The sequence below is a fragment of the Choristoneura fumiferana genome, chromosome 12, assembly GCF_025370935.1.
Source record: "Choristoneura fumiferana chromosome 12, NRCan_CFum_1, whole genome shotgun sequence".
Classification (NCBI taxonomy): Eukaryota; Metazoa; Arthropoda; class Insecta; order Lepidoptera; family Tortricidae; genus Choristoneura; species Choristoneura fumiferana.
The window spans coordinates 15,340,898-15,611,473 of NC_133483.1; the positions used below are offsets into that span (position 1 = coordinate 15,340,898).

Sequence of the window (270,576 nt, forward strand, 5' to 3'; positions counted from 1 at the left end):
GGCAGAGCAAACGAAACGTTACCGCTTCTGAGCTACTTTTAGCAATTTTAGGTTTTAAGTTTGACAAAAACGAGAAACGGGCCGTGGGAATGTCGGGATAAAAAGACGTAGCCTATGTGTTGTTCCAAATCTTCAACCGTACCTAATCTAATAACGGCTAGTTTATTTATAATCAGTTTGGCTCCGAAGCCTAGATAATAGTAAAAAAAAAGTCAAAGACAAAATATCTATATTCAATTTAGGCTAAAACAAGCACTTATTAATGTAAAAAAAATCTACCACCTCTGTTGAGAAGAATCCGGCAAGAAACTCAACGAGGTATATTTTTTACATCACAAGTTTATTAAAACAACTTTATTTTTAACACAGTAGGTTCGCTATTTGAAGGGATCGCTAATGCGGATCGGAATTATTTCCAAATATCCCTGTCCATGATATAATCATTAACTTTATAATACGCCTTAGATATTAATGTCTTCTTGACAATAGATCTGAATTTTTGTATCTGTTTCATTTATAATATTTTTTGGAATTTTAAGCCTATGCAATTTCCCAGAAACGACTTTTTGGTTTTAGCCAGTCTGTAAGATGGAACTTTAAGCTTCCCTGTGTTTCTAGTAGCCTTTGGCTTATCGACGTTAGTGGGACATATGTTCTTCCTTACATACATGATTATTTCAAAAACATAAAGCGACGGCAGGGTTAGGATACCTGTTTCCTTAAAAAAAGATCTTAAAGATTCACGCGTCTTCAAATTATAAATTGCTCTAATTGCTCTCTTTTGTAAGATAAAAATTGACTCAATGTCTGCAGCAGATCCCCATAAAATAAGGCCGTACGACATAATGCTATTAAAGTAAGCAAAATACACCAACCGTGCCGTCGCCACATCGGTTAGCTGCCGTTTTTTCCAAACTGCATAAGCAGCAGAGCTCAATCTACCCGCGATTGCTGTGACGTGAGGTCCCCACTGTAGTTTAGAATCGAGCGGTATTCCTAAAAATACTGTTGATTTTACAAATTCAATAGTTTGACCATTTAACTTTATATTAGAAACTGAATTCGAGTTAGATGAATTTATTAACGAGAATTTAATACATTTAGTTTTCTTAGAATTTAGTAACAAATTATTGGCAGCAAACGGACAGGGGTTTCATTGGGCTCAATGAAGTCGGTAGCTTTTCTACTAACCTTGAACAGTAAAGACGTGTCGTCAGCAAACATAACTATACCCGACTTTTGGCTTACCATATAAGTTAGGTCATTTACATAAATAAGATACAGGATTGAGGCAAGAATGGATCCTTGAGGCACTCCCATTTCGACCACAGATCCCTCCGATACCGTTCCGTTAATCGCTACCTTTTGCTTTCTTTGTGTAGGTAAGGTAAGATTTAATGAGTTCTAAAGCCATCACTTCTATCACTAGTTATCACTTTGCCGTTCCAAAATGTAAAAACATTTATGGCAAAAGGATCTGGTCCTACTTATCATCCCATCATCCTAGCCTATATACGTCCCACTGCAGGGCACAGGGCTCCCCTCAGAATGAGAGGGCTTGGGCAGTAGTTCCCACGCGGGCCCAGTGCGGATTGGGAACTTCACACACACCATTGAATTGCCTCGCAGGTTTGTGCAGGATTCCTCGCGATGTTTTCCTTCACCACTCGTGGTAAATTTGAAATGTAATTCCGCACATGAATTTCAAAAAACTCAGAGGTGCGAGCCGGGGTTTGAACCCACGATCCTCTGCTTGAGAGGCCATAGGTCAAACCACTCGGCCACCACGGTTTCGGCTACTACCTTCCTTAAATACTAAATGATTTTCCCAGGGCTACAATTGACAAAAAAACTAGCAATCCTAAGTACATAAAAAACATCATCAAGAATTTACTTATTAAGGACAACTCATAGCCTAGCACTTAGAATCTTTAAAAATAAATATTAGCTAGGTGAATTATGTAAAGTTGTAATAGTTATGGTTACGAAATAAACAGATATAATTTAACAATTTTATTTAGTTATTCGCTGGGTGCGAAGTACTAGGTGGGGGTAATGAAATATATCGCAGCGCTCATAGTGGCCAAAAGTAAAAATAATGTAGGCTATGTCATCTGTCATACGTCATTAACAAAGCAATTAGTAATTGATGTTTGTATTATGATGCGAGCTTGAATTATTGAACACTGTCCCTGTTTTGTTCTTAATTCCTCTACATCCCGGACATGTCCAGAAGATACCAACAATTTTCCTTTTGAAACGGTTTGTGGTTGAAATTTTATATTGGAGTGATACTCATCAACCTGGTCTTCAAAATGATACTCATTTCGATTTAAAAACCATATTTAATTTATTACTAGCGATACAAGAACAATTAAATATGTTTACTATTAATTAAAGAAACCATTAATGTAACTTCATCTTTTTGTTTTACAGTAAAAGTACAACTAAACATGAAGTAAACAAACCCTGATATAACCAAATTAAAACACACTTTTTGAATATATTTTACTTAGCTCATTTAATTTTAATGCCAAAAATGAAATCACAACCCTTTGTCCACCCAAACCACTGTATCACAGTAATTTTGTATTTTTAATACGTGATATTTTTGATTGTTGTCACAAAGTCGCGATGAAATTTCAAAACGTCAGAGCCTTAGAGCCAACAAAGATGTCGTGCACAGAGCCCATAGGTAATCATCGGGATAGTTACGTTAAAACCGTTTTTCTGGTCAACGCCTATGCCATTCATTAGCCAATTTTCGCTCACATAGAATATGGTAGCTTCCAGTATTCTATTTCAAAAAAACAGGCGCTGTTTTTTTAACTGACTTCAAAAAAGGAGAAATGAGAGAAAAAATAGATCAGATTATAAATAAAAAACATTGTCACGTTTACTGTGAAAAGGTTGTAATGGGTCACATCTCGAATGGTTCCAATACACTGTCGTAGACTGTGATCGTGTACCAATGTATAATCGAAGTCAAAGATATCTTTACACTTTACTACCTTGTCGCTGTCACTTCATGTTTGAACTTTTGTATAAAATTGTCAGATGCCATTCAGTGACAAGGTACAGTACTAAAGTGTAAAGATATCTTTGTACCAGGGTAGAACCTCTTCGCTGCAGATGTCATGTTGACATTCCATATTATGTCTGCCAAAGAAAATAACAGTGAAATTGTGCACAATGTTGACGCTTAGATAAAGTCTGATTCCGGGTGTAAACTCTTTAAATTCTGGTAAAAATATTTAAAGAAAATATTTATTATTATTTTCTACATTTTTATTAAATAAATTTCACATTTTTGTATCAATAACAAATATAGAATCATAAGTCTTCTTCAAATAATTCACAGTTAATGTAACTAAGATGTAAAACTATTTACTAAGTTAAGATTTAATAACATCATACTTTAAAGCCTCAGGTACTTGACGTGATTTGTAAAATAGAAAATAAATATAAACTAAATTCACAGAAACAACTGAATTTAACAGTATGAAATGGTCCAAAAAACTTAATTGCATAAATTCTTCGCCTACGCCAAAAAAAACCAAATCAACAATTAATCTAAAATTAAATAGTAACACTTACAAACTTAGCAAAATAGAAAACAGGCCTTTTTACGAGATCGTATCCAACAAAATCATTTGAAATTTTACGTTTTCATTAACTTCGTTGGATCCTTAATTTCATAAAGCCAACTTGTACCAATTATAAAACAACCTCATCAATTCTCCGACCGAAAAAGGTAAATAGGAGGAGAGTCGCGAGTGCCCACTTTTGTGTGATTAACTAGCACATACTCGTAATGCGTACTATTAAACAATTCCTGACCAATCGCAGAACATTCTCACAGTAAGCGTCATTAAGTTTTTTCTTGTCAAGCAGTGCGATGTCAGTGCGACATTTTCTGTGAAAAAGTTCCACTGTAGGACACGATTCGATCGGTTGAAAGTACACCTTGGCAGTTAAAGCACTCTACATTGCCGTTTCATGTTGCCCTTTCATGGTTGTGAAAATGGCCAGCAACGCTGAAGAAATACCTCCATACGACCGCAAGCCATCTTCACTAATAGATACCATGTCCCTAGAGGGTGACATGACGCTCAAGTACAACAGTGGTGCCAGTTGGGACACGAACAGGGCGCCAGCGCGGTTAGATCTCTGTTCATTGCGTCTGATACCAGCTAACCACTGTACACCGAGCGTCTCGGCTGCACAATGGACAAAGAACAAGCTCACCGCGCCGCTGCCCATCCCGTTGCTCGCTAATGTCTTGGTATTGGTATGAGTTGACTATAAGACCTTAAGTTAATGGTGGTGAAACAAAGAGGCCTCGTGTTCCGAGATGGGCGCGGTCTTGTGCACGACGGCGTTGAAACCGTTGTGCTTGTCTGCAGTGTAATCGACGGTCCGGAGGGAACCGTCGGGCTCCACCACAGTGTATTGACCTGGAATTGAGATGTGTATAAATAATTGGGTACTTTCGTGGGGAAAAAAATTGTTAATTAGATTATCATAAAGTATTGGACACGTATTTTTTTTTGGTAAATAACCATTAATGACAAAGATGAAGCGCATTAAAGTCTGTGAGTGGGGCCCGTGAAGTCACGTCGTCCTTATCATTTTTGTTCAAAATTTCTAAAAACGACAACGTGGTTTTGCAGGTGGTAGGACCTTGTAGGTCCGCCCGGATTGCTACCACCATCTTGCTCGCTAATCTTTACACTGTTGTGTTTCGGCGTGGAGAGTAAGACAGCCGGTGAAATTACTGGCACTTGAGGTATCCCATCTTAGGCCTCTAGGTTGGCAACGCATCTGCAATCCCCTGGTGTTGCAGATGTTTATGGGCGGTGGTGATCTCTTACCATCAGGAGACCCACTTGCTCGTTTGCCATCCAGTCAAATAAAAATATACATGCCAAGTTTCATGTCCAAAGCCTTGTGGTATTGCAAAAGTTTAGGTAGGTATCTTCATAACGAGTTTTACCCAAATCTGTTTAATTGTAAGTGATAGTTACTAATAAACTAAAAAACTTTCGCATAAATACCCTATAACATTAGTAAGATTAGCTAGGTTACTTTTTTTTTATTTACCTTTAACGACATCACCGTCTCGGCTCTCGTGATGGGTCTTGATATCACCAGTGTGGAAATCATTCACCCCATACTTGAAGACATACTTCGGATACGCCTAAAAGAAAAGAAACTAGTTTTAAAAATACATCTAATCATGATAAATCAGTACAAATCCAGTAGAGTAAATAACGATTCATAATAGCCTAATGACTGCTTTCCTCAAAACAAATTTTCCTGCAACTCAATATACTTAGAAATTACATAAGATGTCACAGCTATGCACACTAAACAGCGTAGATCCTCACAGATCGTTCTTTATTCGCAGTGAAACGTTTCAAGAAGCACGCGCGTTATGCAAGTGCTTCCGCTGTCATGCAATGGTTATGCGACGAGAGGAGAGCGGTTACCGATATTAGCATTTTTTATGGGTTTTTTACGTGGGGTAAGAAGGTAAGTATGGTAATTATGACATAGGTATTTATGTAGATTCTTGTACAGTCGAACCATATCATTCCTGACCCACCGTAGATCGTTCTCACAGTAAGTGCAATAATGAATTCCCTTGTCAAGCAATGCGATGACACTATGACTTTTTCTACGAAAAGGTTTCACAGTGTGTTGGTTCGATAATATATATTAAGTAAATTACCTTTTAAGCGGCAAGTAAGTAAGTATACCATACTGATAAAAGATATATTCGCTAAGTACTGCCTGATTATTGTCTAACACACTTGGAATCACAATCGTTTCACGAAGAGGGTATAATCAATCAATTACAGTCTACATCCCGTAGCAAATATGTCTCCTGTAGGTAATTAAATCGACCATAAATTATTAAAAATTGTTCTAGTGACGGTGTCCAGATTTATTTAGTCCGAATGGTGCTGAATTATTTTGTTGAATTTTACCCGTCTGTACTTCGTACCTAAGCTGGTATACCGCTAATAAAACTGTATTATATCGCATGGTCTTGTGCCTTGCGCCATAAGTTTAAGAGGCGCGTGCGACAGTCAACTCGCGGTATGTGACAAAGGAAGTGCGATGTCTGTGGGAATTCCAGTTTATTGACTTATCTGAACTCGAATGTAATCTTACTTTATTTACTCTTCTTGCAATACAAGGTGTTTTACTTAAAATAAATCCAGAATGATTAGCAAATGATTGGGTTAGTTTGACTCAAGATTAAATAATCACCCCTGTATGAGAAATTTTGGTTCAAAATGTAGTCACAGCTTTGATACGGAAAAATATCTGACACGTCCTTCCGGCCCCAGAAATAGAGTCGTATCAGATATTTATGCACGCTTGTTGTGTCAGATATTGGTACTGTTGACTGTACTTCGAACACGATACAGTCGAGGCAACTGAATTGTGCACCAGCGTAGAACCTTTGTGCTACTGATATCATATTAACATTCCATACATCTGCCAAAGAAATCATAGCGAAAATGATTATGAAAAGATCCCACCCAGGTACGTGATTCAGTTTCCTCGACTGCTTCATCAACCAAACATTTACAGGGTGTTCAGTCTAATAAAACCAAATACCTGATTTTCTTTATCATTGCGATGTTATTTTGTATTTTTTTGTGAAAATGTTCCATAGTAGATGATGATTTCACGATGATGAGGTCGTCACTTATACTTATCTATACTTAGGGGCTGTTTCACCACCCATTGATTAGTGTTAACTGACGGTTAAATGTAATGCCGTCTCCTTCTATTCGAACAAAACAAATAGAGACGGCATCTCATTTAACCGTCAGTTAACACTAATCAATGGGTGGTGAAACACACAGCCCCAACAACAGCCCCTTATACTTATAGCCTATAAAACATTTATGGGCCTATAGGTTAGTTTTTATGGTACACCTAATTAAACCTAACGACTGATTAAATACTATTGAGACTTTATTCGAGAAACAATTTTTAGTAAAAGATTATCTTTCAATTAAAAAAAGAAAGCTTTTACAATCAATATTGTTAGTGATTATTACGTTTTATAGTGTACAGAAACAATTAATTTTAAGTGTTTCTCGTTACATAAAATTAGCTTATCCAAAATAAATGAGTATCTTATAAATTCACAACTTCAGGGCACTGTTTCTCAAAGCATATCAGTTTAAATAATATTAGTGTTTTGTCTCATAAATTGTATGAAAAAAATGAGACATGCTTCGAGAAACTAGGCCCTGTAGTTTAAACTATGTCAAAATTACACTTAACTTGCTTATTATTCAAAACAGTTAGCGATAATAAAGTGACATAAATGATAAGAGTTATTATAGCTGGATGAATATTTTATTATGTCCATATGCTCCTTTTGCAATTTTTTATGATACCTACTACTTTCTTATTTCCATCAATTTTGAGTCAATGTTGTATGCGTTAAGTCGTCTTCATCACTATAGTGTGATTTATGGGGTGATTTATTAATGAGATCAAAACCTGTCTACCTAGTTACGTCAAATTCAAATTTGAATTTGATGATGTAGAAAGTATAACATTTTTTTTTTACTTCTCATGCTCATTAATCAATCATGCGAAAACAGCTACGAACATTGGAAGTTTATAAAATCAAGTTTATTTTTTATTTTTTTATTCGTGTTTTTTTTTTCATAATCTGATTTATAAAACTGAGCAAGTAATAATGAATTTAACTTTTAACAGATATTTTATTTGCAATATTGTTGTATTAAAACTGTGTAGTTAAACAGATTCTTAAACCTGTTTAATATTATGTAAACGCCTCAAGTAATATGACGTATTTTATGCACTCGTTTTATAATTTACGATTGGTAGATTCAAAATATCACTTAACTGATAGATGAACAATGTACTCAACGTGGGATTTTGATTTTTCTTCCGTTGTAGAAAATAAGTCTGGATTAACTTGCGATCAGGTAATGCGGTCAGAAAAGGCGTTTTTTATAAGTACGTATCATTTCTAGCAAGTACTATTACTATTTGATTACTTACATGGCATAACCAAAATGACGTCGAGACTGAATTTATACTACAAATGGTTAACATTAATTGCATACTCTTCTAAACATTTTTTTTTTTTAGTGATAAACAGGATTTAAGGCTTTTGTCAAACGAACCCAGTAAACTCTTAAGATATTTCGGAACACTTGAAGACACCCTGTATAAACATCATAAAATCGCCTTTTATAATATAAATATATAGGTACTATATAACTTTATTTAATTATCGTGTTTTTTTTATTTTAGTGCAAAAACTTTCAATATAATGTTATGCGATTTTTATGTTGTGATTGGTTTTAAAAGTGAAATAAAGTGACTTAAAACGTGCATGGAAAGCCGTTGAAATGAAAGTGTAGGTAATTGACGTATATTTAATGTGCTATTGAACTGCGCAGTAGCTCACTCAGGTGTTATTTACATCAATATTTAGTGTTATGTTTGCTCCTATAGAAACAACAACACATACTTACCTACTGAATTAGTCAGCAGTCTATATGAAAGTAGAAAATGAAAATGAACTACATTTTATGTACCTAAATAATTATCAAAGTATTGTTGTACTCTCACAGTTGTAAATTAAGTGGATTTTTTTATACGAATTAAAGTAATCAAAGTGCACTGCGTTCAAAAATATCCGACCATAGTTTCAAAAATCTCCGATACAGTATAGCACAAAACGCGTTTAAGTACAACTATTACGAAATGTAATGAGCTCATGAGTGACTCGTTTACTCTAATACTCGTACCAATTATTAGCCGGTTCGTAACTAATCGCAACACTGGATTATATCATATTGCCGTAAACGTTACCGTCACACCGGCTATAAAGCAGATGTAACAGATATAGCTCTGATTATTTGAAGTGGTATTTTCAGATAGATTATTTAATATCTAGGTATTTAAGTAATTGGGATTGGTCATTTGAAGAGATGGCCATTTCGGGTAGTGGTCGTTTAGCGTGTTGGTCATTTAGCGTGTGGTATTTGGTGCATTGGTTATTTTCTAAATGATCATTCTGTATATTTATGACTGTTTTTAGTTATAGCGAGTCTAAACGCTTTTTGTTTTTTTATTATAGTGGTTATTATAAAAGACTAACTCCTGTTTCACCATCAAATGATAAAATTTATTTGACGGATTAATGTGATGCCGTCTCTGTTTGTTTTGTTCGAATAGACGGAGACGGCATAACATTTATCCGTCAATATTATTTTATGCAACTGTATCGTAATAGGGATCCTTAAAACATGATTGTGGGTTTATGAAACGAGGCGTAGAAGAGTTTCATAATAGGGTCACATGAGTACGTACAGTTGCATACAATATTTTATCTATATCCATATATTAAATCCTCTATCATGTGTTCAAGAACCATTGAGAATGACCTGCATTAACGAGACCTAGGTAGGTATGTCTGCCCCACGAGCTGCGCCCGTTGCGCGCGCGACGACCTGCTGCTGCACGTGGTCGGGCGTGGATACAGCCGTGTTCATAATACAATCCAATGTCGTAATGCTGGTCATTACCTATGGTTTCTGAATGCATAATTGAAGATTTACTATATGGGTGTAGATAAATAAAATTAATCAATGGGTGGTGAAACAGCCGCTTACGGTGTAAAAATCAGAGATAAAAATCACGTCTTCGCTGTAAGGTCACTTAGTCCTAGTCCTCTGAAATATGTTAGTACTCGAACCCAAGCCTCAGTTCTGCGCAATGATTGGTCATTTATCGTATTGGTCATTTTATGTATTTATGATTGAAATCTTGGTCATTTTTTGTTTCCTTAATATCGGGGTTATTAAGAGTACCTATTAAAATCTGTTGTATAAAAAAGCAAAGGTAAAATGTAACTCACATAATAGTCAACATGCTCGTCCTCTGAAATATGATGATGCTCGAAGCCCAGCCTCGGCTGAGCTCGATGACTGGTCGCCGCTGGTTCCGCGTCCACAGGCCGCACGTATGTGAACATCCGGCAATGAGCAGATGCCACCATAGCCAGGGCTACAACTGCCAACTGGAAATTAAAAATACATATATCTTCAATATACCTGAACGGTAAGTACGATACGGTACTTTTTAATACCTTCATTTGTTTGAAGTTTATTACTTATTAAAGAGTACAAGAAGTAAATATTTATCAGCGCAAAAATAATTTTTAACTTATACATACATAGTTTCGTTTAGAATAAATTGTTGCTTATTGTTTTGTTACATATTAGAGGTGCCCAATTAATCCTTTTTCTGCCTGGGTTATTTATTTTAGTTTAAAACTGGTTCGAAATAAATAAATAACCCACTAATTTAATAAGATACAAAACCCAAAAACTCACTAACGCAACAATAAAAAGAGAAGTTTGTAGGAACCTACAAAGTTATAACACTGGCCCTAATCTTTGACTGTTATTAAAATACTTAATTTAACGAAGCACCTAACGATGTTTACTGCTCATTCGTAAGAATGAAAATCTTTCATTGTTTAACAATTAAACGATAGTGAAAACTACTACTCCATACTTCTTTACGAGCTGGGAGCTAATAAAATACGACTTCAAAGCTAACAATAGATACACTTATTGTATTATCAATACATCATCAATAAAACAAAGGAGGTTTTTGCGTTCAAATCCCACGGACTTTCAGAAGATGCCGGTAATTGTCATTCATGTTACGTGGAATGTTTTCTTCAGTTCACTTTTGTTTTCGCTTTGACAAATATCGCGTAATAAATAAGACGAAGACTCGGATTAGAACCTATTGAATTCGAGGGACTATTTTATACTTACCTACCTATGTACATAATATACACACATTGATCGCGTATGTTTTATACGTTAGTTACATTGACATCACTGCCCTTTTAAGGCAAAAGAATAACTTGAAAAAAACACTTTTGAGTTATTTACAGCATTTGAGGCAGAATGTCTTAAGCTACACAATAGTATAAATAACTCAAACCGCTTTTTGGCTTAAGAGGGCAGAATAGTCTTTTTACGAAATAAACCGAGATGAATGAATGGAATGATTCTTCGCAAAGAATAAGTATCTAGGCTTGCGGTAGATATACCTTTTTTAGTTGTCTTAATTTAACTTCCAATAGGCAATATTACTGCAATTTTATCCCGTCAGAGTGCAGCACTAGCACATACCATATGTTTTATGAGTACTTATCTTAAATGTCCGTAGGATGCCGTAATATCATATTATTTCAATTATTTTTTTGGAAATATAGCTCTATCGCTACTATCGATGTAAATATCGTTTATTTTGTTAATCATAAATATGTCATGATTTCTATAGGTATTAATACTCTTTGGTCATGATCCGTCATGGCGACAAAATATAAAGAGAACTGACGTTGTCATGGCAGTTCTTTACGGTTTGTGCTAGTGTCGCCCCCTGCGCAGAGCTTTGCCTAATATGTCCTATTCTAGAAGTAAACAGGTTATTCAAAAAAATGCTATAGCAAAGTTACATTGCAGTCAAATTTTTTGCTACAGCAAAATAGGTAAGCTCTCTTTCCCGTGGGCATTTCGAAAAATCTTTACTTAGTGCACCTACGACTCTTAAGGAATTACCGTCAAATTTTAAGTTTCTGCTCAGGTGGTTTAAGGTTGTGCGTGGTCTGTCAGATAGTGAGACACGTTACTTGTATAAAAAAAATCTTAACTGTCTCCATGCATGAAACTATATTAATATAGTTTTTATAGGAAATTGGAGTAATTTCGGAGCGATTTGTTTAATAGCTCTATCAGTTTTAATAAGCGGGAACCACTTTTATCGTATAAATCTAAAATTAACTTCTACTCGCAAATAGTAATTAATAAATTCCTTATTTGATTAAGTAATTACTTCCTTAAAGCTAATAATCAATTAATCAATTAATAATCTATAAATCGAATGTCTTTAATAATGAAAGTTTGACACGATGTTCCTTAAATTATATTATGATGTTATTAAATAATCTTTATATATATGAGTTTTTATACGCTGTGAAACAAAGTAAATTCGAGTCGTGCAATCATTCCAAACGTCTTATTGAGTGGTTTACAATTTCATGAAATAATCTTCATGTCTAATGGAATGGTCAGATGATTCCTATGGGCAATCCCTCAAATCAGTCGACTGTAATGATCTGAGTTTTTTTAGAAGGAAAACAAGTGTCATATAATATTAGAAAATTAGAAGTGATACATCTTTTATATGCTTCTTTAACCAATTTGGAGCTTAGATATCGTAACTTATGATGCAAGTGATCAAGATTTTCGAATGGTGTGTAGAGTTCCTCTGACCTCTAATTGGAAGACATCTTAAACGCGGCTAACCACAGCAGAAAGGGATTCAAATTCTGTTTCGATGATATTCTTTATCGTTTAAAAAAAATAGGATTCGTAGAGAAAACTTACTGCTAATAAATAAAAATTAAACAATGATAAAGTCATCGTGCCACTATTAATACAATATAGGCCGATATACAACGTGTCCTACCCTCAGGACAAAAATCAATAGAACGTGTCGAAAATGCTTCAATGTAACGTCAATGAAAACCACGATGTAGTTTTAGGGAATTCCCACGAGAATTTAATTAAAATCCCGGAATTTCAATTCAACTGCTGTATCTATTGATTTACGCGTGCGAAGCCGCGGGTAAACGCTAGTATTATAAATGCGAAATTTCGTAAGTCTGTTTGTTTGTTTGTTACTCCATCACGTCTAAACCGCTGCACCGATTTAGATGAAATTCGGTATACAGATAGTTTGAATCCCGGAGAAAGACATAGGATAGTTTTTATCCCGAAAAGTTGCATTGTTCCCGTGGGATAGCGATAAACGAATTTTGCGCGGACGGAGTCGCGTGTAACGGCTAGTACTTAGGTAATAATTAAGTATAAATAAAACTAGGTTTTATTGGAAACGAACACACACGTCCGTGAACTTTAATTTTCCTGCTTATCTTTACCGGGTGTGGCCTGTAACACGAGCAAATAATTAAAATACAGATCTTACTCGTCAAACTTAACAACATGTTCAGCGACTTTTAAAAATAATTACTGTTGTTTTTATTTTTATTAGGTACACTTTAAAGTTTATTCGAAGCAGCAATGTAAAGCAAAATGTTAGATGTTTGTAGCGTGACAGGAGACGTCAATCGGGTTCTAGGATGGCGTACATTGATAACAGCATTTAATTTGTATGAAAAAGGGAAAATCTAAAGACTCCATTATTTTTAAAAGTCACTGAACTAATGTTGTTCAGTTTGACGAGTACGATCTATGTTTTAATTATTTTCTCGTATTACAAACCACACCCGGTTATAACTATCCGTTATCTTATTTTGCTATGTGTATGCTTGTTAAAATTAAATCTTGCACCTCTAGCGATTGGATTTTATTGAAATTTGGTGCGAATTTGCAGTATAAATGGTACAAGTAACAGAAAACACAATCGGAAAAAAATACAGCAAAAATGAACTTTTTTCACGTACAAAAGGTGGTACTTAAAAAACATAGTTATCGTTAGTAAACGTTCCTTTAAGATTATTAAACATTACACAGCAAAAGTAAAAAGCTGCCCCTTCTCAATACTACTCAAACTTTTCGAATCATCTTTTTCAGCCCTTAACAAATTAAAAACCATAATCACCTTCAAGGCCATTGTGTTCACTAAAGCACTGACACACTCAAAACCGTAAAAATCAAACACACTTGGAGGCTAGTGGTCGAATGTGTGGAGTGAAACCGTACACAGTCTTTATACTGGCTGCGGTGGTGGGCTGGAAAACTGAGATCGAGTAATAGAGGCGTAACAACTTGCATCCAATTGTTGCAGTTGGACAGGTTTTTTTTTGGGAATTATGTGTTTTAGTGGATCACAATCATCAAATTTTTAGTAAGAGGTAAGTTTTCGAAAAAAAATCTTAATAGTCCGCCAGAAAATATTGGAAACGTATTTTTTCTCATGTCAATTAAACAAAAAATTATGAAGATAGATTAGTTAAAGTTCCGCGTGACGTCACGCCGTGGTACACTTTTTAGTACGGCGTGACATCAGGGCCCCCCGCTCCCGAACATAGAACGCGCTTCATCTTTGTTTTTTTTTATTTAATTGAAAAAGATAAAAACGTGTCAAATTTATTTCAACCGACTTGAAAAAAGGAGGAAGTTCTCAATTCGGGTGTATGTTTTTTTTGTATATTTGTTACGCGATAACTGCCAATGAATTTCAAAATTCTTTTTTAGTTCTAAAGGATATACTTCCGAGGTGGTCCCATTGACACCAAGTCAGGATCTGATGATGGAATCCTAGAGAAATCGAGGGTAACCCTCGAATTTTTAAAGCACACCTATTGCGATTTTGGCAAAGTATCATTTCGTGAACTGGACCTGATGATGAAGACCGTAGGTACCGGTACTCTGTTATAAAATAATATAACTATGCCTTATTTGAGCTTAATGGAATCGTTGTGAGATGCACTTTGGCTACAAATCACTAAAAGCTATTAAAAAAATATATCAAAAATTTAAACCGACTTCAAAAATCTTGAAAATAATTTTCTACTACTTTGAAGTCAATGCCATTTTTGGTGGTAGGAGTGGAACTATAGCCGTCTTCCTCATCTACGTTATGTATTTGGCTTTAATCACTCCTGCTGGCTCGTGCTGAGGCACCGACTTCAAACTAGTAGAAAAATATTTTCAAGGTTTTTGAAGTCGGTTCCATGTTTTCTCTTGTCAATAAACAAAAAATCATGAGGATTATAGTCAGTTGAAGTTCCGCGTGACGTCACAACGTGGGACACTTAGCACAGCGAGATGTCACGAGCCCCCGTCCCCTTTGAGGCGCTTCATCTTTTTTTTTATTTAATGATCGAAAAAATAAGTGTTCAATATTATCTGATAAGTAATCAAACTGGCGGACTAGAAAGAATAACTAATATTTTTTTACCCAAGTAACTACTCAATCGTATGCGTTGTTTCAATCCACACAAGTGCAATCCTAACTATTCTAATATTAGAAATGTGAAGTGAACATCTTTGTTTGTTTGTTACAATTTCAGGCTTACTGTGGGTAATCAACCGATTGTGATGAAATTAGGTACCATCAGCCAAATAAGTGGTCTATCAATTTTTAAACAAGTTCTTATCAAATGAATATGTCGCTAAAGTCGAACTTTCAAGATGACAGACACGTCTATTGGCATTATTAAATTTAACTTGTGAGCAAAGCTTTGATCAAAAATATTATTATATGAACACGCTTCTACGCCGTTAACAATAGAGTCATGTTCAGATATTTTTGATATAATTTTGCTTACAAGTTTATGAACTCGACTGTACACTTAGAAGAGATTTTTTAGGAATACCCGCAGTTCAGGAAACCAGCACAGTATTTAGAAACTTTAATCAGTATTTTACCTTTTACCATACAAATTGTTTAACCAATATGCGCCGCTATCGGTGGGGTCTGCAATTTGACATGCATCATTACTACTATTATGTGTAGTAAAGCGTGAACTCGATCAAACAAGAACTGCTCATAATTTCCCAGAATTCATCATACTCTCCTTCTCTAATTACCTCCAGTTGAATGAGAAAGCAACATAAGCTACATTGTAACTATCATGAGCTTGTAATAGTTAGTAATACATTGAATAATGATTGATGATTACCGCACTTACATCAGTTTACGTGCAAAAATTAACCACATTCATAAGCGTTCCTGTTGTGAGGAAACTTTAATTTGTACTGTTTTGCATACTACAAATTATATCAATCAAAGTATAATATCTTTAGAAACGCATAAAAACAACTTCATATGTTTTAAGACTCCAATACCTAAACAATGTATAAAACTAGAGTTTTCGCTCTCATTTTGATTATTGTTGCTATTTGTATTTATTATCAGTAAATTTTTGGTGGTGTAGGTAACTCAGATCTTTCACAAGTAAAGGTCTCGACTAAAACAAAATGCTAACCAAAACGCGAAGATGACTTCTGCAAAAATTATCAACATGTGCTTTTTACAGTCCTTTGCGGACTTTATAATTTCCTAAGAAATAGGTACCTACGAGATACCTAATTACCATCTTCTATTCAATGTAAAAAATGTGCCTTTGTGATTTTGTTCGTGAAATTAAGCCATCAATGAATAATTAACTGTCATTTTTACGTGTTTTAAATTATGTACAATAAAGATCTTTACAAATACAATAAAAAATACACGAGTAGAAAAAGTAATTTCACTTTTGTCTTGTTTGATGCGAATTTTTAGCTGTCATTGTTAAATCGCTTTATTTTTATTATCCTGAATAATCACATAATCATTTTGTAAGCCATCGTCATTTGCATATTACCGGTCTTAGTATTATTGTTATGATTGTTATGTATATTCACACACTTGTGACGCATTGAGTTGTTTCATTGTGGCTAAGAGAACAACTTTTGAACTTGCGTATCCTACGAATCATCATCATAATTCATTAAACTCAGATGCTGGGCGATAGGCTATTCGCAAAAGCTGTGCCCTTAGTGTAAGTTTTCGGTTACAAAATACGTCTCGATCGCGTTCGCGTTAAAATCTCAATTTGTATGGAAACACGAACAGCGCCTCTAGCGGAACGTTTGCGATGTTCGTGTTTCCATACAACTTGAGATTTTACGCGAACGCGATCGAGACGTATTTTGTAACCGAAAACTTACACTAGGGGTACTGTAGTAGCTTAAGCGACGATCGCCTTTTAGGCAGACGTTGTGAGTTTGAGTCTTAGATGTTTAAGTTCGAGCTATAAGTCTGACTTTTTAGGTAAGTACTCAATTAAGGTAATATTTAATTTGAAAGTTACTATTAAATTTGAACTAGCATGTTGTCCGCGACTCCGTCTGCGTAGAACTCGTTTATCGCTATCCGGCGGGAACTATGCAATTTCCGGTATAAAAACTATCCTATATCCTTCTCCGGGGCTCAAACTATCTATATACAGAATTTTATCATAGTCGGTTTAGCGGTTTTAACGTGAAAAGGTAATAAACAAACTAACAGACTTACAAACTTTCGCATTCATAATATTAGTGGGATTTGGAGAACTAACATGGCTGTATGTATGTAACACATCAATGTATATTATTCTAGTCTAGATGTCCAGCTATCTAAATAAGTTGCTGGACATCTGGAACAACACACATAACTTTTTATTCCGACATTATTATTTAGTCCGGCACCGTCTGGGCCCTCTCTTACCATGCAGTCTTCTATATATAATGTATTTTTCACCTCAGCACCTCAAACAGGCAGGTTTTGCTATGAGAATCCAGTGAGCAAAATCGCATTTTGCTAACTCCGTGAGACAAAGTAACTTTTTAATAATAAATTACATGAAAAAGAAATGTTTCCAAAATGTCATAATTTTCCCGCTCTTTTAATAAAGTATGCAACCTCGTTGCACGAAAGCCGCTGCTCTTGTTTTTTTTTTTAGTAGCGTTCCGTATACAGCCTACCTCTTGGAGTTGGAATAAATATTAAATTTGTCAAATTTCATGAATTTGCAACTATTTATTTAATATAACTCCTAATAAAATCATATTTAAAAATAATTAATAACGTTTACTGCCTAACTATAGGTACGTTTATTGTTCAACCTTTTTAATGACCCAAAGATGAGCTTTTGCAGTAATAAAAAATATGACATATTTTACAAGTTATTAATATTAAGTTCAAATTACAATGCATGTTATGAACTGAGTACGAGATTTGTATCGTACCTACTGGACACTTTTTCGTTCCGAATTCAAAACCTCTCTACTTGCCGAACACTTTTGATCATTGTCTGGCATTTTTAACTTTTTGGTGACTTTTTAAAGATGTAATGGCGACTGTACGTATCATTTTTGAGTAAAGTTTTTAAATTTGATTATTATATTTGTTTCTTAGTAATCGAATTATTTAAGTATAATAATATATTTCTTATATTGTTTGTTTTGTAAATGGGTACGTATATGTGATTTTATTCTAACCTGTGTTCTCGCTGCTGAGGTGAAAAGTTGTATGTGTCACACGAGACCAAAGTTATTTTGCATCTCGTGTGTTTGAATCACTCACTGCTTTCAGGATTCTAACCTAGAATCACTCGCTAAGCTCGTGATTCAATTATAGAATCCTTCGCTTGCTCTTGGTTCAAATTCAACACTCGCACCAAAAAACGACTTTGCTCTCTTGTTGCACAAATAACTATTTCCCGACTATACCATTTCCTATAAAGCACTTCATATAAAATTAAAAGACCAAGGACCTAGAGTGTCTTTGGCCTTTAAGGTGACTCAACCCAAAAAAAAACCAGCTGTCAAACTTTTCCTCCAACAATACGACCAGTGCAACGAAAGCAAGCACTATTGTTAACTACGTAAGTATGTAATATTTCGCGACGATAATGTTTACGTACCAATCAAACCCACATCGCTTGAAGACAGCATAATACCCATAAGCCTTAATAGAAGCGCACGACCAATTGTCTAACCGTGTTACGGAAACTGTAGTTTCACATATTTTCCCATTCCAGTGTCGAAAAGAATTACATTACAATATGTCACTAATGCGCGAGAAGAGTTGCGTAAGCGGCGAGTGCGATTGGTCTACTTTCCTTGGGGCTCGTTTTATGTGACAATGCTAACTGCATAGAACAAGTGAACTACTTAGACGTACTTATGCACACTAGAGATTATGGGCATCATTCACGCATAAGACTAGTGGTGGCCTAGTGGTTTGATCTATATGGCCTCTCGAGCAAAGGATCGTGGGTTCAAATCTTGGATCGTGGGTGTAAGAGAATGTGTTTGGGAACTTTGGGAATAAGGGTGGATTTGTGTACGAATGATTTGATGTTAACAAGCGGACCGAATGACCGAAACTACTGTGGAGTGAATGAGACGAGGGAGTGAGTTAAAGTATGAGTTACGATAGCCTAGATGCCAGATGTGTTTTCTGTGTTCCGTCTTGCTTTCAATGCTTTGAACGTATACCATCATAATAAATTTTTAATAAACTTTTTCTTCATCATCCCAGCCTATATACGTCCCACTGCTGGGCACAGGCCTCCTCTAGAGGCGGCAGTGCGGATTGGGAACTTCGTACGCACCATTGAATCGCTTCGCAGGTTTGTGCAGGTTTCCTCACGATGTTTTCCTTCACCGCAAAGCTCGTGGTAAATTTCAAATGTAAAAACGCACATGAATTTCGAAAAACTCAGAGGTGCGAGCCGGGGTTCGAACCCACGACCCTCTGCTTGAAAGAATTTAAGATCATTTCAGAATAATCGAGTCCGTTTTGCATTGGCCAGTTTTTTATTTTTTTATTTTCAGTAAACTCTAAAACGAGTTTGTTTATGTTATGCAGTATTCATTGCTGTTGTAGACGCATAACGCGTTTAACGGTTACGCTGAACTATTGCATAATCTTTAACAGCAGAGCTGTTTTATGCCAATTATCTTTACCGAAGACCCGATAAAACTGTTCGAGTCATAAAAGTTTCTTCTACCAGAATATACAGTGAAATCTTAAATCCTGATAGGTACAGATATTATTTAAAGGGTTCCGTACTGCAAGGGTGACAAATAATATTTGTATGAATATTACGAATGTTTGCTCTCGGGGTCTTGGATGTTTAATATGTATTTTAAGTATATTTTATCTATATAAATATGTTTATCCGTTGCCTAGTATCTAGGACTAAGTCAATTGGATTCAAGTGTCCTATAATATTTATTCATTTATTTACTTGTTTAATGACAGCCTATTCACTCTAGCCTTGAAGAGCTCTAAGTTTATCTATCGGACATATGTATCTGTCTATCGCTTTGCTAACACTGGATATTCATAGATACCTATAAATTTGTACGGAACCCTTGTTCCGTGACTCCAACTCACACTTGGCCGATTTTTTTCTTTTGTGATTGATTGTGCTCTACATTATGTTATGTTTCAGTTATTGTCATGAATCATAACAAAATACCAGTTTAATACTTGTGATAAAGCTAAGTAAAAGTATTACTTCTATGACAAAAGGCTTGGAAAAACAGAAAAGCAAAATTAGTCTATGAGTCAGATATAACGTAACCTACTAAGAAAAAATGAACCCTCCCCTTTTTCAATTCGAAGTTCAATACCTCAAAACCGGCACGAGCTACCACAAATAAAGATTCTTACATGTAAAAAAAATCACATCGAAATCGGTCTTCCCGTTTAAGAGCTACGATACCACAAACAGACAGACAGACAGACACGCAGATATTGGCAACACCGTTTGCTGTAGGCCCTCTTTTAAAAAGAAAGGCAGTGGAAATTAAATTTTCACAGCTAGATATGTAATTTTGCCTTTTTTCGCTTTTTTCCGACGTTTTAGTTGGAGGTTAGATTAATTAAAAAAGTTGGTTAAGTGTCAAATTCTTACGTCAATTACAGAAGCAGAAGAATTTTGTAAACTTGTATAGACTTGTATTTATTAATTACTATGGAGAGAAAGGTAAACCCTTTTCGATTTAAAGTGGACACATACAAATCCAGAAATTTCCAGTGTATCTTTATGAACTGTTTAAAACAGAGCACCAGCTCTTTACCATGAGATAGTGTATAGAATAACAATAGACACCGCCTTCCTTATAACAAATTCAAACAACACACTGAGACGCATCGCTATCTACAAAGTGCCCGGTTACTAGTATTTCCTCACCTTTAACCGTATTCAACTACCATACCTACGAGTATTTACAGGACAACGGGCTTCAACATTAATTACTTATGTATGTAACAAAATTAGAAAGAAAACTGTCTAAGCTATACAGATGTCTCAATTCGATCGGTCAGTATGCGAAAGTCTGAAACTATAAGGCATACGAAGATCTATTCTTAGGAACCACGTCATCGATTATAGTAACAAGAAAAACTGCATTCAAATATTAAAAAACGTCGTTGTGAATAATAAAAACACATTATTTTTTTCTATTTGGATATCAATAGTATAGGTCATGAGCAATAAATGTTACTATGAAACACGATATCTATAATGAATAAAATGCATTGTTTTCGTGTTCTTATATAATGTACCTAAGTTTTTATTTTTCAAAACGTCCGGGTTTAATTTCGGAGTTGAGTACAAGTTTTTTTTTTAAATATATGAATGCAGTTTTTCTTGTCATTAAATCAATGACATGGTTCCTAAGATCAGATCTTCGTATGCCTATAGTTTCAGACTTTCCCATACTGACCGATCTAATTGAGCCATCCTGTATATTATTTTGCAAGCAAACGAGTAATAGTCGATCAAAGCATAAACAACTACGTAACTGTAAAGTGCACATGATTCGACACGCAAATGACACTTTTTTATCGTATTTTTTGGGTTGATATTTTAGTCGTCTTATTAGTTACCTCACTTTGACCACTAACTACAGGTTAAACTGAGTTTTTATTACGTTTCATTATGATAAATTATCTTGTGTTTTGCCCCTCATTATGTATTACTGCATAAGCTACTTTTGCGAAACATTAAAGATCGGTTTACAAGTTAACACGATGCAAATTGTTTTGTGAATACATACATGCTAAAGTAGCATTGCAATATGCAAGACGTGGTGGTCTTGTGGAGATCATGTGTGATATTTTATTATGACAACTCACAATTGTAAAGAACACAGTGCCAAGTGGACAGAGTGCTAATAATTCAAATAAAACAAATATTAAAAGGATTATTTAGAAATGCCATGTGAGCTTAAAATACGAAGCGACTGAGTGAGTATACACTTTCAGTTAACTTCGACACATTGCTTAATTTGTTGATATCACCACATGGTAATAAAATTTTTGGTTAATTATTGAGTTCATATTTCTTTTTTTAAAGGTTAAATTGCAAAGCCCTGTGAAAAAACTTGACGAATGACATCGACGTAATACATAAGAGAGGCATTAAACAAACCCACTTTATTAGAGTTTTGGCAAAATATTATATATGAATTATTACATGAGGTTACCCGCGACTCCGTCCGCGTGGAATTCGGTTATACTATCCCGCGGGAATTATACAATTTTCCGGGATAAAAATTATCCTATGTCCTTCCTCGGGACTAAATATGTATCTGTATACCGAATTTAGTCTAAATCTGTTCAGCGGTTCAGACGTGATGAAGTAACTAACAAACAGACTAACAAACTTTCGTTTTTATAATATTAGTGGGAAAACACTATCTTTACCAACTTTAAAAAAGAAAATATTACGTCTTATTACAATTATTATTTTAAATCGTAAGAGATAGACAACTATGTACTGTCTTAGAGGAATTAACTTCTTTTATCTAAGGTCCACATCACTGAACCGGAAGAGAGATGTACGAAACTGGAGTCGTTTTGTTGCTCAATGTGTGCTGGTGAGTCGGCCAGAACCGTGCTCTATGTTTGCGAGTCTGGCCACGTTGTTTGCGATGCATGCCGGAAATCTGGTATGGGTCTTAAGTTGTTGTTCGATTTGATTGTTTTTTAAGAACAATTTTCTTTATAGAAAGGTCGAACTAGAAGTAATTTATTTGTATGAATAACTTTTAGTTAAAAAATAATTTGCAATACACGTTTCTGCTGATTGTAATTTTTGTTGAGTGTACTTACATTGAAATCCAATTTACATTATGTATACCAAATTTCAAATCAATCCGACCACTGAAAGTGGCTCGAAATTAACTTACAAGATTTGACTCAAAAACCATAAACAGGGCAATAAAGTCAATAAAAGCCTGTAAAAAGGAGGATAACGTGCATTTCCCGAAGGATACAGATTACTGCCTCTCGTAGACACTTGCAAGAAAAAATTATGTCAGTAATAGTCCGATTTGAAGACATTCCAATCTCAAATTCTCCCATGTCGAGACTATCTTTAAGTGCCTTCAGGAAATAGTGGTAGCTTACTATTGGTGACCTTCTTGCTTTTTAACATTCATATTTTATATAAAAAAAAAAACAGAATACATATTAATAGTGCATATTTTTACCACAATCTTTTCCTTAACTTTCAATGTTTGTTTGTTGTCTCAAATTTTGGAAGTTGAAGAAATTAATCCGTATTATCTTTAAATTTTAAATATAGGTTGAATGCCAATAGAAGTATATCAACAAAAAAAACCTATTATTTAAAGTATCTTTTATTTTGCTAATAATATTTTATTTTATGTTATTAGATGAAGGAGTCTCTTCACTACATACTTGTGATTCAAAGAATCTAAAAACTGTTTCGAATATGAAGAAATACAAGGGACAAGACAAGCAAGGAAAGCGAGATCATGAAATAGTCAATGACTTTTATGATGAGGATTTTGCTAGTGGAGACCACAATCATTGCTCCAAATGCTTCCGTAAGTAATAATACGGTCATGAGGTTAACTAAGATTTAAACATGTACACCATCGATAAAACTAAATTGCGTACCAGAGTGGAACCTTTTCGCTGCAAATATCATGTCGACATTCTATACATGTACCAAAGAAATTGATGTGAAATTAATTGTAAAAAAGTATTTTCATGGGACGTGGTTTTAGTTTTTTTTTTTACTGTATAAGAAAGTTATAACTTTTTTTTTAGACCGAAGATCGAAATCGAAAAGCAATAATAATATTCAAGAGGATAAAAAGTTGCTAAGTAGCAAAACAGTATTTTCGGAAAAAGTAAGATAGCAAACAATAAATTATTACAATAAATGTAAATGATAACTCAAGTCCTATGCTTTTTTCCAGGGATTAGTTATTAAAAATACGGAAACAATCTTGAAGTACAGAAATGAAAAATTATCTGTTGGCGAAAGTTCAACTCCTTGCCCTGGGATAAAATTTTGCAAAAATATTACTAAAAGTGGTAACTATATTCAAAGGTAAATAAAAATGGAATTTAAATACAATCCCACGATCGCATTGGCTACCATCAGCCAAATAAGTGATCTATCAATTTTTAAACAATTTCCTATCAAATGAATATGTCGCTAAAGTCGAACTTTCAAGTTTGCAGACACGTCTATTGGCATTTATTATCTAAAGGGACGCCCCAGGTACTGTAAACCTACTAACCTATAAATATGAAATAAAGATATTTTAGTTTTTTTTTTTATTATTATTTTGTGACATGCAAACGATTATCAACTTTAGTAGGGTGGTAGACCACATATTTGGCTGATGTAACTTTTTAATCAGAAGTCTGATCATACAAGTAATAATATACTTAGATAATAACATAAAGTAGCAGAAAACGGATAAAAAAGGAACAACAGATCTATTGAATAATGTTTTTCCGTCATATTTTGTCGGATAACTTCGTATTTATCTTTCTTACTCAATTAGCTGCAGTAAACTTCAGTAGGCTAGTTGAGAAAGTAAGATAAATGTGAACTCTTCCGACAAAACACGATGACAAAACATTATTCACTACATCTGTACATATTTTTGCTTTCAAAATTATTGTCATGTTCAAGCATTTTACGTAAAAAATATGATAGATACGACCAAAGTGGCGCCTTCGCTTACTTTATACTCTATTTGTATATTTTTTCAGACCAGTGACATGCCCATTGACTGTCTGCCGTAAAATGATTGCTCGGGATTTTATTCTGCAACATTTCTACTTCGATCACTCCAAAGTTCCCAGAATAACATTGAACTCGCAGCCTCATCGGAATTTCTTAAACGCATCTTTATTTTCAGAAAACACAAGCTGCTACGCTGTATTTTTATTAACAACGGAACAAATATGGTTTGTAAATTTGTACAGTTAACAGCCCCTTTTTAGGGTTCCGTAGCCAAAATGGCAAAAACGGAACCCTTAGAGTTTCGCCATGTCTGTCTGTCTGTTTGTCTGTCGGTCCGTCCGCGGCTTTGCTCAGGGACTATCAATGCTAGAAAGCTGTTATTTTGCACGAATACATATGTAAACTATTATGTGGTTTACGATTTTTCGATTCAGTGATTTGTTTGCAAAATATTCAACTTTAAAGTACTATATCAAGCTTACAAGGAAAACTATAACGGTAAAGTTTTCTTGAGAATTATTAGTAGTTTAAGAGTAAACAACAGTCTAAGGTATAAAATATACCTTAACTCGGAATATTCCGTACAAAATACGAAATCCTTAGAAAAATATTACTTAATTTTTTCGTAATGGCTACGGAACCCTATTTCGGGCGTGTCCGACCTGCTCTTGGTCGGTTTTTTAGATTGCGCCTTATGCATGTCACAAGTTCCTGGCAACAGGGAGTTTGGAGAGCTGTCCCGCAGAAATTGGACTTATCCAGTAAAAGCCACACGTGTTTCCTCTGGTCATTGTGGGACACCACGGGAGCATGGAGAGACACCGCGACGCCCACTGACCGCCTTGAAATGGGGCCTCTCATTGCATGATATGGATGCGATGTTCAAATCAGTCCGAAATAAAGATTTTATTATTATTATTGACCCCCAAGGTGGTGGTGGGGCGCCGTACCCTTAGATGCTATGAGATGGGGCACTCTTTGGAGACGTCACATTGCAACGCTGATTCGGGATTAACAGTTAACAGGCCCTATTATAAAAAGCCGTGGTGGCCTAGTGGTTTGACCTATCGCCTCTCAAGCAGAGGGTCGTGGGTTCACACCCCGGCTCGCACCTCTGAGTTTTTCGAAATTCATGTGCGGAGTTACATTTGAAATTTACCACGAGCTTTGCGGTGGAGGATAACATCGTGAGGAAACCTGCTCAAACCTGTGAAGCAATTCAATGGTGCGTGTGAAGTTCCCAATCCGTACTGGGCCCGCGTGGGAACTATATACGTTTAGAATCCTGCGGCTTTAGGGAGATGATATTTTACAAACGAAACACTTGATTGGCTTGATTGTGGGAGTAACACTAAGACCCTATTACTATGTATTAGTGATATCAGAACATATTAATTATTTTTTTGATTCAGAAGCTACCTAGTCTTGTTTTCGTTATAGTATAATATTATAGTGTTTTCAATGATATTTTCAATAAACAAAACTATAATAGTGCTTATTTACAACGACTTATTTTCAGTGCCTCATTATTGCATACGACTGATGCAGGGATTCTATTAAATGGTGGCTACAAAAACGTTTCCTTTCTTTTAATGGGCGTGCGAATGCCATGCATCTCTACGGAAACAATTATGAAACCACATGGAAGCGACTCTGCCTCTATAACTCTACCACTAATGGAGAACAAAGCCATAAAGATGGAAAGTTCAAAGGTAAAAATCATGGGCCTTTTATTGGGCATTGGCCAAGAGTTACAGAAACTGATAGGGGCTGATTTTCAAGTTGTATGGAAGTATGTATCCATGAATATTACGATTCGCAAGTGGCTAGTAAAATATCTACTTCTTTAGTCATTTCAAATCGAACACTATATTGATTGTCATTTAAGAGCAGTATTTTTGCTAATATAATTACAAAATTGCCCCCTACTACTGTGATTAAATAAGCACCATTCAAATTTGATTTTTTAATACTTATGCGTAATTTGCTAATATCGCTTACCTAGGTCTAGTTTAGCAGAAGCACAAACTAAAATCGTCAGAACTATATGGTAGTTATGCTGACATTTGCTTTTACATTTTAGATTTACTTAAACCCTGCTATTACTACTGAAGAACCAGACAAATGTGACTCGGAAAAGAATATACTCAACAAAAATAATGCTATTATGCTATGGATTTGTAAAATTGGTGATAAGGCCTACTACTATACTGTAAGCATAAAAATTACTAAGGCTTTTTACAATAATTTCTAATGTCTAGGAAACTCTCCTAAGGCCACGAACTAGACAAGGGAGCGGCGAGTTTGTTCTCTGTTCATTGCGCTGCCAAGACGCTCGCCCCACAGTGTTACCTCGCAGTACACGCAATGAACAGGAAACACGTTGCCTACACCTCTTCCTGCTTTACTGCTCACTGCTTCCCACCCGCTGCCCACTAATTTACAGTTCACGACCTTAAAAACCTGACAGATTTTAAAAAAAATCGCCAACTTATTATTATTGGTTTTTTCAGAGGAATGAGGGTTTCTTATCAGGCGAAAAGTCGCTAGATGGCGTTATATCGTGAGGTCCGCTTGATTTTTATAGTCTAGCTTGCGATTGGCTCGTTTAGTTATTAAACCAATCACAAACGAGACGCATACGTTAAAGTTGTCAAACGGACCTGACGATACTACTTAGCGATACTACCTAGCTGTTACAGAAACCCTCATTGTAAATAATCAAAATTAACATAAGTGAAAAGTTTATGTTCATTTATTCCAACAACAACTCTTATTAAAAAAAAAGGTCTCAATGCTGTTAAAGTTAGCTCCATCTATGTTCCGTTGCCGTAACTAATACAGGCGCTATCGAGCACAGTTTAGAATGGTAGAAGCTTACACAGAAAACATTGTTGTGTGGTAGTTCAACACGTGTTTCATAGATGTCGATTGGATACACGTTTAAATTAAAATTTGCGTTCATTACAGATTTCAGTAAGCAGAGCGGACATGAAACTAGGCTACAGTTTTACCGGAGAAACTATGAAAATCGAAGATAGCCCTATAGAAATTTTTGATCAAATGGAATGTCTCCTTATTCAGGAGAACTCTCTGAAAAAGCTCGTGAACGAACAAAATGAGTTGGAAATATCTGTAAATATATTTGATTAAAGTTTTGAAATAAACAAAAACATATCGGACTTTTTTTATTAATTCTAAAAGTATAACAACACTTAATTGGTGAATAAGTCAAAACTGGTCACAAATTTTTGGCATCTCGTCCTTAAAAGCACCTGTATTCTTTCGTACTCTTCTACTGCGTTTATCATAATAAAGCCGTACTCTATCTTTCCCACATTTTTTATTTTTAAGTGGCATCAAATCGTTTCGGGCGAAGTCATATTCTAGTGGCTTTTCTTCTTTGCAATGACTTTTGGGCGTACTTTTCATACTTAAGAAGTCCATGGGGTTAGGGACCTTATACTTATCTTCAGGCTTAGGGAAGACTGGTGGGAAATCAAGACCCACGTTGCCCTGAGCCTCTGGTTCCGGTAGCATGGTGGAGGGATCGCTCGCCAAATAATTTGTTTTCGCCGGTTTGACAAAGTGAGCAGGTTGCTCGTTTCCCTCAACAACCTTGATGCTTTGCAATTCAACACTACAAAGAAAATAATTTTCTGTTAATATAATTCGAAGACATTGCGAATATAAAATTTTATAAAAAAGGAAAGGACGACGTCATTAAGTGTCATTTAGCGGAGAGCATCAAACACAATAAACTGATATTGTAATTTTAAAGTCCAATATCTCAAAAACGGCTGAACCAATTTTAATGAGACATAATTAAAAACTACGGCAGTTAAATTCGCTTTCTTGTAATAAACCGCATCAATATTGGTCCATCCATTTGAGAGCTAGGATGCCACAGACAGGCAGTCAAATTTATAATAGCCCTCTTTTTGTGTCGGAGATTAAAAACAACTGTCTGTAAGAAGCCCTGTTGCAACATGAAAATTATCCATAGACCTGTCTGTTACACAATGGCATTTTTCGTAGGTAAATTATGTACGATCAGCCAAATATGTGGTCTACCACCCTAAAGTTGATAATCGTTTGCATGTCATAAAACAATAATGCCAATAGACGTGTCTGTCAACTTGAAAGTTCGACTTAGCGACATATTCATTTGATAGGAACTTGTTATAAACTTGATAGACCACTTATTTGGTTGATGGTACATGTAGGCCGATTCACAAGAGCTGGCACGAATGAATTGGGTAGATTTCTGGGTAAAAAAAAACTATTTAGTGCGTTAAATTATCAGAAAATAATGAACATGTTATTTTTTTGTCAATCAATCAAAAAATTACAAATACAAAGCGCGTCAAAGTTCGGGAATGGAGGCACGTGACTTAGTAAAAAGTGTACGGTCACGAGATCAGTGGTCACGAGCGCCAATTTGGGACCCATTTCTTGAAAAAGTCTTTTGAATTGTCATACAAAATGACAGATATTCGATGATAAGTAGGACCCAAATTAACGATTGTGTGTGGCTGTACGTAGGTGTGACATCACACGGAATTTTAATTTCAGCTATCTATCTACATATCAAATTTCATGACTCTAAGCTCAGCGGTTGTTATTTAGAGATTTTATCCCTATCCCGTTTCATCCAAATCCGTCCAGTCGTTTCAGCGTGAAGATGTAACAAACATACTCACTCACTCACTCACAAACTTTCACATTTATAATATTAATAGGATCTATGACTTGATCAAGAGAACTTGTCGGCATTTGAAGGCCCCTGGGACTAGGGGCCTGGAGGGAGCTGGCCCTTTAGCCCCATTATACTGTTAGTCCGCGATTGTGCGACAACTTTGCTAATGTACTTACCCGTAATTTTTATCGTCAGCAAAGTACTTCACTTGAACAGGAGTGCCATCATTGTCTACGTACGAGTACTTCCCTACAACAGTCCCGTTGGGATAAGTCATCTCGTCTCGCCCGTCAGATTTTACTTCTAAATGAATTGGAAAACCTAGTAACAATGTTAATTTTCACATAACATATGTTAATTTACTAGAGTAAAACGCATAATTTACTTAATCAAAAATTTGTGCGTAAAACTGCTTATAAAATGATTACAGGTTGGTCGAGGACACAAATATCTAAGCAGCCATAGCGTCAAATATATGTTTACCTTATGGTGTATTCTCCCTTATGGTCGAACTAGCATTTGCCCGCGGCTTCGCCCGCGTGGAATTCGGTTATAGCGCGCTGTTCCCTCGGGAACTGCGCATTTTTCCGGGATAAAAAGTAGCCTATGTCACTCTCGGGCCCATAAACTATCTTTATGTCAAAAATCACGTCGATCCGTCGCTCCGTTTCGACGTGAAAGACGGACAAACATACAAACACACACATTAAAGTATGGATTTAATAATTGTACAAAAAAAGAGACAGGACAGACAATAGGCAAGCTACCAACATGGAAATAACTTATTATAGTACCTATTCTTCTTGGCAACAATGACTTTTCCGAAAGTGTTATTAGACTCAAAATAAGAATGTAAAAAGCCCTTTATATAGAATGAACTTTTGATTATGATTTTTTTAATTTTGAGGAAAAGGTACACTGAGTCAAAAAGTCTTCTTAGTCCATCACCTTGAACTTCTTAACTTTTTTAACATGAAAAATGCTGGTAAATAACTTATATTTATAAATATATAACTCTCGATAATTTACTAACTGGATAAATTTGGTCAAATACTCGTGACTAAGCTGAAATGATATGAGATATAGTTCTTGGCTCAGGTTCTTGGCTGTTTGGTGAACGATTTTTTTGAAATTATCAAGATAAAACTAACATTACATATTTTTATAACATCTTGAAGATCAAAATAGACCTTAGCCAATCTTCTCGTAAATACAAAAGCGAAATCAACTTAATTTCAGTAAACTTACATTCAATAATCGCTGGTACAAACAATATAATAAAATTATATGAAAACATTTTTGTACTCAAACTGACAATTGACTGTAATTTTTTTGAAAAACTACTTTCATGAACTTATGGCAAATAGGTTAGGTTACTAGCAGTTGTAAAATAATAATGCAATTGTCTATTGATAATCTATCTTACTGACGTCAAGCCGAGTTTAGACTTGCAAGAAAAATCGCGCAAGTTGCATTACATTGCGGCATTCGATTGACCACTACAAACTCGTTGGCTTCACGGCCTCGCAATGTAATGCAACTTGCACGATTTTTCTTGCAAGTCTAAACTCGGCTTAAAGGCTAAACATCCCCGCCCATAAATACTTTATCTTATTTTTTGAAGTCAATGTAGCCGAAAGGTAAGGTAAAGTAAAGGCAAGGTATAAAATAATTACAGACGTAGCTCGAATATCCAGATTATTAATTATTATTACTAGTTTATTCGGAAATAAATACGTAGCTACATTTATAATTTAGGAACTAATAAATAATATATTTCCCCGGATACGGCATTTTCTTGTTTTTCAGAGCAGTGTTAGGTTTCTTCCTCGTCCAAGTTATTTCGTTTCCTTCCTGATAATTCGCACTGGGATTGGTTATTGCCGGTGGAGAATACATCCTGGGACGATCTCGCATAACTCTGTAAAGACATTTTCATTGTTATTGTCACATAGATGAAAATGTACAGGGTGATTTTGGAGATGAGAATGTGACCAACTAAATGTATAATGTCATTTACCGTAATATTTTCGTGAAATATTCACATTTTTTTTAATGAACATCTCAAGTATTGGAGTGATACTGATACATTTCACGTAGCGGAAAAACCTAACCCATAACATCCCATAAAGGTAATCTCACTAATAAATAAGGCAAAATCACCAAGGAACTTTTTAAAATTGATTTTCTAACACCCGACGCAAAAAGAGGGATGTTGTAAGTTTGACGCCAATATCTCTCTGTTCGTCTGTTTATCTATCTGTGGCATCGTAGGTCTTAAACGGATTGATCTATTTCGATTCAGTTTTCTTCACGAAAAGGCGAGTTCTCTTGTGGTAGTTTTTAGCTATAGTTCATTAAAATAGGTCCAATCGTTTTCGAGATGTTGAACTTTCAATCGACAATATCAGGGGTTTTCAACTGTTCTAAGTTGGTTAGGTATTTAAATACTTATGTGTAGCATGAACTACGTCAAATACGAACTATTTTGAGAAATATTTTTTCCCTTCGTAGGGTACACTATTCGTTTTATCGCCTTTCAATTAAATATCATCTGTAAGAAACTTCTACCTGTTACCTAAAAGGAAGACCAATGAGAGCAGTTTCACGAAAGCAGTCTTGAGAATGGTTAACGAACGGAGAACAATCCTGAATAGGTAGGTACTATAGATGCTTGACGCTTGAAAATTATCAGGCATTTGAAACGACACGACGGCTTCTTCAAAACCATTCTGGAAGGAAAGGTCGAGGAGAAGAGAGGTAGAAGTCGACCTAGGCGAAGCTACATCGATCAAATAAGAGAAAAGGATGGCTCAAAGGAGGGATGAGTGGAAGATACTCCACTGACAAAAGTGTAACTCATAAGTTAATGAGACTTACCTATATCCTCTCTCATCAGCGATGTACCGGTAATGATGCGGCCGTCCATTGGCGTCCCTGTAGCCGTAGTCTCCGACCACTGTCCCGTTCGGGTACCGCTGCTCATTGCGGAACTGCGAGTTGCCTCCCGACCAGTCGGCCACGTTGTAGCCGAAAGCGTACGTTCCGGGGTGACCTGATGCAAAAGAAAGTTAAATCAAGCACTTTACCCGCTGTTTTGCACGTGTAAACCATAAGGGCTAAAAGTCATCATCATCATCATTCCAGCCAGTAAATGTCCCACTGCTGGGCACAGGGCCGCCTTTCAGAATGAACTTGGGCACTAGTTCCCACGCGGCCGCAGTGCGGGCAGTAGCGTGCATTTGGCCAATTTAGGGTTTCGTAAACGGGGTTACTTTAGGAATTTTTAGGGCTACTTTGATAGATTTAAAACTATTATGAAAACGCAAAAATATTCATAGCTTGATTGAGCAAATGCAGTTAAAAGTTACGTAATTTGTGATTTGGGTATTTCACTGCCACAGATGATCTACAAACAAACATTGTGTAAAAAATCAAAGACCCAACTGCCATTAAAACTAAAAGGAAGTAAATAAGTCTAGTGATCTAGAACTCTGTTAGGTAGATAATTTAAAGTTCGAGTCGGGGCACATTCATTATATTTCATACTAAACATTTTTGAGCGTCACGATTTAAATGGGTCCCGACTGTTGAACTTTAAATTAGCTACTTGACAGAGTTCTAGACCACTAGACCTATTTTCTTCCTTATAGTTTTTAAGGCAGTCGGGTAATTGTTAGCTTTCATTTGATACCCATATTGTTACAATACAAAATTATTATTTTTCATTTCTATGCCATTTTTTTTTCGCATACGCCATGTTGAAATATTATATAGCCTATGTCACTCCGACAGTTATGAGGAATCCAATGATAGCTCATATATTAAAACCCGTCCAGCTGTTTAGGCTGCAGCGAAGACCAAAGAAATGGACATACATACCCACATACATACATACGCTCGAAAAACATAACCCTCCTTCGGGGAGCCGGGTAGAAAAAATAAGAAAATGGCGTAAAAACTGTTTTCTAAAGTAGCCCCTGCATTTTAAAGTATCCCCGTTTTACGGTTGGTAGGTAGCACTAGCTCGCGCCACAGCTGCCCGTCGCCAGCCCCTAGCACGGTAGGCATGTAGACATGTATTCGTGCGAGTTGGGAACTTCACACAAACCCTTGAACAGGACTTACAGCATGGAATTGAAATTCCGGGTAGTCGTGAAACTTTCCGTGGAAATTCGTAAAATAACGCACTGGATTGGGTTCATTGACGTTGCATAAAACCTGCCCCAAAATTCATGTCCAAAGTAGCCCATTTCAGACGTTCAGTTATCGACAAACCAAACTTGATCCAAGTCCGTCTGGCCGTTTTAGTGAGAAGGAGTAACAAACACACGCTCTTAACCCGAGGTGGTGATGATGGTTCTCTTTCGCCGAAAATATTTGTCCCAGATTATTAATTTCTCAACTGTATCATATGGACGATTTTTTTAAAACTGTTAGTACCTTGTAACGATAACCTAACGTACAGAATAGTCCTAAAACATATAAGCTGAATAAGTTACAGTTTCAAAAAAATCGTCCTTATGAAACAGTTGGGAAGTTAATCATCTGGGAAAAATATTTTCGGTGAAAAACCAGGAGCCCGATGATGATACATGCAGTTTATGTCCTACCGTCGATATCGGTATTGTAGTAGCTCGTGACTTCCGGCTCGGCTAGACTGAGCCTGGCCTGTCTCGTGCCTGTCAAGACCCGTGCGGCAATCTGACAAGGAACCACCAATAACAATATCTGAAAAAAAATTGAAAGAATATAAATAATAGAATAATACTTTTGCTGGCTCTACTTTTTATTGATTAAACCGATGCACGGTGCTCCACACAATAGAATATTCGCTCACTGCTGGTCGTCACTCGGAAATCTATATAACTATCCGAGAGCGAAGCGGCCTTTGGACACTACCTGTAAATCTGAGTCTGTGTGTGTGTTTGTGTGTGTGTGTGTGTGTGTGTGTGTGCGTCGGTTGTTTTGTTACTCCTTCACACTAAAACAGCTAGATTTTGTTGATCTGGACATGGACATCTGGAAAAACACATAGACTACTTTTTATCCCGATATTAATACGCGATCAGTATAAAATCTCGTCATTTCAGCCGCTACCATCAGAGAAAAGAAATATGGTGCAGGTATTTACAATCAAGTTAGTAAAATCCACGATATAGCTGATGGGAATTCTCATGGGAATCCAGTATAATCCCTAAATTTCGATGCAACTGCTGGTTCCAATAGTTTACGCGTGCAAAGCCACGGGCAAACACTAGTACGTGCATAAATCTCTAAGTTTTTACACGCACGTTACAAGTCTCTGATGAGTTAGGTATGTCTCTTTTCTCCATAAAGCTTTCGCAGATAGTAGGCGGATCCATTAGCCACTGGTAACCATTTAGCAAATCAACGTCACAATGAGTAATTGCGCTATTAATCTTTGGTAATAAGTACCAGCTTGAGCCAGAAAGTATGTTCAATGGAGTTTTAGGAGATGTAAGTGGGATTCAGCGTTTTTAGGAGCTTTTATTTAACTTCAACCCATATCTATTTATGGGCTTCAATACGAGTGAATTTTTATCAACTTGTAATTTGTAATGGTCGAATTGACTTGAAATTTAGTGTAGAATCGAGAAAACTAAATCGCGTATCAGGGTGGGACATTTTCATAATAAATTTCACTATGATTTCTTTGGCAGTTGTATGGAATGACAATATGACATAAGCAGCACAAAGGTCTTCTGCATCTATTGTTCATTTTCTATTGCTAAGTCGTAATTTACGACTCATAACTGTTCTATTACGATTAAAGTCAAGTCATTTACATTTGTATTTTACTATTTCAATATCCGTAACCGAAACCTAAACTATCGGATAATCCGCAATAGTTTAACATCCCTAAACGGTATTATGTTTGACATATATCCGTATCCCCAGATCCGAAATGTTATATCTATAACATCCCTGCCGTGCAGGTGCGTGCCTGGGGTTGAGCAGAGGCGCCATCGTCGTGAACGCACTCACCCTTGAGAAAAGTCTTCCGAAAAGATCGAAACTAGTTAAACTGTCCCTAACTTAAACCTAATCGTGAGTACGAGTACCTAATCGTATCGTGATCAATTTTGTAATTTTAATGTAAAAACAGTTAGCAAAAAAGCTTGTATTAAAATAAACATTTCAGCAAATGCTTATTGGTATTTGAAATTGTTGTTTCAACTGAAATAAATCATAGCAGCCTGATTGGGTACTACCTTGGGACCTTGGGTGAAAAGAAAAATATTAATTATATTTTTTTAAGAAGAGAAATTATTAGCCTTACGGTATGATGAAATCTGGGCTCGCTTCTCTGAGTTTATCACAATTTTTGAATAAGCTTTTTTTTTGAGTAAAAGGTATACGCTTAGTATGAAAAATTACTCCCCTATTAAAACGGATAGGTATATCTATCTATTGTGTCGACGTAATTGACTGATGATGATGATTTGACGACATTCACTATCTATACTTATGTGTACTAAGTTTTCCCATACTTTAAGGCTAAGTTTTATTTTATTTGTGGCGTTGTCTGTACCTCATATCTTCATATCCACATATCTGAAAGATTAGATACTCGTTATAGTAGGTAAAAGTCTATACCCATCGGCATTGTAAATAGCATGTATAGTTAAGTACCAAATATAAACCCGCATTTAATAATTAAAATCAGTTTATAATCAACTGCAAAAGTTGTTTGATCTTCTGCATCACTGGTAAGGTATACCTTTCAATAGATTCTGATACCACTAACTACCCAGTATTAAGATTTAGAAAAAAAAATACCTATGTAGATAAAATAATAAGATTTTATCCTACTTCTTACTTATATTATAATAGCGAAAGTTTGTGTGTATGTTTGTTATTCTTTCACGCTAAAACGGCTGGACTCATTTGGATGAAATTTGGTAAGTAGATAGTTGGACGTCTGGATCTCGAAATAACACGGCTTGGATTAGAGTCATGAAATTTGGTATGTAGGTAGCTGGATATCTGGAATAATACATAGCCGACTCTTTCGCTTAATTAAAATACATAGCTGAGCGACCGAGCTTCGCTTGGGCTAAAACTCGAAAACATGCGTTTTTCCAGATATGAGATCAAAAGCTAGATCGATTATTTTCCTCCCCACTTAACAGCGTTAGAGCCGTTTCCGTAATTCCCGAAATAAATAACTGATAAATTTTATTTACCACACATAATTATTTAAATAAGTAACAGTACCTATTACTAACCTTTATGAAATCCTTTTTGGCCATTATAAATACACAATTTAAGACACTAGAAAAATTCACCAGCCTATTAAATATTGTAATAAAATTTCACAAAGAGACTAACTTTTAAGTCTGATTATTAAAATTCAGCCTGTAAATTACACTGCTCTGAAATGTCTAGCAGTCAAAACCGTCTAACAATGTAGGTACTACATAGGTCTTCTTTTTTGTTTTCTTACAAATACCGCATATCTTTCTTTCTAGTTTCGCTAATCCTTGCGGAAGTGTTGACGGCCAAACGGACGACGTCCACATGCCCGGTCACTTATATGGACGGCTCCTTTAAGTGGTTTTTACTTGACAAAAAAGTTGGCCAAGTCCGAATAGTTGTTGAAGAACAGAGAATCCGTATATTTTTGGCAATATACAATTTTACACGTTCAGGTGTCATACTACATCTCAGCCAGTAGAACATATTGTTCAAAAATCATACTTTAAGCCCTCACCTTATTGTACTTTGAGTAGATAATACTAGCTGTCCATTCGAGGAAACTGAATCGCATACAAAAGTTCCACCCCTGTACACGATTTCGTTTCTTTGGCTGTACTACACATTTTCTTCATACTGACATGCAAGCAAGTTAAGCAAGAAATAAAAGAGTTCATAAAATTGGTCTAATAACTTTATGTTTGGAAGTCTCAAACACCGGGACATTAAATTTAACGTAGTTAAGTATTTAAAAAACAAAAACGATTACACTCCTCTTATTAATCTCACAAATTTATGATTTATCAAAAAAAAACACTAGGTATTTGATTTGTGCCCCCATCGAAATTCTGCACTCGTATCCTTCATACTATTTTGTTTGAAAATATGACGAAACTAATAAACCACATGTACATCATGATAAATAAGTATGCAGTTTCAAAAAACAAGTAAACTGACTGTTCTCTTTACAACTAAAAGCATTGTGTAAATGTAAATAATGAGTGCAGTAAAGTTTTTAACCTAACCGTCACATCAACGTACGCATCTCCCCTTTTGCCCATTAATAATGAGGTAAAGTATATTTTCAAGATTACATACAAATAAGTAAACAAAAACACAAAATGAAGTTAATAAACATCCAGTAAAAACGGGACCCTAACGGTGAAGCGTTTGTTTCTCGTAAACACAGTGGGTGAAGGCAATTTCGCCCATATCCGCTACACTGATGTCATGCCATTACTAATGTTAGGATAAGGAATACCCTTATGGGGAGACGAAAGCTAGTTTCGTCGTTCGAAGTTACCAGTGAATTCGCTACGCTGTGAAACGCTATTAAGGTACCGAATAATATGGGATCTAGTCGAAAAATAAATACTTATTACGATAATTTACAATAATTAAATAAAAGAAAAAAAACTATAATAAAAAATTAAACCGACTACAAAAAACCATGAAAATAATTTTCTACAAGTCTGAAGTCGGTGCCTCAGCACGTGCCAGCAGGAGTGGATCTATAGTCGTCTACCTCACCTACATACTAAACGTGTATATTGGGCTTCAATCACTCCTGCTGGCTCGTGCTCAGGCACCGACTTCAGACTGGTAGAAAATTATTTTCATGGTTTTTTGAAGTCGGTTAAATAATTATTATAAAAAAAAAACAATCTTTTTAGTGTAAAAGATCTAAGATACAATAGTTTAATGTCAACTGCTGATCACCTTTTGCGAAAGATTGTTTTTCCCGATGCAGAGACGTTCATTATTGAGGAGTCCTGGTGCTTCACCACCCGTTCCATTTCACCATATGCATTATGATGAGCATAAATTGCTTAGCAACTGTGTTAAAGTACCTAATTGAAATTCAACCCGTGAAGTACTTGTTATTGAGTAGTCGCTCCGTTGGTCAAATGTGGTCTTCATCATCAGTTCCGCTACACCAAATGATGATGTTCAAGAGCAAATATGAACGAGTTACTACTAAATATATCGAAAATACCATAGGTGCCCCTACAATATTTGAAGAGTTCCCTCGATTTCTTTACGATCCAATCATCAGATCCTAATTTGGTGCTTATGGGACCTAATTGAAAGCATTCTTAGACGAACAAAAAAAATAATATCGGTCATAAATGACGGAATTCTGAGGTAACAAACATAAAAAAATACAACCGAATTGATAACCTCCTTTCCTCCTTTTTTTGAAGTCGGTTAAAAAGGACAAAAAAAAAAAATCTTTAAATGTAGTTTCTTTTTTTTAATAATAAATGAACATTCCCTTAGAATATTTTTTTCTTTGCGGATTGAGGATAAAATTTGTTATTACATAGCTAATTACACACACAGACTACTTTTTATCCCGATATTCAAATCAAACACGATCCGTGTAAAATCCGAAAATCTTAGCCTAGTGGCTAGTAGTCTAAAGACATGAAATTTTGCCCGGGTCTTAATATACTCAGCGGTACAAAATTTGGCCCATTTTACGTACAAAATTGCCTACTAGGTACTGCATACATTTATTTTTTGCCGCTCAGTATAATACGACGTAATTTCAAGGAATTCCTGTGGGAATTTAGTTGAATCCCGGAATTAATTTTAGGTTTACGCGAGCAAATCCGCGTTCAAAGCTAGTTCGTTTTATGCCCAAGTGCCCAAAAATGTGAACATAAAGATTTTAGTGCCTTTTGATGACTGTTTACGAAAGTTACTTGCATGTGTTTTTTATACGTGCATTTATTGGCGCATTGAATGGCTTTTTTAAGACAAACGCAGTGAATACGCAGTTTTAGATTACTCCCGTGATATCGTAAAATCGCTTATGTGGCTTTTACGACACTCCAACGCCCACAGTGGCATTGGTTTCATAAAATAACTGTTTACTCTCAATTCATTCAACAAACTTTTGGAAGTGCATTACTAATAAAACAAAAGATTTTTGCATTGAATTCGGTTCATCGATATCAAAATTACTTTCATAATGTTCAAATCAGTGGCCAATTTTAAAATCATCGCTAAATGAAGTGTATTGTATAACTATTTTTTTTAATTACTCAATATTTACTATTATACCTACTCCTACATCCTATAGAGCCTGCTTGGCTAAACTTTTTGGAAATTGATATTTTGGATCACTGAAAGCAAATTGTCAGACTATTAAGTAAATAGTAATTTTTGTACATTTTTGATTATTTGGCACTGGAGTGAACCAAGCGCCACCTACATCTAATATGTGATCTACCTACTTACTACGAATCTATGAAAATCTAGCACGTTCACGCTCTACATCGTACCATCGTTATTTCGAAATTCGAATACATATAGGTACAGTCAAGGGAATAAATAAGTGTCTATACAACCATAGCGTCAAATTCATGTAAATATAACATCAATCTTTTTGTTAGTGGCATAAAGGTGTACAGATATTTTTGACGTCTTGGTAACGTACTTATATTTATGCCCTTGACTGTACATGAATACAATTTACACCCATCACTTTTCCTTCGAACTTCCATCCGCAGGCATAAATCAGTCTGGAGAGAGGTCTCTTTATTATTGTAACTTGTTGTGTGGTGTAGTGAGACCCACAGCATGAACACGTTAAACGCATACAAAAACTGACATTTGGTTGCGATCGCGAGCGTCAGAAGCCTCTGGTTAAGACCGTTAAAACTTCAATTTGACACAAATATCCAAAACTCTACATTCTACAATACCTATACGTAATTAATTCCATTTTGCCTTACAAAGCCATGTTGAAACTTTTGACCCGCAACTGCGTATATAAGGAAACGCGGTTCAAACCAGTTCCATTCTATGAATTCCTTAAAGGGAAAGATTGCTGTACTTTAACCGTTTTATCATTATATCAGATAAGATAAAATCTCCAAAACAAACTAACCTTAAGTACTGCATTTTCAACAACAGTCAAGATTTCACACAAGGATCATCTTCAGCCTGTACATTGCGGATGCGTATGTACTGCTTTCCTAAGAATGTTTTCTGTCGTTATTTTCGTCGTCGACTTGCCGAATGTATAAAATATAATGTCAAAATAAAGACTAGGTTCGAAGCCGCAATCCTTTAATTGCCTGACCATGGTTGTTGTGTCTTTGTCTTAAATGTCAACGTCAGAAGAGTACACACCCACAAACCTACATTAGGTGTTTCATGTCGTGTGATATATTACAAATCCTTTTGTATTGTAGAAGTAAAACAACGTGTCTAAAAACCGTTGCGAGGCTCAGACCTGTCCTTTTAATTTGGTTTATGGAATCCATAAATTTGGAATTATTGTAGTCATAAATAAAACCTGCGAGGTGATTGAACCTTGGCTTCATTATGGATACTCATCTTTCCATATTTCTATGAAAATAAAACTTAAACCAAATTCTTCACTTTATTAGACATATTTATCTTTTGATTTTTTATCCAAAACTTGCAGTCTATTATGCCTAGCTAAGTACTTTATCTTGTCTAGAAGGTATTGTATATAGCTCAATATTAGCAAACAAAATAACCTTGATATTTCTGCATCATATCATTGATTCACAGCAGTGCTTAACCAGATAAAATAGCGATCCAGTTAATATGGACCCATTCGTCATGCGTGCTTTGACCCCGCTTGGGCTTATTTATCTTGTTTTCTATTACGGCCCGCTGGGAACCGCCAGTGTTTTATATTGCTACAATTTTTCTTTTCAATGTACTCTGTCAGTCCGCACGTTGTTTATGTGTGGACGTACAGTTAGGGGCGATATGGAATTATAATTACTGCCTTTTAGCGCAGGCCAAGCTTCGATGTTCGTTCAAGCCGAGTTTAGACTTGCAAGAAAAATCGTACAACCGTGCAATCGTGCATTACATTGCGGCGATCGATTGACCACTACAAACTCGTTTGCTTTACGGCCTCGCAATGTAATGCAACTTGCACGATTTTTCTTGCAAGTCTAAACTCGGCTTTATGATATTTATTTATTAATATATTATTGATATTAATACTTAAATTTCGGTGTAACTTTGCTTCATCTTGACGTTTTATGCATGTATACATTATACGGAAGATAAGAGCTGGTCCAACCCCACACCCTCAATAATTGATGATGGATCATCTACAATAATATTTTAGTAAATCTCAACACTTTTAATTGCAGAGTGTCCAATGTACTTAGTTTAATACACTATAGGTACTTCAATATTAAAAAAAGTTAATCTCAATATTACTGGTACGATATGTAAGTAACTGAATCTGTAATGCAATACATAAACTCGTAAAAAATAAACCCATAGTATAATTTGTAGCATGAATAGGGTAAAATGTATTGTTAATCTTGCTATTCATCGAGCAAGAATTTTTCCAAGAAAGATGGCTCGTGCTGAGGCACCGACTTCAGACTGGTAGAAAATTATTTTCATAGTTTTTTTGTAGTCGGTTCAATTTTTTGTTATAATATTTATATATTTTTTTACGCTTTTTAGTGTAAATAATCTAAGATACAATAGTTCAATGCCAACTGCTCGTTATCTTTTACGAAAGATTGCTTTTCCCGATGCAAAGACGATTTCATCATACCTATGCATTACGAGGAGCATAAATTGCTTAGAAGCTGTGTTAAAGTAATTGAAATTCAACCCGTGAAGTACTTGTTATTGAGTAGTAGCTCCGGTAGTCAAATGTGGTCTTCATCATCAGTTCCACTTCACCAAATGATGATTTTCAAGAGCAACTGCACAAGTTACTACTAAATATATCCAAATTACCATAGGTGTCCCCTACAATATTTGAAGATTTCCCTCGATTTCCCTAGGATCAGTTCATCAGATCCTAATATGGTGCTTATGGGACCTAATTGAAGACATTCCTAACGAACGAAAGAAAAAAAAATCAAATCGGTTCAGAAATGACTTAGTTCTGAGGTAAAAAACATTAAAACAAAAAAATACAACCGAATTGATAACCTCCTCCTTTTTTTGAAGTCAGTTAAAAAAGAATGAGACTTTGCTAAGTAGCGATTGAAATTTTATGTTTATCTAATCCTCGAAATAATAGTCTAGAGATAGGATTTTCTATTCTTAATTCGTTTTACATAGTTAGGAGTAGTAATAATTATCTATGATTAATGGAACAAGTTTGTGTAAGCAGGTCCAAGTAACCTGATACAAACGGTTATTAAAATAAATCATTTTGAACATAAAAAGTAATTTTATTAAATAATCGTGTCGTCAAGTTTTATAATATACGTTTTATAATAATTCATAGTAAAATGAGTTCATTCAACTCAATACAAAATAAAGGAAAACAAATGTGTGAGATCAAAAGACAAAAGACGATAACAAAATATTGAAGAGGCGACGCTATGTGAACATGAGGCTGATAAATACTAACTAGGTAAATGATCGAAGCTTATCTTAGGTTTAGGTAATACATACTTGTACTTCAGATGCTATTAAATGGCAAACAACATTAAGTCTTCCTCAACGAAACAATCCAACTTTACAAGTTACAAAAATACCTACTTTTAAAACGAAAAGGGGTTTAATGGTCCCTTGTATACATACAATCAATTGAAATTAAAACTGTGGTATGAGTCTATATATGACATGAGATGTAGAGAAAAGATATTCTCAACCAAAAGAACAAATAACACAAAAAACGTTCTTACCTAAATCCCCGGAGTGATAAAAACTGACATAAAACAGCTTACCGTAAGGTCGGGTTTCTTTGGCCATTAGGTTTAATCTCGGTCCAGTGGCCGTATTGTCTAACGCTCTGACGTTAGCGATCGCACTCACCATTTCTTTCCATCCTCATCTTACAGTGACAGAACGAAGGGGTAAAAACGACTGTAATTTCAAGTGTGTTAGACAATAAGGCCGCAAGTTTTATTGTTTCGTTCCATTTAAATTATGGCACATTTTCATGTGGTTGGTTTTAGCTGATGTTGTTATGGGCCAAAGTTACCCTTAATTGGGTCAAAATACCCTAACCTTAAACAGGTAATTTTTTGCTTTGAGGATTTTTTTAGGATATTTATGTAAAAAGTAGCTACCACCACACGAATCTTACCTTTATTTCCATTTTGTCACAATATTTTCTATACAAGTAATTAATTTTGATCATTCCTTCTCTCCACACTACTACCCTGTTTGCTGTACTTTGTGCTATCATATCTCCCGTGCGGCTTCTATGTTTAGTTAATCGCTAATGACATGAACATTACTAAATATAAAATTACTAATATGCACTTATAGTAAATAATGTTTGTGTCGGGATCAGTGTAGGCCGTAGGGAGATAATGCGATCGCGGGCGCTGCGTAGTGAGGGGCTACCGCCACTGGCTGCAAAAAAAAACAATAATGCATAAATCAGTTATGGCATCACGTAGACTATTAAAATAATTAGAATAAACATACACATTGTGCCCTAGTAGGTACCTATTTAATTAAATAACTTCAAATATCTATAACAAATATAATTCGAAATTTTATCGTTTATCGACTCAGACATTAATCTGTCATCTCCCAGGATAACAGGATCAAAGGAATTTGGGCACAAATTTGTGCCTCTGGGAGAGGACAGGTTAATACAGTAGCAATACTCGTATTGCGATTCATTCCAAAGAAATTAATGTAGAATAATAGTTGATTGTACAACAAGAGCATAAAAGGAGCCATTTTACCCGAGACGTTCATTTAGCCACCCGAGCCGTTACGGATATAGACACGTCGAGGGGAAATGGATTTAATGCTCGAGTTTTACACTCTGCTTTTCACTTCGATGGCGAGGAAATGAAATATCAACAGTGGAAACAATTGTTCACTTTCTATGTACCTTTTATTGATCAGGCATCATTATATAATTATATTTTTTAGTTTTATTCATCTATTTTGATTGATTTGATTGATTTTAGTTTTATATAAATTATAAATTATTAAAAAAATATTATTATGTAGAAACTTCTTTGTTTGTGGCTGTTTAGACCTGATTGCATTGGTCTTAGACGAAGATTTTACTTTATTTATGCACTAGAGCATAAAAAGTCGTTTTATATCGCCTAGATCCAGCAGAAATACGAACTTAACATTTTCATGCTCATGAGAAGTAAAAAAAATAATTTGTTGTTTTTAAATACTCTTTTGTTGATAATAAAATAAGTATTAACCCAAACGTAACGGCAGTAAGTAAGGCAAATGATATTAGTAATAACAAGTAAAAGGAAAATTATAAAATGGATAAACAAATGCAAGTTTAAAATAAACTACATTGCTAGTTACACTTGAAGCTAACAATAAAAGTATATTATTATATATGTGTATCTAAGCTTTAATTTAAAATAATAATAATAATAATAATAATGGTCAAGCAGATCTCGTGATTGATACTAGATCAGGTGAGATAGGGGTTAATCACGGTCAGTTTTATTTAGAAAAAATAACTAACGCCATCTAGTGATATTTCACTGGTCAGAAAGCCTTCATTTCATAATTATAATCAAACAACGGCCTATTTCCTTTGTATGTTTAGTAATGCTTTCGGCGTAATGAGGCGTGTCGATATAGTTCAAGGCCGCAAGGTACTCTAGCATAACTGTGCTCAACAACTTTTAACGCTTTCATTTTCATTGCCATGCTATTCTTAAAATTAGTAGCAATATAAAAGTAAAGTAATTTTTGGCATTTTTTTATATTTAACATCAATTACTAAAAGTGGCTTCGAAGCGGTAACGTTTCGTGTGCTCTGCTGCCCCATGTGGGAATACAGGCATGATGTTTGTGTGTGTGTGTGTAACATCACGAAATTAAAACTATGAAGAACCCAATGCTGTTATTTATATACGAGTCTATAATATCATTGAAAGAACCTATGTAATAAATAAATAAGGATGATAAACTTTATGTCAATTCACCAAGACCCGTCAAGCGAGTCCCAATTTCTAAATAAATCTATCATTTTTTTTACATATCTTTTTTCCAATAAAAGGACTCTATAATCTCAAAAAACAACCAATAAAATTGTCCATGATTTATCGACACTTGTTTTCGTTTTTTTTTTTTGGATCGAATGTAGTTCAAATGTGTCTTGAACTCATAATTGGGTTATTATAAGTATTCATTGTTCATGGGCACATTTTTATTGTCATGGTAGAAGATTATTTTACAGTTTTCAGTTTATCTAGTTAAAGTACTAGACTTCTGAAAATTAACCTAAAATTTCATTAAATTCTACAGCCCATTCATAAAAAATATGACGACAAATATTGAGGCGGTTGGCCCAACTGTGAAATTTTCAGCAGGATAATCAAGAAAATATACATCTTTATTATTATTTGTTAGTATAAGCTTTGCTAGTCTTAATCTGTCCAACCCTTGCAACTATGTATATTCTATGTAGAAATGCTACGTAGCTACATTCGCAAAAGTAACCCGTGTCATTTTGGCCCCTATTTTAACCAACGTGACAATTGTCAGTGACAATGTCTATGTGTGACGGTCTATTATTTGCATCTAAATATAATGATAATTATATTTGATTGGTCGGTGGATATTGAGATGAGATTAAAGCTGTGTCAGGTTCGCGTACCAATTGTAGTGAGTGAGTTTCGTGATTATCACACGCTTTTCAAAATGGCTCTCTCTATGAAAGTACCTGTCAGCGTGGTGAAATGGTGCCCAGTGGAGTTCGAACCGAAAATCAAAGTTTGTATCGTACCGTCCCTCTCACTCTCGCATTAAATAATATAAGCGTCAGCGGGACGGCAAGATACGATGTTCGAATTTGCACTTCGTAGTATAAGGCTAAGACTATCGCAACTTCGCATTCTCTCTAAATTCTTAGCCGTATCAGGTAAATTCGGTGAAATACGTCGTCCGAGTTCCACAGCCTCCATATAAGCCTGGGTCTACTTGCGCAAGAGCATTGCAGAGAAATCTAGTTTGTGCAATGCGCCCCCTGACGGTTGTCTAGTTCGAGGCAGCGGAACAAATTGTGTCTACGGGTTACTTGGGAAATTGTTGGCAATTGGGACAATTAAATAGAACGGTAGCCCGGTTTTTTGGTAATTCTTACTAATATTGTAAAAACGAATCTAGATAAAATTGGGTATGGAGATAGTTTGACACCTGGAGAAGGACACAGTACAGCATTTATTCCGGAAAATTTGTATAGTTTCCTCAGACGCATGATAAACGAATTAGTATGATTATGATTATACATGGTGGAATTTTGAACGTGATACATAATTAGTGTTTCAAGCTCAGTTAATGCATAATAATAATAATGCATCAACTTATTTGTTGAAATGAGTCTGATAAAATTATTGAAATGGGTAATAAATCATGAACGATGTATGGAAACCGCATATTTCATCAGGCTAATTTAAAAATATAATTAATGCATTTTATTACTCAGCATTAACTATGAGCTCGAATTATTACTAATTAAACTAATTTTGACGACGATGATGATTGGTTTGTCATTATACATGTGACTCGAGCAGCTTATCTGTGACCAATTACTAGTCTGTTTCCCTCAGAACTAGGTCATAAATTGAACAGAGTACATATCGACGGTTAAAAAGGCTACTTGATTCAAGCGCCATTTTGAAAATACTTAATAAAAATTTAAGAGTGACCCCAATCATACAGCGGCGTATTTTTTGCTAATTTTTGATACATATAAAATAAATAAAGTATGTTTTTTACGAAGTTATATGTAACTTGAGCCATTTTGCACAATTCTCTGATCAGGGCAGAAAAATCTAAGTGCACAAATACGATTTATATGTTCAAAGCAAAATGGTTTAAGTTTATGTACACTTCTTTGATAGATCAAGGATAAATGATTTAAATCGCTCACTAAGTAGAAACTGTTCATGGATAAATGATTTAAAACGCCTACCTAGTTGTAAACTGTTTATGGATAAATGAGTTAACCGCTCACCTAGTTGTAAACTGTTCAAGCAAAAATGACTCAAATTAAAATAATTAATAATAAATTATTTTAGTCCCAAATACCTACCCGTGTTGATTTGAGTTCATTTGTATGTAATTTAAACGCCATTTTTATTGCTAGGTGAAAGAATAAATCGATTTTAGTACGATATTTAGTATAAATAATAAACTAATATAAAGGAATCAAGCGACAAAAATACTAAAAAGTGGTCAAGGAAAATTAGCACAAGTCAAATTGTTTCATATACTAGTTCAGGTAAGATTGCTTCAAGTGGGAGAAATATTGTTGAAATGTTCAAGGCGAAATGATTTAAGTTGCATGCATTAAAAATTCTGGTTAAAGCAAATTGAATTAACATCCTATGTTTAATTTTATATGATCAAGTAAAAAGAATTCAAATGTCGATGCCATTTGTTTCCATCCCAGGATAAAAAAACGGTATTTTTGTGGATCTATATACATGCTCTGAAAAAAACAACCAAATTCGCTACACTTGAATCCCCGTAAACCGGAATGATGCCCAAATTTTCAATGGAGCCAAGCGCCAAATAATTGCTCAGATTTACCTCAAACCCGGCTCAAACGACGCGGAAATATTCACTGATTCCAATGATGTATATAACTCAATATCACCCAAAATGGCGCTTGAATCAATTAGCCTTTTAACCGTCGATATACTGACCGCAGGATGCACAGCATGCCCAGTCTTGTGAACGACCGCGTTGAAGCCATTGTGGTCGTCGGCGGAGTAAGCCACTGTACGTGTCGACCCGTCCGGCTCCACTAGCGAGTAACTGCCTGGAGAGTAACTTGATATTAAAACTAAGCCAGTAAAGATTAAATGCCAAGATGCAAGAAGTCTTCTTGGGTAAGAAAACAATTAAGATAAAGTCATTATTTTAAACAAAATGGCGTAAAGAAACTGTCTTTACAAATAACATTATCTTATTCTTACATGTTAATAAATAATATATCAATTGTCGTTCCATCATAATTGTATCAAAAAGGTTACACACCTTTAACGACATCGCCGTCTCTTTCTTCCTGCTGCGATTTGATGTCCCCGGTGTGTGGATCTTTCACGCCGTAGTTGAATGCATATTTTGGGTAAGACTGTTGAGAATTTTAACATAATTATTAATATATGATACAGAGGGTTTCAAACAATATGAATAAGGACAAGGACATCCGAAACCACGCGACGTAATCAGGGGTTTATACTAATTGCTATAAAATTAAAGCTTCAAAATAGTTTGTCATTATTTCCATGTGTATTTTTTAATTTGGGACAGTAACCTCACGACCGACGCGTGCACTACAATCGCATGCAGAACCGCCGCGAGCCCATACCCTGCACACGGGAACGCGTCAGATACAGATAGCGATAGCGCCTTATGAGTGCGGCAACACTCGCCACACGCTCAGTGACGACCGGCGTGTGCAATACCGTCGCGTGCACACACATCACGTTCGGGAATGCGTACGACAACGCCACTAGTGTCTGAATATGACAGTATAATCTCGCAGTAACACTCACCACAGGTTCAGAGACGACCGGCGGGTGTATAACAAGCGCATGCAAACCGGCGCGTGCCCATAAACCTCGCCAGATAACGCGTACGATAACGTCACTAGTGTCTGAATGCGGCACCTTAGACTCAGCGACGATCAGCGCTTATAAATCTTACAACACAAGCACGTGTAGACCGGGACTTGCCCATACATTGCGTATGGTATCGCGACAGTATCCACTCACCACAGGTTCAGCAACGACCGACGCGTGCAAAACAGGCACGTGGAGACCGGCGCGTGTCCATACATTGTGTCTGGTAACGCACACAATAACACCACTAGTGTCTGAATATGGCAGTAATCTGGCAGTAACACTCACCACAGGCTCAGCGACGACCGGCGCGTGCACTACAGGCGCGTGTAACACCGGCGCGTGTCCATACAGCGAGCCCGGTAACGCGTACTGCGGGGCTGCCATACCGACACCCGCGCACGCTAGTACCACTAATATCTACAACACACACGAACAAAAAACTAAAGCGTACGACGTTAAACATTTAATAAATACTATACTATACTATACTATACTATACTATTCTAGACTGCGCATCTATCAAAGATATTTGAGGAAAAAATCCGCCAAAGCGTACAGTCGAGAAAACTGAATCACGTACCAGGGTGGAATCTTTGTGTTACTAATGTCATGTTGACATCCCATACATCAGGCAAGGAAATCATGTCAAGATTGATTAATATTAAGAAAGGTCCACCCTGGTACGACGTAACTCAGTTTCCTCGTAATTCCATTGATCAACGTTAAGATTGCTTGGGTTGGGGGAGATGCTTTATCTTTGATTTTTTTTTAGATTCGTAACTTAGTACATACGAGTACGTGTAGGTATGTTAAATTTTTCAACAGTAGTAAAAATCAATATAATGAAAATTACTATGGTGCTAAATATTTTCTATCAGATCTAGAAAACAAAATAAAAGAAAATAATTTCATGGTGTAAGTAAGTAAAATTACCTATACCAAGAAAACTATTCAAAAAATACTAAGGTCCCAATTTGTGAATTACGACTACACTCAAAAGTTTAACACTTGACAAGAAAACTTGAAAAGTAGTCAGATAAACCAAAAATGAGCCTAAAAGCCAGCACTTTTACGTGTATTTAATTAATGTATTCATTACTAATTAATTTACCCCAGAAAGTTTTATAAATCATCTCTGAAAAATAAAAATACATCTACCGTATTTATTAGTTTGAAACCAGAAATTAAATCAAAATTCGAACTATTTACAAATGACAAATACTTAGCTACAATCAATCTAAATCAAATAAAAAAAAAGAACATTTCGCAACTTACCCACATGATGTCGCCGTAGCACTAGCTCTTAGCTCACACGACTCCCGGCTGCATGCGCTGACGCAGGCCGCTTATAAATAAAGGGCCCCTCCATACTGCCCCGCACAGATGCACCCGAATGCACACTTTCGACCAGGTGAATCAAACTTAGAGTATTAAGACAACTGGAGACGACAACTACATCAATTCGCTGTTCTTTTCGATCAGGCACCCTTATAGTATCGCCATGTCCGTCCATCCATCTGCGGTTTAGCCTAGAGATTGTCAGCGCTAAGAAAATCGTATTTTTGCATGTGTTTACATATATAAATATCAACTACGCGGACAAAGTTGTAAGAAGATGTAAGATACCCATCCTACACATAAAGTACGAATATAATATTTTTCTCTTTGTCGAATAGATTTTTCAAAAAAGATGTAATTAAAAGTGTCAATACTCTTGAAAATTTTGACAGCACATAACATAAACAGAATTACAAATATTTCAAAATGATAAAGTAATAGCATTAACTTCGTCTAGCTAGTCAACTCTTTTTTTCCTTTATCTATCTCAATATTGCGTGCATCTACAAAATTGGCGATAGTATCGTGTCGTCCGTTAGACAACTTTGACATTTGTACCCCATTTGCGATTGGTTTATGATTTAATGAGCCAATCTCAAGCAAGACTGTAATGTCAAACGGACTTCACAATACTAGCGCCTTCTAGCGCTAATCTACTTCGACAATACAAACTGAGACATGGATGCACAGAAAAACCAGAAAAAGAGACCGGCACTGGGAATCGAGCCCAGGTCCTCAGCATTCCGCGCTGCGTGCTATAACCCCTACACCACTGCTGCTGCACGGGATACCCGTAAAAGTAACAAATTTGGAGTTGAAATAAAAAATGCAAAAAGACTCCAAAAAACCAATCATAATGCTACTCTACTTGTCAGAAAACCCTCAACATGTTATTATTATGTAGAGTTAGAAATAAGTGCCTGTGACGCCTCCGGTTTTTATAGTGCTCTAAGGAATCGAATGATGATTCATATATTTAGTCAACGTCGAGGTAAACTAAATAATGATATTTTATTGTAACACTAAGTTTTATTTTTAGTTGAAATGTTAAAATATTTCGCTCAAGCTGTACCTAGCCTAAAGGAAAAATGTCTATCGGACGCGATGGCTGAATGGCCTAATACGACCTTGGCTTTAATTCGACTATGACTACTCATCAAAAACATAGATGTGAAATGAGATCTAAATTCAATATTATGATATTATATGCCTTGGTTGTTGACTTCAATGACACAAGAAGTGAGATTTAAATGGGTGCTAAGTTCAATAGTCAGTCTTGAAATTTATTAAAAACAACATAAAATATTTAATAGCAACTTAAAATATCATTTCTTCTTATAACTTAGGATAATATATTGAACTCTAAGGTCTGACTTGACTAGTACTACATAGACTACCTAAATATTACCAGCCTCTACTTGTGAGATCCTGTAATGAGCTTTATTGTTACTATAAAATAAGCTTATTCTTTAATTTATAGCTGTATGTTCTCTGAAAATAAATAAATAAAGCGTTTTACACCGCATCTCATTTCGGTGTGCATCCCCGAAAGAAGATGCGGAATAAGTCTGTTATAATCATGCGGTTTTTGTGTGCAATCAAGGTTCTATATTCATAATTAAAAACTGAAGCAGTGATAGTGTGATAAGTGTGATAACCTCCTAAAACTAGGAATCCCAGATAATGGACCTGGAATTATGTCTAAGGGGGTGATTTCTATCTTTGTAGAGTAAAATACTACTAATGTGTAGAGTCTATACCTTATTAGTATTTTACTTCTAAGATCTATACATAGGTACTATAGACCGAACAAAAACTTTAATTTATGAACCCGTGAGCGTTTAATGAGATTTATGTATTACGGAAATTTGTAATTCAAATTCACCAAAGCAAAAAAATGACCATTAGCGCGCGTTTAAAACAGCACCAAATTTTTAAATTTGGATGTAGTAAATCTGGTTTAAAGTTTTTCTTACTTCGTATAAAATTCAACAGTTTAGAGAATATATTTTTCCAAGCCCAGTCCTAATTTTCGCAACTTGACCGACTCACATGGTTTACGAAACCTGAATAGGGTACACTGGTACCCAATAGTGTCCTTTAGAAAGTAGTCAATTTGCTATACAGCTTGGCTTGTTGACACAGTTTGAGTTTGAGTTAGTTCAAAAGGAACATTAAATTGTCTTTCGATCATAACAATATCTGACATCGTCATAACTCTTTAACATGACGTTATCTATCTAAATTATTTACGCCATTTAGAATATAGAGGTAATAAATGCTGCAAAATTGAGAATAATTGCGTCCAAAATACCTTTCCGAGGTATGATTACCGCGCACCGAAGGAACTGGAGGACTATGGGGGAGGCCGAAGTCCAACAGTGGACGTCCTACGGCTGATATGATGATGATGATGAACCACAAGCCAAAGATATTTTTAGTAAAACTAACTTTTAGTTTCAATTTTCGATTTTTTAAGTTAATAAATAGGACATTAGGTACTGCCGAGGCCGGGAAAAAGCAATTCGTGGATGAGTAGTTTGAGGGACGAAGCGTAGCTGAGTACATCAATAAATACGAATCCACGAATTGCCATTTCCGTTGAGGCATGTATACGAGTAGTGCTTTTCTCCAATATTTAATGCGAGGGAATAAGGCAAAATTATTAAAATATGAAATTAAATGCTTTAAAAAATTGCCCTTATACTTCCCGCGATCCTTGTTTTTTTTAAAGTACACGGCACGACTCTTAATGCCATTACATTAGAAATAATAATGTGATTAAAAATATGTATTATATAAAAAAAATATAAAGTTAAACGCAAATGAAGCTTTGTATCACTAAATTACGACTTAAAGTGCTACTAACTACTGAACGCTTTTTAGTTAATTCCGCCATTTTCTTTTGTTGCCAGTTTTTCGGTTTCATTGTGCTTGAACTGTACTTTTTAAAAGTCATTTTTAAAGACGCTGTTTCTTCCGAAATTTAATCTCAGACTAGGACTTAAAAAGATTTGATAAAGACTTTGATCGTCAGGCTGTTTAGATTGACTTACCATAGTCAAAATGTGAATTTAAAAACTAAAAAACTGTATGGTAATCATATGGTAATGGAATTGCATACATTTTCAAGTGTTTTTTTTTTATTTGTGGCAGTCTATAACTCTATAGGGAAGAACTTCGTGTTCTATGTTTGCGACAGTTAGGCGGACAACATTCCAAGCATAGCTATTGGAGAAAAGTCAATTTTTATAATAACTCTATTCACACTCCACAGTTTTAAATCAGAGAAACACAAAGCTATAGAACGTAAATCTGCATATTTCATGTTTCCCTCGTTTTGGAATTCCCAGTGCACTATGTGGATGCACTCAAGACGTAAGGCTCAACCTAAATTCGTGGCTGGATCAACCAGTATTAGAGCCAGCTTTGCAAAGCCGTGCTACTGTTGTTCGTTGTTATGTTTGGCATCATAAAATACGGTCTGTTAAAATAACTTATGAGGCTGTTTCCTGGAATTGAATTTATTGAAATCGAAGCTTTGTAAAGTATCAAATGGTTTATTTTCGAAAGCGATTCACGCAATCACACATTATTCTTAATACGAGTTCAAAAAATAACGTTAAAATTTTATAAACCGTAAGTAATCTATAACATTAAAGCCCCTTGGCTGCGAGGACGGAGCTGGCATTCTGTGAAGAATACCATTACCATTGGATAGGCTACCATTGCGACCGACAATCACACGAATTCAGGACATCTTCAAACACACCAACAGAACATTCTTAACCACGATTAAATGTAATTTTATATAGGTAGAGCTCGGAAATGCTTTCCATTCATTAGTATCGATAAATGTGATGCCGTCTCTGTTTGTTTTGTTCGAATAGACGGAGACGGCATCACATTTGTCCGTCAGTTAAAATTAATCAATAGGTGGTGGAACAGTCCCTAAAAGGATACATATTTTCTTCACTGTCAATATCATTCACTGTTTTTAAGTTCCGATCAGGCCCCACATTTATTGTTGCTTGGTGCCCACGAGCCTTGGCTTGCTATAAGACAGCTGTGGCTGTTATTCAATACCTATGTCAAATAGCATTCTAGGAAAGTAAATGGCTGCTGTTATTCCTATCCTGCTATTATTAAATTATCGACAATGGATGTTGATAATGTTAGGTAATATCTACTCGTATTTATGGGTTATGGCAATCTGTCTTGTAAGTTAAAGGAGTTATGTCACATCTAATATTATACATTGTAGGAGGACTGCCGATTGCAACACTGCTTCCTACATGGCGATCGACATGATAAATTGCTAAATCAAGTACAAGTGGTAGGACTTTATGCAAGGTCCGCCCGGATTGCTACCACCATCTTGCTCGCTAATCCTGCCGTGAAGCAGCAGTGCTTGCACTGTTGTGTTTCGGCGTGGAGAGTAAGACAGCCGGTGAAATAACTGGCACGTGAGGTATCCCATCTTAGGTATCTAGGTTGGCAACGCGTCTGCAATACCCCTGGTGTTGCAGATGTTTATGGGCGGTGGTGGTCTGTTACCATCAGGAGACCCACTTGCTCGTTTGCCATCCAGTAGAATAAAAAAAAAGTATTTAAGATTCAATATGTATATAAACAAATATTATTATGGGACACTTCACACCAATTGACCCAGTCCCAAAATAACTAAAGCTTGTGTTATGAGTACCTACTAGGCAACGGATTAAGATACCTACTTAAATATACATTAAACATCCTAGACTCGAGAACTATCATTAGTATTTTTATACAAATATCTGCCTCGACCAGGGATCAAACCAGGGACCTCAAGATTCGAGATTCAAGATTCCGATATTCGGTATTCCGATATTGATAATCGGAACACTGTACTTCGGGCCAATAACATTTCATGTTTTTCATTCTTCGGAGTTATAAGAATAGGATATTAAAAAAATCGATACTTTGAAATTCGGAAAAATAAATTTCGTGTTTTTTTGTAATCGGAATTATATTATGTCTTAGGAATTGTGAAAATCGGAGTTTTGAAAATCGGAATTAGCAAATTCGGAATAAAATATTTCAGTATATTTGGGTGTTCCCGAGAGGAATCACTTAAGTCTGCGGCTCCACTGAGGAATCACTTAACTCCTTACACCGCTCTGCTCCACACAGCTCCGCTCATCTCCGCCTCGGTGGAGCCGCAGCCTAAGATGGCATTTCAGAGACTCTTTTGCATTATGATATTTAGGTACACCTAAAAGCAATGCATTAAAGATGTGTTATTGATTTTACCTGCTGTAATAAAGCAATTGGATTACGAAAAGATTTAAGATTCAATTAAAAACATAAACTCCAAACATGCAGTAGTTGGCAATAAAATTTCAACAACTTTTCCTTACGTCTATGTCAACCATTTTTTAATAAAATTACTTCGCTGTCGCTAACTGGGGCTGCTGAAGCTGTTGGTCTAGTATTCGACTATGGCATTCGATTTCGCGATTTTCATTGCATTGCGGCCTTGATTATTATTGACGTTCGCGTCTAAAGAAGTTTTTTTTTGGATTATTTTTTTCATACTATTTTTGCTGCATGACTAAATTAAATACTTATGTTTTGTTGACTGTGATTGTATTATCATGCAATTTGTATAAATGTCCATACAAAGTGTTAACTTGCAAGATTTTACTACCCAGTGCGGGACGGACAAGTAAAAGAGATGGGGCTTGTAAAAATTGCGAGCTAAATTACGAATCTTACTTTTTATTATTGACCAACATAGGTTCATAGTTTTTCGTTCAAGTAATATGTTGTTTTATATTAGTTTTATCAATGTAACGTGAATACTTAACAATAATCTAGAATATCTAGCAAAGATAAAGTTTACTACGTTATTAAATGTAATATCAACATTATGGCGTTTTATCCAACCCAGCAATGTAAACCTACCTGCACTTTATCCTCGCCGACTGGTTGTAGAGCTACAATGTACAAGAAAAATGTAAACCGATTACCATTTCAGGTTTAATAGAACCAATAAATCGGAATGCCATGCCATGAGAATGTATGAAGTGAACCATACACTAAATCATGACTATATTTAAGCATATAGGTATAAGGAATAATTAGTCGATAAATGGCAGTTAATTAGAACGTATTATAATGAATTTGGAGATTTTATATGGAAAAGATCCCAGACAACATATTTGTATAATTATTTTGTTGATAATAATTACTCATGATTATTCTCATGTTCCCCTTTGTAGTAAGTAAGTATGTTACACTAACCCATTTTGTCAATCTCGTACAAAGTGAGCGCTAGGTATTTCCATCTCAGTCTTACTTATAACCGCGTCCTTTAGGTTGACCGACGTTGGAACTATAAAATAAAATGATTCATCAACAGGATAAACATTGGAGATATCTAGGTTCTCAAGCACCTATGTGTACAATGGTAAGTGTCCAAGATTGAAAAATTGGTTAATTCGGCTAACAACAAAAGTATGGGCAATATGTAGATAATTATGTATTTAAATAGTAGGTTTCCGGCATCTGTCTCACCCCAAAGTCTAGCAACCCTGTAAACAGCACCACAACCTGAAATAGATACAGAGACAGATGGGGAGAGCTACACTGTTCTCTATTAACATAGCCTTATCTCAGGGAGTTGTGGGCCAGGGTTAGAGAGTATATTCTCTGTCGTCACAGTTCACGTCACAGCAAATTCAGACACCGTAGAATCAGATCCGTTTTTTAAATCATCTGCCAGTGACAACATGTGCATTTTATCGGAATATTACGTCAAAGAAACGTGTTGCTATTATTATCTGGCAAAAACTTAGCTTAACTGACAATACAAACAATGGCATAGCTATAATACCTCTATGCACCGCGTGTAAAACAATAGCTATTGATCAGTTTTTAGGCCTCAACTGCAACCAAGGCCTTAATTTAGAGACTACACGATTGTATCTTAATTTGTTTTTAATAGCAGAAGCTTTGGTCAACAAAATTCAATGTTGACGGCAAATCTCGTCCAGCGCCATACAAAACTTTTTCGTTAAAAGACAACTGGGCTGCGCATAATTTGTGTTAGTTACATAAAGTCGCAAAATAGTATGCTTTTTTGGTATGTACCGAATTTGAAAATAAATCTACTACTCTACACTATAGCGACTTTAGTCTATTTCCAGTTACATAATAACTAAACGCTTACTTCTGCTCTACAAAATGCCGTCGTGTATTTCCATCAATAAAACAAATTTCCTCCAAAGACATCAGACAGATGTCCGTGCTCTGCACAAAGCAGCTGACCGGAGTTACCTTTGGCTTATTTATGCTCTTCAATTTTCAGCCACGTTTGTGTATAAAACAAGTCTATCAAAACATGTATATAGGCTCCGCCCGCGTGGAATTCGGTTATCGCGCCCTGTTCCCTCGGAAACCGTGCATTTTTCCGCGATAAAAAGTAGCCCATGTCACTCTCTGGCCCATAAAATATATCTATGCCAAAAATCACGTCGATCCTTCGCTCCGTTTCGACATGAAAGGCGAAAAAACATAAAAAATACACAAACACACACACTTTCGCATTTGTAATATTAGTATGGACGTTGATCAAAATTCAAATCACGCACATTGTTTTTTAACCGATGAAATACATACATACATACGCGTCAAATACATAACCCTCCTTCTTCGCAGTCGGGTAAAAATTGCGCTTTGCCATTATTTAGGTTTACGGTCTAAGAAACAAAAGTATATACAAATCATTATGAAAAATCTACACAGCAAAAGATATTTTAAAACCAAAAGGATCTAAAAAGTTGTACAATCTTGCACAGCCATCTCCAATCCTAGGCGCTCTGTGATCTGCCATATTAATTGAACAGAAATAGCATTTAAAGACGAGTGAGATCAAAGGCTACGGTTATGCGCGTGCACATCTAGTGAACATTGGCCCGCAGTTTAACATGACCTATAAGACTAATGTTTACCACAGGTCTCATAATATCATGTAATGTAGTGTACTCGTAGGGAACTGACGTATTCAATCTTCTTTTTTTATTATTGTTACAAATGTAAACAATGTGAATGATTGAATGCCTATGTTAGTTTAAAGAAACATTATGTATGATAATTGATAAACCAGAATAAAGACATTATGTGACGCTTTATCGCGAGATTACTGTAAAAAACATTAATGTACATTCGAGGTCAAAGATTTCTTTACACTTTAGTATATGACAATTTTATACAAAAGTTCAAACATAAAGTGCAAGCGATAAGGTTATAAAGTGTAGAGATATAATTTATTGAATCAGGCGTTACTTTGCGGAGGTCCATATCAATGAACTAAAAGAATTTCCTTGCTCACCCGCGACCTTACGATAGCTAAGCTTATGCAAAATATGCGTATTCATGCAGTTCCTCCACCTCCACACTGTAAGAACACACACAAATCACACAAACCCATCTATCACCACCACCACACTACACTGACGCGTTTCGAACTCAACCAGAGCTCATCTTCAGAGTGACACAACCGTACACCATGCTACCAGTTGTTAGACTAACACATATGCATGAACACACATATTTTGCATAAGCTTAGCTACCGTAAGGTCGCGGGTGAGCAAGGAAATTCTTTTAGTTCATTATAGAGATATCTTTGACCTCGACTGTACTTAATTACTTCTTCTTAAGTAAAAATAATAATCCTTCTAAAATAATACTTTAAACAAAACCTAAACAATCTGAACCTCGTTTAAATTATTATCCAAACATCCTCTAACAAATTGCTTGCAGCCACGAGCAAGAGCTTCGAAGATACCTAAATCCTACAATTTGGAGCACCGCAGCCGAGAGTGCGCCCGCGCCGAGCCCGCCGTACCGACATGGCTGAAAGTGCGTTATTTATTTATTCTTACCATCCTCACTAGCCAGCTACTCACCTTAGTATCAATATAGACACCGATTAGAAGACATCTCTTTAAAACTCATTGACACTACAAGTACTAAATGCGCTATACGCGCGTAACCAGCCTCATGGATTTCGGTTGCCACGACAAGAACTCCGGGGAGGTGGAGTGCTACCTCGAAATACGTAAATAATTTTCACTAAACGCTTGCAACAGTGATTTAGTAGCTTTCTTATTGTTGTGGAGCATCGCATTGTAATTGATATTTTTAGTTTGAATCGGCTTTTTGGGTTGTGTAAACAGATCGAGCTCTTCTGTCAGCAAGTCCGCGTGTCAGCGCAGTCTGGGTCTGTTTGCCGAGTCAAACGCTGTTATGAGCATTACTTGTTATAATATTTGGAGTACTTAACCGTAGTGAGTGAACTTAACAGCTGGGATGCGTTCGGAGCTCAGAGCTATGAGTACTAGACGTGACAATGTACCAAGTCGTGAGTACTTATCTGTAGGTAGGCTTGTGTTTATTTATGTGATTATCGACATCTAATTTATAACGTCTGGACATTTTAGATTGCGATACGGGCACTTCTTGCGCAATCACGATACAAATGCGTAAGTACCCTGCCTGATTATAATAACAGTAATGTGCAATAACAAACAAATTTTAGACCTAGGAGTTACTTAGTAATTCAACTATAATTAACTGCATCGTTCATTTGATATGTTTAAATGAACTGCTCCTGTTACATTTCTGCATTAATCTAAATTAGTTAAAGCTTAATTAGATAATCTGTTATTTCCATTTAACACAAAGTGCGAAAGTTTGTGGTTAATTTTATGACTGAACAACAATTTTTTTAAATGAATTCCGAAATCTCAGAGATAAAAGATGCCATCCATTTCTAACGATTTTTTACTTTATTTTGGTTTTTGACTCTGATACATAATTAATAATAGTAGATTATTGTCGTGGCCTGGAAGTAGGCAATTGCTGGCTGAGTATGAGTATTAAACGGACGAGCTTGCGAGTCCGTTTAACTAATACGAAGCCAGCAATTGCTATTCCAGCCGAGACTAATATAAAGCTTTTCTCAAAAATGGTGAATAATTCTGAAATAGAATAAACTTTTTCTCAAAATATATTATAAAATTTTATTTTATTCCAACATTTTTCTTATGCTTTCCCGCCTTTTTTTCATTAAAAATAAACTGCAGGTGTATTTTTCCACCGAAAACACCACAAGCTATTTCAGACCCAATAGAAAAAGTCCGGAGTTCTAACAAAATATCTGATACCAGCCATTAGACTTTGCTGTATACGACTTGTGCCAACATTTCCATGGCCTTTTTAAGTTTAAAAAAAAATATGACTGATTGCAGGCGCGCTAATTCCTTGTTGTCGAGCTAGCGCGCCTGCAATCTTTTTAACTTTTTAATTTTTCGCTGACCATAAACTATGCACTTCACCTTCTGATATGTAAAGAATAATGTCAACTTTTACGGACATTTTTGAGAAAAAAGTATTACTTAAATGAGTACTTGTGAGGAAACCTACAATCATCTGGAAGACAATTAATGGTTTGAAGCTCGCAATCCGCATTGGGCCTGCTTTGGAGTTAAAGTTCATGCCCTTTTTGTAGAAGGCACAGCTGGCGAAGACGCCTTATTTGTACAAAAATTATTTGCTACGGGATGTAGACAGCGATTATCTTTAACGAACTCTTCATATTTAATCGCATCTAAATTCCGAAGATTTAATTATGAAATATTTAAACCAGAGGCCAAAGCAGCAGGGCTACTACGAAACTCGAAACTCGAAGTTCGTATCGTACCGTCCCTCTCGCTCTCGTACTAAATAGTATAAGTGTCAGAGGGACCGCACGACACGAACTTCGAGTTTCGAGTTTCGTAGTAGCCCTGCAGTTGCGAAAGTCAGCGCGTTTGACAATACGGCCTTTGGACCAACGAAGTTCGATTTTTGAAGTTTGTTGTGGGCCATCCAGCTCAACCTAAAAGTATTTAGCAGGAGAGTAAGAGGAACGGTAAAATACGAACTTCAAAGTTTGAATTTCAAAATAACCCTCTTTATTGTGCATAAACTTTTACACCTGCGTTTATTATAGCTTTTTTTTCTGCGACAGCCCATCCGGAAGCAGTGGGCTGCGTGGAGAGATGTGTGACCTTCATGTCGCTACTGCTCGTCATCATAACGTTCCCTTTCTCGCTGTTCGAGTGCTTTAAGGTAAACTTTAATCTTCTCTTTATTGTTTCGCGTTAATTAGCTGTGACCATATTTGGTAGGGTGCTTGCATAATTTACTAAGCAATGGAAAGACGAAACGTAATGTAATTTAGCAACAGATGGCAACGTACAAGTTTCTGAATGTTTTCAAAACTGCAGGCCATATACTACCACATACAAAATTCGAACTTTGTATCTTGCGGTCTCGCTGGCCGCTAGTATTATTTAATACGAGAGTGAGAGGGACGTTACGATACGAACTTCGAATATCAAGTTTCATAGTACCCCCCCAGGAAAGTTCTAAGCAGTGTTATGTCAGACTGCGTGAAAAATAAAACGTACTAAAAAGATCGTAAAATAAGGATCAGTAGTGAAACTTCACGACCACTTTCTTGGGAAAATAGAAAATAGTATATATAGTAGTTTCCCCTCGCCTTCCACACACTTGTTCTATGTTACTTTCCCCCAGGTAGTGCAGGAGTTCGAACGCGCAGTTATTTTCCGCCTAGGCCGCCTACGCAAGGGCGGGGCGAGAGGACCAGGATTGTTCTTCGTGCTACCTTGCATTGACACGTATAGAAAGGTGGACCTGAGGACTGTGTCATTTGATGTTCCTCCTCAAGAGGTTAGTAAGCTAGGTTAGAAAACTGATAGATTAATTTCTATCGCGTAAACTAAGACTGGCTAAACCCAGGCCCGCGGCCGTCCGCTTTTCTTCTTTGTGTATAATTTTAGGTAGTTAGGTACCAAAAACTAAAAGTCGTGTTAAATTAAAAGTAATGGACCGGCGCCGTCTTACATTTTAAGCTTTGTACACCGCGTTTTTTAAACACGTCGCATTGTATCGATACTAACGCATTTTGTATGGCTACTCTATGGACAGAAAAACACGCTGTCAACGCACTTTTATAAAACGCAGATCAACGGCGAGTTTCTAAACCGCAGCGGCGCTTTTTATTTCTAAACGAACCTTTTCCCAGAACATCACGTAAATAGGTAAACACGTCATTGATTTTAGTGCTTCGAACTCGTCGGTATCGAAACCAGTTAACCCATTTTCAAGGAATTAATTGATAGGCCTATAAACTATCAATCAAAGGTTTACGACAGACAAACAATCGTTCTTTGGATCTAATTATCTTGGCCGAGTAAGAATAAACGCAAATCAGTAAGCCAGTCTTATCCTATCAAATAGAATTGTAAACGAGCACACCTGCTTGATGAGCAAACTTAATTGTGCTTTTGTGTATGAAACCTTCAAAACGCAAGTACAGCGGTAGGCAACCCGCGGCCCATCCGTCCAACCCGTGACTGTTTTATAAATAAATAAATGTCTCATATACCTACCTAGATAAATAAATATGAGAGCATCTATGAATTCAAATAAAATATTTTTGAATTTTTAATATCACGAATACCTATTATAAAAATTCTGAACAAGTGCGGCCAGCCTTTATTTCAATTTGCCGATTTGTGGTCCTGCTTGACAAAAGGTTGCCGACCGCTGCGCTACTCCTGTTCTCACTTGGCCAGTGACTGTTTATTTCGACCTCAGTTTTTTCCATTGCTATTATCGAAAATGAATCTTTAAAATACCTAAAAAAAATTTGCGGCGGTCTCTACATTTCTATAAAGTCAGTAGTCAAATTCACAGCCAAAATTAAGTCAAACTGTGCCAACTCAAAACTAGCTTCGTAAACCCTCTACTAATAAATGGTGAATATCATAAACCGGTGAACGAGCGTTTATTTTGACAAGTCAAATATGGCGGCGAGAACGGAGGGATCGCAGAGTCGACCTCAATTGTTGCTGGACAGCGGATAATATAAACCGAGCAATTCTGCAATACAGCCGATATCGACTCTAGATTCCAGATTCCATGCGGTACAGCGCTATAGTAGCTGGTGGTTACAGTACAACGATCATTAGGATAATGATGAACGTAACTGGGGTTAATATTGAGGATTAAGAGTCACAATTAGCCCAAGGTATCTACCGCTATAAAAAAATTAAAACGTTGAAATCGAAAAATAGTTAAATTTTCAATTAAAGAAATAAATAGTCAATAAATTGAGTTGAAAATCGCGTGTGGACGAGCTTCTAGAAATTATTTTACTAACTTTCTTTTATACTTAGTTTATTTATTTATTCATTAAATACATTATAATTTACGTCAATTCAATTCAATTTATTTATTTTCAGACAACTTGGCCCATACAATAAAAACCTTAGTTACAGATACATAATCAAAAGTCACAAGATAGATTACAATAAATAAATAAAAACTACAATTAAATTATAAAAATTAAATTAAATTAAAATCAAAATTACAATTATCAACGTTAAATTAACCAACAATGATGTAGTAATGTAATCGGTAACTGTATGTAACGTTAATGTGTAAAACAATAATGTGTATAATTTTCATCATTCATTTTGTAAAAAAAATACGCAACTATAGGAAGACGAGTATATTGTAAGTGTTGGTATAATAGGCCAAAGAGGCATAGACGACTCTGTCAGCCACAATAAACCCAAATAAATTAGTATTTACTGTTTGTAACAGTATAGAAGTCGTAGGATGACATTTTCCAAGTTCAAATGTCGTGAGAAGACGGTTAGGCTATGCCGGTGATATTTACATTGACTTGGGTTGGTTAGGAAGCTCTATGAATATTTTTTTATTTGTTGGTTAGTGGATATTTAGTCTAGCTCAGCAACAGAATAACCGACGGGTAAAATGTGCGGTTTATTTTTGCTTCCGAAACTACTTGGTTTTTGAAACTACGTATTTTTTTACGAATAAATATGTAAAAAAAAAGATTCCTTATTAGCCGATTAGCATTTTGGATAAAATAAAATCAACTGTCGCAAAAGATAATTAATTACTTAATCTCTCATGAGAAAAATTATGATTTATGTGACGTATCTAGTGTTTATGTTAGTTGTTAATTTAAAATTGTATAGAATGCCTTAATGCTAAAATTACTTCGTTTCTTATTTTTTGTATGTGATTGATAAGATATTTAAGTTTGATTAATAAGCCCTTCTACATCTACACCAGAAACACAGGAATTTTCCTAGTCCAGGGTAATGTGTGTTATTTGTCCCTTTGAATAAGTTTGTTAAAATTGAATTTTATGAAAGAGAAATAAAGATTATTATTATTATTATTATTATTTAAACAATTAAATGAAATTCACTAATAACTTTCGACAAAGTATATATAGTATCATGAGGAAACCTGTACACATCTATGAAACAATTCAATGGTGTGCGTTAAGTTCCCAATCCGCACTGGGACCACGTGGGAACTATACTCCATGCCCTCTCATTCTTAGCGGGATACATATTCCGACCCACAGGTCGGAGCTAAACCCCAAGCCGTATCATTCTGAGCGGTGGCTCCCCTTGCAGCGGGACATGATGGTCGGATCTGATGATTTGTCTACATCACCAACGTTCTTACAATCTTTGAACTTTCAGGTGTTAACAAGAGACTCCGTGACCGTAGCGGTGGACGCTGTTGTATATTACAGAATCAAAGAACCGTTGAATGCCGTCGTCAGGGTGGCTGATTACAGGTAATTCGTCACTAAGGCCGCTCGCCCACGGCGAATTTTTGTAGCGATGCAGTAGCAATGTTGTCGCGCGTTCGCATAGATACATACAGTCGCGATGCGGTCGCTAGCTGTGTAACCTCGCCCACATAACCACGATTCAGTCGCGATGCAAACGCGCTACTGTCGCGCTTTACCCTCCCTCCGTTCACACTCTTCCTCCGTTCTCTCCACGATGTCGTCCGAAACCGTCGCGCGTTTGCATCGATACAGTCGCGATGCTGTAGCGCGTTAGTAGTGCGTTGACATCGCTTCTGTAGCGCGTTGCCAATGCGGCTAACGCGCGTTTGTAGCGATGCTGTCGAGCATTTACAAAACGCGCGACAGCATCGCTACAAAAAGTCGCCGTGGGCGAGGGCCCTAAGAGTTAGGCCCAACAAACGTAATTTTTTGAGTAGTGAGTCGCGTAATGTCTGCTGCATTTGGTTTTTCACAAAAGTCTAGTTTGTGCCACATGGCGATGCAAAATGTGTTTTACACAAATAGGGTTTGTATGAAACCAAAATTATACGACTTACAAGACAAAAAATTTGGTACGTGTTCGTTTGGCCTCACTCTTACCCCCCTGTTTCACCATCTATTGATTAAATTTATTTGACGGATAAATGTGATGCCGTCTCTGTTTGTTTTGTTCAAATAGACGGAGACGGCATCACATTTATTCGTCAAATACAATTAATCCAATGGGTGGTGAAACATCCCTTTAGAGTAATCTACAGGTTATCCCTAAAACCCACGACAAAACAAAAGTAAAAGGGGTGATAGAGGAGCTCAAAAACTATCAGATGGCGACCTGATAACCAACTGATTGAACCCCCTTGTTGACTATGAAGCTTGTATTAACAATACGAATATTAGAACTGTTCTCGAGTCTTGAAGGCTGTCTTTTGTCTAGTACAGTAAATTACAAAAAGATCTATACGGCCAAAGTTGCAAAAGTACGAGTATGTTGGTATACGTAATTTTATCGATTTACTCGTAACACTAAGGTAATGGTAATGGTTGTTAGGAAGAGATCGCTTTTAAGCGATAAGATCGCCTATTGTCTACCCAGAATGTATGTATCTGCAATACCCCTAGTGTTGCTGATGTTTATGGGCGGTGGTGATCTCTTACCATCAGGAGACCCACTTGCTCGTTTGCCATCCAGTCGAATAAACAAAAAAAAAGTGTAATATATAGTTTTTTTGTACTGATTTGTGGTGTGCAATAAAGAATATTTGTATTGTATTGTATTGTTTTGTCGTGTAGAGTAGATAAATATACCTAAGTACATATTTTTGTAACTTAAACCGTATCAATATCTTTGTAGTTGACTATACCTTCTCATAGTACAAGTTTTGCATAGTTATAAACTACTAGCTTATGCCCACGACTTCGTCTGCATGGACCTAGGTTATCGCGCGGTGGCGCCCTCTACCGGAATAAAAAGTATCCTATATTGATCCTTGGGGCTTAAACTATCTCTATACCAAATTTCATCAAAATCGGTTCAGCGGTTTTGACGTGAAAGCGTAACAGACAGACAGACAGAGTTACTTTCGCATTTATAATGTACCATGATATTTATTATTTAATTAATAATGTAACACAGGCCCAACTATCACAAACACCAAAAAAAAGCTGGCGCGTTTCAAACTTTTCACTAGTTCATTCTCAAAGCTACAAACACTGGAGCACATATAATATCCGTTGTCAAATAAAACGTGTGTTGTACAAATGTGAGAATTTTTACTGCTGGAATCCAATACTGCATAATGTATGATGACGATGCAACTACAGTTAACAAAAAGTAGAGTCAGCAAGAAAAACTTTTATTAAAAATGTAATTTTTAACAGAAACTTATTTATACGGGCGACCGGATGGCCAAGTGGTTAGAGAACCTGACTACGTAGCTTGAGGTCCCGGGTTCGATTCCCGGCCGGGGCAGATATATTTGTATTAATAATACGAAAGTTTGCTCTCGCGTCTTGGATGTTTAATATGTATTTAAGTATGTATTTATCTATATAAGTATGTTAATCCGTTGCCTAGTATCCATAGCACAAGTTTTGCTTAGTTTGGGACTAGGTCAATTCGTGTCAAGTGTCCCATGATATTTATTTATTTTATTTAATACAGTGCATCGACCCGGCTCCTGGCTGCCACTACTTTGCGCAACGTCCTGGGCATGCGTGATTTGGCGCAGCTGCTGTCCGACAGAGAGGCCATCAGCCACATGATGCAGGCCAACTTGGACGAAGCCACCGACCCTTGGGGCGTCGAGGTCGAGAGAGTCGAGATGTAAGAGCTTGCGTACGACTACGACGCACCAAAGTTTTATATATATACTAGGGTTTACCCGCGGCTTCGCACACGTGAACCATTAGGTCCAGCAGCTGAATTGAAATTCCGGGATTTTTAAAATTTCCCGTGGGAATTCCAGAAAATTAAATCGTTGTTTTCCTTGACGTTACATTAAAAACAATCGTGGTCAAATTTCATGACTTTAAGCCCATCGGTTGTTGTTTCGAGATTTTATCCCTATCCCGTGGGAATATCGGAATAAAAAGTAAGCTATGTGTTATTCCAGACGTCCAGCTACCTACATACCAAATTTCATGGCTCTAAGCCCAGCGGTTGCTATTAAGAGATTTTATCCCTATCCCGTGGGAATATCGGGATAAAAAGTATTCTATGTTTTAATCCAGGTTATAAACTACTTTTTGCCAAATTTCATCCAAATCCGTCCAGCCGTTTCAGCGTGAAGAAGTAACAAACATACTCACTCACTCACAAACTTTCACATTTATAATATTAGTAGGATAGGATGATAGGGGGCAAATGAGCAGGCAGGTAATGGAAAGCAATCACCGCTGCCTATGCACATGCGCATGCGCTGACATCCATAGTATAGTTGCATAAGTGCATGCATGGCGATCTAAGATGGCGATCATCTATCATTATATCAGCGGTTATATTTTTTTCTGGCGACGGAATCGTATTGGGAAATTAAATGTTGGCCGAAACCCTGAAATAATCCAAAACGAATAGTGTTCCAGTTTAAACTTACAAGAAAGATGGTACAGATTACATAGCGGCGCTAGCTTTATCACTTAATCTCATTGCTTTACAGCCTCGCATTTTTTTTATTATTATGAGAAAGAGCCAACGAGCATCCCAGTGATCTAATGGGAAATGATCAATTGATTTTATGTGAGTATGAAATGAATGCTCGTACTCAAGGAGAGTCATTGATCAGTTGCCGGCCTTTTAAAAAAATACTTACCCAATCTTTTTCTTGCATAGCTTTCCTTTACCATTCGAAAGTTTTTTACCGTCTTTACCGCTCGAAATTAGCTATAATTTCTTACTCCTCCAACTCAACTAAATTTTTATCTATTTTAAAAATTATCGCATTTAACGTTCTAATGTCATGTAATTAAACTAATCATAAATCAATCTATGGATCAAAACAATAAAAAATAATGAACTCGTTACTCCCACGCCAACGTAAACAGAGCTCACTAATATTTGTTTGTACTAAAAACACGTACAGTACGAGTAATCGTATTTTATATCAATTTGGTCCTCATTAAATTGACGGTGCCAAATGATTCAGTCTGCTATTTAGTGATGCCGATCGATGGTATCAATTGTCTATCGATATTATAATAATAGCTATTCGATGAACAAAACAAAATTCTTGGACCTAGACAGTAATGCAATTGATAGAATACAAAACTGTCGATATTCTTCTGTTCTCGGCGCTCTCGAGAGTCATCGAGGACGAGGACAGAGCGTTGCTCAGTTATTTCATCAAAGGTTGCTTACGTCTATCGATATCATTATTAAGTACATTTCATTGGTTAGTACTGTAATCTACGAAAATCTACGAAAACACGAAAATATGTCCTCATTGAGAGCGGGACAGGCGAAAAAATTATTTACTGTTATTCAGTACAAATGGAAAATCGTTCACACGAATTGATTGTTTTAAATTCGGTCTAAAATTAATACCGTCCAAAGTGAATATTGCACAACGTATTCATTTAAACCACTTTTATAAACAAGATATAAACTTCATTTATTTTCAGTTATTAAGTAGCTTCCAGTTTAGGAGCATACAACATTTATTAGTTTTAAGTTAAATACTCGTACCACTGTTATTTTGTGCATGCGGTGTCCTTCTATAATTAATAAGATATTTAGTCTGAAGCTGCTCATGTAAAATAACACATTGTATGAGTATACTTATTGTTGAAGTTCCAATAAAATAAAATAAAAATAAAACAAATTTCTTCTCGTTGTAAAATAATTAAACCTTCTTTTAAAAGGAACTATCGAACCATTGTAAAACTATCAATAGCGTGGAAATACCTACTACTGATATTTTATAACGGTTAGAACGGTTGTCTGTGTAAATTTGTACGTAAAAGTCAGATTAGTTGTCTGAGTTAGAACTCATTCTATTAATAGGTCTGTATTGTAAACATTACCTCGATCGGGATTCTAGTCTAGTTTAGACGTCCTAGAAAGGTTTTGGCATCTGTATGATTCACACCTTGCATATAAAAAACCGGCCGTGTGAGTCTGTGTCGCTCTTGAAAGCTTCCGTAGTTATATACTTAATATCGAACTTCGAAAGATACACATATTTTGTTTTATGACCATGACTGCTTATAATAAAGACTAGCTTTTGCCCGCGGCTCCGCCCGCGTGGTATTCGGTCGGTATTCGGTTATCGCGCGCTGTTCCCTCGGGAACTGTGCATTTTTCCGGGATAAAAAGTAGCCTATGTCACTCTCGGGCCCATAAACTATCTCTATGCCAAAAATCACGTCGATCAGTCTCTCCGTTACGGCGTGAGAGACGGACAAACACACAAACATACAAACACACTTTCGCATTTATAATAATAGTATATATATGGATGGATGGATAAAATAATATTGTCTTGTCCAGCAAAGACGTGAGACTGCCGGTGCAACTGCAGCGAGCGATGGCCGCTGAGGCAGAGGCGGACCGCGAAGCTCGGGCCAAGATCATCGCTGCCGAAGGAGAGATCAAAGCATCGAAGGCGCTAAAAGAAGCTTCTCTGGTTATGATTGATAACCCTATGGCGCTACAGGTTAGGGAATATACGACCTGAGGCTTTATTGTCTAACACGCTTGGAATCACAATTTGATTTCATCACTTCTTTCTGTCACACAGTACTCGTAGGTACGAGTATATGACGAGGTTAGCAGGAGATGGTGAATACGGTTGCGAACATCAGCGCTTTGGAAAATAGGACCTCAGTTCATGAATCATCATCATCATCATCATCCCAGCCTATATACGTCCCACTGCTAGGCACAGGCCTCCTCTCAGAATGAGAGGGCTTGGGCCGTAGTTCCCTCGTGGGCCCAGTGCGGATTGCGAAATTCACACACACCATTAAATTGCTTCACAGTTTTGTGCAGGTTTCCTCACGATGTTTTTCCTTCATCGTAAGCTCGTGCTAAATTTCAAATGCAATTTCGCAGCTCAGAGGTGCGAGCCAGCATTTGAACCCACGATTCTCTGCTTGAGAGGCCATAGGTCAAACCACTAGGCCACCACGGCTTCATGAATACGAGCGACTAAAGTAACGACAGTCGCCCAGTATACATATTAAAACTATAGTAATTAGGACTATAAAGGCCTGCATAAATAGTCCAGCCAGCATTATACTCGTACAACTGATTTATATGAATGTTTTGTTTTAGTTGCGGTATCTTCAATCTCTGAACACAATATCCGCAGAGAAGAATTCAACGATAATATTCCCATTCCCAATGGACTTCCTGAAAACGTTCTTTACGTCACCTGGACCCAGTCACAATATGCAGTTACCGATTTAAATAAATTTCTAGCAACTTACATAATTTTTATCGAAAATACAAACTGAAATATAGATGCACAGAAAAACCAGAAATATAAGACCAGCGCTGGGAATCGAACCCAGGTCCTCGGCATTCCGTGCCGTGTGCTATACCGCTACACGAATTTCTCCTATGCACCTCATATCTCAGCTTGTGTTGTTTCTTATTTAGCCACTTAAGCCAAAGAGCATATAACCACTACGTTTTAACTTAAGCAGCGACACTAGCGACATCTATGCCGTAGCCCTCATCGAGAAACTTTTCGGCACTCCATCGGAACTAACCGCTCACCCGGACAAGAGATTGGAATCTTTTTGAATTTTTATTTCAATTCCAAATTTTTTGTTACTTTTACGGTTATCCCGTAAAACCTATATACTGCTGCTGGTCTTATTTTTCTGGTTTTTCTGTGCATCTATATTTCAGTTTGTATTTTCGATATAGATTTTACGGGATGACCGTAAAAGTAACAAAAAATTTGGAATTGAAATAAAAAATACAAAAAGATTCCAAAAAACCAATCTTAATTAAAATTAATTAATTAAAATTAGTTATATTAAATTATAAATTTAAATTATAAATTATTAAAATTAGTTCCATAGTTTCAAATTCCATAGTCCATATTGTAAGCCATACAAAACCGCAACTCCGGCAAAAAAAACGGCCCGTTGTCCGCTGAAAACAACGGACGTCTACAAGCGGCCGAAGTCATTGATACCAAGGAAAGTATGAGCAGTTCACTGATTTTATTCTGTTCCTACTGTTTCTATCCTTCTATCACACTATTCTTCTTTGAACTCCATGCATATTTTTATGCGAGCTTTATGGTAATAATCTGTCATATTTGTTTTATGTCAACAGCGAATTACAGTCACTATGTCACTATGCTATCATATGCTATGTTTGTAGTAGCCATTAATGGGAATAATAATAATATTTGTATTGTAGTAATATAAAATAAATTATCGAGATTTATCATTTTGATTATCAAGGAGGACGTAGTATTTATGTCATGAGCACAATATCATCAGAAGGACAACCGAGGCCTAGTATAGTTTTAACTGGTACTTATATTATGTCTTTTATCTCATATTATGTCTTTTATCGAAATTTTTTCTATAACCAGAACCAGATAGCTAGATTGCTCTCCTACTGGAAAATAAAGCGTTGGCAGTCCTAGCATTAGGTGGACCGGACACATCGCGAGGGGTGCGCGGGCAACCAATGGATGCAGATGGCACGTTTTCGTTCATTAGCAAGACAACGAACTTAAGGAAAGGCTTTGTTTTAACAGTAGAAATTTTCCGGCTTATAATGATGATTAAAAGATTCCTCTCTAAAGCTTGTCACTTAATTTCATACTGTTCTGGACGTGTTAAGCACAGATAGTATCCAGTTATGGACAGCAAGGATTCAATGCCTTATAGCTCACCATTCATGAACTTTACCAGTTATGATCATCAGTTATCTGCACATAAAGTGTTGTTAGTTTTAGAAAAAGTAGCGTCCGTTTCTTAATATTGGGTTAGCGGAAAAAATATTCCATTATTGGTTCCTTGTCCATGACTGATGCCGTCACACTAAGATAACTAACTCTGTTCCCGCTATTTAATATTAATACTATTTAAACATAGGGTAGAGATCTATTTTAATCTTGGGATTCTATTGTCCTCCTATGCTAGTACCATGAGAGCAGTTTTGCTATGTGCAAATTACAAATGCAATTGATAAAACAACAATTTTAAAATCCTATTAGGAGTTATATTTATTTACTAGCGCCTGTAGTTGGTTACAGGACAAAGAATGTAGCATTTAATACATTGCCTTTCAAACGCTATCATACTCTTTTTTCATATTTTCAAACTACAACAAAGAAGTACAGCTGAAGAGTAATGCATTGTTATATGGCACAAAGTTTCCTGATTTTATATTTTGGCAATTTCAGATATTCACAAAGAGGTTTTTAAGGAAAAAGTGCTCCGAATATTAGCTATATTGTTGATTATTTTATGTCCATTAGTGTTGCTTTGCTGTTTCAAGGTAAGTACTGATTTTTTATAATAAAGGGAAAAATATACAGATAAAGTATGTTTGTATAAGTTAGAATTAGAATTAGAATTAGAATCGTTTATTGCAAGTCACATTACAATTTAAAGGTGGAAATATAATATAATTAAGTAGTACACATGTGACACCCTGCAAGGGCATGGCAACATAACCTAACATAACATAAATTTATATTCTAGGACTAGGGCTTCATATTATTATTATACAAATTCTAAACGCCTCTAAGCATTTCGTATAACACTATATAGCTGAATTATTCATTTCATGTCAATATTTGGTTAAATTACACACTTCATAAGACAATTAACTAAGAATAATCTTCATTAAAAAACTCGTTCAAGCTATAGTAACACTTGTTCACTAGGAATATTTTTAATTGCTTAATAAATAAATTATATCTCTCCAGGTTCCTCAAGGAATTCGGTAGGTGATTGAACATTTTGATGGTCATGTGATGAGGGCTACAGGACACAAGTTTTAATGTAGTAGATGGTATTTTAAGCTTATTAAGGTTTCGATTGTTTCGCTTATTATTTGTTAATTCAGACTACATGTCCATATTTTTCCTGATAAATTTGCACGACTCTAATATATACATGGAGGTAAGAGTAAGTATCTGATGCTTTACAAAATAGGGCCGGCAAGAATCCATTTGATCAATATTCACCAATATCCTGATGCATTTTTTTTGAAGTATAAAAATTTTGTCTACATCAACACAGTATAAAAGTATAAAGTATAAAAATTTTGTCTACATCTAACAACAAGTTGTTAGATAGTAGTCTCGCTTTTTAACATAACCAAATGTTTCTAGAGACACCTTACCTTAGGTACCTACAGAATATAAACTGCTCTCAAAGTAGTATTGTGTTAGTATGAAATTTCTAATGCCATTTCGATAAATCTGTCACGAATTAAGCAAAAATACTGTGGGTGCGATAAGAAGTGAGCCGAATAATAATTTGAGAATTTTTACGTTATCTTAATTCGATTGTTGAATCGGACTTCATATCATAACGATATCAGTGCAATTAATTAAATGAACTAACCCAACCTGTCTTTCTGATACCTGACATTGGATCAGACAAATTTCACGTTTTACTTGAGCCGATACCGTAACGTCGTCTAATGGACGATGGTTTGTGGCCTATGTCCCATCCAACACCAATATCCGGATCGGATTGTATAATGTGTAATGCGAAACATTAGAATAGAACTTCCCTTGGGTTAATCTGAATTTAGTGACGCGTCTCAAATAGACGAACTAGACTGCAACTTTTAGTTAGCTAAATTAAAATCATCTTCTCCTGTAGGTGGTAAAACAGTACAAGCGAGCGGTAATTCTACGATTCGGGAGGGTGCGCGATGTTTCTCCCGCCGGACCAGGAATCATCTGGACAGTCCCGTGCACTGATTCAGTCATATTAATAGACCTCAGGACTCGGGCTTTAAATATACCGCCACAGCAGGTATTCTCCTGCGCAACACTAGTTAGTTACCTTTATTTTTTCTTGGTCCTCTGAGTACAACTGGATATGAATTTAAAGATTTTTCACTGCGTTTAGAGTGCGTTAGCGTACCATTTTGAGCACCAGTGTTATTGCCGACTTATTGGTCTTTAATTCCCACAAGATAAGATTATACAATAGGACTACTATCTACATAATGTTTAATGTTTCAGATACTTACAAGAGATTTTGTGACAGTAGCCCTGGACGCTGTGGTGTATTTTCATGTGACGAACCCAATCCATTGCTTGTTGAATATTCAGTCACATGAGTAATTTCTCTGCTTTCTTATTTAGTTTTATTAACCAATTCATCTTTTGCTTGCTGAGAAGAGGCACGTACCCCGCAATAGGATGTATATAGCAAGGCTTCGAGATCGGTTATTTTTAAAAACCGGATATGGCTCTATTTTAAAAACGGTACCAAAGCTGCGGTTTCATTTGTAAAAATTATAATCCAACCGGTTTCAGGAAATTATGAAACCTGCTAACCACCCAACTAGCAAATTAAACCGTATAAGTTTCACTCTTACAACTTTAAGTCGAAAAACACTTGTGTGAAAGAAGTTAAGTTATCAAAAAGTCGTTTAAAAGCATCTCTCTGGATTGTTTAGCATTGAATGCTTTTTTGCTGCATAAACTGGTCTAGTAAACGTGCTTTCGACAAACTCATATCACATTTACTCGATAACTGTATAAAGATATCTCTCGATCGCCATCTTTCAACCGTATGTCTTATGACGGTTGTATAAATGTAACCAAATTGCTAATTTGTTGTCAAACTAACTTTTATAGCACCATATTTCGACATTCAATTATTACAGCACAAGTGCTGAGTAAAAGTGGTTTATTCAACAAAATAGCATTTCAGTTACTTTAATAGCACTTAATGTCATATAATAGTTGTCTGCAAGATTTTCTTTCGACATAAATATTGAAGTTGAGAAAACGCTTTAAATTAATCCATTACAGCGCCAAGGGTGCTGTAAATATTATTTAACGGCTATCACACAGCGTAATAATGGGATAAACATTCTTTGAAATCTTTTACAGGACAGTAATCGCCATTTTCTTGCGATCACGTAAATAAAAACAGCTTTGCTTTATTTTAATTTAAAATGGATTATAACAAATGGAAAAAAATTAAAAGAAGTGGTGGTTTCCGACGGAAAGTTAATAAATTGTACACTCGTATGATTCATCATACAACTGCTACATCAGGTTCAGCTACGGGTGAAGTGCCATCAAATAATTTTAACGAGGGTTCAGTATTAGAAAATATTCACGATTCTACTGAACATGACATTTTTGAAGCATCTACTAGTTCTTGTACCGGAAATATACCCATTAATCAAGACTCCAAGCCTACTTTTGATAAAAGTGATAATGATAGTGAGAAATCAGAGTTTGAAAGCAAAGATGGTTCAGAGTCCGAAGATACTGAAAATTTGAATGACGAGTTTCGCTCCAATTTTAAAGTGGGTGCTCCATCATCCATCATTCAACATTTCCTATGATGCCGTTAAAAAATTGACAAACATTTGTAACAAAAGATTTCCAAATTTACTACCAAAAGATCCACAACAACAGAACAATCGATTAATTAAAAATAGATTTCTTGTGTAGAATGTCACATTCCTAATCTGAGCCGTCTGATGGCGTCCTTACGACGCCATGTTCGCCATGTTCATGTGTGTTGTGTGAAAACCAACAGTCTTCAGAGGAACACTACCTAAAATGGCCGAGAAGAACATGGTGTCGTAAGGACGCCATCAGACGGCTCAGATACAATACATGCCACTTCTAGCAATTTTAAGTTTTAAGTTTGACAAAAACGGTACAATAGTGACAGGTTGCTAGCCTGTCGCCTGTGGTATACCTTAACCTATATACTCAGCCGCCTCTTACGACATCCATGGAAGAAATGGAGAGGCGTAACTCTAACCCGACACCACACGGGTATTATTATTTGCCTGTTATAGTTCTTTTTAAACTAAAAAATGGCCTTGTATTTTGTTTCGGCGGCTTCAGCGCCGCGTTCATTCGGAGTTTTCCCCCCACTTCCTGAACTGAGTAGATGTTTCGTTTGCGTCAACATAATTTTAAAATACGTATAGGTACTTACAGCTATTGCTACTTACACTTTTATTGTTGGTAATCCTAGTTACAATAACAACATTCGTCGCTAAGATAGTGATAATAAACTGAATAATTTGAGCAATTCAGGCACCAGAAGTATGGGTTGCGCAATAATAATTTGATTTTCATATCAGACAATACAAAGTGAAGTCGTCTTGACACGATATGATCATCAATAACAGCGCGACATGTGTAACACTCTTGCATGATGAAAAAATGGGTCTCTTTCCAGGGCCATTTCGATTCCTTAAGCTGCTTTAAATCACTCTTATTTAAGAATTTGTCCACATCCAAGTAAACTACCATTTTACCTATAAAAAATAAAATGATAATGGTTTAGCATTCACCACTAAAGACCCCTAAACTGATACAAAATGCCGCTACTAAAGTCATAAAAAAGAATTCTCAATTCTATTTTTCCACTAAAAGCCGAGTGAATGTTTTAGGATGACGAGTGAGATGATATAATGGCGAATTAATTTTAACTTTTAAATTAATATGATTTCTCACTAATTTTCTACTGGAAAATCATGCGGCCCATGAAAATATTAACGAAAATTTAAGAAATGTACACGAAAAATTTTATTCCGCACATGAAAGTGAGACCTACGATCTAGTGTCAAGAGTTACCTAAAAAATCATTATGGGTAGTATAAAATATAACATCATGAGCAAAATACTACCTTTTACTTTTATTTTCTTTTGCTTCAATAAATTCACTTTGCACAACCGTCACGCTATCTCAATAATAAACAAAACGCTATATAAGTGCCGTTTGTTTGCGCTCTCACGACCAAAAAGTCGAGTGATTGCATCCGCGCTGCTATTTTACGATAAATAAGTCAAATGAAAGAGATAATACCGGCTTGTATAAGGCTTATGTGTGGAATGATGGCAAACTGATGGCTATCATAGAACTAGTAGCATTCGAGTTGCGATTACTCTATATTCTTTCAATTATTTAGCTATTCATACGATACTCTTACGATATTTACAGCACTTAAGGCTGAAAGAAGTGTGCCCAAATCGCGTCGAGAGAACGTGCACAGACCTTTCTTTCAACATTTTACAGATCTATCTTACCACCAATAGCTGAAATAGAAACGTAATGCTGCCTTTTTTACGATATGATTTGCTAGGTGGGCAGTTAAAAAGCGGATTACATGGTGTGTGCGATGACTAAAGGGTGGTTGACTGTTTGCGATCGCCAAACCCGGGATAGGTTCGCCATGATCACTTTTTCGTATATAATTTAGTTTATTGTCATTAGTTACAGCTACGGTCGATGGTCATGAAAATGAGTCAGTGTCCTAAAAATCCGCTTAGAAGACGGTTAGATATATAACTTTCTTGCATCAATCTTTCAAACGAAACCTAAATGAAATAGGGAATCCTAAAAACGGTTTACTTACTCTAAATAAATCAGTAACGGAGAACAGTAGATGAAACCGACTCGATTTTAAATCTTTACAGACAAGCAACGGAGATGTTAGCCATTTCAATACTGAGAAATAGAGTCGGATTACATACGCTGGCAGACTTATTAACTATAAGAGAAATGATAAGCCAGGAAGTCCTAATGGAAATTGAAAAAGCAGCAGCTGAATGGGGCGTACATATTGAAAGAGTGGCAATGTGGGTATAATATTTTATAACTGAGTAATGTAAAGTAAAGTAAGTATATACGTTGCAGCTACACATACTTTTTAAGATCTCATAACAACATTTAACGCAATAAAGAGTTTGAATTTGAGAACTACTATGGACTATTTAAAGAAATTATAAAATCTGACGACCTAATACTTTAGCTTTGCATCTGTTACGTACCTAAACATTTAAAAATTCCTAATGGTCACAGAAAAAACGTTGTATTGCCTCAAGAGTTGCAAAAAGCAATGGCTGCCGAAGCAGAAGGTAAAAGACTGGCCAAAGCCAAAATCATTGAGGCGGAAGGAGAGATCAAAACAGCGGAAAACCTTAAAGAAGCGTCAAAAATCATTATGGAGAATCCGCAAATTATGCTGGTACTTAAATATTTTACGTGTATCCAAATCGTGATTATCCAAAAGTTTGGTTGATGTGGGGGGTGATGTGGGTTTAAATGTACGTAATTTGATATTTTCAGCTGAGATATCTGCAAACACTAAACTTTATAGCGTCTCAGCAAAAGACTTCCATATTCTTTCCGTTTCCTCTTCAAATACCTGATCCTAGTGGATCCAGTACTTCAAGTGTGTGATGTCTTGAAAAACTAATTATATATATAACCTCTTCACCAAAACGATCACGTGAGTATCAGTATATTTTTATCTGTTCAATAGGTATATTCAATGTCATTCTAACGTCAATTTAAGATTTATTCTTCGTTTTGATTCCTGTGATTCAGCTAGTTAATTTTAAGTGTTTATCTAAATTATTATAATGGACAATATGCAAACTAATGATGATTCTAAACCTGTTTCTGGATCATCATTACTTACGAAAACTCCAGATTTTGGAACGGATGGAACTCCCCCTCCAGTCTCGCCGCCACCCTCTGTACCATCCACACCGCCACACTGCCCATCACCACCACTGTTACCGTCGTTCTCCACCGATTACCTTTCAAGACCACGTTTGCAATCCAGTAAAGGTAACACAAAAAAATTACATTTATCTCTTGGTCAAAAGACTTCACGACATTAACATCTCCTTCGTTCGTCTTTATTTATATTGATTGTAAAGAAAAGTTATATTTCAGAGGATAATAAAGATAAGCTAATAGAGAAGATTTTATTAATTTTATCCATTTTTGTGGTTGTGATAACTTTCCCGTTCTCTCTATTCTGCGTTTTTGTGGTAAGTTAAATAATTTAAATAGGTCTTTTACTTTTATCAAATTTAAACTGTTTCTCTGTTTATTTAGGTGGTACGACAATTTGAACGGATAGTCATTCTAAGACATGGTAAAGTTCACAAAAATCGCGCGTTTGGCCCAGGACTAATATTCTACCTGCCTTGCATTGACAACGTGAAGTATACAGATCTTAGAATAAATTGCTATACTGTGCCACCACAAGAGGTAAAGATTTCATAAGTATTATAGTCTCATGCCAAGTTCAGTCAGACGTACAGTCAAGGGCGAAGATATCGACACGGCCAAAGTTGCAAAATAATGTATTTTTGTAACTTTGGCCGTGTCGATATCTTTGCCCTTGACTGTACCTACACCTACTCGTATGTTAAATAAATTGAAAAATTAAGTTATTTATTGTTTTACAGTGTTTGACTAAAGATTCCTTATCAGTGACTGTACAAGCCGTGATATATTACAAAGTGTTCGATCCATTGTGGGCAGTTATCAATGTATCAAATTTCAAGTAAATGAATACTTTACCGTTCATATATGTAACTTCAAACTTTCTTAACTCTGTATAAAACAAGCTTTTACGTGCTTCAGATTGTCAACTCAGTTTTTAGCAGCAACAATACTTAGAAATACTGTTAGTTCGAGAAAGCTGTCACAGCTTCTAAAGAACAGGTCTGATGTTAGTGACTATGTTCTGCAACGCATGAAGCGGTTGACGTTTGAATGGGGCATCTCTGTGATTAGAACTGAAATGTAAGTACCTGTAAGTTGACCAGGAGGTACACACAATGATCTTTTTGTGGAACTAGCAAATACGTCATCTGATTTTAAGTGAGCACTACTACCTGAGGGAACTCATAATGCAATTGCAAATGGTTATTTCGTGTCAATACCAGTATTTAATGATTCTGGTTTATTTACACTAGATATATTTGTTACGGGATGCAAATCATGACAGCAAATATATCTACAGTACCCGGCGACAAAGATTGCACATCGGTTTTTGGAAAGAAACTCGGCAAGTTTCGGCTTCGTAGAGCGTTGTCACACATTACTTATGTGACGTTTGTCAGTCGTTGTACAGATGCAGTAGAGTACGGACGCATTTAGATAAAAATGTATAATATAGAGCTGTTGAAACACTTCAACTTTAAATTGTGCGATGGCATCTCTAAACCTTTGAGTGCTTTGGACGGTCAGTCACGCAAAATTATTTGCAATGTTTATTATTTTTTTTGTCGAGGATGGCAATGTAAGTCATTTTCAAAAAGGTTCAAAGGCGAGTTTCAAGTGCCACCGGAATTTCAAGAAGAACTTTGAACAATATTTTACGAAGTCAATACTGCACCTTCCACGTCAGTTAAGTTTGCAATCTTTATCGCCGGATACTGTAGCTTCTGAGATTTCAATGCAGTTACATGCATCGGATGTGAAATAGTATTAACTTACGTGTTGTCGAACACTAAAAACTAATGTTAAGCAACATCGAACAGGTCAGATACGTAGATAGGACTTCTTTTTTAAGCAGTAAATAAAAAAATAAACTCTTTTTGAAGCCAGATAAGTAATTTTCTGTCCTTCCCCGGGACTCATCTATCTGTATACCGAATTTCATCTATATCGGTTCAATATATCCAGAGATTACCCCCTACAGCCTCACAAACACAAATTTTACCTCTTTATAATAGTAAGTATAGACAAGCGGGTCTGTAAGAAATTACTTATTCACTGTCCCATTAACTTCGATTTCCAGTAAAGACATCAGTCTACCGCTACAGCTGCAAAAGGCAATGGCAGCTGAAGCAGAGTCCTCAAGATTAGCAAATGCCAAGATCATTGTAGCAAGTTCTGAAATAGCGTCCACTAAGAGTCTGCAACAAGCTACTGTTATGCTCATGGATAACCCATGGTGCATGCAGGTTAGGTTCTTTACATTATACACTAGGCATAGTCTACGAGTGCTTAAAAAACGGTGACGGTACGGAATCGCAGTGACACATCGTATGCGCACCGTTTTTATCGCATGCTCTCAACACCGCTGCTTAAAATACGGAATCAGGTCATCATCAAACGTCAGGACTTTACCGAACAAAACTTGTGACGTTTACGGCACGTCACTGCGCTTCCGCACTATTTGTATGCCCACCGTTTTCTTTGCGCTTTCCAATACGCAAACGGTGCGGAATCGCAGTGACTTGCCGTAAACGTCACGACTTTTGTTCGGTAATGACCTGACGTTTACGGCACGTCACTGCGATTCCGTATTTTAAGCAGCGGTGTGGAGAGTATGCGATAAAAACGGTGCGCATACGGTGCGTCACTGCGATTCCGTGCCGTCACAGTTTTTAAACAGCGGTTTGGTTGCACCTTAAATCATTTATTTGATTGATATAACAATCAACAGTGTGGGTCAATGTCAATGTCTGTTTGGTCGACAATCCATACCTACCTCTTATTTTTGATTTCAGTTGAGATATTTACAATCACTCCACATGATAGCTGGACCCCAGACTCATACAGTTGTCTTTCCTTACTCAGTTGATTTAATCAAGAAGTTGTTCAGCGATAACGATAATAATAAGTGATTAGGTCGTATCACATCACAGTGTTTGAAATTTAGAAACAAATGTTTTTAGCTCTTACACGATTAATTTGTTTATGTTTTATGAGTTTGTAAATTTAATTTAAGTTATTGAGTACTTTATTGTTACTTTATAGTTACGAAACTTCGATAATAATAACCTTATTTATTGACCTGGTTCTAGATTTATTTAATTAACTTTAATTATTCGATCTTTTTCTTTTATAATGCGAATCGCTGAGGGATGGAATTTGATTTTGCTGTCTCTTTTTACGGATAAAAGAATACAATTTTGACCTAATCAAGACCGACGTAATACTTAAACTGTTAGCAAAACAGAAAAGAGTGATCTTTGGCTCATCTATATCTACCATTTGGCGAAATAAAGGACAATCGCTGATCAGTTTAAAATATAAAAAAATATCAAACGTTTCTAGATTTACCTAAGTTTTATTAAAAGTAATAAAAACAGTTAATAAATAGTCAACAACACTAAAACGACAGGTTATTCGATATGACAAGACTAGTGTTCTCTGGATTCATCCTGTTCCTTCGCATGTCCGTAGTGAACCGGCCGCTGCGCTTGACCGCCTTCCTTCTTATGCACAGTCGCCTGCACAGAAAAACACACAATAAATAGTTATAGCTTACTGCAATAGCACACATGCTCAGGGATCCACAACCTTTTTGACAGCAGGATTACACAGTGACAAAATAAACTGTTTTATGTTTAAATTCTGGTTTTGTTCCGCGTACCTTGATTTTAGATAAGCTCGATATTTCGGCACAGTTGCATGCGCCATGAACACGAGACGACTCCAACGACCACCAGTTCACCTCCAGTCGTCTCGTGATTATGGCGCATGCAACTGTGCCGAAAATCGAGCTTCGAGATCAGACAGACGAGACAGGTGAAACTAAATAAAAACTTGTAAAAAAAACCTTGTCTTTCAGCTGTAAAAGGATGAGTCCAATATTAATAATTTCTTTTCTCTACTCCACCGAGGAGCAAGGCAATACAAGTGACTGGTACGATATCCATGTTGAGAATGAACAAATCATCGACTTTTTCTTCGCAGTGCGCGCAGTGAATGTTCTGCGATACATATATTACAGCGCGATTCTAAAATCGCGTCGCAAAAATTTTGTATCCAAGTGCGCGCTTGGCCTAAAATCAAGGTACGCGGAACAAAACCCATTTTTTTTTTAATATCATGGGACACTTAACACCAATTAACCTAGTCCCAAACTAAGCAAAGCTTGTACTATGAATACTAGGCAACGGATAAAAATACTTATATAGATAAATAAATACTTAAATACATATTAAACATCCAAGACCCGAGAACAAACATTCGTATTATTCATACAAATATCTGCCCCGGCCGGGAATCAAACCCGGGACTTCAAGCTTCGTAGTCAGGTTCTCTAACCACTTGGCCATCCGGTCGTCGGTAATTTAAATCATAAAATTAGTAATGACCACGATAGTCTAAAATAAACTGTTGCTTAATCAATATCCCGTAAGAACTTCACATGCTCCCGGGATAAAATATAGCGGCGTTGTTACTCCCTGATAATTAATAGTACAATACAATACAATACAATACAAGAATAATATAATTAGATATGGGCTACCTATTATGGTCCGTTTCCATGTGAAATTTATTTTCCAAATTGTAATGAAATAGTAAAAAAAAAATTAAAGCATAATATTTTGTGATGTTTTCTTTGAGTTCTCGTTTCAGTACACTAGACATTTTTATAGATTGTGATTATGCATTTGTTGCATTTTCAACCATATACATTCTACATTTCAAGTAAATTCGATGACTTTCAAGAAAGACTTAGACCCAGTCGTTCTAAGTTTAGTTTATTGTGTGTTGTTGTGTATGTAATCTTCTAACTAAATACCTATCACATTTTATAATTAATTGAGAACCGCAAGTTGCCGACCACCGCCCTAGTTGCAGTCAGTCACGTACCACGTAATGCGTCATTACTTATTACAAAGTTAACATTACACTGCTTTTTGTCGCAGTTCTTACGCTGTCGACAACGTGACGCTAATGTGAAATGGTTGCGTGCAATGGTTTTTTTTTGGAAATCATGTATAACTGTATGACTTATGCTTATGACTTACTAGCACGGAACTAATTCGTGTAATTATATTTTTAAGCGATAGACGAGTGACCTTAATCCGGAATTTTAACTATCTATTAATGAAGTGCTTCCGTAGTTCCAGCGATGACACCCTACATATAAAAAATCATAAATAAAAAAAATCATAGTAGATAAGTTTGGCACGTACCTGTAGGTACTTTATGGTACAGAATCCCCTCGAATTTTAACTTTATAATATGAATATAATTTGTACTCCAAATTTGTTCCTTGTTTTAAAATTAATTAATACTGTTGAATGCTACCGCCATGTAACCAATTATTTTATGAAAATTTCACCCAGTTAACTAATGCGGTTCAATGCATGCGATACATAGCCATTTCCAAGTGACTGGCAAACTCCGTAGGTTAAGAATCAGTAAGGGTTATACTATACCCCTTTGGTACGAGACTCTAAGAAGCAGGTGATTCTGCAAAAGATGTGTCACTAACCTGGAATCCATTCTTAGGGTCAGCAGTGTATCGCACCAGACGGATAGAACCATCAGGTTCTACAAGAGAGTACTCTCCGTGCACCACGTCTCCGTCGCGGGACTCCTTGTGGTTCTGCAAGTTGCCGGTGTGAGGGTCTTCTACACCGTATGCGTAGTGGTAGTCTGGCTTAGCCTGAAGATAAGGGGAAACTAGGGTTACCAGGGCTTGAAATACAAGTATATTTGTTACCTCTGACCTTGGTATGAATCGTGATAACGATAAATTAATCATCACCAACATTAAGACTAGCATTGCAGTCTTGCAACATGACCAAACGACATGACCAAATTTTTTTTTACCAAGTAGTATTTTTTCTTTTATTGTAGGAGTTTCCGAGAACCACAAGCGAGAAACCAACTTTTAAAGTAAAAGCATTGACTTACCACATAGTCTACAGTCTTCAAGTGAGCGTATTTAGCGGTGTCCGGGTGGATTTTTCCCGCGTTGTGATCGTAACCATAATCCGCATGCTGCTGTGCTGCGATGTTCTCTGCTGCTGGCACTTGTACTTCCACAATCTGCCCACTTACCGGCCCACTAAAACGGTTATACGAATAACCTCCTGTCTTACCCGATAGTCCAACCGACACTAGAGCTAGGAGCATCGATACCTTAGGGTCGAAAAAAGATTGTGATTAGAGTAGGCACACCTTGAAAAATCGTGCCATTGTTCACCTGATTTTACTATCACGCTTTCTCGGCAAAAAAACAGAACGACCTTTACGGTACTTGATTATTTTACACAATAACATTGGCAATGAAAATTGAATCAGTGACGGAGAAAATTTGGCTATAATTGGTGTGAAGCAAAAACTGGTTAATTTAATTGAGCTGCTATTCTAATTAGGAAGTAGAATTATTTTTACCATTCTAATTTTAAGTTGTTTATGAACTTGATAAAGTACCTAGTGTTGATAATATAGAGTACACCAGCTAGTAGTATCTCTAAAATAAAGTCGTTTCTTTATTTATTTATTTTTAAGATTTGCTCAGTGTTAGGAATATTACTTTGATTCTTAGATGCATATCGTCACTACTTTTAAAAAAACTCGTAGCTCAAAATAGATAATTTTTCTGAGTGAACTTTATAGATATTACATCAAGGTTAAATTTTGTTGACATATTGATTTTAGATACGAGATTTTTTCAAAGTAGTGACGATATCTATCGTTTAGTAAACATTAATTAAAAAGTTGATTTTATGAGAAAATATTAATTTTAAACATTAACAATGCGAAAATAGCTTAAAAGTGTCTAAAATATACCTGTGCCCTATCCAGAATAGTATAGTTTAGAAATTGAAGCAAATGGACAATAATGATAGTTTTGTTTATCATCAAGAAGATGCTTTCAAATACAAATATACACGGGTGATTTTTAATCGGTGATCAGGAATAACAAAATGAGATAAGGACGGTCATACTGAACAACTTTTCCCATGGGACCAATACGAAAATCGGGGTAAAAAAATCAGCTATTTCATAGAAAACCTCAGCACCTCACCAGCATCAATGAATGAAACCAGGGTTTTTTTCCCGATTTTCGTATTGGTCCCATAGAAAAAGTTACTCAGTATGACCGTCTAAATCGCTTTTTGTTATTCCTGATCACCGGTTTAAAATCACCGTGTATTATCCCTTTATTTTAATTAGGTATTATGTTCGAAACTTACTGTAATTTTGAAAAAACAAACTCTTTTACTCTGTCCCAACCGAAATTAACTTGGAACTTTGTTTGGAGTCTCTTCCTTTCTGAATTTCACTTCGCTGTCACATAAGTACCTACCTTAATTAAATTTAACCAACTTTTTAATTACTGCCAAAAATTTATCACAATCAAAAATTTCACTTGTCCAATTTCCCAAACTTTTCAAAGACACTTCAACAATATTGTTACACAAATTTACCTTGAAAAGGAATGCCATTTTGTAAAACTGTAGGGTCTGCTGTAATGATCCTGTGGAACTGACGTCGACTGCACAGGTGCTGTGGTTTTATACCGACCGTTATCTAAGAACGAATAGGGGCAATAGTGAACTTGCCCGATCGATTGCGCCAAACTATGAATCAATAATTTTTCAATAACTATTTGGGTACGCAGCCACGCCACAATAGGCTGCGTTGCGTAGATTTGCCAAGTTTTCAGTGAGAAGGGCCCGAGATTTCACCGGGCGCGGTAAGGTTAGTGGATATCCTACGACCTTCTGGTGGAACCAATAGATTAAATTAATTAACTGTATTTAATATCTAGATAACGTTATTTTCTTTCCATAGGTATAATAGACATGCATTGAAACAAAAATTCAGTCACGTCTGTCAGGTAAGTGAAGATGGTTTGGTGGTATGCTTAGACTGTTTATTTAAATTAAGTACAGAATAATAAGGCAAATTGCCTATAATTTGAACTTTTGCTTAAATTACTTTCCTACGTACTTATGTATTGGCATTCATGTTTTGTAAGATTTAATAAACCTATAAGGTTGACTTTAAAAAAAAGAGAAGGTACCAGCAACAGCACAAAAGTTAAATATATAGGTACAGGCAGCAGCGCAGAGCTAAGCTCATAAAGTCCGTCTGTCTGTCTGTCTGTCTGTCCGTCCATCCGTATATCACAGGCATTTTACTCGAAAACTACAAAATGTATATCAAAAAATTTGGAGTACAGATGTCTTGTCAAAGCCGCTATTTAGTTTTGTATTTAAATTAAAAAAAAAAATATTTATAGGGGGGGGCACTCCATACACGTAACAGAAATTGAAAAAAAAACTTTTTAACTCGCATCAACGTGTGGCACATAGTTCGACAGTTCTTTTGAAAAGATCGTAAGGTTTCTCAAAAAAATTTTTGATTACCTAAGTGAAGATTTCCGGATATAATCGCTCCCAAAGTAGCTATCTTGTAAACCGTTTGGCCAAAAAATATGCAAAAAAATATAGAAAGGTAACCTTTCAACAAAAATATTCAACATGATCGGATATACCGTTTTTCAGTTATTGCCGAAAAACTACGCTTCTCAACAAAAGGACAAAAGTGCCGTGAAGAGACGCTCTTTTTCTGGTAATAGATTTTAAGACTGTAGTAAGTGTTTTAATTGTGTTATAACGCACATAATATTACTTGATTTTTTTCGTAAACGCTACGGAACCCTATCTTGGGCGTGTCCGACACGCTCTTGGCCGGTTTTTTTAAATTAAGACCTAAACAAGAGGGCGGCAACGGGCAAATCATTCTTCCGCCCCGGGCGGCTGATAGCCACGCTACGCCACAAGTACCTACGCCGCTGCTGAAGAGTATAGGTACTTAGACCTATATTAGTACCAATAGTTGAATTACATCGCAGATTAGGTATTCAAATTGTTTATTCTGTAAACGCGACTGTACACACTGTTTGGTTGAGTCAATATCTGATTGGGCTCCACGATATTTTGTCTTTTTTTTAACCAAAATCTAATCAAATTATTTCTTTGTTGTAATTTCACTGTAGGTACCTAATAGCAGACGTTTAATTTCTTTTACGAATTGTGATTGAATTTAATTTAGCAGGTATTTTATTTTGTTCGTTAATTTCTGGCATAGAGGTATGCAAGATGAGTCTGAGAAAATGACTGGGATATTACCTATATCAAGTTATAGGGCTAGTTTATCAAGTAAAGCTACTGTTACACATGCTCGTGACTGTTTAAATTTTGCTAGCAATAAGCATGCTAGTTTTAAGTACTTATGCTCCTAAATAAGCCTGCTTAAAACAAACACTCCGATACACATGCCTTTTGACAGCATAAGGATAGCATGATCTCTGCCAGTTCAGTCAGTGCTGCCACTGCCACGGCAATTACCGTGTTCTACGGCTTTCAGGACAAAAAATCTCAATATCCACGGCCTACGGGTGCAACCCTGTGACCGTTACGTTACGTCTTTTCGCAAATTCAACGGTAATAAATTACTTAATATACAACGTTAAAATGTGCAGAATTGATAAACATATAGTTTACAGAGATTTTGACCAGGTTCGATTCCGATTGTATGAAAGTTAGATCAAAAAATTTGAATGCCATTAATTTATTGAATCAGGCGTTACTTTGCGGAGGTCCATATCAATGAACTAAAATAATTTCCTTGCTCACCCGCGACCTTACGATAGCTAAGCTTATGCAAAATATGCGTGTTCATGCAGTTCCTCCACCTCCACACTGTAAGAACACACACAAATCACACAAACCCATCTATCACCACCACCACACTACACTGACGCGTTTCGAACTCAACCAGAGCTCATCTTCAGTGTGACACAACCGTACACATGCTACACGAGCATGTGTAACAGTCGCTTTAGCTTGCTAGTAATGCTAGCTTACCTACCACCACTAGCTTGTTATTCTAGCCTAAAACACTAGCATTGGCCTTGGGTATCCTTGACATTTTCTCATGCTCAGCTTTCTTACCAGATTTAGCCAATTTCACGCTATTTAGGTATGTTGATATTTAACTAAGTACACATATCGTGTTTATGTCAAGTTGGTTTACTTGGAGAGCTTGAACAGTTTTGTAATGTTTTAGCTTGGGCTTGGGTGGTGGGTGTAGTTAATGTACGACTTGTTAATGCACGCTTAAATAATGCACGGCCTGATAATCCGTGTTTATGTGCACGAATTATCATGTGCATTATCACCCCGTACCGAACTAGCAGGGAACCAATAATGTACGACGTGATAATCCGAAGCATTGTCTTCCGATTATCATGCCTACGATTTCCGTGATTTAAATAAAAAAAAATCCTAACTAGAGGTGGACATTATTGAACGTCACCGGTTACTGTAACCAGTGACGTGACGAGTCACCGAATAACTGGTTTCACGTTTAGCGACAAAGTGGTGATTTTTGTAACGAGCTTCTTTTGTGGTGATGCGAGTTTCGTTTCAACGTCATAGACGTCACGTCACGAACGGAAAGAAACGAATGCCATGGTTTCACGTTTCACTCAAGCGACAAGTGGTGATTTTTATAACGAGCTACTTTGTTTGTGGTGATGCGATTATCGTTTTAACGTTATAAACGTAAAGAACGGAACGGATGGCATGGAATGGAGTAACAATTATAGCCGCTTACCCTTACCGCTGTAAGAGTTTGGTTGGCGCCTTACATTAATTTAAATATTATTTGTATTGCAGTAAGGTATAAATTAAGTTCATGGAAGAATCCTACTATATTAATTAATAAATATTATAAAGTATCAGTAACAGTTACAGAACTTAACTTTTTAATTACCCATCATGAAGTAATTGATATGACTACAGCCAAAAATCACGCTTGTGATAAATAACGTCATAGCTCAATAGCTTATTACTTATTACTTTAAATACTCAGTTACAGTGACAGTCACAAAACGCGTCACCGCACCGCGTACGTACAATGAAAGAAACTGGTTACTAAAATCACTGGTTTTAGTAACCAGTGACGTGATTCTTGTCACCAGTTTCGTTTCGTTTCGCTCAAATCACGTAACGACCCATGCCTACCTCGCCCTTCAACCTAACCCGGCCGGGTCGGTTCTGCTCCGACTATTATCTATCTCGCTCGCTGCGCTCGCTCGATCCGCGGTGAAATATGTCTATTCATTCGAATCGATTGGATTCAGATTATCACGCCGTACATTATGACCATGATAATGTAAGGCATGATAATCGGAAGCGATAATGCTTCGGATTATCATGTCGTACATTATTGCGTTTACATTACGAGTTGTACATTATTGTTTCCCAGTTTGACATTTGGGATGCAGATAATGAACGACCTAGAACCGTAATATGTACGGCCAGAGTATTTTTATTATCTTACTTACTAAACAATGATCGACATTATTATTATTGGCAAATAAAATGGTCTTATATTATGTGGATAGTCATATTTTAAATAATAAAAATAGAAATAGTACAGCCCAAATAATACACGCATTAATTTCTATTATACAGTACAGAAAGTAGATTGCAAGCTGTGCCTTAGAGTCCTAGCCAGTCGGTTTTTCCATCCCGGTGGGTATTATCCGGGCCGGGAAAGAGTGTCACTGTCACCATACGTTAGTTTAGTACAAAGAGTATTAGTACCAATATAGAAAAAGAGTGGCAATTCTATGATCAAATTTGCATGTATGGAAACAAGCGCTATCTGGTAGCTAGCTGAAGAACTAAATCTGACATAACACACACATGTACATGCACGCACACAACAAGCTTAACGTCTATAAAGCCCAGTTTAGACCTGTAAGAAAATTGCGCAAGTTGCATTACATCGCGAGGCCGAAAAGCAAACGAGTTTATGGTGGTCACTTCACTTGGTCACCCAAGTGGAGCAATGTAATACAACTTTAAGAAAACAGCAAAAAATCAGATAAACTTAAAAATTATCCGCGAAAGCCAGACAGCCAACACACAGCGGAAAGATGGCGGACAGACTGAATTTTTCAAGTCCACGTTTGACACATTTGTCAATTTAGTGCTATCATTTCTTCGCTAGAGGCGTTGGCGTGTACGTGAAAAGGTGACGTTTTAAGTGTGCCCCCACTGGTTTAGTATCTCTTAGTAGTCTGTGCTGTCACCCACCCCTTCTACCCTAGTCTGATAGTTCCGAAGAATATTTTGTTTTGGCGCGTGGATAGATTTGTTAACTAAATACATAGGTGTATGGTGTATTATTGTCTCAATAAATGCTGAGTACTGCTTAATGTTTTGCTTAAATATTTCAAACATGTAGAATAACACTATGTCGAGCCCTGTAAAGAAACGTATAAAAAAAAGTGAGTGTAAGATACAAGTGAAGTCAGAAGTAGTGGAAAACATGCCTCCCCAAATTGGTATTAATTCGAAAAACCGTATAGAAATAGATCCTCAAAAAGATCTAGCAGCTTTAAGAAGGAAGAATTTCGTCACTGCTTGCGAAAAAGTATCCTGCGAGGCCTATTTCAATCGTCAAAAAAGGCTGCAGTTGGTTTATTTCCCAGCTTGCGCTAAAGGTGAATGCAAGCATTCAGCCAAGGAAGTATGTATAAAATTTGTTTATTAAATATTCCTGCAAAATAAGTACCTAGGTAAAACAGAAACTTTCTGTGGGAAGTAGACCATTTTCCAAGATAAAAACTATCCTAACATATCCTTCTGAGGATCTCGAAGTACTTATCTGCCTAATTTCTACCAAATTATTTTAATATTTAAGTATGAAGTTTTAATTTATAATATTAGTAAGGATATAATTTTCCATATTGATCTGAACATTTTTAAAAATACTGCCCCATGCCCATAGTGGCTCTGAAGTAACTAAGATGAGACTATAATATTTGACTGCTTTTTGTTCATGTGCAAAAAAATCAGTGAACTTAATACCTTTCATTCACAAGGTGACACTAGGACATAACAAACAGCACAATTAGGATGAACCTTTATTACTGAATGTTTGATAATTAGTGACACATCCAAATTAGGATTCGATTTGTAGCATTCGAAGATGGCGGATGAAGACAATATCTAATTTTGCTATTTCTGTTTCTTTGGCTAGTTTAAGTATAATTTTGATAGTGTTTTATGCAGCGATTAACCTTAATAGTGAACAGTGATCCTAAAATCCTATATTGCTCTTGTGTCTAAGATTTTTTTAATGCGCAAGTGGTCTCCTCATGGTTTCTGGAATTTTACTATCAAGTTGCAAAAACTACAATCACCATACAACGTGCCTCTCAAAGAGAGTTTATCTTGACACTGGCGAAATTGTCCTATTAATTAGGACAGAAAAGCCATATTTTAAAAGAGAAGAAGAAGAAGAACATCCAATTTATCATGTACTTACTACAGTAATATGCATGCTATTCATTCTCCATTCCTGATATATTATCTAAGAAAAGAGTCTTGTCTATCTATCTCTGCCTAATAAGTGGGTTTGGTATGCCAACACCCCTCTTTCGTTTCCAATACACTAGTTTATTCTAAATCTATGTACTAAACTTATTTCAGACACAGACACGAGAAATGCCCCCATATGCTGTAGAGTCGTTCAAAATAGAAGTGAACACTGGTATGTGGTATGATGCTTTGGAAGTGTGTCAAATAAGCATCACCTATGAACAATATTTATCAGCTGAAGTTCTAAAGGAAATCGTTGAAATAATGATGGTAAGTTACTAAAACTGAAAGATATGGTTGAATTATGACATATGGATTACATATTCAGGACACTGACACTGTGGATAAGTTAACTTAGATGAATGGGTGAAGTTCAAAAAGTTTGGCACTGTTTGTTTCGTTTTGTATTGTACATTTATATTTTTTAATAAGGTGATAATATTTGTTCTTAGCCCTCTGGGTTGTGGCAGAATATCAGTGTTTTGCTCCTATGAGCAATGTTGACCACTGAGCCATGGCCCTTTTGCACTACTGCAGCGCACACAAACAATTGAAAATTGTTTATTTTTAAGTTAAGACTGTTCTTTTTTTTCTAATTTATGTAATTTTGATTGTGTGTGTTTGCAGTAACAAATAAACGTTTTATCTATCTATCTATCATAAAGTTGGACCAAGTTAACTTTTAGAAAAACATATAAAACATAGCCACGCAAATGTATGGAAGAAGTTACCCATATGTTACTTTTTTTTTGTTGAGGCGTTGAACACTCCATGTGATCATGTCAACCTTATGGGTACTCTCTCAGTTCCCTACACAAGGGATAGACAAAGAAGTGGTAAATGTATATGGCTTTGTCAGATGTCGGCTCTGAGAGCCAACAATTGACTTTGCCATTGTGCATGGAACACAGACCCCCAAGAACTGTTCTTCTCGAATCTGAGTTCCTAACACATTCCAACAACAGATAGGACAAAACTTTTACCTTTTGGTAAATCTAATAGAGGTAATGGTTTAGCTATCATCATATGCAAAAACTTATTTGTCCGGAATGAATCCTAAAAGCAGTGACTTACACTATTCTCGTATATGGCTGGAAGAGTCAAAAGGGTAAGATCTAAGGCATTTAATAATATCTTTAACTGTTCTGTCAAGTTCTTTATTCTTTTTAAAATGGTATTTTTCCTTACTTACAATCTTTGATGTTTGGTCTGCCATCTGATTTCTTATTAAATTTACTTACATATATTTTAGTTCAGGCAATCAGTAAATAAGTATTGACAACATAATTGATATCTAATACTCATCTGGTTTCTAAGTAAGCAATACAAGATTGTGCCATTTAGCTTTGCGTGTAGTGTAGTGTTTATGAGTGTGGTATTAATTAACTAGCCAATTTGATTATTAAGCGGAGGCTAGGTAGCTCAATTGATCAAATTACACATGTGATTAAATATATTGAAAAAGCAGCTTGTCCATAGGGAAAGGGAATACCTGGATTACACCCACATTTCTCATTTATTTTAGTTTAAAGTCAAAAACTTTTGGAATAGTAATTAAAAAAATGTAATTAAAAGGTTTTTTACAGCATTGAATATAATTTGATTGTTATTTCAGAATGTGAATGAGGTATCATATACAGACTACACAATAGAAGAACTAATAGATAAATGTCAACAAGTACTAGCTTATAACTTTAGCAGTCACCCACCATGTGAAGACAGCATTAGAAAATGCTATAAAAACTTTCTAATGTCACCAATGGACTTGAGAAAGAACACTTACACAAATAGAGAGAACTATGACTACAGCCATGGAATAGTTAAGTACTGCATGCAAAGGCTAGCTGATGATATAAATGAAAAGAGCAAAGATGAACCCATTGTCAACAAATACGAAAATATACCGGATGAAATGAAAGAAGGTGTTCAGGGCCTACATTGGCAAAAAGAGAAATTTGACATTTTCGAATTACTAACAAGGCCTGAGAGGATTAAAAGACTCATGGCTGTACTGAATAGTATTATCGAATTGTTGCAATTTGACTTAGCTATATGGCAATCAAGGTTTGAAAATTTTAATACCTTTAATATGCATTAAATGCATGGCGTGGTCACAAAGCAACAGCTAATTTCGATGTTAAAGTGGGAAGGAGACAATGCATGCAAAGTCCATTGTTTGTTTTTAGGGATAATAGAAACTAGCACAAGAGGCATCCTAAATAACTTAGGTATTTGCACTTGCAACAATCTGCAGAAATAAGTTATTTAAAATAACCTTTATAACTTGTGAATGGCATTTAAAGATCGCAAACAATTGATACCCAATAATATATTGTCAATATGCAATTAGGACCAGCAGTGTGTTTTAAATATAAAATGAAGTTATGTTTTAAATCCACGTTAACTTAGACATATACCTAATATCTTAATTTTATCATATTTTACTTTTACAGGCAGACAAGTAAATTAGGAAGACATATTATGGAGCCCAGAAAGAAGCCATTGATTGCCTTACTCCTGTGGTCGAGTAACCCACTGACCACTGGCGCAGTAACCAGTAATTGTCACCTGATAATGGAGCTATTCATTAATATTGTTCAGCTGCAGTATCCCGAAGAAGATGTCAGAGTTATGACTGTAAGGAATTGAATATTTAACATAATACAGTTTCACACATCTCATAATTTCTCTTGATGTACCTGCTCTGTACCAGTGGCAAAGTCGAGTTTCAAGACGAATTTTATTGGTTGTTAGGGCCTGCACACGGGGTGCGGGAGATTTTTGTTTATGCGGGCCATCACAAGCAATCAATGAATTTCATTGGTCAAGAGGGGCAGGACGCCGGGAATACCGATGCTATTGATACCTATTGCTAAATTAATTTCAATTATCGTTATTCTGCATACTAAAAGTCCCCGCTTGCTATAAATATTGACTGACTTATCAACCAATGAAAGAAATGATATTTTTTTTTCTTTTTCTTTTTAATGAAAATAAGACTTTAGGCGCGCTAACATCTGTCACTGTTATTGGTCAATTGATTTCGCGGCAAAATCGTGAAAGGCCGACCTCTGCGATTTTCTACTTCAGTTGACTGATGCTTAGATGTCATGCAGAATGCGCCCTAAGTACTTACACATTATGACAAATAAAAGTATAACAGTTTTTAGTAACTCGCATTATTATAATATAACTTTTTTTAAAAGAGGATGACAGTACAAAACTATTAATTACTAGAGTTTACCTGCAGCTTCGCACGCAAAAACTATTCGATCTGGTACAATTAAAATTCCGGGATTTTATAAAATTCCCAATATTTATATCTTCATTGAGGTTGTGGAGCCATAGAAGGTTAAGACCACCTGTCCAAAATTTCAAGACTAAACCCCCCCCCCTGCTGGGGGATTTCAACCGCTGTTGAAATTTCAAGATTTTATCCCTATCTGGGTTTTTTCGGTGAAGGAAAACAGCGTGAGGAAACCTGCACAAACCTGCGAAGCAATTCAATGGTGTGTGTGAAGTTCCCAATCCGCACTGGGCCCCCGTGGGAACAACGGCCCAAGCCCTCTCATTCCGAGAGGAGGCCTGTGCCCAGCAGTGGGACGTATATAGGCTGGGACGTTGATCCCTATCTGGTGGAAAAATATCGGGATAAAAAGTAGCCTATGTTATTCCAGACTTGCAGCTACCTAACCTACATACCAAATTTCTGACTCTAAGCCCAGCGGTTGTTATTTCAAGATTTTATCCCTAGCCAGTGGGAATATCGGGATAAAAAATAGCCTATGTGTTATTCCAGATGTCCAGCTATCTACATTTTAGCCGTTTTAGAATGAAAGAGTAACACGCACGCACGCACGCACGCACGCACGCACGCACGCACGCACGCACGCACGCACACACACACACACACACACACTGATGTGCGTTTTTCTTTCAGTCCATAGAACAACTGTATCACGTTTACGTTAGTTTTTTTTTTGGGATCAGCTAGAAGTCCAATGCAAATGATCATAGAGGTTTTTTTCTCTTTTTCAGATGTGGCTGAACACAATGATTCAGATCTTTTATGTTTGCGAGACTAAATCAAACAGTGACTATCCAAACCTAGGAAAATACTGTGCAGCATTTGCTGTCAAGTTTTATGAAAAAATTAAATGTGTGTTTAGTATATTTGTCTTTTTAAGAATTAATCATTATCATTGAGAAGGATAATTTTTAGTGTTTAATTGTATTTGCAGGTCTTCCCCGTGATTCAGTATGCAGGATTTTGGAGAGAGTACAACCTTCCTTTATGCAACATTTAATTGGGATGCATATTACTAAAGATTTTTTGAATATCAAGGAGGACAATGTGATAAAAATCTTAATTGATTTTGTGAAAAACCATAAATGGGAAGAATATAAAGAGTCAGATGAAGAATTGCAAATAATGAAAGGTGAATTGTGGCCAGAGGGATTAGATAGTATTTTGCATTGTCTGGCAAATAAAATGGATGAAAGAATGGACATTGTCTCAAACTCTGACAACAACAATAATTCTTACCCTAAACTTGAGTTGCCTGAGTACATAGATACATCTGAACCTGAACAAAACCATGCTGTGCATGTCTTATATGTAACATTTGCAGCTTATCTTGATGCTTATAGTGTACAAAGTGTTCAAGATACTTTAGACAACTTAAATGAAGAGTTGCTCCAAGGAAATATGACTGCTAGGAATATTCAAATTCATCTTCCTGAAGCTCACATGTATTCAGTTTCAGAAGAATATATAAAGAAATATCGAACAATTTACCAAACACTGAAAGAACTTTTGAGAATTTGGCTTGATTTGAAAGGAAATAAAAATTTCCCTAATATATTAAAAGTTTTTGAAAATTTGTCACTATTAGCATGATGATTTAACTGTTCTGTTTGTTGTCTTTTGTGTCAATCAAGCAAGTACTGTTTAACTATGTTAAACAACTTTTAATTAAAAAGACAAGTCACATATTGTTTAATAAAATACAGAAATATTTTCCAAAATGTGTTTTATTTGTATCTACTAATATAATTTATAATTACATTACTAATATTTAGGAACAAAATGTCCTCTTGCCTTCTTACTGCGTGTTGCTCTTTCAATATCCACATCAGGATATTCAGCTTTTAGTTTCTCCATATCCATGTCAGGGAATCTCTTCAACAAGTGTTGAACATGATGGAAATCTCGATTCTGTGCTCTCCTTTTCTCGTTTAACTGTTTCTCTTTATACAGACGATAGAACTTCTTCACTGCCAGAGAGTTAATCATCCCATGTTCCAAATATGGTCTAACCCAGCGAGTATTCATGAACTTAGGAAGAAAGTGCTCTGACTTCTCATATTTTTCTGGTAAACTAAAAACATTCACAACATTTGTCACAGGTCTCTCTCCAGTCTCTCCAGTTTCTAACTGATAGTACGCTACATTACGTTCCCTCACGACAGTTTCTATATTATTCATTGACTCTTGTACTTTATCGATTCTCTCTGGATTGGGAAACAATCTCACTTTTTCATTACATGCATGTTCCATGGTGTAAAGCATGTTTCGCTCTTTCAAAAGTACGTACCATAATTTATGCAAGTCCGTATTAGACTTTATTCTTAATTCATCCAATTTCCATGCTCTCCCTACTTTGATATTGGTTTCCTTCCAATTTTTCTTCGTATCGAAAAATTCCATTAAATCTTGAAATGCATTTGTTGTGTGAAAGCTTTTCCTGTTAACCACGTTAATACAAGCGCTGACAGCATTGTGCGACTGGTGATATAGAGATACGCTGCTTCTTAAGATGCTTCTAATCCCTGCAAGATTCATTATTAAAAGTAGAACGATAAAATAAAATAGGTACAAAGAACTTTACAGGTTAAACATTTGACATTAGCAGAATGTGAGCGCGGCCACATGAAATCGCTCGACGCTCGTTTCCAGTGTCAAGTCTGATCACGTGACATATAGCGATAAAGAAAATGAGCTTTATCCACAGATTACCTCCAACACACGAAAAACACTTTTTTTTTTTCATTCTCTCCAATTTCCTTTATTTGTACCACTGCCACAACACTGCTACTAAATGAGATTAAGAAATCAGCATCCAAGACCAAGATCATTCCTACAAGAAGCCACATTGTCGCTGCTGCTCGACGCGGCGACTTGACACTACTTTTTTGAGTCGCGGGAAATTCAAAATCATCTTCAAAATGGGGTCACGTGACCAGATTTATCGCTGCAATCGAGCGACGAGCGACTGCATGTGGCCGCACCTAAATAATTAGTAACAGTGACAGAAGACAGCACTTGGTGATTTTTCAGCCTTTTCCCAGTAATTGAATTTGGCCAAGCTTTAGTCCAGTAAAGGTCTAGTAGAATAAGAAATACTGTAAAACTTATCTCACTATAAAATCGTGTATTTAAAAGTACTTTTGAACTACTACTACTACATCCTACAAAATAATACAAAAACACAATTCAGTTTGCAAAACGCTTTAACTTTTTTTTAAAGCTGTTTCAATAAAGTATAAACACTTATTTTAAAAACAGGGTATCCGATAAAAATTGCATTAAAGGTAAATTACTGTCCAAATATTGATTACTTATAATAAATTTAATTTCTGCTTTGTCGTAAGCATTAAATAAGGTTTAATTTTGAAACCTTAAAAGGCAAAGTCTAAGAACGGATCTAAACTAGAAACCCTCTTTGCTCGAAACCACATTGAAACTTCCAAAGATCTGTGTTCCAAAGCTCGCTCAGTTAGTTTTGAGTTGTAGGCTAAAGAGCGTTTTCGAACGTACCTAATGTCATGTCATGTCATGATTATTTATGGTTATTTATTTTTTTGTTAGGACGTTAGGAGGAAGATGCAAGATTCAGTCAGGATAAAATGTTTGTGATATCGTGAAAAGTCGTGTTATTGTTGACTTTCTATTGGGATTATTAGAACAGTATATAAAGAGTATTATTAAAGTGCAAGTGTTGTGTTGTTATTGGGATACCCATATCGTCTGAAGCAAACCAGTCAAAGGTGAGCTGAGCATTATTATTAAAACTTTGGAAGCTCATTGACATTCCGGCTTCTTGGCTTTCTATATCCTAATATTTTATTTATATCGGATGTAAAAACTTAGTATTCAATAAAAAGTAAATAGAAAAATTAGGTATATAATACTAAAGTTCAAGTAACTCAATGTTTAAAAATATATATTAAAAAAAAACTCACAAAGCTTGATTAATTGGGATTGATAAGTTATAAGTAACCTTCTATTTAATTTAAGGTTATATTTTAATAAATACAAGAGAAAATACCTGAAAGCTTGACACTAAACAAGTACAAGTATGATGACTAAACCAAGTATAGTGCTATTTTCTATTGTCCCTCATCAAACTTTGTGACTTGTTAGGTTTCAATTGGTTGCTCAGTTTGTTTTTGAGCACATAGAAAGAATATGTCTTTACTATTTTATGTTTGCCTCCATACCATCAGAATGTAATAAGGGCTGTCGCGTATGAATTCGCCACTAGAGTGTAGCGTTAGGTCTCCGAAATGTCAAATCTCATAGTTTTTGGGTGAGCTACGTGGGTTTATTTATAATTAGAATAATTTTGTGAATATTTTGCAATATCTGAAATTAATTATGGCAAATATGCGTTCCGTCCGGGGCAATGAATGTCTGTGTTTTGAGACAGTTTTGTCTTTCGGAAACCTTTGTCCTCCCTTTTTTCCGAACAAAACGGGGACTATGCAATACTGTGGCATGCTCGATATTTTTATGATACGGTTTTAAGGTGTATTAAATATGATTTTAATCTAAAATTTGTTTTTACACCCGTAATAACACTTTGAAAGCCATACTTAAAAATCTCACGCAACAGTGCGCCATCTAGTGAGACAAAAAACGATAGCCCTCATTAAAATCATTAGTAAATTCAAAGGTTTTAAACAACATTATAAATAAAAGAAAGCACTGTAAACCAGCAGGGCTAGTACGAAACTCGAAACTCAAAGTTTGTGTTGTGCAGTCCCTGTGACACTTATACTATTTATTACGAGAGTGAGAGGGACAGTATGATACAAACTTCGAGTTTCGAGTTTCATAGTAGCCCTGCAGTGACTTGCAAATTTTTCTTCTTAATTACACATACATAACAAAATACACACTTAATATTTTCATTATATAACTATCACAGTATTTGTATAATAATACTGATTAGACTACAATATGATAAAATAACAGCTGATATTAAGTCAACACATAAGAAGTCTTGTTGAGTAGTATGGCAGAAAGTTATGCTATTTTTTTTACAAGCTTTTATTTAGTTTCACCTGTCCCATTGTCTGTTTCTGTAATCAAATCTTGCAAGTTAAATTTGACCAACTTCCAGTAGTTGGATTGACATGAACTTTGGTAAATAAGAAGATAATAATAATAACAATAGAAAACCTAGTCAAATAACTCGCCCCTCCCCATTCCCGCCACAAAGGTGCCCATAACGCTCGCGGCAGTTCCACGTTGAATAGCTATGGACAGCCTTTGCACCAGAAATGACTCGGAGCGAGGGTCCTCCCCTTTTTGCCTGAGTCAACGGCCCAAATCACCTACAAAACGCCTGTCTTTATAGGACAGAACTCTTCAACGGTTAATGGCATTGACTTGAAATTTGGTATTAAAATGTAGTTTGGGTGACAATATAAGTACAGTGAACAGAAAGTACAGTCAGCAAAAAAAAGCTTTTATTAAAATATAATTTTTTACCAAAAACTTATTTTTAACACTACAATCAGTAACAAATACCTATGACTTTACAAAACCAAGAAAAACTTATTTTTGCCAGATCAGTGATTTTGGTACCTACTTTACTTGTGCTCTGAGCTGAGTAGCCTAACTTCATGCCAAACGTCATAAATCTATGTTGAAAAGAAATGCCATTTAGGTTTTCTTTCTAATGGTCTTTGTACTCGTATGAAAATGTACCCTCAAAAGTTGTAGCATTTGATCACATGAACTTAACTTAATTTTTGTTTAGACCAAATTAATTTCTCTGTATATATTAATTTCAACCTGATATTTCTATGTTATTATTATTCCCCTTGATGGCGCCTTAAGCTGGGCCAGTGTCAGTTACGATGACAGGGTTGCGGTTTATTCTGCAGAACGCCAACAGTTTGACAGGAGCAAGAAAATAATTTTGGGAATAAAAATAAAAATAAGTCCTTTTCTGCGATATTTCTATGCATTCTTGACAAAAAGAGTCTTGACAGACAGACAAATAGATGATGAAAATGATCCTAAAAGAAGTGGAATTCTTGACCCTTTCTTTTTATTGTTTGTTGCCTACTTCTAGGTTAGCTTTTGCCTGTGGCTTCGCTTGCGTTAAATTTGGGGTAACATACATTTACTTTCTGTGGCTCTTTTTTTCGTGTTTTGATTGATTTTTCGGAGTATTACATGGAAATACACATACATACAGACATTGTTTTAGACAGATGGTGCAAATTTTGGAATTCTAAAATCAGCCTACATACATATTATCTACCTGCATGCCAAATTTGAAGTCTCTAATATTGATAATGACGGAGTTAAAGCCACTTTGCAGCAAAAATAGAAATGGGAATTTGGATAAATCCTGAAAATTGTTTTTAGCTGTTAGTATTACCTAAATGCATGCCAAATTTGAAGTTTCTAATAATTATAGTTACGGAAATAGGGCCGTTTTGAAGTGAAAATATAAATCCCATTTATTCCCTATCCTGTGGGAATTTCGAAAAATCCTTTCTTAGTGCGCGTCTACACCTATTAAGGGACATATATTCCAAATTTAAAGTTTCTAGGCCCAGCGGTCAGTCAGTCAGTCAGTCATTTAGTTTCTTCTTTTATATACAGGGTGTCCCAAGAAGTAGTGATATACTAAAGCCGGGAGATAGAGGACCTAGAGGGCTATCTGAATCACCCCCATGTATGTTCCGCGATTTTTCGTATTTTCGGAGTTATGACTTTTTTTTTAATTTTTCACCTATCGCCGAGTACGATGAAATTTTTATTTATGGTGACGTGAATTATTGCGGTAGATGCTTGATTTTTTTTGTGTGCTAAGCTGATAGATAGGCCAATTCAGTATGGTAACATTTACTATCGTTAGATCTTTGAATGGAATAAAAAAAAATGCCAAGAAAGATAAAATTACCCAGTATGTTCACAATTTCAAGAGCCCTTAAAAAAATAAAATCACATAAAAAAATTACCGTTTGGCTTTTAAAAACTTGCTCTATCTATCAGGTAGCTACTCTGAAAATTTCATTTTATTATTCTTAAGGCTTCAATCAAAAAATTGAAATCTAAATGTGAAGGTGTTTAATTACAAGAAATTTTCAAAATGGCCCCCCTGTTGCGGCATCGCCGGAAAAAGTTGTCTTTTAAACGTCTGAATGCACTTCTATTATTTTTAATGGTTTCTTCTGCTAGTCTCAATTTCCGGGTTAACTCGTCCAAATTGCGGCATTCTCTCGAGTCGACGAGGTCTTTGTAGTATCCCCATACAAAAAAATCAATGGGGTTTAGGTCGGGGGACCGTGGAGGCCAGGCTATAAGGCAGGCGTCACCCCGGCCACAACGACCAATCCATCTTTCAGGGTATCTTTGATTTAAATAGTTTCTCACGTCCTAGGCAAAATGGCATGGTCACACTGTCGGTCCACATCTAACAGCAGGGGCAGATCGACGCGTAGAAAATTTAAAAAGTGATTGCCGCCCAAGCGGTCTGGCAGCTGAAAGGGCCCGATTAGCTGACCGTTAAGTATGCCAGACCAAAGGTTAACACTAAAGTGTTCTTGGAATGTCGATTCCCTTTTTAAATTCGGATTTTTAATTGCCCATGAGTGAGAATTGTGCATATTAAAAATCCCATTGCGTCTAAAGTGGGATTCATCCGTCCACAAGATTTGTTTAAAAAAAAATCGTTTTCAGCTTGTCTCCTCAGCATTTCCTGACAGAATTCAATTCGCCGATTGTAATCTTCCGGTTTCAACTGTTGCACTTTTCTAATGTGAAACGGATGATATCCTACGCTCTGTAGTGTACGGTGTACCTGAGATTTAGAAAGTCCGGTACGACGTGCCATAACTCACACACTGGTCGACGGGTCTCTTTCTACTTCTTCAACAACTGCGTCTACTACATCAGGATCCGGCATAGTGGCCATACGGCCTGATCTGGTACCCGGTATGTGACCTTCCAAATACGCATTATGTACTCTTAAGATCATGCGATAGTCAGGAAACGTTTCAGGTTGAGGCCCGCCTCTTCGTTCCACATGTTCCCGGTACAGCCTTGAAGCTTCCGCCGCATTCCCCCTAGCATAACCGTAATAGTAATGCATTTCTGCGTAGTCACGTGAAGTAAACATGATCACTTACACACAAACTCAAGTCCAGTTAATGCCAAGTCGTCGATTCCAGGTAATAACACTAATCCAAATCGTAATGCAAGTCAAAGTCCATATGAATAGCCAAAATGATTAGGGAAACGAACAATTAGCAATATTAAAACACAATTTTTAAATTATTGAAAAATAACAACGATGACGAAACAACGTGAAAATTTTCTCATGCGTCAACCATCTTTTGTGTTCGTTTTATTCCATAAAACAGGCCTCAATATACTGTTGCAGGCCTAGGCCTGCACGACAACAGTCTTTTTTTTTTTCAATGCAAAACGTCAAATATCCACATATTCCGAATTTCAAAATATCGATTTTTTTAATATCCGATTTTTAAAACTCCGAAGAATGAAAAGCACGAAATGTTATTGGCCCGAAGTACAGTATTCCGATTATTAATTTTCCTGTTTGATAAGTAAATAGGACAAGTATATTGTTTTATAATGTATTATTTTATGCTGGACATAAAGGTAAGTTTCTTAAAAAAAACCGGGCAAGTGCGAGTCGGACTCGCGCACCGAGGGTTCCGTACACATTTATAGGTATGTAAGTAAACGGGAATTGTGTCTTGAAGATATTTCTCGCTCTTTCCAAGCCCTCTTAAGCAAAATGTACGCAGTGTGGGGTCAGATTATATTGGTCTGGGATATTTACAGACAGACATAAAAAATCAAGATTTTTTCAGACTTTTCTAGTTGGTTGTGTTATAATAGCTACCTTCATACCAAATTTCAAGATTCTGAGTTCACGGGAAGTACCCTGTAGGTTTTGATTCCCTTGCGAGTTTCGAAAATTTGCGGAAATTTGCAGCAGAAACGGCTGCATTTTTTGATTGCGCTGGCTTAGAAGTTTGATTTTTTCACAGCTCCAAGGGACAGTAGACCTCAGTCTTTGATATAAATTTCAGCTTGATACCTCCACGCGTTCCCGCGAAAAAGGGTCTTGACAGACAGACAGACAGACGAACAAAAAGTGATCCTATAAGGGTTCCGTTTTTTCCTTTTGAGGTACGGACTACGGAACCCTACAAATATGTCCACACATTACGAAAAGCGGCGCGCAGTGCTCGTGTTGCGGCAGCCGCCGAGTCGCGTTGCTCCTAGGAAGAAGGGCTACGAATTAGCCCGAAACATGTCGAGCTAAACTCGATTTAAGACGTTAGTTATCCATTACAATATCATTTATTACGGAAAGCGACCAAAACACAACATAATTTGTTCAGGAAATTTAGCACTCCAGACCAAGCTTAAACGGGAATACACAGTCCAACGCTATCAAAGAAGTGTAGACACACGAGTATAGCATGTGAGGCATGTAGGCTGCATGTGGGAACAGGAACCTGCCCGCTAGTATGTGGCGCGCGGCGCGGCGAACCTCTAGACAGCTATGACTATGATACGTGTGGTTAGTAATTTGTTGCGTGCATTAAGCAAGTTGCGCTCGCTCGTTACGGACCCCGCCAAACAACGTAATGTCTCAATTGCCTGCGTCTCCACCTCCTGATAACAACTCTCCCTAAATTATTTCACTCGGCGGCGTTCTCTCGTTAGAGTAATTGAAGCGTTATGAATTCTTGACGCGGCTAAACTAGATTGTGATCTATGACACCCGGGATTAAATTATGACGTAAATGGGTCGATCAACTTTTTCTTATCACTCGTTACTATAGTTACGGTCACCTGAGTCACTCTTTAAACCGTAAGTTTACAGGGTTAAAATTTGCCAAACATGCATTTTTGTGGTAGTTTTAAGCCCCTTCTATAATTGGTCATTTAATAACCATGTCAGTATAATGTGAGTGTGACACAGCATTTCGTCTATTCAACATTTCGCGGAGGAGGTTCTCAAGTCGACGCGTATATATTTTTTTTTGACCACGCATAACTTTTTACATAGTAGTCCGATTTTGATAATTCTTTTTATTGGATAGCGTATACCTTGAAGTTGGTATTATATAAATTTGGAAAAAAATTACCCCAATGGTGGGGAAAAAGGTATAAAATAAACACTTTTTAAACAAAAAAATTAAACCGCCGAAAAAACTGAAAAGCAAAAAATAATAAAGTTAAATAATACTTAGGTACCTTATATGTAAATAAAGTATACCTAGGTACCACTTTGAAGTCGCTGCCTCAGCACGAGCCAGGAGGAGTGATAGAAGCCCATCAGGTAGACGACTATAGGTCCACTCCTCCTGACTAGTGCTGAGACTGCTGAGGCACCGACTTCAAAGTGGTACCTAGGTATACTTTACTTACATATACCTAATGCCTTGATTACACGTACCGAGTAAACGGGCGAGACAGTAAAATGTTTCTCGGCCGAGGACAGTGATGTAAGGAGTTTTATTAAGCGCTCGCTCGCTCGCTATGTTTATACGCACCGAGTACTCGGCCGAGAGCACTGTCTCCTGTCTCGCCCGTTTCCTCGGTACGTGTAATCAAGGCATAAGTATTTAACTTTATTATTTTTTGCTTTTCAGTTTTTTCGGCGGTTTAATTTTTTTGTTAAAAAGTTTTTTGTCCCCTCGCTGACGGGACAGAATAACAACAAGAATTAGTTGATCCACCCAAATACAAGTGGTACCTACTCTGAATATTTTTACCTTGCTCTTCGAGTGCGAGAGTTCTGATGTTAAGCCTTTCGACATGATAAATGAAAGTTTAAACTGACTGCGAGACGAGGACCCGTTATTTATTACTGGAATGCACGAACCGAGCTCTTCACTTGTTTATAAAGCTTTATATAATCATGACGGCGTAGCTTGTTCTGTGCGATCCATCCCATAAAATAGTTAACGAGTGTTAAAGGTTGAATTTCAGACGATCCAAAGCAATAACGAAAATAACTTAGAACTTGAACCACGAAACTGATGGCCAGCAAATTATAAATTCGAAACTCGATTTGTCGTTGAATTATTACCGCATAATTTATTAGTCGGCAGCGAGCTTGGAATTAATGTCACGTTCCCTTTACCATAACAGTTGTCTGGCAAGTAGGTGCTTACACTGGATCTTCGCATTGAATCGTTGATTAAATCAGGCGCCGTCGGCTTTGTTTCACGGAACGCGCATTATCTCGCTGGCTTGTCACTCACACTCGACCTTCTGTGACGGCGGACCTAGGCAATCAATGGGGATTTCTGTATACACTACACCGGTACTCATTTACGTCAATTACAGTAATGCGGGACGACATTATGCCCCCGATGTGGGTTGAACTTGTACCCGCGATAAATAAACTCGGACTTCATTACGATCTGATGTTGGCATGTTCACACTCACGCGATATTGCTGTTTGCACCGTTGCCGGAATAATTGACCGAAATAAACAAAAGAAAATGAATATAAATTCGCGGTAATTACCTAACTTTATCTTGTATGTATGTCGGCGGCCGATCGTAAATCCGCCAGATCACGAAATTCCTAGGCATATCGTGAAATGGCGCCATTTCATGAATTGGCTAAGGGACATCCGCCATATCGTTCAAAACTCACCTTTTAACGATTTGCCTAGTGACGTTTAGGCAGATCATGAAATTCCTAGGCATATCATGAAACGCCGCCATTTCATGATTTGGCTAGTGCAGGCAGATCATGAAATTCCTAGGCATATCATGAAACGCCGCCATATCGTTTCTGGCACTTCGCGGAGATCTGGCGGATTTTACTATCAGCCGCCGACATGTATACTGCACTAAGTATAGGTAGGTAGGTACCTACCTAATAATAAAACACAACCTAATGATGGTGATGATGATGATGAATGTTTACAAAGTTGTAACTGACTATTAAATGTCATCAAAAAGTAGTTTTAATACTCGAAATATGCCTACCCGCAGATAAGAGCTAATCATTTTAGCTACCAATTTATCGTGACTTTATCCTTTGACCTTCAGCGATTTAGTGTGGTTATAATTTGATAAAACTTCACAAATCTATATTCGTTGGTCTTTCCCCTCATTCAAAACTTGACCTACCTCTCTTTAATGCTATTTCAAAATATGAGTAGCAAAACGATTTCTGCTTAACAGGTACTCGTATTTCGCATTCGAAGCAGCGGAATAACCATTGTTAACTTTAGAACATACGGTTCCTATACGATAGTATCCTCCTAGTATTTGCTTTTACGGTTCTGTCACCATAATTACTCAGGCATTCCCGTACCGCGTTTGACGATCGTACAGTCCATTTATATAAAACAACGGATGCACATATTGACGCGCAAGTAAAAAGTCATTCGTGTATGTACCTACTCAGATTTATGCCTGTGATGCGCAGATCTATTGGTTGATTTAATCGGACGTTTTGTAGTTCGATGGGGGCACACTTTATCTTGCACGGTTGTCGCTTGCGTTCGGATGTTTCCTGGTATCCGGTGCATCCGCGCAGATGCGTACACAACGAGCTTTTATTAGTTCACTTGTATCTAATTAACGAGGTATCTATGTGAAATATACAATGTAATCAAAGCTTGGGTGGGAGTCGAATTTGGCCAACTTGACGTTATGTTAAACTGAAATTTGTCAGGTATATTCTAAGCAAAAAATTGTGCATTGAGAAGGATTTTTGAACTGTGAACTATTTTTTGATCTGTGCATTATAGCTTATAGCCACTCCTAACCCATGGTAGGTACGGCCTTGTCCGCTACTCTAATAAAAGCTCAGCGTTATTCAAATCTAAATTCACATAGCTCTTAGTCTAAGCCCCGCTTGATATTCAAAGTTTAAGCAATGAAAACGCTAACTTCGAAATGAAAATACTTTGTACGATTTTACGTCTGATTAACTGTTATTGAGCCAGTAGCAAATTTTGGTACCATTATTTGGAAATCGAGAAGCAATATTATTAACGAAAACGTAAATACATTGCCTTTTCCGTAAATATAACTGCTCTGTTGAAAAGTTTGCTTTGTTGGAAACCTTTTAACGAGGATGAAGATGCTAAACTTTTGTAACTATTAGACAACAGTCTAACTTGGCAATCAAAGAGAGACTTCGGAATAATTTGAAAAATAATTTCTTCAAGATATTATGTTGCGATATTATGTTCTTTGAAAATTGGATGGAAATTTGTTATGCTCACACCTGAACTTAACAGCTTTGTTACGTTAACACAACAACAAAGATTATAGACAAGAAGAAAATTAAGAATATTGAAATAAAATCTATTTATAAGCGAAAAAAAACTTACTAGGTGTGGTCATGTGAACCATGTATCGACTACCTACTGACATAAGGTTACGTTACGATACGATTAAGATTTGACGTATTGTTTGTAAATTCGAACAAATTATCATGAACTGTCGTGTAAAGCTTTATTTTGGTCTAATGTTGCTAAGCGAAGTAGCAATGGTAATATTTTGTGCTCTTATTTTGATTCAAGAACATCCAATTGAATTTAGGCTAAAACTCGTCGAATTTCTACGATTTTCGTCTATTCCTTATAAATGAATTAAGTTGTCAAATTTTTAGTGAAATCATTACGGAATGTTTGAAATGCAAATTCCATGAGATATTCAATGAGAAAGACTTAAATACAAAACCCATTTAAGCGTATTCTGTGAATCCTGAGTGGCGTTTTTCAAAGGACCAAAGATCAAAGCTATTGAAGCGAATAAATAAGAAGGAGATACCCTATTTCTTTGTGCATGCTTAAGGTTATTTTCTATTTAACCCACCGTTTTCAATTTTGCAGATTCAATTCCATGTATAAACACGTAGCAATTAATTTTAAAGGGCGATAAAGTGGAAGCGCTTTTTAAACCCGAGTGGCTCATTGTTTGTACGCAAAATGGGATAACTGAGTTTTGAGAACATATTTGGCCTGGCTGTTAAGTGCCCCGCTTTCAGGCGACGCATATTTTCTAAATCACGCTTTTATAATTAAGTTCTGCCTTCAAAGTGTTTAGCATTTATTATTATTTTCCTGTGTTATCCGGTTTGCTGAGGTCTGTGCAGCATACAAAGTACGCGCTACCGCTTGTAGCTTTACCTGTTTTACAGCCCGCCGCCTGTCTAACATAAACCCTCCTTGGAAATATTTTTATGACTTCAGGTGTTAGTCATGATTTATTCCCTTCGACCTACAACGCCCACGGCTAGACTTAGGTTTGCGTTATTTAAAGGTGGGTACTTACAGAATTTCCGGATCGTCCTCTTGATACTACTTTTGTATACATAATATAAATGAGGAGTTTTGAAAGTAATCTATAATAGTTTCAAAAGCCACTAATATTTTTTAGCAGTCCTATTTTTTTTATTTGACTGGATGGCAAACAAGCATGTGGGTCTCATGATGGTAAGAGATCACCACCGCCCATAGACACCTGCAACACCAGGGGGATTGCAGATGCGTTGCCAACCTAGAGGTATAAGATGGTATACCTCAAGTGCCAGTAATCCTAGCTTACGTTATCCATTTATATTGTCTCAACCATTTTAAAATAGGTACAGGATGATTCTAGAGGCGATAAGAGTCAACACTACACAAATCACGGTAAAAGTAAAAAAATAAAAAATAAAAAAAAGATTTTCGGATCGCCGGACGCCAGATTTTTGAACCGGCACCTCTTATAGCTTTAGGCATTTCAATTTACATAAATTCCGATAAAGCTGAATGTGTTACATGTTCACATGCTTGCTAAAAAAGTTATTCGGGGTCAAAGGTCAAAATTTCAGGTTTTATTTCGAAAACGGTAAGTTTTATATATAGGAAGAAAGAAATACATTTATTCACAACACAACAAAAAAATCAAAAAGTAGCCTAGGCAAAAACTGTACATCTTAATATTATCTACAAAAATGGTCCTTACATTTTTTTTCTAAGAATCACCATTCCTGAGACGGTGGTGTTTTTTCAAAAAAACTTAAAACTCCGTAAAGATTTGCAATTTTGAACATGAAAACTGCCTTCACTCACCACGCCACCACTACCAAGTCTCACCTCACTCTTATTAAATATATTGACCCGTATAACTCACGTCTTAAATCGATTTCGCCCGACATGTTTCGGGCTAATCCGTAGCCCTTCCTCTTCTGAGCAACGCGACTCGGCGGCTGCTGCAACACGCGCACTAGCCCGAAACATGTCGGGCTAAACTCAATTTAAGACGTGAGTTATCCGGGTCAATATATTTAACTTAAAACGCGATTAACTCGAAAACTACTGAATTTCGATGCCTGGTTTACTGGGCCAAAAACATTATAAATAAGCTCTAGAATAACTTCTTTCAAGGAATAGGTCGAAATACCAATCATCCTGTATACGTGGCATAATCATCTAGATTCTATAACGTGACTCCTTCAACTTTTAGAATCGCGATATCTCAGGAATGGTTATTCTTAGGAAAAAAGTATTTAAGGACCATTTTTGTAGATAATTTTCAAATGTATAATTTTTGCCTGCTACTTTTTGATAAAACTTAACCTTTTTCGAAAAAAAAAAAAACAAAACCTCAAATTTTGACCTTTGACCCCGAATAACTTTTTTAGCACACATGGGATCAATGGGGACTTTTGACACTTTATCCCTAATGGTGTACCCTCTCCCTGTAAGGTCTCCACCAAAATACAGTTTTGTCGGAATTTATGTAAATTGAAATGTCTATAATGCCCGGAGTACCTCTTCAGAGGCCTTATTGTCTATTCCGTTAGTGCTTGCGACCGTATTCATCATTTTTTTCTATTCGCCATCCTATGACATCCATGTGACAGAAAAAAGTGGTGAGAACGATTGTGATTCTGATTGTGAACGATAAGTAGCTAACACAAACTATCTAGACCAAACTTTAGATAGAATCGCCCTATATATTTTACAAAACTGATGCCTTATTGTTTAACACATTCGAAATCACAATCTTTTTCATCACATCTTTCTGTCACACGGTATAAGACGAGGGTAAAAAGAGATGATGAATGCGATCGCAAACGTCAGCGCGTTAAACAACACGACCACTGGTTCGTGTAAAAATGTAGGTACAGTTTATTTTTATAAAAATCCTTTCGTAAATCCGTAACTCACCGGTATTTAAATAAGGAGGGTCACCTGTCTATCCAGTGAGCCGCAGATTAAGTCCTTGCAGCCAAATTATCCGTAACGCTGCTCGTTGCCGTAATGCATGCCATTTTGACGGTTACTTATGCCTTACTCAACGCTTGAGCACCACCAACCACCATTTGCATGTTTGACGTTTAACAGCTGCTCCGTTGCCGTTGCTTAAACCATAGTTTCATGCTTTCCTCGATTAATTCTAATCATTTAACTAGTTATTTTTTCAATTTGGTTTTGTGTTTTAAAGTAAAATTACCTTTCTATTTTGGTTCAAAAATTCTATACACTAAAGATCATGGCTAAGGGGCTGTTTCACCATGCATTGATTAGTCTTAACTGACGGTTAAATGTGATGCCGTCTCTATTTGTTTTGTTCGAATAGACGGAGACGGCATCACATTTAACCGTCATTTAAGACTAATCAATGGACAGTGAAACAGCCCCTAAACCACAAAAAGTGACCCTTCGTATATAGAGACAAGACTGACTTACAGTATGTGAAATATATTTTTTTAGTACCTATTAGTAATTTAATTTTCAGTTGTCCATTAAAAATATTCAATATACTTTTACAGAAGCTACGTTTACAGTCCAAAATGTTATCGAAACACGGGACGTGGAATATTTTTCAACTGTAGATAATATTTTTGAAACATTTTCCAACGGCGCTCCAATTACTTTGTTTATTAAATCAGCGTTGATAAGTGGTACGCGTGCACAGCGTCATTGTTGTTGTAATTGTCCCGACGCTTTATTCCAGGGAGGTCACACGTTATCTAAAAACAGCTGTCGAGCGCACACGACCTACAATGGACTCGTTTATATCCGCGCCGTGTAATATTGTTTGTAATTTAAAATATCTGGTGTGTTGGCGGCATTATTTTCCCGCTCAATTGTCGAGTTATCCAAGGTATTGTTGCGTTGATTAGATCAGGGTAGCTTTGTTCCGTAGATAATGGTTGACGCTAGTTAGTACGCTGACGCTTGGCCGCTGCCTCGCACGCGACTGATTTGCAGCTCTGCTGAGATTGAAACGTACCTGCTTCAGCATGACCTGGACTTGCATACCAATTGTCTATGTTTCTCTATAAACAATAGTTCTCATATTGTTTTGCAGGGTTTTACTGTGATGTGACTATAGCAAAGTTAACTAGTGGTCGCTCTATCTTTGGTTAGGATAACACACATCGTCACACAGCATGTTCTAGTGTAATTTTTTGCCTTCCATATATGAATCTATATTTGAATCTTGTTATAACTAGGTACTTATTTATCATAATACTGAGTTAATTATCTTTAGATATAATATACAAGAATAGCTTTTCCGTGAAGGTCTATGGGCAACAACGATCCTCCTATTGTAGTTGAAGGGCCATTTTAATTTTTTATTCCCTCGAACGTGATTTCTATTCAAGCACCTCCCCACTCGAAGATGCTCAACAAAACCGGCAAAAATGGAGGATACGCCTGAGGAGTCGCTAACAATACGCTAATGCCTTATGTTTGCGCTGACTGCCTTCCCCGCCGACAAACTCTATTATCACGGCTGCCCTCTGTTCGCTGAATTGGCTAAATGTTTTGTGCCTCCCAAAAAATATTGCAGATGACAGTGAAATTGTTAAAGGTCGATCTGTTACCCTGAAATGTCAGACTTTCACTTGGAAGCGTTGATTTGATTTATTTCGTGACATCTAAGTTTTCACAGTAAATCCAATGTTGAAATACTTGCAGGTTTTCGTGACAATTATTAAATGAACTAATGAGAAATCAACTCACGGTTCCCTTCACCCTCTAGGAGTAAATTTTCTCTAAATTGTTCTTTTCCGCCCTGAAAGCAGTTATTGTTTGTCTGTTAAAAAACAATACGTTACAACCTAAAACTACTGTCGAAAAAGTTTGAAAATTATATGCCAACTTTAATTTTCTAATCAGTTCCGGCGTCATGTAATGGTTTCAGCTTTTATCGATCGTCCCTAAAAGCAGTTAGCACAAACGTTAGCCTACTATCGCATCCGTAATGGCGCTGAAATTTGTGATGGATTACGTGTGATACACGAAGAGCGCGTTCACTACACAGTGTGTAAAGTAGGTGATGTGTGCGCATCAGGAGGGCGTGTCCATCAATCACTGGCACGGATGGACGCGCGACAGGCCATTAGGAAAGCACCGTCAGGGCCCAGGTGCCGGCTGGTCCGTTCGTCACCTCGCCACCTGACCGCCTCGCCGCCTAGCCGGCTCGACACCTCCCCACGCCACACGAATGGCCCTGCCCTTGTCGTCTTCAATCAACCGACCAACAGCCCGCATGATTCATAACACACTGGCACGCTACGTTTGTTTGTGAATTTACATTTAGTACGGCAACAGCCATTGTGGCGCTTGAGCGAAGTCTGTCCTTTACCCAAGGAAAGCTCAGATAAGAACGGACTTTTATTTTGTTTTGCAAAAAACTACCTTCTGACTCGACTAGCCATAGTTTTATTTTATAACTTATCACAGCACATCTCTAAATCAAACTACAGTTAGTCATCGCCAATATATACCCTAATAAAATCTCCGTCAAATGCAATAAGTTTTCGCTCCGTTTACGCGACATTACGTGAATGATTACCTGCATGCGAGCGTTTCCCATGCCCGGTGCAGAGCCCCGCCGCGATAAGATGGATCGCGTGGCAATAAAACGACTACAGCCGCAGCCAACTGCGATTGCAACATATGCCATATCTGTTAACCTGCTGCCGGCAGCCTGGCATCGTACAGCGGAACGATTTGAAGCTCGCGCAACTTTCCGCAAGTCTAGGGATAGATAGGTATGACGCGACTTCCTGCAAGCAACTTTGGCTGCAATAGAACTTATCTGCAGACGCATAAGTATAGGCACCCGTTCTGTAGGTAGATAAACTGAAACTATTAAAGTTTCTGAGATACAACTGTGACAGACAGACAGACGGACAGCGTAGCGACAGTAAAAGGGTTTTGTTTGTCACCCCTTGCGTACGAAAACCTAAAAATAAAAAAAAAGTATCAAATGCCTTAGAAATGAATAGCGGCTATAACTCGCCAAATTTATAGCTATAACAGCACTAACATGTGGAAAACAATGAGGTATACGAACAGAGGACACGTGGTGGCCGTACGCCGCCATAATAGACTGAGTCCATTAATTAGGCCTACATGTTTCATCGTAATGGACATCGGGTGACGCCTCCTGTACAGTAGCGCCCATTATAATTGATGGTCCAACAACTGTTCGGGCATCGCTCCACCTTGTTACTCCTAAAACTGTTTTTGTCATGTTTGCTAACGTGAAAGTTTGGCGCATGGGTTATGTTGCTAATGTTCTGTTATATACCTAGTAAAGTACTTCAAAGTTATACACAGGTTCTCGATATGAGCTGAGCTCGGTCGGAAATATTGCAGCACAAGCAAGTAACCTTCCTTTGATATTTAATTGGCCCTGCCCCTCAAGATCCACTAGAGCTCACGATCCTACATATTTTCTTGTTAGTTTATATTTCAGAGGTTTTTTTTTCTGTTGTAAGCACGCGGCTCAAAGATGTATTGAGAAACTAAGGTACCCTGTACCTCTGTAATATGGATTATATGGCAATCGCAAAAATTAACCATAGTCTCTGCTAGCTGGCGCTTTATACTGACAATAGACTAAGATTTTTTTACAACTTTGTTTCAGTTGTATCTTTACGAGAAATGGATTGTCCATCATGAGGTATCAGCACGCGTATCTGTATCTAGAACACATACATTACAATAATTACGACCTGTAAAAGGAGTCGCAGTATGAAAAAAATTTGAAACCTTGGATCTATTCTATTTCTGTATATTCTCGAACACATCGCACTCTGCTCAAACACTGAACCATTTAATTATTGAGTAGCAATTATACTGTTTTTCCGCGTTGGCATAGACTTATTCACCTCCGCTTGTAATTCATTATTGCGATAGGGCTCGATGTATCAGACACATGCTGTCCTGTACCACCGTGCGGCGTGTTGGAGATAAGCCGGGAGCGTCGAATGCCTTTTGTGACTAGCAGTCGACAAGTACGCACATCCCCTTTACTTTGAACGCATCCTATGAAGATAAATAGATTCCGTAAGATGCAAGACCGTAAAATATAAAGGTGTTTGTATTAGCTATCTGATGACTCATGAATTAGGATCCTTTTAAGCCTGAGTTTTTTACTTTTAGATTGATTGAGTCACTCGCATATTTGGGATGGAGATAATTTTATGTTTTTGGTATATCTAATACCTGGAGTGAAATACCTACGAAAACACGTTTTCTCAGAGAGACGAAACTCAGAGAGACACGAAAGCCCCATGTAGAAAATTTTATTTAAATCGTTAGAACTGTTTCCTTAAATCCATGGAATAAGTAAATAAATATACAAAAATTGCTAGTACTTAATTTAAATAAGTAACAATTTGAATCTTTTGCTATGTAGAATTGTCATGGCATGTTTGTGAATAAAGTTTTTTATCTATCTATCTATCTAGTTTATAGATTAACAAAACTTCACAATCACAAATGACCACTTTCTCTTTTCTCTTAACATGTCGGGCATTTCGACTGTAAAAACGTGAGGTCGTTATGTACACAATTGTATAAGAAGCCTCACGGTATATCAAAGATTATTTTTAATACCAATTATAATCAACGAGCCGTTCGTAAAGCTGAGTTGCAGCAGCGTGGGGACGGCACTGCCGATATTTACTGACCGCGTTCGCTCCCGTGCCGTGCAAAGTTCCGCACGTATCAACCGGTAAGGGTACATACTTTTCCAGCTAATTAGGTACAAGATATTCTCTTAAACGCCCAACCCTCCAATCTCAGCGGTTCTGTGTTAAACCGTAATTAGGAATTGGAGATAAATCTTTATAGTCAATTTGTATTGTTTGTGTAAGGTAAGCGCTCCAATTTATATCCATATTTATTAGGAGGCGTACTTTCGCTGGATGGCGAATGCGCCGAAGGAGCCATTAGCCGCAGTGCGATAACGGCTAAAATTGAAATGGAGGGTTCTGCTGATATTTTATTCCGATCCTTAGACGGCGACATCATTTAAATAAATATTTGGTACAAAATCTCCTCAGGGCTTGGATTTCAGCCGCCCGTTTTTCAACTTTCTTGAAAGTCGTCTTTATTTTAACAGCAACGGAGTTAATGTAAAAGGGACCATTTTCGTTTGATTCGCTTAGAAATGTTTTTTTAGGTTTCCAGGATAAGCTTTTGTTATTATTAGGGTTTGGCTGAATTTTGATGGCTTGTTATGAAACGTGAGAGAGAGATTCTACGATAGCGTAAGGGCTTTCAGTCATGAAGTGTTCGTTTATCGCTTCATGAATGGACTGAGAATTTCTATAATATTTAAAACACAATAGAAAGTGGAAAGGAGTGGGCGAGGCGAGAACAGTGCGGTACGCGTATACCTAGGCATTGTTCGAGGCGACGATGTCGGAAGACCTTTGTTCTAGCAGGGCAAGGCACGACGTCGCGCCGGGCGTCGGGCGTTACTTTATCTTATTACACGTGTCGCTTGCGGTCTAACGAAGCTGCCCACCGCAATTGTTCCACCTTCTGAATTAATGTGACTCGCCTTATAATGGCCAGGACCGGAGCCTAACCGTAACTATTGTGTTAACAATGTGGGCACTGTGAAGACAATCTCACGTATCAGATGAATGTCTAACAATGCCACAACAATTTCTTTGGTTTTGCGCACAATTTACTTTGGAACACTTGACTTTATTCCTATTTACGAATTAGTTCCTCTCTACGTATTCAGATGCACGAATTATACTTATTGTAAAGTAGCTGGTCTTCGTTTAGGACCATCAGGACTGCATACATTTTACAAAAATAAATAAAACAACGAAAGTGTACCTAAATAGTAATATAAATAAATAAAAGTAAATAATAATTACCTCGCATAGCAAAATTGCAGAAAAAGTAAGTGTGTACAGTCAACTACAAAGAGTTGTGTCCATGTTAATCTTACAAAATGATGTAACTTTTTTCATGCCATAATAAATTACTCTTGGTCGGTGACATTTCTAGTAGTTAGCAACAAAACGTTACATTATCATAGACCCGTTTAAAGTGCAACAATTATGTATCCCATTACGCTTCCTCCGAATGTACACTAACAAGCCTCTTTTACTATCTACCAATATTATTGTGACAAATATAAGCAAAAGTTCAATTTTCCAAAAAATGTAACCAACACACTAAAGAAATATTATTTATCCAATTACCTAAGACAGATGTACGAGTATGCAATGACAAAAGTGTGTACTGTTTTCGTAAAACGTTAGTTTTTTTTAAAGTTAATCGACATTTATTTTATTAACTACCGTGAGCATCAATTCAATTCAAATAGTATATATGTGTGTGTGTATACTTTGTTACTCCTTCACGCTAAAACGGCTAGAAGGATTTAGCTAAAATTTGCGAAAGCTGGTGATTGGAATAATACATAGGCTACTTTTTATCAAAATATTCCCACGAGATCTCGATAAAATCTCTAAATCTCAACTGGTAGGTTCAGAACCATGAAATTTAGCACAGTTTTTTTGCAGCGTTAATGAAATCTACAATATTTTTTAGGAATTCTCATGGGAATTAAGTAAAATCCCGGGAGTTCAATTCATCTGCTGGATCTAATGGTTTACGCGTGCGAAGCCGCGGGCAAACACTAGTATAACTATAATGAAGAAGAAATTCAGTGTTTGAACTTAGAATCGGCTTGCTTGGATTCAGGGGGGCTACTACGAAATTCGAAAATCTAAGTTCGTATCGTACCGTCCCTCTCACTCTCGTATTACCGTCAACAGGACGGCAAGATACGAAGTTTGAATTTTGGACTTCGTAGTATTAAAGCCTGTTCTGAATATAAAAATATTGGTTAATTTTTTTTGGAACATTGAAGGTTTACTTATATTAGTCATAATATATCGGTAGATAGTAAAAGAGGCTTGTTAGTGTTAAATTCGGAGGAAGCGTAATGGGATACATAATTGTTGCACTTTAAACGAGTCGATGATAATGTAACGTTTTGTTGCCACTAGAAATGTCACCGACCAAGGGTATTTAGTTATGGCATGCGAAAAGTTACATCATTTTGTAAGATTAACATGGATATATCTCTTTGTAGTTGACTGTACTATTAAATTAAAGACATCAAACACTTACGTCTAGTGTAATATTCAGACGCGGTGGCGGAGGGCATAATTATTTGCCGAGCAATGTACTATTTATCGTCGACAAGAACTTATTCATTTTGTTTACTTCAGGGAAAGGGCATCGGTGATTACATAATACTCGTAGACCCTCGTGTTATGTCCTATTACGACTTCTTGAATGTTTTGTCATGATAACGTGTATTTGCGTTGTTTTATCATTATTTTTAAATGCCGGTGAAATTACTGGCACTTGAGGTATCCCATCTTAGGCCTCTAGGTTGGCAACGCATCTGCAATACCCCTGGTGTTGCAGATGTTTATGGGCGGTGGTGATCTCTTACCATAAGGAGACCCACTTGCTCGTTTGCCATCCAGTCGATTTTTTTTTTTAACAAAACTCATCCTCTTCGGGAATAACTACATCTAAGTTTTATTTAAGTTGTGATGTAATGTTTGCCCCGGGGAGCGTCGGAACTCACGATCTGTTCTGTCAACTTTTTGTGTTATCCATATCAGAGTTGAACTCGGTGTTTTCCAGTTTCGGTCGGATAAACCTTTTGAAATCGACGGCTGTGCCTGGTGCAGGCAGCGGCAGTTACGTCGCAGTAATCTGTGCGAGGGGGAGGGTGAGGGCATTACCGGCCTCTAACGGCTATGGAACAACAGTGCTAAATTACCTTTCGTTTAGACCAGGATAGCAGCAGCTGGTTCTGCAAAGCTGCAGCCTTGCGGTAATCATGGCCCCGCCATGTAGGCTCGTTTGGTAACAATGAACCCTATTGTTTACCTTTAAAAACATAAAATTACTCTCAAAATGTTTAACCATTTCCTGCCCATTTTCGTGTAATAATTCAAAACAATAAAATATTCCTTTAATGTAATCTACATCAATTTTATTATTATTATTATTAGCCTATTCTGTCCCACTGCTGAGCAAAGGCCTATCAATATGACACACGTTATTTTTTGGATGCCCTTTTTTCATTTTTTCTTGAGAACAATATTTATCAAAATTATAGGATGGGTCATTTCCTAAACTGTTGAGGACAGTGCTGCAATGGGTCTACTCTACTCACTGAATTTCAAATCATCATCATCCCAGCCTATATACGTCCCACTGCTGGGCACAGGCCTCCTCTCAGAACAAGAGGGCTTGGGCCATAGTTCCCACGCTGGCCCAGTGCGGATTGGGAACTTCACACACACCATTGAATTGCTTCGCAGATTTGTGCAGGTTTTCTCACGATGTTTTCCTTCACCGCAAAGCTCGTGGTAAATTTCAAATGTGATTCCGCACATGAATTTCGAAAAACTCAGAGGTGCGAGCCGGGATTTGCTTGAGAGGCGATAGGTCAAACCACTAGGCCACCACGGCATCCGGCATCGCGGGAATTTCAAATATTTGAACTTTAACTTCAACACAAAAAAAGCGAGATATAGGATTAAAAATGTAAACTAAATTACATGATAACGGAATATTTCCAAAATGTCAAAATTTTCCCGCTCTTTTAATAAAGTACGCAGCCTCGTTACACGAAAGCCGCTGGTTTTGTTTTTATGTCTGTCTCACTGTCAAAGTCAAAGTAACGTAAAGTGGGGGTGATTTTTTTTCTCATCCAACCCTATAGTGTGGGGTATCGTTGGATAGTTCTTTTAAAACCATCAGGGGGTTGCTAAAACGATTTTTCGTTTCAGTGATATGTTTGCAAAATATTCAACTTTAAAGTGCAATTTTTTTTTAATCGAGCGTCCCCCTTCCTCTAAAATTTAAATCGGTGGGTGGAAAAATTTGAAAAAATTCAGGATGGTAGTAAGTAAGTATTTCAAACTTACAAGGAAAACTGTAACGGTTAAGTTTTCTTCAGAATTAGTAGTAGTTTAAGAGTAAATAGCAGCCTAAGCTATAAAATATGCCTAAACTTGGAATATTCCGTACAAAATACGAAATCCTTAGAAAAATAATACTTAATTTTTTCGTAATGGCTACGGAACCCTATTTCGGGCGTGTCCGACACGCTCTTGGCCGATTTTTAAAGATGTAATGGCGACTGGACGTATCATTTATATATATTTTTTGTGTTTGTTTTGTATATAAGTATATGTGGTTTTGTTCTAACATTTAAATTATTTTCTCGCTGTTGAGGTGAAATGTTGTATGTGTCACACGAGACCATAGTTTTTTTGCATTTCGTGTGTTTGAATCCCTCGCTGCTCTCAGGATTCCAACCTAGAACCTAAGAACCTAGAAACTCGGGATTCAAAATCAACACTCGCAGTAAAAAACAACTTTGCTCTCTTGTTGCACAAATAACTAAGTATATACATTCGAACCAAGTGAACAAAGTCGCGTGAATAGCCAGTTTCTCTGTAAGATGAACGTTCTTGCTGCACCTGCTTCCTTAATTAATCGTCTCGCAGTCTCACAAGTTACTTCCATTTAGTAAGAAAATTAATTTCGGTCTACGTATCTCACCTTTACATACTATCTTGGTAGGTACCTACCATCAGCCAAATATGTGGTCTACCTACCACCCTAAAGTTAATTATCTTTGGCCTGACATACAACAATAATGTCGATAAAGTCTATCTAATGAAAGCTGAACTTGCAAAAACGCGGCAAATAAAAAAAAAAACTTTCATATGTATGTTTAAGTTTTTTTTTGTTTTTTTGTATAATTAGAATTTTACAGCGCATTGGTTTTACTGTCCATCCCATCCCAGCCTATGTACGTCCCACTGCTGGGCACATGCCTCCTCTGAGAACAAGAGGGCTTGGTCCATAGTTCCCACGCGGGCCCAGTGCGGATTGGGAACTTCACACGCACCATTGAATTGCTTCGCAGGTTAGTGCAGGTTTCCTCACGATGTTTTCCTTCACCGCAAAGCTCGTGGTAAATTTCAAATATAATTCCGCACAAAAACCGTTTTTACTGTAATGCTGTAATTTTTTATTGGCAAATAAATAAATAATAATGGTATTACCGACCAAAGTAGGATTAAACGATTTTAATACTTTTTTATTTTGTTCATTTTGGTAGGCACTAAAGGAGAAGCAACGCATTCTTTTTCATAGTACAAAAGCCCTTATTATAAACTACGCTCAAGTCTAAAATCTCTCAAGTGTCTGTTTGTTCATGACATTTGAATAATGTTGCAACTGCAATAATAGCTGGATTCACCTATCTAATAGACAGACTCGTAAGACGTGTCTGACAACTTGAAAGTTCGACTTTGGCGACATATTTATTTGATAGGTTGTTTAAAATTTGATAGACCACGTATTTGTCTGATAGCACCGTTTTGGCATACCGCTATAAATACACTACTTATAAATTATACCATTCAATAACTTAGATATTTACCGATACTTACCGATATTACCGATACTTCATTCTTAATGTGAAAGAATGTTCACAGTATTTATGCACGTGAATCATTTATTTTTACATTTTTAAAGAGCTTTAAAGTTCAATTTTGCTGGCGGGGCGGAATAATTTAGGTTTAGAATATTTCTGAAATGTTTTATTCACATTTCGTATTGCTTCTTGTTTCATGGTAAGACCTGTCAAGACGTAAAACGTAGCTCGGCTGTGGTAAAGGCAATGCTGCTTCACTGATCCCAGGTAATACCAAAAGCCATTCAACATGCTTTATGCCATAGAAAGCCGGTAAATCTTCAACACTAGAGCGTCAACTTAACAGAAAAAAATGTAACGTTAGTATTTTTAAGAATCTTCTGACAGGTTTTTTTTTTCAAAGAGTTACGAAGGAGAGTTCGAATTCCGAAATAAGTATTATTTATCTATAGTCCATTCAGGATAACATTGGACTCTAGAAGGTCACAGAGAAGGGGTTCTAAACATTTTTTGTGAAGTCCTAATAATGATGATGATGATGATGATGATGATGATGAATAAAAGAAGTAATAAGATGAAGTCGTAATTTTGTTTAGTTTGTAAGTAGATTAATTAATACGTAATGTACTTACAAAATAACACAATATTAATACGTAATTTGCTACATAATAGTAGTTCGATTTATATTTATACATAATTTAATAACTGTGTTTCGTGGAACCATCCGGTCTTCCCTGTTTAAAAATATTCTACTCGTAGTTACTGCTATGAAGCTCAATCTTTTTTTCAATTCCAAATTTCATCAAATTTGGTGCAGTGCTTTAGTTGTGAAAAGTTAACTATTCGTATATGATTAAATCATCACATTTTGATCCAAACTAGCGATTAAAAACTATAAATAATGTACAAAATTTTTCATGAGTAAACAATATTATAAACGTTCCGTTTCTTGCAGAAAGTTTTTACCTCTGCCTCTTTAGGTATTTTATAGGAAGACGTTTCTGTTTTTAACGAAATAGGAAAAGTTTTTTTATTGTTTTTAAATTATGATATGAAAAATAGCAAAGTTAATCTCACTAATATTAATTATAATTGCGAAAGTTTGTAAGTCTGTATGTTTTTTTGTTACCTGCTTCACGTCTTAACCGCTGAACCGATTTAGGTGAAATTGGGTAGGTATACAGATAGTACAAGTCCTGGGGAAGGACATAGAATAGTTTTTATCCCGAAAAATTGCATAGTTCCCGCGGGATAGCAATAAACGGATTCTACGTGAACGAAGTCGCGGGCAACAGTTAGTTAATGAATAATTGAAAGTAATATTGACGTCTTCGATATTTTAATTAGAAAAGTTTAGACCGTGTACTAAAAAAAAAATGCATTTTTTTAAATGACTTCCTAAAGCTGGCATTATAAAGAACCTATTTTCCTTCTGTCCATTCCTATATTGAATAGACTGTAGTTGATTTCAAAATAAACAAGCGAAATTTTTACTTGTTAGTTTCAGTGATTATATACTTATTTGTTTATACATGTAGTTAGGAGTATATCAGCCATATTTTATAATAGGATCGCAACGTAGAATCTGTTTCCAATGCCTATGATAAACTTAATTACCCGACTGCCCGAAGGAGGGTTATGTTTTCGAGCGTATGTATGTATGTATGTAAGTATGTATGTATGTATTTATGTATGTCCATTTCTTTGGTCCTCGCTGCAGCCTAAACGGCTGGACGGATTGTAACATATGAGGTATCATTGGATTCGTCATAACTGTCGGAGTGACATAGGGTATATAATATTTCAATATGGCGTCTGCGAAAAAAAATATGGCGAAGGAATAAAAAAATATTTTTTGTATTGTAACAATATGGGAATCAAATGAAAGCTAATAATTATAATAAAGCTAATATTTGAATTATATTTGTGGTAAATAAAAACCAGTCGTAGAAAGTCGTTCCCCCCAACCCATCCCAGACCTATGTCCAAAAAAGATAACATAGGTTAGATATATATTTTTCCTGTTCTTTCACCGCGCCGTTATTTGAAATTTAAAGAAATATTTCTGTATGTAGGCAGGTATCTATTTTTTTTTCATCATACCACTGTAAATTTCTGCACAGCATACGATTAATTACAGATCAAAGCTGTTTTATTGACCCAAATAAAAACTCGAAGCCAAGCAAAAAGTACCGCTCTTTGTTGTTTTTCTGTTCGCGGCATGGCGGAGAAAAATCTTAGAGAGTACCCAGAGCAAGAATTAAAACGCCCCGGGAAAAATTAATCTAGTGTCCCGGACCGACAAATATTGTTGTTTGGTCGGTCCGGGGGCTATAAGTAATCCCGGCACGTTATGCACTCCGTCGGGCGGTTTATTGGAAAAGTGGATCGCCACGCCGACTGCCGGCGTCCTTCCAAATATTCGTTAAACGTCTCGTTGACATGACATTGATCGCTATGGCTTCCTGCTCATTAGATATACAGTTGGGAACAAATCGATAAGGAAAAACTTTTAGCGCTTGGGTATCGATATAGAGGCAGACCGAAAATGGCGAGATGATCTAGATTGTAGTTGTTTATCACTCGGGATGGCAGGAGCTTACATTTGATAGCCGAGAATGGAGCAAAAAAAGGGAGGCCTTTGCCCAGTAGTGGAACATGAAATAGAGTATATTAAAAAAAGCGGCCAAGTGCGAGTCGGGCTCGCGCACCAAAGGTTGCGCGCGTCAATAAAATCTTAATCTCGGTGTATATTGCAGCTGCCTTTCTTACTAGCTTGTTGATTCCGTCGTTGCGTCCCGCTCATATTCTCTGGTCTTATACCAAACCTTAAACAAGAAAGTACTGTAGAAACTAATGACGAGAGTTCTAAAATAGTCTTGCTAAAAGAATTGAAGCGAACACTCGGCTATTCGAGGAAGTTGTCCATTAAAATTTATTTAGTTGGAGCCGTTTGAGCGCTGCACTTAAGATCTGTATTTTACTGAAACTTTTGTATTTAGGTATTATCCGGAAGTACCTGTTAGCAACTTGGCTTTATCTTTCCTGACAATTTCACTTAACGCCTTAACGCTGGTCACTTTTTTTCTCTTCTGAAATGTTATTGCAGTTTACATTCGCGACGTCGTTTTCAGAGATCATTTTGTTTCTTTAGACTTGTTGAATTATATTTAAACTTGCAATTTTTTTTATTGTTTAAGTAATAATAAATGTATAATAGCTAAAAAATAATAAATATAAAATAATAGCTGTTGCCCGCGCCTTCGTATGTTAAGAATTCGATTATCGAGCGCCCGTGATAACTATACGAATACAATTTAGGTACTTTAAGAGTGAAAGCGTACAAATAACTCACATTTGCATTATAAAATAAAAGTTAGTATTAGGAATTATAAGATTTACTACTGATTGAGTTACACGGGTGACTCGATTTTACCAAACAGTTTAATTTCTCTCTGTATTCATGCTGCCGTTCGTTTTGGGACAATTAATTTATTTAATAAATTCTTAGAGGCCACAGTGCGCCGCCTGTCTTCGCTCCGCTTCGCCGTTATAAATTTATATCACCGGACGTGCTCAGAATTTATGCGCAGACTAGAATTTGCCCGCGGCTTCGGTCGGGTAAACCATTAGGGAATTGCAGCTGAATTAGATTCCCAAGGTTTTACTAAGTTCCCATGAGAATTTCCAAAAAATATATTGTGGACTTCATTTGTTTACGTTGTATGAATCTACAATTTTTTTTAAATTAAAAGTACCTCATAATTAATTGTGTTCTTTCCGAAATTCACCTAAGTACATACCAACCGTTTTAGCTGTTTTCAAGTGAAAAGTAACAAGCATGACAACACACATTTCACTTAGAGTAGGACAGTTGGATGTGTTTTCTTGACGTGCGTCCTTGCAGACGCGAGCAACAGCGCACGTGGCAAGCGCCAACACCAGATGTGACTCCTTCATACCTTTCCTATTTACATTTACCAACAGCGGTACATAATCTAATTAGATTTAAATACAGAAACGACTGGTTGTGCTTACTTATTACTTAATTAAAACATGTTTCACGTCACGTTCTGCACGAATATGCAGAGCTTAATAAACCGAAACGTATCCGACCGCGAATTATAATCACAGTAAGAGAATTTAGATCGCAGATTCAGACACGAGTTCGGAGTATTTGTGGCTTTATATTGTGCCTAGTTAAATTCGTACTTTCATTAATATTCAAGATACGCGGTGGGATAAAACAAACTGCGCGCACTAACGTAAGAAGGGCATTAGGACGAGAGTATCCTTGACGCAACGAGATATTATGGTCTTTTAGACTCGAGACATTGTTTCATGTTCTTGGTAAAGAGATAGTGGCGGCTAATAAAAACAGTATTTTATTTAAGAGGAACCATAATTTTTTTGCCAATTTGTCTTTCGATACTTTATTTTTCATTATATATTTTAGCAGATTGAGGTAGGTACACAATTACTGAAAATTGTCTCGATAGGTTGGAGTTCATAAGTAGAAATATATTATTTTGCTAAATATTCTGGAACTATCAGAATTCATGCTACAATACTTTCAAGAGTGATAGTAGTTATTATTAAAATTAGCAAAGTGGGGTAAATCTTATTTGCGTAGATTACCTACTTTTAAGAATTATTTTAAGTTCTTGAGCCCTATGCCGCGGAGCTAGCGTGACAATTATTTTCAGGTGGCTCGTCTTAATACTAAACTTTATTTATTTTAAGCCAGCAATACGAATGAGTTACCTAAAATTAGGTTGTTATAGGTAAGGGATTATTTGCCGAGGTGAGGTCTCGACTTACAGGTAGGCACTGCAGCGCACAGCGGTTATGACGGCCGCCGTCGTTTTGTCCTCGCAGCCATTGTGCCTCCTGTCCAGTACCGATGTCACTCCGCCTGGTTAGTTTTAATTAAGTCCGCTTTGACTGTTCATTTCCGACCGTACTGGCAAAAGCGTATTAAAAACAAACACCGTAGCGAATTCCAAATGAACAAACTCTGATACAGCTCAATGTGAAAAGTATTCGATGTAAGGTCTCTTATTTACTAAAAGGGTTGTTTATTTTTAAATGAAGCTCTTTCATCGTGACGCATATCATTTTGCGAATCCACTTCCTCATTTAGCGAAAGTAGGTCTCTTCAATCCGCAGTCTCTACTTAATTATCTGCTACTCATATTATTCCGTCTGTATTTCCCAGAGGTAACTTCTCGTCGATATTCCTCGCTAGATATTTTTTCTGTCATACTATACATTTTCAATTTTACTGGGTTTCGTTTAACGACTTAGCGTACAGTGATCGGCGTAATCTATTACCTACAATTTCTCTTTAATCTTCTCCTAAGTGACATTGTTACGTAGTTAAAGCTGAATTAATAATTAAAGACGTTAAAACCTTAAATTAATTCAGTATATCGGCGTGGAAAGTGGTGGAGACATTTAACTTGGGCTTTGAAGGAACCGAGATGTAATTAAAATAAATATTTGGCACGAAATCCGGGTCGCGGCGGTTAAGTTGAGACGTTCGCACCCTTTGAACAACTTCGTGTTTATGCTTGCTCAGTACACAAATATAACTGAGATTCTATTTTAATCAAACTGAAGTTTTCTGTTTTAATGTTTCCATATTATTTAAGTTTCACATGCGGTCCGGGGGAGCGTTCCAGATTGCCTATTCATTATGTTGGCGATCGTAACTCAAACTATTTGGTCCCAGCGGTTAATCCCTAATTCAAGGTGCCATACTAAACCAAATAAATCAGATGATAAATGTGTATACAAGACATTGTTGTGGCAATTACTGGGTCTATTTGAATTCATAGAGCGCACGCATAGTTAACTAGCAGTCGCAGACGCTATTTGATTGCACATTAGCAACCTAACTCGATGCCAAGTCACGACTAATGGCACAACAACACTTGACTACCATGTAACGGAATTGCTTAGCGCATTCGTACTTTATTGCACTGCATTGTTGTTCTATTGAAGATGTCGAAAGTGTTTGTGTTTCACTATCGCGACACAGCCATGTCTAACAAAATACCTACCTACTTGTTTCTACCTCCAGAAATTAAATATTACCTTTTTTTGTTTTTTCATAAAACAAATTATACTCGTACTCGTACGTTACTCCCGGGACTTCGATACCTAGGTACGGTTAATGCGATGATGAGCAATCGGCTTACTATTTTGAATCTTCTATTTTTCCTTTAATCGTTTATTAGGTACCTACTTGTTTCATTTAAGACGTTTCAATGGATGATTTATTTTTACTTGCGCGTAATCGTTTTACTCTTTGAATAATTTTGCCGCTCTTGTCCCAATATTTATGCCATCAAGAGTTGGGAATAAACATACTTAAATACTTTTCCCATCAAAACATGAATATGTCGTCTGCTTGCGTTACGTCAGCGCTTTTCCTGGAATGTTTTGAAACAGGAAATGTATTTCCCGGCTGACATTTATGTAGCTAAGTTGAAAGGTAGGCAAGTGAAAACGTCCAAAATTATGTTTTATAAAATAATATCATGAAAAAACTGGAGAAAAATTATAAAATAAAAAATTAATTTAAGCGAAAAAAACCGAGAGATGTAAAACATACTTAGGATAATTAATTACAATTCCAAAAGCGCACAGTACGTGACAAAACTCTTACGATTCCAAAAAGAGGCCTTTCCGTGATTGCATTTTATTTCCTTCTTATTTTGATCGTCTCAAAGGTCGCTGTCATTAATCGCTTTATAAGAGCGGAAGTGCAAAGTGGATCGTACGAGCAAACTCGAGAGCGCCTCCTTCAACCCTGAATTCATTATTGTCTCCCAACTGAGGATGCGCTTCAAAGAAACTGCTGACTGCCTCTCTGCCGACCTGCACGACGGTTCAATGGCTTATTGCATTTCCGACATCTCCGTTTATTGATATTTGGCTCAGTTCTACTACTGCGACGTTTAATTAGAAATGTACTTACTAAGCCATTCGTTGAAATTAATGAATGACCAAGCTAGTATATCTTATCATCGTATCTTTGACCTCTATTCTCTCAGAAATTTTATTGTAGATACATTTTTTCGCTTGAATAAAAATTAATAAATATTAAAACACATGTACAAATGCTTGTATTTCTTAGAAATCTTTTTCTTAGTTTGTTAAAATTATACTAAAAGCGACCTTATATTCCGATGACTCGACGAGGACAATAATTGAGATTGACACGCTTTCACGACATTACAAAGGCACTTTGACTGTGTCAGTAATAATGCCGTCTCGTAAATTAAATACCTACGAGTACTTATCTATATCGAAAATTACTTAATCCAAATAAAGATTACGAATTTCTGGTTACCAAGGAACCAAATCTGCTTAAACTGTGCTCTGTGCTAATTATTTTCTACAAAGATGATTTGTTTTATTACAAAGAATCACGAAAATGACAGAAACGACGTTTAGATATCTTATGGATTTTTAACCGACGAAAAAAAAACGGAGGAGGTTCTCAAAGTCGACGCGTATATATTTTTGTTATGTATGAGCATGCATAACTTTTTACAGAGTAGTCTGATTTTGATAATTCTTTTTTTATTGGAAAGCGGATATCCCGAGGGTGGTCCCATTTCAATTTGGAAAAAAAATCCTACCCTAAGGGTAGGAAAACAGGGGATGATTGATTGATCAGTCACTGATTTTAATGCATGACCAGGCATAACTTTTTACAGAGTAATCCAATTTTGATAATTATTTTTTATTGGACAGTACTATATCAATTTTGAAAAAGAAATTACCCCAACGGTGGAAAAATGTATAAAATAAAGACTTTTTAACATAAAAATAAACCGCCGAAAAAAATGAAAAGCTAAAAATAATAAACCTTTTTTATTTAACCTTAATCTAGGTACTAGTTCGAAGTCTGTGTCTCAGGACGAGCCAGCAGGAGTGGGCCTATAGTCTTCTACCTCACCTACATACTATATATTGGGCTTCAATAACTGCTGGCTCGTGCTGAGGCACCGACTTCAAACTAGTACCTAGATTAAGGTTAAATAAAAAAAAATTGTTTGCTTTTCAGTTTTTCGGTGGTTTAATTTTTCTGTCCAAATGTTTTTTAACACACCATATCATTTAAGTATACTAATAATATTGTTCCCTGGTCAAACCTGATAAGTCGAAATAATTGACTGTTGAAAAAAGAACACTATAATGTAGAAGTTTACGTTCTTTTTTTTTTAATTATTAGATCGAGTTATTGGGTTTATATTGGGAGGGTGCGAAGTACTAGGTGGGGGTAAAGAAATCTATCGCAGAGCTCATAGTGGCCAAAATAAGAAATAATGTAGGCTCTGTCATCTATCATACTTATATGAATCTGTCATTAACAAAGCAATTTGTATAGACTTTAACTACCTAATTTTAGTAATAGATGTTTGTGTTATGATGCGAGCTTGAATTATTGAACACTGTCCCTGTTTTGTTCTTAATTCCTCTACATTATTTCTCAATCAGTATTTTACTTTCAATTTAGATCGTCATTTTGTATTGTATTTTATTGTTTTGACCAATGTGATTATTCTATGCAATGTAATGTATTCAGGAATGGTAATGGTTCGCATGCAACGATATTATGCTTACCCATATGTTAGATTTAAGACATTGCAACACCCTACATGGGTAGCATGTACGATCTTATTTTAATGTATCCTACCATCTAATTTGTACTGTACTACATGCATCCAATTAATGACGGTTTGTGGTTGAAATTTTATATTGAGTGATACTCACAAAACCGGTCTTCAAAATGATACTCATTTTGATCTGAAAACGATATTTAATTTAGTACTAGCGATATAAGAACAATTATATAATTTTACTATTATTCAAAGAAACAGCTTTGTCTTTTCGTTTTACAGTAAAAGTTTAACTATTCATGAAGTAAACAAACCCTGAAATAACGAAAATAAAACACACTTTTTGAATAAATTGTACTTACCTCATTTAATTTTAATGACCAAAAATAAATTAACAACCTTTTGTCCACCCAAATCACGGTATCACAGTAATCTTGTATTAGAAATTAATACGTTATAGGTTTGATTTTCAAAACGTCAGAGCATCATAGCCAAAAAAGTTGTGGACGCTAGGTGGCGCTGATGTCGTGCACAGAGCCAATACCTATTCAATAAATATCTGTCGTTTCACCACTCATTGATAAATTTTATGTGACAGACAATTTTGTGAATTGTCATCACCGATATCTGTCACAATTGTTTTATCAATATCAATGAGCGACGAAAGAGGCCTTTATGGATACTTAAATGAACAACAAATTAAATATGTTGCTAGTGAGTAATTTGTAAAAGTAATTTTGCTCAAATAGTTTTGCTATAAATAACCAATTGAATCCATTGACTCATAAGTACTTATTTTAATCTTTAAGCTTTTGTACCACCAATCACTAAACCATTATAATAAGTAGACGAAACCCTTGAATTTTTCACAGAGTAGTTAATGAGTAATTAATTTTATGCAGATAATCAATAGACCTACCTGTAGGTAGTATTTATGGGGATGCAAGAAACGTTAATTTCGCTAGGCACCACCGGACACTTGAGACGCTGGCGGACGCCCAACGCGCTTTATCTTAATGCACTCGCCCGTCCTCTCCCCTCACAGAAACCATAACTCGCTTTTCCACTTCGCAATTGTTTCAGTTGTACGACAACGCGTCATTAGCGCGACATTTGATACCACCCCCGCTCTTTTACGACCGACGCTCACCCAGCCGTCGCAAAATACCCAAATAAACTAACCTCCCTAATTCTACGGATATACCCACACTTTTTCTTAACTTTTTCGCAAAATTTGTGCCGAGAACGTGGCCGCATTGGCGAAGAGTACAGGAATTTAATTCGGGTCTAGCTCCGCCCCGGGAGTGACGGCTTGTGACATCCTGCGACGTCGCTCGACGATTTTTCGCCACGTTTATGTAACAAAGAGAATTTTATTGTATCCACGAAATTCTGGCAATAAAACGTTCGCTGTATCAGAGCATTAAAAGAATTTGCGCTGTAACACGTGAATGGCGTTCAAATGTTTTGAAATACCTACAGTTCGTTTAGAAAGAGAGCAGGATTTTGTTTGTTGTTAAAGTAAGTAAAAATAGTCTTAGTCTTTGGACTAGAACTCGAGCCGACACAAAAAGTATTCCGTGAGTATTAACGTGGCAAAATGGGAACCAAATGATACCTACATCTCAATTCTCATACCATAATGTGGATTTCCACACTTGTATACCTACTTATAATAAGCTACCAATACCTTAAATAAACGGTAAATTATATAGAAGTATGTATGTATGTATGTAAACTCTTTATTGTACAAAATAAGTAAACAAACACAATGACAAACAATGACATATATGTACAAAGGCGAACTTATCCCTTTAAGGGATCTCTACCAGTCAACCTTTTATATCGTGACGAAATTCCTTTCATTGAAATTAAATTTAAAAACTACGGGATTTATCGGTTCATTATGATTTCAATTTACTTCGCAATAAAATGTATACTTCAAGGTTACATTTTAAACATACCTTACTAGTTCTAATTAAATTCTGAATAGAACGAACTCATGAGACTTTCCTCCGAAGGAAACATCTGTCACTGTCTTTGTCTTTTACTTAATTCTATTTGTCTGAGAATAAGACAGGTATAGTTGAACAAATTAGTCTTCTTTAAGAACATCCCCCCCACCCCTGCCGTATAATAACCTAGTACTTAAGGGTCTGCACATTCTGGTAAAATTTTAATTTCATGCCTATCGCAAATATTAGTGGGTATAATTTATTATATAAAAACATCTTCTTATAAAAAGTATGATCTTCCTACCTCCCACTTATTTTTACACCGCATTTCTTCACAAAATAAAAACACATTATAGCCTAGTAACTAGTTAGTAAGCGAATCACGAATTACAAAAACGTCTCTGCTGGATAATAAGTTCCGCGCTCAAATCCTGCTAAGACTAGTGGTGTTTCGGTTTCGGCGGCATCGATATTGGAATGGAAGCACGTTCCATTCCGTGGCGGATATAAGGCACGCGTTACGGTCCCATCCGAGCCGACGATGAGACAGCGGCGGCATCGTCAGCTACGATTTCCGCGTTTTACGCCTCCGTGTCACTTTGTTGCCATGTTTCCCATGTTCGTAACAGACATAAAACGCCCCTCACCTCTATAGATGCTCCAAAACGAATATCGAAACAACTACTCGATGCTATTCGTTTTTCGATGGCCGACCTGTCACAATTTCCTTCCCCAAATTATTGAAAGCAAGCACGTCCTCCCGTGGCAGGTTGTTTACAGCCAAATCAAGCTAAACGACAGCCAGCGAAGATTTGATTTCTACCCGGCGAACTTTATGCGGATAGGAACAGACCTCCCGGTAGCTTTGCAATGTTTTATTGAATTAGCAAGTTATTGCTCCGTCCGGTGTCTATTATCCTATTTATCCGAGAAATTAGGACTTTATCGTTTCAATTACATGATAGACAAGCCTGCATAAGCCTATCTTTCCACGTATTTCTTTTTTAAAGTACAGCCTTAGTAGAGCCTAAAAAAACAACTTGGAAGTGCTTGTGTATATGCTAAGAGCCCAACAGGTTAGAGCCGAGCGGGCGGGCTTGACAAAGCCTGCTGAACAAACAGGGAGTAACGCTGAGTAAATATTAGGTTCCTAGGCAGTAGGCGCTAATGCATGCCGACCTCTGAGGCGCTGGCTATTCTGTTTAAAGTCCTTACACTGACTCCCGAGGATGTGCAATACCCTTGTCACTGCCATGCGCAGGTAACCGTAAGTGTTAGAGTGAACCCTCGCTTAGGAACTGCTAGAAATGACCAAATCCGCTTAAAAGTAATAACTACCACGTTGCCCTTTTTAACAGGACGTGATGATTCGTTAATGATCGCACGTCCCATTTATATCTTGGGTTGTTTCCTTAATGTGGAGATTGTTATGACGGCTGACGTATTACTATCCGAATCAGCTACTTTTACAAGTTTCGGAAACTAATCAAAGTAATGAGTTTTATTTCTCTTTGTTTGTCGCATTGAGATGGTGGAATATTACGTGGGGTGAGAAAAGCTAGAAGAAAATAAGCTGCGAATTTGAATCACGTTTTAAACATTTTCGATTCTTTTAGTTTGCATTGCTCATGTACTGAACCATCATCTTTGGGTAAAATACAACGAGCTAGAGTTTAATGTTGTGAATTAAACTTTGCTATGTCAATATGAACATTTTGTAGTGTCAGTTAAGCAAACGCTCGAGGTAGCTATCAATAAACTTCAACAAAATTTTCAAGTATCTGTTTATCCACGAAAACGCATGATTTTGTCAAAATTAGACATTAATGACATTGTAATAAGAACCACGACATGCGTCATCGTGAATGACCCTACATATATGTCAGTAAATAAACAAACAGCTGACGGCTTCGTTTGCAATGCTCGTTGATCTTGTAATAAACTTCCTTGTCAAATCAAAATTTAGAGCGCGTCATCCCTGCCTAATATTGTAACAGAGGTGATCATGAAATTTAAAAATCTTTTCGAAAAAGTGGCACGTGGGTAACTGAATATTCAGCCGTTCACAACAATGAACTGATTTACTATTTTAGGATTCAGCGTGCGTCCGCGCTGTTCGGCCGACTCGCTTTTCCGCCACGCGGAAGAAGGACCTCATCCATACCGATACGGGCCTAAAATACGAAAAACGTACACTTTCCCCTTTATTATCGCAGCTTATCATTACATGGGATGGAGCACTTAAATTCCACGTAACCGACGCATACAATTCTAGCCATATAACGACACGGGTGAACGGGCTGTCTGATCTTATAGGGTTGTGTTTTTCGCGTGTAAGTGAGTTGCGTTTACGATGATATAATGAGAGATACTGTTTATAATTCTCTATAATAAAGTGGGCAACAGCGCTCGGCGCTAAAACCCGTGATATTTGCATACATAATGAGATTTGTCATCCCGCGTTTGGTTGTGGGCGGAGAGTCGGGGAGGCTTACTTGAACCAATTTTATTTACCGTGCGCACGTGACGGACTCCTTTCGCGAGACGCAGCCGGCGTTCAACCGCTCGTTTGTCACCAGAAATTACCCAGTGTCTGAGACATTTACTCACTCCAAATATTTAATAATGTAACCTGAACCCGTCCCGACGTCTCTCCTTGTAAGTTGTAACACAACTCTTGATACGGATTGATGAAGCCAATTAATTTTCAGCTCAACATGTTTTATTAAAAAGCGTCATAGCGCTTTAATTGCCATTCTGTTTCACGAGAAACTTCTTGTACTCTGATAGAATTCGGCTTTATAAAAAATATCTTATTTATTTACGTTTTCCACCTATGTATCTGATTCAAAAAAGTAACTCTTCGTTTGTTTGTTCCGGACTTCCACATTTCATTTCCGGGCGTAATTAAACCCGCTCTGGTGTCTGTTTTGGGGTTCCATGTCTGTGACTTGTGATGGTGTTCAGAATATTAAACAAATGGTTACAAAAATCCAGACGCAATTAAAATCTAAATGTTATAAACAAAAGAAAAACAAGTTCGAATATTACAACGTCAACTTGGTACAGAAATAACTCAAAATCAAGAACAGACGCAACTGCCCTAGACATTTTGGTCTATAATTATTTACAGTACACGTATTGAGATCTCTTCAATCGACGTGACAAGCTCGCGCTTGCCTGGTTTTCATGCAGTATAATATACTACCTGCGATGTAATTATTTTGAGCTCAATTTAGAATGGACCGGAATATTGAGCTACACCATAAAAGTATATTACAGGTTATACAATGCACTTCTAAAAAGGAAGCGTACTCTAATTTGTTTTTCAGTCTAGATAAAATTTGAGCTGATCTTTATTAGAAGCAGGGAAATTCGTGGAAATGTAGTTTGAAACCTACCAAGTTTACATCGAAAAACTGCTATTTTTTTTTTCGCTTAAATTGTTAACAGGTTTATGTGCTGATAGTGGCATGTTAAAACTTAGTTACAAATTATTTGATAATGTGTTAAAATAGCCTTTCTGGAGTGAGGCCGAAATTCCATTTACGAGAGACGTCGGGGACCGCAAATTGGATTCCCTTGGGATGGACGGGCCTAAATAATGCCGCTTCGAAGCTAGAGCCTTTTTAATTTGTGTGAAAATTTTGAATGTAACAGATTCGTCCTCCGAATGTTGAATGAGACCGTCGTTTGCCGACTCCTTCCTTTAATTCAAGTATTTTTGACAGACTTCCACTATAAAAGAACATTTTCAATTAAACGATGAATTAGTTTCAAGCCGTTTGTGGAGATACTGCTGCTGAATATTATTTGAACTGTTATATGCAATGCTAGGTACGAGTTTAGTTACTGAAATTGCGAAATTCGTAAAACTTCCGTCGCTGTAGTCAAAGCTTAGCTCAATCCAATACTAATTTACTTCGGACATAACATGTTTTAGTTTGAAATTAAATCTAGATTTGAAACAAACAGTTCTTGTTTCTAACGTGGAAGAAGTACAAAATAGTTGATGACGTGACGTCACATCAGACTCAAGGGAAAGTGGAAACTTTATTCATCAAATCAAAAAGTAACTCGTAATATGTATTTATCTTTTGATTGAACATCTTTCATACAAATCAAAGAGCACTTCCAATGTTGTGCGGGTTTCATTGGTTTGCCTCAGTAGCTTTTAGTGAGCGATGTTATAACTGTAACAAACCAACGGCTGAAGGAAGTACGAACATTTTAAAACTACGTAAACTATTTATAGGTACTGAGCGGCAAAAAATCTGGCCCTCAAATGTATGCAGTTATAGGTAATTTTGTATGTAGAGTGGGCCAAATTTTGTGCCGTTGTGTATGTGGTGATCAATTAAAAGTTTTAAGTAGTGAACATTATGAGGTCCATACATAATTTAATAAACTTTCTAAATAATTTACAGCAAATTTCAAATCCAAGACCTCACTTTCTCCGAAACATAAGATTGGTTTGTAAGCTTTTATCTTGAAGGAAATACGAGTAACAGTTAAAGCAAAACGTTATTGCCGCGACTCAATTGTCTGTTCCAACAGGCAAACGTAGGCGGAATAGCAAATGTTAAGGCGCCTATTGCTGCCATTATATGCTTGGGACTTGGGAAAAGTCGCATGTGGGGTACTTACCACTCGATTACCTTTTTATTACGATGAGCATGGATACGTTTCGCATACAAACTGCTATTTAACCCTCTATAGATGTCAGGTTAATAATCTCTAAAATTAAATATACTTAATTGAAAGCACCGTTCAAAAGTAGCAATACCGTCATTAAATATATTAATCGCTCAGTGAATTGAAATTCATCTCTATTCAGTACTGAATCGATCTAAATAACACGTACATCTACCATTTTCTTTTCATTCATATCTCAGTTAAAACCGCGGCTAACGACGTGGTTTAAACGTATATGTGCAAAGGCTTCACAACAGGCTTCGTATATATGAAATGGGAGATGATAATCCGTTTGCAAACGTGTCAGCTGAATGGGCAGCTCAATTTCGACCCTGTAATTAAGGAGTCACCTGCGTGAACAACTCACTCGCCGTAATTGAAGCTTTCAACTTGGGTCGAGTTATGTCGACCCGCTAGGGAGACTGCGGTTTGTGAGTCAAATTTCACGCAGATAATAGGACCTCTATAACTGCGCAACTTGTGAGCTAAGCCACTTATCTACTCGCTTTAATTAAAACCGAGAATAAGCTAGCCAAGTTTATGTTATAATTATAAACAAAACACTAACACACCTTATTTTATTAGCTAATTCCTGCTTCAGTGCTCGATGCAAAAAGTTTTTATAGGTCACCTGGATCTAACTGAAGATAGTAAGCTGTAATCGGCAGCGTTGGTTAGATAGAGCAATAGTTGCAATTGTAAAATGACGTTCGCAATGGCGCTTGTGTAGGGCACGGCAGCGAAGCGCCACGCCGGGCTTCCAGCCCACTTGGAGACCCGCCAACATCCACTGTTTGTTTATAACATTAAAACGTTTAATGTCGCCGAACCTCTTTCAGTTTAAATGCTCTGAATTTTTATAAGCCGTACCCCGTTGTAGGCGCAATGAAGAGTTGTGCTCGTTTTGTGACCGACTCTCGTGTCCGTGTATGTGTAATCTTGGCTAGTTTGTTCAGTTTATCTTTCTGATATGCTTTATTTTTAACCGCACTTTGAAGTTTGCTGTGTTGCTTATAGTATTTGATTCGATTTCATGATTTGTTTGTCTGACCTTTTTTGTTTCTGCACTTAAAAAAGACGAGATCGAAGCATTTTTTTTGTTCGTAAACGAGTAAGTCAAACGTTATATAACGTGAATTTGGTTTTTTGTTATTTGTAAGATGACGTATGATTTCAATAGTTTTGAGAACTTCACGTTCGTTTTGTGCCGGCCGACACTCCTTGTTAATGCCCGTATTAAAATAGGACTTGGAAACATCTGGTTTTGATGAACTGAATACTTCGCATTCAGGTTGGCGGCACTTGAAAGCATGCCAGATTATTTTAAGGTTTCCGTTGATACAACCACGTGAACGTAGGAAGTTTAGTTTATTTATTTATTCATTCAATACATCATTACATTATAATTTACATGAATGTCACACGTACATAATTGAAAAGAATTATATAATTTAACAATTTACCTACTCGTCCGGTCAACGACACCATTATTTTAGCCACATTTGAGTTCTAGAACCGGATCAATGTTTTTTTTGTTCTCTATGTTATGTTATCCAACAACAAAACCGCTCAATAATCTCTTGCGTTATATTTTAATTTTATTGCCATCATTAAAATCATCAGCGGTTTTAAAATTCTTTCGCGTTTATGTATTTGAAACGATATAAATAGAGTTCTTGTTGAAATCAGCTGCGTAATATTGCAAGATGGAACGGAATAGTTGGCTGTCGGAATCGGTTTCACTTTCACGTCGTTCTCACTTAATCCGCGTGGCTACACCGGTACGCGTGGATGGGTTTTATTGCAGGTTTTTTTAATAAAATTTAAAACGAATATCTTTTTAGTATATTTTTCTTTATATAAATTTATTTTTATATTAATTTTAAAAATAAGTCAACAGCTTTAATTATTCTACGGTATCGTTTCACATACTTACAGGATATTATTACATATAACCATACCAACGCATGATAAAAGTATAAGCTGCAAATGCGGTTAAACAAAGGTTAACGAAGGCCCTGAAATTTTAATTAAGTCACGGGTACTTATGCATATTTTCGTAGGATTAAAAATCGTGACAAAGTAATTTACCAGCCGTGTTAATTAAATGATTAAATCTAAACCTTAGTCGTTTGTTTTGAACCAATTTAATGGGGAACCGTACGAGTTATTAAACTGATCGAAACTATGAAATGTTTGCGCGGGCCATCAGCGGGCGCGTCATTCCTGGAATAGCCGTGATAATGAACCGAGGTAGGTGGCTAGTGTTCCTGCAGGGCTACTACGAAACTCGAAACAAGAAGTTCGTGTCGTGCGGTCCCTCTGACACTTATACTATTTAATACGAGAGCGAGAGGGACGGTACGATACGAACTTCGAGTTTCGAGTTTCGTAGTAGCCCTGCTGGTACCGGGGGACGGCTAGTGAGGGGCAAAACCAGTACCCACTAAAGTGATATTTTTCACACCATTTACAAACATTGATGTTCCAATTTAGACGCTCGTTACGTTTCAAATTACTTTGTTTCGGGGAACTCGCTCACGCAGCAAAGCCTATTTTAACCTGCTTACGAATTTGTCTGGATTTTACTTGCACAGTATTTGTCGTCGGAATAATTTCAGTTCCTTTGTAATAATTTACATTTTACTGCTGTATTAAGGTTTATGATTAACGATAATACAATCGGCCAAGATGAGACGTAAAATAATTACTACCTCATTATTTAAGAAACAGCTTGTAAGATAAAACTGGTCTGTGTTATTTTATTTATACTACTTAAACTCTTATTGCTATAATTAAGAGGGAATTTTATTATGATATTAAAAATGCTGGTCTTGATTCTACAAAGGAACATAGTTAATTGTCTAATTTTATCGTCTTGCTTTTATCGATCCTCACGTCTACTGAAAGGATGGCGAAGTAATAAGTTAAGAACTAATTAGTCTTTGTCGATTAGCAGTGTGCCGCTACTGTTAATGCGACAAGGACTGAGAGCATGCATACTCTAACTACTTTGGGCTTCTATTCAATAACGTCCAAGTGATATTGCATCGCACAAAGCGAGCTCTGAAACGAGAACCAGATGCACAAATCTTTTGCGCATTGCTACGTAAGTTCTACCTAAAAAGCGCTAAGAGATCGGAATGATAATTTGTGATTGACATGCAATAAAGAATTGTCACGTGGCCACTTGTGACAAATTGTGATGTGGTACGGCATCTGAGTGCAAAATTACCAACGTGATCTTGTGTGCCAAAAAGTTGCCCATAATGGCCCTGCTAAAACTACCTCAAAGGTATTGATATAAACACCACATGCACAGGTTTGAAAAATACGTCCCCAATTCAATATCCTACTTCCTACTTATATTATAAATGTGAAAATTCGTGTAGATGTTTGGATGTGTTTTTTACTGAATCACGTAATAACGCCCGAACGGATTTACATGAAACTTGGCATACAGATAAACAAAAATCTGCATTAAGTTATGATTATATCATGGACAGGAATATTTGGAAATAATTCCGCGAGCGATCCCTTCAAATAGCAAACCTACTGTGTTAAAAATAAAGTTGTGTTAAATACTTGTGATGTATAGATATCATATAATAATATTGTAAATCAGAGCTTTTTCCGAACCGGTCGTAGTTTTTTTTTGACATTCATAAGTGCTTGTTATAGCCTAAAGTACTATTATTTTTATATATTCTGTGCCGAAATTGAATAAAGATATTTTGACTTTGACTTTGATGGAGACATGGGATACTTGATATCCCGGTAATGCGTTCCCGTGGGATATTTTTTTAAGTTTAAACAAGAATAGGGGCACTGTCCAAGAATGGTGACGTACCTCAGCTCTCATTCAAGATGACGTGATGTGTTAACTTCGTTTTCAATCAGTAGATGGTGTTGTGCGAACGAACGTGTCCTTTCAAATTGTTACCGGAACCTTTTTCAGGCCAAACTCCAAGACATTTATTTATTGCATTGCCATGGCAATAAGAATCGTGCAACTGTTAATTGTCGTTGTGTATTTCAAAAATTGCACGGGCATAAATAAAACAGTTCAGTTAAGACGGCATAAAGCTATTTCTAATGCTGGCGAAGCCGCGGGTTATGGTAGTATCACATAATACTTGTAATATGTCAATATTATCATCGTTTGGGGCATGTTGCAACTTGTAACGAGCGAGATAACGAGACCGAAATGGAAGGTATTGCTGTTGTTTGGTTGTGCTCTTTGGATTCTTGGCCATACTTACCCAGGCATTTGGGTACGCGAAGGTTGTAAAACGACTTCCGGTCTATTCAATAAGACGATCTATTCGATAGTCGATTTAGGTCGGTTTTCTCTGGTTCCCTATTCTTGAAATGAGTCTATTCTTTGTTCGTCTGATTCCCTGTTCCTCTTTTCCTATGGCTTGGTGTCCTAACCTAACCTATTTGTGCCGGAAACTTGTAAAAATATAGGTAAGGTTAGAGTTGCGTCAAGGCGGCGTGACGGACTTCAGCCACGCGAAGTAGGAGCTCCGCGACTTTGGGTCAATATTGAGTCAATATCGACGAACGAGAAAATGGCCGATCGCTTAGAATTTAAAATGGTTTAGATATACTATACCGAACTTTATAAAAAAGGCTCAGAGTAGTTGCAGTCTTTGTCTCGTCCATCACTAAAGAGGCGACTCGGCACTCCCGATGGAAACGAACTTTGATTTAGTTTAGACACGACAATCCGTTTGTAGTGCGTTATAATACGGTACAAATCCAATTATGGTTATTCTACTTAGTGGATTGCGGCGGTAACTTTTATTGCTTATACCTACGCCTTAAAATGGTTTAGGCCACTCAAGGGGCTTGGCCTGGTTTTCCTGAATTCTACATTGCATGCAATCGCTTAAAATGCCGAATGACAAAACACGTAAGGGTTATTATTATTTTTGTGTATAACCGAGTGAAAGATGCTATTACGCTTACATTTCATTTACTTACCCAAATCCATGTTTAGCAAATATCAAGCCTGTTGTAGCGTAAAATACCTTTGTTCTACATTCTTGGAAATCTCAAGCATTTAGATAAACGGGTCTCGGTATATTTCTCGAGTTTAAAATTTAGTTTTCAGTAATTAATTAGTCATCAATCACAATGATATAAATCCTCCAAAATATATGCTGGACTAAATTCTTTATGCTGGCGCTGTCGTACCTATGAATCAGTTTTTGTCTTTCGCGTTTTTTAGTGTTTCTATATTCATTCTTTTATTTATTTGTCACGCCTCAGGCGATGTGATAAAGTCTTACAAAAGGGGTAAGATCCGTTTCTCCCTTTTAACACATCTGCCAGCGAGGCTGACTGCAGAACAAGTGCGGCCCGTCGCCCCCAGCCGTCATCTGTGCCCTCACTGCGGATCCTTTTGCACATTTATGAAAAAACTTTTGTCTACATTTTTGGAATTGTCTTGTAGGCTCTGCCCTGGTCACATTTGTTCTGGTTTAACAAATGCTACTTTTTGTTTTGTATTTGACTAAAACATGTACGACCTAATTCACTTATTAAATTTTTTGGAGATACAAAGTTTTGCTCTCGAAAATTGAATATATATTTACCGGGGCTTGTTGTCTTAGTTTTATATAGGTCAAAGCTATTTTGCTTTCGGAGATAGATCCCACTAATATTTTAAATGCGAAAGTTTGTAAGTCTGTTTGTTACTTCATCGCGTCTAAACCACTAAACCTATTTAGATGAAATTAGGTATACAGATAGTTTGATTCCGGAGAAGGACATAGAATAGTTTTTATCCCGTAAAATTGCATAGTTCCCGCGGGGTAGCTAATTCTGCGCGGACAGAGTCGCGGGTAACGGCTAGTTCTTAAATAAACTATATTTTGTAGGGTGAATTTTGGTAAATAACTACTCGCCTAGTTTAATTTGAAACCCTAGACTTATAAATTGCGGCTGGAAAGTATCTAATTCCATCACAATTTTTTAATGCAGCTTTGCGGATAGACATAATAAAGTTTTATAATAGTAACCCGTACAAATGTTAACTTGCTAGCATTGTTTCTTCGGAACCGACTTGACACTGCTTCTCTGCACTTTTATGAAAAAAGTTTCTCTCATTGCTGTCGACGCGACCAACCTTTAGAATATCTGGTTCGACTTTAAATAACCAAGTTCATTTACCTACGCTGTATACAGTTACATGTTTATGTCAGAAAATCTTTGCATTTAAATATCTTTTTATCAACTTCAGCCGATTTTATGTTCAAACAAGTTTGTAACGTCTAATTGAGCATAAAATATAACTTAAATTTCAATAGCTATCAAAATAGATAAACTTACTGAAGAAAGAATTCTACGAAAATGCCCCAACATACTCTAATCCTTCTTACGACCGAGGAAACGCTTGTTTTCTACAAAGCATCCATAAGTAGCATTTATGTAGGTATGTTTCTAACTTCAGCGATTCGCAGTAAAAAGTTGTTGCGAGAATACTTAGCTTAAGTACGTGAGTACGCGAGTACTCTTATAAGTACGTACTTTCAGACGTCTGAGTTTACAGAGGCAGAGGTATATGTAAAGATAAATAACTGTGGCATGGCTTTACTGTTCCATTCGTAGAGCTGCAAGACTCACCCGGCGGGCTACGCTGACTGAGCCGCTTACTGGCCGCTCACGGAACGCGCCGTGGCTTATGCACCAGCGGCTGGACTTTCGCCTGCCCTATCTATTTGCGCAGACCTCTCTTAGACATATCCCCTATTCAGAATTTCGCATTTCGCATAACAGTAGAACTCAGACAGAAGTCATTTTAGAAATATACATAAAACAGAAACGAATTGGAATTGTGTTGAGTTATTCCAAGACGACGGATTATTGTGATATTTTAAAAGGCATTGCATAATTTAAAACCCTTTGTTAAAGTCAGCTCTACGTCGTCTGCTAGAATATTTGCAATGCTTGCGATGTTTCAGCTATTATAGATAAACAGGAAAATATACCATGGCAGTAAATAATCTTGTCATGTCATGTTGCCGTCTAATAACGCGATGTGAAATCCATGTTAAGCTAATCCGTTCGTTCTATCAATACAACGCTACGACGATCGTTTGACATGAAATGGCTATTTACATACATGACGTGGTTAGTATAGTACACCCTGTTTGGTAAAGATACGTTTTGTTCTAAATCCTTTTCATGAGAAGAGAAAACAGCTTATTCAGTAGTTGATTTATGTGAAGGCTTGTCGACAGGAAGGACGATTTGAATAGAGCATCCCGGTAGCCGTGTCGAACCTGAAAGCTTTTCATAAACGAACCAACAGTGGCTTCACCTCAATGGAATGCGGCTAAAAGCCACCCGTTGTTACTTGTTACTGAAGAAACTTTATACTTTGTGGAATTGTGACGCGATGAAGCGCTCTCGCTATTATGTGACTTGCAACAAACAAAATAATTAAAAGCTTCGCCTTGCGTGGAAACTTGCCTCTTCAGTCATCCAGGTTGAATTCCTGGGTAAAAAGAAAATTGTGCACTTAACTTTTTTAATAACTTGTTTCAACATGCCAAAAACTGTCAAAATCAAAATATAACCATGTAATGTAAGTACTTAATTAATAATTAACTTAAGAAATAATTTAATAATTAAGTTAATAACACACAGATCTTAGCTTAACTAAATCAATCAAACGAAAACGAAACTCAAAAGAAAAACGAAATGAAAGAACAAATCATAAAGAAACCATTAGACCATTATACGCTTCCTATTTACAATTTTATTTTAAGTCTTAAAATTACGTTCTCTGAACAAGCAATGTTTATTTATTATTGAACTAATGCATAAATTCCGGCCGTCATTGAAAGTGCATCAAAATTCTTGGCAGAATGCTTAGGCTATTGAAGAGTGAGATAGTATATGTTTGTTGGTAATGAGGGAAAGAGCGAGACCATGTTTATTCACGGCAAGTCGCGTGCTTGGCGCCCGGGCGCCGCGCGATTGCGTGTGCGCGGCACGCGACCAACATAACCTAATTGTATACTTAGGTACCAACACTACACTGTACAGCCAAGGAATTTAATTCATGTTCCACCATGGAACCTTTTCAAAGGAAAAGTCATTACGACTTTCCTTGTTAATTAATGCGATGTCACTATGACGTTTACTATGAAACGGTTCCATGGTGGCCAATGAATTAAACTCCTTGACCGTACTGCTAAAGACCTATCTAGCTTTACCATATTAAGAACTAGTGTTTACCCGCAGCTCCGCCCGCGTAAACTATTCAGCTGTTGAATAGAAATTCCGGGATTTTACTAAATTCCCATCAGGATTCCACAAATAACAAAGTAGATTTCACTGACACTGTACCGTAAGGTCGGGGTACTTTGGCCCTTGGATATAACTCGGTCCTGGTTTTATTATTGCTTTGAGAATATGGCTCTCTGCCATGTGGTTAATGTTAATCATGACCACGTTTTTATGTTTTTATTCTACGCTTTATTTTATGTTTTTATATGGTTTTCGTATGCGCCAAAGTAACCTGAAATGGGTCAAAGTACTCCGACGGGGACGTATCTGAATATCGAAAATTAATATATCTAAAGCCGCAGGGCGACCACGCCGTACAAAATACGCGTTCTTGAATCTACATAGGCACGACGACGTCTGTACACGCGTCAATGTGTGCGTAAGCTGCACAGGGCTGACTATTGCAAAACCGTATAGTAGTACCGTATATGTAGGTATGGCTTAGATATGTGCAAATAAATTTAATCGTTAATCTTACCTATTTCGAGGGTATTCTGGCAAAACAGAATAAGTGCATTTTTTTAAAGTGTATGTAACTTAGGCATACTCAATGTTTTCTGCTTTATTTATCTAGCAAAACCGTATAAAAAATAAATATTGTGCACTTATCCGGTTTTGCCAGAATATCCTCGATTTATTTAAACCTACTTAAAATGTGTCTGTCTGCGTATTTTAAGCATTATTATTTTCAATTACAATAGATATACGTCTACAAACTTAAAAGAATCTTTCGGTAGGTTGTTATTTCATGTATTAATCGCGTTAATTTCAAAAATCACTATTAATTTAGAAAAAGGAAGTAGGTTGGGTACCGTTACGAGTTCGCAAAATTATTGCTCCCGAACTTAGTGCCGTGCGGCCGACATACATCGCGTCGCGTACCCGACTGCTTACCTGCGCTTGAGGGGTGGGGTAACTCGAAACGGTGCGGGGCGGAGCGTGGCCAGTACGTTAGTACTATTATATATTCTGTGCTAAAGCTAAAAAGTCGACGGTCAAAATATCTAAAGTAGCGGTTAGATTAGATTCGATATTTTGACCGTCGATAATTTAATTATCGATTTTCAATATTCAGATACGTGCCCACCCCGACCTTACGATATATGATACATAAAATACCCGTGTCAAATTTCGTGTTTCAAATCTAGCAGTTGAAATATTGAAAATTTATCCCGATCCCGTGGGAAATATTGGGATAAAAGTACCCCATCTACATACCTACATACAACTTCATTAAAATCCGTCCAGCAGTTTTAGCATGAAGGAGTAACAAACACACACGCACACAAACTTTCGCATTTATAATCATCATCAGGCCTACGCGTGCCTGTGCACAACGTCTTAGGTGACTGACCAGACCGATGCGAGAGCGACATGTTCGCCCACAAGCCAGACAAGAGAAATCTGCGGATGTTGGTGCAGAACCGCCTTGGTGTCGTTTCTGTCTCTTGTCAGCAAGTGCCTTGAGCCAGGCCTCATCGCAATACTTGCGACCCTCCAATACACGTCCGCGCCAATCTGTGCGTTTCTCCGCCAACAATTCCCAGTCAAGGTGGTCAATTTTGAAGGCGGCCATGTCTCGCTTAGCGCAGTCCTTAAATCTGAGCAAAGGTCTCCCGACGTTTCTCTTGGCATTGGCCACTGCGCCGAGCATGACATGACGCGGTAATCGAGAGGGCTCCATTCTATGCACGTGCCCTAGCCAACGTAAGCGTCTCTGTTTGAGAAGAGCGATTAGGCTAGGCAGCTGTGCAATTTCTAGAACCCTCTCGTTGGTGACCCTGTCTTGCCATGAAATACCCAGGATCCTACGCAGACAGCGCATGTAGAAGGAGTTTAACCGACGCTCTTGTTTTGCATACGTCGCATATGCATTTATAATATTAGTAGGATAAAAAGGTTCCAACTGCTGAGGCAATCCAGAAAGAATAACAACTCCCAGTGACCATCCTTGAAACAGGTATTCTGCAAGCTGCATTTGAATCTTGATCTGTGTAGGAAAAAAGTGATAAGTACTACAGTTTATTTAGATTACAACTGTTTCCAAAAATAACTGTTGAAATTCGTTGTAGATAGATAGAAAGTAACGCGTTTTGGATAAAGTAATAACTTAAATAACTCTTTTTCCTCCGCAGTCCCTAAGCGTTTTTTTCTGTAGCTCTCGAGTAATTCGCAAATTACCTTACGCGAAGCTGTTAAGTCTGGGCTAGTACGTTAAATATTAAAAAGCAAATTCAAATAAAGTTGGACAAAAAGTTTTTTAAGGCGACATTTATTCAACTAGAAACCAATATTAAGGATTGTGATTGGTTTTTGGAGTCTTTTTGTATTTTTTATTTCAACTCCAAATTTGTTACTTTTACGGGTAGGTATCCCGTGAAACCATAATCCCAGTAGTGGTGGTGGTGGTGGTGGTGTAGGGGTTAAAGCACGCAGCACGAAATGCTGAGGATCTGGGTTCGATTCCCAGTGCTGGTCTCTTTTTCTGTTTTTTCTGTGCATCCATGTCTCAGTTTGTATTTTCGATATCAAGGATTGTATATGTATAAGTAAATGTTTTTCCTTTTAAGACTCGTAATATCGTATAAATCGATATATAAATGTGATACATAATGGAATGGCCATTTTAGACATACGATTTATACAATACCTATTACGAGTCGTAAAAGGAAAATTTATTATATGTACAATCCTTAATATTGTTATTATTGTATACCTTTAACGTGGACATAGATTGATGACGACATTTAATTCTCTTTATGCTCCAAATGATTCTCATCAAAACAGATTGTCCCCTAATTACCATTTGCTATATCATACCAACTCCACCCACGCTATAGACACGCACAAAATATCAAGGATATTAAACAAGCAAGCGATCATAGGGATTTCAAGTCCCAACCTTTAGCCGGGCCTATACATTAATTAGGAGGAATTATCGTCCGTCACACCTATTACCGGCGGCTGGTTCACCGACCCGGCGATTACAACCACAATCCTTCTCTATGGACCTCTCATAATTTGTCTGATCATCCGAATCAGTGCCAATTCAGAGGGCTTAACGTTATGTGAAAAATGCTTTTATCACGAACTCATAATTCTTCAGTTTCATACAAAAATACTGTGAACCAATTTGTGAGCTCGATCGGTTTGGAAACGAAAAATATTAAATGACAAAGTGTCCAACATTAAATACCTAATTATACGGTTTCCGAGCTTTAAGTACCTACTTAGATAAATGGATGACCTGAATCGAGCGTATTATTGTATTTGATAGAAACCATCGAATAACGTAACGCAATAGCGAAATCTCGGCGCAAGCGAACGTGAGTGTACCATTAATAAAAGGGAACAAATCCTCCGTGCAAGACAAAGGAGCCAGCATCAATATTTATTGGCGTGCTTAGTATTAATCGGGTCGGATCGTGAGCTGTATCGCGACGGCGACGGCGAGCGTCGAATGGATGGACTGTCGCGGTCGGAGCGCGCCTAATTTTTCCTTAGCGAATAAATTTTCAGGCACCCGTAGCGCGTAGAGTTCGGTCGTAGCGCCTAGCACCCGCCCTGCCGTGTAGCCGAGCAGTCTGCCCGCTGCGATATCGCCGCCGACTATCAACGTTCAGCGCAGACCGACCACGTCCAGTGTACCCCCAACCGCCGCTGAGGTCGGATGTGTCGCTTCACGCGATCTCATTCACGACTTCGCGTACGAAATGTGTGACAATAAGTGTTGCTTCCTCTTTGTTACTTAATATTTTCGTGTACAGACTTATACTACATGATATTTTAGGACTTGTAAGCTTTATCTGATTAGCGTCTAATGTGTAAATTGAACAAAAAAAAACAGCTTCATGCTTTTATTTCTGCGAACGTGCATGCCGTGACACCAGCGAAAGGGGTAAGATTTTTTAATAATTATGGTTTTCTGTGTCACTGCGTTCACCCCTTTTTTTATTTCCCCAGAGAACTCGTTGCTTAATGTAGAATAACGAATTACTTTATTGTGGAATTGGAAAAACAACGTCACTTTTCCGTAAAGGAGGTTATTCCGTTTTCCGTACGTATTTCGTTTAAAAAATTGGACGTGGACTCGGGATAGGTAACTATTTAACTTTTATTACAATCCCGAATTTTATTGATTCGTAAATTGTCTCCTCGCGACCGCAACCAGTCACAATACTTAATTCCAATTAAGCCAGCGGTTTAATCCCTAATCAGCGGTTGTCGAGTGCTCGCGGATTTAATGCTGTTATTTTACCAGAATTTTCATTTAAATACGATTAATGATTATCTACCTAGGTATATTATAAGTACTAACCTATAGATAACTGATACGAAAACACATCACGTAAACTCCAATTCAATAGAATCTGACAATCCTGTAGACACTTCCAGCCTACTAATATAAACACCGGGCTGCCTAAGGCTTTGTGATGTGACTATTATTCTTTTTTGATTCCTTTTAGATGATAATTGCAACAACAGGGACATATATAATCAAGTGTGCCCACGATAGGGTGTCTTAAATATGTAGAAAATTGACAGATTCTATTGAATTGTACTTTAACACAACAAACAATCCACCACATTGTAAACTCCAGAGTGCGCTACTAAGTATGTTCTTGGATAAAGTTTATTTCTTACATTACACTTAATTTACTGTTGCAACTGTTTCCACTTTTCGGAGCGAGTGGACTGAGAATTTTGCAGCTATAAAAATCACCCGCGAAAACTGCAGCCCACATTTTCGTTGCGGTATCTCGTAATAAATCAACTTTAATAACAGCAGCAATAAAAATATTTTGTAAGAGATCACGTTTATTTTAGTGCAAGTTGACTGCTTGGAACTTTTTTCAAAACTAGTTGGAATTTTTTAAACAAAGGCGTAGTTGTTGTACTTACTTTCACAAAAATAAAAAACTATTGTTGGGTACCTACTTATAACTATTATAACTCCTGACAGATGCTGATGATAAACAGAAATATATGTAGTGTTGAAATACTTCGCAGGAGTTACGAGTACATTTTCATTTCCAATTAAACTAATAAAAGGGAGTAGACTATTGATGGTTAGCTACAGATAGATATACATACAGTCGTGGTCAAAGATATCTTTATACTTTAGTACTTTATCAATGTCTCATATCTGCCATAGGACGTCCACGTTGGACATAGGCCTCCCCCATAGACCTCCACTTGCCTCGGTTGGAAGCGGCTTGCATCCACTGTGAACCCGCGACTTTAACCAGGTCATCCGTCCATCTCGTTGGTGGACGTCCTACGCTGCGCTATCACTCTACCTTTGAACAATTTTATACAAGTCCACACATGAAGTGACAGCGACAAAGTTGTGAAGTGTCTGTAAATATATCTTTCATGTCGACTGTGTAGTGTATTAATAAATATGTGTTCATGTGGGTAGGCTTTGGAAATAATAAACAGTCTATAGCGAATCATCCTTGTGTTTACTTCATGGTGACAGCGGTGCTTAGTTAAAATAAAATTGTGCGCGTTAAGTTGCTGTTACTTAGCTGCAATTATTATTGACTTTGTAGTCCACATAATAATTATAATCACCAACAATGGAACACGCGCGACCGCCTTCCGAATTGACGCTAGAAGGTGGTCCAGCTCGACGTGCTGACGCGTGGCGAAAATGGCTGGAGCAATTTAAAGTGTTCTTAAAAGCATCGGGAGTGTACAAAGAATCGAGTGACGTACAAGCTAGCCTTTTAATTAATTTGATCGGCCCGGATGGTTACGACGTGTATTCTACATTTAAGTTCGAGCAAGAAACCGACAGGGACGAAGTGGAAAAATTGATAGATAAGTTTAACAAATATTTTGGTACCAAAACGAATATTATTTTGGCTCGGTTTAAGTTCTTTACGCGTAACCAGGAGGCAGGAGAGTGCATAGATGAGTACATGACCGCATTGAGAATGCTAAGTCAACAATGCGAGTTCGAAAAGCTCGAGGATGGTTTGCTGCGCGATCGTATCGTCTGCGGTATTAGAGACAGCGTCGTGCGAGATAGGCTGCTGCGCACGGACGAACTCACACTGGATAAGACTATACAGATATGTCAATCTAGCGAAATAACTACCGAAGAAAGTCGTCAGATTGAAGGCGTAAAAAGTGAGTCGAGGAAAAGCGCGACAGTGGACGAGCTGAGGAAGAATCGCGGGTCGTGGCGCGGAGCAACGCGGCGCGGCGGGCGCGGCAGCCGCGGGCTCGGCTGGCGCGCACCGGGCGGCGGCGCTGACGGCGCGGGACCGAGCGGCGCGAGGCCGGCGCCCGCGGCGGCGGCGCCGGCGGCGGCTTGGGGCGTTCGAGAGCGGTTATGTGCGGCATGTGCAGAAGCTTACTGTGACGGCGGTATTCAGTGTGCGGCCAGGAATGTGAAGTGCTTTGTGTGTGGTAACAAAGGTCATTATAAAAAAGTGTGTCCAGGGCGGAGATCGAACAAAGTATACCAGCTACAAGAAGATTCCGAAGAACTATTTTATTTGGACATTATTGAGAGAATTGATCATATAGAAGACTCTAAATGGTATGAAACTTTACAAATATTATGTGTTGATAACAAATTAATGAACCACAATTTTAAATTGGATACCGGTTCCGACCTTAATGTTTTATCAAGAAATAATTTTATTAAAATGGGTTTTTCTCTTTGTGATATTATGCCAGATAGTGTCAAGGCGCAATCATTTTGCGGGAATTATGTGCCCATTATTGGTTCGTGTGTGATAAAATGTTGGTTCAAAGGTAAAGAATTTTCGTTAAGATTTATAATATCAATTCATGATTGTCAAAGTATTCTTGGAAAGGAAGCTCTGGAACAATTAGACTTGGTAAAGCGTATATTTTCACTGAATATCGATGAGTTTGATAACTTATTTAAGGGTTTAGGTAAATTACCTGGACAGTATAAAATTCCTATTCAAAATGATGCATGCCCATGCATATGTCCCGTGCGTAAGATCCCGTTAAGCATCAGGGATCAGTTGTTAACAGAATTAACTCGTATGGAGGAACTTGGTGTTATACGCAAGGTCACCCATCCTACTTCATGGGTAAATGCTATAGTGGTGGCTGCGAAAAAAGACGGCAGTTTCCGTATTTGCCTGGATCCGCGGCCCTTGAACCGCGTTATTCGGCGACAACATTATCCTTTGCCTACTATTACAGAGATTGCAACAAAGTTAAAGGGGGCTCGGTATTTCAGTAAGTTGGATGCGAGATCAGGTTTCTGGATGATCCAGCTAGACAAAGACAGTGCAGATCTTTGTACTTTTGGTACGCCTTTTGGGCGGTACCAGTTTCTTCGTTTGCCTTATGGCATTAATTCTGCTTCAGAGGTTTTTCACTGCAAAGTTAGGCAGCTTCTGGAGGACCTTGACGGCGTTGACTCTTTTGTCGATGACGTCATCGTATGGGGATCCACAAAAAGCGAACATGACAGCCGCCTGAGGCGTCTCCTAGAGAGGGCCAAAGAGGTAGGTATAAAATTCAATCGTGATAAGTGCGAGTTCTGCGTGTCAGAAGTGACGTACTTAGGTCATACTTTTAACTCGGAAGGAGTGAAAATCGATGAAAGTAAAGTAAAAGCAATCAAAGACATGCCGAGTCCGACCGACAGACAGTCATTAGAGAGGTTTATGGGTATGGTCAACTACGTGGCTAAGTTTATTCCAAATTATTCGGAGCAGGTGTCACCTCTCAGAAACCTTCTTAAAAAAGACAGCGAGTGGTGCTGGGGGGCGTGCGAAGAACGGGTGGTGGCTGCGCTAAAGCAGGCGCTGTGCTCGGCGCCGGTGCTGGCGCTGTTCGCGCCCGAGCAGCCGTGCGTAGTGTCGGTGGACGCGAGCAGCCGCGCTCTGGGCGCCGTGCTGCTGCAGGGCGCGCGCCCGGTGGAGTTCGCCTCCGCCACTCTCACTGACACGCAGCAGCGCTACGCGCAGATCGAGAAGGAGATGCTGGCCATCGTGTTCGCGTTGGAAAGGTTTCACCAATATGTTTATGGCAAGATCAATGTCACAGTGGAAACCGATCACAAACCTTTGGAGGCTCTTTTTAAAAAGTCTTTAGACTCGGTGCCGGCAAGGTTACAGCGCATGATGTTACGCATTCAGAGGTACGATTTTGTCACGGTCTACAAACCCGGAAAATATATGTACGTCGCGGACACCCTATCTCGTGCCCCACTTCCGGTCTTGATGCACGAGAAAATATCAAATGATATCGAAGATCAAACATGTTTCTTGCTTCGTACGGTGCGACTCAGTGACAGTAAAATGAAAACAGTAAAAGAGTATACGCGCAACGACCAGGTATGTCAAGTGCTTATCCGGTATATAAAAAATGGCTGGCCGGACAGGAAACACGATTGTGATGAATCGGTTCGATCCGTATGGGAATACAGGGAATGCTTTGAATACACAGATGGCGTGCTGTTCAAAAACGATCTAGTGTATATTCCTAATGAACTACGATCTGAGATGTTGTCTCGCGTGCATGAAGGCCACCTCGGCATCGACCGATGCAAGCGACGAGCCAGGGAGGTGATGTTCTGGCCGGGCATGGCGCGCGACGTGGAGCGCCTCGTGCGCCGCTGCCGCGCCTGCGCCGACCACGCGCCTGTGCCGCGTCGGGAGCCAATGATACCGCATCCCATACCGTGTCTACCATGGGCTAAAGTAGGATCAGATATTTTCGAATATAAAGGCAAGTACTATTTAATATTGGTCGATTATTTTTCAAATTTTGTCGAAGTGTGCCCCATGAGGGCTATCACGACTAATAGTGTGGTGCTGGCGATGAGAGATCAGTTCGCTCGACACGGGATACCACAGAATTTGGTCACGGATAACGGTCCTGCTTATAACTCAAAAGAATTCAAGCAATTCACGGAATCATGGGGCATAACACATGTGACGTCATCACCTAATTATGCCCAGTCCAACGGCCGCAGTGAACGCGCGATTCGCACGATTAAATCGATTCTAAAAAAATCACTCGACACTGGTTGCGATTTTTACATAGGATTGCTGAACTACAGAGCGACTCCGAGAGATGGGATCGCCAGCCCGGCCGAACTGCTGATGGGAAGACGGCTAAACACTCGTTTGCCGTCCCATTTGGATAAACTGGCACCACAGAGAAACAATGTCGCCGATTACACAAATATAATTGACAACCAGCAAAAAAGTAAGGAGTGGCATGACTCGCGCGCGCGCACACTCCCAGAGCTGCAGCCGGGAGACGAGGTGATCGCGCTGGACGGCGGCGGGCGCGGCGCGCGGCGGCGCGCGGCGCGCGTGCTGGCCGCAGCCGACCAGCCGCGCTCTTACTTCGTAGCGGATGCGGAGGGCAAGCGCTACCGAAGAAATAGACGTCATCTCATTAAGATAGAACCGGAAGACGCGTCTCCGTCATCATCTCACCTAGAGATAATGATTAAGGACGATGCCAATACTTCCAGTGACAGCGTATACGACGACGTAGCAGAGACATTGAACGATGGCGCGCTTACCGATGAATCACCTTTCCCAGACAACCAGTCTGTTGTTCCAGAGCCAGCCGCCCCTTGCGCTGCAGACCATTCACGCCCTCAGAGGGCTGCTGCAATCGAAGCCAGACGGAAGCTTCGCCAGTAATTAAACAGCGCTAGGTGATACAATTGTTGCTAACTGATAAATTAGATTTCTGTACACTAAAAATCTTTAAAATATAATTAAAGTATACATTTGTTTGCAAGAAAATAGTTCTATAACAACCTATTGCTTATTATACTTATGTACGTAACGGAATTAAATAATTGCATGTTCCAATAATAATAATTATGTATAGGTAGAGAGTAAAATATTATCTTGTGTTATATAAGTACATAAACTAAGTAAACCTATCGATAATGCATATTTTGTTATAATTTTTCAAAGGGAATGTAATAGATACAAATTAAAATAATGATTTTGCATGAAAAGGGACATGTAGTGTATTAATAAATATGTGTTCATGTGGGTAGGCTTTGGAAATAATAAACAGTCTATAGCGAATCATCCTTGTGTTTACTTCAGACTGTATAAATTACAAATGGTTACTAACCTAATGGTCTAATACCAAGCACTTGAGTGCATACATTTTTTATTTTAGTAAAATGAATCTAATAGGTACCTATGACAATTCCTGAATTTGCCATACCTACTATACCCTGTACGTTTAACTCTTTGTTGTACATAAATCTATTAATAAATGCATACATGCAAAAAACTATGTATGCATGTATGTTTTATTGTAAGTACATACTTACCTAATTTAGTTCTATTCTATCTATAAGCATATGGAGTGACTTTCACAACAGTTGAATGTACATCATTTTACAATGAGATAAATAAGTAGGTGAAAATAAAGTTCTTAGATTCCGTTACATTCATAGATACATATTTACAAGTGAAGCTAATATAAAAGCATCTAAAAAAGTAGCCAAATACCGTAATTATTCAATGATGTGTGCTTGAATTTTACGGTTAAAATTATCGTTAAAAGTTACTTAGTGCGCTCTTTTGTTCCTACAATTTACCTGGAGCCAGAGCCCCATATTAAGTGCAGCATATAAAAAAGTCACATCGGAAACTATTCTTACCCTTATTCAAGAAAATGGTAAAAAGTTTTCTTGAGGCGAGCGCAGCGCGTTGCTCCGCCATTTGAGATGAGAAATGGGCAGCAATGCAGTTGCGACGCCAAAGGCCACGGCGCGGCTGGCACACCACTTATGAAAAACGTCCACTGAAGACCAAAGTCAGCTTTATTAGCCAGATATGAGCGAAACCATATCTTTGGCACTTTCTCCACAATACAAGGAATGTACTGTTACTTGTATAGTGCTTTCTCTCTTCCTTGTGAAAAAACTGATTAAGACCAAAATGAAATGTAGAGTGTTTTTAAACCTTTTGCAAAGATGCTCGTAATAATTAAAACGATCAAAGTTTTTCCATACAAATAACACTTCCAATCCTATACATAATTAGTCCATACGGCAGGTGTAAATAATGGATAATGGATGCCTGGTAAAGGCACCTTTAATCTCATGTACGAGTATGTAATAATTAACATTCATAAACAATCGTTATCTAACCAAAGCAGTTGTGCTAATTATTATGTCATTGACCACAAAAAAAAACATTGTTTTGACCTCAATCCTTCAACGCATACCACTAGTTAATAAACGTATTCTGTGCTCTGATAATTCTTTGTCGACAATACAATATGATGTAGTTTTTTTTACCCGACTGCCCGAAGGTATGTATGTCCATTTCTTTGGTCCTCGCTGCAGCCTAATCGGCTGGACGGATTTTGATACAATTAAATGAGGATTTGATACAATTAAATGAGGAGAATTTTTGAGCCGGTCATGATTTTGAATGGGTCCCGACTGTTGAACTTTTACTTAACAGTTTTAGACCACTAGACTTGTTTTTTCTTTTTAGTTTTTTAGAACAGACGGGTTTTTTATTTTATTTTTAGGGGTCCGGACAGTTCCCAAACGGAACTTGTTTCTGTCACTCATGTGTCCATATGACCGTCCATCCGTCTGTCCGTCTTTCACACAGGTTTTACAGCCAAATGGTTAGAGCTACAGTCTTCAAACTTTCTCAGTATAAGCAACTTGTTGACTCAAAGCCATAAAAATCATAAAAAAATATTTAAAAACGTTGTCAAGGTGAGCTCCCATACAGCTAAAGGGGTCGCGAAAAAAATATTTGACTTAAGTACTTATATCGAGTCGATTATCGTTGCTTCCAGCTGATTGAGTAGATAAATAAAAACTAACTTTAAACAAACTAAAATTAAGATAAAAATATTGAAAATCAATGGTGAAAAACAAGTAGGTCGTTTTAATGAAGTGTCATCTAAGTATAGATATGCCCTTAAGCTGATTCCCTCGATGATTCTCTTATTTTCATTTGCATCATCTTAGAATTATGGATCAACGTCAGCTTGTATTGTTGTAGATAACGAAGCAAAATATAATTTCACCCCCTGTATCACATATGTATTAATACAAATCATGATCTATTTGAAGCTACAAACAGGAAGGTTACAAAGGAACACGTAGTTTATCTATTGTGTAATATGGACACGATAATAATGAACAGGTAGCAAAAAAATATCGGTTGGCCGGCGATCGCCGCTCCGCGCCGCCCCCCAGATACTGGGAAATAGCTTCCGCTGATAAATTGTTCCGACCGGCGGAAACAAACTCAATGTCTGTAAAAGCCAATGGACACTTTGGATCTAAGGGAGAAATTACTCGAAAAATTGCTTCGGAAGAGATCCCTGTGGTAGCGTTATTGAAAAAAGGTCGGCTTGATTGATATTCGAACTTTACACATTGAAAACGCTGAAATGCAGACGCGTTTCGGTGTTTCGTCTCTGACAAAAAAAGATTGACTCGATTTGTTCCTGTCCGTTTCGCAATAAACTCGACGAAGGATATTTTTAACTAGGGATTTATCTTTTCGCCGAGTCTGTAATCGTTCTAATTTCATCTATCTAAATTGGGATTTAGAATGTTTAAATGGTTAATTAATGGATTATGTAAATGGCTTGATGGAACGTGCCTGTCTACTATTTCGCATTATAATGGCCGCTGTGATGGTTGCCAGTTTTATAAATTGCTGAAGTTACTGTTTCCTTTATTTAATAATTATTAAATTTAATCTCTTGGAAAATACAGCATACCCTGATATCCAGATTAAGATTAGCGTAAAATCAAAATTTCGATGGATAGTAGGTAAGTACCTATAGTCATTTACAATTAGTTAACGTAGCAACAGCGCGTGCCGTTTCACTTATGATAAGTTTCTTAGAGGGCACAGGGCCACCGCATCCCCACCAGGTTATCATCAGCAATGTCATCAGGTCACTGCTGCGTACCTACTTTTCTCCGTTTTTTCGACCAAGTTTACATTGAATGAATGCAATAAGCTTCAAGAAAAACTTCTTTCAGTTAGAAATTCAACAATTGTTCCAAACGGAGCTATCATTTCTAACAAAAATTTAATTACCTTCCTCAACCTTTAAGGGCTTTTGAACGAGACCCATTGTACTTCAAATAAAACGTCGCGCGCACTGCTGACGACCGTCACGAGAGAGCTCACTGTGATAGATGATATTCGAGAACAATTAATCTTGGCCAAAATATGCGGACGATTTGCGAGCGAGTGGCCGGGCCTAATGGTCGGGAGGATTATCACGCGGCCGCGGCCCGGCTCTGCGGGCCCGCCGTCATTAGCGAAAAATACCGTCCTCAACGCTGCCATGCTAACACCCAGCTACTACAAAACAAGCCCCTTTTTAAACTCTGCCACCGATATTAACTGGAAAGCTGATTGTGGAAGAAAAAGGGCCAAGATCGCATGCATTAAAAGATGCTCAAAGAAGCAATAATGTGGTGGCACACACCCCATATATCATGCGGAGGGTTTCATAAAGGCGGGCGGTGCGGTGGCGGCAAGCGCTCGGACACTGAAGGCGTTGTTATGCGACGGCGCTGTCCTCGGATAATGTCTTGCATAAATTTACTCTAATCGTGTAAAGCCAGTGCCACTCGCATAATTTCATAGAAGCAAGCGATGCACTTTGTAATATTGCCGTTGTGATTATACTTTGTTTTAAAATGGCATATTCCTATTTTAATATTTGTATTTTCTCATGCGCAGTTTGTGATATCAGTAAATAGGTCACATTTAGCGGTTATTAGTTACCTGTTTGCGCAGCTGCCTGTGTGCGAGTTTGCGTTATTGCTCACGGGAGTCGAAAACAAGCCTTTGATTGTCCTATCAATTTGATTGCGATTTCGGCGGTAATTGCAGTTGCACACAATGTTGAGAACGTTCTGTTCACTAGAACCAAGAGCCATAGAAATGATACATTTCTCTTTCTGAAACAGCAATTTAGGTTTCGTCTTTATTAATAATACAAAATGGGTTTCCCTGAAAGAAAGACGGCCGGCGGCTGGCAGCAGGGCAGGCATACGGTGAGTCGGGGCGCCTGATGCAAATTAGTGGAATCACAATTAGTGCTCGATTGTAGTTCGTCCTGCAGCTCGCATTTAGCAAATGAAACAACCAGGTAAGATATTCAGCAAAATAAATTAGGTAGCGGCGTGCTTTGTTTTCATTCCCTACTCTGTTTTCTACATATAAAAGAGCAATAAAATGTAGATTTTGTAAGTGCACGTTGTTAATGGAACGACGAGATTCTACAAGGAAATAACATGTATGTATTCTTCCGGGAGCGGATATGTAGCACTATTTGTATAGCAAACAAAATGTCGTGGGGGTTGACAGATGATGTTTTGGGGCAATTAATCTTGACCAAATATGCGGGAGCCGCGGTCTTCGCTCGTGCCCTAATGACGCTACTGCGACTCCGCCGCCCCCGCCCGCCGGGCACACAAAACACTACATCACCCCTTTCTCTAATAAAATTATAAAACAATTATACTCCCAAATTAAACCATGTGTGACTTGATGGGATGACAGACAATTGTTATTACAATGTTTAATTACTAATAGCAATACCTTATCGTTATACGATCAAGTGAACTATTAATAATATGCGCGGTTATATCGCATAACTAGTTAGGGCAATTGAATTAGATATTGCATTTTGCTTTGGTGATTGTAATTACATAGGATTGATAGAGTAGGTATAAATAAATTACTGTCCTGATGTTCTTGTATTGCACATTACATTAGCCTAGTTCGTGGAGTCATTGGTAATTAATTAGATAATTATTCATTGTTAATAAGTGAAATAGTGCAGTAATTTAGATCTCCGACATGAAAATGATATTGCCAGCCTAGTTAGGTACTAGAACCTAACTAATACCGTTATACGTCGCGTTATTGAACTCGTCGAAATTATTTTACCTGTGTTATATTATGGAAAAAATTAACCAAATTTTTATAGGTTCGACATTAATTGTTTTTTCTTTTATATTGCCCGTAATATGTCCCACTGCAGGGCAAAGGTCTCCTCTTTCCTCCGCCTTTTTTCCTTACCCTGAGCATGCACCTGCCAATCGAGCTGAAAAGCGCTCAAGTCGTCCCGCCATCTCTTAGGTCTGCCTCTGCTCTTATGGCCATCCCTCGGAACACATTCAGTAACGATTCGTTCCCATCGGTCCAGATTATTCACAATACTTGGGCGTCCGTTAACTACCAAATATTTTTTTTATATAGATACAATACAATAAAATACAATACTCTTTATTGCACACCAACACAGTAAGCAATACAGAAAACAATACAGCAACACACAACAGTATTCAAAAAACCAACAACATATACATATAGGTGGGTACATGGTAAACAACAATTGCTCCCTTAAGTAATAGCATAGATTTTGTTTAAATTACTTTTAAAGACTACAATTTTGTTATTACAACAATCAAATGTTATAAGTGAATTTCACTGTTGTAATTTATTATATGGATATTTTTTTAGGAAACATCGTACCTGATCTGCGAAGCAATTCAATGGTGTGTGTGAAGTTCCAATCCGCACTGGCCCGCGTGGGAACTATGGCCCAATGTTTACCTGTGCCAGCAGTGGACGTATATAGCTATGAATTTATTATATCCGCGCGTGTTATTTCCGCACCAGTTTAAACATAGCTTGTATTTATAACCCAGTTTGCTTGTTCACGATTCGGTGTGTTTTTGCATTAAATTTTGATGTTTGTCAACATTGGTATGTAAACCTAAAACCTTGTATCCCGTTATCAGGGACTACAGCAAAGAATACATTAAACTTACTTACCTACTATTAAATGAGATTTTTCATTTTATTAAATAAACCTTTTTTTTATATTTAATAACGCACCAGTTTAACCCTTGACTTCTCACGCAGATGATCTGGGATTCGATCCCAGGCTTGTCTTTGAATTTTTCGGTTTTAGCGTACAAAATTACGTTTGAAATTTACCACGAGTATTCCGGTGAAAAAAGAACGTCATGAGGAAACTCACAAACCTCTACGAACTATTTAAACGAACTACAGCCCAGCCAACTTATACTGACGAGGCCGGTGCCGAGCCGTTGGACTATACTTATTTATAAGGCCGAAGCTGATGCTGAATTGCAGTTGTACAAGTTTTTTTTATTTATTTAATTGCCGTCATAATTAGTCCTAATATCACTGTCACTGCAAACCATTACTTCGCATGAGGTTCATTAATTTCATAATGGACCAAATTAACAAACAGCGAATAATTATGATTGACATACAGTGACAGTCCCCCAACTCCCTACGGTAGTGTCCTGTTCACATTTGTGCGCGCACACGCATCACGCTAACGAACGCGAAGCTTGCGTTTTGATTATTCGTAACTCGGCTGTATACGGCTTTAGAGGCGTTTACCTTTACTTGCCCGAATTTCAATTGCCATACCAACGTTTGCCATAAAATATATAGAACCGTGCTGTTTTTAGGATTTTTTCAAATGTCATCATATAGAATGCAGTGGTTAGGTTAGGTTAGTTTAATATCAACTCTGAAATTACTATTTCAGAAATAAATTACTTTATGGCAAATGAAAATTCTAGAAAACGATACGTTCGGGCATATGAAATTCGGGCAAACGATAGAGAACCCTTTAGAGGCGTAATCTGCACATTATTGGAGTGTGATGTACGGAGTATTATTATGCGGGCTCGTAAACCGGCGAGGCGAGGTGTGGTGAGGTGAACGAGCAAAGTTATATTAAGTTGGTCCCTCCTTGTCAACGTCTTGAAAGGATGACTTTCCAAAACAAATAATTCACTATCTCCCAACAATATAGTTGCGTGACGAATTTGCAGAACACTGTAAGCTCATGAAACTTGTAATTCATAAATCATGTTTCTAGCTCCAATTTCGGCCCAAATATTCATTTGTCGTCCCTCTAAACTTCTTGATAAACAACAACAATTGGCATTGTTGAAATCTTTCTACAAGTTTTTACTCAACTTAATAGACATGAAGTATATCGTTGATGATGATGCGATACCGCGTAACCAACAATGGCTAATGCCGCGTACGTAACCTAACGCAAGTTGTCTTGCAAGTCCTATTTCACCCACCTCCAGCGATCGCATTGACTTGAAATTTGGTACCTATCAATACGTATTTGAATAAGATGGCAAGGTGAGTAGTACGGTCGGTTTCCTAACTCATGTATCCACTTTTTCATACTAGTTGCATAGAAAAGTGGAGTTATGTTAGGACACCGACTGTACATTTTGTTAAACAAAAACTTGTATAATTTAAGAGTAGATTGCCATTTTCCAGTAATTATTAAGAGTTATCTGGAGCTTATTGTGGTAAGTATAATATAAAAGAAGCAGTTATACGACCAGGTATTAGGTCGGGTAGCCTAAAATTGCGTTATAAAACGTTAGTGCAATAAATATTAACAAGGAACAGACGTTATTTGGGAAATGCGAGAAACACCAAAGCGGGCCCGGAAAATGAAAAATAGAATGTATGGGATTGTGTGAAATGTGATTTATTTTCTCATTACAACGGCCTCCATACCAGAGGCCAATATAAATCACCGGAGGATATAAAGTAATAATTACTTAGGCCTCGACTCTTAGTTGTTTGTATAATAACAGTTAATAACTGACTTCATATCACACACACTTATTTACACATTTTCTACTGTACCATTGTTATTGTTTTATTATATCTGGCTCTACTCATTAGCGTCTTTGAACTGTATGTGTTATGGGAAAATTATTTTTCGTGTAAATGTTTTCGCAGCGTGTAATGTTACAATTTCCTCGATTTTAGTTTACACTATATTATTGTTCCCATCAGGGGACAGTTATTGTAAGTCAGGTTAATATTTAGTTAAGAAAATTTATTAAGTACTTATTGTTAACAGTTTTGGAAACGAGACGGGTACATATCGGCTCGCATACTTATTGAAAGTCCGAATGTAATGTTTGTCAGAATAATCGTTTGTCATTCATAACTCTTTTTTTCTATAAATCCAATAATTGTTCAAAATTGTTAAGTATAAAAAATCTAACCTAGCCTAAAATTTTCTATAGGATGACCATTTAAAGTTTTCAGAAAATTTAAGGTTTCAGTGGGAAAAAAAATTGACAAACGATGATTCGGACAAAAATTACGGTATGACTAGCGAAGAGTATGCGAACTTTGGCGCTCCCTTCTCCTACTCGTCTCAACTAGAGGGTCGTGGCTTCGAACCGGGCTCGCATCTCTTTCTTTGTGCGAAATTACATTTTAAATTTACCATGAGCTTTGCAGTGTATGAAAATATTGCGAGAAAACCTGCACGCATCTACGAATTCAGTGGTGTGTGTGAACTTCTCAATCTACAGTGGGTCCAAGTGAGAACTACGGCCCAAGCCCTCTTATTCCGAGAGGAGGCCTGGGCCCTGCAGCGGGACTTATATGTACGTACAGGTCGAGATGAGCTGGCTCGATACTTTTAGACATATGGAGTTAAGGGCATAGCCACTCTGAATAACGATTATTTTAAGGTAGGAAAGGATTCGAAGTCAGTATCATCTCTGGAGCATTTGTTATAAACCTTTTTTCTTTCAGGCGTCGCACGGTTACCTACTTCATTCCTGATAAATTATTACTTGGAAAAGTTTTCGCATTCACCCTGTAATCAATTTTATAGAACCGTAAAGATTTCGCTCACATTGGATTGTCAGTTTTACGGGTGATATTGGGTATTTCTTTGAGTTCATTTCTTTTTGGAGCTTTTCAACTCGCGTTACAGTTGAGATTTAGGCCTACAGGCTACTACGTAGTCTATATCGCATCGCATTTGTCAGATTCCACTCTGAATTAGACGTGTGCGCCGATGCTAAAATCTACGGCGGCGGGCGCCGGTCAAAAATCGGCGGCGGCGGCGTGTTTCGGCGTGATTTCGGCGCGGAGATTTTAAATAGAACTGTTTAATTTGTAGACTAATTTTTTATAACAAGATTAGATAATGTACAGACAATGAAGCTTTAATTGACGCTTTGCAGCGGCTGTAATTGTCACGGACAAATATCATTTTGTCCACCCGTTTTGGACTTAAACGGGACCTTTTTTCTTCTTCTCTTCTTTAAGATTCACCGTACCAGTAGAACTCGAAGCTCTCGGAGTATACCCTATGTATGTATGAGTAACCTTATGGCTGAACGACGCTCGCTTCGACTGCAGTCTCCCGATGATGCTGAATAGACAAATTTCGAAATCCTTGCGACACGATATTCGTACCTTTAATACTGCTCGTGTTAAAGATACGATTGAGTGGAATAAAGGCTCTAAAGTGTTCGCAAGAGATATGTCTATTGGGCAAAACCAAATGACAAAGTTGAAGAGAGAGATGGCAGTGTAGCGTGGACTAAAGCGGAAGTGTTGAGGGAAATCGAGGAGTTCTATGGACGGCTCTACGAGTCGGTCACTAAGCCTGTTTTCAGCGCGGCGACTCAAGACCCAAGAGCCAAACTGACCCGACACTATACAGAAGATATCCCGGACACCAGTCTGTACGAGATAAGGATGGCCCTGAAACAGCTTAAGAACAACAAGGCGCCGGGTGAGGAGCTTCGGAAGGCGGGTGGATCACCGGCTCTTAAAGTCCTTCAGAGGCTCTTTAATTCCGTCTTGCTCGAAGGCACAACGCCAGAAGCGTGGAACAAGAGCGTTATGCTGTTGTTCTTCCTTCATGAAGGGCGATAACACCCCATTGAAGACTTACTGGCCCATCTCGCTGTTGAGCCATGTTTATAAGCTGCTTTCCAGGGTCATTTTATATCGTCTCGAATGCAGGGTCGATAGCTTCCAGCCAACCGAATAAGCCGGGTTCCGAAAAGGCTACCGTAAACCACATTCATACGCTGCGGCAGGTCATACAGAAGAACGAAGAGTATAACTGGCCGCTATGTCTAGCGTTTGTGGACTACGAGAAAGCCTTTGATTCGGTCGAAACGTGGGCGGTGGTAGAGTCTCTCCAACGATGCCGTATCGTATCGACTATCGATATATCGAAGTGTTGAAGTGTTTGTATAAAAATGCCACTATGTCGGTCCGAGTACAGGACAAGTTCAAAGGCCCCCCTGCCCTGATGCTGATGCCCTTGAAAAGAGGCGTAAGACAGGGAGATGTCATATCTTCGACACTGTTTGCTGCCGGTTTGGAAGACGCCTTCAAGCTTCTGGAATGGAAAGGACTAGGCATCAATATCAACGGCGAATACAACATCACTCACCTTCGGTTTTCCGACGATATCGTGGTGGTCATGGCAAAGTCGATGGAAGAACTCAGCACGATGCTCCAAGGCCTCAATCGAGTCTCCCAACGGGTGGGCCTCAAAATGAACAGGGACAAGACAAAGGTCATGTCGAATGTCCATGTGCTGCCTACCCCTATTTTGGTGGAGAATTTGGTTCTTGAAGTTGTTGACGCGTATGATACCTAGGACAAACCGTCCAATTAGGTAAGTCCAACTTCGAGAAGGAGGTCAATCGTCGAATCCAACCCGGATTGTCAGCGTTTGGGAAACTCCGCAACGTCTTTTCGTACAAATTCCTCAGTGTCCTAAGACAAAAGTCTTTAACCAATGTGTTTGCCAGTTGCCAGTGATGACATATGGATCCGAGACGTTGTGCTTCACTATATGCCTTATAAATAGGCTCAGAGTTGCTCAGCGAGCTATGGAAGCTATGCTTGGGGTTTCTCTACAGGATCGAATCAGAAATGAGGAGATACATAGAAGGGTCACCCGACATAGCCAAGCGAAATAGCTCGTTGAAGTGGCAATGGGCAGGCCATATAGCACGGAGAACAGATGGCCGTTGAGGCCGAAAAGTTCTGGAGTGGAGACCGCGGATCGGCAAGCGCAGCAGGACGTCCACCAACGAGATAGAGCGATGACTTGGTTAAAGCCGCGGGTTCACGGTGGATGCAAGTCGCTGCCAACCCAAGCAACTGGATGTCTACGGGGAAGGCCTATGTCCAACAGTGGACGATCTATGGCTGAGATGATGATGATGTAAAATTACTAATAATGATTCATTGTAGTAAAATATAGAATGCTTCGAAAGTCAGAAATTCAGTATATAAAACATTTTGAACTCGCGCCGATTTTACGCCGATACGCTGATCGGCGGCGGCGGCGGCGAAAAAATGGCGGCGGCGGCGGCGGGTCGGCGCGGCGCACACGTCTACTCTGAATACGCTTGCTTAGAGCTTACAGTTTTCGTAGAAGTTAGCGCGACTGTTTGACTGGCGGCAGCTTTGTTTTCGCCTTGCATTGTTATCTAATATATTTAGGAGCTGTTGTATTTTTTCTTTTGTCAATCAAATAAAAATGACAAAGATGAAGCGCGTCAAAAAAGCGCGTGCTAAAAAGTGACATACGGCAGTGACATACAGCCTTATTCATAAAAAGTTTGAGCCTCCTTGAAGGCTCCTTGAAGGCCCGATGCTAAAAAACATGATTCATATACGTCTGTTAGCGCTAATCAGTCGATCAAGGCTCTGCTAAAGTAAGAGGACCGTAGACTCTCCTTTATCTCCCTGCTAAGTCACAAAATGGCCGCCACAAGTTTGAACAGCTGACTTTGACAAGAGCAAAAAACTATACCGAAGATATTTTTAGTGAAAGGAGTGTTACGCAAAGATTAAAATAATCCAGGAAAAAATATTTTCAGGAATTTGTATTAAAAAATCCTGTAAATTAGGTATTTATTACTGCTACTTTGCTAACAATAAATATGAAAAAAAAAATTAGGATGATTAACATTATTACGGCTTTTTGCACTTAGGTACAACATAAACATGCGGATCGGAAATGGCGGGAAAACAAACATCTCGCTTTTTATTTTTTTTCCTGCTAATTTGCTGTCAATTTTTTTTTTAATTATCGATGAGGCCACTTTTTGTCTTTGATTTGTCAAGATGGCCAACATAACGCGTCTAATCCGTCTATCAGCAGCTCAATAACTAGCAGACTGCTAGCAAGCGTTTATGAATCATACTTCTTGACAACCGTCTAACAAGCTTAATCAGTCTGCTAAGTATCTGTTTAGATTTGTTTTGTATGTGTATTGTATGTGTTAGTTTTATGTAGTCTTGATACAGCTCTAATCTACTGTAAATTGCACCACCTGCTAAAATGTATTCCTTATTTCTGTCCCTTGTAAAGGTTGCCTGGAAGAGATCGCTCTGAAGCGATAAGGCCGCCTATTGCTTACCTTAGAAAATCTCTATGTATATACTTGTGTTCTCTGTACTGTTTACTGTATTGGTGTGCAATAAAGAGTTATTGTATTGTATTGTAAGTAACAGACCGATCAAACCTCAATTAAGGTTTTTTTTATGAATAAGGCTGTTAGTGTTTAATTGACTGTTGAATTTCTGATAATATTAAGGCCGCTTGTAGACGTCCGTTGTTTTCACCGGACAACGGACCATTTTTTTGCCGGACTTGTGGTGTTGTATGGCTTACAATGAATGTGTGTACATGCACCGGCCACTTGTCCCACGACTTAATTTCGCCGGATGCATCGCCGCTTCCTCGGCGCGACGGACACCGGTCCGGCGTAAGAAAAGCGGTCTTCCATGCCAGTGTATTGGTGTATGTAGACGATACCGGACGTATCGCCTGTTTTCAGTTAATTAGCCGCCGTCTACTTGCTGACATCTATCCGGTAAAAAAAATATTACTTGTATACAAGGATATCCGTTTATAGACGGTCCGTTGTCCGGTGAAAACAACGGTCGTCTACAGGCTGCCTTAGGCCTGACGAACTAATTAGATTTTTTAGAACTATTATTGTTCACACAAGTATAGTAGTGTAGTAGTTGCTTAGTACCCATAACACAAGCTTTGCTAAGCTTACTTTGGGACTAGGTCAATTGGTGTGAATTGTCCCTTGATATTTATTTATTTATTTATTTATTTATTTATACGTGTATACCTATTGCAAATTTGCTACTGTCTTGGCTAAAATATTCGATTTAAGCTGCGCGTCCACTGCATCGGAATCGAGCCATGCGGAGCGGACGGATTTGTTGTTTTGTATAATTTCTATGGTACTGCGAGCACTGGATCGGCATTTCTGCGCCATATAAATCTGTACAAAGCAACAAATCCGTCCGCTCCGTACGGTGCGTTCGCTCCGATTCCGATGCAGTGGACGCGCAGCTTTAGGTTGGTCTTTTCTTGGGAAAACGCGTATTTTCCAGTTTTAGCCCAGGTAAGTATTAATGACGAATACGTCTTCGCAGCTCCATTTCCTTAGACAGTATATATCGGTATCAGCGTGGTCTAGAGGAACAAAATTGTTTTTTCTGGGTCGTCTCGATAAGCCAGGCGGCCCGACACTCCAATAGCCGATATCGGTTAAGACGTTGGACAGACGTTATCTCGTCTATTTACGGACTTGATGAATTAATTTAAACAATATTCCGAGTTAACGTAATTAGTTTTCTGTGTGAATATACATAAAGATAATTGTTGTAACAAATTGGTACTCGTGTACGTAATTATTTGTTACTCTTCGTTATTATCATAAAAGCAATTTTCCCAAGGTATAAAGGTTTAACATTTGCCATAAAATTACATTTGTAACTTACCTAGTAATTATCATTTGTTACACAGAACGATCTATTACAAAATAAATATAGAGCCTTAATGAATCGAGTCTAATGTTAAACCCGTGTTTTAACTTGATGACGCAGACTATCGAACAAAAGTCACCTTTAAAGGTTTTTAAACTTCCGTAGGATAATTGCTTCTATAAAAGGGCTCCCTTCTAATTTCGTTCAGTTCATCTAGCCGTGCGTCAATCACGGCCCCTAGCGCCTTCAATTTACCACCTATCGGAAATCGGAATGAAATTTTACACGCCGCCCCTGAACACGATTGATGCGACGGCAAAGGGAAAGTTTTTCCTGCCATACATTACATTTTAACAAGATAGCTACATTATCCTGCGTTCTCATTCTGATTAGGCAGCTTGGAGGAACCTTCGTAGCGTTTGCTACGCCGCCCGTAGAGGTGCTACGAAAAAGTAAATGTAATGCGACTATGCGGTCGTAGAGGCGCAACCGTTATGAGGTTATGACTTACGAGCTACGTAGGGCACTTCATGTATTTCGTCACACCAATTTTGATCATTTTCGATCCCCTCCCCCCATCTAAGTTACGTAATTTACGGATGACCCCTTAAACTAATTATGTCGCCGTTAACCCGTTTAATTTCATTATAATTTATTTAAATGAATAAAATGTAGCACTCAAGTCACTAACACGCGTTTTTGTTGATTTTTACCCATAAAATGTTATTCGGTGACATAAAGTAGATATATAATATCAGGGCAATTACGTGGGCAAAATTCTACTATAACTTTGTAGCTGCTTCAATCTGGTGCAGGTCGTTAGTACATACTACTAAAACAACCTTCTAACGTAACTAACTGGATGGTTTCCAAATTTTCTAACAAGAATGCAGCCAAACTAATGCCATAAGTGCTAACCTCCATCGCAAAAGTTAAATTTTATCCATAAAAATTCAGCGTGTCCAAAAATGCAGAGCCTTATTAAAAAATGTATATTATGATTACTTATTAATTACTTTGCTTGTAATAGGTGTTGGACACTTTTTTGTCCAGAGGCCTTTTGTGTAACGTACTCAGAATCGTAATCGTTTTCACCACTTCTTTCTGTCACACAGTATACAAATGATTACTGAAATAGATTGTGAACGCCATCGCGAACGTCCGCGCGTTAGAAAAAACTTCCACAGGACACTACAAGCTAATTTATTCTTCTTCCCTTGACTTCTTATAATAACTTTTTATAATTTAAATTAAGTTTTATTTCAATTAACATTTATTCAGGCTTCGTACAAAAATCCGCTAACTTTACGGTAGCTGGAAGCTGAAATACGAATACGTCCCTGGCGCAAACACAACACAGCAGGAAAATATGCTAATATTAATACGCTCCTCATAATCCATTTCAAACTCTAGGAAATAGTTAAGGGGATAACTATAGTAAACTTCTACAAGTAATAATATCCTGGATTCAAATAGGAGCGCTCCTTTATATACTTCGCTTTGAGTAAAATTGTTTCAATGTTTTGTACTCAATAGAAACAGCCCGCGGAACAGAATTAGAAAGTATGGGTCACTTATTTTCAATTTCATCACTAAAGAACGGCCGAGAGGCTCTCCCAAATTCTAACCAATTCTGTCGGAATCCTAAAAACTCGCCTAGGGAGGCGGCAGTCGGAATTAACCTTTCCAACAGTCCCGCAGATTAGTAGCCCAGTTACGGCTGCGGCCGGGTCATCTACTAGTTAATATTCAAAGGGTCGTACCATCTCGGATTCCAGACGCGTTTCCTTCCCACCAACGCTCCACCCTGTGCGAACTCCGAGCCTTACTTTTAGCTGTCAAATAGATTACTGAGGACCCATGGAGTAATTATCTTATGTTTGCGTTACAGCGCATCATTGTGTACAGTCACCAACACCAGTATCTGACACACTAAAGTGTGCTAATTATCTGACTCTATGTCCAGGGCCGGTAGGACGTGTCAGATATTTTTGCACGCTCCGCTGTGAAAAATATTAATTCAGGTGACTGTACTTAGGTACAGTCGGAGAAAACATATCGCCTTCGCCTACCGCCTGCTATCATGCTGCCTTGGTATCTTTTCAGTTTTTTCGACTACATGCTTACTTCTCCAAGGCACGCCACAACGAATTATGTAGATTCTCTCTCTCTCTCTTCAAGTGCCTCTCCAACTAGTGAAGGTTGGCAGTCAGCTCCGCATATCTGATTCGGTCTTTTGCCAGTCTAAAAAGCTTCGCGGCGCTCTTAACTCCCGTCCATTCCCGGATATTGCGTAGCCACGATTTCTTCCTACGACCCACTGCTCTTTTGCCTAGATGCTTATGCAGATTTGCTTATGTAGATTAGTTAGGTACAAATAATTCCTTCCGGTGCATTAGAACCTAATTTCCTTCGGTCAATTTGTTGATTTGTTGCTTTAATACTTTTGACGCGAGTCATGTCATAACAGATGTCAATAAAGAGCATGGGTACTTATACTCTTTGATAAAGAGGTTGTCGAATAAGGTAGGTAACAGTGAAAGCCATTAAAAGAAATGGTAGGTAACAAAACTGCCTTTTGTCACGATGCAAACAGGCGATCTTTTTATATTGCAAAAGTTGTCTGTAGAATATTTTTTACTTAAAATGCGTTTTTGTCGCACAAATGAATTATTTCCTAACATCACGTCGTCGTTTAAACATAATTAAATCCAACAAGGAAAATTATTAACGTTCGAACGACTCCCAGCCCTTAACCTTAACCTTTTACATTCATGCCTTAATTACAAGGATGTGGTGAAACACAGATCGGAAACAAAAAGGTTTCACAGTTGCCGGAATTGGGTTTCGCATTCATCACTTAACTTTTTAATCAAATTTAATTCAGAAATTTTGAGGATCTCTCCTCTAATTTAACGGTTGAATGGATTTGTTTTGGGGCTGCAAAGAAGTGTTTCAATGTAAGCCCTTCATTCAAATAACTCGGAAGTCGGATTTATAGGAACGGATGACTGAAGTGTTCACGGCTCACCAGACTCCGAGATCCCATATGACAAATTGATATCAATAAAATATCTTTTCCAAATTACTGGATTGATGTAATAAAATGAAACATTGCTAGTAAAATAAAAAAGGTAGGTACTTATAATTTAACGACGTACTTTGTCGATAAATGCTTAACTCGCTTTCCGTTAAAACATCCTTTTATATCTTACACACCTTAATTTTTATTGTCTGTCAGCAGTAAAATTTTAAGGATAATTTTGAAACGTGTAATAAAGCGATATCTAGAAGTTATGTCAATTACATCTTCTGTCTCTATTCGGGGCGCGCCGGTTCATTGTGATCGTATGCTTTTCACTGTTTAATTATTAGAATTGTCCATGGCCAAACTTTCCAGTCAACGACGTAAGTAACTAATTGATTCATGTACTGGAATTGCTTCGAGTGTAAGTTGCTTAGAGAGAGAGAGAAGATTGACGTTTGCCAAACATTACTGTGTAAACTTCGGAGGAACAATAAAAAACTCCGCGGCCAACGCGATGAGGGAAAACCCAAGTAAATAACATCAAAGGTAATGGAAGTTATCCGCATATTTCGATACAGGCCATTGGGTGCGTATCCATTTTCCAATCTTTTATGACATTAGTCTTTTTCCCGTTTAACGGCCCATTAAAATGCGCGCCGCGTATGAAACCTAAAATTTTATCTTTGTATTTTTATCAATATTGTATCGATTAACACGGGTGTGGTCGTTGCAATGCCGAGCACATAAACGATATAATGCCACTTATTTTACCCGTGTTTCTTGCGTGGTGCCTATAGACGGAGAATCGGATCGGTTCCCTGGATTTCTGAAATAAAATCACTTGAAAATAATATTCAAAATCACAGCACTCCAAGTAGTCTTTCGACTAGGTGGGTAGTTTAAATTTTTAGGAATTTATACCTTAATTTTAACAAGTTTTTTGTTACAACAAATTTAAGTTTAGCAGGTGGTAGGACCTTGTGAAAGGTCCGTCCGGATTGCTACCACCATTTTGCTTGCTAATCCTGCCGTGAAGCAGCAGTGCTTGCACTGTTGTGTTTCGGCGTGGAGAGTAAGACAGCCGGTGAAATTACTGGCACTTCAGGTATCCCATCTTAGGCCTCTAGGTTTGGCAACGCATCATACCCCTGGTGTTGCAGCTGTTTATGGGCGGTGGTGATCTCTTACCATCAGGAGACCCACTTGCTCGTTTGCCATCCAGTCTAATAAAAAAAAGTTTCGAAAATATTGCTCGCACACGCTAATCATTGTTACTTGTAGTAGGTATAGTTCGTTATTATTATTCTGAATCACAGGGATTTACATTATTTATTCTGATAAGTAAAAAAAAACATTTTTTCATGACATTTACGTAGAACAAAATAAAACGTGTGCATTAGCAGTAAATGAGGTAGCTTTTACAGTGTACGACGACTGTACCTACCTAATTGATTACTGATTCGATAGATAAACGACGGTACGCAGTTCTCCATTTACAGTTAAAACATTTTATACGGGGGCATCGCTGATAGGACGTTAAATTAAGTGAGCCTCACTCCTAATGGAGCTTCGCCATTAGCTCCCATAAAGTTTGAGCACTCACTATTATTAATTGAGTATTCTATTCTTAGTTACATGAACACAAAGAGAGTTTTTTATAGAGTTACAAATTATATAAGAATAACATTAACCTTTAAAAAGAACAATAATGTCTACGTATTGACCCTCTACGTTTGATACAAGCGGAATATACAACTTATATTCAGCAGCAGTAAATATTCTGCTTGTGTCTAATGTAGAGTCAAATCGCAGATATATTTTTTTCTCTTAACAGGGTTTGTGTTGGGATTTATTGTATCTTTTTTAACTTCATTTTTTTTCAACTTTTTGAGATCTCAAAACATACATAAATCACCTGTTTATTGTCTTGCTTCTTCATTTTCGACATTTCTTCATTTGTGTATGTTTAGGTACTTCATCATAAAAATACAGCTATCGTAAGAGTAGTCTTTGATCCTGCCAAAGGAAAATGTACTAACACTGGGTAGTATATTTGTAATAATATTTGTATTGTATTGTATATTAACGCTATGTTTTTTTGTTGTTACAGGCAATTCAGATGAGCGCGCCAACGGACAGCGCCGGCCGATCTCCTAGACGGATGCCGTGAGCTCGACCACGGGGGGGCTCGCCGTCGCCGTGATGAGCACAACCCGCCATAATGCGTCGGCGGCCATTTTAAACCGGAGACTCCGCTGGTCACCACGAGATGGCCGTCAACCGCGGCGCCCGCGCACCACAACCTCCCGCGCAATCGCGCTCTGGTATACTCCCACAACGCTATGAAATGTGGAAACACGGCAAGTGGCGACAGAAAACGTCACCACCAAGGACAAACGCAGCCGTCAGGGTCCCCAGATAGATCGTTGGACACGTTTTTACAGTGTAGTAGAGGCCTAAGTGTTACTGTTCTGTGTAAATATAGTGTGTGTAGGTGTTAAGCATGGGTGGTGATAGAGGCGCGCGTGCGCCTCTGCTGGAAAGCGGCGAGTATGCGCACGCGCATAAAAGCTCGGCTCCGCGCTGTTGCTTCTGGATGGCAAGCCACGTCAATGTGAGGAAATGCGTCGCCGGCATCATGCTGCTATCCGTCCTCACAATATTCTTCTACACGTATTACGTCACGGCTCCTTTAACAAGGTATACTATAAAATTGTCTCCAGCCTTTCTGTCTGATGTTTAATTTATTTAAAAAAACTGTTCCTTTTATTCTACGTATTTTACACGTACGATTTTCATTGTGCTTTCTTAAAAACATTGGAAATAATTATTTCCCGATGGCCCCTACAATTTATTAACTTCTATTTTTGAAAAGTAGGTGTAGTTTGCGTGACGAAACCATCGCACGGCAAAGATGTCTTATTAATGCACCTCGTCAAGATTTTCCCCATAGCTATATTTAGAGAAGGCAGCAGCAGACTATGCTGTTAAAATATACAACAGACGTGTAACAAGAACGAACCTTGTTTAGGCAAGCCTGGTGCCAATGGTGCTTCGAGCCTTATTAATATTTGATGGCATCAGAGAGCGAAGCGTGATAGAGCTCTGATCGGGTCGATGGGGAAGTTTAGTTCGGGCCTGAGCACTGGGACGTTTAATGGCCACTTTCATTCCTTAGCTATCTTTGCAATGCAGAAATAGTTTCTCGTGTGTATTAATATTATAAATGCGAAAGTTTGTGAGCGAGTGTTTGTGTGTTTGTTTCTCTTACTCTTGTTACCTAAACCGGCTGGACGGATTTGGATTAAAGATAAGCTGGAACTCTGAAGTAACTTATTTATCTCAAAATTCCAAAATCGACAGTATAATAGACGACATATTGCAAAGGTGTTCTTTGTGTGTTTTGTGGGAAATCCCGCCGAATTTCGCAAAATGTCATGTCAATACAAATGCTGAATCTAAAGAGGTTTACGCGACCGAAGCTACGGGTAAAGTCAAAGTCAAAATATCTTTATTCAATTTAGGCTATAACAAGCACTTATGAATGACAAAAAAAATCTACCACCGGTTCGGAAAAACCTCTGTTAAGAAGAATCCGGAAAGAAACTCAACGAGGTATATTTTTTTAAACAGTTTTACAATATTATTAAATGATAACTATACATCACAAGTATTTAACACAACTTTATTTTGAACACACTTACACACTTTATTTTATTTGAAGGGATCGCTAATGTGGATTGGAATTATTTCCAAATATCCTTGTTCATGATATAATCATTAACTTTATAATACGTCTTAGATATTAATATCTTCTTGACAATAGATCTGAATTTTGTATCCGTTTCATATGTAATATTTTTTTGGAATTTTATTATAAAAACGTATGCAATTTCCCAGAAACGACTTTTTGGTTTTAGCCAGTCTGTATGATGGAACTTTAAGCTTCCTTGTGTTTCTAGTAGCCTTTGGCTTATCGACGTTATGGGAAAATCACATATGTTCTTCCTTACCTAGGTACATGATTATTTCAAAAACATAAAGCGACAAAGAAGAAAAAGAAAGAAGTAAAGATTATTTAAGTATAAAGTCTAATTTATGATGCAATATTTATGTGCCAAGCTAATAATTCAGATTCGCGGTCTGGCGTAAATTTTAAAAGCGGCGAAAAAAAAAAACAAATTCTGCCTGTCCAACGGTTAATATAAAATATTGAAGCCACTCGAATAATGACGGGGGAGCTGCCCGAACATAATTAATTACTCTAGTTTAAATTATGCGTCATTCGCACAGAATCCAATTTACTTTCGTGGCTTATTCGAATTAATATGGAATTATCGAACCGGTCAGTGCACATTGTCTGCTAAGGGATTAGCGGTGAATAATTTGTATACTTACTGCGGTCAGTAAATGATACGTGACGTTAATCCAGCCGTAGTGGAAATTGAAAATGCATAAAAAATATATTTAAATACCTACTAACCGCGGCATGTGAAGCATTAGGAACCAGGTGAATTGAAATAAGGTGTCCCGGGGCTATTGTATATAGCTGGGGGGATATTGTATCTGAGCCCTGATGGCGTTCTTACAACACCATGTTCATGTGTGTTGTGTGAAGACAGTCTTCTGGCGAACACAACGTAAAATGGCCGAGAAGAACATGGCGTCGTAAGGACGCCATCAGACGGCTCAGATACAATATCCCCCCAGCTACAATAGCCCCGGGTCACCTTACCGTTATTTAACATGAATATGTTTAAAAAATACATCGTCGGTTTCATTTACGCTGCATGATAAACTCGCGTGCAAACTTTCATGTCTCTAAACTTAGCGGGTATTTTTTTTTATTTGGTGTAAACCTTGATCTAGTAAAAAATATCAGAATGTCGGATTAAAAAGTAACTTATGTATTATTCTCCAGGTCGGGCTATCCACACACATAGATATGTGGTAGATAGATAGATAGAAACTTTAATCCTCATAACAAAATAACATGGCTCTATACACGTTTTTGATAAAAACAAAGGAATAAACCACCACTACCAGACTACCAGAGAGAGAGAGAGAGAGAGAGAGAGAGAGAGAGGTACTACCAGATTTGATCCAAAATCCGTCCTACCGTTTATTTTAGCGTCAAAAAGTACCTAACAAATACACACACACACAAATATTCACATTTATAATATTAGAAGAATTTGTACTTTGTAGGACGAGTAGCAAATTGGTCGTAATATTCGATTCTCGGTCTTGTTCGTCTGTGGAGTACAGTACTCCGTTAATAATATAGTGAACATGCGCTCCCAATGCCCTTGTCTCGATGTCGCCTGTGCTGACCCTAAACTAAGAAGTGTAATATTCGAACTTCGTATCTTGCCGTCCCGCTGACGTTAATATTATTTAATAACAGAGTGAGAGGGACGGTACGATACGATTTACGAATTTCGTAGTAGCCCCCGGACTCGGCATTTAACCGGCCCCTATCGGTAGCTGTTGCAAACTACACGTCTTTCCTACATTATTTCTTTCAATGGCTTATTTATGGAACGGCTAAGGGTTTATTTACAGCAGTGTTCATTATGATAAGCTTTTATTTTACTTGCAACGTGTGTTGTTTGTATTTTTTAAAGAATAAATCTTGTAAGTCACATTTCACCCACATTTAATGATCAGATGGATTTATAATTAGGTAGGTATCTACGGATCATCGACATCTATGTATAGACTGCATGTATCTTACATCAAAACGGCGCACACAATTAGTTCACAGCGCGGTTTGTGAACGTTTCAGTATAGTCTGTTGACGTCCGTGACAGGGGATGTGTCAAAGTAATATTGATGATTCATCTCATCAATCAATCATCATCAAAACATATTATTGTCTTATTACCATGGTCGTAAATTTATCATCTTAGATGAAGACTCATACAATTAATCATAACAACTGAATTAGATGTAATGATAATGAAAACTGTAAAAAATAAGAAAACTTACAGGAATTTATCAATCCATCTTGTGTGACGCTGATGAAAAATAACTTTCTGACGATAAATGTATCGAAATGGAAAGTCCACAAACGCAAGAAGCGTTAAATAGCATTCCTGCGGTATCGCCACGAACACCTGTTAAATTCCGACATGCAACCGACGACGGTCGCGACTATTCGGCGCTGCATTTATCGCTTCTATGCATCCATGGAATCACATAATCTCGAATAATTGCAAGAGTCACGCAACTACATAAAAGATACGATCATAAATATGACCATTCGGAAAACTTAACAATATTTCTACCAACCTCGAATTTCATAAATCTGTTTGGACATGAACAAGCACAAGCTTTGTAGGCACCTGCATGTAGGATAATGGTAAAATGTTTTCGTTTTAGTAAAGTTTCTCCTTATTCTTATCTCCTTTGTGTTAGTCGGAACTCACGGTGGAATGGAAACGTACAGAAAACTCCCATTTTACGAGTCCTTTCCGCCCAGCGGGTAACAGGGTAACGGACGTGTGAAACCAAAGTCTTTGGAAACAAACGTTTTACTGCCGTTTAGTTCCAAGTACTTTTGTTTTCGAAACGATAACGATTGTTATGCATAAAATTGGCAGTTAATACAGGAAATTGCCCCGGGGAAGAATTAAAGACGTTTAACTTTGTGCCAGGCGTCCTTGTCGCCCTTTGTTTGGCAGCTTTTCACAGCTATTAGGACGACGAGCCGAATATTTCCAAGTAATTTATAGCGTGATTTTATGTAATTAGGGCGGATGTCGTATAGCTAGGAAGAATTTTATTTTATCGGCTTAAAATTACTCTCCAAGATGAGGGGCAGAGGCGGCAAGTTTTGCCGAGTCTGTTGAATTTATAGCGAAACTTGTGTTCTGACTAATTAATGGAAGCTGCTCCGCTAAGGCGCAGTAAGAATTCGTTGATTTAAATGCGTACTTATTGTTTTATCACCAGGAGTACGCCCAACTGCTGTTAACTCTTTCTGTCCACACCACGAAGACGCTTAAGAGTCGAACCCAAACATTTGAGTATGTACTTTTTATGGACTACTTCATTGGATTGTAGGTACGGTATCTTTAATGATTTGCTATCTATAACTTCTAAAATTTAGTTGTAAACTGAGAAAAAAGTAATGCCATCAAATTAGGTATATTGTGGTAGCTAGAGTTAATCAGAGCAGACCGCCTTTATGTTGCTTTTCAGGTCGTCGTTAAAGTTTCCTCTCGGTTGATTCAGACGAGCCTTTCATTAAAGCAAAGAGGCCGCAAGCCTCGGCCACGGCAGACCTCCGCCATGCCGCCGCACCGCCTCTTAGGATAAATATTTCCACAAATTCCGCCTTTATTTATTTTACGCTATTCAGATAAACCTTAATGGCGCTTTGATGTGGCTCAAACTTGGAACATAGCCTTAGCTTTGGCAGTCTTTGATTGATTTTCTTCAAAATTTTGAACTAAATCTGCTTTGTTGGTAATTCGGTACGAAATTTTAATGACATTAACTGATTTTGAAGTTAAGAGTCATACAAAAATAACTGAGATTTTTTATAGTTAACAAAAACGACCCCGATTACATTCTCCAACGGAGAAGTTAGAGTTTAGTTAGGCGAAACGTTTGGCTTGTCGGTAAACGGAATATTTGATCTGTACATGTTTCGCCGAAACATAGATTATAACTACTGCCGTTCCGTGGACTATTCATATGTCCTGAGGGAATCCTTACATTGTTCTATTTCACCGCAAAATAACAGTTTAGAAGCTAATCACGCCATAAGACAATCGCTTTTATCCACCTTGGATCAAACCCATACCAGTCTGGCTGCTTATAATACCACTAGGTCTCTGAAGGTCCAGTAAAAAAGTTACGAATACGTGACTCCTCATAAATGGATTGTTGCTCACCTATTTACAATTTCAGCCAAAGAGCATCAGATTTCACTGTGTATGAAATAAACAAATCAGACATCCTCATTTTCTACCCAGTGGACAAGCCTATTTAAAGTTTTGGCCCACCAATTTTGCATAATTTTGTTGACGTGTCATAAAGTGACAGCTTTAATAAACAGAAGGTTGGCAGTAGCCTAATTTACTATATTTTAGGTCGATTCTCTTTGCTCGCAATGAGTGTGAAACCATGCGGAACTTAGCGCACGCGTAATGGGTCATAATGATCTGCTGAATCAAGTATGGACGATGTCACTGCGAGCAACCCCATCCAACATTATCAATAGCACAGTTAATCAATTGATATTCTAGAAACAATATATTTTGCTGGTGGTATAGGACTTCGTGCGTAGTCCATTCGGATAGCTTTCCATTTTACCCGTTGACCTTCTGCCAAATAGCAGTGTTTGTTCCTACTGTTGTTTTCCGATTTGGTGATAAGATATAGGTAGAGTCATTCACGATGACGCGTGCCGTGGTTCTTATTACAATGTCATTAATGGTTAATTTTGACAAAAATCACGCGTCTTCGTGGATGGCACTAGGTATACCCGGTGAAATTAATATAGCATTGAGGCATTCCACCCTAGTCCTTTTATCGCTCTCTGGTGTTGTCAGCTGTAATTTTTTCATATTAACGCCGGTACAAAATCCAGACTAACTGCGAGTGGTTCCAAAAACTCGCGCTGCTGAACGAACGTGATACCCTACACCTCACTCTACGCTTAACTACGGCTGTTGTTATGTGGCCGTAACGTCCAGTTAATTCTAAGGATATGTTTTTACGTAATTAAACTCGGGTACCTACTATAGTGAAAATTGCGAAAGTTCGAAATGCGTTATAAGCATAATGCAAAATAATGGTTCACGTTACGGCAAAACTACTTACCACAATGCAATGATAGCTGTAAGTAAAAAATCAGGTTTGTGTATGTAGTTTTACATAATGTCACAGGGACAATCGTAACATGACTCTACCATATGTAGAGATCGACATCACGGCAAAACAAAGTATAATCATTCTCTTATCTCTAAAGTTTAAGACCTACCGAAAACGTACGCCTGACAGTGACGTGTTCGGTGTACTTACGCTTTAAGCACTCTAACGTTACGCCGATATCTGTAATACTAGTTTTTGTTTACAGTCTAGTATGGCGCGACCGAATACCACGGCCGCTGTCGCAGTGTTCGTTGCTGGCGTCGCAGCAACAAGCGGCGCGGGACCACCGTTCAGATGCACGCCTGCGCATCGACGCCAAAGTGCTGGTCATCGTCGAGTCTGCCTACTCGCGGCTCGGACGCGACATTGCCGAGCTCCTTGTCGCCAACCGCATTCGGTAAGTGCTTACACTACTTTACGCAACAGGAATAAGTGCACTACATGACGCATCGTGCAGTGCTTAGGTGACTTTCTCTACAAACTATACCCACAAGTAATTTTTCTAATTGAGTATCCAAGTAGAAACTAAAATTTAGTCACACAGGAAATTTCGACCAGCACAACACATTTTGGACTTTTTTGATGATGAATTCTTAGAATATCAAGTTAAACATTTGCATGTTAGTTGTGACCATATGGAGAGACAACGTCTCATCCGGCTGAGTAATATTTGTTGGCTCCGTAGCACAATTTCGAAAATCAATATTCCTAAGTACGGTATTCCTAAAAATGCTGGTCCTAATGCACTATCTTTTCGAAAATCAATATTCTTTTGTACAAAATATCTAATGACATTACATATTTCGAAATTCGATACATCTAAAACGCAAAATAGTAAAGTACAAAAAGTCCAATGACAGTTCTTCGAAAATCATCACAATTACAATGATTCAAACACGATAAAAATTATAGGCCTTGACTGGACATATGTAGATTGTTATGTTTCGGTAAATAGGTTAGGTTATATTAGTACTGCATTAGGGCCTAAGGCTCAAACTACACAGATACATGAGCTCCGCCCAGCGGAGTTCTGTCGACTTTGTCACGTTATATGTAAGCTTTAGCTAAAGTCAACTGAACGAAATACAAATGTCGTTAGGATTTTCATGTGTACTACTAGTTTTGTACATTAGATATTTTAAACGTGGGTCAACTGAACATCGGACATGTATCTTTAGGAATTTTATACATTATAAATTTTGATTTTCGAAATAATGCTACGGAGCCTATTTGTTAGCTGATTAATATTGAAACGTCTTATTCCGTTTTCGAAGATGCTCAAAAACATAAATCACGAATAAAACACAAACTAAAGTTTAAAAGCCTAAAACGGCAAGAAAGTCGACCGACCGCGCGAGTTGTAACTTTCTCAAAGTAATTAGTCCAAATTAGTATTTTCGTTTATAAAGTTCGTAAAGTATCGAACTGAAACGTGGAAACCTATTTTCGAGCAGTCTAAAAATGTCAAAGAAAGAAATGAGTTTAAAAATAAAAGTATCACCAAAATATATTGTACAAATATTAACGAGGCCCGCTTCGTCGGTGACTATTATGGGTCGATGTTTGCCGCTCGTGTTTGTTTTATTTCCCTGTTCATGCCCGAGGCGATCGGTTCTGCTTGTTGACAGCCAATATGCGGAAGACTTGACGTACACCGCCGCGTAAAAGAAAAAGTAGGGAGGGAGGTGCCCGCCTATATTTACTTCAATACTAATAGCCCTTTACCCCCATATGTCCCAGACGCTCCCCTAAGATGTCATGTGCGACTTTTTGCTCGCTTTGTGCAAAAATCAGTTTCCTCCCAAGTCTGAGCACGCTAGTCAAGCGCAGGCGTGTTTATGAAATGTTTGACAGGTTAGGAATTAGTTAGCCTTGTACTCGGGAGGTATCGTCGACTTGAAGTGGAATCTTTTTTTTTGTATTACGAGCAATGCCTATGTAGGTATCAAATCAAGGAATTGTCATCTATCATTCATTTATTTAATAAGTGATGAGAAAGGGGTACTTAATCACTCACTTTATTATGATTATGTAAATCTGTAGGTATAAACCGATACAATACAATACGATACAATTATTCTTTATTGCACACCTTATAGCAGTACAAAAAACTTGTAATATAAACATTTAGATTCAGGGTGGACAGTAGGCGGTCTTATCGCTTAAAAGCGATCTCTTCCAGACAACAATTTTAGCTTTCAGTATTAACTGAAACAAACGTGAAAAGTTTAACTTCAATTCAGTGTAAATAACAAAAACGAACTCAAACTAAAATGTTTTCATCAGAATGCTTTTACATATCCAATCAAAACTCCAATAATTGTGGTAAATAATCAGAAATACCGCCTCAAAGTCAAAGTCAAAGTCAAAATATCTTTATTCAATTTAAGCTATAACAAGCACTTATGAATGCCTAAATCAATGTTGCGCATAGAATAATTATTTGAATTAATAGTGTGTTAATTTGAGAAAAGTATCGGTGCGGTAAATGTTTAATTTTTTGGCATTAGTGATAATGGGCCATAAAATAAGTTCTATCTCTTATATATTATTCTATATTGAGCTCTCCTTATTTTTCAAAGTTTTTTCTATTGTTCTAGAATTGTGTTGTGCTTGTAAAGTCATAATTAGTCGTAACCATTTAAAGTTTCAAGACTTATGATAACATTTATTGTAAACTTTTGTATACGTGTGTATGTGTGCTTAAGTCTACATACCGTAGCCATTAGTGCACATGTGATCGGTCGCTATTTAACCATCACTTCCACGTGGGTCGGTAAATACCCGCCACAAAATTGCTGCTGCCATAATGCTATACAGCAGTCTCTACCTACTAAAGAGCGTTTATATATTCGATTTATTAGTAAAATTCAAGAGCTCAAGATACACTAATGCACTCATTACACTTAAAATTTAGAACGGATGTACAAAAGTGAAGCGTAAGTTTCATTTGAGGGAAACACAAGATTAGAGTAGAAGCTACTTAAAGATTAAGCTTTAAGCTCCACGAGGTTAACTTAAAACTGGGTGCTGCATCTTCCCCAGGCGCCTGAATAAGTAGTGGTGAGATAAGCGAAGCTAGAGCTGGTCGCTAGTTAAATATGAAGCAGTAAACAGATATAAAGGTGACGGCTGAGTGCGATGCAATGCAGCGGAGTCGCGGCGCGTTACACGGCGTGGCGCGGGCGGCGCAAGTTATCTTACGGCAAGTCGTTGCGGTGTCAGTTAGTTAGTTAGTAGTGCCATTAGAGCAGCCTCGCGGCACTCCGCCCCCTATCTCACCGCCTCGCTCTCCATTAGTGCTCGTTTATGTCAAAACGACTTAATTACTTCATGGGAAATTCACAGTTTCCTTTAATTATCACATCAATCCGCCGTTTCATCACATACGCTCGAGATTGTTTTGTTGGTCGTTCGGCGACTCTCCGGTCCTTCTGTTGTGATGGAGACGTTTATTACTCCCTGATGTCGTAAAATTCATTTTATTGCAAGTGCGAACGTTTTAACTCGTAATTCCCATGTCAACACTCATTATATATTATGTGCGGACCCTTACTCGGACAATTAAAGCCGTACGTACCGATCAATTTAATATTGCAACTTTGTTATTGTACCTACGATTAGAGCATTGTAAAGATGGGAAAAATACCTCGAAGCAAACATTAACAGAAGGAAGCATGACAAACTTTGCCTTAATTTTAACAGCCGCTGGCAGTTGTGTCAGTCGTTAGCTTAGTTAGTACGTCCTTGCCGCCATTAGAGCGACTCGCGGCGGCTCGCCTCCTTATCGCGACGTTTCGAGTTCTTCCAACTTCTTGTATGCAGCGTCGCGCCAAAGACGGTAACCAACGTACTCGTACTCGACATAAACATTTTCCTCGCGAAAAATCTCTCGATGGGACCATTCCTAATAATGACACAGAAAATATCTCCGTCTAAATTAACTTTACTGCGAAAGTAATGTTCATGACGGGGAGGGCAAAACTGGTCAACCTTGAGGCTAATGACTGTAATACTTTAAACGGAACCGTAACATTCTGGGACATAAATTTGTGGCAAAGTGTTTCTGTGCAATAAGCGGCGACAGGACAAGATAAATAGCCTCATTAGGCCGTTTCATAACAAAAAACACTCGGTGTTATTGATTTGAAATGAAGTTTCCAAGTATCCATCGACGCCGTCGACGGCACCAGCGCCGGGCGCCGCCGGCCGCTTTACGATAACTGCTGCTATCTCGTGGGGCGGCAGGTCGCCGGGGGCACCGTGACATTGCCCCCCTTTAATTGAACTCACTCGCGCTCCCTTATCACGAATTAGCCCTCGTCGCGTTCGGTTCACAGTTAAAGTAGGCCGTTTCGCGCGCTCTAATTTGAACCGAGCGCTCTCTCATTTAATGATAGGATACTAATTAAGGTAATTAGAAATATATTAACCGTGCCTCTAAGGGTAGACGCTGCATTGTTAACGTAGTATTAGGCCGTAAACGAGACAATTCGAATGAATGGACGTGGAAAGTTTTTAAACTTAAATCTGCTATCGACAGTTGCATTGATGCTCCAGCTGCTCGAGTAGGTAAAGTATTTTGTTATGCACAAAGTTGCCAGCGAGTGGCCGTACATTAGAGAGCCAGGGGCGGGGTGGGCCGGCATGAGTTAGGTAAATGCTATTTGCAAGTTGCCGTTCGCCTTAGCCTCCTCTGTACTGTAGCGCTCTCCGGTTGCCAAATTGAAACGGGCCTTAACTTGGGCTAAATGAACGGTCGTTGTGTGGTACTTTCATGCCAGTTACTTCAATTTTCTTCTCAGCGATAGTTGCTTTTTCCTACTTGCGAAGAAGGCAGGCCTCCACTCAAATAAGGCCATTCAGATTCATCAATATTAACGTGGAACACGAATGCCTAATGGCTGCTTTATTTTTAATAGAAAATAAGCGACTGCTCCGATACTGAATATTTAAACTGCTATTATATTGCAAATCAACTTCGATCGACTGCGCCCCGCTTTGAAAAGGGTAGGTCATCGTGGAAGCTATTAAAATTGTACAATTCCATGACAAGGGTTGACCATCATTGCTTTGTTAATAGTATCTGTCTGAGCTGTTGGTTTGAATTTCGAATACTGGTTTTGTAGTGGTTTTGTGATACCGGGCTGGGTTTCTGTTTGACAGTTTGATTTAACTGATATATTGTTTTGTACTGAAACGGGAGTTTAGGGGCAAACCCTTCCAATCAATTAAGTATTTGTACATAGTTTGTAATAGAGTCCTGTACCTGTAGTTACTGGCTAGATATATACCGTCCAATACCTACAAAATGCTTGTATTAAATTTTAATAATGTAGAGTGGTCTCAAATGCCTATCCATTACAAGTCAGTATTGGGAAGTGAAGCCAAGCTTATTCAAGAGGCTTCCTTCCGTCTCAGTTTCGGCCCTTTGCTTCCTCGGTGTCCCACCCTAACTTAAAAATATCGCTAGGGATGGTACGTTTACATCTACCGGTTCATTAACTCATGACTTGGATGAAAACGTAACATGTGACCTTACGTATCAAAGGGGAAACCCCCATGAGGTAATTACTCTTGACTTCTGACCCTTTTCACTTTCCCGTAAGTATTCGACTTCTCGTACCTCTTTCCTCCTACAATCTGCTATTCTTATTTACCCGAGACATTTGTCTCGCCAGATACAGTCGCCATCATAAACATCGAAGCCGTCTAAAGTGCTCATAAACATTACGAGTACCGTTGGGGTAACAGAACATACTAGGTACATAAATAGATAGATACTTAAATATATAGTAAACACTCAAGACCCGATAATAAACGTTACGAACTTGTCAATCACGCAAGTGCATAGTGCATGTTCCGGTTTTTGACCACCAAGATATTTTTGATGTTTATTACGGTGATTGTGCATCAGAGCTTGCCTTTTAATGGGAAGGAAATTTAAACCTGCCCTGTGGGCGTCAGGCGGCATATGTTAACAAATTAGCGCCTTGTCACTTTAACATCATTAATGAACTGCCACGTTTTCAAAGAAGTTCACGTCACAGCTGGAAGGTATTAATTTGTTGATGTATTTATAAAAAAATATTTAAAAAAAACTACGCTTGAAAGATGCAATCAACAGAAAATTAGAGTTATTATGGAAAAAGTCGTAAAAAAAGTTTTTGTTTTAAAAACTTTTTTTACGACTTAGTTAGATATCGTCGTTCGGTCCTAATTAGTCCCAATACATATTTAAGTAGGTAATGACTCAAATAGTATGTTTGGTTTGAGACCTAGTATCTACTAATGTGTACCGTGTTTTTAAAGGAAACCCTAGTAATTTAAAACGCTCGACTAACTATATCTTCCTGCGCCTAATTTCTAGAAGCACGGCATGCATGACCTACTTTGTGTAATCAGTTAATTTTCCACAAACTTGTTTTTACCGACAATGTCTCACGTAATAGATCTCTACTAGAAGGTATACCTAATATCTATCACTACTAAGCAATAGATCTTCATTCATTCATTACAGACGCATGCAACCGACTTGTTCTTTTACCCGTTTTATTGATAGTTTATTTATTTATCAATATAGAAAAATACAGTATTACAGTAAAAAACTAATGCAAATTCAATTATACATAAAAAAGTATCATATTACAACAGTTTAGGGATTTTTGAATGTCGTCTTTGTCGCTTCTCTAAAACGATGGAACACCACACCCTCCGGGCAGAAGTAGAAGCACAGAAACATCTGCTGGTGCTTGGCAGGCAGGCAAAGACTTGAAATTGTTAGCCCTATGAGACTCAAGCTAGAATCCCGGTAGCCGACCCCGTGCCGTCGCGGACGTGCTCGAAGACCTTTTCCGCCATCGTCTTTTTGTCCAACCGATAGTTGCTAAAACCGATATCAAATGTTTGTCCACAGGTACAAGGTGGAAGTAGCGGGCAAGAGTTTGCCCGTGCTCACCACTTTGGACAAGGGCCGCTACGGCGTTATCGTGTTCGAGTCCCTATCAAAATATGCCAACATGGACAAGTGGAACAGGGAACTACTCGACAAATACTGCCGGGAGTACTCTGTGGGCGTCGTGGGATTCGCCACGCCCGGAGAGGAGACCCTAGTCGGGGCCCAGCTGAAGGGGTTCCCGCTGTTCATGCATACCAATCTTAGGCTTAAGGTAAGAGTATTTTAGTACCTAGTTATATAAGAAGAAAAGTCCTGACTTACTAACTCATCGCAGCTCAAACCCTTCGACCTAGAAGGCTGAAATTCAGTAGTTTTAGTATAGACACAGAATAAAAATTGTATATGTGACTTTAATAATCATTTCAATACATGTCTGATGATGCATTAACGCCACGTTTAATGCCATATTGTCTACTTTGTAACGCGAGGATGCGTGACAGTACTCAATTATAATATAGAGAAAGCTACAGTTGCGTTCAACTTAAATTAGATTAATTGATACTTACCTACATCTGAAAAAATCTTGATACAGCTAAACATTTGACAAACATTGTACCCGTAATTTTCTATGTCTACGACAACCCCTGTGTGTACATTGTGTCTTAAGAACGATAAAACAATTAATCCTTGACCTTTAATACAAGGAAAAGGCCTCACATGTTTGCTACCAAGTTAGCCTGCTTGTTATAAGAGCTCTTTACGCCCAAGTGTGATGAAATAGTACATTATGCATTAAGGGGCGTAATCCCCTTACGGCCTGTGATAAACAATGATTTTCATCAGATTGCGAGGAAAAGCAGCAAAAAATGAATTATTTTGTGTCTAAATCCTTCACAGCTCGGCAAAAGAAACACGCTAAGAAAACAACTGAAAAGAATAATTGCTACCCGCCTATACAGGGGGCTACAACAAAATTCGAAAATAGAAGTTCGTATCGTTCCGTCCCTCTCACTCTTATATTAAATAATATTTGCGTCAGCAAAACAATACGCACTTCTATTTTCGAATTCGAAATTCATAGAATCCCGAATAAGACACGGACACTACGGACAGTAAAGACCTAACTCCCGCTGATTCCTATCGCTGTTACTTACTACTTGCCGCGATATGCAAATGAAATGGAAGCATTACCATAATAAGAACTCTTTCTAATGGAGAACATCACTCCGGGTTGAAATTCATGCTTTTGTTGAATATTAGGATTTAATCTACAGGAAGTTTTTGTACTATAAAGATAGCTTTGCAAGTATGTTGGGTACTGCAATCCTATCCTACTAATCCTACTATAATACTTCCTACTAATATTATAAACGCGAAAGTTTGTATGGATGGATGTTTATTTGGATGTATGTTCGTTACTCATTCACGCAAAAAGTACTAAACGGATTTCCATGAAATTTGGCATACATGTAATATATACCCTGGATTAACATATAGGCTACTTTTTATCCCGATATTCCCACGGGATAGGGATAAAATTTTGACATTTCAACCTCTGTGCCGTACCGGTGCCAGGCCGGCTAATGGAAAAACAACCATTCCATGAGAAAGTATTATGTGTCCAGCAATAGGGCATACCTGAGGATAAACATCAGCTTTTTTGCCATTTTATGTTCGAAGCAACTATCCTTAATGAGATCCTGGCTTTTCGATTAATTTCCCAATTGTTTCATATGGATAAACGATTTTTTTTTTCTGAAAATTTTATCTATTCAGAGTAGTAGTTATAAAGGTTTGAAATTCAGGATTAGACAGAGAAAGACATACTGGCATGTGACGTCACACGCCAGTACCGCCATACTTGCTGCATAGAGAAAAGCGTTATTAAATCCAATTTTCAACCGATTTAAATTTTCTCTTCGCTAAACACTATCTGTATATCTATATTTTCATAATAAAATTAAGATATGACAAAATCAGGAGTTTTCAAATACCGTACAGTTTCATTCGTCCACACGAAACAATTGATAAAAGAATAATTTTGGAAAAATACTTCCATCGAAAAATTAGAAAACCCTTATTAATACTCCAGTCATTTGTTGTATTTTGTCCAGAAGACAGTTTATGTATTTTAGTTACCATCTTGCACAGGACGCGACGCTGAACCCAGCGTCACCAGTTCTGCGGCTGGCGCGTGCTGGCGAGACAGCGTGGGGTGCGCTGCCCGGCGATCACTGGACTGTCTTCCGGGCCAACAGCTCTACCTACGAACCAGTGGCGTGGGCACTGCGGCAGAATGAATATGCAGCTAATGGTAAGAAACAAAAGAACATTGCTATTAAATCATTCTAATAAACAGACTGGCTGGTTACAGCAAGGTAACTCGAAGGCTAGTAAAGGACTGTGTGTCGAAGTGGATGAACGGTTTAGAAGCTCACAATGATGACTCTGTTGCCAAGGTAATAAGAGTTCCACAACTGCTCATACACTTATGCTGATGATTGTATGAACAGCTACGAACCAGTGAAGTGAACAATATGGCAGAATAAGTGCGCTGCTACTAAGTGGAAAATTCTAGATTGACAAGGTGCGCTGACGCCCTATATACTTAGTCGTATTGTATTGCCGACAATCGTATAAATAAACGCTTCACGACCAAGCACTATATGCAAGTGTTGCGTTTAGGAGTGGAACATAATTCTGCTCGCGTTGTGTTTATTTAACGCCAGTGCGCGTCAGGTTTATAGACTCTCATAAATCATAATTTTAAAAGGGTATCTTTAATCCTGATTAACATCACTTATTTGGCACACCTCAAGGGTGACACGATATCGAAGTCAAATCGTAAACTAACATAATACATGGACCTACATGCTACGCAAATGACGCTTGTGCGTAAGTGGAAATGTGTCTGCGCTCAAAGATCCATTATAAATGCAAAAGTGTGTGTGTTTGTATGTTTGTGTGTTTGTCTGTCTTTCACGTCAAAAAGGAGTGACAGATCGACGTGATTTTTATCCCGGGAAAATGCACAGTTTCCGAGGGAACAGCGCGCGATAACCGAATTCCAAACGGACGAAGCCGCGGGCAAAAGATATTATTAATTATAAATAGACTTTTTGAGGTTTAAAAATGATTTTCGTTTGATGTGAAGGTACGTACTCGTATGTCAGCTTACCATGGGAAAGGGTCGCGAAATAAATATTGCGCAAAATTTCCGTATTTGTGCTGGATCTTTGTTTTTGGAACTTCCTCTCCTTTCCGTGTTGCCAGCGTTTTCTGAAACAACGTTTGCTTCCACGAACCTTTGCACTGTGTTATTTAAAGGCAATGCGCTCAAATGTTTGTGTAATGTTATCAGCTGACTCGTATATTCTCATTTTGTTACGTATGCAGGAGGGATTAAAGTCATAACGGGATCGATACACACGCGCGCCGTTCCCCCGTGCAAATAAAACGTGTTAAATATTCACCAGTCGTTCCGTTTCGACCAAAATAAAATCTTTGGAAACGTACAAATTGTTTTTTCTACTAAGTAAACCTATTAATTTAGAATTGAATTAAAATATACTCCATAAAACATAAAACCGACTATTTTAGTACTGATCTGATATACCACTAACGCCGTTCGTATTAAGAGCTGTGACAACACAATCCCTTTTAATTAACAGCTTAATCGAAAAGCTATGTTTTGTACAGAGCAAATAAAGTTAGAAGCTGAATGTGAAGTATTTAGGCATGCATGCCTGGATCGTTAAACGGGATGGAATCTGACATACCTGCAAAGTCGTAGATACCGTTTGAATAAATGAAGTAAACTCCGACTGGTCCGCGTAACCCCGTACTAGACATTCTGCGTCGGTGCTGTACCAACATGCTGCTACTTCGCATTAAAGTAGATATAATTTATCGTACCTACTGCTTTGTAATCAATAAAGAATACTTGCATTGTATTGTAACGAGCTGAGCTACAGATTACTCTGGCGATGTCTGCGAATATATTTCATTAGTCGCCATTGCTCGAAATTTAGAGGACACTTTCCGGTTCCACCCATTCTTCTTCATTCTTTCTTTTCATTCATTGATCCAACAAAAATAGCATAAAGGACAAACATAATATAAAATGGTTAATGACCCACGTGGCTGGTACAGTTAGATATTTGTGCAATTTGTGTGATTAAAAAAATTATAACATTATCAGTATTGGTAACATCATAACAATCCTAATTTACTGCAGAAGAACGGTTGCCACTGGCGACGGCGATGCAAGACCATGGCCGCCTGGACGGCATCCAGCGCGTGTTGTTCGGCTCTGGACTGCAGTTCTGGCTCCACCGGCTTCTATTTCTGGACGCTTTGAGCTACCTCAGCCACGGCCAACTTAGCCTTAGCCTCGAGCGATGGATACTCGTCGACATCGATGACATCTTCGTCGGTGAAAGAGGTAACTACGCTAGCTTACATTTAACTCAACTAACAACAGTCATTATTTTTCGTGCGTGAAGTAACATAAGTTGCAGAGGAGCAAGATAAAGAGATTGTAATTTATTTGTAATATGTGATATGGTTTTGGCTCGCTGTTTAAGTATAAATTGCTTTTTGTAACATTTTCTATCGAGAATTATTGTATGTGTGCGGATAGAATGTAGGGTAGGTGGAATCATTTATATTTTTTACGCGTGGGCGATTAATAAACTTTTCTTCGGTTACAACACCGCACCAAGTACACGTCATTCATTTATTTAGTCACGCGGTTACCCCTGAATTCCCTGTCATCATAATCATCATCCCAGCCTATACTTATACGTCCCGCTGCTGAGCACAGGCCTCGTCTCAGAATGAGAGGGCCGTAGTTCCCACGTGAGCCCGGTGCGGATTGGGCACTTCACATACACCATTGAATTGCTTCGCAGGTTTCCTCACGAATCCCCTGTACCATATTATACAGAAAGTACGCCTGAAAGAATTAATTAACATTAAACTAGACCAAATTACTTTCAACCACGTACCTCACTAAGCGTTTCTCTTCAAAAAGAAGCACCCGGACTGACACGATTATTGAAGAGTTGACTTACGACGCCGAAAAACAAAGTTACGAAACTACAGTGTTGGGACTAATAGTTTCAAACACGTTTATTTCTGGTGACAGCCGAAACACGAGACATTCCGATGGCTATTTATTCGTAAAATAAAAGAATGATTTATTTGTCATTGTCAAATGTGATATAAATCCAAATAGTGTTGATATTCGTTTATTCACACCTGGTGAATTATTTCACCATTAGTGTTGTTTGCCACAGCCAATTCAATTTCGCGAATTCAATTTCAAGAATGTTGACTTAGTATAAGTTTAAAACTTTTGAAGTTGTAATAAACAATGTCATAAACATGGTGGACTTCCTCCTTGTAACTTCTTCGTCAACTTACTAAAGTTAATGGTTAACTTAAAATCGTTCCGCATTATCAAATAAATGAAACTAGTTTTTCACTATTCTATAATATTACTAGTATATATTAATAGTATAATATTACTAGTTCATTCATTGTGTATTGGTATTTTAATAATATTTATATTAACTATATTACTATGTAGAGCGTTTATTGCACTGCTCGTGTAACTGCTATTAATGTTCATTCCAGATTACCTCAGGTATGAATTCATAGTCGAAAACTCGAGCGTTAAATTTTGCTCGTTACATTTTCCCTCGTATTACTTGAGTTTTATTAATATGTCCTACCAAATTGTTTACGGATCAATGTATTCCACTGAAACCGCGCTCGTCAAAGGCTACCAATTGTACGAGTAAATTCTAGTACATTCCGAGTGTAATTGGAACTTTTGAGAGCTTAAATCAAGTAAAGCATTATTTAACTGGTATTTAACGTTGGGATCGTGTTAAGTATATTAAACATTTCCCTGTTTAATATTTATTGCTTAATCCGTTGTCATATCTTAACATTTTTAAATCCCGTAGGTATTACATCAGAGTGACAAAACGGAAACTGACTTGTTTAAGTAAAAAATAAAGTTTCTGCGACAAAACATCATTAATTACACAGTCTCACAAACATTACACGGGGTGTTTCTCATTATAATCCCACATTAAACAACAAGTACTACAGGCAGAGCATGCATAGCTAGTTAAGAACGTTTTTGTCCGCCCGAAAGTCACTCCATTGCGTCTGATTACGAAGGAAAACGTTGATAATTTTCGACGTCAAACATCTTACGTGCAACGCTGCCTTACCGTATCGAGCGAAACGTTACATTAGATATTCTCGTCTAGGGTGGATTTAATATTCGAATGGTTATTTGAACTCGATAATACGACTGGCTGCAGTTGACTTTGTTACACGCATGGGCTCCTAATCCTGCTAACGTACGAGCGATTTGTGTTTGGTTGGATAATCTGTAACGCTTTGAGTTTGAATCTCTTATTCTCAGAATTTATAATTCTTTGAGTCCTGCCCTAAATCGTACCGTGCCTGATTCCGAAGATTGATATCAACACACCGAAATAGTTTCCTTTCGCAAATGAAAATTAGTTAACGTTTAGGACACATTGTTTTTTTGCTTCAATAATAGTATCTATCTTCTACTTATATAAATAATAAAAATAAATCGCCTAAATGTATGTACACACATAACTTCCGAACGACGGCACCAAATGGGATAATTGTTGTTTTGTTGTGTAAGTAAATATGTTATTATCAGGACAAGGTGTGTGTTAAACAAAATGAAAAATAATAATTGGAAAAGCTAGTTTGCAATAAAAGACAAATCTCAAGATTCTCAAGTAAATTTATGACCGACACTATTTGACACTTTCAAATGTCCAGGTACCCGTTTGCACGAGGAAGACGTAGCCGCACTGATGGCGTCCCAAGCAGCCCTCCAGCGCCTGGTGCCAGGGTTTCGGTTCAACCTCGGCTTCAGCGCAAAGTATTACCACCACGGAACGGCGCTCGAGAACCGAGGCGACGATTCACTGCTGAAGAACAGGGAACACTTTAACTGGTAAGTTGCAAAAAACTCAAGGGATTGGAACGCTGATGACTTGGTTGGGTTGGTTGTTTCACGTAAAGCTTTTTTCTTATGAAAGACTTTGTAAATCGAAAGTCACCATCTCGACCTTTATATCTCTCACTGCAAGGTACAGGCTTCAACACAATATGAGAGTACTTAGGTCTCGCGGATCCAGTCGAATTGGGAACTTCACACACATTAATTTCTTCGCAGATGTGTGCAGGTTTCCTCCATAAATCCTGAAAAACTCAGAGGTGCAAGCCTAGGTTCGAGCCGACGACCCTCTGCTTGAGAAGCCATAGGTCAAACCGCTGGGCTACCACGTCTTTGAGATGAAAATGTTTTTCCTTATAAAATTACCCTCACATCATTAATATAGCAAAATAATTTTGATATTCGATTTTACCGGCTTACTTGTCCGATTATCTTGAAATTTCGGGCATATGTAGGTATAGAGGAGCTCCGATGACAATGCAATATTCAAGTGCGGTCAACAAAAAGGTGTGTTCCGAAAATGAAGTTGTTAGTTTGATTCGGTTATTAGGGTTTTTTTACAAGGGATTAAATAGTGGTAATATTATATTACAGAATATAAAAAAAAAACCTAGTTAAGAATATAAGTTCTGTCATCTTTGTATTCTTCGACTTATAATGGTGGTAGACTTTTACTGAATACCAGTATCGATAAATATAATTTACTCGTAGATGAAAGTGATAAATTGCATGCCGTGTTTATTCAATATTCCATAGTCTTAGGGGCTGTTTCACCATCCATTGATTAGTGCTAACTGACGGTTAAATGTGATGCCGTCTCTATTTGTTTTGTTCGAATAGACGGAGACGGCATCACATTTAACCGTCAGTTAACACTACTCAATGGATGGTGAAACAGCCCCTTAATATGCTTGTAACACGCATCAAGTCATTTTAAAATGCACTAAGAATTACATTTATGTTAAAATGTGAATTTGCGCTTGGAAATTTCTTTTATCGGTAAGAAATAGTTGAAACGCCTGTGCATTCCGTCCATGCCTTGGTTTAGAACAAATGAGGTCGCTTGAATGAAATGGCGTAGGCAATATTTCTGAACGATAAAATACCTCTTTACAAGTGAAGGCTTGAAAAATGCTGGCATCATCCGCGAACGTAGTAAGTTTTATGTTTAATGTTTTGTATTGTTTACATTTTGGAACCCAATATGTAATTGCAAGATAAAGTAAGAGTATCTACAATTTATTAAGTAATCCTACTATAATTACGAATATGAAACGCGTAAACTGCTCAACAGATTAATCTGTCATCTCCCAGGATAACATGATCAAAGGAATTTGGTCACAAATTTGTGCCTCTGGGAGAGGACAGGTTAAGGTGCAATTTGGCACACATATGGTTTATAACCTGGAATAATACATCGGATACTTTTTACTAAGGAACAATTAAAGTTCCTGCGGGATAGTGATAAACTAATTCCTCGCAAAAGTTAGTCCTTAATACATCCTTATAAACAGATTTGCGTAATTTATTGAAGAGACAGACAGAGTTACTTTCGCATTTATAATATTATAGTATGGATATGGGAAACTTTGAATGTGTGTAGTATAAGCATAGGTACTCATGCTATTCATGATTATGAAAATTATTCGTACCAATTAGTTAAAAATACACATTGAATTAAGATGTCGATATATAAGCCTATATTAATCTGAGACTGATCCGATATTTTTTTATCGTAAAAGTTTTATATTATTTTTATTGGTTTGTTTTCGAACTGTTATGACTGGATTGTCGTATCAATGCACGTCATCACTAGAAAATTAACTTGAAGTTAATCAGCGGCACATACCTAAAGATAAAAGCTCTTTATATCGAATACCACAAATCACAAAACTAAGCATAATGTACTTTAACTAACTAGGTGGGTACATACATACCTTTCTATATAATTATGTGTCCTAATACTGTGATAAAGATATTTAATTAGTTGTTAGGTATTTCAAGTTTGTAAGGGCCAGATTTTTCGCCGCTCAGTATATTATAAGTGTATATTTGTATTGCATATTTTATCCCACACTGATGAATAAGCGACATACAGCTCGCCTAGTGGTCAGAAATGACCACATCCTGTAAAAACTAGTAACTTCAGAAGTATACCGATACCGTTCGCGGGTTACCAACCTAACAGGTCCCGTATGTATTGTCCCCAAATAAAACAATAGCGTAATAAAAAAGTTCAAACGAATTCAAAACTTCGGCAAAAACCCGCTGCCTGACTAAACTAGCATGTGACACTTTTGCTTCACCGCGGTCATTTTGATTTATCGTCGCTAACTTTTCAGCAGGCACAAAAACCTTATTTATTTCTCAAAGAGTGGTTTAAGCTGACCGCGGGTTGGCCGCAAAAAGTTTTCAACAATTTGTTTAGCTATATTTTGTACTATTAACTCAAATTGTAGGTTCATTATTGTTTTTCCCCTTGGAAAGAAGTGTTAATTAATGCTTATTAGACTGTTTAATACGACATTTGTAAGTGGTGGCAGCTTTATTGGTTTATGTAAATTGTAATTTGTTTATTTTAAGAAGTGGTACATACCTTTTGTGCCCAAATAAACATTAAAACATTTACGTATTTTGTCTATAGCATCCAAAATATTGTAAAATTTTGGTTGTTTACGAAGTTCCAGTTGCACAAGATACATGATAAACCAGCTTACGAAGCATAAGCTAATTTTCAAAGCGTGCTTGCGTATTTATCTTTGGTTCATATTGCGTTCCATTTTGGATTTTGATACGCTTTACTTTCACATCTAGAAGTCTTGAAGCTTTTAAGCCTGTGGGCCACATTGAGTCCTCCTTTACATACCCAATGCATCATTATTTAGAGAGAGAGAGAGAGAGAGAGAGAGAGAGAGAGACCACAACCATAATGTTCAAATGATAAACAAGCAAACCGTGAGACTTCATTAACTATTCAGACTACTAATCAACGCTTTATTGTAGTATAAACATGTACTCATTATTTCTGGTTATTCAATCTACCACGATTACGCGTAATTAAGTCACAAACGTGGTTAGTAATTACAGTCAAAGGCTAATTATCACCTATCCTCTTAACACGTGCTAGTTTCCCACTATAGAGGAATTAGTGTCTCCATTTGTAATTTAGGGATAGGCGTTTTAATCGTTGATCAGCTTTATTAAACCAACATAAGTGAGTTACCAAAATATAATTACTACCAGACTACCACCAATCTAGACTTATCACGCTAACAAACTATAATTTTACGGCCACTGGCCAGTGCCAGTGGCCATGAGTAGACTGCTCGTCCACTCGTGTCTAACTATAGCCCAGTGGCTGTAATATAATGTGGTCGAAACGTCCAGGTAATTATTATTATATTAATTAAAATATATAAATTATATTAATTAATTATGAGTAAAAATCACGAAAGTTTAAAACATACAAGAATGAAACTTCAACAATCACAATAATCTGATACACTCTTTCTATAATTTAAACATCTAACTAAACAAATACCTTGAATTTTAAAAACACTGCACTCATGGCTGCTTGTAGGTATATGATTTCGCATGCAGATTCGTGCTAATTCTAAATAAGACGCTTCACTTGGAAGACTTAATGCAAGAAACATGTACGTTGCAAAGCCTGCCGGAAGATCATGGATGTAAATCCGCTCTTGTTGTTTACATTTTTGCTGATATAAAATGTTTTTTTTTTGTGTTCTTCTGCATTTAAGTAAGTCCTACTTACTAAGTTATATCATAAAAACGCGAAAATTTTGAAGTTTCTTACAAAATTAGCTGAACGGTATTGAACGCAATTTTGAAAACAAAGATGTTGATATCCTTTATTAACACATGCAATATTTTAACTCCGTCAAATGGTAAATTTTCACCTGTGGTATAGCGATTATCAAAATCTTCGTAGACGAAGTCGCGCTCAATAGCTACATAAACATAATATAAATAAGATAAAATGTTGTGACTACTTTTTAACTAGAACAAGAAGATATTGGTTCCAGACTTCACAAAGACTTACTTCATGGTCTTACTTACTAAAAACCTAATTTCTAATGTTTTGCTTTCCATCGTTTGCTCAACTTGTTCTTTTCAACAGGTTTTGCCACATGTGGAACCACCAGCAGCCCCATCTTTACAACAACGTGTCACAATTGGAAGCAGAGATGACGCTGAACAAGCAATTCGCGGTCGCCCACGGCATCCCGACCAACTCCTGCTACTCCGTGTCCCCGCATCATTCGGGGGTGTACCCCGTGCACGAACCCCTTTACGAGGCTTGGAGGAAAGTCTGGAATGTAAAAGTCACCAGCACTGAAGAATATCCGCATCTGAGACCAGCTAGGTAAGTTGTGCGTATTTTTTAACTGCGATCGGTTGGAAGATTTGCTCGGAATCTTTAATATTACTAACGCAGAAGTTTGTGAGAATGGATATTTCGTAGTTTTTCACGCAAAAACTTTTTAAACTGGTTTTAACCTGGATTAACACATGTCATATGATTTTCAGCAAATTTTATTAACACAGTTCATCTGTAACATTTTTATTTATTCGAATGCGGTGATAAAAAAGGGCATATTTAAATTTAGTTTGGCCAGGATTATTTTAAATCACCTACTCGCGATACATTTTTTTAAAATACTACATTTGATATAAAACACGTTTATCCAATTAACAGCTCGATGCAAATCGCAAATCGCTGCTTTCAATTATGACACGTTGACAGATGGACCTGCTGAGAGAACAGTGGTTGAACAAACGGTGGAAAGAAAATCATAAGAATCTAATAAAGGTTTCTTTAGTATTGATATTATTAAAAAACGCTGGAAAAACAAACTATCAAATTGAGCGAGAGCTTATCATTACTCATAGCATGCATGATCTCGTCACTAAAAACCCCAGTCGTATTGCCAGGATAAATTGGTAAGTCCCAGTGACCTCTACCTGCCGACAAATAGCACGCTTACGCAAAATCGTCCGACTTGATAAACGCTGCCGAGAGCTGAGTCATTGAATTTATATTGCGTAAACAAGGAACGAGGGGTTCAGTAAGTATAAGATGCCAATGTGACTGCATGATCAAGCATATGAAATACCCGCTGCCGATTTACATAGATCGTTTATTGTTATTTATAGGAATTATATAGGTAGTTTAATAAACTGAAAAACACGCTGTAATGATAACCACCTAACTGCCATACTGTGAAAACCTTTGGTCAAAATACACCCTAAGACCATTCTAACAAGCCAAAACACGGCTAGGTTACGTGGTTTCTGTCGTGAAGTTCGAGTGCCCGCCTGACTGCTCCATCATCACTCTCTGGATACTATCCTTTCTCAAAATAAACCCTAAGGCTATTCCAACAAGCCCAAACATGGCTAATGGCTAGGTTGCATTTTTCTGTCTTGGAGTTCCAGTGCTTCCAACTCCATCATCAGATCAGCTCGATGGTACCATTATAATCGTATTGTCACACTATGGGTCGAAAGCCCGATCTAGCTGGACAAAATTATTTTACACTCTTAATCAGTTCTAACGGGTGTGTTTATGTATAGTTTGTCTTAATAGACCAGAATTAAAAATAATTGTCTTTTCTGTGCAAATATTAATACAAAAATAAGAAAACCAGTGTAAATTGACCTTTGTATAGGAAGAATTACTACGGCAAAAGAGATCAACTAAAATTGGTCATTACATTTTTAATAGAACCGAAACATTATTGCAAATGGGACCTAAAAAAATAAGAATAGCAGTCATAAAAAATACAAAATGATAGCTTCGGGAATAGCCAATTTAATATTTCGTATAGAAGCTTTTGTTACTTTACTGTTATGAAATTTTATTGAAATATATTCAAATAAGCGACTATTTCTTTCATTTTTTGGGTATTTAACCCAATTATGGTGAAAATTCTTCATAGATATAATAATTTCGGTTTCTGAAAAAAATAACTTAGCTTCAGCTTAACTATAATAAATAATAATAATCGCGTGGTTCCGCAGTCGTCCGCAGTTTCAAATGTTCTTAATCCAATACTTTATGAATGAGACTACCACATAAAAAAATTACAGCCATGGTACAAGATGGTACATGTAGTTTCTGGTCTCAGAAACTAAAAATATGCACTAAAAATGTGATATTCATCACTTTCCTCGGCATTTTACTCAGCAAAAGTGGAAGTATTTACGATTGAAATAATTGTAAAAAATAGTACGTACATCAACTTCATGATCCATGACTAAAAAACTAAAAACTTATAAATTAATCTAATAAACACTGTGAATGACACGCAAGAAATTACGGAAAGTAAATGGTTTTATTACGCACGACAACGCTCTTATTGACACTTCGAGATTAATAATTAATTATTGTAGGGTACTTACACAAAATTATCAACGGAATCGTGACCTCGGGCTGGAGTATCTGTTGTCGTTTTTGCTAGTACTAATACAGAATTGCAGTGATGGTTTTTGTCCATCTAGATCGGGCTTTCGACCCATAGTGTGTCATCAGAACATCAAAAATCAAGTTGAAAGATTCCGTTACATTCATAGATAACATGACAAGTAACTTCATTACAAATAAAGCTAATATGAACTACTTGTTGTTGTTGATTCAACCTTTTAATACCAACGAAATGTACAATAGGTATGCCATACATACTCGTATGAGTCCTTTTTGCTCTTTTTTAATCAATCCAAAATTTTCAACGCAAAATAAAACCCGAAAACGTTCGTCTGTTTGCATTTTATTTATAACAGCAGTTTGAATGATTACGTGATTCATTTGACATTGCTTTAAATAAATAAATAAATAAATATAACGGGACAATTCACACCAATTGACCTAGTCCCAAACTAAGTTTAGCAAAGCTTGTGTTATGGGTACCAAGCAACGGATAAATATAATTATATAGATAGATGCATACTTAAATACATATCAAACACCCAAGACCCGAGAACAAACATTTGATTTTTCATACAAATATCTATAAAATACACGGGAATCGAACCCGGGACCTCAAGCTTCGTAGTCAGGTTCTCTAACCACTAGGCCATCTGGTCTGGTGGTGGTGGTGGTCGTCTGGTCTGGTCTGGTCGTTCTTTGTTGTGTAACATTTGCTATTTATTATTCTCCCCCAAATACAACGTTGTTGTATACCTAAAAGAGACGTTGAGTGCTGCGACATCCCTTTTTATTTTCCGCTGATACCGCTAAACCTTTAACCCTTGTTAGTGTGTCTGGGCTTACGTTTAATATTATATTTTGATACAAAAGGTAATCTTACCTGCCTTTTTGCCTAAAAAAATATCAACGGATGTTATGTTTAACATGTTGCGGACATAGATCCAGCTAAACAGCAAACTCATTTAAAAACATTAGGCATTCACACTTGACGCACTCCCGGCCACAATCTAGCTTCTAACGTAATGCATATTGGTACGAGTATATGCTGAGCTGGATTATTTTAAGGTATACTGCTTTTACAGAAACGAAAGCCAGTTAACCAATGCCCGATGGTGTGAAAAAGTGAACATGAAAGAGCAGACGCTAGAGCTAGCGGCTGGCAGCTATTCTTACCTTCCCTATTCTATTACTTATTGGTTTTCTAAGGGATACACTAAACGATAATTGCGGTGCGCCATGCAGTCCGTCCCGCTTATAATTAACAAAGAAAGCAAAAAAAATATTTATGAATGGCATTACTAGTAGTTTCAACAAAATTATTATCACCAAGGATTATCACGATGCCCTACGGCTGGCGCTGGTCTACTCTTGGGACAAACATACGCGACTTTACTCTTGATTGCCTTAAGTACGTTCATTACTAATCAGTTCCCTCCGGCGCAGGTTACGTCGCGGGTTCCGTCACCGCGGGGTGATGGTGCTCCCCCGTCAGACGTGCGGCCTGTTCACGCACACATTGCTACTGGAGCGTTACCCGGGGGGACGGCAGCGTCTTGACCGCTCCATCCAGGGCGGGGAGCTCTTCCAGACTGTTATCAACAACCCTGTGAGTAACTTCTCCGTAAACAACAACCCTGTACGTGGCCTCAGATCTCCAAGAGCATCTTTTTTTTGTCAGCAAAAACATCGTACGATTATTTCCACTTTGACACTCGGGATGTCTCGGTTTAAATCGTAAAGGTAAATTATAAACAAATTACTATTTGTTTTGTTTTTTACTATCAAGCTTTTTACCTTGTCTAATATACAAAGCCGGATTAGATGTTGTAGCGGCCATGACCAAATCTTGATTTCAATCATTGTAGAATTGCCGAGTGTCAAAGTGGTGATAATCGTACTGTAAGCAGCTTTAATATCCAGTACTGTTTTTAGATTTACGTTATTATCGACAAATAAGATCGTGAAAAAGTCTATACCCTTGATACTCTGAAAATAATGTTAATTTTAACAACTGATTACAGTCATGGTCATAAAGATGCTATGTATTACCAAGACGTCAAAAATATCAATGCCGTTTTTGTACTAACAAAAAGTGCAGTGTATGACAGACAATGTATGTAATGCAATGGTTGTGTCCACGGAAAGAACGTGTCTAGTCACCTAAGAAAGTTAGTCATCACGAACACTTACTATGGTTACCATTTATTTAAAAGATAAAAAATATATATTGTATATTGTTTTCAGATTATTTAATTCAGTTCAGCTCTACGTTTTGAGATTAAAATCTCAATTTTAAAAAAAAGGTGACTAGGCATGTTCTTTCCGTGGACCCTTCATATATTTATGATCTCGACTTTGACTAGCGTTCATACCCGGGTAAAATAATACACTGGAAGTATGGAAGTACCTACTTATTCTTATTTCAAACAGCAAGTTTCATCAATGGTGGTGCTCCTCCATCAGACTTACTGACACGCACGCTCCTGCTGGTAGTAGTGTTGTTCTGTTATATATTTAATTCTCAGTATTGATCGGACGAGTAACAGGTAGTTTTTTTTACTCATTTACATAAATGTTATACAAAAAAAAACATGTTACATGTTTGAGAAAGATACATGTAAAAGCTCTATAAATCTAGGTTCTGTACAGTCTCGCTGTTAATCAAACCGATTACTCTTCGTTAGATTACTAGGTCATGCCGAAACTAACTCTAACTTTGACCAAAAATCATTCGACTAGTAAAGTTGTCCGTTTAGTTTCCGGATTTGTGGAAGAGCTTTTGAAAGCAATTAGTGGTAAATTAAGCGGCTGGATTATTTGAGAAAAACTAGACTGATCAAATATAGCCAATGCTGACTACTTTTAGACTGCCAAAGCGATTGAATTATTTCTGGAAAACTTATACATTCTCACAAACAAAAGGAAAATTTCATATCGAGCGTCAAGGTAGCAAAATACACGAGCTAACGATGCTAAGACTAGCTTTAAAAAATTCTTTTTCCAGCCTTTGGGTAAAATTTCGCTCCGTTGACGCGTAATGAAATTTTTGTCGACCGTTTCTCCCGTACCTTAATTCGCCCTAATAAGGCAGCATAAACCGGTGATACTATCGCATGAATGAAACGATGACACAAGAAGCGTCAATATAAATATCTAACAAAGTGCGAGTGGCAGTCATTCTGATTTTACTGCCGGCCGTATCGTTCGCGTAAACATTATTACTATCACATGGCTGACATAAGAGCTGTTATCTTTATTTTGACCGGCGACACATGTTGATGCCGTATTACTGACGCATTTATGAACTTACATCGCGGATGAATGGAACAATTTTTACGCTTATCGACTTTATTGTTCTTACTTGTTATTCTTAACCTAACCTTAACAGTTCACTTGATATAGTTGATAAGTTGCATGGCGATTAATATTATATTGTATTCTATCACTGTGTAATCTTAATTTTGGTAAATAAATCATTATCTTATCTGTTTTTCTTTGGAACCACTCTGGACTGCTACTTTATTTTTTAACGAGCTGCTCTCGATCTCGCCCACTCATTATACTTTTTGTATCTGTAGGCATTGAAAAATGTTTATTCGTGGAAACTCTTGTTATTCCATTGAATGATATTTTAAATTAAACTAAAACAATTTCTTGAAAATTCTGTTGATATTTTGCCGTCATGCGCAGCGTGGAATCAATAATTAATATTTTGATTAGTATTTTTTAGTATTAGTGTTTTTAGTGTTGAATTCAACTACCTAGTCTATACTTAATCTGTGGCTTTTATCTTCACTTTAGTTACAATGAGAAAAACAGAGATCCGACTGACACTGTGACAAAATTTTATCTGTGCGCTCCTAGCCTAAGAGAAATTAAAATTATTAAATTAATAAATGACACGTAAAATAATAATGTCACGTGGAAAAAACCGCTTATCGAGATAAAAATAAAGAAAATGGGTTTTAGGAGAGACTGTATTTCAAAAAAGGATTACATTTCATCGATGAGTGCCGTAATTTAGTAAAAGTATGTCATCAACTCATCACTTTTATACTTAGTTCGATTCTGAAGGGAACACAAATAGGGTGCAGGCTGAAAATCAGCGCGGTGAAGCATAGTCCTTGCCGCACATGCTGAGCCTAAACCTTTTGCCATATAGCTGGAGCATGTAACTTCTCATCTCACTAGGTAATATGTGTTTTTTTATGGGCATTAAATTGCTTTCACACCTCTCCTTCAGAAAAGTAACTTTTCCTCCCTGGCGAGAGGGAGCAAAGTGCAACTTTTCTGTTCAAGGCTTTTCTAAGTGTTTCATTGCAAATGCCATTTTTTGAAGTTGATAATTGTAAAGCCACGCCATTTTCTATGCTGGTTGTTCTTTAATAATATTTACAATTATTTTTTTCAAGTTTATTAATGCTCGGTGTGAAAAGTTGTATGAGCCACTCGGGAGCAAAATTATTTTCATCTTAGGCGCTAACACTTGAATCCCTCATTACGCTTAGGATTCTATTGTAGAATCCTTCGCTACATTCTGGATTCAATTTACGCCTTCGCCGTAAATACACCATTTTGCTCCCTTATGACACAAATAACTATTTCTTCCTTTCTTTCTTTCAAACAACAACATACTATTTATCTTATTACTACTTCTTGGTATATAGCTTGTATAGTTGACACCATTAACTACTGATAAAAAAATATATTTTAAACTCGCAAACCAGATTCATGTCCGACGAACTTTATAATTGCCTTGCTAGTTGCTTTGAAATAAACAAATAGTCAGTGGAGTTGGCATATAATCACAGCTTGCGGTTGCCATTCAAATATTATAGTGGATGGAATCGCGTTTTGAAAGCGCGTAAAAAGTATGTGCTAATTAATTGAATATAACTAATAATGATTGATATTGTCATTTAAAAAAAAAAAATATTTCCAATTTGATGCAGAATACTTTGAGATACACGATGGCAAATGTAACTCAAAAATGTTTTTTATTTTGTTTGTGTTGTAATTTAATTAGGTGTGTAGAGTTTCCTGGGTTAAAAACAACAATATTTTTTTTTGTCCGTCAGTTGAATTAGGTATGAAAAAATATTGGGCACGTATTTTTTCAATCAAACAAAAAATTACAAAGAAAAGCGAGTTAAGCTCTGGAGTTAGGCGCCGTGACGTCACGCGGAAATATAACTGGCTACATCTTTATATTATTTTCTCAAACATCCAGGGAAATGCCGTTGTTATATTAGTGATGATAGAACGCGAAGTACGTCTTTGTATAGCACTTATTGAACATTTGTTCTAATTTCAAATTAGAAGACAGTAATGGAATTTCAAACAACATTGCCTGGCCATCGCCAGCAAAGTGATTGTCTTTTGTTTTGTTTCATTGCGTTTTATTTATTTTTATTTACTATCTATGTAAGGCATACTGCCAATTAAGAAGAACATAGTTTGTGAATGTGTATTTACTTTTTAATCTGTTATTTGATTAGAATATTTAATTAGATTAAATCAGGTATTCAATGTAATAAACAAGGATTGACATTTATGGATATGTGATGGAGTAACAAACAAACAAACAGACTTACAAACTTTCGCGTTTATAATATTATATATATTGGGAAAAACAAATTACTTAGGTACTTATCGTCATTTTTTAATAAATAAAATCATCTCAAGACTTGGTGGCAAAAACATTAACCCGAACAGCTTACAATAAAAAAGACGAAAAAGAGTATATTGGCGGGAATAGAAAAAAAACAAATAGGTTATTTTTTGTATACCTAAACTAAAACGAGTCGTTTAATGTATCCGTTATGAGTTCATCAAGTGACATGGTGACATGTTATTATTTCCTTGGATTTATTTGAGAAAAGCACTATACAAGCCTCGTCCGTGAGCAGGGATTGTCGGCAATCCCCTATTTCGCGGCCTATGCAGTAATGTACTATTTTTGTTTAATTGGTATAAAGAAAAAATACGTGTCCAACTCCAATATTTTGTGATAATGTAACTGGCAGACTAATTAGCTTTTTTAGGACACTAGCTATTCTGATTTTGCACTTGTCAACAGATAAACATATTCATGACGCACATGTCAAACTATGGGAACGACCGGCTCGCGCTGTACACTTTCGAGTCTGTGGTGAAATTCCTGCGATGCTGGACGAACGTTCGGCTCGCGTCCGCGCCGCCGCTTGCGCTCGCCGACAAATACTTCCAGCTGCGACCTGACGAGCTCAGCCCGCTTTGGGGGGTGAGTACACATCATCATCATCATATTAGCCGCAGAACGTCCACTGTTGGACATATGCCTCCCCTATGTTCACTTGAGGTGAGTGAAGTGAGTACACATTACGTTTTGTGCCTCACTGCTGTGTAAAAGGCTCTTCTCTCTTGTTCAAACTTGCTTAACACACAAATTATTACTCATACTGTTACTCCTTTTTGGTAATATCATTATTACATGTCATTTTGTTAAATTATTCTTAATATATTCTAAAATTATTTTATATTAGCCTCAGCTGTAACTGATGATGATCAGCCAGAAGACGTCCACTGCTTAACAAAGGCCTCCCCCTTAGAACCCCACAATAAACGACAACACGCCACTTGCATCCACCGGTTGCCCGCAATTCTCACGATGTCGTCACTACATCTAGTGAGAAGCCTGCCAACGCTTCGTCTCCCGGTTCTCGGAACTGTAACTATGAATGTAACGAAATCTTTGAAGCTGGTTTTTACCCAGTTCCTGCTGTGATATGGACACGAAACTTAAAATTCTCACCTCTTCGTATGGATGATACGCATTACTTGGGAAATAATAGGTAAACTAAAAGACGACGATATTAGTACATAAATGATACATATAAGGGATATTTTAACAGTGCGTTTCTTTAATGGCTATTTCACAACGTCTAAATAGCAAATCTTTGAACCGTTAGCTAATGAAGGCTATGATACTGTCTAGATGCTCTATAATAACAAAACAAGCACATATGCTATTGACATTACGGTTCTATTCAGTTGGTAGCGACTATACAACCGACAGAAGAAAGGATCTGTAGGTACTCGTAATAGGCACTATCCAAAATATCCTAACTGAACAATTTCATTCCCAGACTCGTTAACTACACAAATACATCACTTGAAGTCATTTGAACGGAGTTATATTGTATGTAGATAACCCAAGTATTTGAACTGTGTTGACTAGCGTTGTGGCGTAGAACCCGCCCCTGAATTACGTATTCTTGAAATTAAGCTCTTTGAGTTGGTAAGTCCTTTATACCTCCTCTAACATCTAGGCTTAAAACTAGGCCCGCTTCGCTCCAAAATCACAAAGCGAAAATTAATACCATAGTTAAATTAATAACGAAACTAGTATCATCTCATGCATATTATCCGGATACAACGGCTGCGTCGTTTCCGCAGTATCCTGTAAATAAATTGTCTCAACCTGCTTGTTCATTTCCTGTACGGTTCCGTGTTCGGCTTCTGAGGCTGGTGGAGTTATCCGATGTGTCGTAATTGCTGTCTTTGCAGCGTACCTGCGAGGCTTTCAAACGGATATCGGATATCGAGCGTTACAGTATCAACTCCATTAACGAAAGCACGCGAGGCGTCTGGAGAAGCACTGTGTAAATTGTTTCTTACTTTTTATGACACTACGTGCAGTATACGAAGGCGTAGGTACATCATCGATAGTGAATAACAAATATGTTCATAAAATTGTATGACAAATATGAAAATTGAACCGACTACAAAAAATCCTGAAAATAATTTTCTACCAGTCTGAAGTCGGTCGGTGCCTCAGCACGAGCCAGCAGGAGTGGACCTATAGTCATCTACCTCACCTATGCACTTTATATTGGGCTTCAATCACTCCTGCTGGTTCGTGCTGAGGCACCGACCGACTTCAGACTGGTAGAAAATTATTTTCATGGTTTTTTGTAGTTGGTTAAATTTTTTGTTGTAAAATTATTTTCACGCTTTTTAGTGTAGGTAAATAATCTAAGATACAATAGTTTAATATCAACTGCTCGTCACCTTTTACGAAAGATTGCTTTTTCCGATGCAGAGACGTTCATTATTGAGGAGTCCTGGTGCTTCACCACCCGTTTTACCATATGCATTACGAGGCGCATAAATCGCTTAGCAACTGTGTTAAAGTAATTGAAATTCAACCCGTGAAATACTTGTTATTGAGTAGTAACTCCGATGGTTACTGTGGTCTTCATCATCAGCTTCACTTCACCAAATAATGATTTTCAAATGCAAATGCACGAGTTACTACTAAATAAAAACAATTTACTATAGGTGTCCCTACAACATTTGAAGAGTTCTCTCGATTTCCTTAAGATCCAATCATCAGATCCTAATTTGCTGCATATGGGATTTAATTGAAGACATCCTAGACGAACGCAAAAAAAAATCGGTTCATAAATAACAGAGTTCTGAGATAACAAACATTAAAAACAAAAAATACATCCGAATTAATAACCTCCTCCTTTTTTGAAGTCGATTAAAAATAGAACAACTCATGTCTATTAACGTTAATATACGCCTTTGTGAGTATCTTGTCGACAACACAAAACTTGAAGCCTGCAAAATGAGCTAATTGTTAAGAGCTTATCAAAATGTATAAAAGACGTTGTTTGGATATTCATTAAATGAAATTAACGTTTATTTCAGGCTATAAACAACCATAGAATTGTTTATGGGGCTGCTATATGAATTTGTTAGTCACATCAAAATAGTCGATTCCCGGAACTGCGTGACATAATTTTTCCTCAAGCACAGAAGCCAACCCGTATTTTAATATTCCAAGCATAACACTATACATGATTATTCTCACGTTAAATATTACAGGATGGTATCGGAGCCGTTTCGGCGTATGAATCAATATGTATTACGGGCGCAGTCTGTAGTCTAATCTCTCATCCGCCTTTCCGCTTCGCCGCTGATAGAGGGCTCGAAAATCGCGAAAAAACTTGGAAATATGTTTGGGCGCGCGATGGGTGATATATAAAAGTTTTTTTTTTATGATTTATTACCTTCACTCGCGGTTGGAGTAGGTTTTGAATTACCTCCGGTGTTGTATCTGGATTTATTGCATTTTTTCAGACAGTGGAAATTGGTTTGATTTCTGAGATGTCGACTAAGCATACGTGCTCATTTATTATTTATGCCTATCGCGTAAATTGTAAAAACTGCTGAAGACTTAATCCAGGATTTTTGACATCTTTGAGGTTTACAAGTTCAGCATAGAGGCTGGGCGCCGTAACTGCTCGATTCCAGCCGAGATGCCTAAGACGTATACGTATAGTCAATGATGACAAGTAAAACGACTGATGTCTACACTCTACCGGCGATTTTTTTCATCTAAATTTGAGTCTTAGCTAACTCACGCCTCTTTCATTCTGCCTAACCGAAATATTCACTCCACGTCACTGGTATATAGAAGTGAGTACCTGCGCATCGAAAAACTATGACGTTTCAGTCAAATTGGAATTATGAAGTAGATTAAATAACATCAACAACAGATAAGATATTGACATGATGTAACCCGTTCAATGCAAATAAAGAATTTCATTTCATTTCAAAAACTACCTATCACCCAAACCCATAGTTGATAGTTTTTTTTTGTAACAATCTTAAGTCTAAATTGAATAAAGATATTTGACTTTGAGTTCGCAGGAATTTTAATGACATTCAAACTTAAGGAATACTTTATATTTTAACAGAACCTTATTCGTTGATATCGATTCGCGTAGCTAAGCTAAATATTTCCGAAAATAAAGAAATAAAATACAAATTAATAATTCCTGTAAACAAAATTGTTCAGTGCATGAAAGCGAAATGTTTTATTATCACTGTAAATATTTTACGCTGGCCTTTGTTGGAAACGCTGAACAACACATGTTGATTGAAATCGCGTATCCATTGGTTGGGCGCCTGTAAATGTTGTGCCTAATGGCACACCTTTTATTCTTTGTTATTCGTGAATCGTCAAAATATCGTAGGTACATCTATACTTACTAACCTATCTACCACATTAAAAAACGAATTATGATACTTTCGTTATACGTAAACGAAAACACATCAATACTACTACAGCGGAGCGGCATATTCGACTCCGAGTAAATTTGCCTTGCAAAAACAATATTTATGGCGCATGTTTTAATATTTTAGCGGCCTGCGAGATATGTACAGTATCCCTGAAATATGAACAGGATATCCCACGTATGTTTGACATCTGAAACGTGATAGTTCATCGGTTTGCTCAAGTGATAAATTAAAATCTGCATATCATATTAGGAATATGCATTGAATCGTGTTTTTAGAGATAGCATCCAAACATTTGTTTCAACAGACAAATTTTCGGCACCCGTGCAAATATTTGGATACAAAAAGCAAATATTGTTCTGAAGCCTGGAGCGCCGAACCATCGCACATTGTTAGTGTTATATACGGGTTCATGTAGCCCAGGCTGCAGCTTAAATATGACACGTGTAGAACATTTACCCCTTTATTCCTACATAAATAGGTAAATTTGGAAAACAAGCTCATTAAATGTGATAAACAGTACCAAAACACTAGGATGGGGGGCCATTTATCTTATTTCTCAAGTGGAAACTACATGCGTATTTTGCGTATCCTATAAATGGTTAGAACCTAGCTAGTCATTATAATTTCAATGAGTGAAGAAGGCTTCTTTGTATGCTACAGATGCTGATAATCGCAACGTATTCATGGCATTACCTCAGATACGAAAGTTAGTTTTTCGTTCCGTTTCAATGTTCTAATTCTAAGGTCTCTTATATTTAAACAAATTCAATTCGGCGACAACCCGCTTATTCATGCTATTTATTTACTTCTTAAGTAGATTCCCTTCCTCTTTATGTCGCAAATCCTGTTGAAATTCCTTTTAAATTCCAACACATTAATGTCGTTCGGATTTGAGTTCAATCGTCTATGAATTATAATCTTTATGTGGACGATTTTCACTTAACAACGTTTTGTATCGAAAACAGATTCCAGTTTAAACATAATTTGGTTTCTTTTGGTGAATTACTTACCATTTCTTTTATAATCATAAGATTGAAACAAATCTTGTTTCCTTTAAGTGGGTCCAGAAATATTTTATAAGTACGTTTTTTTACGTGAAATCAGGTAGTTACTGCTTTTGTAAAAGCAGTTTTAATTCATTATTAGCTGTCACAACATTTGATTCTCATTTTGCGAAAGTGTCCGTTTACACAGTAATACTATATTAACATACAATTTTAAAACGCATTAACCAGATAAATCGTTAAAATCATTTGATGCATCTAGAATAGCCCAGACATTGCAAGTAAACGTGAATAAAAGCACTATTACTGAACCAATTTTCAAAACGTAAACCTGTGCAACAAACCCAATTGAACAAAAAAAAACAATATCTAATCGATATATTATTCACAAGATCTCTCTAATCTCCAAAGAGTGGCGGAAAAAAGGAGAGGCTTTTGAAAAACAGCAAAAAAATGAATCTCCTCTCCATTTTAAATTCCATGTAAATCAGTTTAGACGTTACATACTTCATTAACTTTCTCATTTATACTGTTTAATGTATTGTCATAGAATCCATGTGACGACATCCGCCACAAGCGCATCTGGTCGAAGAACAAATGGTGCGGCACGTTGCCCAAAGTATTGGTCATCGGGCCCCAAAAGACTGGCAGCACGGCGCTGTACACGTTCCTGGCTATGCATCCGTCGCTCGTGCCCAACCTGCCAAGCCCGACCACCTACGAGGAACTGCAGTTTTTCAATAACAACAATTACATGAAAGGATTGGACTGGTAAGTTTTTTATTGCTCAAATATTGTAACTCATCTCTCTGCCTCTAACAGCTGCCTTTATTTATTTATTTTTTATTCGACTGGATAGCAAACGAGCAAGCGGGTCTCCTGATGGTAAGAGATCACCACCTCCCATAAACATCTGCAACACCAGGGGTATTGCAGATGCGTTGCCAAGCTAGAGGCCTAAGATGGGATACTTCAAGTGCCAGTAATTTCACCGTAATATCAGTGTATAAGGAATACGTCATTAAGAACTTATTAAAAAAGCGTCGAAGAAAAATAACAACTGTGTAATCCAAAAATAAATGGCATGACACTTTTCGTTGGTCGAATTTTAACGAGTTTTACAGTGGAGGTGTAACGCCTGCGGCACGTTACACCAATAGGCATCCTGGATAAATACCCCGGACAATGTACAGATATATTTGCATTTTTTTTTTGTAAGAGCAGCGAATCGAAATGCAAGTAAAAAGTACATACGTATTCTGTTAAATGACTAGTGTGTTGGCGCACTCGGTATCTTGCTTGACTTGGTGTTCAAAGCACTCAAGCGCTCGCTATTTGTGCGGTTATCAGGAACAAACATCACTATTGTTACTTGTTACGGAGGAAGGTAAAGACCACTTACGTCATTACAATGTCTTTAGGCAACAATAGGACGGTAAAGTGGCGCTTAAAATGTCTCCCGCTGATAAGTAAACGTGTCTGATAATATAAATGGAGACAGAACAGGTAGCGGGGTTATTTGCATGCACTCTTTGTAGCAAAATACGAAGCAAGTGCTCACCGCGACAACAATCTAAATGCTAAATTAACAATAAATTACTTTGTTTCTGTACTGTTTCTTGTAAGACGGGCGCCTCAGTTGGTAGTAATTGGAATCGAAGTGTGGTCGCAAAGGTCAAACGCTCGAACTACACCTAGTGTAAATTACTCTATCCCGATTCAATCAGATAGCGATTGTATATGTCTACCTATATGTGCTCTATTTGCTGTGTTTAGCGCCATATAGACACACTGACCAGTAGACTTAGTAAGCACTAGAACTGGATGAATGCCTATCGTATTTTATAATATTCTTAACGCCACTAGATTATATATCATAGTGATGAAGACTACACCAGCCCCGGGAATACTTTTTAAAAATGTCACCTCCCACGCGGCGAAATCGATATTTTCGAAGGCTATTTCATAATATAGATTTCAATGGACAAGAGAATAGGCATATTATGCGGCATAAAGGAGGAATATTTTTCTTTTTTACAACATTCACACTGGACTCGCCTGTATTGTCTAACTCGATAATGTATCTGTGACTCCGTCCGTTAGCTAACCAAATTGTTATTTACCATAGTGCATGTAATTGCTATACATGTAGATTATAATTTAAAATTGTTTTGGTGCCAGGAATGAAATAATAATGTCTGCACAGCGCTACTCAAATGGAAATTTCGTTTGTGCTAATTATGACAACTGTTAAATATTCATTGCATTGCTCTTCCTTCTGATTCTCAAAACTCAGTTTATATTTATTTAAGAGGTAAACACCTGAGGCCGTAGTGCCTAACGTTTCTGACGCTCGCGATCGCAATTAAATGACAGATTTCGCATACAAAAGCTGTCATTTGATTGCAATTACGAGCGTCAGGAAAACGTTCCTCGCAATACGGCCTCTGGTCATAAAATATAAGCCTTTAAAACACTGCTTTAAAAATGGGTATGTTTGTTTGTTTCAAACAGGTACTTAAATTTCTTCCCTCCGAACTTGGGCAACGGCACACAGATGACATTCGAGAAGTCGGCGACATACTTCGAGGGGGACTTAGTGCCGCGGCGGGCGCACGCACTCCTGCCCAATGCCAAGATAATCACTATACTCATATCGCCCTCCAAGAGGTAACTTATATAAAACTAGCTGTTTAGTACTCGCGACTCCATCTGCGAAAAAATCGTTTATCGCTATCCCGCGGGAACTAGGAGTATGCTATTTTCCGGGATAAAACTATCCTGTATCCTTCCCAGAGTCTCAAATAATGCCAAATAAATCACAGATCGGTTCAGTGATTTAAGCGAAGGTGTAGTCAGGAGCGTCAATTTGGGACCCACTTAAAATCGAATGTCTGTCATTTTGTATGACAATTCAAAGGATTTTTTGACGAAATGGGCCCAAATTAGCGCTCGTGACCGTAACACAAAGGTATACAAAACGATAGAATTACTTTCGAATTTATAATATTTAAGTTAATTACACAAATATATCAGCTACTACTATGTCCTCATGTCTTATGCACAATTGCATATTATGTTAAAATTTGCTTGCCTTCGTGTTGATTCACAGGCGGTCGATCAATAAATGCGGAATCTTATAAGCTCTTCCATATCTCTGATCTTGTAGAAGCAAAATTACTTTTTATCTGTCGTCCGCAGCCTGAAAACAATTTTAATTGAAGTTGATCCGAGTAGCGAAATGTAATCCCCGAATTGTGGATATCTTAATTAAAATTAGTTTCTATACAAATAATGAAAATCGGTATGGATTATATTATAATTTAATTGTATAGTTACTTTAGACGGCTAAAAGTTCGCCGTCATTGAATTTATGAGAACGGAGTAAATTAATAAATATAAATTAATTGTTTTCTTTGTGTTTGAACTTTTGTTTTATAAATTCAAGTACCACTGGTTTGTATAGTTCGTTTCGATAAAGAGTTTGATCTAGAATCTTGTTTGGATGCGACCGGTGCGGTATATACAACATTTACATACATTTATTATATACTTACTTACGTATTTGTAGTGGTTGGCCTAGCGGTTTGACCCATGGTATCTCAAGCAGAGGATCGTGGGTTCAAATCCAGGCTCGCACCTTTGAGTTTTCCGAAATTACATTTGACATTTGCCTCGAGCTTTACGGTGAATGGAAACATCATGAATGAGACGAATCTGCGAAGCAATTCAAAGGTGTGTGTGTGAAGTTTCCAATCTGCACTGGGTCGGCATAGGAACTACGGCTCAAGCCCTCTCATTCTGAGAGGAAGCCTGTGCCCAGCAGTGGGACGTATACAGGGCGTGATCATGATAATTGAACTTTATAATTTTAGTTACGTCACTAATTTTGCCAAGCTACAAGTATGACGTTTATTGGCGACTTCACTGCGCTCACTTTTGAACAACTGAACCCTACTTAAATGCATTCATCCATGCCAACGAGCTGTAACCAATTACCATAATATTTGTAATTAATATATAAAGGCTGACCAGGAATATAAAAAACCTGACGCGAGGGCAGCACTTCTACGTTTTATTTTGCTACATTCTTTACACTTATTATACGGTACCTACCCAGTCATATTGATAACGGTGTCGGTAATCTTATTTAAAGGAATATTTTCTAATCCTTCAGACTTTTTCTATGACAAATACTTTTTTACAATGTGAATTATTTTCCTTCCAAGGCTATGGATAATCTTCGGCATTTAAAGGCAAAAAAAAAAAAAATAACACTTTAAAATACGACGCGCAAACAACGTTAAATTTTGACAGCAATAGACAGATGACATTTGAATTTATTGTTACCAGTGCAAGAAATTAGTTCTATTGGTTTTCCGCAATATGGCGAGGTTTTTATAATTCTGGTCAGCCTTTACTCATAACCGAATTAGGAACGATGTAGGCTGATATTATGTAATTATATTTGCTGCTTGTGTGCAGGGCTTATTCGTGGTATCAACACATACGGTCGCACGGAGACCCAATCGCCAAAAACTACACCTTCCATACTGTCATCACAACCAACGACTCGGCTCCAAAGCCTCTAAGGGATTTGAGGTAAGTCCTAAAAAGTTCAAAATCTAAAACACAGAAATTCAAGTAAATGTCTAATATTACACACTGACAGCATTCCATTTGTATTATATTTTAATATACAGTAGCGGCGCATGATTTTGCTGTAATTTGTCAAATAAATGAATATTTATCATGGGATTATTAACACTAATTGCATGAACTAGTCTCAGACTAAGCAAAGCTTAATGCATTACACTACACCTGAAACATCCAACTCAAATTCGTACATATTTTTCCTACATACTATGGATGAAACCCGAGACCTACCTTTATAGCTTCGTAGTCAGTTCAATAAGATGAACTGCAGTATTAATTTGCTTTAAAATATAGCTGATACTTTAAAGCCTCAGTGATAAGTATTATATTGATTTTCTTAGTAGTGAAGTTCTTAAAGTAAATTTTGTACAGGAACCGTTGCCTGAATCCGGGCAAGTACAGTCACTTCCTAGAGCGTTGGCTGGCAGAGTACAGTCCCCACCAGCTGCATATATTGGACGGAGCGTTGTTACGCGCCGAGCCCGCTACTGCCATGCACGCGCTACAGAAGTTCCTCAAGCTCCCTGCACTGGACTACAATAAGCTACTCAAGTAAGTATATAGGGCCAGTGATGGACCACGAAATTACACTGCATTACTTGCTTTAATTTCTTATTTTCAGAAGAATTTAATTGACTGAGGCTCCTGTGGCTGCGATTCGATTTGATTCAGTATGAAGACGCATTTTAAATTTATATGTTGTTCATGTTGCTATCTAAGACTTAATTTGTCGAAGACAGCAAATTATGTGGGTAATTTTACCTTATAAATTACCTGACATTTAAAGTGTTTGTTATTTTAGCTTAGCGTGAGACGGATTGTCTGATAAAATTCCGGAGAAATGCACGAGTATCGACCCCAATACGTAGGACACGCGTTACGTGCGCGCGTATCGACGAACTCCGCTGCTACCTTCCCGTTGTTTGCCTCGATCTCGACGCTAAAATATTAGAGCCCTTTGAGAACCCTGAAGTGTAACATGAAAACAATTTTATGTGTAAACACAGTTCCGTTTCCGTAGCGAGTTATTACTTTATATCGAGTATCTGAAGTAGTTTGCCGAGCACAATCCTCACAAAACACACAATAAATATCATTCGTCGCTGTCCGGGTCGAAGGGTCATTAAGTAATTAATCTTTTATGTTCAACAGGTACGACCCGAAGAAGGGATTTTTCTGCCAAGCCGTAAGCAATGAGCGGACGAAATGTCTCGGTAAATCTAAAGGGCGCATTTACCCGCCCATGGAAGAAAGGTCGGCCAAATTCTTAAAGCGATACTACACGCCCCATAACACGGCTTTATCAAAGCTGTTGGTCAGATTGGGTCGCCCGGTCCCGCAGTGGCTCAAAGACGAACTATCTTCTAATGGATAGCATATCTCTCAACCTAAAAGGTTGGAACGAGACAAGAAAATACCTCGCGGACTGATCAAAGTATGCGTCGTCACCATACCCTGACCTAGTCGGGTCGCCGGCGCCGTGGGATGCAAACAATGTTGTTTTTCAAAGTGTTTTCGTGTGACATTAGGTACCATTGTTGAAAATATCTTTGTCTAACAATCTTATAAAAGAATATTTTAAAGAGTGATATTGCAAACGACTTAAATGTTCTCGATCTCTACAATTGAGACGTCGACGATTTTTTTCACGAGATTAATTTTAACTCTTATTGTTAAGACGTTAGTACATAGAAAAGTTCTCGCAAAGTACAGCGATTATTATTTTAAATTGACTTGCCTGAGATATGATTTAGCTATTTTTTGATTTAGTTATATTTTTGTGTAAAGATAATATCCGGCATAATTAATGAGAATGTCGGTTTAGGTGCTATTTTAAGTATTAAAAGATACATTTTCACCGATTGTTTTACATGTTTTAATTTTAGTACGAAGTAATGCAATAATTCTTGCAGCTTAGCCACAGAAGCGAGCTTAATTAATTATCATAGTTTGCTGCACTCATCAGGTGTGTATAGCGAGCCGGCATAGTGAAGCACTGCGTGGTTTCACCGCATGTTCGACTTCTGGTTCATCTATTGTCATTCCATATAGTTACATGCCATTTACCTACGTGTAAATATTGATTTTCAGATGAATTACAATTTTATTAAGTACCTGATGCAATTTGTATATTTGTAATTATAATTTTACACTTATCATATCGAATAATTAGATCAATTACCGATTTCTACGTCTTTCTGTGCCATACAAATTCATATTATTGAAAACGGCACTAATAGTCTTTTTTATGGTGTTTGATAGTTTCAATTTGTTTGATAAATTAGAACAAACTAGTCTTAGACATGTGAAAAAGATCACAATTATTTTTGTCAATTCAATCCATAGGTAATTTGAAACATTTAGTTTAAGTACATAAAACATTCAGTTTGTGTTGTTCCCGTAAAGTTACCTGCAGTTTAGCCGTAAGCGTTCTATATAGGAACTAACAAAAGGCATTGTATTTAAAATAATTGATATCATGATGACTTGATGACGCAAGGAATGAATACATATAAAAAGTATTTGGTATATATTTTGATATTCATGAATTTATTGGCGAAGAGAGGAGACCGACAGTTGAAATCGACATCTTTTTACGACTTTTTCTTAGAAAATATTGAGTTATATTAGAGGTCGGCACTAAAAACTTGTAAAAAAAACTGTTTCGTATAAGTAAATAGAATCTAATATTATGACTATGAAATTGATTTCAATAGAGCATTAAATGTTAATGAATTTTACTTTGTTTATGAATATCTAAGTACATTTTACAAAAATGCTTTATACCTACATTTTAAAGTTTATGTCTACACTTCCGATATTCTTAATGTTGTGAAGTTGTGTGTTACGTAGAAAATGGCCTTACAATGTTTAGAGGCGAGCTATGAAACCTGTATCTTGATTTTATTGTGGTGTTGCTATTGACATGTTTATGTACATAGGTAGGGATCGGCGCAGCGGCGCTCTACGCAGAGGGTTCCTGAGGAACGGTTGTGTTTGCTTGGCAATAAGACGACTTCAACTTTTACCGTGTAGGAAATGTCCACATAATCAAACTTGTTTCATTACGAAATTATCATTGTTACTTTATCATGATGTATAAATGTTTTAAATGATACAGCAGACTGCTCTTAAAATGTGTTCTTTGTAAGAAATTAATACATCACTTATTTTAATAAATGATTTGGATCTAATTTGGAACTTGGTAATTGTTTTATCTTACAACCTGGACCCCCGGCGCCCTACCCTCGTTTCCTCGTTTGATATTTTCCCATGCAAACGTGATATATAATTTTAATTCTTCGTCCGAAATGGTTAAGCCCTTGATGAGATAAAAATAGTTATTTATGCAACTGTATCGTAATAGGGGTCCTTAAAACAGGAGTGTGGTTTTATGAAACTACGCCTCGTTTCATAATAGGGTCACAATGTTTTAAGGCCTAATTACGTACTTTTATCGTACGTTACGTATATTTTATCTACATCCATATATTAAATCCTCTATCATGCGTTCAAGAACCATTGAGAATGACCTGCATTAACTCTAACTAGATAGGTATGTCTGCCCCACGAGCTGCGCCCGCTGCGCGCGCGACGACCTGCGCCTGCTCGTGCGCGCCGACGACCTGCGCGACGTGAACGCCACCCTACTGCACCGGTGCTGTATGATGTACAATACAGCCGTGTTCATTATAGAATCCAATGTCGTAATGCTGATCACTATCTATGGTTTTTCAACGCATAATGGAGGATTTACTATATGGGTGTAGATAAAATAATATTACTTATTCTACTGAATATGCGAAGAAACTTGGATTTAATTAATCTACAAACATCTAATATGCGCAAGAAAATAAACCTAGAGCATTTATATAAAAATGCACAGTCTTGTAAACATATCTTCGGTTAGACTATGATTAGAGCAATAAATCTCATTTGATGGCAGTTGGAGCGAACAGATTGAACGATTAGGGGTTATTAATTTTTCTGACCCGGTGACGGACTCTCAGGACTTTTTTACATCACTAAAGTTACATCGACGTTCCGGCCACATTGCAACGACTGCAGTCACGAATAGAATCGTTTCGCTAACATGATACAGGTACCTATACTTCCATATAGATATTTTCATTCAATCAATCGATCACTCGTTGTTTCCGTGCATTCAGATAGATACTTATTATACCTATGCGCAATGAAACTTTTAATTTTTTCCCACCTTGATATTAAATGTGATCATAGATGTACCTACATTGCACGGCAATACGTGAAACCATTTCCAAGGAGAATGCAATTCTGGAGAAATGCAATCTAACTCGAGCCGAACGTCTTGAAAAATGTATAAGCATCGCTTGCACCGCATTGTTCAATACGATGTGCTCTGGATATATTTTACATGGGGCTATAACTTCCCATTTTTATTAGTGCATCCGAAACAAGGTGCGGTTTGGTTTATAGCCTTATACGCCCTAACGGCTTTCGGAAATAACTGCTGGTAATGTCAGTTCATAAAATTTGGGTTTTTTTTGCATGGGTTACTATTAGAAAGGGCGTCCTGAAAAGTTTGATTGAAGTAGTAAAGGCTAGAGAATAGCCGATGTCTAAACATAAAGATGGGTTTCTGTAAAAAATCATTTTTTAATGTGTAAGTTTTTTGCTGTCTGTCTTACTTGCATTGTCATTTGGACTACATGTACCTACCTATCCGTAGGTAGGGTACCTACCTACAAAATTTTAAGTCGATCCAAGTACGAACTGGAAGCGGTGACTGAAATACTTTTTACAGTAGGATAACAGCCACAACATGACAAAAAATATCACACATTTAGATACTTAGGCCTAATGGGGAATGGATGAAAATTTAAGAAACGCTTGAAACTTTTTTTATCGATAGGAAAATCCTTTTTAATTAACAGAAAAAAGTATCAGATTTTGAAAAATGAATCAGTTTTCTTTACTGCCAAATTACGATAGTCCGGTTGGTTACGGGTTGTTCCATAGCCCAGGACAAAAAATTAAGAAAAAAAGAAGTTATGTGTCTTTGACTCCTTCGTTTTGACAGATGGCACTCTTTACCGGCCCGGATAACACCAAAATGGAAATACTGACCGCGCCCATAGAAACTGACTCTCATGAGCCTCTATGGGTGTGTACATGAAAAACTGGGTCGGTATTTCCTTCCATATCGGTATTATCCGGGCCGGTAAAGAGTGCCATCTGTCAAAACGAAGGAGTCAAAGACACATAACTTCTTTTTTTCTTAATCTTAGTCAAAACGAACGAGCCAAAGACACATACATAAATTCTTTTTTAAAGTTTTTTGTTCTGTGCTATTATGGAACAATCTGTAACCGGCCCGACTATCGTCTTTTGTCGGTAAAGAAAACTTTTATTTTTTTAATTAGGTAATTGATGCTACTTAAAAATCAGATTATTTTTTTGTTAATTGGAAAGGTTATTATTCCTATCGATAAAAAAAGTTTCAAGCGTTTTTTAAATTTTCATTCATTCCTCATTAGTAGGTAGAAACTGAAAAAATATAATTTATTTACACATATTTTATAAACCATACATAGAAAGATACATTAGAAAGTAATAACAAATAAAAATGGAAGACTTGGAAAGGTTATTCCTATCGATAAAAAAGTTTCAACCGTTTTTTAAATTTTCATCCATTCCCCATTAGTGGGTACTGACTGTGCATAAAATTGAAACGCTGCTGTTCATCACCCCATAAAAAGATTTCGCACTACATCATGAACCGTACAAGGATTACTTACTTATAAGTTACAACAATGTTGGAACTTTAGAACTCTTTCAACACCATACATTAAGCTGAGACTTTCGGATACGAAGCGTTATCGTGGGGCTCCGGTCTCCCACTTGACCTATTTCACTAGGGGAATATTTAAAAATCTTTACGGAAGGAGCTCTATTTTCGCAAAAAATTTGCATTCAATGAATATAATTGAATTGGCGACGTCGATAACGTCAGGAGGAAACGGGAAGTGCGGCGGTAACCATGGGTTCGTTATTTCTCGATGTTAAAACGACTCCGTTTCCATCTCCATCCGAGCGTTGATGCTAATGAGACTAGCCATTTGCCTTGGTTAGTGGTGAAAAGGCGGCTGGCTACTGAATCTGATAAATATCGCCATGTAAGTACATATCTAAATTCTAATATTGCCAATTCCAAAGAATCCGAGTTGCTGGGCTTACTACTCAAAAGTGCCAGTGTTGCATTCCACGTAGGTACCTACTTATAGGCAACGTCATACTTAAATATAATATGTACAGTCAAGGAGTTTAACAGTAAACGTCATAGTGATATCACATTAATTTAACAAGGAAAGTCGTTATGACTTTTCCTTTGAAAAGGTTCCATGGTGGCCCATGAATTCCTTGACTGTACTACGTTACGACGTCGAAAATAAATATACAACTTTATGCAAATAATTTATGTCAATAAGTTCGGTGGGTACAAATATTTGATGAGAAATGTAAATCCCCCGCCTGAAACTTTTTCTAAAAGTGACTTCGTGCTATTAGGTGCCATTTTTTTTTGCGCTAAGATTTAAGCAAAAGTAGTCATTTCTAGCAAATTCGCTAATTGAAAACAACGTGTAGATAGGTAATTTGTTAAAGTAGGTAGGTACGTAGATAAAGTTCGCTCTTTGTACCTATACCAAACCAATGTAGGTAATAAGGTCAGGTTACTCATGTCCTTGAAGTCCTTATACGTACATAAAATTTTCTTATCTAGATCTATAATACTGTTTGATTGTAGTTATTTTCGGTTTTTACTTATTTTAGAATCAGTGCAATTTTTTTCATATTAAGTAGGTACCTACATTATTATATTTAAGTTCATAAAAAAAACAATTTCCTACTAAGTGTATCTAGATCTAGAGCATCAACATCACCTCTAGCCTTATCTCTTCTCGTCTTTCCACACACTGATAGCTAAACTTGGCAGCTACATCTACGTAAAACGGTTCATTCCCGCCCAATTACGGTAAAGGCGTTCCCTTCACGTGGTAGGGACCTGAAGTGAGCAACCTGCGCATTATGGGCTTTATCTTAAAATTACCGACAGTGATGGATGACGCCGCGTCGTAATTCATTTATCTGCGATTAAGGGTCGACGCTCGTCACGCCAACTATCGGCAAATTGACAAGTTGAAATGTTGCTGCGCTAACGCTTACAAACAGAATCCATTAGGTTTTATAACGGTTTTATCACTCGCAATTTGAATTCGTGGTTGAAAATTTACTGTGATGAAAAATATAAATACTCGTCAGCTGTCATATTTGGGATTGGTAGGTTTTAAGTAAAATGTGCCTACTATTTGTATAATACGCTTAGCGTAAAACCAATTAAAATGTGGCTAAAATCGCATTTTGTTGCATCTAAACGTTAAAAACTTTGCAGGTTTTAAAAATTATGAAGGTGGTAGGACCTTGTGCAAGGTCCGCCCGGATTGCTACCACCGTCTTGCTCGCTAATCCTGCCGTGAAGCAGCAGTGCTTGCACTGTTGTGTTTCGGCGTGGAGAGCAAGACAGCCGGTGAAATTACTGGCACTTGAGGTATCCCATCTTAGGCCTCTAGTTTGGCAACGCATCTGCAATACCCCTGGTGTTGCAGATGTTTATGGGCGGTGGTGATCTCTTACCATCAGGAGACCCACTTGCTCGTTTTCCATCCAGTCGAATAATGAAAAAAAAACACTATTGCGTTAACTACCATTTACGAATAAATAAAACAATCCATTCTCAAACGATTCTGTGACTGAAATACGTGCCTAGTCATTATGTATACCTAATAGTAATAAATCAGAAGCATGCATAGAGCAAAACTAGAGTGCCTAGAAATTTTAAATTTGATATTAACTCTTCCCGTCGCCATAAAAATGTCTTAGGAGATACACGGGGGTGCATTTGCATCAGCCAATTACGAGAGCGTAGAAGTAGAAGTAGAGAGCCATTCGTTCAAGATGTTCAGTTTTATAACATGACTGATAGGTACTAAAAGACCGTAAGAATGTTAAATTGGTCCTGGTACCTACTCAGCTCGTTCGTATCGTATGCATATCGTAACCCCACACGACGGTAATAGAAGCCCATCCCCTCGGTACATTTGCTGTAAGTAAGCACGCGCTCCCAGGGTGCTCTGATTTGTGAGTGCACCTGATAACGCGATTTTGATGAGCTCCCTCGGGCTGCCCCGCTTCTATCATTTTCTGATTCACCCGCTAGGAATTTTAATGCTTTCTGGTGCACAAATCGACGACCTGGTAGATGCCAACTATAGTGATAAATTGATAAGGGATTTGAAATGGAATGGTCTGAATATTAAGATAAGAATAACTTTAGTTGAAGCTCAAGTTTATTGAGACATATTTGAAATGGTTAGTTTTTCTTTAGATATCATGATGTTGTGTTTTACTATTATAACCCTTGTGTGAACGCACATGTAAAAAAATAAGTTAGTAGTTACCTAAACCCGGATTTTTAATCCCATGGAAAAAATTTAAACAAAAGTGTTGCCGTTATCAAAAAAGTCACTAAAATTCGAGACTGAATTCGTAATAGTTTTCCAGTGACTCTTGTTATGTTTTTTTTTTTTACTGTCTACATTGTTGTTATATTTTAATGTAGTTAAGTTGTTCATTGTTACGTTAAGTTTTTTTATGTTATTTACTAGGTTTTGCATCTTATGTTCGCCGAATTCATACTCAAACTAGCTATCGATTTATGTACACCGTGTTTTATTTTTGATATCCGTTAACTCCAGCAGACGGCTCAGTTCATTGATATGAACTATACCACGCACCTTATAAATCTGCCTAAAAGTTCATTACTCAGTTTTGGCGCATTTTTGAGATACATTTTTTATGCGACGTCTTTACATTACTCCCGCATTGTGTTCGAATCGCTTAACGGTATTGTGCATATTAAATTATTGAAATTATACCTTTATAGTTTTTGTGGTACTAGTCATGGTAATGAACTTTAAGGCAAAGTTAGGCGGCGGAAGGTTTACCTGATAATTAACTTTTTCTTCAGTGAAGAAAAAAAAATTTTTTTCATGCTTAAAACTAACTTCACAGTTATTGCTAATACTTAAATTGTAAAATAAAGAAACTTGTCAAGTGACATTGACGTGACACATAAGAAAGACATCAAAAAAATCCACATGTGTAACCTTCTTTTACTAAATATGTGTGAATTAAAAACGGATTAGTTATCAGCTTTGAAAAAACGTCATAAATGAATAAATAACCTTTACGCTATTTTTCTGCTAATAATTAATTATCTTTTGAACAGTGAGACCACTAGTGTCTTAGAGAAATTAACTTCATTTGACCTGTAAGTTGTCCCCTTAAAGTTAACGGATATCAAAAATAACACAGTGTATATAGATCCGAAGATAATGCAATACTTATCCGTAGCAAAACGGTTGTCATGCACACAGCTCCTCCGCATCGAAGATAAACCCGCTGCCAGGTAGCCGGTAGCCCTTAGAAGACGAAACGGAAACCTTGTCTAGCGCAATCTACTGTAGACAGATGTCCCACAAACAATATCTAAGTTTGTGTCGCTTTGTCGTAATATTTGCCAAGACTCTGAAATCCTCGAGTTGAGTTTGAGCGACTTCCCCAGCTTATTACTATTTGTGTTGCCAAGTCGGGCGTACCGCAAGCGGAAAGCCGTTAAAACTATTTTTGTTGTTGTAAAAACATTATATTGGAAGCGTGCTGACGCGGAATTCGAGTGCATTTGATTATTTCCATTTATAATGGAAGAGTTAGCGCTGCTCGGCGCGGTGTGAACGGCATGTGTTTACGTCGTTGTAAGTAAGAATAATGGCCTCGCATAAATCAGTGGCATCTTCACATCTTTTTGAATGGATACTCACAAACGCCCGCCGCCTGCACGGGGCGCGAATTTACTCGGTTCACAGATTTGCGGCGGGAATAGGGTCACGTTTGAATTGCTCTGCTTATTTACGTAGGTACCTATAAATTGGAGAGGATTAACAAAATTAGGGCAGTAACGGCAATATCAGGCATTTTGAACTGAATCGCGTCGTTTAGAATTTAAAATGGAAACATTTTGCGCCCTTTGATCAAGCTCCTGAAACTTAGCGTATATAGGTAATAGGTAGTACGAGGAACTTCTCTCTCTGTTTTATTTTAGGTAGCCCTGTAATTCTAGGTATAATATAACCTATGTACAGCTTTATCGAGGTTTATCGACATTTACCAACTAATATATAGAACTCACGAGCTCTACCTTCGTACATTTTTCTCAAGCAAATCAACTTACGTCTGACTTCTTCTTTACAAGCTCCAGAAATGTATCAGGGTTGTTGGTAATGAGAGTCTTAACTCACGTAACTGACAAGCTTACACTATCTCGCGCGTAGTAAATTAACCGCGTCGCGCCACAGTCAATCAATTACTGTATTATGACACTAATTCGCACACAGACAGGCACTGATTACATATTCATATAGTCAATTATCAAATTAAGTTTTGTAATTGTTAACTACAGAGGTTCCTTTGGGTAAATTACCTAAAAATACGTCTTGCTATTTCAATATTCATAAAGCCTGACAGGAAATTAATTGTTGTCCCATATTTGCCATATTATGTTCGGATGAAGAAGCATTTTACTCAATATCATGCAAGGAATTAAATACCTTCCAAATCTTAAATCTTTGGGTGTAAACTGGTGTTTACTTGTTTAAATAAGCATATTACGCTAGTTGTAAAACGTGATCGTCTTGAGCCTGATGAGCCATCGAAGAAAAATTATACCTACTTTCGCGGACTTTCTATAATTTCTCTCTTTGCTTTGAAAAGATACCTCCTAGGTCTCTGAACCTTCCGCTACTTTTCTCTCATGCTTTCACTACTCCAGTCTAATCAAATCATCCGCTATATCTTCTTTTAGGTCTTTTTACGCTGTTATATGCTTTATACCTATGATTGTGTACTTATAAACAGTAAGTGCTTAAACTGGAAATAAGCCTCTTAATCTAGTTGAAAGCGTTTTTAAAACTAAAAGCCGTCAGACTTAATGCGGGGATTATCGGCGATGGCTAGCGTACGGACTGAGACGAGCAACTTTTGTCGCGACCGATTCGCCTATTAATCACAAAGTCATGTGAGACACAAATTGTGCATGAGTGCACGACGGAGGCCCTGCCAAAAAGTTGTGATGAAAGTTGTTATTGTACTCCCACCAGTGAAACGAAACTTGCGACTTGCAGCCGTTTATTGGGCGAAAAGCGAGTTGGCGCCCGGCGCTATCCAACTTTATTCGCTATTGTAGTTTTGGGGTTATTTCAGTGACGACAGGTAAACTGGCAGTTGAGGTATTTAAATGAGTTCGCATTGTTTTTCTAGCCGCGGCGAAACACTTTTATAACATGCTTTGTGACAAAAGTTGCTTAATGAACTTTACGTTTGCGGTAGAGACAATAACGAACGATGCATACTAGTTACTTTCGTGTCTATTTGTAATTATCATATAAAAAGAAAGGAATGAAAACATATTTACAATTTAACATAACACCAGATTCTTTACACAATTGACAAGCCAACCAACATAATGCATTAAAGTGCCGTTAAACTACATATTTTAAAATGTTTATTGACAAATTGGAAATCTGGGATTTCATACGTTTTACGTTTCTGCCTTATGCTTGCACACACAAATGGACAACAAAGTGATCCAATTACATGAGTTTTTCTTTTCATTATGAGCCACAGGACCATAAAAACATACGTTCCTACTATGAGTGTTAGATTTTGTTAGGCATTTCCAAATTCACGGCAAATTGTAAACACTGTTGCATAGTGCGGCTGAAGAAACTTTAATAACAAAGAGCCGCTGTAGTACCTACGCTTAAGTTGAAAGGATTTCAAGTTTCTTTATTTTTACTCAAATATTAACTGCCGGTAGATATTTACGAAATTTAAAATTCCACAAAATATTATAAGGAATGATAGAGATGTCTGCAGTATTTAATTACTGGTGCTTTTACGAGTATAGCAGCAACTAAGTCAACTGAAACGCATCTTGTCTCTGTACACATCAAACAGAAGCGGCCTCAAAAATTTGTTATAGACGGCTTTTTACGCTGACGATTATCCTAAACTTGCCAAAGTGATTTTTGTGGGGCATTTTACGAGTTAAACATTGCTAAGGAAAAGGCGCAATTTCGCGCGTCCCTTCAGAAGGGTAAGGACTCTTATAAACATCGGCGCTCCGGTTCGCTGCTGCTAGCGTAATCTCCCCAAAACATAAAAGCGTATGAAAACTTTAGTGTCCATAAATTTTCCCAATACAAGCGAGGACGGTACGAAATACCCTAGCGAATGGCGTGTAGCCTCAACTTGCTGCGACACAGATTGCAAACTAAGCCCTTTGAAAATTTCGCTAGCGAATAGTCTTTGCGAGTGAGACAATAGAAGTAGTAGTACTCATTAACTCCATTAATTACAAGTTTAAAAGCACCGAACTAAACAAGTATAAATCCCAAGTAAGTTTGCCGCTTTAATAAATAAAAGATAAAAAAAACCATTAAGTGTGCCAATAATCAACAAGCACTCGGAATACCAGCACCCTTAATACTCGTACTCTGTCCAAACAGGGAATTGAGGGAGCTATTGTTCCACTTTATTTATATGCTCCTCATTGTAAGTAGGGCTTACACGCGTTCAACACGGCATCGGTATTTCAGCATTTATGATGGAACACCGCATGCGAGATGAGCGGCTGAACGCACCGACAAAACGGGGGTGTATCAACAATTCGCCATTGATTTCGTTTACGAGTATTTGGATGGCCGCTGGGTGAGCTACGGGTTCGTCAAAGCATGCAAACAGGACTAGGCACTGAAGCGGCACTTGGATGGCATTAAATTAGTTATGCCTCTATCTAATTAGGTAACTAGCAAACAGATACCCATTTGTACCAGTGAAAGTTTTCTCATCTCGCTTTGTTTTAGCTTATTTCGTGTCAATTCTTCTGACCTTTTGTTCGCGCCGAACGAGAGATATCTTTTGAATATTTAACAAGTTTGCACATTGCCCCACTTTGACCGTGCATCTTCAGAAATAATTTATTTCATTTATGACCTTAAAGTAAATCACGCGGCGCGAGTTAACAGTCTATGTTTCCTTTTAAGTGCGAATTTTACCATCCAACTACCCCGAGGAAAGTACGGTTATGTTTTAATAAGTTCATAACAGAGCCTGTGTGGCGGACGCTATCATTTGGCCATCCACACGGCTCATTTCCCGTCCATTTGTGAACATGCTTCGCTGTATTTAGTCGTGGGACAGGCACGTTCACAATTTGCGGCTACGGATTGTCACGATTGGAGCGTGCAATAATCAGAGTTTCGGGCGATATTGGTCCCGATTGCGAAATAAAGGACTAACGCCGCCGACCACCGGACTCGCCGGCCGCCTTGCCTGCACTGGCGGTAGCGATTTGTAATTCAATTATGACTAGCCTAGACCGACGCTACAGGCCAACCTTCCACAGACGAGCGCAATAAAATTCATGAGCTTCTTGTTACATTCATGAGAGGAATCGAGAAAAAATACAGTGTGCCGTATACGACGGCGATAAACAAGTGCTGTAGATAACTTTCACTTTTCGGGGGCCTGACAAAATGATCGACTACAGACTTGGCAATCTTCGGAAAGAAATAATAAATTCAGCAGAAAAATCTACGCCAAGATTTTTCCTTCGTGGTTTGATGCGTTACCACATTATTCGTGTTTATTGGAAGTGTCTGGTGAATTTATTATGACTGCCGCGAGCCAACAGCGGTGGTAAGTTGGGTGCGAGATGATAAGAAAACCGACGCTTCTTTTACTTTAGTGAAGTTCGGTTAATTATTGAAAAAGTAACAAAGTTAGCCTCGGCTTCCGCTTTTACAGGGAATAATCGCCTTCGGTCGGGCTCTGGGGGATTTACTTCTTTATTTCTGTTAGACAATAAGAATACTTCACTTCACCCGCTATCTGTTCTTCAACAACTTTGATTTATTTAGGTACTCAGAAATACAGAAATACATAACAGCTAATTAAAAAGTGCATTTAGTCTTTAAAAATCACTTGGCTTAAGAGAGTTTAGGTCGTAAACAACGGTTTATTTTTCGTAAGCTTGGACCACGCGGACGGAGCATTTTCCTATTTTACGAACGCGTCCACGATAAAGATTGTCTTTTATAAAATTATCTTCTCTCTATTTTGTCCTCGACTCTTGCTTCTTTGTACCATAATTTATTGCATTGTATCGCAGTTTCATTATGAAGGGATGATACCTTGAAGATTTATCGCCCCAGCTGTTTTAATAAGTTATCAGAAAAACTTTAGGCGAATATTTCTTAATTTACATCCTTAAGACCCTCACGGCGTTTATAAGGGCCGTAATCATTGGCAATTCAATTTCGCCACGAGACGGTCTCGAATACGCATTGCAATGGCGAAATCTGTTGTAAAAACATCGGGACGCCTTTATTTGGCAAACTTTTGTATTAGAAGGTACGTATTTGCATAATAGGATTTGTGTTAGGGAAACGAAGCGGCTTAATATAGAAATTTCTTCGGTGGAGAGAATTCCAGGTGTCTTATTAAATAATTTGTAAGCGTGCACAAAGCATTGACGAGCGCAGCCCGCGTTTAATTAACTTTGTCGTATCAAAGCTGCGCCACTAAGATGCTCAGGGTGATTTTACAGCTCCGTGGTGTTCGATGTAGAACCGGCAGGTATTCGCTTGACTTGTCTAAAATTTTTTTGCCTAATTTCACTTTGTCTAACAACTTTTACTATAATGAATAGTTTTTCTTAAGTCAATTTGTATAATTTCAATATACATAATTTTTATTTTGTCGAATTTTTATTTTTACTAAGTGATCATTTGCATAACTCTTGTTTTGTCGAATATTATTTTATCGAAAATTCACTTTGTCGATTCTTATTTTAACTAATCATCATATAGCCGAATAACGTTTTAACTAATATCATTTGTACAACTCTTGTTTTGGCAAATATTATTTTATCGAAAACTCACTTTGTCGATTCTCATTTTAACTAATCATCATATAGCCGAATAACGTTTTAACTAACATGGGATTGTCTAATATTGAATTATCATAATATTTGTTTTGCTTACTAACGTTATGCCTAATTTTGGTACCTAAATGTTTATTATAAAATAAGGTCAATTAGGTAGGTTAAAATTGAAATAAATTAATCAATAATATTCTACTATTTTTTTATTTGGTTCTAGCAAATAACAATACTAAACATACAGTTAATAGGTACGACGACGAGCGAAGCGAGGAGCGTTAGGTAGAACTGCGACCCTACAGTGCGCGAGCCGAGTGAGCGAAGCGAGCGTGCCGCGGCAGCGGCCGGCGAAGCGCCAGAACCGACTTTGTTTTATAATACTAACTTTTTAGAATTAACTAACGTTATCATTATGTATTCGGATTAACCGTGATTAAAATAAATAAAATTAACCGATATTTATGTTAGACAAAATAAAACTATGTCAGACAAACATTATACGAAATAAGTTTATACAAAATGAAATTATGCTAAATGTGTGTTAGACAAAATATAATTATATGAATCAAACGTTATACGAAATAAGTTTATACAAAATGAAATTATGTGACATGTATGTTAGGCAAAATATAATTATGTCAGTCAAACATTATATCAAATGAGTTTATACAAAATAAAAATTAGGTAATTTAAAATTAGGCGAAACTAAATTATGTAAAGTACGTTGTATGTAAAATGACTCACTAAAATGAAAATTAGGTAAAATGAAACATTAGGTTAAGTAATATTAGTTTATCTAACATTAGGCAAACTGAAAATAGGCAAAAAGTTGTTAGGCAAAACAAGGTACAACCGAACCGGCATTACACACTCGTCATTCAGTTCAACATATATAACTGACAAAAAACCCGCACTAACAAACGTAATCCATGAAACCCATTCTTAATTTGACAGATGAACTAGAAGAGATTCCCTTTTAGAGATAAATTTACCTTTGATTGTTATTATTATAATAATTCATACTATTAAGTAAGGTACCAAATTTAATTTTTTTTTTCATTGTGCTATTAGAGCTACCTTTGTACAAAATAACAAGTTTCTAGGACAACTGAAAGTACCCGTAGTATATATTTTGATTTCCGGAAAAATTGAATGGTATCTTTTTAGGGTTCCGTAGCCAAAATGACAAAAACGAAACCCTTAAAGTTTCTCTATGTCCGTTCGTCCGTCAATCTGTTCGTCAGTCTGTCTGACCGTCGGTCCGCGGCTTATCTTAGAGACTATTAGTGCTAGAAATGCGTAATTTTCTTTGAAAATTTCGTACAGAATACAAAATGATTTTTTCGTAACGGCTATGGAACCTTATCCTTGGCGTGTCCGACACGCTCTTAGCCAGTGTTTTTAATGACTGCATCTTTTGATTGCGTTCACTTAGAAGTTTGATTTTCTCACTGCCCAAAGGGATATTTGAAGGGTATTTGATATTAATTTCCCGAGAAAGAAGTTTTTGGTAAAAAAAATCATGTCCTGTGGAGACGATCCTGGCCGGACTACCAGGATGTCACTATACTATTGTATTGTTACGCAATTTTAATAAGTAAGTACTTTGCTCGTTTGCCATCCAGTCTAATAAAAAAAAAGTATACCAAATTTCAAGTCAATCTAACCACTAGGAGTTGGTCGAATTTAACTTGCAAGATTTGATTACAGAGAGACAGACAGACAACAGGGCAGGTGAAACTAAATAAAAGCTTGTAAAAAGGCTTTGACGGACGGACGGACGGGCAGACGGACAACAAAGTGATCTTATAAATGTTAGACTTTTGCCAGCTGGCATACGGAATGGTGACCAGAAAAAAATACTTTGTTTGTTTGATGGCATTCATTAAGAATGAAAATTCCCAATTAGTCGCACAAAATCTAAATTATTATTTAAAATAGCCCAGTGTGGCCTAAGGGAAAGGGAATTGCGCATGCTAGAGGAGGGATTAAGTACGTGATTGAGCACGAGGGACTCGTAATATCGAGTACACAACTGCGCTACACGATTTTTGCGACCGGCCCACGTGCTCTTAGCCGACATTAATTACCTACATATGAACACGTTTAGCGAGGAAACCCAATCCCGAACCAAGTAGGTGCCCCGAAAAAAGGAAGCCACCCGGTGCTCCAATATCGGAGGGAGCTAAACAAACGAAACAAAGTAATGCCGAGTTTGCCGCGCCTCCTGAATAACCCAAAAGTGGTAGGTACACCGCTAAAACACAATACATATAATTTCAAAAGAGCTTTAATACTCAAGAATCGAAATATTCCATTATCCTTTTACTCCAACATTAATTGAACCGAATTTCGAGTCTTAAGAACAATTTGACGTTCGAATAGCGCAAACTTAGGGGGCCCTAATTTTCCAGCAATGCTCGCAAATTACAAGCAGCAGGCCTCCCGCATAAATCCAACCTTTTCAAGTTAATAAAAATGATTTAAGTACGCATTAAAAGGATCTTTCGGCCGCCGAGAACATGGAATTTATAATGGTTATAATACTGAGATTGTTATTGTTCTGTAACCGCGCTGCGACACTATTACTGCAGTGTGTACTATGTCGACTGTACTTTGTTTGCAACTCGAAGGCGTCAATATACTTAATAATATGCTAAGAAGTAATAATTACTTTAAAAAAAATCTCTCTACCTACTTTTTGTTTTGCCCCGTGGTTAGAGAACCCACTACGAAGCTTGAGGTTCCAGGTTCGATCCCCGAACGTGGCAGGTGTTTGAATGAAAAATACAAATGTTTGGACTCGAACCTTGCCTTGGCTGTTTAATATGTATTTAATTATGAATCTATCTATTCAAGTATATTTATCCGCTGCCTAGTACCCATAACATAAGCTTTGTTTACTTTGCGACTACGCCAATATGCGTGAAGTGTCCCGTGAAGTTTATTTATTTTATTTATACGTGTCGTTTCTTGCACGATGGTTGCGCAAATAACAGGTAACAGGTTCACTATATGCTTTAGCTACATAAATTAAGTATGCAAGATTTTAGTCGAATTAAAGTTTAAGCTGCATGAACTATTCGTGCATACATCTACACATACATCGCGTGTGGTGTGGAGTTCCGAATGGTTGAAAACAAAGTTCCCATAATGGCTGAGTGGGTACGATAGATTCCTTCGATTGTCGACATACTTCAGATGCAGATCAGACTTTTACTAACGAATGAAATGGCTTACGGATTTCTCTCTATTCAACAATTGTCCATAAAATCCACAATAAAAAAAAAAAAAGGTAGGTGTTCTTCAATCGTGTGCATTGGGTGCACACTGTCAATTTATGGGTTAAAAAAGGTGTTTCCATACCATATTGTCGTAATCGAAAACCCATAGAAACAAGATTTTAATAAGAAAAAATACCTGTTGCCAGGAACTTGATACAACATGTCATAGATTGCCTAATAAATTCCAAGAACTCCGGGGCTGCTTGATATACCTTTAACTGGCAGTGTTACGAAACTCTTGAGATGTGCTACGTAAAACATTTTTACCTACATACCTACTTAACGTTCAGATTGAAAATCTGATAGCAATAAAAATACTACTATGGTACTTAGCTTAGTCATTTGACCTATGGTCTATGGTCTATCAAGTAAAATATTCAAATCTGGGTTGCACTTTGTGAGTATTTCAGTATTTACTTGTGTGAAATAACATTTAAAATTAATCATGATCCTTTTTCTGTAAATTACTGAAAACTGTGAAGTTTCCAATCCACACTGGGCCCACGTACGAACTATAACCCAAGCTCTCTCAATCTGACTGGGGGCCTGTGCCCAGCAGTGGGATGTATACAGGCTGGAGATGGTGATAATCTCGATAAGATCCGAAAAAAAACCGAGTTCCATTAAAAGAATAAGGTACGCCTATTAGCCTCAGCAAGCACATCTAAAATCTTTACCTGCGTAAAACAAAACTCTACAACTTCATTACAGTGTTTAAGATTAGAAAAACCCCTCAGGAAAATAAACAAAAATAAATAAAAACCATTTAGAATTTCTTGTCAATTCGCGGGCTCTCTTATATCTTAGATTAATAAGTTCGAGATAAAATTCCAGTTAGGTTACAACAATAGTGCGGGTCGTAAACCGTGGAAACATTTAGTGAATGGTGCAGAGATCGTGGCTGGGGCAGCGATTCATCTGCGACAATGGACGTGCCGCCTAACCTCAACGACTAAGGGCGGTTTCACAACGTCCTTATTTTTCACATGTACATAGTTTAAATAAATACGAACAAAGAGAAGACGAAACTACGAAGAACGAAATGAACAATGCGTTGGCGGCCTCCCACTAGATGGACTGGCGACATCGTGAGAGTTGCGGGCAACCGGTGGATGCAAGTGGTTATTTCTGGTTTATTATTCGTTCTAAGAAGGAGGCCTTTGTTCAGCAGTGGATCTCTTCCGGCTAATAATAGTGAGTTTAAAATAGCTGGCCGGTAGCTACCGTAAGGATACATCTGTCTTTTTCTACCATCGGCAGCAAAAGACGGTACCTAACTTAGATAAAATAAGTTCTACTTTTGACAAATGAAGCTGTATTACGACGATTGTGTATTTTGACTTCTTTGTGTACGGTTGTTTTGTGATCTGTGCTGGGGATACTTCCTTCTGGGAACTGAACTGGGCTTTGAACCTTCACGTCAATGAAAAACAAATATTAGGTCATACGAGTCAATTGAAATTAATTCTTCTAGAAGCACATCAAATGGTCGGTAATAGGCATATTATGGATCATGTCATAACTTTTAAATATTGACTCTACATAGCCAATACCGTTGTAGGTTTCTTACTATTTATTGATACCTTTTTCTAATGATATTTTTAAATCTATGGCAAGGCAACTGTATTTTAGAGCGAAAACGTTAAATCATTGCATAATCGATGAGTTGTAATGTAGTCCGTATCATTCGCAACGAACTCAAACGTATTCAAAATACGCTCAATCTGAACCCGCCCTAAAACATTCGTCTCTTTTACACTAATGTTGTGTAAGTAAGAGACCAACTTCATCGTCTGTGGTAGCCATTGCGATCTGAATCATATTGTATAGGTACTTATTAACAATCCAACTTAAGACAGGATTAACCGTAGAGTCCAAATAATTATCGTGCAATATGAGATAGAAGGTTAGCGAATATTTAGTTTGCAATTTACTATTTTAAACTTAAAAATACTACACTAAATGAAAAACAATTACATGTGAATACATCTTTAAGTAGTGCAAAGTACCTACTTCATACCTATTAAAAAAACATATGTACGACCCGTAAAAATGTTGAAATGTATGTATAGTAACAAATGTCACGGTACATATATCCAAATAAAATGTATTTATTATTTTTACAAGTCAATGTGCTATTTACATTTGGCTCTTAATGGTCCTGAAAGATATCACTTTTTGTGTAATTAATTGATAATGCTCACCCATTAGAACATGTTATTATGCTCTCGGTATACAAATACATATACGAGTATACACTAGTGTTTACATAAGACACAAGATTTTCTTTGTTGCTGTGTCTCTCGAACTTTGCTATGCTATGGCATAGACTCAGTCGTCCACCAATACACGAGGGAGTAGGACAAAGAAAATAGTACGACCGGTATTACAAATCTCCGCACGTACACCCATTGCAATAAATACATACCTGTATAATAGAGGTGCTAAACTGAGCACGGATACAAACGCACACGTACACATATGGATACTGGATAGGTTTTAGTGTCATACTTAGATTATACATCATCATAGAAGATTCGATAAATAAATAAAATTACATAATTACCGCTGATGCTTGAAAATAAAATGAAATTACTTTTTTATTATAGTTTCCAAGTTAAAAACCTGCAATTTTTTTAAACATTATATTTACGCACACTAATAGATAAATCATAAATGCCAAAGTTACTCTGTCTGCCTGTTACCATTTTTCGCTTAAACCGTTGAACCGATTCAAATGAAATTTTGTTATGTAGATTAGATAGTTTGAGACCCGAGGAAAGGACATAGAATAGCTTTTATTTCAAAAATTCTTCGCAGACGGAATCGCGGGCAACATCTAGCATCCGTATAGATATACAGACAACATCGGTACGTAGGTATGGTTACCGAGGCGAGGGTACATTATAAATTCTATATAAAGCGAGTTTACTGCCACACACGTTCGATTTTTTGTAATTTTTTTCATTCGAAATTATATGCGCCCTAGTTGCAATGTATGTTTCGGAAACCAAATCTTAAAAAAACAAATGACATCAAAACAGAAAGCTGCGTTTGCTTAATTTTGTGTCGTCTAGCTAGCTAGCGTTTGATTTCATTACGATACCGGTATCCGTACACAGGTACTCATCATCATCATCATCATGTCATCCGTAGAACATCCACTATTGTACATAGGGCTCCCCCATAAACCTCTAGTTCGTTGGAATAAGTAGAAGCGGCCTGCATCCACCATGAACCCGCGGCTTTAACCAGGGCATCTATCCATCTCGTTGGTACACACCATAATCCCGAAAATACCTAATACCTACGACTGTAATATTCTCTAAAGACATCTAAAATCAAAATACCGAATGAAATACCGATAGCCGCTATACCGAAATTGAAATAACCATTTTCAAATGACCTAAACACCTTATAATCTTTTCTGTGGGCAATAAAGATGACCAGCCAAACCGAGTCCATCGTAAACTAGCCAGAAAGCTGAATACATTTATCTATTGTAGCTGAGATCTCCCTAATGGCAGATTTATGGGCTATTAGCGCACTCCGGATACATTTGGGCGGGTTACGAACACGTTGACGGTTTTTTGCGCCTTATCCATAACTCATCATTGGGGGTAGCAGGCTAAAGCTCGGAAGCGATGATTTTTAACCGACTTCAAAAAAGGAGGAGGTTATTACCTCAGGAGGTTGTTACCTAAGAACTCCATCATTTATGAACCGATTTGAAAATTTGTTTTTGTTCGTCTAGGTATGCTTTCCATTAGGTCCCATGAGCACCAAATCAGGATCTGATTATTGGATCCTAAGGAAACCGAGGGAACTCTACAAATATTGTAGGAACGCCTATGGTAATTTCGATATATTTAGGAGTAACATGTGCATTTGCTCTTGAAAATCATCATTTGGTGAAGTGGAACTGATGATGAAGACTAAATTTGACCAATGGAGCGACTACTCAATAACAAGTACAAGTACTTCACGGGTTAAATTTCAATTACTTTAACGCAGTTGCTAAGCTATTTAAGCTTATCGTAATTCATATGGTGAAATGGAAGGGGTGATGAAGCACCAGGACTCCTCAATAATGAAAGTCTTTCGCTCGTCCCATCGGAAAAAGCATTTTTTCGTAAAAGGTGACGAGTAGTTGACATTAAACTATTGTACCTTTGATCTTTTAAACTATAAAGCGTGAAAAAAATGTGTATTAAAAAAAAATAGAACCGACTACAAAAAACCATGAAAATAATTTTCTACCAGTCTGAAATCGGTGCCTCAGCACTAGCCAGCAGTAGTGATTGAAGCCCAATATACTCGTATAGTTGTAGGTGAGGTAGACAATTATAGGTCCACTCTTGTTTTGTAGTCGGTTCTATTTTTTTTTTTTTTTTTTCATATAAACTCGAGTATAGATGTAGTGGATAATACGTAAACATCATGGAAATTCGCACCACACGAGACTACTTCCGAATATTGCCGTCGTGTCTATGAATTATTGAATTAATAAGTGACATGTTTCTAACAATCAATCAATCTGCCATTAGTGATATGTTTTAGTAATTTTATCGACATGTTTATAGTAAATAAATAGAGCTCTTTATTTATTAGAGCCAAATATCAAACCGCGTGTTTGAAGTATTTAGGTGCATGACACTGAGATGTTGTAATCCCCACGATCAGATTATATATGTATAGAGTGTAGTGTATTCCAAAATCGAATAAAATCTTAACTTAGGTGTTAACTACTCTATATGGATTATTAATTTATCGATGGGACTTTCCCCTTCACTACATCTATACAATCCTGCAAATATTAGAACTGAGAAAGTATATGAACGTGTCTGTGTCTATGACTGTGATATTGGTTACTCTTTCGTGTTGAAGTCCCCAGATAGTGTTACAGGTAAAACTCGTATACCTACTATAAATAAAAGTTCTTAATCATGAGATTAATTTAATTAAAACAAAACACTTCAGTTTGCGAAAGTGTCGTGCAACATTTTACATTTGGCTTAACATCGTAACACTCTGTACATTTATTGTTAGTATACTTAAATTAAGTGAAAAACTTATAGTCTAAATGGGACTTTAAAAGCGAGCTCGAGTGCTACGGTGCTACGAAAGTTTGCTACGTCGTAGCAAGCATGGTCGACTCTACGCAGGTAAGTTTGCGGAATTTTTCTGCCAAATTTAATTAGTTACTTATAAGAGTCTCTTAAAACCGTACGCATTCTTAATAACATGATAAATGTCATGTTATGTCGACTAGATCCAGCATAAATACCAACTTTATGAGCATAAGAAGTGAAAAATAATTAGCATTTGTAAAATTGTATTGTATTGTATTGTAAAACTCTTTATTTTACATAAAAACATATGAAAATAACAGAACACAGGATAATAACATGTACAAAGGCGAAATTATCCCTTAAAGGGATCTCTTCCAGCTAACCTTTGAACAATTGACAGTATATCAGACACAAGAATAGACACTACGAGTACAATGAAAAGATAAAAGACCCGAAATTTTTAAATTTTAGAACCCCTGATTTTACAACTCTATGGGAATCGATTTTAGCTTAATTAAAGTTGACAAGTAACGCCACAAAAGCACTACTTGCGCAACTTGCATGGACTGCTATAGCCATTGCATTAATTGGTCGTCAAACGGGTAATTAGACACTTGTCCGTGATTGGCTGGTTGGCGGCGCGAGATGGCTCACAGCACCACTAAGTGTGCGGCCAAATTAGCAAGCTGTTAGGTAATAGATCGAGCGATATATTATAAGCTTCAGTGATTAAAAGTAATTTGCGATACAACGCAACATAAAATATGCAAAGATGATTTTACAAAATTTATTATTTAATCAGTCTTAACCACTTTATTAGCCATTGCTTTAATTAATGTCATAAAAAAAGTCTTTATTACATTTTACAATAGCACTGTTTTGTTACGAAAATGGTTTTTATCCCGAAAAATTACATATTTCCCGCAGGATATTGAGTACTTTCACACACAACATTAAATGTCTTCGCTGGTGTGTGCGGTTTCCTCACGATGTTTTCCTTCGCCGTAAATGTCAATTTCACGCATAAATTCCGAAAAACTCAGTGTGAACCCACGAGCTGATCTGCTTGAGAGGTAATGTCAAGCAACTTAGGCCACCACGGCTCACAACGAAATAAAAAAAAACACCTAAACGAGTTGTACAGTCGAGGGCATAAATATCTATACAGCCAAATATAATACATCAACCTTATGGTTGGTAGCATAAAGGTGTGTAGATATTTTTGTCGTCTTAGTAACGTACATATATAGAGGCACTTGACTGTACATAAAATAAAATTAACTAGATCGATTGTTGGATCCCATAAAAACCGTAAGGGCCATTTTCGGGATCGCAAAACGAACAAAATATTGGCCCTTACACATTATAGAATACCTAGGTTACTCGTACGTAGGATAGAACGTACGAGTATATGAGATTTTTAAAGGCTAAAATAAAATAAAGACGGCGCCACCTGCAGGACCGCGGTCCACTTAACTAGTCGGGTCACGTGCGCGGCGATAGGTGAATCAAATTCTATTTACTCAACTGGTTCCAAGGAGTCTCGAGGTGCCGGGATATTACTCCTGTTGCAAGTAGGAAGAGGACCTTGAAAATATAACACATTTAAGTACGAGGAAATAGCAAGGCTTAGTCGTAAGATCATTTAAGAGCAGCTGAGTCGGATTATCGACCAGATTTAACGAAGTTTTTTGTTAGGTCCGTGGACGGACATGTCGCTCTCGCATCGGTCTAGTCAGCACCAAAGACGCTGTGCACAGGCAACACGTCAAAATACGTCTGGAACAGACGCGTAGGCCTGATGATGTTAGACATAGAGAAAAAGAGAGAGAGAGACTTATTTACACATAGGCATACGATACGCAAAAATAAGTAGAAGGAAAGAATAAATACAAATATATATAGTATCAATTGGGCCCCGGGCCCGATTCTAGCATAATGTTACACACTAATAGATTGTCTTCGAGTTAAACTCATATAGTGAACTCGTAATACATAGGTACTCGTTTTAAATATTATCACTAATAAACGAAAGTTCTTATTGTCTAATCTAACGCACTTGAAATCACGTTCGTTTTTACCACTTCTTTCTGTCACACGGTACGGGGTGATGGTAGAAAGAGATGGTGAAAGCCGTCGGCCAGCAATTACACGGCCAATATACGTAACAGTGGCAAGTGGCGCAACAATATCTATCAAGACTGATCATTAAGAATCACAGGTGCGTTGCCGACCCTTTAAGAAACTGATAGGCTTGTTTTTTAAAGATCCGTAAGCCGTATCGCTCCGAAAACACCGCCCCAGGAAGCTGGTTCCATATTTAGTAGTGCGTGGAAAAAAATCGCTTAAACCGGACGGTGCTGCTACCTTAGTGCAGGCACACGTGTTACATAGACTTTATGTAAATCATTGTATCTCTTGTTATCTTGTACTACAAGTTTTCTCGCCTTTATCTTAATTACATACCTACTCTTTAAAATATCAAAGATTCTTATACATTATGGAAATCGCTTCTCAGCGCGCCGGCCCTAATGCACTGCAGCGGCCATTGAATGGGTGAGAATGTAAATATCGTTACCGTATCGGACTCGCCCGGCCTTATATAAATCCTGAATGGCAGCGCGGACAAAAGGCGTAACTTGCAGACAACAAGCTGAATCTCATTATAGGAAGCAAACAAGAAAACTCCGGTTCAAAATGGAGAGCATCTGCTTTTGTATTTTTCAAAATCAAATTCTTCGGCGTACCGGCTGAACTCGGCTCGGTCATAAAACAAGGAAGCACGTTTAATTTATGCAGATTTAGCGAATGAAATTTCTTTGCTTCTATGTATATAGCTATAACTAAACTACAGCATTTAGCCACGCCTCCCATTACTCAAGCATTTGAAATAACGAGATTTCACTAAATACCAGGGGGAAATCTTAAAAATTATGTAGTAGGTGGTAGTAGGTATTCATTTATATTTTATGAATAGCAACCTTGCTAATACCTAGCTTTAATTACCGGTAGTAATTACGTGTTTTTACATAGGTATCGGGATACTTATGTATATATTTCACTGGTGAAATATTGTAACAGGAAAGTAGCCTTTGTGTTATTCCACGGATCCTGCTATATTTTTGGAGGGACAGACTCTAACTGGTAAATCTAAACATAATTACGAAAATATGTCATGTTTTGCCGATTTAGAAACTTGTGATACTACACGACGTAGATTTAACACTATAAAAGTTTGTTCTGAAATTTGTTCGCACCATCTCTCTACTTATAATTGAAATAATGTCAGCTGCCGCAGTTTCAGTAATATTTTTAATTAATTCGGCTAGAAGCTGAGTGCGGAGCAACGGAGAGGCATGTAGTGACACCGCTGGGGCATTGCCATGGTGTGCTATGGTGGAATGAGGGCTATCGATTTTTGTCTTTCTAGATGGCGCCACTGTTGCGTGAGGTTTTAAGTGTGGCTTTCAAAGTCTGTTATTACGGGCGTGAAAACAAAGTTTAGATGAAAATCATATTTAATACACCTTAAAACCGTACCTACCATAAAAATATCGAGCAACCACAGTGTTGCGTAGTCCCGTTTTATTCGGAAAAAAGGGAGGACAAATAAGTTTCCGAAAAACAAAACTGTCTCAAAACACAGACATTAATTGCCCCGTAACGCATAATTGCCATAATTAATTTCAGATAATGCAAAATATTCACAAAATTATTCTAATTATAAATAAACCCGCGTAGCCTCACCCAAAAACTATGAGAGTTGACATTTCGGAGACCTCACGCTGCACTTGCGCCTCTAGTGGCGAATTCATACGCAATAGCCCTCATTGAAATTGCCACCGCTCGGCATCGCGGCAACCACATCCGAAATTATGCAGAAATACACTTCCGAGCAAAATTAAAGGTCAACTTTTATCGTAAAACTACTATAGGAAATAGAAATGTTATCAGAAGTACTTTTTGTTGAAATGTAGAATGCTTCCACCGTCATAAACTAAAAAAAAAAAAAAGTTGATTATGAAATATATATTTCAGTAACAGTAAAAATGCTTTTTCACCACCTCGTTTCACATTATACTTAAGATGAATGAAAAAGAAATGGCGAAAGCGATCACAAACGTCAGAGCGTTACACAATACGGCCACAGATAAATACATACATTATTAAACACGCAAGACACGATGGCGAACCTTGACCGAGGATTGAGCCCGGGACCACTAGTTTTGCAGTCTGGTTATCTAACCACTCGACTACGAGTATCCGGCCGCCACACTCTACCGCCATCTTAGATAATTAATCTGGGCCAATCAACTTTTTACCGACACTAATCTGTCCGCGACATTTTTCAAAGAAAACATGTTTTTTCTGTAATTTAATAGATGGTGTACATGAATATACATGCTATCTTACGTAAGTTCAACCTATTAAACCGTGAAATATCTTGTTGGCAGTACGATTTTTTTGTAACACCAGAGACAATTTTGGTAACGCAGGAGACGCCCAAAGTGTGGGTAAAATAGTTGACTGGCTCATCTAAGACCGCCATCATATAATTCTCTAATAGAAAAGGTTATTAATGGAATATATTCGAGTAAAATCGGAAAAGTAAATACGTGAAATATAATACCGGGAAAGTTGTAGAAAGTAGGTCAGATATAATGATATCGTGTTTATTTTGTTATTCTTCACATCACGTACTCGTACGGTAGGACGAGGACATCAAAAATAAATCGTGTGTTTTTTCTCGTGTGACAGGTAGGTATGTTTTAAGTATTGGCAAAAGTCTAATATCATTAAAATTTCAGCGTTAAAAAACTCAACAAAAGCATAACGAAGTAGGGTTAGAGGATCTGTATTGACAAGCGTAAAAAATATATTAAGTTTTGGCAAATAATTCCTCGGTAACTTGTAAAACTTACATGCTATGATAGTTTTTCTTTTCTATTCGTTTTAATGTAGGTACTGATTATTCCCAAATGGATTTCTGAATTGAACAATTGAATTGAATCGATAATTTACATAAATCAGAAATGTTTTTGAAAGACCTATCCAACGACACCTTATATTATGGGTAAAAGAAGTACACGAAAATTAATGAAAAGATGTTTTAATTATTTGATTCTACCGCTCTGTCGTATTATACACTGAACTGACGTGGAAAAATAAAGCCGTGGATATAGGTAGATAGACAAATAGCAAAACTATAAGAATTTCGTTTTTGCCGTTTTGGTTAAGGGAACCCAAAAAAGTGAGTTTCAATCAAGACTCATTGAGCGCTGAACAAACGTTCGTCGAAATTCATTTAAGCCGTTATTTTAAATCGGATCCCTCCCCTCATCAGCTCTGATAGAAAGCTAATTTACTGCATTTGTTTCGTATTTTAATTAAAAGGGCTTTACCGGCTTCAGATTTTCTCATAATAATTTATAACAAATTGATTGGAGTTGAAGAAATAAGGCAATTTATTATACAATTAGACTAATGCTTTTACACTAATTGAAATAAAAGCGTATTTTCTATTCTAAGGGTAAAATAAAATAATTGATACGAGTAGGTAGAAACTTGTTTTTCATTGCGTAGGCTAGATAATAATTAATATTTTAAGAGGTATAAGTGAAAAGTAGCTTTTCATACAAAAAATAATATTTGGTTTTCACCTTTTTAGGCTGAAACTCAAACAGTTAAGACTGATGGTTAAAGTTATTATGAAAGTTTTCCGTTATGATATGAAAAATAATCGTATTCCTTAATTGTATGAGTGTAATTTTGTTTCTTTATATATCTATTTGTTTAGTTGAGAGGGAGGCAAACGAGCAAGCCGGTCATCTGATGGGAAATGATCACCGCTGCCCATGAGTACCAACTAGGTACTCTAGGAGAGTCATTAGTCCGTTGCCGGCCTTTTTAAGAAAGTATAAGCCCGTTGTGTCACAAAGAAACTTATTCTGATCAGCGTTTTGTATGATTAATTTTAATTATAATAAGATAAGTGGAAAGGATTCGACTTGGCAAGATTTGACTTTAAACATGCAAACAAACGTTGAAAGTTAAAAATTTATTGAAATAGGAAATACAATTTTAGTTATTGTAAAGACTAACAACATGTGAAAAATTAGTCAAAATTAGTTAAGGTTTAGGGAGTGCTAAATGTCACCACCCTTTGTATAAAGAGCTGAGACAGCCCAGTCCCCTTAATCAGATATGTCTACCTATCTTCCCACACGAATACCTACTCCATCATATCCCAAGTAATATAAGGGAATTCCCAAAGGTGTATCGAATGGCTAGACGAAGTCCGGAATATTGCTATGGACTTCCACCCTCATCTATTTAATAACTGCGTATACGCAATACTTAGGGTAACAAATATCTCAAGATTTTTTCTGCAATTCCAGAACTTGTTGACTCTTTTTAGGATTTGGACCCAATTTTTTATGTCTCAGGAAATTTAGAATTTTCAATAAAATAAAGTAGGTAAATGTTTCAGATCGTTTTATTATGCAGTCGGTTAAACAAGGTACAAATAGAAAATAATTTTCTTTCTACTGCTACCTGCAGAAACGTGTGAGCACGATCCCTGTGAATCGAGATCCTCAGTAGGCAATAATTCTTTATAATATAACTTTTTTAATAGGTTTATACTTATTTGGCCTGAGAATAAATCTGGTAAAACCGAATTCTCATAGCATCACTTTGCTGTCGTACCATTGGTCTGTCAAGACTCTTTTACCAAATAAGCGTGGAGATATCAAGCTGAAATTAATGTCAAAACTCAAGTCGACCAGACGGCCGAGTTGTTAGAGAACCTGACTACGAAACTTGAGGTCCCGGGTTCGATTCCCGTGTCGGGGCAGATATTTGTATGAAAAATACGAATGTTTGTTCTCGGGTCTTGGATGTTTAATATGTATTTAAGTATGTATCTATCTATATAATTATATTTATCCGTTGCTTAGTACCCGTAACACAAGGTTTGCTAAGGGACTAGGTCAATTGGTGTGAATTGTCCCGTGATATTTATTTATTTATTTAAGTCTGCTATTCGTTAGAGCGGTGAAAAAAATAACTAAGTCAACGCAGAAGAGTCTAGGCTATCCAATCGTCAATATACTTATAAGAGATAACGAAATAAAACATTTATTCTACTTACCTATACCAGAGTCTGGGTTTTAGTTCCATTAGGTACAACTCAGATAATCCATCAAACTCCTAACCACCGTTGCATATTGCCACGGATCACCCTGTCATCCCAGTTATAGCTAACTGGAACTTCGCCAGCTTATTCGGATATTCAAAACAAAAGAACAGCCCATGTGCGTGCAATCGAGCTCGGTTGATCAACCGTCAAAGTCGATACGTCGGTAAAACTGAGTGATCAATAGCTCAGGGGCCTAACCTATCCAAACCCATTTGTCTATACAGAACCGGGGAAAGCCTTTTACGGTGCCGTGTAAAGAAGGAAACGGTATAGTATGTTCATGTGGCTGTGGCTAGGGATTGTACTTAGTTCAATCAATGTAAGTACTGTGTATGGACGTGGTATCGGTGAAGGCACGTGTCTCTATGCAATTAAATAAATAAATTAAATAGTTGGTCTGGGAAAGTAGTGGCCCCATCTAACGGAACATAACATACAATTAAGGCGTACTTTGTGATATCGTACAATGACCATCTTTCTTAACATTAAAATCATAAAAAATACATCTAAGCTCTTGTCTCATATTACTTAAAAGATATGTGTACAGCTAGGAAATAAATTAAATAGGCATTTTCAAAAATGATCTACAACGTGCAGTAAAAAATATATAACAATTTAGGTGTAATTTAGTAATGGCTAATCCTATTTTATTTATTTTTTCACATTTTTAATTTAATTTATTTTATTTTTCAATTAATCTTGTGTGTACCATTCTTAGCTTACTGTACCATAGTAGGTACATATAAATGTTATTGATAAGGTATTGTTATCCTGTTGGATGCATCCTCAGGACAATCCTCCATGTCCTCAGGATAATTTTTAATAAATAAATAAATGGAATAGGTACACTGTATGTGCATTGCATGCAGTTTTTAACCCCCAACGCAAAAAGAGGGGTGTTTTAAGTTTGACCGCTATGTGTGTCTGTACGTCTGTCTGTGGCACCGTAGCTCTTAAAGGGGTGGACCGATTTGAATACGGTTTTTTATTTGAAATCAGGTTTTCTAGCGATGGTTCTTAGACATGTTTCATCAAAATCGGTTAAGCCGTTTTTGAGATATTGAACTTCAAAGTGACAAAGTCGGGGGCTTTTCAACTTTTTGTTGATTAGGTTATACGATTTTTAAAGTACCTAGAGTTAATACTCAGTCTTTTTACATTTCTCGAAAACTTGAAGATAGTTTTTTTTTTTGTGTAAATATAAAAGCAGGGTTCCGTTTCAAATTATACACTGAACAACAAATAATAAAATCAAGTGAAATCAAAACATTAAGAGTGGTCCCAACCATCCAATGTAAAATGACCCAACCTACTTAGAAACATAGGGGATCCTACACTGTATTTTTATAAATATGGCCGTTTATGACGTAAGTATGTTGAAATACCTTATACCTACATATTTTCTACTGAGCACTCGGTGCGCGATTTCGATTCACACTTGGCCGGTTTATAGATTAATAGTTTTAGTAGACAATTGTCGCCAAAACCCATTATTGTCGCGCCAGAAACTAATTTCAGTCACTTTACTGTCACGCGTTGTCTGCATCGAGTAGAATTTGATGGCGCCTTATGAAAGCACTATATAAAGAGTGATATCAGTGATATGACAGACACTGAGAGCAATTCGCCCGCTCACAGAGCGTTAGCCAACCTCAGCCATTTGATATAACGAAAGGAAAGACCCATTTTTATACTGCTCAGCATCTTTTTCTGCTATTCAATCTGCAGTAAATTTTCATCGCGCCAGGTTTTGCGGCATAAATAGGACCATTATTTTTAAAGAGCATGATTATAGTACCAATGCCTAGCAGTTAAATACCTTCAAATGGAATATCTGGAATAGAGCATGTTCAGCATAAAACAGCTAGTAGTTGTCGCCCGCGACTTTATCGCAAAAATTCCGTTTATCGATTTCTCATAAGAACTGTGCTAATTTTTGAGGTAAAAATAATACTTTTAAACTATATATGTGTGCTAAAAGTTGTCCGAATCTGTCCAGCCATTTCGCAAGAAAGCGTAACAAATATACAGACAAACAGTTCCAAACTTTATCATTTTTATTACGATAGATACTTATTAGTAAAAAAATATACAAAGCAATTTAAATAATGAATCTGCTCTTACTACTGAATCATTGAATATGAATGATGGTTCAACGTTGAAAATCTTTAAATATGAAGGTGCTAATTTTCACGAACGGAATATTCCCAACAGTGATGTTTTAATAAGTAATACACGAAAACGTTCAGACAGCGACACTGGAGCGACGACGTGTCAAAAGCAATCAAGAGGTCCAAGGAGCTTCCCTAATTACTTTACGTCGCTCTGATTAAGAGCCGTAACACACTGGCGCACCGTGACATATTTTAAAATAATTATCGCGACGCTGCTCATTAAAAATAATCCAACAAGGGTTCAACGCTCACAACTACAATTAATCTGTCATCTCCCAGGATATCAAAGGAATTTGGGCACAAATTTGTGCCTCTGGGAGAGGACAGGTTAATACGAGGACATAATTCGGTTCTTGAAAGCCTTGTTGAATCACAATAAACCAGCCATGATCGAAGCTGACTCGGGCATTTCGAGTTCCATACAGATTTAAAAGCCATCAATAACAATTAAAAAAAAAATTAAATTATGAATAAATTTATTAATGTTTAATTTTTTTAATGTATGAAAAAAAAGTAAGTATGTGTGAAACTATACATATGTAAGTATGCTATCCGTTGCCTAACCCATAACACAAATTAAATTACTTTAGAACAGGGTTTCTTAAAGTGGGGTCCACGGACCCCTCAGGGGTCCCTAGCATGTGTGTCAGGGGTCCACAGTAGGTCAGTCCATAGATGAGAGTATGTATAAAGGGTCAGTCTGTAAAACTATTTACTAGGAAATTTCCAAAAAAAAAATTGACGGGGGTCCGTGGAATTGTTTAAATTGTGAAAGTGGTCCGTGACTGCAAAAAGTTTAAGAAACCCTGCTTTAGAAAGTCAAAAAAATATATTAAAAGTTAAACTTCCTGACGTTGACGTTTCTAAATCAATATCTCGAAAACGGTTAAACCGTTTTAAATGAAATATAGCTAAGAATCACCGCAAGAAAACTCGCATGATCACGTAAAAAAATCGCATCGAAGTCTGTCTATCCATTTGCGAGCTACGATGCCACAGACAGAGATTGACGTCAAACTTATAACACCGCTCTCTTACTTTCTTTACCCACCCTTTTAGTTCGTACTTCATACATACATATACCTACTATAAAAAACAAAGTAAGTTTTTAGACCTTTTATTATTTCATTTCATTTCAGAGGATTTGTTTCTTGCCAAATTCCACAATTTTATGTCAACAGAAAGTATCCCAGAGTTTTTGACTAGCACGGTTATTGTATGAAAACACACTAAAAAAATTGTTTTCATATTTTATTGCGTCGATTTAGAAACTTTTTTTTCACACCTCCAAGGGATATCAGATATTATTATGAGTATTTGATACTAATTTTAATTTGCTACCTACACGCTTTCTTAAAAGAAACATTGTCGTCAATCGGCTCACAGACAGATGCCCTCCTAAAAGGATTACTTTTCCTTTTATAAAACAGAATCCTAAAAACAAAAATTGTAATTCGCTGTTCTGATTTTCCACGTCTAAATGTTTGTCCATCATCAATAAGAGGCTTAAAGACAGTCTACACAGACAGCTAAGCCTTCGTCTAACTACGCCCCCAAACCCGCCGGTGGGTTATGGCTCTAAAACGCGAACCGCCCCTGGCTGTCACTGATTGCTTTAGCTGCTGCCTAATTATAGCACTCCTGTTTAACGCTTTCATCTGGCAATAACTCAATTTGCCTCATAATATGTAGGCACTTTAGTAATAATCTTTGCGCTTGCTCTGCAGGACGCCAATGGGCCGGGAGTAAGGATATCGTTTAGGTATAGACATGTTAGACGTTACACAAGCGATTCTGAAGGCATGGTCAGGAGAAAAAAAAATTCATAAAGCGTTCCATTTTCAAGTTTTTACTTTTCAATTTTGGGCCACGTTGTAGTTCAGTTAATTATGGGCAAAAGTTTCGCAGCAGTAATTAATTAGGTGAATTTTCTTTCGTTTCTAGTTTTTACGTTGTGTGAGATGTGCCTAAGAAAAACTCACATTCTATTTGTAATCTATGATTTGTAATGCTCAATGAAGCGTACCTATTTGTATTCATTAATGCTGTAAATACGCTCGGTGGTGTACAATAGTGAAATAGGGTAGAGGGCCTTATGCTCGATATACATCGCATGATAGAGATGAGCTACCTGTCACCTCTATTGCTGGGTAGTGTTCAAATAGTTGGACACCTGAACGCCGGTATATCAAATTAGTACCTATTAAACTTTCCCGTTGTGACACGAAAATTAACCATGCCATGATTGTATTCCAATCTTATGGTTACATAATTTTTTCCAGTAATTTTGTATCGTCTTTTGGCCTCCACACTGCTAACGACATAAAATTAAAAATGGCAGCTATTTGGACGGTAACCAAAACTTGGATGTCTACTTTATGTAGTCATCTCATCATCATCAGCCGCAAGAAGTAAACTGCTGAACAAATGCCTCCCCCTTAGAACGCCACAATGAACGACAACTCGCCACTTGCATCCACCGGTTGCCCGCAATTCTCACGATGACTTTATGTAGTGTTTGCTTATAAATTCCTAGCTGTTATTTAGCCAACAAATGGTAATTCCGCAAGCACAGTTTTATGCGTCGCTTTATAATGCAAAGAAGAGGGCCCTCAGGCGAGCGACAGCGGTGCTCAATGTTCTACGTAATCTGGGATAAGCCCCTAATTTTCTGGCGGTCACGAAGTACGCGCTCGTCCGTCAAATAAATTTTTATTATTTGTAATTCAATAAAGAAGTAAATGGCCGTAATTTAAACAAAAGCCATTTAGACACTTTGTCTGTTTCTCAATGGTTTTGAGCGTTTTTTGTTGCAATTTCATGATCTATCAGGGTGTTGTAATAAAATGATGGTAGTTAAAAGTATTCAATGCGATTTGACGAAAAAATCAACGTCTAATGTTGGCTCAATAGGAGCACCCTATGGCTTGCTAAGAAAATTGTCTCCTTTCTGAGCTGCGACCCATCTGGCAGCTCGCCCTCTCTCCGGTAAGATGTAACAGCTATTAGAAGCTAACAGTAACATTCCGTCTGAGAAAGAAATTTTTGATTCTCACAGAAATAATAATAAAAGCAACAAAAATATCTCCGTTTGTATATTCTTCGAGGATTGTAACTGCTATTAATGACATGTCTTTTTGCATTTTCACAGGATGAAATATCATGGTACCTATTCACAGGTGAAAATTAATGAGTTTTGAGGTGTAATAATAATAATAATTTATTTCGGACATAATCCATAGCGGGTTAGCAACAGTAAATATACTAAATCAAGGGTAAAGGTAGGGTAGTCTCTGCCCATTTTGTAGGTAGTTAAATCCAGGAAAAATGTACAGAAAACATAATGTTTAACGAAAACTTATTTATTTTTTATTAAACCGCCACAAAAATATTAAATACTCAAACTACCACAAACGGGACTTATCACGCTAGCACACACGAGTAATATTTACCTCGACGTTTCGGCCACATTACAGTTGGCCATGGTCACGAGTAGACTGAAGTGTGGGGTGTCAAGTCTGCCTAGCAGCGCGTGTCCTTCAAACTACACGCACTTGATCACAAATAGTACTGGCACTCGTATCACAAACTACCCGCACTTGGTAATTTTTATTTGTCACCCCATCACACCGACTTCACACATCACATCACGCAACGTCCAATCGTCCCTCAGAACCACCTCAGAACATTTATCCCAACGCCGACACTTATTTATAACAGCATTCCACGAAGATGAAAGCTTAGCTCGTTGATAAGTCCCGTTTGTGGTATTTTGACTATGATTGAAAATTACGAAAGTTTAAAACGTTATAAAAATATTAAATACCATTACCCGCTACATCCAAGCGTTGCAAAATCTTTATCACAAAACTACCACTCGTAAAACTCCACGGTATAGTCCGATAGAATTAGAATCAGCATAAAGTTCAGTTAATGTGTTTCGCCGGCCCTAAAGTATAGCGCGGGGCGAAATTGACTCGGAACGTTTTTATCGAGCAGAAAATGAGCGCAGAGTCGCCGCTTTAAACTATCCCCGACCGAAATTTACCACTCAACCATTTTTGGGTACCTCATTATTTACTCTCGGTTTCGTTCAGCACTCATTTAAACTTTTAATCCTTATTTAAAATGTATGTTGATACTAGAGTTTACCCTCGGCTTTGGTCGCGTTTACCTTTTTTACGATTTAGTCCTGCGTGGAAAAAAGTTTCGCTTAAAGCGGACGGTGCTAGATTGCCAATCATCAAGGTGGTGACCATGACAATGACTGACGGCTGCGCGAAGTACGGTAGTGAAACCTAGCTGCAGGCAACAATCCGAATAATTCATCCGGTCCATCCATCCATCAATTTGATCCGGTAGTTAAAATTGAAACTCCAGGATTTTACAAAATTCCCAAAATTTATATTGACGTTGTACCGTTGTACTAAGAATTCTAAGCCCGACGAACTATAACTAACTAACTAATTTGGCTCAGGGACCCAAAGAGGGTCTTGGCCTCCGAAACGAGAGCATGTCATCTGTGCCGACGAACTATAAAAAGTGAAATTTTGCAAGATAGTCGCGCTAGTTCTGTTTTTTACCACGTACATTAAGATCTTTGTCGCACACTTTAACATGATTATCGTAAGTATAGCTAATCAATAAACATCGAAAAAAAAGAAACCAAGTCCATATTCCGATAACAGAATACAAAACGCAGCGATTCAGATCGAAAGAGCTTTTCAATCGCCAAGTGAAATCTGTCATACACATCCCGTACAAAGCGTAATCCCCAACAACAATCAAAGGAATCAGAATGGCACATATCGTGTACTTTGCGAGCAGCCGGTGTTCTTCGGCCAAAACCAAACAAGGTACAAAGGAACTACAGATAAACCTTGTAAATCCTCGGGCACACAAATACGAGCTCCGAGGCAGTGATCTCTTTTAGAGAAATAGGTAGTATTAGCCCCGGTGTTCATACATCATCTGAGACGCTTTAGCTTTACCCCTCGTCATTACTAAGCTTGCAAATTTTGACCGTTATATCAGTAAGTGTACGCTTGTGTTGTGCTGGCCACTTAACTACATGAAATAGTAAAAACTACATCCTGTATGAGTATGACTTCGGGGTCGTGATTCCAACTATTATTTTCTGACTCAGTAAATGATTGCGATGTGAACTGTTTATGCTTTAATTTAAACACTGATGTCTAATGGGTAGGTGTTCATTTATTTTAATGTTAAAAGTTTTTTACTTAAAATTATGGGCACCATACTTTTTAATAGCCAACCTTTTTGAAAACTAACCGTCTTTGCTAGAATACTTAAGAAATTATGAGTAATAACGTCACGTTACGTCAAAGTCAATCAACATGAAAATAACGATTAAAAGAGTAGGGTGACCATTTCTCCATTCATTCCAGATTTTTTTTGGTTGCTGTACAAAAAAAAAATTAAAATTTATAACTGATTATTTCATAACAATTTTTTACAATTAGTTAAATGATATTCCTAGCTAATCTTTATTTTTAAAGATTTTAGTTGCTAGGCTATGAGTTGCGCTTAATAAGTAAATTCTTAATTATGTTTTTTATGTTCTTAGGGTTGCTAGTTATTTTATCAATTGTAGCCCTGGGAAAATCATTTAGTATTTGAGGAACAAAACAAAGTAAGGCATATAATACCTTTAGTACTATCCTATTGTGATCATTTGATAAGAGTATGTTTGATGCTCATTCTTTGCTCCACGACCCCGATATAACTCTGTATAAGGTGCTAGAAAATTAGGATGGGATGTTTCCAGGGTCTGGTATTAATATCCAAAGGACCAATAAAAAATCAGAAATTATGCGTATTAGACGATTTTATAATTTTATTTTTCATACGTAAATAATATTTTTTTTAAATAAAAAATATTTTTACTAACATGATGTTTGTAAATACCTACCAAATATATTTTCTTAAATGTGTGTGATAGTTTGAATAACTTCAAATAAATGAATGGCATTTGTTTGAAAAGCCTCATGTCCTCACCCTAGTGCAATTAAAAAAAATACTTCTTATACTACGAACCCAGATAGGTAATCGCTTCTGTTCAATCTTAGATGAGAGTGGCTTGGACACATGTAATGATGGGATCTTCCTTTACAAACATAACCGATCCACGTTTCCTACTCGTAGATCTCTCAAAATGTTGATAGCTTGATAAATATAACTATTTACTCCGGTTTATTATTGATTTTTGGTTTGAACGACAATCGAGAATTAATTTGATTAATCATGTCAGTAAAATAGTGTAAAAGGAAGTGAAATCAAGCAATTTATGTCATTTTTTTAAGTCTGAAACTAATCTGTTTTTTATACACCTTATATTTAGTAAAAAGCAAAAGTGAGTTTTTTGATGTCTCTCTTTTGTGTCACGTCAATGTCACTCGTCGAGTTTGTTAAATTTTACAATTTTATCTTTAACAATGACTGTAAAGTTATTATATTATGCAAAAAAAATACCTATTTACATCAAAAAAAAATTCGATTCTGCCAAAAAATAATTATCAGGTAACGGAAATCAAGAAAAACACGTTGTAGACTAATACGTAATCATTATTTCAGAACTATCAACTCTACGAGTACAAAGTAACAAAGACTTAAGGATTTGAAATGAAAGCTGATTAGCAAGATTTAGCATCTTGTTCCATTTACTTGACTCACTTAACTTAAGTGCTTTGAAAGAAAACTTCTCAGGTAGTGGCGCATAAAGATCGGAAGCTGAAAGTTTTTAAGATAAGACAATAGAAGAAGTGTAGCCATAAATGTAGCTTTTTAAAGACTCAGCCTATAATTCAATAGCTGCGAACGTTTTTAGTTAAATTTCCAATCAGGGAGCTTTGTTCTTAGCTAAAACTAGCTGTTGCCCGCGGCTTGGCCTCCGTTTCAGTATTTTTTTCAACTTCTGTTCGCACGAACCTTATCCTGCCTGACAATGACGTACACAACAAAAAAATAATTATCTAAATCGTTGCCGTCGTTCGAAAGTTATGCGCGTACGTACATTTCGACAATCGATTTTTATTTATATAGATGTGAAATGACAAGTATAAATACAATAAATAAACGTGTATACTTCGTTTTTTTAGAATTAGAAAAAAGGTAAGCGATCTTGATGTGTCTTTTTAATGAAAAACACTCCTGAAAAATAAGTCACAGCAAGTATGTAACAATTAGCAAGGACATGCTTTTGGTATCATAAGTAATAGCTACAGATTTTTAAAAACGTTTTTAATAAAAAGGCTCGTCAATATTGTTTACCCTTTTTCTAATGCTAAAAAAATGAAGTATTTGCCATGAGGACGACAAATTCGCGCTCTATAAAACCGGTCAAGTGCGTGTCGCACAGTCTGAGGTTCCGTATTTACTAATAAGCAAGAAATATTCTGTAAGTTTGTAATAGTTATTCTTTTAAATTTGTCATATAATATATCTGGGGCACGTGTTGCGCCATGACAGATATCAGCTGCTGCAACTAATAATGATGGGCAAAATACAGGGAAAGCAGCGCCCTGGCAGGCGGAAGAAATCATGGCTGCGGAATATTAGGGAGTGGACCGGGATCAGCAGTGCAGAGCAACTGTTCCGGATGCCTCAAGATAGGGAGAAATTTTGAGAGCTAACGGCCAACCTCCAGTAATGGAGTGACACTTTCAGAAGAAGAAGATATAATATATAATTTATACTATCTCTGTGATTTTCTTTTCACATTTATTCAATCCAACAGTTTAGCTAATAGAAGTTTGGATGGAACTTCTTCCTTGTTAGGACTACTAACTACTGCTTATAATGGTCAAAAAAGCCGCGGAAATCTAGCGGTTTAACCTATAGCTTCTGAACAAAGGATCGTGAATTCGAATCCGGGCACCTCTAACTTTTCCAGAATTCATGTGCAAATATTTTACTACAGGCTTCATGGGGAAGGAGAGCATCGTCTTTACGAACCCATTTAAAGCTGCAAAGCAATGGTGTCTATGAAATTCCCAATACGCGCTAGAATGGCGTGGGAACTACAGTCATCTCTTTCTGAGAAGAAGCTAGTGCCCAGCAGTGGAGCGTATACTACGGAGACGAAATGAACCCTAACAAAAATGGACAGTCAAGTCATAGTATATTCGCATATCCGGCAGCAAAACCATCGATCAGTTAGCTTTTGGCAGCTGCACATGTTGCCTCGAGGCGCTTGGCGCGTCTCCAGCGCGGCTTAGATAGCAATAGTCTAACGAGTTAACGAGACCTGGACAATCGCACCGATAAATAAGTCGAAGCTGATAATAAGAGAAACATAAGCTGTAGTGTTACAGGAAATCCTACTCGAGAACTTACTTAAATATAATATGTATAAGTAACGAACCGCATTAGCGAGTTCTCGATGTCTGTAATAATTAAACTGTTTTTCTCAGATATGCTCGGAAATGTATGCGTTAATGTCACGAAATGTAGACATGAAGTTTCTCATTTATGGCTCCCTATATAACTTCTTGGCCTAGGCCATGAAGAATGTATGAAAATCCAATATTGTCCGCTGCTCTAGCTTTTGAAATTTGCTTACTAACATTAAAGTGACAAAGGAAAAATTACAAACAGCCAACCACCACTGGATGGATGGATGGATGGATGGAATGATGGAATATTTCTTCACATTGTTTGAGAAAAACACTATACAAACCTCGGCCAGAACAGGGATTGCTGGACTTGTCTACCCGAAACTGTAATTTTGAATGAGTATACTTACAGGGTGAAAAAATATATCATTTTGGAGGGAATCTGCCTTAAATCGTACAGTGAGCTCATTTTACAAAACCGCATTCAAAGATTTTCTAAAACTCGTCGCACTCAGGAATCCAACCAGCTAAAAATCCGAAATATAATTTTTATTAAAATACATATCGCTAGAATTACTGTTCTGTTCAGGTTAAAATTTCTTTAGTAAACATAACAGAATAGCAGCAACCACTTTGAGCGTGCTCGATTATTGTCAATTTTAGAAGCATAAGGAACATAGCGTCCCTTGTAGACTTCTAGCACAGAATATAGGTATAATAGTCTTCTAGCTTCTGGAATTTAAGGCATTTTCCCTTCAGAACACAATTTATATTTAACCACGCCGCCAAAATATTAAAATAAAATAAAATTATTTTCCCTAGTTGCGTTTGCGTTGCATATTTTATTTTAACTACCAGCGGAGAGCGCAATAATTTGAGCGCAACAAAACTGCATGATTTGATTACAAATATTCAACACATTCGTTGCTATTTTGCATAGCTTGACCGCACTACTTCGCGGAGGAACAAATAAAGTTTATCCATTTTACTCGTATTTTATCAAGTAAGAAAATCATTAATTACCGTCGAAATTTCAGATAAATAATGAGTTGTTAGCAAATGAAATTGAATGATGCTAAGTTTTTGTTATTGCTAAAAATCGTAATTATAAATGGGTATAATAAAGTTCGAGTTGCTACAATGACTTGGGACAAGAGCCCTACAACGCCTATTTACATAATATACGTACACACGTAAGTTACAAAAGATACCTATAGGTAAGTGTGAATTGAATCGAGGAGACGAGTTGACGAGGGAGCACGTTCCCCAGCGTTTAGATACAAAAACGAAAGCAGCTTATTTGAATTTCAACAAATAATGTTGTTTTCCTACAGTTTCTGTTGAATCCTTCATTTTGTTGCGTACAGCGATGAACCGTTCTTTATTAAGAAGTTATTTCAGGAGTAATTTTAAGCTCTTGTATCCATTAAATATGTTCGTACTTAAAATTAATATAACGATACTTATCAGTCGAACGCTATGCTAGGAACTAGAGTACCTATGTAGATACCTATTTAAATAATAGGTACTCTATTGACAGTTTTGAATAGGCGTGTTAATTCATTAATTCATTATCATTTTCAGTCTTTATACATCCCACTGCTGAGAACAGGCCTCTTCTGAGAATAAGAAGGCTTGGGCTGTAGTTCCTACGTGCTTAGGCACACCAATAAATACGTAGCTGCCATAATGCTTTTCTCCAACTAAAAGCTAAATTTTAAAATGTAATTTCACGCATAAAACTCAGAAAACTCAAAAGTTCGAGCTCATGGTCCTCTGCTTGAGAGACCATATGACACCACTGAGCTACGAGCAACACGGTTATTATTGTGTCGATTGATTGGTAATGTATGAATTTTAATTACTGAAAAAAACTCATCCTTTATTCCGGACTTTTTCGTAAATAATGAACTGCGTAATAAAAAAGAAAATTTGAACCAGCTACACAGATTAATGATGTGCTTGCAACATTAATCTGCGTGCTTCAGCCTTAAAGTTGTTATTTTTCGAAGTCAGGGAAGGTGCTGCTTTATATTCCGAAACGGTAATTTCTTTTGTTAGTTTCCTGCGCCTTAGCGTGCCAATAGGAGCTAGGTACTGACAGATTATCCGCTTTTGCATAAATTGAATAAATTGGATAAATTGAAGATATGAGCAATTTTTTCTTCGTGTTCAGTGGGAAATTAAATTACTTAATCAACAATATCCTATTCCATCCCACTAATATGTTAAATGCGAAAGTTTGTAAATCTGTTCGTTTGTTTGTTTGTTACCCCTTTCACGTCTAAACCGCTGAACCGATTTAGATGAAATTCGGTATACCTACAGATAGTTTGAGTCCCGGGGAAGGAAATGGGTTAGTTTTTATCCCGTAAAATTGCATAGTTCCCGCGGGATAGCGACAAACAAATTCTACGCGGACGGAGTCGCGGGTAACAGCTAGTGGGTATATAAAAGAACGAGGTGACTCTAACATCGGTAGCATGGTGAACGGTTGTGTTGCTCTCATGATGAACTCTGATTGAGTTCTAAACGCGTTAGCGTTGTGTGATTGTGGCGTAGGATTGTGGTGATAGTTGAGGTTGTTTGATGAGCGTGTTTTCTTGTGGTTCTTATATTGTGTGGAGGTGGAGGAGCTATCGTAAGATCGCGAGTGAGCAAAGTAATTGTTTACACTATAAATTATAGTATTATGGATTATAGTACATTGATATGGACCTGGCAAAGTTACGCATGATTCAATCAATTATTTAAAATCAAATAAATGAAACTTTCGTCTTAATATTGCCAAAATAACAAAAACAATGCCATAACACATAGCGTAATTTTTTTTTTTGAGTATTGCTTAACAAGCTCCTGAAGTTAAAAATAACAAATCATAAAAAGTAAAAAGTATCGCAACAAACAAGCGTAAGCGTTAAACTTTTGAACAAACACGAATTTCCGTTCGGAACATCTTTTTGGGATAAATGTAAAAACTTCCCGGGACAATGGAATATTAAGAGAGTCGTTTTAATTAAATTTGTATGATGTTGTGCATAAATGGAACTGTAGTCGTGAGCCCGAGCTTGCTACTCGCGCCACTGAACTTCACTCGCGGCTGCTTCAATGAGTGACTGTGCCCCAGATGTCTTGTTGCTTACAGAACGATAAAATCAAACTAAAGAAACAGTTTTAATAAGTTTAATCCCCTTTCGATCTTTTCTTATTAAAGGGTATTTATCTTATAAACATTTCACATTAGGTAAATATACGTAAAGTCTAAAAAGAATATCGGACGAAATATAATATATACCTACTGGCCATTTGATATTTTGATATAAGTAATGTAATTTTCTCATTATTGTAAAATATACTTCATCTAAATTAATCTAAATAATAGATTTTAGATTACGATCATAAGAGTTCGTCTAATCAATCAACAGTTTCAACGAAAATTATCTTATGTCCTTAGAGCAACGCGGGCTAGGGTAGGAAGCCCGTGTTGCTCTAAGGATAGATTCCCATCTTTAACAATTAACATGTAAACGTGTCAAAAGCTAATGAACAGTGTTCTTTTTAAAATCTGAAGTTTCAGCAGGTAGGCTCCGCTTGATATGCTGAATAGCGTTAAGCTTACGTTGGCATGGCACAATGATGCCATTCTCTTCCTAACTTGTTAGATAGAATACTTAGTAAGTACCTACTTACCTTGTGCCGTAACATCAATGATTTTAATGGGAAATTTGTAACCATTGTTAATAAAAAATGCATATAAATAGCTAGTTTCTCAACAAAGTTTGAATAACTTTTGCAAAATGAAGTCAAACCATGAAGCGCATCTAAGAGGTCTGCGACATAAGACTGGAATAAAACGCGTCGCATCGACTTTCAGAAGTTTGCTCTACGTGTTATGAATCTGTAAGACTGTGATCCGCAGTATCGTCAAAAATCACTTCATTTTAATATCGCTAGTTTTTATGCTGCCACTTGCTTGCGCAAGTAACTACATTGAATTTCCTATTATTTTTACTTTTGATGCATTTCTAAGACTGGGTAAGTAAATATAGTTTCATAATTGTTAACGGGACTCATCATCTATTACTTATTTTGACATTTCGGCCACATTGCAGCGGCCATGGTGGACTGAACTGTACCCGTAGAGCAAATTTTTTGAATTTTCCACAACTGATCATGTTTTTGTTCTTGTCTATTCGCAACTACGCACAACACACTAATAATATCATCGGCTTTTCCGTGATACATCTCGACGCTCACATTTGCCTATCACCGGATTTCCATGAAGAGAAGAGCTTATATATACATGCATCATCCCCGCTGAAATACCTGTTTTTTCTTTATTTCAACCGCTGCACGTATCATTCTGAAACGGTGTTTTTTTCTGTATAAATGATTTAGGAATTTGCAAAGCGCGATTGTGATTGGTTTGGTCTTGACTCCACACTATCATTATAATAAATAAGGAGGTCTTAATAAATAAGTAAGTTCCCGGGGATTACTAATTAATTATTTATGAATGAAAATCGCAAAAGTTTTAAAACATTTAATGTAGTTTCATTTCAAACATTATGTACAGTCACAAAAACGATCTCATGCCATGCATATCGAAATTTCCCATCGGCCCAAACAAACAAAACTGTCAACGACCGCATGAAATGAATAAAATTATTCAGCCTACGGCCTACGGAGATCCTTGCCCATTTAATTTGTTGACCATCAATCGTACTCCAGTATGAGGTCACGCTTAGCAAAGGTTAACATAGCGTTTAATTACTTACTTCGGTGGGCAAATATATTTGGGATACGACGTCAGTCTTTATTTCGGTACTAAATAATTTTGGTACAGTCTTGAAATGGTAGAGTACTGCTGAATGAAAAAAAATTGTTTGGTTTGTCAATTTGCTTGAAAATTTGTTTTGCATGTTGCTTGTAATGTAACGCTCGCTCGAGCGACAAAAAAAAACTGCTTTGGTTATGTATCTTTATATAAGTGGAAACTGCTTTGGCTTATGGATCAGCTAGGTTATATTGCTATTCTAACTGTGTTATATATGCTGTTTGTTTCCAAATAAATATAAAATAAATAAAAATCTCTCGCCTTAACGATATTTGTGTAACGCCTGAAATAAGGCTATTTTCTAGTATTTACGCGATTATCATTTTAAAACATTCGTCAGCCATGTTTTTTTCCACTGCCATACCGAGTGTGGCCTGTAATAAGAGCAAAAAATTAAAACATAAATCCTCCTCGTCAAATTGAACAACATTAGTTCGGCGACTTTTAAAAATAATGGAGTCTTTGAATCTTCCTTTTTTCGTACAAATTAAATACTGCTATCAATGTAGGCCATCCTAGAACACAACCTGACGTCGCCTGTCGCGCTACAAACTTCAAGCATTTTGCTTTACATTGCTTCTTCGAATAAACTTAAAAGTGTAATAAAAATTTAAAAAACTAACTATTTTTAAAAATCGCTGAACTAATGTTATTCAGTTTGACGAGTATGGTCTATTTTTTAAATATTTGCTCATATAACAGGCTACACCCGGTATATCTTCTTTAACTTTACGTAGTATAAAACAAAGTTCTTTTAAAATAACCTACGCAACGGGTAACAACGGAATATTTATCAATATATACAGTGATTCAGAAAGGCTTATATTAGGTTTACCCTGACGACCGAGCTTCGCTCGGGCTAAAACTCGTACACACGCCTTTTCCTAGAAATAAGGCCGAGCTAGATCGATTATTTACCCCCGAAAACCCTCCAATAGAAAATATTATCGAAATCGTTGAAGCCATCGCCGAGACGTATTGGAAAAAGGGAGATTAAAAACGTGAAGTTATTGTCTTAGATTGGGTATCTATAGATTTTTTCGCCTATTTTTGTTTTAAAGTTGCACCCTTGCAAGACGTGGAACCTTTTCATTATCAATTTCGCTATGATATCTTTGGCAAACGTATGGGATTTCAACATAATATTAGTAGCACAAAGGTTCCACCCTGACGTGATTCAGTATCGTCGATTTTACAAGCCAAAATAACATCTGGGATATACGAGCCAGAGGCTCCATTCTCTCATGAAAAGAAAGCCTGCATCTGTGCCCAGTATCGTGACCTATTTATTGAACTAATTTTAATATGAATGGGGAATAAATGCATGAGTAGATCGGGTTGCGGCGGAAACTTGCGAATGACAATATTCGGTGGAGTTTCGTAGCTTGAGGGAACTTTGCTACGTGCCTTGCATCCTTTGTGGGTATTATTTAACCATCTACTGCAATAAGCGCCCACTGTAAAGTTTTAGTTATTGTAAAGTTAGGACAAGTCTGTGGCTTCGTTCCCTTTAAAATGTGTGTGATTCTTTTGTGTTTGAAATTATAAAATAAATAAATATCATGGGACACTTGACACCAATTGACCTAGTCCCAAACTAAGCAAAGCTTGAACTATGGATACTAGGCAACGGATAAACATACTTAATTTAGATAAATACGTACCTAAATACATATTAAACATCCGAGACCCGAGAACAAACATTCGTATTATTGATACAAATATCTGCCCCGGCTGGGATCGAACCCGGGACCTCAAGCTTCGTAGTCAAATTCTCTAACCACTTGGTCATCCGGTCGTCAAATGTTTGAAATTATCTTTGAAAAAATTACTTTCTGCTAAGTTTCTTGAGGCGTATTATTCTTGACAACGATGGTCGTTCAGAAAGTGCTGGTAGTATAAAAAAACCGGCAAAGAGCGTGTCGGACACGCCCAAAGTAGGGTTCCGTAGCCATTACGAAAAAATTAAGTAATATTTTTCTAAGGATTTCGTATTTTATATGGAATCTTCCAAGTTTAGGTATATTTTATACCTTAGGCTGCTATTTACTCATAAACTACTAATAATTCTCAAGCAAACTTAGCCGTTATAGTTTTCCTTGAAAGTTTGATATACTTACTACCATCCTGATTTTTTTCAAATTTTTCCACTCACCGGTTTAGATTTTAGAGGGGGGGACGCTCGATTTTTATGAAAATTTGCACTTTAAAGTTGAATATTTCGCAAACAAATCACTGAATCGAAAAATCGTCGTAGCAACCCCCTAATGGCTTTAAAAGACCTATCCAACGATACCCCAAAATATAGGGTTGGATGAGAAAAAAAATCACCCCCACTTTACGTCTATAAGAGGTACCCTAAAAAAAATATTTTTGAATTTTAAATTATACCATTTTGTCGGCATAGTTTACTTATATATCCGTGCAAAATTACAGCTTTCTAGCATTGATAGTCCCTGAGCAAAGCCGCGGACGGACAGACAGACAGACAGACATGGCGAAACTATAAGGGTTCCGTTTTTGCCATTTTGGCTCCGGAACACTAAAAACTGACATGTAAAAGAGCCCTTATTTGCGACTTACTTACAGAATAAACATTTTGATCTTATTTGATTTGATTTTCAGGACAAGTATTTAAAAAATTGTGCGAATAAGTGAAATATTTGGGTAAAATTATTAACAAAAAGTGAATGAGACATCTTAGTGAGTAAGTCCTGATGAAGAGCGAGGGTGAGCAGCTTTCAATAACGTGCGGTATTTCCACCGTGCAGTAGGTCGCCGGATTGCGTCGGATGACACAAGCAGTCGGTGAAGTTTGCGGCGGACTGCGAGAACTTCGCTACGTGACTTGCATCCGCCCTGCGTGTAAACTTAGCGCTTCACTTTCATCATCCGAAAATTTTAAATTAACGGAAACTGTGCATTACACCAATACACATACATATTAATAATATAGGTACACACGCCTACATAGTAATAAAAACAATAGACTTCTATTATATTTCAAGACAAATAGACCACATCTATATATTTACGTGGGCTGAAATACAGAGGCCTTGCCTTATTGTCTAGCACACTTCAAATCACAGTCGTTTTCGCCACTTCTTTCTGTCACACAGTATAAGGTGAGGGTAAAAAGAGGTGGTGAATGTGATCGTGAACGGCAGGGCGTTAGACAACATGGCCTCAGGTTAGAAGAGTACCTAGAAGTCCTGGCGAACGAAATTATAAATGATATGTTATTCTAAGAACCGAGATACTTTCTCAAATATTCCTAACTTCTAACTGGCAATTAAAACTTACCATAGTGGTTATCGGAAAAAGAATAAAAAAATAGGAAAATGAATTAAAATATTTTTCCATCACTTAAGCTCTGAAAGTAGGTTGCATTTAACTTGAAATCCGTGTTGTAAATTCGAATTACATCTTTATGGATGTAAGTAAATTTAAAAATCGAATGGTGCTTTTTTGTATTCACGAACTGGTAAATAAGGAGATCGTAATGCGTAATACTTACCTACAAACCTCCATCTAGCTGAATGTGCCAAAGACAAATAGCGCGAGGCCATTAAAAAAAAAAGGTTTGGCGCGATAAATTTTCTTCGCTCTGTTACAAATTGCGTATACATTTAGAACGGATTTTCTTTATTTCCTCGCATTTGTGATGAAAAGATAGTGTTCAACTCGAGTGTAAATGATCAATTACAACCCTTGTTTATCAATCTACTATTTAAATGCTGACGTATTTATTGAAACTGAAAATTGCGTCCATCTAGTTATTAACTTTACTGCAATTTCAAACGCTCCCTTTAGTAATTTTCATTAAAAGTGTAAAAATATATATTTCATGTAAAATACTTACTATTAAAAAAAGGGAATGAGTTACACGTTTCACAGTTACTTATACGTACCTCCTGTACCTACTTTAAATGAAGCAATAAAAAACAACTATGGAATCTGCTGCATTCCATGAACTACTATAAGAGACAAGCAATCTTAGATATTGTCTTCGAAACAATTGGTAACCTTTCTACCTTTGTGTTATGTCTTCTACCTTGTATAGTCTAATTTTTAATGGCGTTACAAACAAAGCCGAAAATGTTGCTTCTTGTTGTATTTTTTTTTAATAAACTTATATTAGGTACTTATTCATTGTTATTATTATGGTTATTAACATAATATACATTAAATAATTGACGCATTATTGTTTCCTTTAAATAAAGCATTATAAATATTATTATGTGAGAAAAAGCCGCAAATTGCTTAACAGTATTTTTGTAATTAGTTTCATGTACCTTGCGCCGCGGCATGTTTACAATATCCTCGGGAATGATCTAATGAGATATTGGATAAAATACATAAAACATTCTTTGTCTTCCCGGTATTTTGACATTCGATAGGAAATGTGACTTTATAAGGACATGTGGGATGAAGAACTTTCATTTAAAAAAATAACAAAAAAATTGAACCGACCTCAAAAACCTTGAAAATAATTTACTACTAATTTGAAGTCGGTGCCTCAGCACGAGCCAGCAGGAGTGGAACTATAGTCGTCTACCTCACCTACATATGTATTATTTGACTTTAATCACTCCTGTTGGCTCGTACTGAGGCACCGACTTCAAACTAGTAGAAAAATATTTTCAAGGATTTTGAAGTCGGTTCCATTTTTTGTTAATATTTTTTTTCATACTTTTTAGTGATTTGTAGCCAAAGTGCATCTCACAACGATTCCATTAAGCTCAAACACGGCATAGTTATATTATTTTATAACAGACTACGGTACCTACGGTCTTCATCATCAGGTCCAGTTCACCAAATGATACTTTCTGAAAGTAAATACTTTACTTGGTATTAAAAATGCAAAATCGCTATAGGTGTGCTTTAAAAATTCAAGGGTAGCCCTTGATTTCTCTAGGATTCCATCATCAGATCCTGACTTGGTGTCAATGTGACCACCTCAAAAGTATGTCCTTTAGAACTAAAAAAGAATTATGAAATTCGGCCCACAATTGGCGGAGTTATCGCTTAACAAACATACACAAAAAAGGCTACACCCGATTGAAAACCTCCTCCTTATTTGAAGTCGGTTGAAAAATCAGGAGGTAAGGTTTAAATTGTTGGCAATTTTATAATTAATTCAATTTCCTATTCAATAAGAATATCCCTTTCTTGGCTGACATTCCGTTAGAAATAATTTGTTTTTAATGTTTTTAGACAGCTTGGCAAGCGCAGCGTAGGACGTTCACCAACGAGATGGACGGATGACCTGGTTAACGCTGCAGGTTCACGGTGGATGCAAGTCGCTGCCAACCGAAGCAACTGGATGTCTATGGAGGAGGCCTATGACCAACAGTGGACGTCCTACGGCTGAGATGATGATGATGAGACATCTTGGTACAGATGTAGTTAATTGGCATCGTGTTTTGTCGGAAAAGTTCGTATTTATCTTACTTCCTCAACTAGCCTACTGAAGTTTACTGCAGCTAATTGAGAGAGAAAGATAAATATCAACGTACCCCACCAAACACGATGGAAAAACATTACTAACTCGATCTGTAATTACAGTACCGCTAAATGAAAAATGTACATGTTATTGGTCCCGTTTAGCTAATATCGCATAGCTAAAGCTAGATAGTTTCTCTGACTCAGACCTATAACAATTAACCAATTGTCTAATTTAACAGAAATCCCGTAGTAAATAAAAAACTATTCTTGTTTAAGTTGTACGAGTAATACGAGTATCTACAACAAGCGCAAAAACTTTGCCCCCTGTGATAGACGGCGGTGTCCCACCGCCGACGATGAGCGAGAAGCGAGTAGAGCGAGGAACTAGGTACGAGTGGGTGAGCAGCGAGAAGCGAGTGTAGTTTTGTCGCTTGCTGTAAGCGAGTGCGACGGGCGATTACTCGCTCCACTCGACTCGCTCGTGCGGGGCGGCCGCCAAGCTGACATCGCTGAGCGAGTATCTATAGCTAGAGTTTTATAGCTCTTGTCGCTGCGACAAAAAATGTAAGAGCGAGTTCTCGTCGACAGTGTAAACAGCCAGCGATCAACTATTAATATATGTGTCTCTTTTACTCACACAGGATCTAATATCTTTTGTTCGTTTCTTGAGCGAGAAAATAGTCGATAGTTTCCTCGCTGGCGGTGAGACAACTGCCTTACTGTGGCATGATAATGAAATGTCGGTTTGGAAAGCTTATAGGCTAACACCAGTCATGTAATACTGAGAAAATTTGACAGAAGACTATCCAATGGAAGGATAAGCGCGGTTTTGCTCTACGTCCGATTCGAATCCTTAAAAATACGGACCGGTGTAGTCGTAGAACTATTTGTATGGTAGTTTACGCACTAGATCCGATTTCTGTCATCCGATTACATCATACAAAGTTCAGCGAATACTCCAGACCGTATTTTCACGTATTCGGATCGTTGTAGTGCGAAACCGCT

At 37.2% G+C, this 270,576-nt stretch overlaps 12 protein-coding genes across 23 annotated transcripts; 6 read left to right on the forward strand and 6 right to left on the reverse strand.

The window, feature by feature from the left end:
* Positions 1-2,452: 2,452 nt before the first annotated feature.
* Positions 2,453-13,808, reverse strand: LOC141433476 (cuticle protein 19-like). The gene is made up of 4 exons (XM_074095528.1): positions 13,720-13,808; positions 9,932-10,093; positions 5,104-5,200; positions 2,453-4,457 (listed from the first exon to the last, which is right to left on the reverse strand). Exons 1-4 carry the CDS (start codon positions 13,729-13,731, stop codon positions 4,318-4,320), a joined length of 411 nt encoding a protein of 136 aa, XP_073951629.1. The 5' UTR covers positions 13,732-13,808; the 3' UTR covers positions 2,453-4,317.
* Positions 13,809-20,531: 6,723 nt separating this feature from the next.
* On the forward strand, positions 20,532-27,794 carry LOC141433444 (uncharacterized). Of its 6 annotated transcripts, none has more exons than XM_074095486.1 (9): positions 20,532-20,587; positions 22,418-22,556; positions 23,286-23,459; positions 23,686-23,768; positions 23,838-23,971; positions 24,646-24,843; positions 26,139-26,331; positions 26,703-26,831; positions 27,590-27,794. In XM_074095486.1, the coding sequence occupies exons 1-9, from the start codon at positions 20,576-20,578 to the stop codon at positions 27,770-27,772; spliced, it is 1,245 nt and encodes a 414-aa protein (XP_073951587.1). In that variant the 5' UTR covers positions 20,532-20,575; the 3' UTR covers positions 27,773-27,794. The 6 variants fall into 6 exon arrangements, with proteins under 6 accessions (XP_073951587.1, XP_073951591.1, XP_073951590.1 ...); XM_074095490.1 differs by having other exon boundaries at positions 22,418-22,484; XM_074095489.1 differs by lacking the exon at positions 20,532-20,587 and adding an exon at positions 20,603-20,864.
* A 41-nt stretch (positions 27,795-27,835) lies between these two features.
* On the reverse strand, positions 27,836-30,910 carry LOC141433466 (uncharacterized). Of its 2 annotated transcripts, none has more exons than XM_074095518.1 (3): positions 30,567-30,910; positions 29,495-29,567; positions 27,836-28,259 (listed from the first exon to the last, which is right to left on the reverse strand). In XM_074095518.1, the coding sequence occupies exons 1-3, from the start codon at positions 30,613-30,615 to the stop codon at positions 27,851-27,853; spliced, it is 531 nt and encodes a 176-aa protein (XP_073951619.1). In that variant the 5' UTR covers positions 30,616-30,910; the 3' UTR covers positions 27,836-27,850. The 2 variants fall into 2 exon arrangements, with proteins under 2 accessions (XP_073951619.1, XP_073951618.1); XM_074095517.1 differs by having other exon boundaries at positions 29,495-29,639.
* Positions 30,911-31,003: 93 nt separating this feature from the next.
* Positions 31,004-36,864, reverse strand: LOC141433470 (uncharacterized). Its single transcript, XM_074095522.1, has 4 exons — positions 36,572-36,864; positions 33,932-34,049; positions 32,199-32,373; positions 31,004-31,239 (listed from the first exon to the last, which is right to left on the reverse strand). The coding sequence occupies exons 1-4, from the start codon at positions 36,593-36,595 to the stop codon at positions 31,080-31,082; spliced, it is 477 nt and encodes a 158-aa protein (XP_073951623.1). The 5' UTR covers positions 36,596-36,864; the 3' UTR covers positions 31,004-31,079.
* A 6,718-nt stretch (positions 36,865-43,582) lies between these two features.
* LOC141433474 (cuticle protein 19-like) lies at positions 43,583-50,476 on the reverse strand. The gene is made up of 5 exons (XM_074095525.1): positions 50,369-50,476; positions 49,379-49,510; positions 48,504-48,600; positions 48,170-48,285; positions 43,583-43,874 (listed from the first exon to the last, which is right to left on the reverse strand). Exons 1-5 carry the CDS (start codon positions 50,372-50,374, stop codon positions 43,809-43,811), a joined length of 417 nt encoding a protein of 138 aa, XP_073951626.1. The 5' UTR covers positions 50,375-50,476; the 3' UTR covers positions 43,583-43,808.
* An 8,788-nt stretch (positions 50,477-59,264) lies between these two features.
* Positions 59,265-71,620, forward strand: LOC141433450 (band 7 protein AGAP004871-like). Of its 4 annotated transcripts, XM_074095498.1 has the most exons (9): positions 59,471-59,531; positions 59,650-59,834; positions 59,914-59,955; positions 61,485-61,585; positions 62,054-62,209; positions 65,071-65,168; positions 67,327-67,488; positions 70,150-70,315; positions 70,936-71,620. In XM_074095498.1, the coding sequence occupies exons 2-9, from the start codon at positions 59,783-59,785 to the stop codon at positions 71,068-71,070; spliced, it is 912 nt and encodes a 303-aa protein (XP_073951599.1). In that variant the 5' UTR covers positions 59,471-59,531; positions 59,650-59,782; the 3' UTR covers positions 71,071-71,620. The 4 variants fall into 4 exon arrangements, with proteins under 4 accessions (XP_073951601.1, XP_073951598.1, XP_073951600.1 ...); XM_074095500.1 differs by lacking the exons at positions 59,471-59,531; positions 59,650-59,834 and adding an exon at positions 59,265-59,332; XM_074095497.1 differs by lacking the exon at positions 59,650-59,834 and having other exon boundaries at positions 59,365-59,531.
* A 68-nt stretch (positions 71,621-71,688) lies between these two features.
* On the forward strand, positions 71,689-79,384 carry LOC141433453 (band 7 protein AGAP004871-like). Its single transcript, XM_074095504.1, has 8 exons — positions 71,689-72,155; positions 73,037-73,131; positions 74,472-74,627; positions 74,840-74,937; positions 78,278-78,439; positions 78,663-78,828; positions 78,930-79,092; positions 79,296-79,384. The coding sequence occupies exons 1-7, from the start codon at positions 72,104-72,106 to the stop codon at positions 79,041-79,043; spliced, it is 843 nt and encodes a 280-aa protein (XP_073951605.1). The 5' UTR covers positions 71,689-72,103; the 3' UTR covers positions 79,044-79,092; positions 79,296-79,384.
* LOC141433449 (stomatin-like) lies at positions 79,110-82,585 on the forward strand. The gene is made up of 7 exons (XM_074095495.1): positions 79,110-79,436; positions 79,545-79,642; positions 79,710-79,865; positions 80,066-80,163; positions 80,244-80,405; positions 81,406-81,571; positions 82,121-82,585. Exons 1-7 carry the CDS (start codon positions 79,226-79,228, stop codon positions 82,235-82,237), a joined length of 1,008 nt encoding a protein of 335 aa, XP_073951596.1. The 5' UTR covers positions 79,110-79,225; the 3' UTR covers positions 82,238-82,585.
* A 74-nt stretch (positions 82,586-82,659) lies between these two features.
* LOC141433468 (cuticle protein 8-like) lies at positions 82,660-87,058 on the reverse strand. Its single transcript, XM_074095520.1, has 4 exons — positions 86,795-87,058; positions 85,272-85,499; positions 84,847-85,020; positions 82,660-82,846 (listed from the first exon to the last, which is right to left on the reverse strand). Exons 1-4 carry the CDS (start codon positions 86,810-86,812, stop codon positions 82,757-82,759), a joined length of 510 nt encoding a protein of 169 aa, XP_073951621.1. The 5' UTR covers positions 86,813-87,058; the 3' UTR covers positions 82,660-82,756.
* A 4,420-nt stretch (positions 87,059-91,478) lies between these two features.
* On the forward strand, positions 91,479-97,787 carry LOC141433435 (uncharacterized). Its single transcript, XM_074095472.1, has 6 exons — positions 91,479-91,919; positions 92,885-93,043; positions 94,389-94,837; positions 95,227-95,410; positions 96,812-96,932; positions 97,015-97,787. Exons 1-6 carry the CDS (start codon positions 91,644-91,646, stop codon positions 97,671-97,673), a joined length of 1,848 nt encoding a protein of 615 aa, XP_073951573.1. The 5' UTR covers positions 91,479-91,643; the 3' UTR covers positions 97,674-97,787.
* Positions 97,788-97,789: 2 nt separating this feature from the next.
* On the reverse strand, positions 97,790-98,700 carry mRpL47 (mitochondrial ribosomal protein L47). Its single transcript, XM_074095473.1, has one exon. The coding sequence runs from the start codon at positions 98,616-98,618 to the stop codon at positions 97,845-97,847; it is 774 nt and encodes a 257-aa protein (XP_073951574.1). The 5' UTR covers positions 98,619-98,700; the 3' UTR covers positions 97,790-97,844.
* An 841-nt stretch (positions 98,701-99,541) lies between these two features.
* On the forward strand, positions 99,542-221,295 carry sfl (N-deacetylase and N-sulfotransferase sfl). Of its 3 annotated transcripts, none has more exons than XM_074095475.1 (15): positions 99,542-99,823; positions 175,222-175,811; positions 182,203-182,394; positions 188,914-189,166; positions 191,047-191,209; positions 193,133-193,339; positions 195,736-195,913; positions 200,058-200,303; positions 203,811-203,973; positions 208,447-208,629; positions 213,996-214,216; positions 215,960-216,115; positions 217,931-218,047; positions 218,474-218,653; positions 219,254-221,295. In XM_074095475.1, exons 2-15 carry the CDS (start codon positions 175,615-175,617, stop codon positions 219,474-219,476), a joined length of 2,679 nt encoding a protein of 892 aa, XP_073951576.1. In that variant the 5' UTR covers positions 99,542-99,823; positions 175,222-175,614; the 3' UTR covers positions 219,477-221,295. The 3 variants fall into 3 exon arrangements, with proteins under 3 accessions (XP_073951576.1, XP_073951579.1, XP_073951578.1); XM_074095478.1 differs by lacking the exon at positions 99,542-99,823 and adding an exon at positions 123,089-123,109; XM_074095477.1 differs by lacking the exon at positions 99,542-99,823 and adding an exon at positions 150,064-150,330.
* The last annotated feature ends 49,281 nt before the right edge of the window (positions 221,296-270,576 follow it).

Coding starts and splice junctions, on each gene's coding strand:
- LOC141433435 (XM_074095472.1), top strand. CDS start 91,644: ATGTCGAGCCCTGTAAAGAAACGTATAAAAAAAAGTGAGTGTAAGATA. Junction 91,920..92,884: donor GCAAGCATTCAGCCAAGGAA/GTATGTATAAAA, acceptor AACTTATTTCAG/ACACAGACACGAGAAATGCC. Junction 95,411..96,811: donor AAGATGTCAGAGTTATGACT/GTAAGGAATTGA, acceptor TCTCTTTTTCAG/ATGTGGCTGAACACAATGAT.
- LOC141433449 (XM_074095495.1), top strand. CDS start 79,226: ATGGACAATATGCAAACTAATGATGATTCTAAACCTGTTTCTGGATCA. Junction 79,437..79,544: donor ACGTTTGCAATCCAGTAAAG/GTAACACAAAAA, acceptor GTTATATTTCAG/AGGATAATAAAGATAAGCTA. Junction 79,643..79,709: donor CTCTATTCTGCGTTTTTGTG/GTAAGTTAAATA, acceptor CTGTTTATTTAG/GTGGTACGACAATTTGAACG.
- sfl (XM_074095475.1), top strand. CDS start 175,615: ATGGGTGGTGATAGAGGCGCGCGTGCGCCTCTGCTGGAAAGCGGCGAG. Junction 191,210..193,132: donor GAATGAATATGCAGCTAATG/GTAAGAAACAAA, acceptor AATTTACTGCAG/AAGAACGGTTGCCACTGGCG. Junction 208,630..213,995: donor AGCTCAGCCCGCTTTGGGGG/GTGAGTACACAT, acceptor GTATTGTCATAG/AATCCATGTGACGACATCCG.
- LOC141433450 (XM_074095497.1), top strand. CDS start 59,447: ATGCGCTATACGCGCGTAACCAGCCTCATGGATTTCGGTTGCCACGAC. Junction 61,586..62,053: donor CGCTGTTCGAGTGCTTTAAG/GTAAACTTTAAT, acceptor ACTTTCCCCCAG/GTAGTGCAGGAGTTCGAACG. Junction 65,169..67,326: donor GTCAGGGTGGCTGATTACAG/GTAATTCGTCAC, acceptor TATTTAATACAG/TGCATCGACCCGGCTCCTGG.
- LOC141433466 (XM_074095517.1), bottom strand. CDS start 30,615: ATGTTTTCATATAATTTTATTATATTGTTTGTACCAGCGATTATTGAA. Junction 29,640..30,566: donor TGTACCAGCGATTATTGAAT/GTAAGTTTACTG, acceptor CATTGTTACTAG/GTTTTCCAATTCATTTAGAA. Junction 28,260..29,494: donor GCTGACGATAAAAATTACGG/GTAAGTACATTA, acceptor TTTTCTTTGTAG/TGTTGAATTGCAAAGCATCA.
- LOC141433476 (XM_074095528.1), bottom strand. Junction 5,201..9,931: donor ACGAGCATGTTGACTATTAT/GTGAGTTACATT, acceptor CTTTTCTTTTAG/GCGTATCCGAAGTATGTCTT. Junction 4,458..5,103: donor AGACGGTGATGTCGTTAAAG/GTAAATAAAAAA, acceptor TCTCAATTCCAG/GTCAATACACTGTGGTGGAG.
- LOC141433444 (XM_074095486.1), top strand. Junction 23,972..24,645: donor AGTGGTAACTATATTCAAAG/GTAAATAAAAAT, acceptor ATATTTTTTCAG/ACCAGTGACATGCCCATTGA. Junction 24,844..26,138: donor TTAACAACGGAACAAATATG/GTTTGTAAATTT, acceptor ACTTATTTTCAG/TGCCTCATTATTGCATACGA.
- LOC141433453 (XM_074095504.1), top strand. CDS start 72,104: ATGAGCACAATATCATCAGAAGGACAACCGAGGCCTAGTATAGTTTTA. Junction 74,938..78,277: donor TTGAATATTCAGTCACATGA/GTAATTTCTCTG, acceptor AAATCTTTACAG/ACAAGCAACGGAGATGTTAG. Junction 78,440..78,662: donor CATATTGAAAGAGTGGCAAT/GTGGGTATAATA, acceptor TAATGGTCACAG/AAAAAACGTTGTATTGCCTC.
- LOC141433474 (XM_074095525.1), bottom strand. Junction 48,601..49,378: donor CGGTCGTCGCTGAGCCTGTG/GTGAGTGTTACT, acceptor AATTCTCAACAG/TCTTACCCAAAATATGCATT. Junction 43,875..48,169: donor GGCATGCTGTGCATCCTGCG/GTCAGTATATCG, acceptor TTTTTTTTGCAG/CCAGTGGCGGTAGCCCCTCA.
- LOC141433468 (XM_074095520.1), bottom strand. Junction 85,021..85,271: donor TGAAGACTGTAGACTATGTG/GTAAGTCAATGC, acceptor CCTTATCTTCAG/GCTAAGCCAGACTACCACTA. Junction 82,847..84,846: donor ACCCTAAGAATGGATTCCAG/GTTAGTGACACA, acceptor TTTTCTGTGCAG/GCGACTGTGCATAAGAAGGA.
- mRpL47 (XM_074095473.1), bottom strand. CDS start 98,618: ATGAATCTTGCAGGGATTAGAAGCATCTTAAGAAGCAGCGTATCTCTA.
- LOC141433470 (XM_074095522.1), bottom strand. CDS start 36,595: ATGGCCAAAAAGGATTTCATAAAG. Junction 32,374..33,931: donor CTACAATACCGATATCGACG/GTAGGACATAAA, acceptor CTTTTGCATCAG/GTCACCCCGGAACGTACGCT. Junction 31,240..32,198: donor GCTGATGAGAGAGGATATAG/GTAAGTCTCATT, acceptor ATGTCTTTACAG/AGTTATGCGAGATCGTCCCA.